This window comes from Limanda limanda, chromosome 21, assembly GCF_963576545.1.
Source record: "Limanda limanda chromosome 21, fLimLim1.1, whole genome shotgun sequence".
NCBI classification, from domain to species: domain Eukaryota; kingdom Metazoa; phylum Chordata; class Actinopteri; order Pleuronectiformes; family Pleuronectidae; genus Limanda; species Limanda limanda.
This window is the reverse complement of record NC_083656.1, coordinates 7,137,250-7,364,148: the sequence shown is the minus strand read 5'-3', so window position 1 is coordinate 7,364,148 and position 226,899 is coordinate 7,137,250. Positions and strand designations below refer to the sequence as shown.

General features: G+C 42.9%; 15 protein-coding genes across 19 annotated transcripts; 10 read left to right on the top strand and 5 right to left on the bottom strand.

The window, feature by feature from the left end:
* Positions 1-560: 560 nt before the first annotated feature.
* Positions 561-1,264, bottom strand: LOC133028216 (gap junction gamma-2 protein-like). The gene is given in 2 exon segments (XM_061095410.1): positions 561-817; positions 820-1,264. Coding segments are annotated over 2 exon segments (702 nt in total).
* A 2,247-nt stretch (positions 1,265-3,511) lies between these two features.
* On the top strand, positions 3,512-41,087 carry dnmbp (dynamin binding protein). Of its 2 annotated transcripts, XM_061094549.1 has the most exons (17): positions 3,512-3,851; positions 13,265-13,419; positions 13,953-14,075; positions 15,921-18,155; positions 33,389-33,603; positions 34,094-34,193; positions 34,538-34,685; positions 36,087-36,104; positions 36,883-37,082; positions 37,198-37,328; positions 37,427-37,531; positions 37,867-37,995; positions 38,099-38,434; positions 38,717-38,908; positions 38,998-39,196; positions 39,275-39,954; positions 40,048-41,087. In XM_061094549.1, exons 2-17 carry the CDS (start codon positions 13,275-13,277, stop codon positions 40,231-40,233), a joined length of 5,142 nt encoding a protein of 1,713 aa, XP_060950532.1. In that variant the 5' UTR covers positions 3,512-3,851; positions 13,265-13,274; the 3' UTR covers positions 40,234-41,087. The 2 variants fall into 2 exon arrangements, with proteins under 2 accessions (XP_060950532.1, XP_060950533.1); XM_061094550.1 differs by lacking the exons at positions 3,512-3,851; positions 13,265-13,419; positions 13,953-14,075; positions 15,921-18,155 and adding an exon at positions 23,221-25,107.
* Positions 41,088-44,607: 3,520 nt separating this feature from the next.
* LOC133027776 (hyaluronan-binding protein 2-like) lies at positions 44,608-50,578 on the top strand. Of its 2 annotated transcripts, XM_061094892.1 has the most exons (13): positions 44,795-44,935; positions 45,032-45,056; positions 45,148-45,243; positions 45,431-45,541; positions 46,205-46,321; positions 46,426-46,542; positions 46,674-46,845; positions 47,984-48,075; positions 48,196-48,463; positions 48,547-48,689; positions 48,778-48,915; positions 49,558-49,703; positions 49,789-50,578. In XM_061094892.1, the coding sequence occupies exons 1-13, from the start codon at positions 44,858-44,860 to the stop codon at positions 49,945-49,947; spliced, it is 1,662 nt and encodes a 553-aa protein (XP_060950875.1). In that variant the 5' UTR covers positions 44,795-44,857; the 3' UTR covers positions 49,948-50,578. The 2 variants fall into 2 exon arrangements, with proteins under 2 accessions (XP_060950876.1, XP_060950875.1); XM_061094893.1 differs by lacking the exons at positions 49,558-49,703; positions 49,789-50,578 and adding an exon at positions 49,156-49,470 and having other exon boundaries at positions 44,608-44,935.
* Positions 50,579-51,742: 1,164 nt separating this feature from the next.
* Positions 51,743-57,280, top strand: LOC133028215 (hyaluronan-binding protein 2-like). The gene is made up of 11 exons (XM_061095408.1): positions 51,743-51,808; positions 52,116-52,149; positions 52,657-52,776; positions 53,099-53,215; positions 53,470-53,632; positions 54,769-54,860; positions 54,992-55,214; positions 55,310-55,449; positions 55,715-55,852; positions 56,261-56,403; positions 56,574-57,280. The coding sequence occupies exons 1-11, from the start codon at positions 51,743-51,745 to the stop codon at positions 56,727-56,729; spliced, it is 1,392 nt and encodes a 463-aa protein (XP_060951391.1). The 3' UTR covers positions 56,730-57,280.
* A 287-nt stretch (positions 57,281-57,567) lies between these two features.
* nrap (nebulin-related anchoring protein) lies at positions 57,568-75,420 on the bottom strand. Its single transcript, XM_061095229.1, is given in 45 exon segments — positions 57,568-57,864; positions 58,164-58,322; positions 59,034-59,345; positions 59,528-59,635; positions 59,732-59,836; positions 59,935-60,033; positions 60,340-60,444; positions 60,533-60,844; positions 61,073-61,180; positions 61,267-61,371; positions 61,490-61,588; positions 61,810-61,914; positions 62,085-62,282; positions 62,372-62,485; positions 62,735-62,842; positions 62,933-63,037; positions 63,363-63,397; positions 63,400-63,460; positions 64,626-64,730; positions 64,840-64,993; positions 65,453-65,610; positions 65,790-65,897; positions 66,559-66,663; positions 66,775-66,873; positions 66,950-67,054; positions 67,156-67,353; positions 67,434-67,541; positions 67,672-67,779; positions 67,878-67,982; positions 68,101-68,199; positions 68,295-68,399; positions 68,573-68,680; positions 68,811-68,915; positions 70,163-70,279; positions 70,625-70,732; positions 70,870-70,977; positions 71,097-71,204; positions 71,421-71,525; positions 71,622-71,729; positions 71,928-72,035; positions 72,692-72,796; positions 74,129-74,216; positions 74,351-74,445; positions 75,138-75,232; positions 75,411-75,420. Coding segments are annotated over 45 exon segments (5,460 nt in total).
* An 858-nt stretch (positions 75,421-76,278) lies between these two features.
* Positions 76,279-83,552, top strand: casp7 (caspase 7, apoptosis-related cysteine peptidase). The gene is made up of 7 exons (XM_061094897.1): positions 76,279-76,342; positions 76,566-76,702; positions 79,734-79,885; positions 79,966-80,094; positions 81,689-81,864; positions 82,123-82,261; positions 82,688-83,552. Exons 2-7 carry the CDS (start codon positions 76,566-76,568, stop codon positions 82,912-82,914), a joined length of 960 nt encoding a protein of 319 aa, XP_060950880.1. The 5' UTR covers positions 76,279-76,342; the 3' UTR covers positions 82,915-83,552.
* A 3,272-nt stretch (positions 83,553-86,824) lies between these two features.
* Positions 86,825-93,648, top strand: LOC133028214 (pleckstrin homology domain-containing family S member 1-like). The gene is given in 13 exon segments (XM_061095407.1): positions 86,825-86,881; positions 87,050-87,175; positions 87,273-87,391; positions 87,892-88,026; positions 88,924-88,999; positions 89,708-89,776; positions 89,870-89,935; positions 90,247-90,284; positions 90,405-90,566; positions 91,779-91,925; positions 92,479-92,574; positions 93,322-93,457; positions 93,559-93,648. Coding segments are annotated over 13 exon segments (1,317 nt in total).
* Positions 93,649-94,884: 1,236 nt separating this feature from the next.
* On the bottom strand, positions 94,885-103,929 carry dclre1a (DNA cross-link repair 1A (PSO2 homolog, S. cerevisiae)). The gene is made up of 9 exons (XM_061095005.1): positions 103,340-103,929; positions 101,391-102,710; positions 101,167-101,300; positions 100,416-100,534; positions 100,141-100,284; positions 99,753-99,898; positions 97,953-98,107; positions 97,161-97,302; positions 94,885-95,887 (listed from the first exon to the last, which is right to left on the bottom strand). Exons 1-9 carry the CDS (start codon positions 103,761-103,763, stop codon positions 95,721-95,723), a joined length of 2,751 nt encoding a protein of 916 aa, XP_060950988.1. The 5' UTR covers positions 103,764-103,929; the 3' UTR covers positions 94,885-95,720.
* Positions 103,930-104,280: 351 nt separating this feature from the next.
* nhlrc2 (NHL repeat containing 2) lies at positions 104,281-120,794 on the top strand. The gene is made up of 12 exons (XM_061095311.1): positions 104,281-104,443; positions 106,213-106,365; positions 109,625-109,674; positions 109,903-110,308; positions 111,194-111,315; positions 111,397-111,526; positions 113,725-113,818; positions 113,955-114,186; positions 115,825-115,947; positions 116,106-116,315; positions 116,508-116,712; positions 118,542-120,794. Exons 1-12 carry the CDS (start codon positions 104,281-104,283, stop codon positions 118,802-118,804), a joined length of 2,151 nt encoding a protein of 716 aa, XP_060951294.1. The 3' UTR covers positions 118,805-120,794.
* Positions 120,795-126,223: 5,429 nt separating this feature from the next.
* Positions 126,224-127,456, top strand: adrb1 (adrenoceptor beta 1). The gene has a single exon (XM_061095313.1). It carries the CDS (start codon positions 126,224-126,226, stop codon positions 127,454-127,456), a length of 1,233 nt encoding a protein of 410 aa, XP_060951296.1.
* An 8,618-nt stretch (positions 127,457-136,074) lies between these two features.
* ccdc186 (coiled-coil domain-containing protein 186) lies at positions 136,075-159,874 on the bottom strand. 2 transcript variants are annotated; one of them, XM_061095085.1, is made up of 16 exons: positions 159,781-159,874; positions 157,322-158,333; positions 156,843-156,969; positions 155,382-155,510; positions 153,132-153,344; positions 152,562-152,681; positions 151,735-151,839; positions 150,863-150,961; positions 149,821-149,907; positions 149,590-149,732; positions 147,906-148,161; positions 147,421-147,610; positions 146,317-146,415; positions 145,850-146,078; positions 141,203-141,422; positions 136,075-139,463 (listed from the first exon to the last, which is right to left on the bottom strand). In XM_061095085.1, exons 2-16 carry the CDS (start codon positions 158,311-158,313, stop codon positions 139,380-139,382), a joined length of 3,093 nt encoding a protein of 1,030 aa, XP_060951068.1. In that variant the 5' UTR covers positions 158,314-158,333; positions 159,781-159,874; the 3' UTR covers positions 136,075-139,379. The 2 variants fall into 2 exon arrangements, with proteins under 2 accessions (XP_060951068.1, XP_060951069.1); XM_061095086.1 differs by having other exon boundaries at positions 146,335-146,415.
* A 1,543-nt stretch (positions 159,875-161,417) lies between these two features.
* Positions 161,418-171,738, top strand: tdrd1 (tudor domain containing 1). The gene is made up of 25 exons (XM_061095291.1): positions 161,418-161,574; positions 161,725-161,762; positions 161,861-161,921; positions 162,502-162,616; positions 162,749-162,809; positions 162,907-162,987; positions 163,075-163,254; positions 163,345-163,488; positions 163,651-163,816; positions 163,896-163,979; positions 164,785-164,961; positions 165,045-165,152; positions 165,413-165,583; positions 166,553-166,816; positions 166,933-167,064; positions 167,496-167,603; positions 167,723-167,890; positions 168,504-168,854; positions 168,938-169,054; positions 169,157-169,285; positions 170,423-170,590; positions 170,679-171,095; positions 171,305-171,370; positions 171,502-171,545; positions 171,667-171,738. Exons 1-25 carry the CDS (start codon positions 161,418-161,420, stop codon positions 171,736-171,738), a joined length of 3,579 nt encoding a protein of 1,192 aa, XP_060951274.1.
* Positions 171,739-175,769: 4,031 nt separating this feature from the next.
* vwa2 (von Willebrand factor A domain containing 2) lies at positions 175,770-185,430 on the top strand. The gene is made up of 13 exons (XM_061095574.1): positions 175,770-175,833; positions 178,616-178,690; positions 179,296-179,429; positions 179,516-179,625; positions 180,110-180,310; positions 180,409-180,542; positions 180,688-180,817; positions 181,036-181,091; positions 181,204-181,311; positions 182,384-182,965; positions 184,187-184,738; positions 184,950-185,072; positions 185,300-185,430. The coding sequence occupies exons 1-13, from the start codon at positions 175,779-175,781 to the stop codon at positions 185,428-185,430; spliced, it is 2,391 nt and encodes a 796-aa protein (XP_060951557.1). The 5' UTR covers positions 175,770-175,778.
* A 537-nt stretch (positions 185,431-185,967) lies between these two features.
* afap1l2 (actin filament associated protein 1-like 2) lies at positions 185,968-221,994 on the bottom strand. Of its 2 annotated transcripts, none has more exons than XM_061094640.1 (19): positions 221,783-221,994; positions 208,989-209,117; positions 205,166-205,231; positions 203,005-203,096; positions 194,774-194,885; positions 192,985-193,196; positions 192,187-192,366; positions 192,020-192,106; positions 191,830-191,914; positions 191,632-191,736; positions 191,045-191,256; positions 190,028-190,173; positions 189,818-189,929; positions 188,983-189,255; positions 187,948-188,239; positions 187,374-187,547; positions 187,093-187,280; positions 186,599-186,802; positions 185,968-186,496 (listed from the first exon to the last, which is right to left on the bottom strand). In XM_061094640.1, exons 1-19 carry the CDS (start codon positions 221,796-221,798, stop codon positions 186,470-186,472), a joined length of 2,712 nt encoding a protein of 903 aa, XP_060950623.1. In that variant the 5' UTR covers positions 221,799-221,994; the 3' UTR covers positions 185,968-186,469. The 2 variants fall into 2 exon arrangements, with proteins under 2 accessions (XP_060950623.1, XP_060950624.1); XM_061094641.1 differs by having other exon boundaries at positions 188,983-189,198.
* On the top strand, positions 200,715-202,211 carry LOC133027581 (kelch repeat and BTB domain-containing protein 13). Its single transcript, XM_061094625.1, has one exon. The coding sequence runs from the start codon at positions 200,715-200,717 to the stop codon at positions 202,209-202,211; it is 1,497 nt and encodes a 498-aa protein (XP_060950608.1).
* Positions 221,995-226,899: the final 4,905 nt, after the last annotated feature.

Sequence of the window (226,899 nt, the reverse complement as noted above, 5' to 3'; positions counted from 1 at the left end):
AGTTGCTTTCACAAGGGTTAAAGCATCCAACTGGCTTCGTTTCCTGCTATTGTTCCGCACATAGAAGATCACATATGAGGAAGCTGTCCTTAGTGCAGACACAGCAGAAAAACTGGATTCAGTGCAACACAACTGGCAATAACAGAGCGGCTGACCATAAGGTTACCAAACATGTAATCTCTTGTGCACCCGTTCATACTTTTGTCATTTAGGACCTGAAAATAAGATTAACATATCAGCTAAAATGGATAAAATTGGTCAACTATATGCAAAATGCATAAAAAACATAAATCAGACAAGCCTCTAATAGGCATAATAACAAGGAAGCTTTCATACAAATACAGGCCAGACGCCAGATTAAAGAAAGGTTGAGAAAAACTTCATGGAACAAACATCACGTGTCTAAAAGCAACATCCATTGAACAATATGTTAAAGAGAAAACAAGAAAAACTGTCAATTTAACCAATGACAACATAAAAGATATATAAATATGTGTTGATCTGAGGAGTAAAAAAAAAAAAACTGATTTTAGGAAAAACAAAAAGACACAGCTTGTCCTTCAGATCAACAGGGAACCATCAGGGAGCTGCACCGGGCGGGTGCGTACACTATCACGGATGGTGCCGATGCCCAAATGAAACATCTCCCACACATTGAGAGCCAGACAGACAACATACATGGTCAGGAGAAAGATTGTTTTCTCAGTGGGGCGAGACACAAAGCACTCCACAATGTGAGGGCAGGGAAAGTCAGAGCACATGAAGGACTCAGGTACTGAAAATCCATAGAGGAAGTACTGACCGCACATGAAGGCCCCTCCAGCAAAGAGCGGGCCAAGAGCTGAAACACGTAAGCACGCATTAGCCCATCTTCTTTTATACATTTGCGTCCATCATGCCGCGCCTTTAAATCCTTCTGGGGTTTCCTCCGTGATAATCCATTACCAGCCCGCTCCCCTGCTCGAACAATCTTGTTGACCGCGTAGCCCAGGTACATGAGTGAAGGTGTGGCCAACAGGAAGATTTGGTAGATCCAGAAGCGGATGTGCGAGAGCGGACCGAAGCTGTTGTAGCAGACGGTCTGGCAGCCCCGTTGATCTGTGTTGCAGACGAACCTGCTCAGCTCATCCTCGTAGACGGACTTTCCTCCTACAGTCGTCAGCAGAATGCGGCCAACAACGAAGATGATGAGCCAGATCTTGCCCAAAAACGTGGAGTAGTTTTGGATTTTATCCAGCAGATCAGTCAGGGGACTCCAGCTCATGGTGGTTGCAGAGAAGCAACAGCGACGAGGAGAGAGCAGAAATGGTTTACTTCTTAACTACTATCCACATTAATATTCACATTTTATTTATTTTATTTTATTCTGTTTATGGACTCAATGGGCACAGCAGTGACTAGTGGAAATTACTGAGCTGGTAACACGGTCAACGAGCGGGTTATCTGTGGTCCTCTCACACAGTGAGAACTTATTGCCTTCATCTCCATACATCCCAACATTAATACAAAGGATGTCATGTCGCCCTGGCACATAAATACTGAGCTGAGTACGCTTAGCGTAACGAGTTACCTGTGGTGCTTTGACACAGCGAGACTCGTCTCCATACTATCCCGACGTGAAATACGAGGGCCGCCACAAGAATGGGCGACCAGCCGAGGCACCCAGCCCCTCTCCCCCGACCTCCTCTCCGCCCGCGCTCCTCTCCCACTAACCCTAACCCTTGCCCGAACCCCCCTCCGCCTGACCGTTTCAGCGGGGACATGAGCGCGAAACCCGGGGGCCATCACAGATGTGCCGGAGCATTAAACTTCAGGCAGAAGTAAAGCCGCTGAGCCGGGTGACATTTTCAGAGATGCAGATACACTTTAATGTTAAACTGAGGGGTTCAGGCTCCATGAAGAAACACACCGGGAACGTTTTTTAACGGGAGTGTTTCGCTAGGGTGTCGGAGAACTTGGCAAACGGCTAGCTAAGGCTAGCGCTAGCTAGATGTTAACCCGTCAATAAAACACACGTCTTCCAAATTCACAGACTCTGGGTGAAATAAATCCTTGGTTCAAAGAGTTAGCTTGATATGTTACAACATATTCAGGGGACAATTTAATACCTTACATGAGATGTCATTTGACAAGAAAAAAAATCGGGAACTTGACTTACCTGCTGGAGGAGAAGAAAGATGGCGGCGATCGGGCGAAGAAACCGCCCGAGGCAACAGAAGTTGAGGTTATGACGTCAGACGCAAAATGGTTAATTTAAATGAGGCGCTTTGACTCCAATTAGAAATGTGGATTAATGGAACAAGCTTTTTTATTAAATTGATAAAGTACACAAATGTGGATTGGCACCACTACAGCAGAAAATTAAGTGAGATTCACTCAAAACTTTACATTACTTCAAATATTACTCAAATCCACTTTTTAGAGTAACTCACAATAGCTACTGTTATTTACTATACTTTTACTCTGGACACGCTCACACTTCTAACTGTATTAAATATATAATGAATTCCAAAGAGACCTAAAAGAAGAGTGGAGATTCAGCAAAAGCTTTCTTGCCATTTTATATATAAATTTCTGAAAAAAGAATGAAAGGGAAAAGACTCAAATATTTGAGTTAATTTAACTCAATTTTTGAATTTGATTTAACTCAATTTTAACTTTAATTTAACTAAAATATTTAATTTAATTTAACTAAATTTCTAGATTGATTTAACTCAGATATTTCATTTAGTTTAACTACATTTTTAACTTTAATTTGACTTAATATTGATGTAGAAGGAAATTAGTCAGACTCAGCTGTGTTTTATTTTAACGAGATAACACTATAAAATATTGTAAAAGGTACAAAAAACACACAATCTCTCTGTGAGTCATTCAGTTTCAGATTGATCGAATGTGTGTTTGTACTTCTTCTTTGTGTCTAATTTGACTTAATTTCTCTTTATTGCGTAAGCCTGAAAAACTTATTTACAACTTGCTTCAACCATGCTGATTTTGCAATAATATGTGACGTAATGCAAACTTTAAAAAACCCTATATAAGTTTAGACTGCATGCATTTGAATTCCACTTATTTTTTAAATTTTCTCTTTGTTTTTGTGTATGCTTTATGTCATATACTTTGCAATATCACAGCAATCAGTCCTTTTTACAATATTTTATCATCACTTTATTTCAAATTGACCACATATGTATTAAATTCTTTACTTTCTATATGTTTTTGTGTACGCTTTATATCATATACTTTGCATTTTCTTGGATATCAGTCTTGGTTGTCCATTTAATTTTTCTTTAATTATGTTTTTGTGTATGTATTATATCAAATACCTAGTTATAATACATTTTACTGTGATCACACCTCTGTTGTTCATCTGAACTTGAATTTAAAAGATGTATTTGCAGTCAGGCGGCAGCGGGGGCAGCCTTCGCTCGCAGTGGAAAAAAGTGGGTGTTAGTTTTGTGCAGGCATGGAGAGAGGAGCCGCGAGCTGATGTCTGAGGAGATGACAGCTGATCCCACCGAAGCTCCACCGTGTCGCCCTACTTTCTTTTCTCCGTCCGCACTTTTCTTCACCTTCCTCCGCCTCCTCTTCCTCTTCCTCACGCCGGACTCAAGCGCTTCCTTCCCGGGGGGACCATGACTGTGAGCGCCGGTCCGGAGCCGAGGAAGTGAGGCTGCTGGAAAAGTTGTGTGGAGCAAAAAAAAAAAAGCAGCTCCGCCACCACCACCACATCATCATCTTCATCATCTTCACCATCATCTTCCTCAGGCTGCAGGAGCTGCATTTTTCTCGCCCGACTGGATTAAAACCGACGTTTTTTTTCTTAGCAGGAGGTGAAAACCACTGAACAGGTAAGAAAAGCGACTGGAAGTGAACGTGTGGTGGTTTGATTTCAATGTGAAAGAGCAGAAAGTGTGTAAAACCATGTGGATTACACACACATGACAGTGACATGAGAGGAATACACTGATTTATACGTTATAGCATGTTATTACACACACACACACACACACACACACACATACACAGACACACACATATGTTTTCGCTTATATCTTCACTCATACATCCTCTAGCAACTAACCTTAACCATCCTAACTATGTGCCTAACCCTAACCTAAACTTTATTCTAACCATAACATTGATAAAGTGAGGGCTGGTCAAAATGTCCTCACTCTGTAGGGTCTATGCTTAAAATTGTCCTCACAAAGATATAAGAACCGGAACACACACACACACTAACACAACTATGAGGGGAACTGACCAGTCACGTGAGGTGAATTGGTGATGGCACTGAACAGAAGTGTGTGTGTGTGTGTGTGTGTGTGTGTGTGTGTGTGTGTGTGTGTGTGTGTGTGTGTGTGTGTGTGTGTGTGTGTGTGTGTGTGTGTGTGTGTGTGTGTGTGTGTGTGTGTGTATGAGTGAGTGACAACTGACAGCAGCAGCCACAGTTGACAGACACACACACATTGAGCTGAGGGAATATTCTGGTCACACACACACGTGCGGTGTTCTGATTCGGTTCTATTCTCTTAATAGAGTCCGACCAATATGGACATTTCAGGCTTGATGCCGATACCATTACTCCGGAGTGACAGATTTCAGATACTGATATATCAGCCGATACTTTGTGAAATAAAAAACAGAGACACAACTTCGATTTGCTGCTGTTTGAATCCCCCAATCACGCACGTGTTCATCTTCATCCTCCATGTATGTGTGTACCTAAATCCCTCTTGCTTCACTTCCTGCAGAGAAACCTAAATGCAGGTCCTCCACACAGTGCAGACGGGGGGTATCAGTGTTTTCATTCCACTATCATCAGTTGTGTCTGCTGATGCATGTTATAGGCTACTGTGCTTTCACACCGTAAAAAGTTTTTTTCTAGTTTTACTCTGCTTGCAAGACCTGTGATCTCAGAGTGTGTTCCCCCTCATCGCAGTCACCCCAGGCGAACTGTCCAGTCAGAGAACCGCTCGTTTAATTACCATCAGAGCATTAGTCAAGTCGCGGTGTCCTTTTCTCTCCTGTTGTTCTGCTTTAGTGGTTAGTGCCTCGTCAGGATTTTGGACGCACATAAACATCCCACTTGCTGAATAATTCAACGCTGGCAACAGGCTTCTGTATCAGCACTTGGCGACAAGGAAACCTGAGAGTTTAGTGTCAGTTTGCATGTATTACATGTTGCACTATTGCAGTTAATCCAGCCACAGGCAAACTACAGCTCCAGAACAAAGTGTGATCCATAATATAATGGTAATATAAAAATTACTTTATGATGAATGGGAGAAAATCATCTTATTATGTAATGTGCCTGCAGAGAAAGAGAAAAGACGTGGCTCAGATGTTTAAAAAAAATGAAAACATTCTTTACATTCTTTGCCGGAGGTGCCGTGTTCATAAGCTTGGCTCAAGGGGCAGGAGAGTTAATTTGATTTGAGCTAGATGTAAAAAAAAAAAGGGGGTAAGGTGAGATTCTCATGAGCAGAGGCATAAATAATTGTAAAAAAAAAAGTGCAATAGTATTTTAAGTTCTTTCTAAGAGACTTAATAGTCGAGGCTCTAACGACTGGATCAGACAAGTGGACGGAGACAAACTTTATCTTCCCTGTATGGAGAACGCAGCAGCAGTAAACGTACAGCACATCCAAGATGGTTTGAGAAGAAGCCGCTGACTCAAATGTTGTGGTTTTTCCTAGTTGACACCTTCATCAGCAGCTTCTACATGAATGGCTCCTCTTTTTTTAATCCTGAGATATTTGTTCTCACACAATTTCGTGTCCATCGTGTGTTAGCAGTGTGTGCAAGGTGTGGTCATTGAACAGTTTGTGTGTGTGATGAACATGTAGGAGTCAGATTCTTTCCAACAAAATGCTCATCAAGTCATGAAATAGTGCCGGACCCCCCCCCCCTACTCCCTCAACACTAATATTACATTCAAGGGGCTATATTAAGCTTTATTTAATCATGCACTCTTATTACTGAATGTGAGAGCAATCTCTGTATGTGACTGACCTAGCAGTCGTTTGGGCAGTTTGGCTGAATTCCTATGGACGTCGATAACACTCCCCTGTATAGATTATTCCAGATTAATAAGAGCTGATTCACAAACACATGAGCTTCACCATCAATTGCGATTACGAGAACTCATTAAAGAAGTTAAGCTTTGCCACATTGGTTGTCTCTTCTTCGTGTCCTAAGTTCACCCTGAATTGCCCAAAAGTTTGGGAAGAGGATTAAGAATTTCTGTGACTGGGCGGATTTTTCCAACACATATTTAGTCTCTCTGCGGGCACGTCGTGGTGCGATTCCAACGCAGAGATCGGTTATGTAACAGCTCATGTGCAAACTATTAGGGATCGGTCGGGCTTTAGGGGTGCGGCATATCCTCGGGCACCTCTGGGGTCCTCTCAGGGAAAAACCCTGCGCCGTCCAAACAGACCTGTGTATCTGTGACAACGCAGCCTCGGCCCTCTGAGCTCAGACGTCTGAGCTACTCCTCACTGTGGAAATGTTTATTCAAAAACAGAGCAGTTCCACCCAAGGTGTTTCTACTTGTATGTGTGTGTGTCATACAAGCCAGTGATATTGGACACATGCTTGTTTGGGAGGGGGAACAGAGAGACAGAGATGGGAGGGTTATGGAGTTATGGGAAGAAAGTCAGGATAAAAAGGTGTTTGAGAAAGAAGCACACGCCCTGGAGGAGTCTCTGCCTTGCTCGCTGCACTGCAGAGATGCTGGAAACGCTGGAAACACTGGAAAGACTAAGGAGGGTTTTCCCCTGCAACATGCATCCAAACACGATGAACACTTTTATATTCGCTCTAATGTTCTTCTCAACTCTTTACTATTTCACAGCATGTAAAAAAAGCAGAGCTACAGTTCTTAAACTACACGATCAACAACAGGAACACATTTAGCTGTGTCTTAACCAAGGTTTCATCCGGAGGGGAGAGACAGAATGAACAAGACAGGACTGGCTGCAGAGATTCCGAGGACTGGATGTTTTAACAGAGATAATAGATGGGCTTGTCCTGCCCTGACTCAGTGTAGTTATCACACCCTTCCCAGTGCGCCGTAGGTCTCACATGGGGCCAGTAGAACAGCCATACATGTCTCATGCTGAGTTTTATTCTTGTTGTCGGCAAAGTGTACCATCACAGACAGATACTTCCTTCCTAATCACAGAAGTCAACATCCTGTATTATAAATAGAAGGAGCTGTACTTTCTGTTTCTTTCTGTTTCTCGATATCTGAATTTTTTAAGGGGTCAGCCCTCAAGAATGATGATGGTCTTGTGACAAAATAGGCTTTGTTTCAATAGAATTCAATCGTTTCTATTGAAATGCAGAATGGGCACATGCAGGGCACAGTACACTAAGCCTGCATGCTTCTGCAACCATTTCTCTCTGTCTTCACATGTTTGTGTGGAAGAGACGGCTTCGCCAAATATTTCAACAGAGTTCTGCATCTTTAGGCGTTTTGTCTCAGCTGGCCAGATGTGTTCTTTTCATCCAGCTGCCTGACGCCACACAGCGCTGCCTCATCTGGTTGAAATGCACTTCGAAGCCAGACTGATCTCCTCACTGTCCTGCCTTTGACTTGTTGTTCAGAGCAATGACATTAGATCGTAACATGGCACCAGAATGTGTCTTTATCTTGGGGGATTGATGCTTGGAAGGGACAGTTGATCAAGGATGAGACCTCAACCCCCAATAAACCAGGGCTGCGTTTCAATCCAGAACATTTCCTGGTATATGTGCTCTAGAGTTAGGGTGACGTAAGTCGAGTGACAGTTTGTTTAGTTAACAATTAACCGTTAAAAGATATAATATGTAACAATTCTTCATTAAAATTACAAAAAAGGACGAGACCTAGTTTATATATTTTGATGACTATGTTTAAACCCAGAGAAATCCACAGATTTGTTCAAGTAAACAGAATGTTTCACTTTGGCAGCTTTTTAATTATTTGGGGAATAAAACAACTCCCATGATCCCATGCTGCTTCACAACATCCTCAAACAACATCATCAGATTAATATCAAACTATTTTGTAGACCAGATATATATTGAGGGGAATAATGTATAATTCAAAGTTCAGTGGATTCGACCTCCCATCCAGCCTGAACCTAAATCATCTCATATGGTTTCTGTGTGTGCACTGTCTGACAAATTATTTACTGTCGCACTGCATAAAGTGTCACCCAGTTCATACCACAGGGGGGATGGGTCTGTGACTCCATAAACACATGGTTAAAAAACCCACATGACTTGTGTTGACAACTGTCGGAGCCTCCTCATTTGCCTCCCCCCCCCCCACCTCCTTGTCACATGTGTTGAAACAGGAGAGGGTCAAAAGGAAAAAAGACAGATGTCCCATAGAGCCGTTCGATGTCCCTCCACCTGCTTTTGGGTGATGTTGTTTGGAGATGAGCGCTTTTCAGTGGATTCAGCATTCTGGCCGGCAGGGCTCCGCTGCAGCACAGTAAACAACCAGTATCAAAAGATGCCAGCTGTCATCCAGCTCACTCCAGAGGCTTCTACCAGTCTGTGTGGGTCTGTGTGTGCCCGTCTGCCGTTTCAGGATAAATGAATAGGTTGAATGGCACATGGTTTCTGTGCGAGCGCGGTCCTGGCAGGCAGACAGATAATGAGGCAGCAGCTTCATTGTTGGCATCAAGTGACTCTGCCGAATAACAGATACAGACAGTCAGCAGATCCCACTTCCTCCAGTCTGCATCCACAACAGCACTGGTTCGACGTTTACCTACTGCACCTGTACAGGCAGGAAGGGTTGAGTCGGAGCTGCAACAGTTAGTTACACAGGAATGTGTGGAGGCAATAAAGCTAAAGAGTCTGGGTTCCAATTGTCGGTTTTCTGATCAAATTGCCATGTAGATTTATAATATTCCTTTGAACTATTGTTACACAATCTGAAATGTCTGGACCCAATTTTCTGGACATTGTGGGGAGTTTGTCTTTCACATACGAAGAATTTAGCCGGAGATTGTCCACGTCAGACAAAAAAACCAGGAGAGTTTCCAGAACATTCAGATGAGGGGAGGCTCCCTGGTTAGAGCAGCCTGACATTATGAATACATTCTGCCAAGGGAAGCTTTTTGTTTACAGCAAATCGACACTGACGTTAAAGGCTCCTGAATTTCGTACTATGTCGTGTTAGACAACAAGGAAACTTCTTTTAAAATGTCTGTGGAAAGTCACACACACGGATCCACATGCACGGATAGTTTAGTAAAGGGTGATGATGGTCCCAGAGCAACGTCTCAGGTCACAGTTGTTGCTTTGTCCCACTGTCAGCTGCGAGATGTGTGTGTAGATATACTCTGTGTGTGTATGTGTGTGTGTGTGTGTGTGTGTGTGTGTGTGTGTGTGTGTGTGTGTGTGTGTGTGTGTGCGTGTGTCAGCTGTTGATTTAGCTGTCTGTCGTAATCCTGTTACTTTCTCCAGGACTTTGCCAAGTGGAACACACTAGTCTCAGTCACTGTGTCTCATTCACCCTCTCTCCCTAAAAACACCAGTAACCACTGTTGTTGTCATGAGTATTTTTATATGATTAAATATACTTAGTACTCACTCAGTGATTAAAGTAACTTTTATTAATCAGGAACTTGTTTGAGTGCAATCAGTCTCGATCAGAGTCCCACTGCTTATCAGGAACTCATAAATCATAACAGAGGAGACGCCTGAGGATCTTTCCGTCTATAAAATGTACTTTGTACTTTTCCAAGACTTGACAAACATTTAAACACTCCTCCACTTGCTTAATCCTCTGCGGAGACAGTTTCTCGTTTCATTATCAAGGTTTGATGACAGTTTTCTGGTCGCATCTTATTTGAAATGTTTCCTGCCGGCTTCTCTTGACGTGACCATGTTTTTCCCTCTCTTTCTATTTTCCCCTATTTCCTCCAAACAAAGTATTCTCCAGCTGGAGCTGTGATGAGTCAGAATTGAAACATGAAACCTATGATGCACATTTTGCAACAGAAAAGTTGAGAGAAAGTCCTTTTTTCACAGAAATCCCAACAATGAGAAACGTGTTCCTTTTCTGACATGATCTGAGAATATGTCCACATTCGTCTCATCTTATCCCAAATCTGTAATTAATCTTTAAGCCACCAATTTGAATCTCTTCAGTGGAAATGTGATAGTGGCCCACAGACATATTTTAACTGGAGCTGATGTTACAGTAATATAGAAACTAATAACTGGAGAACCATGTTAATCATCCACTTGCTTTAGGGATGACAACATGCCAGCTCCCTACAATTGAAACCAAGTTGCCTGGTGGCTGGCTGCAGTGTAGGTCATAAACTCAGCCTGCCCCTTGTTAGTTGATGGGACATGGACCAAACACATCAATCACTTTTTCTCAAAGATGGTTTCCCACTGCTGTATGTGCAAGTGTTTCTTTAATGGTACTTCTGGTTTTAATTTGTTATTGGGATGAAACGTCATTGGTCGAGTGTGTGTATCGGTGAGACCTCGATGTCCTGGCTCCATCCCCTAGTCGCTGCTGCACAGATTCTAGCTCCAAAGGAATTCATTTGTGCAAGGTGGATTTTTTTCATAGTTGGGCTTTATTTCTGGACAGTGGGAATGAATGTGCGGAGGTGTGTAAAATGTTTTGTACATTTGTTGCATTTCATTTGTGGCTCGTAACATCTTCCTCTGTGTGTTCATGACATCACACGTCTGACTCTACACTTGAAGATTTTACTCCGGCACATTTACTGTGTCGATCCTTTCTAAACTACATTAAACCACAGACTCACTGGAAACCTGATCATTGCTGCCACGAAGTCAAGAGATGCGAGATCGAGTTGAGGCCGAGCACGGGGGCCTCTGACACACTGACACACCCATAAATAACACTAAGGAGCTTGTCTGGCTGGAGGAAGATCTCAGGATTATCTTGAAGAAGGCTGCAGCAAGTCAATGATTCTCTAAAGGTCCTGACTGTTGTCAGGTAGAAAGAATCCCAGCTTCCTGGGTGTTGGTTTAATCTCAGCTGTGGCGGTGAGGGAGGAAGGCAGGAAGGGAAATTCTATCCCTATATTCATCCTCTGGAAATCAGATGCAGAGGATGTGATTATACGGTTAGTTTCTGATTACACAGGACAGTTGTGGTGCAGATTATAGATATTATTTTAAGAAATATTGTAACACCATCCAATAAAAGTCACTTAAATCATGGTTTAATGCGCGTACCTTTATCCCATAAAAGAACCAGTGTTTAAACATCACTGCTTTACACTTGAATTTTCAAAATGGCATATTCATTTATTGTATTCATGTATTGTAGATTATTTGGAAGCAGGATAAATAGAGAAGAGACTCTCTGCTTTCATATCTATAATAAACAATTCATGTGATATTTTTAAAATGCAAATCCAGGTCAAAGGAAACATGGTTTCACTTGTGGTTTATAAAGTGCTTTTTGCAATAATTATCTGGGTGGTGTGAATTTCTGGTAAATTCACTTTGAATATTTGTACAAATGCTCAGTGTACAAGATGTAATGTGTCTGACATCACTGAAGTCAACTCTAAAATGAAAATAAACAACGGCCAACTTTGTGTCTTTTCCAAATGGACAGACTCCCTGTTTGTGCTCATCGCTTGCTGTAATTTCCAGCGCTCCCATTGGACGCCTCCCTTTGGCTTGCATCAGTTGAAGCCTTGGCTGACATTCCGATGTGGCTTTAACACAACCTGCCACACACTGAACAGTGAGAGCCATCTTAAAGGTTGAGCTAAACAGTGTACTGCTTAACCATCATTGAGAAGGAAGCAATTACACATACGCCCACACTCTTTGTTTCCTCTCTTAATGCTGCTCATCTGTCCCCTCTGTCTACCTCCACCTCCACATCCAGGAGACCCTGAGCTGTGTCTCTTCCCAGAGATTGTGACTCTTTACTGGGCTCGAGATCTGTTCCTCTGCCCCCCTCGGCTCCATGAGCCCACACAGAGGCCCCATTGATTGTGGTAAACTGCAGCCCTCTTCTCTCATTTCCCGCCTCTTTCAGAGTGTCCATCCACACCTGGGGTTAGTTATGTCCTCAGATAACGACACACGAGGGCTGCTGAATTACTAAATTTAATACATTTTCTGTGTGTGTGTGTGTCTTTGTTCATTTTGCAGAGAGCTGAAGGAGTCAGCAAACAGCAGACATTTTAAAAAGCTTTCTTATGTGTTGTGAGTTAGTATTGAACATAAATATATATATATATATATATATATATATATTCAGACCTAAGGCTTCTCCTCACCCATTATAAAGTATTTGGATTATATTGTTTTTATTTATTAATGCAAACTCTTCCAGAGTCAGACATGCAAACACAGTTTTCTTGGAAACTAGATGTTTGCTAGTTTGGTGAGGAGAAAGCAACAGTTTTGATGTAGTTATTCAACTCATTGGGTGTTCAAACATTAGTTTCCCTCTTGCACAGATGTTCCATTTTGGTGTCTTTGCTTACTGACCGATACCAATTACCGATTCCATATGAGTTGTTAACAGCCGTCTGCTTCTACAGCTGTATGCTTCTATCCCTGTGTGGAAGTGATGATTGATATCATTGTTGTGTCGCCTGGCTCAGTTTAAAGCTTTTGAAAAACCAATGCATACAGAGAATGAATGTCATACAACTTCTTTTCTAGTTTGATCTAGTTTGATAGTCATAATTGAAAAAGAAACACAAATAATTAAAGGCACCACAATGACAACAATAGACCTGGTATCGGATGGGTATAGATTAGCGTACTTGTTTGCTTAAACCAGCATTTTCGTCAGTATCGGAGGAATTTTTGATGTTGGTATTGGTATTTTGGAGCTGCAAAACTACTGCATGATGTAAACTACGACCAGACTGCCCATCCCTGAAACTTGTTTCCACATAAGAAATCACAGAAACAGGAGAAGGATAAAGTGCTGCTGAGGAATGTCCTTCAGCCTTCTTAAGTACAGCTCCCTCTTTGCGATTCTCCTTCTTTTGTCCCTCTTCTCTGTCGCAGGTTTCTCACGCTCTCACTTCCCCTTTCATTTTGTAATGGTTGCTCTCTGTGTGAGGCATCTGTTGGTCTGGTGACGAGTTTGAATAGCACCACTGTTTCTTATTATAGACTGAGACATGTTGCCTCATGGGAAAGAAATTCATTCTGAAACGTTCTTATTAAAGTTTTGCATTTTCAACATTTGTTCCTCATTATAAGAAAAACTTTTTTTTTCTGTCTGCAGGTTATGAGTAATGGAAGCAGGGTCGGTGGTGCGTGCCGTGTTCGAGTTCCTTCCCAGTGTCTCTGAGGAGCTGCCACTCTTCCCCGGAGATGTCATCGAGGTGCTGAATGTCGTTGACGAGTTCTGGTTGCTTGGTAACAAAGATGGTGTCACAGGTAATGTGTCAGGTTTCATTATCACTGTAAAATAAAGCCTACAGTACATATGGTTGAGAGTTTTTTCAAGTGAGAGAGAGACAGGTGCTGAAGAAGAGATAAACCAGCAGTTATGCTTGGCTGATAGATTATGTGTGTGTGTGTGTGTTTGTGTATCATTGTTCCCTTGCTTCCTCTGCACTCAAAGGATCAGCCTCTAGAAATCCTCTTCAGTTTTTCAGCCGAGCGCCACTTAAGATGGTAAAGGGGAATCTCTCTGAAAGGAAGTGCAGAGGGGAAGTGAGTGTTGGCTTGTTTCCTCCGCTCCTGGAAAACTGAGATTATATCGACACACTTATAATTTGACTTATCTGGCAAGATGAAATAGCCTTTGTTACGGTGCAAGATGTTGACATAGATGCAGGAGATACATAGAGTAACAGACGTTCTGAAGACTAACAATTGATGGAGTGATTCTTTTCTCCAGGACACAGAAGAAGAGGCGTTCTTCGTTGTGATCAACTGTGTTTTTCCTCTTTCTGTCCCGTCCGCAGGTCAGTTTCCCAGCACCTTTGTGGAGGAGGTTACTATTCCCAGCACCAAGCCTGGAGAAAGACTCTATGTGTGCATCAATGATTTCAGCTCAGCCGAGCCGAGCAAACTGTCACTGAAGAGAGGTATGGACATGCTGCACAAGCTCATACAGACACGGCTGACTTTAAAAATAATGATTGAAAATACAGCTCAGTCCTATTCGTACATCTCTTATCTAACTCTTGCCAAACACTGTTTTGTAAGTAGCTCTAACAGTAACTCTAATGAAGCATGTTCTCTCACTCAGCTTAACACTACTTGTTGATGTCCTTGCACTCAGGTAAATTCTTTATTGTGTGTTGTAGTGTAGTTGTTTTGTGTCGGACCCTGTTGTGTGACCAAAGACTGTAAATAAAGATGGACGAAAAGACTTCACTTCATCCTGCCAAAATATCCCGGATATGAGATTTGTGATTAAAGTATTTAATGTGAACTTTGATTTTTAGTTTGGTCCACATCCATTAACATGGAGGAGGTGGGATTTATGCTCTTTACTGCAAAATGTTGGCTTCATTTTTTGGAGCTGTCATGTCGTCCATCTTTATAAACAGTCAATTGGCCTGACAGTCACATTGACTGTTACCTTGTCTCCACTGCCACAAACTGTGAGCAACCTACTATACTTGAGTTAAAGCCAGTACTGTATATTATACTATACAAGTAGTGATTTGACAATATAAGAGACAAAAGACAAGATAAAACTAAAGTTAATGGAGACAAGGCAAACGGTAGCATACGGACAATATGTGCATGTTATTTACATGATCATAGAACTTTATTTTAACTCAAAGAAGGTTTCATCTAAGAATCAATACTGTGACATTACTGCTCTAAAGTCTGGTGGCATGACACAGGAATAAAATCTAATACAGGGGTTTGCTCAAGGCTATTTTTTTAATACATTAATTCAGATTCTGAATCCAAATCAGAATCTGAATCTGATTAATTCTTTACTTCTCCAATGATTTTGTGAAAGACACATTGAGGGCAAAATAAACTCACGTAATTAGTTTCCCAATGTCCCCACTAGATGTCCCCATATACCAATCTTAGACTGCCCTGCAGCAGACTGCCTGTTTAGTTTCTTTATCATATTTCACATTGGTTGTTTTTTTCTTCTGGTTTTTCATCCAACAAAACGTTCAGCTGTACAGCACTGATGTCTGCAGCAATCCTTTACGTTGATAAAACCTTTTATTGATGTATTGTGGTGTCATCAGATGAAGAAGTAGTTGTGATGATCATAGCTGTAGTTATACTATTGTGAAAAGCCACATTTGTATAGAAGAATCACTGCTGAATATATTGGAACACGATAAGTTCACAACGGGTCGACTGTGTCAAATAATAAATCAACAATTCTTTCAGTGCACTTTTAATTTATTGTTGTATTTATTATTTCTACCTGGACAAATTTCCAAACAACAACATTCCAGTTGGACATGAATAAGCAACGTTTCCTGGCTTCATAGGAAACAAGGGAACGAGTCGTACCGTCTGTGTGAGAGTAGTAATGTTCATTTCCTGTATCATTTTCCATGGAACTACTGGCAGAGTTCCAGGTTTGGGCTCTGACACAATGGGAGGTGGAGCCGCAGGTCTCTGGAATGTGACCTCTGTGACTTACTGGCTGACCAGGACCAAATTCCCGTAATCCCTGATTCTCCAGATAAATTAGCAGCCGTACAGACTCGAGTGAAGTTGTTGGAAAAAAAGCATTAATAAAGGCACTTTGAAACATAAGCGGTTTTAATGTGACACAATGTCAGATTAAAATGAAATAAATCAGTTTTTAGGATCAATGCAAACCTCACCTTGCAGGCTCCCACAGAAGCACAAACTCCTAGATATATCTTAAAGTTTTATTGGATGTGACTCCTGTAGTAGTACACATATTTAATTGCATTCTTTATCCTATGTCTTTGTAGGTGATGTGGTAGTTGGAGAAGTAGGAGGGCCCACGGACCTCGGGGAAACATGGCAACGTGGCTGTAACGTCTGGGGCGTCCGTGGTCTCTTCCCCACGTCGTGCGTGAAGGACCTGAACCTGTCCGGACGCTCCAGGCAGCTGTCTGAACGCTCAGCTCAGGCCCAGGCTTCAGAGCTCCCACCTTACGCCCTCGGCCAGGCCCGGGCCCTCATGAGCCTCCACGCACAGCTGAAAGAGGAGCTGGACTTCCGAGAGGGCGATCTGATCATCATCACAGGCCTGCCCGAGCCGGGATGGTTCCAGGGGGAGCTGGAGGGTCGCAGGGGAATCTTCCCAGAAGGGTTTGTGGAGCTCCTCGGCCCCCTTCGATCTCCACAGGAGCCTGCAGACTGCCAGTATTTGAACGATGACCCTCAACAATTCAGCTACGAGGATCCCTATGATGCAGGAGATGGTGCTGAGGAGGGTGCTGAGGAAGAAAGGGAGGTTTTTCTGAGTGAGGAAGAAGAGCAGAGGGAGGATGTAGTCGAAGGAGAAGAAGAAGAGGAGGAAGAGGAGGAGGAGGAGGGGATCTACGGAGTGGCAGTGTATGAGTTCCGGGCCATGGAGCCGGGGGAGTTGGACTTTGATGTGGGAGATCGCATTCGTGTTATAAGCACTTTGGAAGACGGTTGGCTGGAGGGGGAGCTGAGAGGGCAACGTGGTATTTTTCCTCATCGTTTCATCAAACTAGAGGAAGACGGAGAGAAAACTGTGGAGGAAACCAACATAGTTGAACCAGAAGAAGACAAGGAGAGCTGCTGTACGTCTGAATACAGCTCCGATCATTTGTGTCCCAATGGGTCGGAGAATGATCCTGAATGGAGGACGTACGAGGATCATACCGTGTGGGACCTGGATTACTTCGAGAAAACCGAGCAGCAGAGGTGGCAAAATGAAAACAAAAGTGCTGGGGCTCAAACTCACAGAAGAGTGCAGAGAGAAGGGGGAGGCAGACCTGACTCTGAGACACGTAGACCTGTCGCTCTGTTGCAAAGAGGGCCAGAGAGACCCAAATCCAGTCCTCCAGCAAGGCCCAGACTCCCACCTCGGCTGAGCCTGCCCGCACGCAGCCGCCGGCACCAAGGCACAAATCGCTCCAGCTATACTAATGGTAACAATCGACTGTCACAGCCCAAACGCTCACATAGTCTCACTCTGCCTAGCACTCAGCACGGTTGGTCTAAAGACAGCAGATTCTACCAGAGGCCACCAGCGGATGTCGGCAGCGCCAGTAACAGAAGTGCCACACTCGGCCAAACTTTGATTAACCTTGTTGAAGGCCACAGACAGAAGAAGTTAACTCGCCATGGCAGCGTCAGTGATGCTGATATGATGATGAGCAGTGCCGAGGCACGGACACATTCCCAGCAGACCGTGCGTGGCTCCAACGGGTTAATGCCGACATCCATCACCTTGGATGCCCTGGCGACCTCAGCCACTAATCTGGAGGCCAAGCTCTCCCAGCAGCTTTTTGAATTTGAGAAAAGCTTGACGTCTTCATTAAGTGATTCCTACATGAGTTCTGGTGCCTCATCTGCAGGTGACCTGAACCAACAGTCCCACATCTCAAGACACTTTTCTATACTGGAGTATAGCAATGAAAGGGACATTATCCGTGGATCCTCACATTCCCCCTTGTCCGACCTCTTGCAGTCTAAAGCTTCTTCCGTGCTGGAGAGACGCAGGACCCTCCGCCCTCCTCCTCCTCGTCCGAGAGTCCTTCGTCCCGCAGCCCGAGCACCATACAAACCAGCCCGCCCTGCTCCACGTCCACCCCCACGTTGCCCGAGACAAAATACTGCTCCTCCAGCAAACAGCCCCATCTTCTACAGCCCCGACGAACAGCCTGTAACGCTTCTCGATCAAATAACGGAGGGACAGGCTGAGTTCGGAGACCTCGCAGCCGCCCAAGAACGTGAAATCCAGAGCCAGCTGGAAGCCGAGAAGGAGCTGGAGAGAGAGATGGAGCTGGAGAGTCAGATACAGACGGAAGAGGAGGAGCGATACCAGCTGCTGCTACGGCTACAAGAGGTGGAACACGACATGGACGCGTACGCGCACACGGCAGAGGAACTCCGGACCATGTTGGAGGAGGAGGAGGACGAGACGGCTCGCATGCAAGCCTTGGAGAATCTGGAGTTCTGCAACTACACGCTGGAGACGCTGGCCCTGGAGCAGCTGCAGCTACAAGGTAAGAGTGCTGGAGCTCGGACTGAGAGTGTAAGACATGTTTCTGGGAAATGTCATGCCTTTATTAGAAAGTGCACGGTCATAAGATGACAGGAAATTAAAGGAGAGAGAAGGGGATAATACTCAAGCAAGGTGCCCCATTGAGGTAACTTTCAGGCTGCTTAACCCTTTGTGTACGATACTCAGGCGACATTTGAATCACAAAATGGATCAAATGTAGAGTTTAACAATGCTAAACATTAAACACACATGTGGAACACAAGTTGAATTTGTTTCAGTTGATGTCATCGTTTACGTCTGAGCTTCTGTTGCCTGCAGGTTCGTTCACAAGACAAAATATAATATGGCAGGAATCTAAAAATGAGACCTCGTGCTTACCAGACTTCCTCTTTGACTTGCTTTGATTCCTCTGTCACACAAACGCACAAACTGTTTATTTAGCATCCACTGTGAACGACGGAGAAAAGACGTCCTTATTTACCGTCCACAGCGGAAGGAGGACTGTGTATTTGGGTCCAGGGTTATAATAAGGAGGCATATGTGTGTGTGCACTGAGGAATTTGCCTATTTTCTCTTCAACATAGAAATAGTTAGTTGCAGAATCAGTCGGTTGCTGTTGAACAACGTGAAGATTCAGTTGCAGTTGTGCTTCAGAGATTCTTTCATCAATCTCTCTCCTTGTGATCAATATATTTGACTAATCCAATAATTACAAACTTAATAAAATGTTCCTAACACACAAAAGCATATTTAAAACTTCACAATCAGCCAAAGCTAATTAGCTCGGATTTGTTTTTGCCATCTCCTGCATCCTAGGCAGCCCAACACTTTCTCACATAGGTACGAAGTGCATTCCTCCACATAGCGAGAGGTCGAGCAATGCACACGGGCCTCTGTCTCTTTTTTCCACTCTCTCTATTCGTCTATCTCTATCCAAATGTCCTCCCTCCTTCTCTTTCCTCAGACCTCCGTCTTTTTGCACCTTACTCCATCATCTGTTCTTTTCCAAAAGCAGTTAGGAGACTGGAGATACTGTGGGTGGGTTGTGGGTTTTTTGCTGCAGTGGTGACAGACAGATTATGTCCCACTGTAGAGCGAGACCCACAGTGTGGTTGTGGCAAGCCGTCGCTTGGCCCGTGGTCCACCTCTCCACACTGTTTGGACTGGCTCGGGTGGCCACGTCCAGCAGAGCGACAGGTAGGCTCCAACTCAAGATGGTGTTTGTCAGGTCATTTATAACACGTTGTGCTGTTTGACTGAGAATACTTGTTCTTTTTGATCATTGCTTCAGCTGCATCTCAGTGCCTTGCTCAAGGGCATTGATAACCAACATATAGTTTTAACTTCCTCATTAGAGAAGCTAGGTGGATACATGAACTTGTAAAATATTTATCCTTTTTTATGACTTTTATGATTATTGAATTTTCCCTGAACACCTCTGATTTCTGGCTTGGGTGATATGATTATATTTAATTATCAGATCTGTTCCCACTGTTTATCACGTTAATGACACTGTGTATGATGGTCTGATGTGTCAAATCAATTAGAATAATTATTTTGGGGTAATATTAGGTTAACTTGCACCAATTCAAGCAGACGTGAACTCTAGAAAAGTGTCAGGACAACTAAGTGTGAACATTCTCCAGACTTTGTCTTTTACATATGAAGAAAGGAGCAGGAGCTTCTGCAGGTCAGACATGTTCACAACAACAGGAAGATCTCTGCAGCGTTCAGAGGTGGACTGGCGTCTGGGTAGAGCACGCAGGAGGCAGGGTATAACATATAAATTCTTCTGCGGAAACATCAACACCAGCATAGGCCAGATTCTTTTTGTATTGAATTCGCTGGTTGCATAAAAAAAAGGACACTCGTGTAGGGTTATTTCAGCCTTGAACCGTTCCTGAAATGGTTTCTTTATTCATATCACACACACCTACTTTATTTATTAATTTTAGATGCTGACAGCAGAGCTCACTGTTGCTCTGTCGAACGCACCCACCCACACATACTAATGTCCTCTTTCATGTGGGAGCTTTCAGTCTAATCACAGCCACTCACAGAAACAACCAGGCTGCTTTGTGATGTTAATGTTTCTGCTTCTACACGAGTGTGACGCCTCTTGAGGAAAAAGTAATTGGATGTTTTATTTAAATTACAGATGTTTTTCTCATTGTAATTTTAGATTATTAGACTATTGTTTTCCTTACTCTTTGATCATCCCTCTAAGTTAATCTGATTACTATCATTGCATTCAAATGACTCATATCCTGTTAGATTTGATTTTATCCTTCACTCTCTGACGCTGGTCAGTGGGCGGATCCCTGATCTCCATGTCTGTCACTGAAAGAATTCAGCCTGAGGACAAGAACAGGTTACATTGGCTACAGGTGCCTCAAAGGGTCACAAGAGAAAAACATAGTTTCCATTCATTCATCACAGTCGAGGAATTCTCACACCCTCCTTTCACAGGAATAAATTCCAGTATTTTGTCTTTAGGTTTTTCTTATGGTATTTGCCACACTGTTAGATGTGGAAATGACTAAAATGGAAGGAAGGAAGAAAGAAAGGAAGGAAGGAAGGTAAAAAGCCAAGAATGCACCTATTACAATAGGTTTGAAATGGTAATTATCAACACATTAGTCGGACACAAAAGCTTAACAGGATCCATCAGGATGATACTACATGTCCATTTATTTTCCCTTTAACACAGATCTCACACAAAGACGTGCACTTATCAGCTTTAGTCTCAGGAGCTTTATTGCAAAACAACGTCCATGCACACACACACACGCTCGCTCACCTAGGAGGGAATGTTTTTTCCGTGAATATGCAGGGCGTACTCCTGAGTGCGATGTTTGAGAGACAATGGCAGCTTATTGTTACAAGGCAGGGAGTACCTTCAACACTGGGCTCGCATTGACTGGACTTCACTGTGCAGATGCCAAGAAGCAATCTCATACTGTTCACACTCAGTCTGACTCGTTCAAAGGTTTTTCTTTATGGTGTTCGCGATATCTTCTGTAATATCTTAATATGTAGAGGATGAATTGGATCTTAATGGTTTGAATTATTTGCTTTATGCTTGATTATAGCCGGCATGGGTTGTTATGCATGGAGACCTGTTTTGTGTGTGTGTATAGTTGTTACATATGCACACAAGAACATCATATCAAGGCTGACATCAACAGGGTCATATAACATGATGACGCCTCAGTTTAAGTTTGAAACCTGCATGGTGGTGGCTGTTAACACCTCTGAAGGGTTTTCTCACACACCGGAGCAGGTTTCTCTCCTCCATCTCTTTTGTGTTTCCTCTTTTCTCGTTTAAGCTCTTCGACCTTCAGCCTCGTGTAATTCTTTAAACCCACTATTAAAACGCCTCCCTCCGCTTCCACGACACCACCGCCCGATCTGTTTAACACTGTTTTCAGGATCCCTTTCAGCTTTCAGGTTTCAGCCTCGTGAACTGGGAGTCTGCTCGGCGGCACGCAGTTTGATGTACGACCTTATTCCTGGAAATCGCAGCGCTTCTTCTAGATGTGCATGTTGTCGATGAAGCCAATGTCATTTACATAAACTAACAGAGACTAATGTTGCTTTTTACATTCCTCCAGTTGACATAGGTATATGCAATCACACAGTTTCGGTTATGTTCTGCTCCTGAAAGCTGAGACGTCGAACACTGATAATTAAACAGTCTTACGTAAGAAGAGAACGCTGTCAAACTTAGATTTCTATGCTCAGCCACAGCTTGTGAAACTCAGTGTTCAATACCGGTTTTGGCTTATGCATTGTGAAGTGTGCGTCTTTACAGTGTTAAACAGTAACAACAAATTCAGATATTCAGAAGCTAGTTAAATATAATTTTTTATTGAAAATGTGGTATATATCCCAAATACAGCTTCTAGTTTTACTTACCAACAAGTTCTAATTTGCCTGGTGTAAACACCCTTTATGTTTTATTACCTTGCTTGTGATAAGTTTTGTCTGAGCTGGATTAACTTAACACAAGTTTAATTAAACCATGAAATGGATTTCCCTCAAATTTTTACTTATTAAAAAACGTTTGGCTCCAGGGAACAAATTCATATCAGCTTTTAATAAAATGTAAGTGTCTTTTAATTGAAGGAAATTCGAAACTATCCCACATGTGTGTGTCTGTTTTGTATCACGTGCATTTGAGTGTGTGCGAGTCCTTTTAAAGCTGCCTCTTTCATGGAAGGTTAAGGGGGAGGGATATATTATACTTTAGCTTTATGAATAGGCCTGAGTTTTTTCTCACACTAAAAGATCGTGTCTCCTCTGAGAGTGGGTACAGTCCTCAACAATAGCTCATTGTACACTGCAGCAGCTCCTTTTCCAGTCGCTGCTCTGGCTTAATCGGGTTGTGTTCTCTCAATAATATTTACCTCTTCACACTCATTTACTCACTGTAAATCTCTAAATATAATAACTATTCCTAGACCTTTCTCTTTCACTTCTGTTTTTACTTCACACTCCTTCAACAAACTGCTCCTCCCTGCAATTAAGGGCAAAGTCAAATTTGTTTCTTGATCAGTTTCAGTGTACCCACAAACATTTTTGTCCTTTTGACCAGTGTTGAAAGTTTGAGCTGGTTGTATGCACAAACAGGAATGAGGTCTATGGTCTATGGGAGGTCCCTATGTGACTGCAGCCAGCATGAATGTAGTAGTCGTAGTAGTGAAAAGGAAAGAGCAAAAACAAAGCCAACAGGATACAAGGAAGGATGGAGGATTGTTCATGGTCATGAAAAAAAACATTTGGTGCCAAAGTGAAGTGATGTTTGTCCCATGCCTCCATCAAAGAAAAAATCTCCAGACTGTTTTCCTGCTAACAGAAGCACTGGCCAATCCAAACAATGGGAGGAGACATTTGTCTAATCCTCCACTCATGTGACTCCACTGAATCATTAACCCAAGGAGGCCCCTCCTTCAATAACCCTACCCCCCCTCTCCTGCTCCCATTTGCTGAGATTGGCTGTGGGGAGGTTACGATTTGGTTGTACTGAGAGCTGGGAGGTGCTTGGGCTGGGCAGTACTGCTGAGACAGAGGAGAGGAGACAGAGAAAACAAGTGGGAGAGTTTGAGACATTATGCCTGACAGGTGGAGTCTCCCTCAGCACTTTGTTATGGAATGCAGGACTTTGGAGGGAGTGCGCCACGTTGAACAAGAAACTGTATCAGCACCGGGCAGGCTGATTTAAACAGCAGGAGCCATGAAGAGCCCGCTGGCTTATGGAAACCAAGTCATGTTTGGTGCGGCGGATTGGAACTATGCAGCTGGTGCCCCGGTACGGAGAGGGAAGAGCGTGGATGATCTGGGGGATGCAGGCTGGGCCAGAGAGAGGGAGAGGATTGCCCATTTGCAACAGATTCAGCAACTACACCAACTGCAGCTTCAACAGCAACAGGTTGGATATCCTGCTTATGGAGTAGTTCATCCTGGCCATCCACAGGGACCAGTTATGGTACCAAGTCCTGGTGACCCACTTCCAGCTCCAGGCTGGCCAGCGCCACCCCATGGAGGTATGATGGTGCCTGTAAGTGGGCCAATGCCACCTGCAGGGCATGTGCCAGCTCCATGGCCAGTACAGTGGGTTGACCAGGCCCAAGTTAGACACGACAATGTCGGCCAACAACCTGGCTGGCAGTACAATGACCAGCACAAGACAGCTTTAAAAGACAGTGGGCCTCAAGGCCAAGATGTTTACTTCCATCCGGGCTCACAGGACGGTCACATCGATGTGAGGGTATCTGAATGGAAAGGCAAACATTGTTTTTACCAGGGTCCAGAGGATCACGGCCACCAGGACAACAGGAGAGTGCCACAAGAAAAGGACCATAGTGACTTCAGGACTCAAGAAGGATATGGCAAATTGGAGGAGGAAAGAATAAGAAAGGATAATTGGGTCAGAGAAAATGATCGTAACTCTGAACGTTATGACTACAGGAGTTCCAGAGACTTGGAGGAGTATGATCACAAGGACAAATACAGGTACAGGGATCATTATGACAGGAAATACACTGAACGCTACAGCGACCAGGAGGAGCAATCTTATGAAAGCAGGAAACACAGAAATCATGATGAAAGAGAACACGACCGTTACAACCGTGAGTATGAAGACTACCAGGATCGAAAAGAAACCTATGACCGCAGAGACAATTACAGGGACAGTGATCACTATTATGACCGTGACAGGGAATATTATGACAGCAAAGACAGTAATCGCTACAGAGAAAAGGATTATTATCAACGTAGAGAAGACGACCGCTACTATGATGAGCGAAAAAGTACGGACCCTTACTATGACCGGCGTGCTGAGGAGCGATATGATCGCAGCAGAGACCGGGATGTCTATAATCGACGAGGTGAAGAAACGGACGCTAGTAGAGGAAGGGTCAAGTATGACTCTGAACCCGATGAACGTGGTGGTTATAAGGAGAGGGACCACTATTACAGGTACAAGGATACAGAGGACGACAGCAGACATGAGCACTATGACCAGAGAAGGAGGGACAACTACAAAGCAAGGGAGCACTATGAGCCGAGAGATGGGGACCGCTACGACCGCGAGAACGAACGTCGCCTCGAATCCAGAGGAGAAGGGGAAAGTTCCCAACACAAGGCCCGATACCGATATAGAGATTTACGCTCAATATCTGCAGATTCGCAATATGAGGAATACCCTAAAAAGACCCACTGCGAGGAATGGGTAGAGCAGCAGAACCAGAAGCTGGTGCTCAGGGAGATGCACTCTTTTTCACACAGTGATGAGGAAAAGGGATATGAGTCCAGCCCTGGGAGCATAGGGTCTAAACGTGGTCGCAAACCTGTTTACGTGGGCTCGCTAGATCGTAACAGCTTCTACAGGAAGACGGCCCCCCACTCCCTTCAAAAGTCCCAGTTCGCCACTACCAGGAGACAAAAGCCAGGTAAACACAAAGATATTGTCACATGAGAGAAGGTATTCCACCTCCTGTATTTGCACTGCATGAGGTCTGTGTGATCATTTCTAAATCTATCTGTCGGATTGTTAGTACCACTCTGCGATTCATTCAGCAGTCAGATGAAAAGCTCATCTGTCTACCACTCGAAAAAAACAAAAGAGGACACACTGTGAAAGTGATCCTGTCATTTCAAACCCTTGTAGATAAAACATGGAGGAGGGGTCGACAGTGTTTGGCGTCTCACCTCTTATCATCAGTGACCTCCAGAGGTGCTTTTCAAATCAATACTGGGGGCTTCAGAGTGCTGACTAGCCAGATTCACCCCCTCAGAAAGTGTGTGCTTGAACATGTGTGTGTGTGTGTGAGTGTCAGTATCTCACAAGAAAGTGAGCTGTCAGGTATTTGTGAGCGCAACGACCTGCAGAACAGGTTTTGTGGGATCTTGGCTGCTGTTGTCTCGGTCGTTCTCCCTGTCTGTAGGTTTTCCTTCACTGAGGTTCTGAAACCAGTCTGTTCACTTCTTGCTTGACTGAAAGGTCGGTCTCTTACCCCTGTAGCAGTGATGCACTTAAAAACTCACACTGTAAAGCAGCCAAATCCATGGGGACTGAAGAGGCTCTCTTCTAGTGAGAACCAAGCACTGCTGACAGTCAACTAAGGTTTGTTATTTGAACTTCGGGCTGTGAGACAAGTCCTTATATAGAGCGAAGAAATGCCCCAACTTTATCAAACCATGACATCTAGGGCCGGATGTCCAGGATGAGTTTCAGTAGAAGCAGGAAAACAAAACTTGGGGTTAGTTTGCTGGACACGTTTCAAACCAATTTCTGATTAAAAGCCAAACTGTGCAATGCATGGTGTCAAATGAAGAACTTCGAAAATAAGATTTAGTCCATAAAGTTAGAAAACCTCACTGATTTAGTCCAGAAAACATCTGATCAATCAAATAAGCTTCTGATTCTATCCTTTAATATGTCCATACGCATGTGTTAGGGTTAGTGTGTGTGTGTGTGTGTGCACGTGCTTCATGTGTTTCATGAGGAGTTGAGGAAAGAGAGTGCACTCTTCTGGCTGACTTCATTGTGTCTGATAGGAAGCAGGTGGTGTCCCATGACCCCTCCCCCAGTCACCTAGGAACACGCACGTACACACACACACACACACACACTGGCCCCCACCACACATCCATTTCGGTAGTCCAAGTATTAATCCCTAGCGTCAGCATGGTGAGTGGATGGCGGGGGTCTGTCTGGTGCCAGGCGGTGGCGAGCACTAGCCTGACTCCTTCACTGCAGGACGAGACTGATACTCAGTGTGTGTGCATGTGTGTGTGTGTGTCTGTTGAAGAGCCCCTTGGAAGCTTATCTGAGAGATGACGCCATTTTTCAAATCACACACACACATGCACATTGACAGCCGCAGTGTCCTGTCATCCGTTAATCTTGTTAAACTGTTTCAGCCTGGTCAGGGGTTTGCCCTGAGTAGAGCATTTGATTGCAGGGCTAAAAACATTAGACCATCTCGTTGCAGCGCTCATTGGGCTTACGCTGTGATTCCGTGACATTGAGGGGATGGCCGAGGCCTTTTGAGGTGGACCTTAAGCATGTAGAGGGGCCTTTGTTCTCTGTAATCCAAGCATTAAATATTAGACCTCTGGTCTGGCCCTTGAAATCCGTCTGGTTAACAGCAGCTGGTAATCGATGTTTCATGTAGCCATTACAGCTGTTGTTCTGCTTATAATTTGACAGCATAAAACTGACTGGAAGATGAAGGAATAGAATATATATCGTGTTTGAAACATTTAATTACTAAACGCTTGTGTGCAGACGAACCAACGTGGATTTTGACTGCACTTTTGACATTTTTAATACCAGTTTCTGCTCTAAGCAGAGTGTTTGAGTCTGTGAGTGAGTAATGCGTCGTCATCCAGTTCTGATTAGGCTGCGCATGTTGTGTTGTTCTCTGTAATCCTTCAGCGTCACTGCCATTGGTGCACAGCGGGACGGAGGTGGGGAAGTGGGGGTTTAAGTGTTAACAGAGAAAATCTTTGGGGTGAGATGTCAAATGGTCTGATAACGTTGCTCTAAAGGAGTCTTATCTCACTCAGCTGGCCACAAAAATGTCCTTCAGTCCAACAGTCTGCATGAGTCACTGTATGCTTTTCCTTTTGGTTTATCTTCAGTCCTCCTTCAGTCATTTCTTGTTATCAAGTTGCCGTCCCGATGTATTTTTGGTATTATTTGCCCTTTTTTAGACATGAACTACAGGTGAAGTCCTCTATGATAAATATGACTCTTGTTGGTAAGTAAGGACAGTTGCAGTTTAAACAGAGCCACAGTATAACATTGTCCATGCAGTATTTCCTTTAAATTGACTTGTTTATATGTCAGTTAATGTATTCCATCCCAAATTTGAAAGGGTATTTACACAGCCATGCGTGTGTGTGCAGAGTGCAGTGCAAAGAACAGAATTGTGTCATTCTTTTATTCAGTCATGGGAAAAAGTCAAAAGGCCCCGAGGCCGATCTTTGTCTTTACTTGTCAGATCTAATCGTGAAAGTTCAGTCTGCTAAAATTCCCAAGACACTTCTTGCACACAGGTTGAACAAAAGCTTCCCACGTAGAGCAAACTGAAAGTTATAGACTGTTTTCACTCGGCTTTTACATCTGACCACTTAAGAATATTTTAAACGGCTTCTTTTACTTGTTTCACTGAAGCACCTGCGAGACCCAATAGACTCACTGTTGTCGTCGGTTTCCATGAACCTGAAGCCTGTGGAGCTTCTCCTGGTTGAATTGGCTCTTCACTTAAAGCTGCTGGTTCCTCCAAACACTCTCTCTGCACATATGCTAAACTGATGGTCTCTTGAAGTAATTGGACATTATTCATTATAGAGATGAGACCAAATGAGAAATTCCACAGAAGCCGGAGATCTAAGGGTTTGAATAAAAACGTATTTATTCACCTTGTTAATTAGAGTTTAGCCTTGTCCTCATGGAAACAAGCAGATGTTTGCCTTGGTGACAATAGATTCTAAGCGTATCAGTATATGACCTCTATAATGACTCCTGTGGTTTGAATGGAGGCTCTAATTACCAAGAATACCAGTACATAGAGGTTGCTCTGAGATTTTGCCAGGACCAGGAATGTGACCTTTTGACATCTGACCCTAAAAGAGATAGACTTAGAGGTATGTCACTGAATAAACTCCATTTGACGTGGTACAACAGTTACAGACCTGAACAAAGGGAGACGGGGATATAGCCAAACACAACTTCCTGTGTGTATAGTCAAGATGATTTAAAAAGATGCTTAAAAAAATGAAGATTTTGTTAGTTTCTGCAGAGAAATTTGAGTTTCAGATCCTAGTTGCTGCAGCTGTTTTCGTAAAAAGCAAAGCTGATGTGTGAAAGCGCCAAAGTTTGAGGCCCTGCTAATATTTACACTGGCCGCGCTGACATTGTTTTCTCACGCCAGTTACCAGCGTCATGGGTTTATCTTGTTTGTCTTAATACATCCAGTATTAATTGCAAGTCGTAGCCCGTTGTAGGGCGTTATGTAAGTAAAAGCTGTTGCAAGTGATGGCATCTGTGAGCTTGTATGAACTTATTCTCATTCTTTATTTCCCAATTGAGCACCTACCCCCACCACACACACACACACACTAACACACACATTCCCATGCAGAGTTTGCCATGTGATCATTTCAGCAAAGCCACTCCCCGCTCTCCAAAAACTTGGCTTAATATGAGGAGGGCCCCTGCTATTCTTGTTGCCGTGGCGACTGTGCTCTCTCCTGTGAACTTTGGAGCAGAAAACACACAGTGCTGATTGTGTCTGACCTTCCAGTGCTCCGTGCAGGGCAAACCTTTGACTTTGACCGACCATTAGTGCAGCACGCCGACTTTAGGCGGTGAATTCAGGGAGGTGTTACTTGCGAAAAGAACAAAACAAAACAGGTCTTTAAAAGAGAGAAATATTATAATAGCAAACATTTGAATAATCTTTACGGAGTTTGCTTGGATGGTTTTATCTATATATGAATGTGTGTGTGTGTGTGTGTGTGTAAGCCTATCTGGGCAGACTGAGGGGGTAAATGTGGAATCTCAGCCTCATAATTGTGATGGATCTCAGCCTGTCAGAGGAGGAGCCTGGTCAGGAGACTGGGAAACATGAAACAGACCCTGAACTGGACCTGACTGGATCTGCTCCCTCCGTGAGCCCGAAGACCCCAAAGCTGAATGTGAGCTCACGTGTCCCAGCGATGTGTCAAAATTAGAAGAGTGGACATTTCCTCATTTTCTACCACATAACTTCAGATCTGAAACATAAAACTGCAATAAGATAGACACATAACTTGAAAAAAAGTTAGATTAAAATCATTATCATGTGACACCTGACTTGAGGCACCTGTTATGAAAAAGTCCAGCTCCAGGTTTTAAGATCTACCAGAGTGGTTGCCCTCCCTGGTGTGTGTGTGTCTCTGTGTGTGTGTGTGTGTGTGTGTGTGTGTGTGTGTGTTTAATCATGGTGGGTTCCCATGCATTCTCATGGTAATTGGAGCTCTGGAATGGAGTTTTTGCAGCGGGACGCTCAGACCTCTACGAGGCTCAGGAGCTCGACTCCACACTGACAATGGACTTGTGGTAGAATGCGAAGCGTTGTGTGAACCACCATGCGTGAGTGCGGGGTGTGCATGTGTCTGTTTGTTGTTGAAGTGGTTTGAAGAAAGTTACAAGCAGCAGGTGGGTGACGCCTCATCATCTTCTCCTCTCTCCCCTTCGCTCTTCTTCTTGTAGGATGCAGTGAAAACATTCTGCCTCTGGTTTGGATTTTAGGTTTTCTTGTCGTGTTTGACTCTTGTTTCTTTTTACATCTGAGCGTTGATGAGGGACTTGATGAGTCACGATCTCACTAATCTTCACGGTGCCTTCCCTCTGACTGAGCTCGACCTGATATCCGCTGCTTTATTTTTAGCATACCCTTTCTGACCTGGTCTAAGAAATTAGCTGTGACTGTCCCAATGGGCGTCTGAAGGCGGAAGGTGTGGCGTTGTGAAAAAGATCATGACTGGCTTACGTCATTTTATATTGCAATTAGATCCACTCCCTGCAGTGACGGACCCAGATATCCAGTCTGCTGTGCAGTTTGAACTACGAGCTTATCGTCGAACATGATTCACAAGGAGTGGGCATGAGAATGGAGAACTGGTTCCAACTTGAAAACATTTACAAAGTCACAGGTTTCCTCTGTTCCAAGAGGCCGGTTTAGGGAGTCAATTCAAACCTTTCCAAATCTGGAACATGGTGTTAAAAGGAGCAGGTTTGGAAAAAAAGCAACATGACTCACTTTTGGAAAAGGTTAGTGTACAGGTCCGCAGTGTGGGTTGTGTTCAAATGAGCCTTGAATGATGCTCAGTGTCTCAACATCTTTTAAATGAAATGTTCCACCGGGTTGCTTCAACATTTGTGGACATTATCTGCATGAATTAGAGAGAAACTTTATTTAGTTTCGATTTCTTCAAGCTACATTTAACTCCAGCCTTGTTTCCTTCTTGTCAAAATTATGTTCTTGCAAGAGTTTCTGCATTTTTACAGTTGTGTTAAATGTCTTGTGTAGCTTGTGCAGCTCAGTTTTGGCTCCAAAAGACCAATAAAGCCAAGAATAATTCGAACTCGTCAGAAAGAAAAAGATAATCAGACGATGGCTCTAGCCTGACTTTGTGTGGATATGAGGAAAACACAATTAAGTGACTTCAAGTAGAACAGTTCCCCCTGCATTCATTGACCCATTTAATCCCTGTGTGTGCAAGAGGCTTCATAGACTCTAAAGTGTTTACAGTATACGTAGTGTTTTATTTCCCAGATTCTCTAATTTGTGTAACCAGGTCAGTTTTTGAATGAAAATCATTTATTAACCCTCACACTCCCACGGCCCCCCCGCATAGCCCAGCCCCTCGCTCCCTTCGCTCACACTCTAATTTCTCTACTTCTTTGTGTTTGAGTGAGCATGCTGTATAAACCATAGGCTTACTGTATGCTGTACAATACCCACACACAATACAAACACCCAGATCTATTCAAACACTGTTGTTCTCATCTCCATGTTGTATGCTGATGATTTTAATATTTTTATTTAGCAGATACAAGGTCTTGCACATTTTTGAATCTGCAATCAACAGGTGTTAGAAATAAAGGGAGCACTGACGGAAATCAAATGCCTCTGTTTGATTAGTCATTGACAGGAAAATGAGCTTCTGGCCTCAGTTGAGCTCAGGCATTTCTCTTGCTTTATTGTGCATAATAAATAATTTGCGGTATCTTATATTCCTTGTAGGAGACGGGGTGAGTTTCCTTGGCTTTGTACCACAGTGAAGTTTCAGCAGCAGGTTGTTGTTTGTTCTCAGTGATTAGTCTCTGAACACTGGCGTTCATCCACATGTGTGTGATTCACTGATCCACAGTGTTTGTTATCAGGGTGTTGACTTGCCGCAGACACTTAATAAGCGCCTGTGATTTTTGTTCTTGGTTTATACATTTAATTTCAAACGCAGTTCTTAATCCAGATTTCCAACTATATTTGCACGTGTGTGTGCAGTCGTGCGAACAATTGTGGTTTGCCTGCATCCTCTTCATAATACTTCACTGAACAAAAAGTGGAATTCCACAGAAGTGGGTCAACTTGGGGTGTCTCAGGTTCACAGGTTGGAAATGGCCACGTATTTACCCCTGCAAAGTGGAGCATGTGATGTGTGTGCAGAGGATCAAACGTGGGAATGAGCCGATTGATTCCAATTAAATCCTGAGCCTTTTGTTTTCCGTCTCCCTTTTGTATTGTGTGGCCGTCTGACTTTTGAGACCCATTAGTGAACCAGTTTCTCACCGGAGGGGAAACGCTCGAGTGTGGCGGGCAGTTGGCAGAGCAAACGGAGGCAGGGAGGCAGGATGAGAAAAGCTCCTTTAAGTTGAGCTTTAGCCAGGTCACGTGAAGAGAGCGAGAGAGGGGGGGAGAGAGAGAGAGAGAGGTCAGGGTCGGGAAGGATCAGTGACGCTTCAGTTTGCAAAATCTAAAATATATTTTTGCATTTTGATATGTTTACCTCAAAAGTTTTGTAGAAAGGTTTTGCAGAAATGTTTTGCAAGGTAGAGTGCGATAGATCCTGATATTGTGGAGGATATAAAATTCTGATATAAATATTCTATATATATATTATAAAATGTATTTCTCTAAAAATAAAGATGTAGAGACATATAGGCCGATACCAAAAAGCTCACTTGGCTGTTTTTTATAGACTTTTCTAGTCTTGAATTTGATTCTAACTCGATATTGAAGCTTTAAATTGTCATCAGCAAAAACTTGGGCACTACGGCTTTTTGTGTTACTTGAGCAGCACAACTGTAAGGTGTGGTTATGTTTGTCTGTTTGCTGCGTACAAGTGTTTGTAAACTCCTGCCCGGGGCAACAAGAGGGTAAGAGGAGTTAACGTCGTTAACCTGTGACAGCATCTGTTAATTAGTGACGCAGCCTTCTTCCATCAACTGTACCAATCTGATCTCTCTGAGATATTAAAGATACTCAGAAATATACACAACAGTGATTTGTGTCTTTCTACTCTTCCACTGGTGTTAATTATGTACAAATACACACAGCAAATGTACATAGACCCACACACACAGGTCCATCCCTCTCCAGCACCGTTATCCTCTCTTCCCGATAACTGCCTCTTCTTTTCATGTCTGCCCGGGTCCCCTGAGGGCCTGTATGTCTGACGGTGCTGTCACAGGCCATTGTGCCACACACAAAGGGCCGAGTCCACTCCAGTTTTGGGCCCATTCATAAAAAGCAGCGGTGCGTGAAACCGGGCTCTCCCTCCAGTCCCCGGGAGCCCCAGAGATCAGCCCTCTGCGAGTGATAGCAGAGACATTGATCAAAAGCTAGTGAGACAAGACGGAAGAGTAAAAGGCGGACCCGGGTGGGTGGGCAGGAGTATGTGTGGTTTCTATGGGGGGGGGGGGATTGTTTCTCTTTGCTCTCATCCTTTTCAGATTAATAATAATCCCTTTTGTCCCTTTTTTTTTAGCTGCAACTCGTTTTATGCCTGTTTCATGACGATTAAATAGCAAAAAATTATAAACTCATGAGAAGAACTTCATCAAAAAACATCACATCATGTTTGAAATTGCTGCCTCATGGGTCTGGGTGACATAGAGGAAGTCAAAAGACCAAGCACTGATCAAAAAACATTTTCATTTCCTCATCTTTCCAGAGATGACGCTCCTGTCGTCCGAGCCCAAACCTCCGGACTCGACCCCGTCCTCAGACTTGACCCCGAGCGCCGGTACGGACACAGAAGACCCGGAGCTGAGGATGCTGGAGAAGAGGTCGAAGGTCATCGAGGAGCTTCTGCAGACGGAGAAGGACTACATCAAAGACCTGCAGATGTGCGTTAAGGAAATCATCGAGCCGCTGCAGAAGAAGCAGGTAAAAAAAACACGTGGAATCGTCGTGCAGCTGGAGATCGGCTGAATCGGAGCAGTGATGCATGTGAAATTCAGCATCAACTTTCAACAGTTTGACCAAGAAACAGAGAAATTGAAAAGGAAAATGAAGAAAGAACAAAATCAGTGTGTTCCAGTCTGATCTTGGTTTTGATCAGACTAAAGAAACGATTACATGATTTTCTGAGACCTAGAAAAACCTACTTATCCAAATCCAGTTATTAGTTTATGAGCCGCGTGTGAGCGCTTGCATTTCTTTGAAATCTGTCATTTCATGGATTTTCAATCTGAGCATTCTAGTTTGTATAAGCATGATTCTTAAACCTGGATTAACGCCTTCATCTTTGTTTGTTTACATGCACAAAACACAAGCGGGATCATCCAAAATGTACAATTCTCATTCTCTCCGTGTTTTTTGACGTAAGGAGGAACTTGTGTCATCGCTTTTCTCTCTGTTCTGTCTCTCCCTGAAGTTGAAGAATGTGGACTTTGACGAGCTCTTTGGAAACATCAGCTCGGTGATCGACTTGTCAGAGCGGCTGTCCGAAGCTCTGCACGAGACGGACTCTATCGGTGAGCGGCCTGTTTTTTAAAAGACGCACGTACAGTATCTGGTTTTAGGTTATTGTTTTAGCAACGTTCCAATGAAACGACTCCTATCAGCATCAGGTGTTTTGAACATTATCAGCGTTTTAATCATAAACTGTGACCTGCCTGATCAAGTTTTATTGGCCGAGTGAGACTTTGAACATACTCTGAAAGCAACCATTAGAAAAAGAAAAGTGAAAGATAATGTTTGATGACAAAGATAGTTTTTATTCTCGTGTTTTGACCCCAAACTGTTCCCAACCCTATCGAACCGACTTTGTTTGTGTTTGGTTGATTCATCTTCTCGTCTGTTTCCTCTTTCCTCTCAGGTGATGTATTTCTGGACTTCAAAGCTGAGCTGGAGGAGGTTTACAAGATCTACTGCCAGAACCACGACGACGCCATCTCTCTGCTCGAGTGCTACGAGAAGGACGAGAGCGTCCAGCGCCACGTGCTGGAGTGTCTGGAGCGGCTGAGGTGAGTCCCCAAGAGCAGGGAATGAAGTCTGAAAAGTCTCACTCATAAGTTTAAGCTCTACATTCTTAGTTTTGACTTGCGTGTTTGACTTTAATAACATGTTTTGCACGTGTGAGACCAAACATGTGCACGTACGTACGCATGGAAACAAAGGAGTGGACACTAATATAGAAGTTTTTCATGTAGTTTAATAACCTCCACCAATGTGTTCACCCCCCTCTGTTTTGTTAGATTTCCACAAAACTTGACTTGCCGAGAAAGAATCCATAACATTTTGATCCACGATCATTTTTTGATGGACCTTGATGGAAACATCCGACATGTTTAGGAGACTAATATTTGAGCATATAAAATCTGAAGCAGAAATACAAATCCAGATCTAGTGAATGTAAATATTTCATAATGGGACTGTTGGGCCTTGTCAGACTCTATTAAGTGACATTTTAGGTTAAGGGGTTTCGATTTTTTTATTCCGGTTAATGTTTTGCAAAAGTCACGAAGTTATTGAGTTCAAAGTTTCCTGTTAGATCAGGTTTTCACATGAAATAAATGTATGACCAGGTTGTTTTTTGTTTCAGAGCAGACTTTGAACTTGAATATGCTGGCAGGTTATGAGAGGGAAGTAAAGTCAGAGTAAATCTTTAAACTTGTGTGAACAATATTTACACTAAAGATCGGCCATTGTCACGCCTTCCCTCTCCGTGCGCACTTCTGGCTCACTGTCCTTCTCAGTAATGTAAAACAGGTGAAGAATGTGCCCTGCCTGGTTTCACCTGTAGTTTCACCACCAGTGACTCAGACCATTGGCTTTACGTGGCTGAGATGCTGTAAAATACAGTCACAGATCCATGTCTGGAGATAAACACAGGCTTGACAGACCGGAAGCTTTGGATAAAGGGAGATAATAAGGGCTGTGGTTCCAAGAACAAATCTGCATAAACAAAAGGACAATGTACAGCGACACTGACAAATCCTTGTTGTTTCGTACGTATCTTTTAAAATCCAGGTTTTTGTAAATGAGCCATTAGGTTGCCGGCCTCATGAGGGACATAAATATCTTCTAAAGTGTGTGTGTTGTTGCAGCCTATTCAGCCTTGTAAAGGTCATGTGTGCTGCTGCCTTCTAGAAACAACATGTTTTACAGCCACTCTGGGCCTTTGTCCAGCTTTGAAGAGAGAATTCTCAAAACAAAACCATAACAACCAGCAGTGCCGTCGACGTGTTTGTTTCTATTGACCGTGCAAAGCGAAACTCTGGTGGGTTTGGTTGATCACTAAAATGTGACCTGTAGATTTTGATTAAATTAAAGAAGACTTTTTACGATTTTATGATAGTTACGGCTTATAAAACCTGTTTGTTTTTTATTTTTCTGCCCCTCTCCATTCCTCCTCCTCTCAACAGGGCCATTTATCGAGAGTGGTAAGTCTCCACAACAAGTGTCGTCATGGTTTCCGGCATGAGAATCATCTTGACCGCATGACTTTTGCTCACTAACCCCCCTGAAATGAGCCGTGTGTGTCTGTGTGTGTTTGTGTTTGTGTGGAAGACTTTTGTGCTTGTCTTTATTGGGCTATTCCGATGTCCTTCCCCATGATTTGAGATGGACTCATAATCTATTGCTTGTGTCTGCATGTGCATGTGTGTGCTGTGATGTAAAGTAACTGTTGATCCTTGGGAAACGCATTTAGTGCCATCTGCTGGACTCAAACAGCAACAGCAGCTCACAGCAACAGGTGTAATCAATATTCTCCTCAGAAAACACACTGTAAAATCTTTTCTCAATATTATTAGAAGGATGCATATTTTCACCTTGTTACTCGAGTTCCATGCATCAAATTAAATTTTGGCCCCAAACAACCAAATAATGGAGTTGAATTATCTGCAGTTCACTCAGGTTTGAAGCTGTGAGTGCTGTTTGTCCACCAGATTGCATTTAAACTAAGCTTAATCAATATTGTTAAGCATATTGTGCCTCCCGTGTTCTCTTGCATTAATCATCATCTGCATATCTGTGTATGTGATGATGTTACACATCATTGGATCATATAATCCACATGATAAAGACGTGTTACATGAACGTGGGAAGAAACTGTCTTTTTAGGTGTAACTGTAAACCTGTGATGGTCTTTCATTCTTCATATACTCTTTGGGTTTTTATTTTCAAACACGATCTGCTGTCTCTGACTCTTCTCTTTAGGGGTAAAACGAATTACATCAACCTCGGCTCCTTCCTCATCAAGCCGGTGCAGCGGGTGATGCGTTACCCGCTGCTGCTGATGGAGCTGCTGGGGGCCACGCCGGAGAGCCACCCCGACCGGGCCCAGCTGACTCAGGCCCTGCTGGCCGTCAAGGAGATCAACGTGAACATCAACGAGTACAAACGCAGGAAGGACCTCGGTAAAAATCACTGTCTTACGTGCTCGCTGCATCTGAAGGGCGTGAACCTGCATCATGCTGTAAATTTGAATCTGGGAGTGTTTTAAAGACTTGAGTCTCCCCCTGGTGTCCACAGTGGTGAAGTACAGGAAAGGGGACGAGGACACGTTCATCGACAAGATCTCGAAGCTGAGCATGCACTCCATCATCAAAAAATCCAACCGAGTCAGCAGCCACCTCAAGCACCTCACAGGCATTTCACCTCAGGTACATTAAGGACGTTTTTAAACAGAGTCAAAGGTCACATCAAGGTTAAGGGACGACTTTCTATTCGTTCTCGGCTCTGACCTCTGCTTGTTTCCCAGATTAAAGACGAAGCGTTCGACGAGGCTGAGAAGAGATTCCGGCTGCAGGAGAGGCTCATCAAGTCTTTCATTCGGGACATTTCTCTGTATCTGCAACATATCAGGGTAGGAACCCTTTACCATGAACTCAGAAAATACTCGTTTTGGATCATTCTAGAATCTCAAAGGAGCAATTCTATGTGTTTTTGTGAATGTCTTAAGTTCAGATTTCAATAAATTCAGATTTAGTAGTAATTATCCTTAACCCTAACTATATGTTAGGGTTAAAAAGGTCTGTGAAGAAATACAAAGTTGATTGAGGATATTTTCAGTGTCTGTAAAGAATATACGTGTTCATTTATATAGATTTTATGAGGGAACATATGTATTCCAGTAACTGTACCTGTACATATTTTGTAACGTAGTATTTTGAGATTGTAACTGAGAGCTTGTCTCTTCAGGAATCTGCGTCTGTGAAGGTGTTGGCTGCCATCAGTTTCTGTGACATCTACACGGAGCGCAATCCGCTGGACCCCGAGTGCTTCCAGAGGGCTCACCGCTGCATCAGCGACAAACAGTTCCCGCAATTTGTAAGTCGTCTGTTGATCTCCACCTAGTTTCTGTAAGAGTGCATTGGGAACGACCTCTGATTGCATCACATTATCTGTCTTCCTCCCGTCCTCTCCCGAGTAGAAGGCGCGCACCGAGTCCTTAGTGGTCAACCCGCTCACCCAGCTGCTGCTCATGTTCACCGGGCCGCACAAGCTCATCCAGAAGCGCTTTGACAAGCTGCTGGACTACGACAACTGCAAGGAGCGCGCCGACCGCCTCAAGGAGCGCCGCGTCCAGGAGGAGCTGCAGGTGGCGCGCAACAACTACGAGGCGCTCAACGCCCAGCTTCTCGACGAGCTGCCCAAGTTCCACTTCGCCGCGGAGGAGCTGTTCACGGGCTGCGTGAGGGCGTTCGCTCAGGCCCAGAAGGACTTCATGAAGACGACGCTGGGAGAGTTAAAACCCATTCTACAGATCGTGAGTGTGACTCGTTTATACTTTTCATCTCAAAAAAGAGATACTACTTCCAGTTACTGTTTTTCCGTGTAACATCAAACCTGTAGTTTCTTGCCAACTTGCAAAGCCTCGCCTTAAAACGTCCCACCATTGTTGAAACTTCTTCCTCGTGTCCCATGGTCGTTTCGCTTCTTTCTCTCTTTGAGGACTATATACATGTTTTCAAATTCACAAGTCAATTCCCACTGCAGCTGCACTCTCTTTCTCCTCTTAACGACCGTTCTCCTGTCGCCAAAACTGCAGTTTTCTAACAAGGTGGGCACGGAGGGCAACCTCATCGCACAGTTCCAAGACGAGTACAGCCGGGTTCTCCAGCTTCTGCAGCGCTTCAGCTTCTGCCCACAGAACCTGCCTCCGTCCGCCCCCCCGGCGAAAAAGCCCTACGAGAAGAAGACGATGGAGAAGCAGACCTCGAAAAAGCAACTGCAGGGACCTGTGAGTTAGACTCCGCTCCCGTCTCGTACTTGAGCAGATGATGCAGGAGTTTCACCGCTAACATGAGTATTGTCCTTGTCGCTTTTCAGCCAAACTACATCATGCAGACCGAGGAGCACCGAGCAGGACTTCTGGTTCGCTACGGCCCTGAGAAGCTGTTCCAGGCTGAGAGAAACTTTAATGCTGCCCAGGATCTGGATGTGTCGGTACTAGAGGGAGATCTTGTAGGTGTGATCAAGCAGCAGGACCCCATGGGAAGCAACAACCGCTGGCTAATAGATAATGGAGGTTGGTAATATAAGACCCGATTTTAATATATCAGCTTATTTTTGGGATAACATTAATATTTGATTTCTTGTTTTGCAGTCACCAAGGGTTTTGTGTACAGCTCCTTCCTCAAACCTTACAACCCACGTAGAAGCCAATCAGACGTCTCTATCGAGAGCCAGTCGTCCAATGAGTCGGGCTACGGCGGCTCCTCCCCCGTCTTCTCCCGCCAGAACAGCAACAGCACGCTGACCTTCAACCAGGATGCGGCCACCGTCAGCTTTTCCACGTCGCAGCCCCAGAGCCAGTCGTCGCCACACCCGTCTCTGGACTCGGCCTCATCCCGCAGGAGTCACCCCAGGGACACACCCAACCCCGACTCGGCCAGTCTGAGCAACTCCATAAACTCCTCCCCCCGGAATCCCTCGAACCGAAGGGAGTTTACAGACCAAACGCACCGGAGCTCCTCGAGTCACAGAGACGCCGAGCCTTCGTACCGGGGCAGCCACAGAGACTCGTACGACGCGAGTAACGCCAGTTCGAGCCGGTACAAGGAGACGCCGGGCCTCTCGGAGACGGACTCTTCTACTGCACACAGAAGCAATCACTCACAGCGGCACGGACACACAGACAAATCCTACAGCTCGCACCCGCGGCGAAACGGAGACAGTGGTGGCCAAAGGAAGTCGGGCTACTCCAGAGACGAGTACATCGAGCCGGAGCCGGCACCAGAGGAACCAGTGGAACCAGAGGAGGAGGGCGAAATAGACGGTCACCAGGTGAGACTGAGACTCCTGAGATGTGTGGTGTGTTTATGATAAGACATTAAAAAAAAAGATCAGGATGACATTGTTTTTCCTTTTCTCCCCCAGATTTACTACGCCATCTACTCCTTCAGCGCCCGCTGTGCCAACGAACTGAGCATCTCGGCCAATCAGAGGCTGCGGATCCTGGAGTTCAAGGACTTGAACGGCAACGGCGAGTGGTGGCTGGGCGAGGCGGGAGGCCGACAGGGCTACGTGCCTTCCAACTACATCCGCAAATCCGAATACACATGAACAAAGAGGTTGTTATCGCGTTGACGATAATCGAGACAGCACTTGGAGCCGCTCCGAGAGCAGACAGAACAAGAGCGACGAACAAGCATTTGGTTTATTTTTCGATCTGTTGTCATGGAGTTTGATAGTGAGAAGGACTGACTTGCTGCTGACTCGGCTCCGGAAAGTTAGCATTATATGCCTAATATTTATATAGAATGTTTTTTTTAATTTACTGGAACCTGCCCCATCTCATTCCAGTGGAAAAAAACCTGTGAATTGCACCAGATTTTGTTTTTTGCCATATTCTCTGCAGCTGATGACAATGAATTGTATGTGTGAGCGAGCAGACTTTTTCGTTAGCGTATTGGGAGATTTGCAATGGAAATATGAAGGTTTTGGGTTCAGGGCTGCTTCTTGTGAACAAACAATGAAGTGATATGCACACAGACTGACCTGAACACTGTGTTTAAGACTTTTCTTCTTCATGCGGTTCATTACTGTTCAACAAAGCCGAGGCACTTAATGATGATTATCCATTGGTTGCCACTTTGAAGTGTCTGTGGAGTGTTGTATGAAATCATCACTCGGACAATTTGAATCAAGACCAAGGACGAAGTTAATGCTTACGAAATACTGTTTACAAGTTTTTTCCACTCCGGCTTTTTCAATATACGTTAAACCCGGTTGACACTGTGTAAACAGGTGATGACCCTGTTTTGACCTGTGAGAGGAGGTTAACGACCAGGGAGAGAGATTTCTCCACATGCTCCCTGTTATATCCTACATAGGGCTGTACAGTGAAAATATGATATTGACCCGCTGTAAAGTGATCACTGTTTGAATAAAAAAAACCCCAGCTCAGCTGACAAATACTGCCGACGTCTGGAAGAAGTTTTTTCTTCGCTTGTTTTTCTTCTGCTAATCAATGTTGCACTCATCTCCAGTTTTCTACCACAGAGGGCGTCATCATCACACAGTTCCGAGAAGAGAACAATCATCGTTTGTGAAGTTGCAAAGAAGACCCTTTTTTTTTTTATCCGTTTGCAGGTTCCATTTTGGAAATAATGCATATTTTGATAAGATAATATGTTTATATTGAGTGTGATGTTGTATATTCCTATCCATTATCTAAAATCCTGTAAAGTTTGAGAGGAGACAGGAGCCAATCACATTCACATCTGCAGGGAATTGAGAGTCTCCAGTTAACCTGACCTCAATCTACATGTCTTTGGACTGTGGGAGGAAGCTGCACTGAAACCTGCACGTTTCAAAAGTGACGCCAAACCAGCTTGATTGCCCCCTGGTGGCGGGCTCCAGTATCGGTAATAAATCCCTGCCTCATCCAATGTAAGCAGGTTGGACAGGGACCTAATAAGGCCAAAGTACACATATAATAATGTATTTCTCAAAGATGGTCTCTGTTATTTAAAAAATTTCTTACCACACTGATGTACAGAGATTTAAGCTTTAATTAGTTATTTGATCATTACTCATCTTTAATTACAGTCTATGGCTTAAACATGAGCAAACAAAGACACAGAATGCTGTAAGGTATTTTAAGAAATGTGCCTATTATTTGTATTATAGTTCATGTTTATTCACAGAGCTAATGGAATCATGTATATTTTTCTACGTGTCCGTTAAGTGTCCGCTGCTCGCTTTGTGTGCGTCGGCTTTTGTGAGTTTAAGAACATGTAGGAATCCATCTGCATTTCATTGCACGTAACTGCAGCCGTTCATGCTCGTGTCCGTGTTTAACGATAGAGCCAATGGATTTTCTGCAGAGCTCAAAGTTTGTCTGTTCAGTAATCCAATATGAGTATCGCTGACCTGACATCGGTATCGGTTAGCGAGACACAAGACGGGGAGAGAAAGAGAGAGAGTGTGACCCTCACTGTTTAAATACCTCATCGCACAGTTCCGAGATGAGAAGAGTACGGTCATCGTTTGTGAAGTTGCAAAGAAGACACTTTTTAGTTTTATCCGTTTGCAGGTTCCATTTGGAGAATATGCATATTTTAATAAAATAAGATGTTTATATTGAGTGTGATGTTGTATATTCCTATCCATTATCTTAAATCCTTTAAAGGTTGAGAGGAGACAGGAGCCAATCACATTCACATCTGCAGGGAACTGAGAGTCTCCAGTTAACCTGACCTCAATCTACATGTCTTTGGACTGTGGGAGGAAGCTGCACTGAAACCTGCACGTTTCAAAAGTGACGCCAAACCAGCTTGATTGCCCCCTGGTGGCGAGCTCCAGTATCGGTCATAAATCCCTGCCTCAGCCAATGTAAGCAGGTTGGACAGGGACCTAATAAGGCCAAAGTACACATTTAATAATGTAGTTCTCAAAGATGGTCTCTGTTATTTAAAAAATGTCTTACCACACTGATGTACAGAGAGTTAAGCTTTAATTAGTTATTTGATCATTACTCATCTTTAATTACAGTCTATGGCTTAAACATGAGCAAACAAAGACACAGAATGCTGTAAGGTATTTTAAGAAATGTGCCTATTATTTGTATTATAGTTCATGTTTATTCACAGAGCTAATGGAATCATGTATATTTTTCTACGTGTCCGTTAAGTGTCCGCTGCTCGCTTTGTGTGCGTCGGCTTTTGTGAGTTTAAGAACATGTAGGAATCCATCTGCATTTCATTGCACGTAACTGCAGGCGTTCATGCTCGTGTCCGTATTTAACGATAGAGCTAATGGATTTTCTGCAGAGCTCAAAGTTTGTCTGTTCAGTAATCCAATATGGCGGTCAGTTTATAAGGCGAGCCTTTCGAATAGAAGCATGACTCGCGACTCCGTCTGACACGAGTATCGCTGACCTTACATCGGTATCGGTTAGCGAGACACAAGACGGGGAGAGAAAGAGAGAGAGTGTGACCCTCACTGTTTAAATACCTCATCGCACAGTTCCGAGAAGAGAAGAGTACGGTCATCGTTTGTGAAGTTGCAAAGAAGACACTTTTTTGTTTTATCCGTTTGCAGGTTCCATTTGGAAAATATGCATATTTTAATAAAATAAGATGTTTATATTGAGTGTGATGTTGTATATTCCTATCCATTATCTAAAATCCTGTAAAGTTTGAGAGGAGACTGGAGCCAATCACATTCACATCTGCAGGGAATTGAGAGTCTCCAGTTAACCTGACCTCAATCTACATGTCTTTGGACTGTGGGAGGAAGCTGCAGTGAAACCTGCACGGACATGGGGACAACATGCTTCACCCAGAAAGACCACAGGGGGCACTGTGATTAAAACCAGGACCATACAGGGTTTTCTTTCTATTATTTCAACGCGAATTTAAATTAAAAAAGATGTGCAACACAGATGGGAATAGATATAAAAATATATTTAAACAATTTAAAAATGTTCTCCTTAGCTTTAACAATGAAAAGGGATATTTAAGCTTTGCACCTGTTGAAAAAAAAACAGCGTGATCTTTTATCCTTTAAGAGAAGTAGAGCCAAACTCAGTTTTGCTCAATTAAGAATTTATTTAGGAAAGCAATGAACAGGTTACGGCAAAAACAACGGGCTTCCAGTACATTAGGTGTATCAGAGCGCGCTGGACATCCGGCGCTTGTCCATTTTATAACAGTTGATCTTCGGTCCTCCTCCTCGGAAGTGCGCAGGCGTAGGCCATCCTCCTGGCTTTTGGAATACGGAAGTGAACAGGGAGACACTCCCAAAAGACGCTATAGTTGCTAGACAACGAGTTTTACTACAAGAACGTCCTTCAACCTCAGATGAAATATGGGCCAAAGGTGTTTACAATTGGAGAAAAGATTATTATGCTTTCAGCTATTTCAAAAAAAACCTCACTGTGTAAACAATCGCAGCAACTGAACCAAAACAAAATACAGAATTAAGTCAACAAAGTCACTCTGTCTGACCTCCACGACTTTATCAGACAGCCCTTGGAACTCTATGTGAGTTTAATGAATCTAATGAAATTATGCTTTAATACAGAAGTTAGAAATGAGATCAAGTTAACGTTCATTCTTAATTTGTAGATTAACCCCTAGGAAGGAAAGTTATTATTAAAATCATTTGTATGAATGCCTAATATATAGCTAAAACTACTTCTATCTTTATTGTTAAGAGTTCTTTCAGACACAACCTATAGTTAAAAGTTTGAAATTCCTAACACACCACGTACATACAGAACAATGTTTTTTTGTATAATTGCAAAAACCTACAATTTCATTAATATTGCAAACTGTAAAATCAGTTTCGGTGGCAGAATATCTGCTGCTCGCTTTCGCAAATCTGGTGCATGTTGAGAAACTGGGGTCACTGGGTCATGTTTGCAAAAAAAACAGCAAACCTGACAACAGATTAGAGAACTTTTAGAAAAACAGCTTGTAAGGGACGTCAACCTGACAACAGTGTAAAGTTGCATTAACAGATTTATTTCATTTTTCACCGTGATACTTTGCCACAGTTAATCGGAGCTATGGACGTTACTTTTTTCGACGACCTCAGCGGAAGCAAAGGTCACAGGTAATAGAAGACAAATCAATGCAGGGAGAAATGATTTACAGGTGGGAGGAGAATGTCAGGGTCTTCATTTTTGAGGGGTTTTATTTAAGGTCTCCGAACCACAGAGACTCACTCTGGTCCCATCATGGCTGCGCTCCACATCAACACAGTCTGCTTAATAACTTCGCTGTGGGCGCTCGCTGCGTTCGGACAGGAACTCTTCGTAAGTATGACTGTGGCGTGAGACCTGAGCGTTGACTAACTTTTAAGAAGGGGGTCAGGTTGAGAGGTCACCGATAAACGTTTGATTTATTTGCAGGTGATCTCGGAGACAGACGACACTGGTAATGAAGACCCTCTCAACTTTACCCAGGTTGCAGTAAGACAAGGCTTCGACTGTGTTAAACGTTTGAACATCTCCCCTTTTCCTCACAGATTATGGATATTACTACGATTATCCCACTGAGAGTCCAGCAGGAGATTTCGATTTTACAGGTGATGACTGGTTGTACGACCTCCTGGATGTCTCAGGTAAATTTCAAACAGTAACAGCGAGGGTTTGGGGTCTTCAGACGTATTGATCAACAAACCCCCCGCCCCCCCCTCCCATCAGTAAAGCGCCCTTTGCTCCTGATTGATTTTGCTGAATCGTACTATTGATCGGTGGAGCCACACACGAGGCCTTCAAGCATTAACGTGTAATTCTGTCTCCATTCAGACGAGTGTGATCCGAACCCGTGTCTGAACAGAGGCTCCTGTGAAAGCCAGGCTGTCGGGGGCTTCATGTGTTCGTGCCCTGAACCCTACACCGGGAAGAAGTGTCAGAAAGGTATCGGACTGTCTGTCATTATCCGTCCTTATTCTTTATTGGCTAAGGTCATGGAAAGTAATTCAGTTTGTTGTGTATTTACTGGACCACTGTACTTAACTCAAATTAAGATTTCATATTGAAAAACACGATAAACTTATACAAAAAACACCATTTAAAAACCTGTTAAATAAAAAAGCTCTATTACCTTCACAAATACGCCAAATTTGAGCAGAACTTTCATTGTTGTCTTTCTGGGCTCAGAGATAGATAAGTCGGTGGTTCGATCCCCGGCTCATCTAGGACACTTTCAGGTCAGAGTATTCAGAGACTTATAACAACTCTTAAATTTATGCCCAACTTCAGGCAAATTCTGAGATTGTGCTAAAAAACAGAAGCATTAGGTCGTCTGGAGGATTTTAATTTTGTACAAAAAGAGTAAAACGATATGTCTCAATGTTTGTTCTATCAACTTTTACTTCAGACCAGCAATATTGCTGTATGAGGAAGATTAACCCCCAGTGGTAAATAACACTGTGAGTTGGACAAAACACGTTGTGGCTCTAATAAACAAAAGCCGGATGTTCTTTAAATTCGTCCATTGAATATAACCATATTCTGATGACTTTAGTTTAAAACGAATAAAACCTGAATTAAATAAATGTTCCTTGTGTTTCCTTTAAGTCAAAGACGTTTGCAGGAATGTGAAATGTGGCCACGGCAGCTGCGTCCTCACGTCCACTGCTCCCTTCTTCGAGTGCAAGTGCAAACCTCCATTCCAACTGCCCAGCTGCACGAAAGGTCTGTTTTAAACTGTTCTACTGAATTATCTGATATTAGCGATCTCTGACTGCATCAATATTTGTTGCAATAAGCTTGTTGGAGACATTGATCTGTTTTCACAGCTGCTGCGTGCAGACCCAGTCCCTGTCAGAACGGAGCCTCCTGCATTAAGGGCCCCAAACGTTCTTCCTTCCAGTGTGCCTGTCCTAACGGATACACTGGCCGATTCTGCGACGTGGGTAAATATATTTACCTTACTGTCCTAACACAGAAAACCACGCTTAAAACCCAACTCCTTCATCCTCCATATAAGATCCCAGAGTTAACCGGTGCAGAGAGATTCAAAGTGAGTGTGCCTGTGTGCCTCCAGGTCCAAATGACTGTTACCAAGAGGATGGAGAGTTTTACCGCGGCAAGGTGAGTGTCACTGCGGAGGGGGAGGAGTGTCTGGACTGGAACTCCTACTTCATCATGCAGAGCGGGGGGGATCCTTTCCAAGAGTACGCAGGTTTCGATGGAATCGGGCCACACAACCACTGCAGGTGAGGGGTCATCCTGTGTCCACACTGCACACATAATGCTTGTTTGGGTCCAGACCAAACTTTCTGTTTTGCTGATGCACTTTGGATCGGTAAACATCATTCTTTGGATTTTTTTTCTAAAAGTTATGGGTGGACATCACGTATCTGATTCGAGTTCAGCAGGTTCCCCATGAACTGAATGGATGCACAGTAACTCCACTCATGTCGGGTTACTGTGAAAATCAGGAGCTGCTTTGTAAATATTAAGATATCTTTGTAAATGCTTTACAGAATAAGTTATCAGCATTTGAAATGCATTGATTTAAATGACTTCCCAGTTAAAAGGGTGTGAGATTTTGTCCACCTGTCTGTCCGTCCATCCATCAACTCCTACATCCATCCATCCAACTGTCTCTCCGTCCACCTTTTCGTTCATTCGTCCATCCACCTGTCCTTCCGTCCACTTGTCCATCCATCCATCCACCTGTCTTACCATCCGTCCATCCATCCACCTGTCCGTCTGTTCATCCATCCATCCGTTCTTCCACCTGTCTGTCCGTCCATCCATCCACTCCTACATCCATCCATCCACCTGTCTCTCCGTCCACCTTTCCGTCCATTCGTCCATCCACCTGTCCTTCTGTCCACCTTTCCATCCATCCATCAACTCGTCCATCCATCCATCCACCTGTCTTACCATCTGTCCATCCCTCCACCCATCCATTCATCCATCCATCCACCTGTCCGTCTGTTCATCCATCCATCCGTTCTTCCATCTGTCTGTCCGTCCATCCATCCACTCCTACATCCATCCTTCCACCTGTCTCTCCGTCCACCTTTCCGTCCATTCGTCCATCCACCTGTCCTTCTGTCCACCTTTCCATCCATCCACTCATCCATCCATCCATCCACCTGCCTTACCATCCGTCCATCCCTCCACCCATCCATTCATCCATCCATCCACCTGTCCGTCCATCCATCCATCCATTCTTCCACCTTTCTGTCCGTCCATCCAGAAAGACCCCTGTCCGAACTGGGGTTCTAACACATCACTGTCTTGCTGTGAGGCAACATTGCCGACCACTGCACCACCGTGCCGTTCATTTGAAATATAGTGGAGCTGGTTTAATCCCTGTATTGAAATCCTTCTTTCTTCAAGGAACCCTGATGGAGATGATCAGCCCTGGTGCTTCATTAACAAAAATGGCAAACTGGAGTGGAACCACTGTAACGTCAGGAAATGTTCTGCAGGTGAAACACACACACACACACACACACACACACACACACACACACACACACACACACACACACACACACACACACTCCTTTAACCGCTCTCATTTGATATATTTATATTTTCCCTCTCAGTTCCGGCTACCGTACCAACCATCCATGAACATGAAACAGATCCGACTCCAGTCCAACCCAGCATCCCTCCGGCCCAGTTCTCCCAGTGTGGAAGGCCTCAGGCCGGCCGCTCGTCCAGGATCTTCGGAGGGAGGAAGTCTCTTCCTGGGGCTCATCCATGGCAGGTTTCCCTGCAGACCAGAGAGAAAGGCTCCTCCGGACCTTTCAGGCACATCTGCGGCGGCATCCTCCTCGAGTCCTGCTGGGTCCTCACTGCTGCACACTGCATGTGAGCGCCACTATCTGAGGTATGTTGTTAGATGATATAGAGCCGTACACACTGTGGTAAATGAACTGTGTTTGTTTGTCCAGTACAAGTGGAGTGGAAATGCAGGTGGTGCTGGGAGGAGTGGACATAGAGAAGGATGAGGTATACGATCAGGTCATTCCTGTGGAGAAGGCCATTATGCACGAGAAATACAGGCAGACCCCCTTTGCTCTTTATAATGATGTTGGTGAGGTGTTTTTGTTATTCCACATGACAGCTGATTCTGTACTCTGGTAGATTTAATGCCAATAACGATGTGTGCGTCTCCTGTGCAGCCATGCTTCAGCTGAGAGTCACAGACTCACCGTACTGTGCAAAAGAAACACGCTTCGTGAAGACTGCCTGTCTGGCGAACCATCCCTTCAGCAGTGGGACGGAGTGTGTGATCTCAGGATGGGGTGTGACCGAAACACGTGAGCATCATTTCAACCGGGGAAATCCTCTATAGTCTGCATGTGATCCGTTAATGGGGTCAGAGTTTGCACATAGGTAAATTAGAATCCAGCCAGATTGAAGTTAAGCACACCTGAGTTCACATGAAGCTGCTGGATTGTGCAGAATTAGTTGTTTGAAGAGGAATAATATAAATTAAAAAATAGAAAGTTACAGCCGAGTTAAGAGATTAAACCAAAAATCTTTTGAACCTTTGGCAGCTCTTGGAATTTCACCCAATTCCCCTTTGCCCGTATCACGCATTTACATCGGGAAACAGGGTAATATATTTTGACTTATTCATTTTAAAGTGTGCTAATTCAATTACTGTGTCATGAGTTTGTTTTCAAAACGTCAGACAACAAATTACTGCGAAAAATATGAGTCAATTAGAGCCTTGACGTCCACAAGATTGAAAAAAGTGTCTATAAGTTACAAATGTCCGTTAACACGCTGAAGTGAAGGTAAACATATGAGAAATGTTATTATTATAGTCTGTTAACTTAGATTTACACAACTGACACAAATAAAAACATATGGAAAATGTCTTGCCCTGCATGCTTTTTAAAAACCATGTGACTGAATGCATACATTTTATAACATCACATCCTCCTGTGTTTCAGAGAAGCACGGTACCAAACAGCTGCTGGACGCTCGTGTCCTCCTGATCTCCCAGGACAAATGTAAAGCCCCCCACGTGTACGGAGACTCTCTGGACGACAGCATGTTCTGTGCGGGCAACATGAACGGAGGAGTCGACTCCTGCCAGGTCTGTGCACGTCACACGACTGTTGTGATTTCAAACGTCGGAAAACAAAAGTCTAGTGTTAGAGCTCCCGTGTGTCTCTCTGCAGGGCGACTCCGGGGGTCCTCTGGTGTGCCAGCGGAACGGGACGCACTACGTCGTCGGCGTGGTGAGCTGGGGCGACGGCTGCGGCAAGAAGCACAAGCCCGGTGTCTACAGCAACGTGGGCCATTTCATCGACTGGATCGCTCGTCATTTACTCTCCTAATGAGAAGGAACAAGCATGCTCTGCTGCCTCCTGTACAGATAGAATCTAACCCCACAACGATGACTCTCCCTCCAGTACCTCATCAATACACAAATCATGTATACCTCACTGTGGTAAAGTCACATTTCAGTCACAAAAGTTTTAAATATTTTCCCAGGGCTCCAACATTAGATATAAGTACAAATAGGGCAATGCAAACGTGGTTAACGACCCTGTGACACCTGCAGGTGGATGCCGAGGTAGTTGAGGGAGTGATGGTAAATCTGCAAATTGCTCAAAATAATAGTTGTTGTCATACTGTGTGATTTTAGTAATTAATGGTTGGTTTTGTGAGATTTCAGTGATATGCCAAGAATAAAATATGCAAGTTTATTTGTATGTTTTTGTCGTTTTCTAAGAAACAGCAGAAACGGTCTTGTAGCATAGTGATCAGCAAGATAAACAAGAGGTGCCCCCGCTGTCATGTGTTTTATCAATCAACAAATGTGATGCTGAAAGGTCACTCCCACAATTTTGTGTTGTATGTGTGGGTGGACACACAACGGCTGAATCAGCTGAACATCAAACAGACTTTAAACTGAACAAAGTCTGTCCTGCCTGATTGAACCAATAAACTCATTGCATTATATAACATGTTGCCTTTTTTGCACAGTTTTCAGCCGTGTTCTGAATTCTGTCAGTTCTCTACACGTGTACTAGGTTTGATGTGGTCTTGTTCAGCCGAGGCTCTCCAACATTTATTTAGAGTTGAAAGATATTGTTTGAACACTATTAAAATGCTTATGGTTATAAAATTATATCCGCAGAAGTCATGAACTATATATTCTCTGCATCTTTTTCACTTTAACTTCAGGGAAATGCTCGTCAGGATTAAATGTTCCCAGAGAAAAACCCTTTATCAATCAGATTTCTTTTCACTTTCCTAAGACTATACATTGAATAACATTTTAAAACTAACAATTTAGTAGCACTTAAATGGCACTTACTCAAAGCACTTTGTAATTTAGCTTTTTTGAAGAAATTGTACTTTCTTGACTCTTGTTGAACTGAAGCAAAATTTAGTGCACTGAACAGATGCTGTAAATAGGAATTGACATAAATGTGAATATTGTGCATTGAATAGATAAAGTCGCACAACTGCCTTTCTATGTGTATAATGCTCATACATTCAGCCTTTAACAGAAATAGCAAAAAATAATAAATATGACCCTCCTGAGTTGGTGTCTTCGAAGATATCAGGGTGGTAGATCGCGGCTTACGTTTGGAATTCAAAAGTTTTCTTGGGCTTGAAAAGTTTGGTGATCACTGCTCTACACATACAGATTGAAGGCTTGTTCCATATTTAAGAGTAAGTCTGTTTGTGTTGTGATATTAACAAGAGCTGACTGGGAGTAAAACACAGCTTCCTTCAGCAAGTGTGGTATTTTGTACAGTGTAAACTTTATATAAAATAGAAAATATCATCTAATTGATATAAATGTCCTCTTGCATGATCCTTTAATGCATCGGGATAAAGGATATAGTCAAGTTGAGTGAGGGAGAGTCCAGTCAATGTTTAATGGCCTGATCCCCACAAAAAAACAAATAGAAAGATTCAACATTTGCTTAGAAAGAGTTGAAAGTCTGAATTTGTATTAAAGTCCATGGTGCAGAATAAGTAAGCTAGCAGCCAAACACACAGCCTCCTTGGAGGAAATCGATGCAGCGGGCTAAAGATTGACAAGTGTGGGCGATGAGAGGATATAAAGGAGGATTAAAGTCAAAGCCTGGAGAAAGTAACAGTGTATTCTGCAAGATGCTGGCTGCAGGGGTCTTTCTCTTGATCCTCTGTGTTCTCCCAGTCCACGGAGATGACCCGAAGGTACGTTTCTTAATGTCTCTGTGCTTAAATCAGCCAAGGTTATTGTCTTTGAATAAATCTGTCAGATTTTTGGTTACAAGACTTGAATGTGATTTTGTCATTTCAGATGAACCCATCATGTAAGACCTCTTTCTACAGCTGATCAAATTATGAACAGTTAATGACAGAAACTCCGTTGATACCTGCTGTTGCTGATTATTATCACAGATTTTCACTAGCCAATGTTTTCTCTTCTTCTATCCTGAATCACACCATCCTACACGACATGCTTGTACCCTGACTCTCTGTTCTTCTTGTTCCTGATGAGAACGACTGGCTGTACAGGCTCCTGGATGAGTCCAGTAAGTGGACCCCCAGGGGGCCGTGTTTCCATCTCACTCTTCGACAATTGATGTTTTGCATCTGCAACGTGATGTTTTCTTGTTCTTTCCAGATGTTTGAAACCATCATCCAAACCCGTGCTTCCATGGCGGCTCGTGCCAAAATGCATCAGATACAGAGTATCAATGCCACTGTACTGAGCCTTACATCGGCAGGAAGTGTCAGAGAGGTAGGAGTTTCCCAGCTTGTCCTCATGAAATTGTGTGTGTGTGTGTATGTGTGTGTGTGTGTGTGTGTGTGTGTGTGTGTGTGTGTGTGTCTGTGTGTGTGTGTGTCTGTGTGTGTGTGTGTGTGTGTGTGTGTGTGTGTGTGTGTGTGTGTGTGTGTGTGTGTGTGTGTGTGTGTGTGTGTGTGTGGTAGTGTGTGTGTGGTAGTATTCAGTTTCAGTGTAAGTTTAGGTACAATGCTCACACATTTATGAATGAATATGTGGCTTACTGATTCCTCTGAATTATTTTTCTCTTCAGTGAGAAACATCTGTGCCAATGTGACCTGTGGTCATGGTGACTGCATCATCAACCTCAAAACAGCGCCGTTTTTCGAGTGCAGCTGCAATCCCCCATACCAAGGCCCCAACTGCAACACATGTGAGTATTCTAACCCCATTTGCTACATTCAAAATATTTTAAACACATTTTTGACAAATGCCGTCAGTAAACTCAGAGTAAACGTTGCAGCATTTTTTATTTTTTACTTTAAACCACTGATATATCATCTTAGGGGCATCAGTACCTCAAATTAAATCCCAGTAATACAGTATATAGTGGCATATAGAGTAATTTGTGGAGATGGTCAAACATTCCTCAACAGTGATGACTGTGACCGAAGGCAAACACAAATAAATGATTGCCCCTGAACCTCTTTGCTACGCCCCTACTCCTGTAACTACTATTTGTCTTGCCCGGTCAGTGCCAGCATCTCCCTGTGAGCCCAACCCCTGCCAGAACGGAGGCGTCTGCAGCCAAGCGGGACTACGCTACCACTGCACCTGTCCTGAAGGATTCACTGGGAGGTTCTGCAGAACTGGTAAAATACTTTTTAAAGGACGGACTATGTTTACGTTTTTGTGTGCAGGTATTTACTTTAAAGAGAAGATGCTTTTTGAAAGCACAAAAAAATCCTCAAGACATCTTTGTCGTCTGCATGTTAGATTTTCTTTATTTCTTTTACATTTCTATACAGACTTATCCTTTGAACTTATTTAACTTTTTTCATCTCTTTTACTTCTTATGAACTTTGTTTTAAACGGCACTGTCTGATCTTTTTCCACAGCCCCCACTGACTGTTACTCTGGGAATGGAGAGACGTACAAGGTACCGTCAGTACCACGGAGGACGGGGAGGAGTGTCTGGACTGGTTTTCCAATTTCATCCTGCAGACCATAGGGGCTCCTTTAAGCAAATACCCAGAGTTCAAAGACCTGGAACGCAACAACCATTGCAGGTAACAGCACACATCATTTACATACAATTTAGTTCTGTGTTTAATTTAGATTGAGAACTTTTAAAACACAATGCAACTTCTTAACCTTAAAACAGCAGCTTCAAAGTTACTTTGATGATTTTTTGACTTAGAAAAAAGATGTTTCTTTCATTCCCTCACCTCATCCGGAACATCTTTTCTTGTTCCATGTAATGTTTTTGAAAAGTGACATATCATGGTTAAAAGACTTTAAGAAAAGATATAAAAAAAACAGCATTTATCTCTTATATACAAGAAGGAAACTTTTAAAATATAAAGAATTCTGAACAGAGTTTGATGGATTTCACATCTGGTCCCGTACAGGAAGCTGGGGATCATGGCGTTCTGGTGTGTTTAAGTTCAGTGAGAGGAATGCCGCTGCCAGACGGTCACATCATTATGGGTTGCTGCAGAGGGCGCTATTGCTCAGTAAAGGTTACATAGTGTTCCTTTAATCCAGAGGTCTTCAACAGGGGGTTCGCGGAGGTACTGCAGGGGGGGTCGCGAAATGTTTGGTTGATTAGACAATTTTTTATATTTTTTCATAATTTTTGATTTATTTTTTAACCAATTTTTCTTCCACAAATTGAAATATTTCTCTAAATAAACATTAACATGCATCCAACATATTTTGAGGCTGATTTGACCCTCTGCCTGACAACCTCCCTCCGTCCAAGGTGTGCTACCCATCAGGGTCCGACATCTCATAATGTGGGAGTGATAATAATGAGGATTCACTGTCTCTTCTACATGTGTGTTTAAAATAAAAACATGAATCTGTGAATTACTTTAATAGGTCAGTGTTGTATGCATGATGTAAATTTATAAATGGCAGTGGCATGGCCACCCTGTACCTTGCACATGTTTAAATTAAAAACTTTTATTTGAATAGCTTAGTATTGAATGCACAATAAAAGGGTAGCTATGTTTATATATGGCATTAGGCCCAGTTTAATATAGAACACAATTTTGTACAATATATATAGAAGGGGGTCCCTGCTCCATCTCTCCACCAGTTTGGGGGCCTTGGCCTGAAAAACGTTGAAGACCCCTGCTTTAAGCTGATTATACATAAACAAAACTTCTATCATAGCTTTTTTATTTCCACTACGTTTCAGGAACCCGGACGGAGATGACAAGCCTTGGTGTTTTATCAAAAAGAATGATAAACTGCAGTGGGAATACTGCAATGTCAAGACTTGCCCTGAAGGTGATCGCTCTGTCTCTCTCTCTCTCTCTCACTCACACACACACACACACACACACACACACACACACTCATTCACACAGGCTCTACATGTGTGTGCCCCTGTTGTCTTCACTCCTCTGTGGTTCCTGCAGGTACAGTCACTCCACCAATCGGACGAGACGCCTCCCCCCAGTTCTCCCAGTGTGGAATACCTGGTGTAATCAGCAAGATTATTTTGGGCCATGAGGTTCTGCCCGGATACATCCCCTGGCAGGTGTCTGTGCAGGACATAAAACCGGGTGACACCAGTTTTACTCACAATTGTGGTGGGATCCTTATCGGGTCCTGCTGGGTCCTCACCGCCGCCCACTGTATGTAAGTTCTGGATTCGGTTTCTATGCCATTTGAAGTCATTCATTTTTTTTTTTTTTTTCCCTACATTTTGTCTTTAATTTTGTTTTTTATTTCAGTAAAGACGTTGAATACCAGGTGGTGTTGGGAGGAGTGAACAAAGACAGAGCTGAGGAGGAGGATCAGATCATCCCGGTCATACAAACTATTAAACATGAAGACTACAGAGGAACGGAGGATGCACTATACAATGACATTGGTTTGTCACATCATTCAAATATAGGGTCAATTCTTAATCTAGATAAATCATAAACCATATTCCATTAGTGATGTCATGATTCATCACTAGTCGTTTAATTTCATTACTTAAATCCAAACCTCTGAGACATTCATTAGTTCTATTGATCTTTTTTATATTATAATAATACGATTTAAAGATTGGAAAATAATGTTTTATGGAAAAGCCATTTCAATGAGTTTTTAAGTGAAATGAATAATGTCACTTTATCGTTTGTCCTGTGCAGCTCTGCTTCAACTCAAAGCCATGGACGGTCCCCACTGTGCCAAGGAAACAAAGTTTGTGAGGACCGCGTGCTTACCAGATCGGAGGTTCCCAGCTGGACACGAGTGTATCATCTCAGGATGGGGAAGAACCGAAACCAGTAATTAAATATTCATCCATGATTTATGGGGATACATTGGCAGAAATTTAATATTATAATCAGAATTATGTTTTAATTAGTGTTAACTCGACTGAAACATTGTAAGATTGTTCCCTCAGAATGAATCCTTTATATCTGCATTGGGAGTGGGATCTCTTCCCCGGAGTCAGACAAACCAAACAGTGGCTCTATAGGGCTTTCAAGTTTTTGGCGACATCCAAAATACTACGTTTAGTTTTAAAACACATTGTTGCTCCACTTAGTCCTACACACGGAGCCTTTAATGCATTTCCTCTTCAGGAAAACCTTGATTGAATACTCCAACAGTTTCCAACCAGTTACATTTTTTCACATTCCTCAGCCAATCTATTTCTCCATAAAAATTAAGCTTTTCTCTCCACCTTTCAGGGATGTCCAGCGCAAAGCTGTTGCACGCTCGCGTTTTGCTGATATCTGACAAGGTATGCAGCACACCTGAAGTCTATGGAGATTTCCTGGGCGACAACATGATGTGTGCAGGGACTCTGAAGGGAGGCGTAGACTCCTGTAAGGTGAGTATCTTCATAGTGGTGCCGCATGAGAATGAAATGCATATATTTATATATATAAATATGAAATTCAAACAATATTATGTATATACATGCATTTTTGGCATCTGAAGCTGGATGTATTGTGTTCTCTACAGAAACTATTATAATCCTAACTCTCTGTAACTCTACAGGGTGACTCAGGCGGCCCGATGACCTGTCGGCAGAATAGCACAAACTACGTCTCTGGTGTGGTGAGCTGGGGCGACGGCTGCGGTCGGGAGAACAAGCCTGGTGTCTACACCAACGTGAACAAGTTCGTCGACTGGATCAAAAGCAAGATCGACTGAGCTGAGAAACCGGACAAATCTGTCGTAGTTTAGGAAGAAAATTAGACGAAACGTTAGTTTGGCTTGAAAAAAAACACAGAAAAAACTTTTTAATTCATCAGCGATAAAACCAAGCATTTACTCTGAGTCCAGCTTTGAGTCAAAAGTCACCGTTATAAACTCACAAAGCGGAACCTGCCAGACAGAATAGAGATCACACATCATTTCAGTAGGACTGTACTTCTCTCTCTCTACGTACACCAGATGATCAAACCTTGTGAGAAACTGCGTGGCTGCAACAAGGCTGCGTCTGTGCCTTGTCTATTTGAACTTACAGCATTCGTTTTTTCCTAGTGATGTAGAACATCTTACAGCAATCTCCGGTCCAGCTTCTTTACCTCTTCTAAACTTTCTCAATAAAAGCAACTGAAAACTTTCCGTCAAACATTTAACACAGTATCACCTCTGCTTTACAACAATCTGTATTCTTCACCTGTAAACTGTCTGTGGAGGCACTTCCATGATCACATGTCACCTGCTGCCTTAAATGAAAATAAAGGTGTTTTTTCATAGTCTGAATCCACTCCATACTTTATCCGTCCTTTTCATAACATACATGACGAGGCCTGTCCTGATTCAACATGCTTAATCCCCCTCTTCATCATCTCAACCATATTTCACACATAATTGTTGCACCTATACAGTGTTAGACATTGGTTGGCATCTCATGTAACTAGACTACAAAAAGTCATTTCACCAAAACACCACCCGACAAGAGAGCCACTCGGTAAAAGTTCACCTCACCTCCTGAGAGTGGTCGTCTTTAACGAACTCTAACGTGTACAAAAACGCGACAGATCTACGCGTCCTCTATCGCAGCAGCTTTACTGGACGACAGAGACGTCCTCACTGTGTTCTGGAGCGCGGCCGACGAGGTTGACGAAGCGGCGCTGGACTTCTTCTCCATGGACTTGAACGAGGTCGTGGTGGTGGAGGACTTTTTCTGCACCGTCTGAATGGTCTTCTTCCTCTTCACGTGAAGCACTTCCATGGCGTCCATGTTGACGCCCTGTTGGATCGTCTCGCTCGTCTCCACCTGCTCTGAAGCTTGAAGCTGCTGCTGCTGCTCTTCCTCCATCTGCTGCTGCTGATGCACCTGAAAGAATTATATCTCATTTTTAAAACTTGCACAGAGGGGCAGTGCAACAGAGGTGGCAAGGTAAGCAATCGCCAGGAGCTGAGCGGGGGATTTATATTAGTCCCCAGCAACGACAATTTTCTGATATACATTAAATTCCATGATAGCTTCTGTAGAGGAGGCTGCAATGACACCTAACACGGCCCAACATAAGGTCCTCTCTTTCTCCTGGAACACTCCTGTCTGCATGCATACTGTGACGTATATACACAAATCCACATGTAAATGTCTAAAAGGCATCTTCCATGTTCTCTCACCATCATCATCATGTGCTGGTACTTTGCGATGGCCTCCTCAGTGGTGACCCCCTCGGCAAATCCCAGCTCTGCAGCCCGGCGGGCGAGCTCGACCTTGTGGGAGCCGGGAGGGGTCCAGCCCACTCCTCTGCTCCAGTTCAGGTCGGATTTGTAGTTCACCTACAAGACGGAGCCACAGTCACTACGTTTACATGATGGCATAAACCCGATTTCGGCTGAAGCCCGGTTTCTCTATCCATGGGGGGTTAACTGCTCTATCTCAGGGTACATGGCACTGAGAAATCCGACTCTTGTCCGAAAGCATTTCATACCCCGCTACGATAGGTGGCGCTGTTTTCATTACAGCTAGTGGTGATACAGCGCGGGAGGGAGGGGGGGAGGCAGGATCTCAAGCATGCGCAAAGACATCATCTCCAGTTGTTGTCTAGCTTCCAGAGTTACATGCGCGCGTTGTCCGATATACAGCCAAATCCGATCGCTTATCTGGGGGTGGTTATCCGAAATCTAGATTTGTGGAGTTACATGAAATGGATCTTCGATTGAAACCCGACAACGCCAGAAATCGAGTTTCAATCGGACACATGTAACCGCAGTGAATGAGGGTTCAACCTCACATGGCTCGAATCGGGTGAAGGACAAATACATGTACTTGGATGCAGTGCTGTCACCCTCTCGCCATATATCAACTTAAAGTCATCTTCTCTAAAGGATGAATTAAGCTATTTGGGAGACCTGGAGGAAAATGAGCTGTGAGGTTCTATTTTATACCTTTCTGGCTTTAGAAACAAGGATTTAATCTAAGAAATTGATGCATAAACATGGGTGTATAGTTTATGTGAATTTTCAGTCCACGCCTCCACCAGGACTTACGTCGCTCTGCAGCTTGTAGGCCTGCTTGGCGTGCTTGACGTTGAGCTGCTCGGCGTCACAGGTGTAGTCGTGGAGCTTGTGGCGGTAGGTGAGGTTGCTGGCCTGAGCCTGGCTCTTCTTGGCCATCAGGAACTCGGGCTGGTCGGCGTGCATCTTGTACTGGCCGCGGTCCTCCTTGGACTGGCGTTTGTACTCCAGGTTGCTCTGGAGTTTGCTGGCTGCCAGAGAATGCACCATCTTGGGGTCGTCCTCCACGCAGCGCAGCCCCACCTGCTGGCCCTTCTCCTTCTGATGAGACTCCTTGTAACGGAACTGTTGGAGGGAGAAAGAGATACAAAATAAAAAATGGGTCTGTAAATATAAATCTCAGGAATGACTTTCTGTCGATATATTACACAGAAAGTGCAAGGAGCCAGAATAAGACAAGTAAAAGGTGCTTATACAGCTGAGGAATCTGAATTTGCGACTCAGATCTTGTGACCAACTGAACTCACGTCACTGGCGATTTCTCTGGAGGCCTTGGCAGTCTGGAAAGGAATGGCGTCCAGCCTCAGGTCGTAGCCCAAAGTCTTCACCTGCTCCCCAGACGCCTTGTACACTTTCTTCATGGGAAAAGAAATGAGACATTGGTATCTTTCCATGTCGAGTTATTTTTGTCTGTATTTAGGATTGTGAGAAGCATCTCGGGAGCGACTTACATCACTAATCTGCCGGGCGTTAAGCTTGGCTCTCACAAAGTCTGGATCGTCTGAGTGTAAGGTGTATTTGTGCATGTCATCATCCTTCCCTGCTTTGTACAGCCTCTGCAGTCGAGAGAAGACACGAGCAGGACGTCAACATACAGCTTTAATAACAGTGACAAGTGGTGTTCATGTATTTGTTACGGATGCTAGTGCTGTACCTCACTGCACTGTTGATAGCTCGTCTTGGCATGGAGCATATCGGGAGAGTCGGCCACTGAGGTGAACTTCAGACTGTCCGGCAGCTGGCGATACTTCTTCTGCACGAAGGAAGACGACATAAACTTTCACAGCAGGAAATACAAACAGCTGAGACTTGAGTCATCGAAGACTTTTAGATTTAGACCTTCAAGTATAGAGTAACATTTACCAAGTAGATAACAAGTCTTATTTTAACTGTGATTAAAAATGTTTTGATATTTTTGCTCTCTGGTCATGTTTTTTATCACTTAATTCAAGCTTAGTTATATACACAAGCATATATAAGAATTAGATTCTGTCTGAGCCTTTTAAGTCACTATATAATGTTTACACAATTTATTTTGTTTAATTTCCCTCATACTCACATCACTTATAAGATCTCCAGCTTTCTTGGCCGACTCCATCTGAGGTGCACCCACTCCGTCCCAGGCCACTCCTTTCATGAAACTGAGGTCTGACTTGTAGAGATTCTAGACACAAGTCAAAAAAAACCTTTGTCAGCAGTTTGTCTTATTGGCATCGTCTCTCATCCTCTCGCTCTGCATCTCGTCCACTCACCTCGCTCTGCAGGTCGTACGCCTTCTTGGCCCATTTGACCTTCATGTCATCGGGGAGCACCGTGTACTCGTGCAGCCTCGTCCTGTAGTCCTGCTCGCTGGCCAGGGACTGGGCGTTCTTAGCCGTCACCAGGTGAATCATGTCTGGGTTGAGGTGGTACTGACCGCTGGTGGTCAGCGCGTCCCTGCGGTACTCCTGGTTGCTGGCCAGACGGCCGGCCTGCAGGCAGTGAAGGAGAAGTGGGTCTTCCAGGACGCTTTTGCTGCTGGTGTGTTTGCCTTTGTCCAGCACGTGGTTGTGTTTGTACTTGTACTGCGGAGAGACGAATGATGCAGCTTCAGTTTTAGACCAACACAAAGCAACAGCTACACTTTCTGTTAGAATCCAGTACAAGATGCATATGGTTTAAACTCAGGAGGGTGTCGATTAAACTCTGTTTTAAAAGGTTGTCGTTTGTTGTGGTATTTTATTCTTTGCCTGCAATTTAGTTGGATATTTTCAATAAACATTTTGCTGTATAGCACAAGGTTTGTCTCTCACATCACTGGCGATGCCTGTGGAGCTCTTGGCAGACTGGAAGGGGATGTCCTGCATGCTGAGTTTGTAGCCCTGAGCCCTCAGCGTGTGCCAGGACTCCCTGTACTTGACCTGCAGCAGAAAGACAAAGAGCAAATGGTCATTAACCTCGGAGGGAAGTCGTTCTGTGTTTTAGGAGTCACAGGAAGTAACGGTACCTCGCTGAAGTTGGCAGCGTTGATCTTGGCCTGTGTGATCTCTGGTCCCTGAGACGTTAAAGTGTAGTTGTGTTGGTCGTTCACACTTTTCTCTTTGTACAAGCGCTGCGAGGGAGAAGCAAAACACATTTCTTTAATATCATTATCGGAGACTGTATACAAACGGAATATGTCATCCAAAACGACAAAATAGGAATAGAAGTAAAACTGATAAGCTTCTCACTTCATTTGTGATCTGCCCGCTGAGTTTGGCGTGGACGATATCTGGCGAGTCTGCGACGGACGTGTGCTTGAAGCTGTACGGCTGCTGACGGTACTTTTTCTGTGGCAGAAGAAAAAACAACCGAGTCAGTCCCTCACTTTTGTTTTAGTAGATCTAGATTTAGAACTTGTATTCTGACCAAGGCGATTATTCATCAAAATCCAGAAATATGACCAGATTACAGAATGTCCTGGAGATTGGGAACAGGCAGGCAGCTCATAGCGCCGTATGTACATATTGATAAAGTGCACGAATCAAACAAAGCACAGAGGACGTCTCACATCACTGATGAGGTCTGTAGCCCTCTTGGAGCCTTCGATCTGCACGGCCCCTGTGGCGATCCAGGCTGCCCCGCGCAGGTAGTTCAGGTCGGAGCGGTACACTTTCTGCGACAGACACGAACATCACAAATACACATTTCTTAACAATAAGAAAAACTATTCCAATGTCAAATTCAACAATACAATTAAAACCTATAAAACAAAGTAGATTTTGAGACAATTTTAGACCAATTTGGTAAACATTTGAGTCTAATATCCCGTTCCATCTCTCTCACCTCGCTCTGGAGAGCGTACGCTCTCTTGGCCGCCAGCACCTTCATGTCGTCAGGCAGAGACGTGTACTGATGCAGGGTGAGTCTGTAGTCCTGATCGCTGATCAGCGACTGAGCCTTTTTGGCCTGGGCCACCTCCATCATGTCCATGGGCAGATGAAACTTTGAGCGCTCATTCGCTGAATCCTGCCTGTATTTTATCTGGGAGAGACGATCGGATAAAACACAGTTATGTGTTGGTCTCGCTGCTCTTTCTCTATATTGTCAGCGAAGTCAGAGTAAGAACTCACATCACTCTGCAGCTTGGTGGCCTGGGCCGAGTGAGCCATGTTCATATCATCCTGCAGCCCCTTCAGCCCGATCATCTTCCCTTTAGTCCTCTCAAATTCCCCTCTGTACTTTTGCTGAAATGACACAACAATGACACAAACTTAGTAAAGTGACAAGTTTAAAAAATGTCTAAGACGTTGCCTATATTGGTATTTTTGTTTACTGGTGTGTCATTTCTTTAACTATCTATAAGCTCACATCACTAAGATCTGTATAACCTAATCTAAAAGGTGATGTAGGTAACTAAACGATTAGAAATTACAAAAAGAGATGTTTTCCCTTCAAGCCGTGGTGAAAATGATGTTTATCTAATGAGATCTCACATCACTGAGGATATCTCCAGATATTTTAGCAGATTGGAAAGGGATGGCATCCAGACGCAGCTTGTAGCCACCGTCACGTATCTTAGTCCACGACTCCTTGTAGCGGCTCTGAAAACACACACACATCTATAGAGTCAGTTCCACATCGTAACACACCTTGTGTAAGTGTTAGTTTTCTAAAAACGTGTTGTCTTTTACCTCGCTGATGTTCATGGCGTTGAGTTTGGCCTGCACCATCTCAGGCAGCTCTCCACTGAGGGTGTAGTTGTGCTTCTGGTTTTCCCCCTTCTCCCTGTACAACCTCTGTAAAAGGAGAAAGCAGGTGTTGTTAGATTATAATCTATTGTTTATGATGGCCAGCTCACGGTTCAAATCCCTGGTTTGACTGGGGTCTTTCTGTGTGGAGTTTGGCTCCAGATGAACAACCATAAACACTCTAATCAATTTGGAGTTTCCAATGACCTTGACCCCAATCTGCCTGAGTAACATGCACACTTGACCGAGGAAGAGCCGAGACTCAGACCTGGAACCTTCTTTCTGTGAGGCGACAATGCTGCCCGCTGCCCCCCCCCGTGCCGCCCTGCATAAGATATAAATGACTGAGAGCACAGATGAAACTTGAGCTTACATCAATGGCCAGTTTGTTGCTGAGTTTGGCTTGACCATCTCTGGGGTGTTTTCGACACTGGTGAACTTCACAGCGCTCGCGTCCTGGCGGTACTTTTTCTACGGGACAAAAATAAAATACCAGCGTGAGGAATCAAGTAAGTCAAGGTCAGATAGAGCCATGAAAAACTGGGGCTATCACAAACTATACAAAATATGCATCAAATTGAAAGAAATCGGAAGTTAGCAGGTCAGCTTGTACTTTAATTATAGAGACATACATGCATAAACACGTGGAGACTGAAGGATGAAATTGAGGCTCTGATTCTATTTGTGTTTCCTCTGTCGTTTCAGGGTCTAATGTTGGGGGCGCTGAGCGGAACGACCCCTTCAAATAAGTGGCTGCTTATGAGAGGGTTATGAATAGAGCCTGGTGTTACAAAGTGCTCACTAGATAGGTCACGTATAAATCTTTATATATCGTTTGCGAGCATTTAACCATACATGTTTAGGAAAAGAGAGGTGTCAGATTTTAAAACAAATATATACATTTCAAATGTTAGTGGGAACAGGTCAGGGAACACAACAGGGATTTCATTATATTCATTAAGGCTAAATTATTATTAGACATATATCATCAGTTATCTCATGTCAAAAATACAATGTTTTCTCCTTTTAAATGAGTTAAATAGGAACTGATTATAATGAGATGTGTTTGTCGGGGTTGGGAGGTTTCTGTAACACAGCTGCTGGTTTCCTGTGTCCAGCGGGAATATCTGCAGACCAACAAGCTTTAAAGGAAACTGGACACTCGTCTTTATGGAGACGCCGCGCAGCTTTTCCCTTCTGATGGTCTGGATTTCCCGAATAACTGAGACGTCCCGGCCCCCCTCAATTTCCTCATCTGCCTTTCTGAAAAGACTGTACGGACCCAGAAACTGAATAAATGTGGTAAAAAGGGAAACTGAATCCAAAATGAACGAAGTGGAATCTATTTTCAGTCCGGCCTCATGTCAGAGCTGCGCTGCGTCCACACACTTGACCCAGTTTCCAGAGAACTTGAATGATCTGCAGCTCTTTAAATACATTCTGACCTCAGCTGTGAACCTATATAAGCGACATGTTGCACAATCACTTTCTCTGCGCGAACGTCCCCACATACTTATCATAGTTATTAACACTTCGATCATACAGAGCTGTTGGTTAGTGTTTAACCGTGTATTACATAACGTCGCTTTCGGGCTGATTTCACCAATGCATGCTGGCTGACGGGGTCAGAGGTTACCTCGCTGACGAGCGCTCCGGCCTTCTTCGCCTGCTGGACGTCCAGAGACTGCGAGGCCTCCCAGCCGACGCCCTTCATCCAGTTCAGATCGGACCTGTACAGTTTCTGAAGACACGCATTCACAAGAGAGCCTTTTCAATCTCACGCGCCAATTTCCACGAGACAAATCGCCATTAAAGAAGATGTTGCTCGACTGTCAAACGATGAGACTTACATCGCTCTGCAGTCCATAGGCTTTCTTAGCCCAGGCCACGTTCATGTCAGTGGGCAGCGTAGTGTAGTCGTGGAGGAACGTCCTGTAGTTGGTCTCGGTCGCCAGGTCTTGAGCCTTCTTGGCCTGGCTGATGTTCAGCATGTCCAGAGAAACACTGAGGAGGAGATTCAATTCATCAAGTGAGGAGTTTAGCTGCTGATGTGCTGACGACTGACGAGAACGGTTTGATTCCTGTGGTCATTTCCAATCGGGGTTAGTGAGTCAGTTAATAATTCAGATATAACATTTAGAATAAAGTTGCCTGTTATTTAAGAAGATGTTTATGATTTACGCACTTCTTCCACTGGAGGTCGAGGACACTCAGAGCACAGACAGAAAATGAGGTCTTAATGATCCCGTTAATGACCAATCCATTCACACTAAGTGGATTTGTGTCACTTCGATGAGGACAAACAACTTCACACCTTTCCTGCTTTTTCTTTAAACCTGCCTCAAATAAGAATTTCCCTGCTCGAGCGCTCAGATATTCATCTTATACACTATAACTGTATTCACCTGGTGATCAGATGAAGACGAGTGTGAGAGATGAAGATTAGAGAGTTGTGTAACTCACTTGTATTTGGTCTTCGTGTCCTCGTAGTTTTTCTTGTAGTAACGGCCGCTCTGCAGTTTGGTGGCCAGAGCAGAATGGGCCATCTGAGAGTCGTCACTGACCGACTTAATACTGATCACCTTGCCTTTGTTCTTCTGATATTTCTCCCTGTATTTGATCTGCGAACGGACATTAACAATATTAATGTTCCAACCAAAAAGCACGTTTTCTTCTTCGGTTAGGTACTAAACAGCAAAATTCCAGTTTAAAAGTAGAAAATACCTTATTGTATCATCAAAAAAAAAATTCTCCTCAGGGCAATCTTATAGATACAGAGCATTTCATTTGAATAACTCACGTCACTGGACAGGTCGCTCTTGGCTCTGGCGGTGAGAATAGAGAGAGAGTCCAGACGGAGCTCAAAGCCTTTTTCTCTCTGCTTCTCCCATTTGCTCTTGTACACTTTCTAGAAAAAATACACTCAGAGTCACCGAACATGTACAGTAAGCAAGCAGAAAGGTAAGAAAACAAGGATTATTACACATTAAGTCGATGTGATTAAGAGTTTTATTAAAAATGTATTTATTATTTGTAAATTCATATTTTCCCTAAACTATTTCCCTCAATTACAATGACCAGCACAGCTTTTGTTAATATATGGGACGAAATTGTTTTGTAAAATGAATAAAAAAGTATTTTTATGGTAGTGTCCTTACAGTATTTTAGCACTTTTAAACACATAGTTGTGTGAAGAAAACAGATCCAAAGAACCAAAGCCAAACCCCAAAACAGTTAAAGTGGATTTTCAGAACTAATCTAATTGTCCTAATTTCTAATTGATGGACTGAGTCCTCGGTTAATGAACTTTATGTTGTGCCTCATGGGAACACTAAAGCCATGAACAGAGAAATCCAATAAATATACATTTTCAGTCCACAAAGTGACACCAAGATATTCAGAAAAACTGATCATCAGATGTTTTACACACAGGAAGATAGATTTTCTTAGCCGGTATAGTTTGATAATTATGGAATTAGGAATTGTTTCCAAAATAGTGTCTAAAGCAATGAGATTTATGTATTTAAACTCTATCTACATAATAAAGCTCTTGTGTTTGCCGGTCTTACCCCACTGAGGAGGTTAGCGTTCGCCTTTGCTTGTAGGAACAGCGGCTCGTCATTCTTCATGGTGTACTGGTGCATCATCTGCTCTGTGTTGGCTTTGTAGACCAGCTGGAAATCAGACACAGATATATATATATAGATATATACATATATAAAGTGATCGTGCACCATGAGTAGCTGTACATGACTTGGATGTGCAGCTCTGAAGTGAAACCTTACGTCGCTCTGCAGCTCTTGGCTCTTCTTGGCATGTTTGATGGAGAGGTCGTCCGCCACATGGGTGAACCTGATGCTGTCGGCCTTCTGACGATATTTAGTCTGAAGGAGGAAAGACGCTAGATAAACAGTCTGTCTATTACATTAGTAAGTACATGTGAGTGATAATTGTACTTACATCAGTGAGCTGATCTCCAGCTTTCTTGGCCTGGGTTATGTTCATACATCCTTCGCCATCCCAGCCCACCCCCTTCATCCAGTTCAGGTCTGAGCGATACTGGTTCTGCAGAGCAAAGAGTAAAAAGAGTCATTAACCTGGTAATATTCACTATAGATGATATAAATAAGAGACGTGGGGGTTCATCCCTTCCTCCTGACTCTGACCTCACTCTGCAGGGAATAAGCCTTTTTCGCCTGCTGGACCTTGATGTCGTCCGGCATGACGGTGTAGTCGTGGAGCTTGGTGCGATACTCCAGGTCGCTGGCGAGGGCCTGAGCCTTCTTGGCGTGACTCAGGTTGATCATGTCCATGGGAAGCGTGTACTGGCCCTGGCTCTCCTTGGAGCCCTTCTTGTACTCAATCTGTAGTGATGAATGATAAAAGACCAAGTTGAGTGTGACCATCCTGTACCTTCCTGCAATCCCCGATGTAATGAACTCACGTTGCTGCTCATCTTGGCCACTTGAAGCGAGTGCAGAGTCTTGGAGTCGCTCATGTTGAAACCCACTGCCTGGTCCTTGTTCTTCATGTAGCTCTCTTTGTATTTAATCTGAAACACATGCCGGCCGGACTCAATTTAATTTGCCTGCTATTACACCCGATTAAACCCACTTAGCTTGGGGCCCAACCCCCGTCAGATTAGATCTGCTTGTAGTGGAGAGGAGCGTGTGTTTGCTTACATTGCTGGCGAGGTCTCGGGACGCTTTGGCCGCTCTGACGCTCAGGTCGTCGTTGCCGATGTCGCAGGCCTTCGACTTGGACTTCTCCCACTCCTCTTTGTATTTAATCTGGAGCGATGAATGTGGAGTGTCAGATTTATGAGAAGTAACTTGCTGTGACTATGTGTGAATTAGTGTGAACGACGCGAAGGCGTCTTTTAACTTACACCGCTGCACAGAGCCGCGTTGGCTTTGGCGTTTTTGATTTGGGGCAGATCCTGGGACAGTGTGTACTGGTGCTTCGTCTTCTCGTAGCCTGCTTTGTAATTCAGCTACAGGACACATGAGCCACAATCAGCTCAGGGATCATAAGTACAGCGTGCAGCTGAAAAGTGCTGAGGAGGGGGGGGTGTTAATCAAACCGCATGTTTTCATTATTGTTACACTCACCTTGCTGACGAGCTGAGCATTTTTTCTGGCCAGAACAATCTCAGGCGTGTCCGTCACTGACTTGTACTTGACCTGGTCGATGTGTTGCCTGTAGTTCTTCTGCAGCCGAGAAGGAAAGAAACATTTGTAATAAACCAAAAATAAGTTTCTATCATATATTATTATTATAAAATGGACAGTTGAGGTAAACTCACGTCTTTCAGGGGGTCGAGCTTCCTTTGGCTTTGGTAGCCTGGTGTGAGTGTGGCTGGGTAGTTGTATTCACCCGCCTCCTGTTCACAGCCTTGTTTGTAAGAAATCTACAACATACAAGAAGATGATACCTTTGAAATGACTGGTTTTATAAATAAGCTCTCATCAACCTAATGGAAAAGTAAGAATATATGCAAATTAATGAATGCAATATTTACATTTTTTTGTATTTTAGTGTTTAATCAATTAGAATGAATTGAATAACTAATGACAAACTTACATCACTCGCCAATTTCCTGGCTTTTATAGCGTGCATGGTCGTCTTATCAATGCCGGACTCTGCGTAGTGTCCCTTCATATCACTGACGTACTTCTCTTTGTACTTGTTCTGTCAACGACGCAGAAAGATTAAGGAAAGCAAATGAGCATCCAAAACTCTCCACTAGAAAAAGTGGCAAACAGGTTATGTTCAATGACGTTGTGTCGTCTTGCTGCATAATTGTAAAAGGAAAACTTACATCACTGGTGAACTTGGCGACTTTAGCAGCATTATGAAACTGTGGCGTGTCACAGAAATTGATGCTGTGACCTTTGGTGTTCTCTAGGTCCTTCTTGTACTCCACCTGTTCCAAAAAATACCTCAAATTAAAGCAGCACTAACTAACTTTTACAATAAACAGCAGTCACACGTGGTGAATTCTTTTGGGCCTAAAAGAAACAAAGCCGACTGGGTAGTCTGCCTCATTTTACCCATGATCCCCGGCTTTCTGAACCAGAAGAACAGCCGCTGTAACAAATACACCAAACTCTGTTTAGATCTGTTTCTTCGCTGAATACTGGAGATAAACCCTGGTTTTTAAAGGTATTTTTAAGTGATCTACAGTTCAGCATCACTGAGCCGGACTTTGCCCATTAAATCTGCGACTATCAGTCAGTTTCACACAGGTGTCCGGGGTGAGGAGTGAGAATGAAAGAGGAAACATTCTCCTTATTCCAAGTCAGTGAACCACGACACTGAACTGGAAGCTGCTATTTTAAGGTAGAAAAAGATGGATGGTGTTTGAGCTTTGTAACATTTTTCAGTGCTAATCCCTCGAGGCACAGAGCTGCCAGTCATTCCATTGCATGTTATGTGCTAAATATACATTCTACAAGTGCCTGTAACTAATCAGTCACCGTCACCGAATCCATCACAACTCAAGAGTCAGCAGAGCAAAGCTGAAATCCTAATGACGCTTTACTGAGCTTAACAATGACACCAGCATGACACTGGAAATACCACGCGGAGGGAATTTGTCAAGTAAAAATAAGAAAAGCGACGTTGGGTTTGAATTATGTCATGGAAGCCCCACAACCTTGGAGGTGAGCTGTAACCTCACCGGACAGGCATGTCAGACATGCTGAACATGTAGATTGAGCGGCTCCTTGTCTGCAGGACTCAGTATGTGCAATATAAGAACACACACATAGAGACACACACACACACACACAGAGACACACACACACACAGACACACACACACACACACATACACACACACACACATCAAGGTGGTGATGAGGATGAAGATACTATTTTTCTTCATCAAAGCAGCCCCATTTGCAACATCATATAATGTTGTACAGTAGACAAATATACATGAATTAACTTAACTTAACACCTTAGACACATGCACACACACACACACGCACACACACTGAGAAGCAGGATATGTGTGTGGAAATGCTTTGTGGTAAACTTTATCATACATTTAACAATATCTATAAAAGCAGCCTCCTGGTGGACTCAGACTTGCAGGAACCAGACGGACATTAAAGTGAGGATCTGGTGTTTATTGCTTTGAGAGTCTGACAGTCTATAACAAACTCACCTCACTGACAAGCTTGTTGATCTTTCGGGCGCTCATCAGAGCCAGATTGTCCTCGGATGTCAGACTGTGGAAGTGCGAGGTGCCCTTCATCTTGCTGAGGTCCTTTCTATACTTCAGCTGCAACGGGGGTAAACAATGATTTAGTGAGTACACAATAGGAAGACAACAGATTGTGTTACAGCAGGATCAGGAGATTAGCAACACACACGGAGTCTAATTTTGTCGGGGTGGAGAGTTTAAAGCATGACAACATGGGGAGGCCTTGTCAGTGTTGTCCCTCATTTATTCTGCCCAGTGATGACAAGGCCAGAAGCTGCAGCTCCAACACTCGACGTGCTACCAGTTCACAACTGATCCTGGCTACACTTAATCTCCCAATGTGCAGGAGTTCACACGCACCAGCCTCGACAACAGTAACTTCTTGTCAAGGATCTATTGTGTGTCGGTGAAGCTGAAACTCACATTACTCGCATTCTCCTGGGCCTTTTTTGCCAGACAATAACCAGGAGTGATCATCGCAGGGAAGCTGCCTTTGCCTCGCTGCTGCTCGTAATCTTCAGTGTATGCAATCTGGAAAAAGAAGAGTACGCAAAATAATCAATCACACGCAGTCCACAACATCTAAGTAATATACGCTATTCGGAAAGCACAGTTAACTATTTTCCTCCATGGACTGAGGTGAAAAACAGGTTCAATCACTTCCTTACCTGGCTGAAGTTGCCTGCGTTTTCCCTGGCGTGAACTGACTCAGCTATTCCAGCCTCAGTGCTGGCTTTTCCCTTCATCTCCTGTTCATACACCTGACGATACTTAATCTGGTTGGAAGTAAAAAAAAAAAAAAAAAACATTATCTGCTGTAAACCAATGATCCCAGCTATTTAGCAGTGTTTGCATGCATATATGTGATTTTTTTTTATTTTATTTTACGACTTACATCACTGGCCTGCTCAGTGGCTTTCTTTGACATCATGTATCCTGGTGTAAGATGTGCAGGGAAACTGCCTTTACCTCTCTGCTGCTCATACTCTTCAGTGTAGGCATACTGTGGGAAGAGAAGCAACGATTCAGGGAAACAGGATGGACTGTTGCAACTGACAAAAAACTTGTGTTTCATAATGATCTCAAGTAAAATAAAAGAAAGGCTTAAAGGAGGCTAATTAGTTTTAACTTTACAAAACCTATATAACGTACTAGAGAAAGAGGAACTGAAAAAGCATCACAAGTCTCCTTTAAAATACACGCTGAATGAAAGGCTTACGTCGCTGACAATTTGCCCCTGTTTCTTGGCCAGAAGAACCTCTGGAGGGTCAACAAATGTTGTGTACTTTGAAACTCTCTCCTCGTGTCCTTTTTTATATTCCAGCTGCAGAGAAACAAAAAGAAAAGACACTCGATGCGGCTCATCGAACTCCTCACAGAGTCACACCAACCATTGATGGACAAACTCTTCTCCACTTACACTACTGGCCAAGGTGTTGGCATTCTTAGCCGTCACGTAACCTGGTGTGATCATGGCAGGGAAGCTTCCTTTTCCTGTCGACTGTTCATACCCCTCAGAGAACTTCACCTGCAACCCAACAAACTTAGTCAGGACATTTGGCCCGACACTGAGAGGTTAGTTTACCCAGTGCCTCATCAAAAAACATTGTTCTCTGACCAAGATTTGCTTATAAAATGATAAGTTAGAGGTAAAGTTGCCGCTTTAATGATGAAAAGATGGGAGGTAACTGAATATTATCATGAATCTAGTTGAGGGAATACTCACATCACTGAGGGTCTTCTGTTCCTGAGACATGGTCACTATATCCTGGCTGCTCACCGTGCCTGAATACCACGTCTGCTGCTGTGAGAACTCAGACTGAGACTGAAAGGTCTGTTGGGATATTAAAAAACAAACAAGATCAATATCAGATATTCACAGGGTCATGTTGTTATATCAGCCATCTAACCCTGAGTACTTCTTCAGTTGTCAGCACTAAACTAACAACTGATCATATTCTAATCCAATACCCAACAGAAGAGGGGGAAACACTGTATTCCATGATCACTGAATATATCTATGATAATTTCACACACTTACTTTGTCATTTGCAAAGTAGAGGGATATTCGGCATTAGGAGTAGGTAAGGTTGTTTTGTATAATACTGATAATAGGTAACATACATTATATGATAAGTATATTAATGATAAGTAAAAATAAAGGAACTAATTTGTATTGCCTCCACCAAGAGGGTTTTCACCCCTGTCTATTGGTTTGTTTGATTGTGTGCACATTTTTGTGCAGATCTGAATCAGGAGGAAGATCTGGAATTTATTTCATGAATCTTGATGGGGAAAAAAACAGGTATGTGTAGAAGAATGATATTGAAAGATTTGGTGCGGGTACAAATAAAAACAATAAAATTAAAATGTGGACTGCGGAGGTCTGCACTCTACTTAGTGCTAGTCCTTCTGAGTAAATGTAAAGATTTGTGGTGGGAACTCTCTTTAACTGCGTGTAAAAGGCCAGCTGCTCTACCGGGAGCTCACCTGGCTGGCCATCTGTTTGGCTAGCAGAGCCGTCTCCAGCTCCACGGACCTTGTGTCACAGTGGAAGGTGGACATAAAGCGCTCGCCATCTTCGCGATACTTCAGCTACAAGTGCACACAGACGAAAAGCATTAAGCCAAGACCAGCACACATTTGCACACGTACATGCTCGACAGCAGCAGAATACTCTGCAGCAACCACTTTGGTGGTGGGATGCACAAAATGTAAACAGGTAACAAAAACAGCCAGCCTGGACTAATAAGACCCTGACTCCAATCACTCTGTTCTCCTGTAATCAGACCTGCACCGCTCTTGCTTAAAGAGATAATATTAGAGTGGTGTTATAAATACCTGAGCTCTAATCAAGATGAAGCTGAGAGGAAAGATCCAGAATAGAGCAATAAGTGATGAAACTCTGAGCTGTTTGCTAATGATCCTGAAGATGTGTATTAGATCAGCTTTACTGCAGGGGGTGTAATCCAGATGATGAGTGTTTTCTCTGGAGCATCAATGCTATATAAAGGGGAAACATGGAACATGTAACACAAGCTTCTATTATGATAAAGCGGATGTTGAAATATGTTCAACATCCTGAGCCCACAATTTAAACTCAATGAAACAAGCTTAAAAAGTCATAAAAACAAAAGCATGTGTTGTAAACTAACATGGTTTAATTCACCTAAAGCTCAGTCTCATTTCCCTCCAGTGGCTGAGAACAGTAGCCTGATGAGCTTGTTCGCCTGCTACCGACATAAGCATATGAGCATTGCATGACCTCGTGGACACAGACAGACGCAGACGGACGACAGCAGGTGGCCGGGCAGAGGAGAGGAAGGGATGTGAGTCTGTTTGTCCTGATGTATAATTTTAGCCGGCTGAGGCATAAAGTGGGCTCAGCAGAGGGGTTGTCTCGCCTCAGTCACAGGCTCAGAAATAACCCGAGCCGCGCTCTCCATTCCACACGGCTGCAGTCACCACGGACTCGGAGCAGCAGTTCCCTCGTAAGGAGGCAGTGAGACATTTACAAGAGCCCAGGGTCGGATCTTGAACTTTCTGAACATATGACTGTTAATAGGCTAATAGAACACAAATAGAAAAGGCAGAATTGTCCAGTTCCTGCAACATTTGGGCGATTTTAAAAACAATGTGCCCATGCAGAAGTATAACATCAGTTTACTTAAATGTAGGTTTATGTAAATTCTGCTGTAACGCATCCATCAATGCCTTCTTTTCAAAAACAACAATGACCTAAACCGACAATGCCTGCTATGAATAGAGCCGTCCACAGTAATCCCTGCAGTCGTGACCAGCCAATGATGAATGATCATTGCTCCCATGCCTTTAACAGTGACTAATGTCGGCCTTGACTCGGAGCAAGGCCGAAAGGTTTCACCTCGTGTTGTTGCTTCTGTGTTTTTACGTGTGACGTCATCTTACCTCACTGCTCGCCTTGCTCTGCTTCTTGGCGTTGATGTTGACCGGGGTCTCATAGACGCTTGTGAATGTGTTGTTCCTGGGATTGTGTCTGCAGGTGAAGAGATATGGAAATGGACTTTATTTTAAAATACCCAATTTTGAGTTAATTGGGAATATGTACCAGAGAAAAGAGAGATTTTAATCAGTTTTTGGGGATTTTTTTACACCACCAGGCGTACTTACACAGAGCAGTATGGCCTCTTCTTGTGGCTGACAAAGTTATTGGCGGTGAGGACCATCTTACAGACGTCACAGTGAAAACACGCTTTGTGCCAGTTCTGGCAAAAGAAAATCACATAAACAAAATCTCAACTTCTGATCTCAAACTTTTCAAATATTGCTTCAATAAGTCAATGTATAATTTATCATGCAAGGAAGAGAAACTCTTTACAACTTGGACAGGCAATTTTAGACTTTAAATTAACTGAGCTCAAAATAACAACAGCGATCACAGCTCATCTTCCAAATAGATTCGCTGACTTATTCTCAAATGCAGATTTTATGTCACTGTTAAAGTGATAAAGTGTCTCAACCAGTTTAAGATGCTCCAATCTATAACAAATAAAGTTAAAACGCATGTTTCGTGTGTTGTATTTGACTGAAAGAAATGGTTTAGTAGATTGAAAAAGGAAAAATGTTGGACCAACTTTTAAAAACTTTCTTCATTTGGTAACAGAGAAATACATTTTTTGTTCAAATTCAAGTTGATAAGCTATTTTAACAAAATTGATAACTGTAATTTAAAAAAAAAAAGTTTTTATGTGTTACCAATTGTGAGGTATTTTAAAGTGAAAATAAACTATTAAACTATCTTTTTAGTGTAACTTAAATGTTGGTATTTTACAGTTGTTTGCATTTTTCTGAGATAAATCTAAGTCAAGTACATGATCAAATGTTTCCCCACCTACATTAGTTTTACACACAACAAACATCCCAGACACTCGTTCCTCTCAGGATCTTCGGCTATTACCTGATCAATGCAGTTGATCTTCTCAGCTGGGTAGACCACAAACCTACACCTGGCACAGGACTGCATGATGAATGCTTGTCCTTTTGCCCAAAAGCCTCAGAACAAAAAAAATATCAAACAAAAAAGGGAACTAGTGTGAATTCCCTGTCACACACGCAGGCAAACAGAATTTAAGCCAAGGATCAGGCAGTGACTTGACTCCTCAGCAGTCGTGTGTCTCTGAAGCTGGTAAAAGTAGCTCTGTGACTGTGAAAGTCTGTCACTGTCTCTTACTTGACACCATGTCCTGTGATGGACCAACCCCCTCCCATGCCCCATCATGGTGGAGGGCTGGCTGAGCCCAGCTGACTGGTCTGCAGGAGGAGAGAGAGAGAGAGAGAGAGGGACAGAGTGACAGAGAGTTCAGATGTCACTGTGTATGAGTAATGATCCTGAGTTGGAAAGCGAGTTCAACTTCTGGCATCTGACCAGAAGAAATAGGTGAGTAACACGTAGACTAGTGTTTTAGGAAGGTGTTGATTCATTGATGATTTGAGAAGGAGTGAGTTGTAGAGCAGATAAAGTTACTTATGTGGCACAGAGGAGTGTTTCTGTTATTTAGCCAACTCTCATTATGATGAATGGGGTGGACTTAATAATAGAAACACCTGCCAGTCTATTACATAGAACAGCACATCTCCAAAGTGACCAAAGATTTAAATCAGCATCTCTGAAAGATTCAACAAGAACTCAACAGTGACTATAGCCTTTTTTTTTATTATTGTGTAGGCTATATATATATATTGTATATTGTATACAGTGGATGTGAATAAACGTTTAAATTACATTCTTCTACATCATGATTATTACATAAGTCTCCAAGGAAATAAAACTTCTAAACAGATTTGGTATTATTGTCACTGTGGCAGGTATTTTGCTTGCGGAAGCCGGGGATTGTGGGTAATATCTACTGTCCCGTTGAATATCCTAATTGTTTTGGACGTGGATCCCGACATAAGTCATTACCACACGTTCCGGCAGAGGGCGCTGCTGCTCAGTGACAGAGACACCTGGCATTCCCGGGCTCTGACGTCATGACGCAGAGACGTGAAGTACTTTCGCTTTCTCAAGTTTTCGGGAACAGAAACTCGGCCACAACCGCGAAGACGGAACTTAAAACCACTGATTCTCACACCACAGCTCCTCAACACAACACAAGTAACAATGTGAGTTCATGATAAAGTGTTTTTAACTTCAAGCGAGTGAGAACCAACTTGTGTTTTCTCAGCTAAAAACAGCTCAGCTAGCAAAGTTAGCTGCGACATAGAACTCAGGTGATTTACTAGCATCTTAGTGTGGCTGTGTAGTGATAAATAATGGTTTAAAAATGCTTGAACAACCGTCCACGTTAGCCTCAGAGTAGAAGCTTTAAACATGTGGTGACCGCAGATGGCTGCAGGACCCCCGGAGACCACCGGACTGGAAGATGGACCAAAGGAGGAGGAAGAAGAGGAAGAGGAGGAGGCGATGGGAGACGTGACAGACGCCAAACCTGACCGCAGAGGAAGGTTCCTGCTGTTTGGGCGGTGACTTCCTTGTTTACATTATTTTAATTTACTGGACCTGCAGAGGCAAACACACACACACACACACACACACACACACACACACACACACACACACACACACACACACACACCTGAGAGGGAAGCAAGTACAGGCATGTGTAGTTTGTGCCTCGGGGAATTGAATTGTTTGAATCCAGTTTGGCAGACTTCAGATGGGATGATGCATGTTTTGTTTACAGCTTGGTTAGTGGGAGAATCGTTTTATTTCAAGGTTAAAAAAGAAGATCTGTATCCGTGCACATTCACAAACCCACCCTGATACACTTGTGATGGACGTGATTGTAGCTGGAACTTGTCACAGGACAAACACACAGGACAAACACACACACACACACACACACACACACACACACACACCACAATGTCGAGCAGAGACATAGTTGCTTTGAGGGAAATAAAATAATCTCTTTTGTTTTACGTAGTGTGAGAACCAAAACACACAGAGTAGTAATAGTGTTCATATTCAAAAATGTTCATTATTATTATCATTACCACCTCAACATTCAAACAGTGATGAAACTATAGTTTTAGCAAAAAATCTAGTTCACATTAAGATTTAGAATTATGGTTCCATACAATGCACACGATCCAGAGGCCTGGGAGCTGTAATACAAACTTGTAAAAATAAGAAGGACATGTACACTACCCTTGATTTGACACAGAAACATAGTTCTTAATCTTAAAGTCTATTTGTGACTAGTTTCAGTCCTCAAGTGGCTGCTTAAATTTAAACTCTACTACAGTAGGGCCTTCAATAAATCATTGAATATGCTATTGTAGAGACCTTGAGTCCTACATTCACTGATGGGAGATCTGTTTTATTCCAGTCTGACTCACAAGGTGGCACTGTGACCCTTTGTAGTAGAGGAACACTTCTCACACAAGTTTCTCCTACACACTGGTAATCAAACTTAAAGCCTGTGTCCTCAGTAGGGCAATACACTGTTTTACCTTAAAATGTGTGAATAACATTAGATGATTTTTTATTTTATCTTCAAAAACAACAAAACATAAGCATTTCAAAGGGAGAGTTTCTTAGATGTTAGATGTATGCTAATGGTAGTTTTATTTTTAAATCAAATTGTTTAAATACAAAGATGTCATAGTTTATCAATCCATTTGAGGTTTTATAAAAATGTGAATCTGCTGAATGCTGCGTTTTTACACAGTCATGGCTGCCTCATGATTTACATAAAGTTCATCAAACTGATGTCAATTTATCTAGAGTACCAGGATGTGCTTCTTTTCTCTTGGAAGAAGACATGACTGGTTGGTCATTACCTGTGTGTTTCATGATTGGATTTAGGCCTAATCTTTAATTAACCAAGACAGACATGAACAGATCCTCTTTGGTTAGCAGTGAAGTGAGATGGTGATTTCCTCAGGAATCATTTTTTTTATAGTGCTTCTTGTCCCTCTCATGTAAAGTTGAGGTAGTGAGCCCACAGTCTGTGTGTAGGTACAGGTGGATTCTGTGCTTGTCAGCACAGGAGCAACTTGTTGCCCTGTCTGACCTCAGCAGGCAGCGAGTAGCAGGGGCCATGTGTGAATAGTCCTTTAGAAAGCACTGGTGTGGTGGCCAGGCTGCTGACTCAGGGGGCTCACAGTGCGCCGCCCCTGTCCTCAGCACCCGCTGGCCCAGTCAGGTCTCCATCCAGTACAGAGAGCATGTCAGTAACCTAGCACACAGCCCAAAATTAAGCTGCCAGGTCTGGAGAACACTTTTTTGGGGCAAAAAGGAAGGAGGCAAAACCAACGCGTTTCAGATGCAGAGCGGCGTGGCGCTTAATGACGAACCCAGGTGAGACCCTCAGAACCGCCTCGCGTTCCTCTTCACCGTCCTCCTACCTGCTGCTCTGGCTGCCGGCTCCAGCCCTCAGCGGACCAGAGCCGCAGCTCTTTGCCCACCCGCGTGTGATTGTTTGGTACAGTATGTTGGCACGGTTCGGGGGTGGGAGGGGAAGGGGGGGGCCTTCAACAAGTTCTGGATCACATGTTTATTAGAATATGGCCGTGCGGCCTGTGACTGTATGTACATGAGACTGTTGGTCCACATTGCTGTGTATTGTTCCCCTGCTTGAGTCACATGATGACTAGGCTCTTCTGGAACAAGCCTGGATTTTTGTAACCCCTCCCCCCCCCCCCAATGGGCAACTGTTGGCCCCGCTATCTGGATGGATCTTTTAAAGAATGGAAATATGACAGGTCTGTGAGAATTGCCAGTCGCAGAAGGTTTTCCTGTCCTTCAACCTACTTTGACGTGCTTAGTTGCTTTAAAATCTGCACTAAGAAAGAAAAATGTTCTAGTTTCTTCCCTATGTATATCCTTCCGATGGTGGATTACTTCGACCAAATTTGGCTGAGACATTAATGCCTTATTTGAAAATGTATGTACTCTTTGGCTTCTGAGTAAGTGGATCAGAGTGTTTTCAGTTTTCACGTGAGTTGTACATCATTTATATTCTTTTAGATGGATATTTACTGGTGTGTGTTGGAACATTTTAACTTAAAAGACATTTTCTTCAAGAGTCGCAAAATGTTTTATCGAAAAAATCTGGTGTACGATACACTCGTGTACAGTCAGAGTCAAATTTATGGGAGTTTCGATTATTGGATCTAATTAAACGTAAACATTTTCTAACTTGTAGCTTTTAAGACATTTGGTTCTGCTCTCACCAAAATTCACCTTTTTGAAATTGAAAGGCCAGTTATTATGATTTTCTTACATTATCGGTTACTCTCCTTCCTTTTGTGTTTTTTGTCGTTTTGTGTGTTTGTAAGGTCTAAAAGACACTATGGTCTTTTTTTGTATGAATATTTTTATTCATGTGATTTGCTATGTTACTTTTCATTTTCTTCATATTCATAAATTGTAGCAGCTGAGCCTCAAAATACCTTTTTACTGTTTAAAAGTAAATAATATTTCAGCAATGTAGAGGAAGAGAAATGTAATGATGCTAAATATCCTGTTTCTCTCTGACTCCACCAGTAAGAAGAATAAGGATGGCCAGACGCGGGAGCAGGACTACTCTTCTGAAAGCCATTACAGAATCGTTTCACCAACATTCCAGTATAAGATGAGCCACCAGCGAGTGGGCAAGTGCGTCATCATCAACAACAAAAACTTTGATGAAAAGACAGGTACAGCACACATGGACACCTGGTGAAGTGTTACCTAATATTGTTGCGTAATGTGTATTGAAAGCAAACCGTTTCAACAGGGATGAATGTACGCAACGGCACGGACCGAGACGCCGGCGAGCTGTTCAAGTGCTTCAAGAGCCTGGGCTTCGAGGTCTTCATCTACAATGACCAGACGTGTGAGAAGATGGAGCGTCTTCTCAGAGAAGGTGAGTAGTGAAGTCCTCTGTCTTTCTGTGTTTGCTCCTTTTAGCTCTTTGTCACCCACTCGCTTTATTCTATCAAACTGGACTAGGTTTATAACACCAGAGGCGGTTTGAAATGTGTTGATGTACAATGGTTGTTCCATCAAACTAGACAGGAATGCATTTTTGGGGGCGTTGTTGATATGAAGATTAAAAGATTTCTGATACCGATATATTGGCCAATATAAAATGGACAATGACTCCAAAGATGCCGTAATTTAACCCTTGTGTCAAAGAAACTATAAATTAAAAAAAACAACGAATACAACCCAATGTATACTTTAATAATACGGATATAATTGCCTTTCCTTTCTGCGTTGCTTATTCTATAGAATAAAAATATTCATATCTGTAAACAGAAATGAAAATATCGCTTTTTCTGTGAAAGACTCATATTAGTTGTTATTAGATATTTGGTGATAATAATATAATATATAATATACGTTTTCATCGGTTCATCATTGGCTGAGCATTTGTTTCAATTTAAACCAAACTGCAATTATCCACTGTAGCTCTCACTAGCTGCTGATCACTTAACACCACTGGGTTCTCAATGGAGGAAATGGTTTAAAGTCTTGGAAGCACTTATTGTTAATTTTCTATCATGGCAAAAAGCCACAGAATAGTTTTCAATGCCAGATTTGTTTTCAACTTTTTCAGCTTTATTTGCTTTGATCCCTTGTTTAGATGCATTGAGGCAGAAGCTCACATTTATCATAATGGGTGGGTTTTTTTCCTAAAAACACCATATCAGACAGCAGGTGGTGCTGTTGTACAAGTAATAGTATAAATCCTAGTTACCAGCATGGATCTGTCCCTAAAACGACAGTTGAAAGGTCACCTCTCCTGTCACGTGTTCATAGGAACTATGTTGAACCTTGTGTTTAACATGATACAATTGTATGTGATGGCTGCTTTTCTCTAGAATCCATACAGTTTTTTGCTTTTAGTTTGCCAGTCTGTTCTTCCATTTGTCAGGCTGCTCAACACTTTGGCTCAAAATAACTAAAGAATTCTTTGACAGTTCCTGAACAGATACCATTGTTTGTTGAGCTCTGAACAATTAAACCTCATGATTTTGTCTTGCTTTGCAAATGTTCCTTTATCATCTTCTTGTTCCGTGACATAGTTTTGATGATTATTGGCTGAATGTCCACCCGGTGTCTTTAATCATTTAATGTCTGGAGCAGAACACGTAAATCATGAAACTTCACAAACTTCAAAGTTAATCAGAAAACAAATTGGTGTCCTTTGACAATTTTGGTTTGGGTCATCTCCTGATGACTCTTGTTTCTAGAGTTCTACATAAGAACGATTCAAAGCTAAAGCAGAATGTAATTAATTTTCATTTATTTTAACATAGTGCTCTCCCTGTGGACAAACATGAGATTTAATTTTCTCCAATTAGCTTTAATGGACTCCCTTAAATCAGAAGGCGAATTGTTGATGACATTTCAGATGAGGCCATTAAGTTGAGATTTTTTTAAAAGTTAGAGACGTGTAATGAGGCCCGAGCCGAGCTAAGAGTTGAGTATTTGTCTGTGTGTGTATGGGTCAGCCTCGGAGGAAGACCATAGTGACAGCTCGTGTTTCGCCTGTATCCTGCTAAGCCACGGCGAGGAGGGCATGATCTACGGCACAGATGGAGCCATGCCCATCAAGACCATGACCTCGCTGTTCAGAGGGGACATGTGCAAAAGCTTAGTGGGAAAGCCAAAACTCTTCTTCATCCAGGTAGGCAGACTTTCATTCATAGAAAAAACTATGCTTTGAATGTTTTGATTAATTAATTAAGGGGTTTAATGACAGTTGATTTTGTTTAGAAGACAGATTTGATTGTCTTGCAGTAGCTCCCCATGGATAGTCTTTACTGTGTAAAACTTTGCCAGTCCCAGCTTTTAAAAACAGTTAATGTTTTAATTGCTTCACCAGGTCATCGTTGAGCAAGCTACTCAGGATCACAATGAAATGTCATTTCATTTACTTCACCAGGCTTGTCGGGGTTCTGAATTTGATGATGGTATACAGACAGATTCGGGTCCGCCAAACGACACCCTGGAGACAGATGCTAATCCAAGACATAAGATTCCTGTAGAGGCAGATTTCCTCTTTGCCTACTCAACTGTTCCAGGTAAAGCACCGTTTTAAAGTCCTATTTTAAAGCATAGACTAAATATAGAGATAAACTATCCCTAACTATATTTGGAGACAGAGTCTGCACTGTAACAATTAGGGAATGGGAGGCGTGGTGTTGAGGTCTGGCTGATAAAAACACTTTTTTTTAGAGCATCAAAATAACTTATTTGAACCAAGGTGATGAAAAATGAAGAACGTGAAGGAGAAACAGATTATTTTTACAGCAGCCAGCCATCAGGGGGCAATTTAGAGTCTATGGCTTCACTTATGGGGAGCTGTCATGACGTCCATTTTTATATACAGTCTATGTTTTAAAGTACACGATTTTATTGATAACGTGACAAACGATTGGGTGTCTTTAACCACGATGAGGAAGATGTATCCAACTTGTTCCAGTGTTGATTAATGATGATTTTTCCAGGGTATTACTCATGGAGGAACCCTGGGCGCGGCTCCTGGTTCGTCCAGGCGCTCTGCAACGTCCTCAACGAGTTTGGCAAGCAGCTGGAGATAATGCAGATCCTGACCCGGGTCAACTACATGGTAGCTACCAGCTTTGAGTCCTGGTCCGAAGACCCGCGTTTCAGCGAGAAGAAGCAGATCCCCTGCGTGGTGTCTATGCTGACCAAAGAACTGTATTTCAACTAACCGCCAACCTTAAGTGAGCGTACTGTTGGACACGGAAGACTCGAGTGACTGACGAGACTGACTGTGTCAGGTACTGGCGAAGCGGTCAAAGCATTCAGGGAAGATTCAGGCCCAGCAGGACACTGCTCATTCTGAGCCCATATTAATATTTTGCATGTTTAGTTGGGCCTGAAAAACAACAACACTCTGTGAGAAAAAAAACCGATATATTTACAGTGGCACTCCACGTTCATGTGTTGATGGTGACATTTATTCCTCCTCTTCAGGTTGTTCTTCAGAATAATGGCGTCACATTTGATCTGATCTTTGTCGACAGGCATTGTGAAATATCCATGTTATTCTACCAGACCCGGAAAATTTGCTGCCAGTTTTTGTGGGCTCGGGGAATCGTAATTGAAAATGTGTCTTTCCATTTTCCAGCATTTTGCAAGTGACGTTGAAAAGAACTGTACCGGACAAAGGCAAACAAGAACAGATTATAGGCCGCGCTTCTTTTCATTTTAGTTTTGTGACTTCAAATAATTTGGGGTTCTGTGAGCAGCCTCTCCAGAGCCTGATCACTATTACACAATCAAATAAATGAGAAACTCGAAAGTTGAATGCTTTTAAAGCCTTTTTATAAAGCTCCCATAAATAAATCTAGTTCTTTTTTTATTTGTATAATGCGATTATTCAAAAACAGGCTCTTTTGAGATGCACTTTGACTTCTTTACAAATTTTCCCCTGGAAATTAGACCCGTGAGTCAGAATCCGTCAGAAAGCGGCTCGATTGCAAACCTGCTCCACTAGATTCGTTAGCTGGAAAATGCGTCATATTATTTTCAGTTATCCATGTTTAAATGTTTTCAGCCGTCAAAAAATAACTAAAGAGACAAAGGAGAGCGACATCACTCCTCTGAGCAGAAACACACACATCACGATGCTCTCGCCAAAGGCTCGGTGTCTCAGCCTTCCTAGCACATTTAAGTTGGTAGCAGCATGCTGGCATCCTCAGGTTCTTTACTGTCCCATGAAGTGGGTTAAGTGTAATGTTAAAGAATTTCATTTACGTATATGGCTGGGAAGGTTTGATCTTTTGCTGTGTACCGATTAGTTCTCTTTTCCGATTTTGGGTTAAGTGCATAGTTTATAGTACAACAGCCCCCCCCCCCCCCCCCCCCCCTCCACCGCCCATGAAAGCAAGAATCAGTTGCAATTTTTTCCAGTTTTCTCAGCGTGACGTTCAAAACTACCCTTGCTCAAGCGTGAGAAGGTGAAGTTTATGTATTTGATCAATAAATATTGCACTGTTCTTTATTAGTTTTATGAGTCTAACAAATGACTTTTTCTGAATTTTGCCCTTTTTTTTAATCTGTAAAATTAGACATTCCTCTTCAATATATATTTTTACTAATAACAGAGAACACGCTGCACAATTTCTTAAGAATGTCTACAAACTCTATTACTATAGTAATGCTGGACTGGGACCCAAAGCACAAATGCCACATCATTTCACTGTATATTAGTGTTGTACATTGTCATAACCTACTCTACACTGTCATAACATGCACCAAGAAATGTCTTTCTATTTTTATTCTAATAATTAAGCTTTAAAGTTCTCAAAAACTCAAATCATAAAAAAATTGCTTTTATATCAGTTTTTTTTTTTAAGCATGTAATTTGTGAAAATATTTGGAAACATTTACAAAAAATTGCATAGTTTAGTAAATTAAATATTATTTTTTGCAAACATATATAAAAGACATTTACTGCTGGTCGCAAATTCAATCTTACTGTCCCAAAGTCTGTCATTCACAGAGGCAGCTATCACTGGTGGTGACAAGTCTGAAGATACACAATCCACAATGTCCACAACCAATGTTTTTACACAATTCATCAATGCACGTGTCCGTAGTTTATCTGGAGAAGTTCAGCAGCAGCAGCTTTCATTCACACTTTTCTCCTTTTTCTCGCTTTGTAATTATTTTATTTTTTTTTTATCAGTCACTTTAATTATTTTGATAACACTCACATATTCTAGATAGGGAAACGCGGAGTGTCTGGTGTTCCCTACTCTTGTCCCAACACCGCCACAACTCTGGAGTCCTCTCGACACATGGATCTCTGATCAGTGATGTGGGGCCTAACCTGTGCTGAAAGGAGTGTTCGCTCCACCTGTTTGGGAATGGAATTGAAAGAAAGAAAAAAGAATGACTTATTTTTATGGGAAAAATTTTAAATTGCTTTTCCGGTGTTAAATGCTGTTGTCCTCAGGAATATATTTGAAAATATTTGGAAAAAAAATTGAAAGAATGAATTACATTGAAATTATAATCAGGCCCTATATTTTTTTATCATTTGGGTCAATTATTAAACAGAGGAATGCTTATGTTAACATTTTGTTGTATTAAAGAATTTATTGTGTAATGAGTTGTGTGTCATTTTCTTCCACGTGTGTAAACATAAAAATGAATATTCAATGTCACAGATTGTTTAACATTTTAAATATATGAATATATGGATTTAACACCATCTTTTAGCTATTTTAGTTTCTTTGCCAACTCAACTAGTATTTTAGCTAATCATGGCATTGAAATTAACATTATTCCAGTGTATGAAGGTATTAACCTTCATACACGATGATTATATTTAAAACAACCACATTTGACCATTGTGCTTAAAGTAGAAAAAATAAATCAAAATTAAATAAATGTAAACATAAAAGACTAGACAAGCAAGTAATAACATGTTAAACATAAATATTTGAGGATTAAAATGTTGCACAACAGCAGGTTAGCTTTGACATGTCCACTTGCCGAGCAAAGTATCACAAGCACATTTATATATTAAATACAAGATAAATACAATAATATTCTATACAGGAAAGCAGGAGGTAGAACTCCCAGTGAAACTTTTACCTAATGTATAAAAACAATGATCAAATGTATATCATATTTATAATATGAGGATACAAGCAGATGATTCAGAATTTGCATGCAGACGTGAGTGGGAACACATTACCCCATACACACATAGTTCAGGATGTCAGGTCAGGCAGCTCATGCAGGTAAAAATGTGTTAAAACAAATGCTACACAGGTAGTGGGTCAAGTAAAGCAGCAGCTATAGAGATATTTACGGTCTTAGATTATGGGATACATACGTCTGCCATTCTGATGGTGAATCAACACAACAGAATTTTATTTCACCAGCAGAGATCTCAGACGGAAGCATCTGATTTCTGATTCTCTGAGTCTTTTCTTAAACCCTCGCTCCCTCCCTCCCAGTCACCTGTTGGACTCCACCCATTTAACCTTAACACCTGAGCTCATTTCAAAAAACACATTCACTCCATGGATCTCACAACACAGCTCACCTTAAAAAACCCTGTGTGAGAAACCAGAAACTCCAGTTCACAGTTTGAAAATCTCGTTGCTGTTTCATCCAGCTTCTTTTTGCAGGTGCTCCCCAGGTAAGCATGGCTTTCATGTCTATGTGTATATGCATGCATATATAATTCATGTGTGTGTGTGTGTATATGTTTTGTAATGTTTAGAATTTGTTGTCCTACACAGCTCGATGTGCACTTGCAAACTTGTTGGGTTCTGTCTGCGAAAAGTGAGAGCTAGATTGTTGAAATCTTTAAAATTATTTTGCATGAAGAGAAGCATTAATACTCTTGATGTAATATTTAGCATTAACAATAATAAACTATTATTTGCTTAATGCAGTAATGTCTTAATTTTTTTATTTACACGTAAACCTAACAATGCTTCTTTTTGTGAACTGAGCTCTATTTCTCGCTTTGCTTCTGCACGAGTCTATTTGTAAAATCGTACATTGTAAGTTGAATAGGTGACCTACTTCCCTTTCATGCCGATTTGAAGGCGCTGATGCATTCATGTGTTGGTTTCTTGTTTAGGTCTGTCACGATGCATAAATCCCAGAAGGGCACAGGTAGTGTAACACATGTGGAAACCTTGTTGACGGTGGGATTTGGGTGCTTGTGGGTGTTTGCTGGTATTTAGGGGTTGTTATCATAAAAACTGTTTTTACAGCTGATCTTGTCAAGTCAAGCGAGATTCATTTGACGTCAGAATGTGCATATATTATATTTACCGGTGTATTGCACGCCTACACGCTCATTGTTACCTCAGAGAGACGATCACCAAACAATAGGCTTTGCTTTTTCAGCAGTGTTCTACAAACCAGTTGGAGACGTGACAGAAATCAGATCTGGGTATCTGCGCAAGTCTCCTCCCCCCAAGCTATTTAAGACAGAGGTGACACTGAACATAATGAATCCATTGTATCGCCACGTTTGTTTGTTTGTTTTATTTCAAAATTAGATTTCATTGTTTTGTTATGTTTCTTGTGCAGAAATCTTGGAAGACGAGATACTTTGTGCTGTTCAAAGTCAGGAGCAATGAACATCAGCTGAAGTACTTCGAGAGTGCAGAGGAAAAGGAGAGGCCACTAGGAGGGATAGATTTGGAACGGTACGTCATTTATAAAATAGCTGTAACTAAAATAATGTATTTATACTGCACTTTCCAAAACAAAATGCTTTACATAGTTGAAACTGAATTAAAACATTTCCGGTCTGAAGAAGATATAACAGTATTAAAATGTTAAAATAAAGCATTTAAAGAATGGGAAAATATAAAACAGACAAAGCATGTAGGTAGTAAATAACTAAATGTTTTTTTTACATTTATTAATAAGAGTATTACAAAATGCTTCACAACGCAAAAAGGACATTGGCCACAAAAGAGAGAAAGTAGTAAAAATACACAATCAATTTAAAGAAGTGACTAAAAATAAATTCATTCTTTCTATGAAAGCTATTAAAAAAATGAAACAACACACGTCTCAAACTAAAGTCTGTTTGCCCACAGGGCTGTAGATGTTGTTTTTCTCTCATGCATATTGAGTGCAGGGCCCCCCTCTCTGACTTATTGTTGTTTTCAACATCTGTCCTTCCGCCTCCTTCTCTCAGTATCTCACTGTTGTACGTGAGCCCTCAGCAGCACCAGAAATGGGAATGGGTCCAGAAGATGTTCAAGTGCTCCCCGTCCTGCGTGCTATACCTCAGCGCCGCCGGGCGGGACTACTTCCTGGTCGGGCAGAACAGGTTAGTCGTCTGAATTCATCGCTCGTCTATCAACGCCAATTCATTTTGTGACGTTAATGTAAAGCCAGTTGACATACCACACTTACAGAGGTCTGGTTTTTTATAATCACCACACAAAGCAATGCAATAGATAATTAAAGGTGTGTGTGAATAGTTGTAGGAATAGGAATTTCCTTTACCTTATATATGCCTCCATTGGGAAAAATTATCAGGAAACACTCTGGAAGTTCAAATTTTTATGCAGATGATAACCAATTATACACATAACCCTCAAAGATGCATTGTTTAGAAATGTAGCAACTCTGAATGGCATCACCCTGTTGCCCTTTATAAAGGAAGATTGTGATTTGAAAATACGAGCTGTACAAATAATTACTATACAATAACAAGTTAATTGATTGAATGAGAAGCACCAAGCGGCTGGAAAACTTAATCTGATGAAGTAAAAGCCTCTTCACATTAATCACAAATTAGCTGCGTATTTTTCAAAATAAAGTTTGGTCTCTCACCACATTTGGATTGGGCCATTTTAAAAGTATATGTTTGTCCCAATGGCCCCTAATAGATGAGTTGCATTAATTTGAAATTTTATGATGGTGTAGCCAAGGGCGATTCTGAAGATGACACATACACAGTGCGTCATAAACCCCCCCCACCCCCACCCCTCCTCTTATACACCATCTACTATTTCAGGATTTCTGACAATCAAAGTTAAATTATGATGCTGCTTTCCTCTTCAGTAGCAGTCCATCAGCAGATAATGGATTTGCCTTCCACCTGGTTGCTAAACGTCACAATTGCCACTTTATGTTTGACTTCAGAATTGCATTTTTAAATTGAGGGTAATAGCTTATAGAGAAAACATGATTTATTGAATGTGTTCCTCTCTCTTTCTAGTGATGAAGTGGACCTGTGGTTCTCTGCCCTGTATGACGCCCTGAAAAACCGGCCACATAAATTATTGAGTTCTGAAGTACGTCTATGCTTTACCTCCTTATGATATTCCAAAACAGCAACTCTTGTAGTGCACTTAACCATCATGTCAACCCACCAGTGCCGCTGACAGTAATTATTTTGTGTACTATCCTCCTGTAGGACATGTTTAAAGGGCAGCAAACAGTCACGGTAAACATCCATCACACCAAATGAATAACAGCGCCCCCATTTTTCCTTCTTTCTCTCCTGTCATCATTTTATTTCCTGCTGTCGACCTCTGCCTCCGTTCTCACTGCACCTCACGTGCTCAGTCTCAAATTATACATGATACCTCTCTTCCCCTTTTACCAGGATGTTTCGAAACCAATTATGCGGAGAAACAGTTCAGCCATTGTGTGTGAAAAGGTTGGTCCACTGCATCGTATTTCTCACAGCCTGTGTCCTGTCTAACTAACTGACTCAGGTCAACATTCCTCTGGGTGAATCAAAATTGAAACGTCGTGATTGACAGCTGAGACTAACTCACGATTGATCGCAAATCAAATCCAAATGGGCAAGATCACAGCATTCGTTATCCATTTCAGCGCCTTTTCTCAGACACACAACACATGTTCACTGGGATTCTGTAATTTCTCCACAAACAAAACAATTTTCTTTCAGACTACTGCATAGTGAAACATTATCTGATCAAATACCATACACATGGATGTTTAGTTTGTGTGTGTGTGTGTGTGTGTCTTTTCAGACATCACTAAAAATACGGTCCTTCTCTGACCCGAAGTCCGAAAGTCTTAACAACACTGACAAATCAAAGGTGAAACGTCTTGATATCATTGTTTGAAATAACTAAGCAGTATCAGTTGGGGAAGTTATGACATTGGTCTCATGCTGCTCTCTGATTGGCCAGCAGAGTGACGATGGCTCCAAGAGACCTGTATCAGATCCGATCTATGACTACCCGAAATCCTTCCCGGTAGGACTGCACACATTTTTAATATCAATTCATCTGCCTGTTTCTTTCTTGGTTGATTGTTTTATCAATCATTTGTTTGATCCTCTGTCCAAAATCTTAAGATAATCAGTTTTCATCCCTTGCATTGAATTTTCTTTTCTTTTTTAATACCAAAAACGATAAATTAATTAATCAAGAGCAGTGGTTATACAACTTTATGCATATTGTACCAGTAGAGCTATATCAAATATTGTGATTAATTTAATTCAGCTCCTACAAATGTGACACTGTAGATGATCTGACCGTTACTCGTCCTTTTTTTTGCTAATGAGGTCGAGGGAGATCGCTCAAGCCGCAGCATGGACTCTCCGTGAGTGCTCATTTCTTTCTTTTGTCCCATTGACACACGTTTCAATCGTGACCTTCAGCTCTACAGTCGTTTACACTCTTTGCTTGTGTGTCTGTTGATTTCAATACTTATGTCTTGCAGATATGAAACGATGAAGGAACTGCAAGATAAGTCAAATGTTTGCAGGGGCCGTGAGGTTAACGGGGTCCAGCCTGGGACCCTGATGAGGTTTGTCTGTCAGGTCTTTGACAAACATAAGACCCAGATTTCGCCGCTCAGCGAGGAGAATCAAGCAGACAACAGGTACACCACAGATCTATCACTGGTGTTTTCGTCTTTTTTTGGTGTCAGTGCCCTGTGCTCTTTGTGCAACATGTTATGTCAGTGCCCTAGTTACCAAAATAGCTCAGTCGTCAGTTGGAAGCACAGCCTCATCTGGCTCAAACATAGCGTGGGCATTCGTTTTACTGCACAGGACGGTTGACACTTCAACTTGTTTAGCAACTTAAACATTTGACTTCCACCTCGTGAAAGAGGTTATGCATGAATGAACAAGATGCCATGATGTTTCATGAGTCCCGTTTTTATTTTCCAAAATGTTCTGCACTTGATACCGTGGAGTTTACATGCACGTTGGAGCTGATTGGGCAACACTTCTAACACACCCACCAAACAAGAGGAAAAAGTACCTTGAATCCCGTTGCATAACCTCGCACAGTTTCCAGCAAAGGTGTAGTTCAACAAGCAAACTGAGCAAAAATAGTTCAGAGATTAATCATATGAAAACAACACTGTTTTCACCGGGCAGGTTTTTAGCCAATCACGTATGACCTTCGTTTTTAGTTTGAATCACCAACACATCGGGGGATTCCCTCCACTTTGCCTCTTCCAGCTTATCTACTTCATCATCTCTTGTGTAACAAACTCTCACCAGTGTTTGTTTTCTTTGTAAACTTATAGCTGGAATATGTTATGTGATCGTTTTGGGTTTCACACTGATCTGATTTCTTTCTAAGTGGCTAACCACTGCGCCACCACGCTGCAGACCAGCTTCCCCACTACATTTGTCATATGAGTCTAAAGACTTGTTTCAGACTTGCTACTTAATTAGAATTCCTCTTGCGCCGGCACAGCGATTAGAGATTTATTTACTTCTCCCAGGCTGCTTTTTGGTCCCTTCTTTAAATAACTGAGAGTCTATTTTGGTTCACAGTTATCTTGCACCTTTTATCAAACATTTCCTCCTCCTTTGTTGTTGTCATTTCTTCATCAAGGACAAATGGGGTTTTTCCATCCCACGTTTATAAAACACTGCCAGAATCTATTGTTTTGTTATCTCCCTGTGAGTCACCCTCCGTGACGCTGCATTCAGACACTCGGAGTTTGTAGCTTCAGTGGGTGTGTTTGGCAACACAACCTTTTTGTATTTTATTCTCACTGTGTTGTTGCTGGACGTCTGCCAACAACACATAAATAACTGACTGTAACTGAGACATGGGCCTGATCTTTTCACAGGGAAGACACGCATCCTTCAGACGGCAGCGGCAGCAGCAGCGACAGCGACGACGGGGCCGCCTCCCCTGTAAAGACGCCGGAGAGTCGTAATGAGCCAACACTGGAGAAGCAAACCTCCACCCTGGAGAAGCAAACCTCCACGGAGAGGTAAGTCTCTGAAGGAACTCACCCTGAATCTGAGAAAAGCAACATCAGATATGTGGGGCAGGGAGGGAGTTAGAGTGAGTGAGTGAAACTCCCGCTGTGTCGCTCTCTGCGCCTCTGCCAATCACAGTCAGAGGTGATACGAGGCGACACATAACAAACAAAAAACTGACACTTTCTCATGCTAATTAATAAGTGATCAGGAAGGAGTTCCAGGACCAGCGCTGATATGTTGCAGGACTGGTTAGAGTCGTTTCTGGAGGTTTTACCATCATGGAGGAATGAGACAAGGAAATGTTTATTCACTGTGACATCAGCAAAGTTCAGTCTGTGCCTTTGAGGTCAGAAGTTGGTTTAATTATTTCACCATGAAAACAAAAAGACAATAACTTTTCACAAAATTTGTAGGAGAATATTGGAAACGTTTCTCGTAAAGTAAAATCACTTTTATTGTCTCAAACAACTGAGATAAATGAAGATTTATATGGATTTCTTTGTAGTGTGTCTAAATATCTGCAATACTTCGAGTAAAGCTTTCTGTCATTTCTCTTTCCAGTCTCGAACACACCATCCCAGAGGAAAGAGATATTGAGGTCAAGCAGGCAGATTTGAAAAAGCACTTGACACTAACAGAGGTGGATGGGAAACCAAGGTTAGTTGTACGGTTCAAGGCTTATCGTACTTTATTTCAGGCGTATCTTCTTGAGATGTTGTTGAAGCAGCAGTGACTGTTTATCTCAGCGTTGTTTTTGCTAGATAGACATCAGTTTCTACACATGACGTGTTCAGTGAAGTGTAGTTTGGCCCCAGTCCCATCCCCTAACATGGTGGAGGCGGGCTTTATGTTATCTATGGTGCAGACGGACACGTGAAGAAGGACACTCAAACGACACAGACAAACCGTGAGAGATACGCTGAACCTGCTTTAGTCATTTATTGAGTCTGTTTTGAACTTGGATCCTGGTACCTCCACCAGGAGACAAGACCATCAGCTTTATTAATCAGTCCCTCCCTCCAGGTCAGAGGTGCAGGATTTCAAGGACAAAGTGGGATATTGATTTGAATGTGCTTAGATTAAACGCAAGGTTATCGAATTCAACCCACTACACACAAGGTTTCTATCTAATCCAAATTCAACCTTTTTAAAAATGTAGGATTGTTCATGTTGTCATTGTTTTTGTATTTTTGCTGATGCAAGTTAGGTACTGAAATTTCAATATACATTCAGAGATTTCAGACATTAAATAAAAATCACAGGGGGCCAACAGGGGCCCACAGCTGGAGAGGGTGGACAAAGGGCCACATAACTTTTAGCTGCGCCTTTGTTAGTACTGATACCTGTGTGTGTGTGTGTGTGTGTGTGTGTGTGTGTGTGTGTGTGTGTGTTTGTGTATCACAGTGTCTCTGCGTGGACAGGCCAGCCACAGACAGTGTGTCTCTTCCACAAAGGAGACCAAGTACTGGGAATCAATGACCTCCACATCGGCAGCGTGACAGATTTCTACGCGTATGTGAGCAATTCGCTGAAGAATGAGGTGCGTTCATCACCGACACACCGTCCGTGTTCACTATGTTGCTGTTTGTCGTGCCCATGTGCACTCTGGGATCTGACGGGCAGAATTATTTCTCTTTTCAGGTGAAACTCACCCTCCTGCGTCTCCCTGGACATCTGCCTCTGCATTGCACAAACTGCCCCTGCAACGGCTGAAGGAAAACTGACCACTAAAGATGGATCAACTTCTCTTCTTGTATCTGGGTGTGTTTAAGTGACTCTTTGAAGCGCCTGCTGCCTATAACTGGGTTTGTACCATGTAGATCACAGTACTTTTTCCAGGGTTTTGGTCATTTCCTATATTGACCAGTCCCCCGTCTAGTTAATGACTTACAAGAGCCTGAATTGAAGGTAAATATGACAAATGAAGGATATTAAGACTGCAGTTTGATTGTATCTGCTATCTGTGCACTACAAGATAAATATATGTTTAAATGTGAAATAATCAGTAAGACTATATATTCTGCACCTGTACCTCAGGAATCTTTAAAAAGTACTAATACTTATTGAATACAGAGCTGGTGGTCTAAGAAAACTTCTAAGAGGAAGTGGTTATAGCAGGAAATTATACCTCATTTAGTAAATGGAGGCAATAAAAGCATTTGTGATTCATATATAAGAAAAGGTTGGGATAACAGGTTAACTAGTGAACTTTGCCCTATAGATCTGATCTTAATTTCACAAATCACTGATTATGTTGTATGGAAAAGAATCACTTCCTACTTGTACATATTATTTTCCTTTCTGTTTTCTATCAGTGTCTGTTTTGGGCAAATTTGTATTATATGATAGAAAATGTACATATAGTATCTGAAACCCAGCTGATGGAAATGTTTGTTTGATGCTGGAATTGTAAAAAGATAATGTTGTGCTTGGAAGGAAAACAAAACAAAAGCTTCTAGACCCCAAAGTTCGTTATGTGCGTGAGATTAAAATGAAGTGCACCATTTTTAACTTAATACTTTTTTTATCTTGAAAATACTTGGGGATGAATAACAAAAGAAAAAAGAAGTAGGGAGAGACCAGTGTTTTGTGACGTCCGCATCTCAGGCCGAGAGTCTTGAGGATTAATATGCAGACAGAATGCCGTTTAACCTCAGGCTGCGTTTCACCCCATTTCTCTCGGATTTGAAACAAAAATGTAATTTTAATATAAATAGGGGAAGCTTGTTTTATCTTATATAGTTCATGTCTGGTGACCGAGACCTCTCACGAACAAAGACAACATCAAGTGGACAATATCAGCAGGGCCTGTGTATCAGAAGTGCTGAACGGCATTTATATTTAGATTGCCTTTTTAATATATAGGTCTAGTGACCAGTGTCCCCAGAGAGCAAGGACAAAGCCTCTACACTTAGATTACATTCACACCACTGCTCCCCTCAGGGTAATGAATCCATCATTCCAAGGTTAACGTTTCAACTTTTAATGGAGCTACTGCACAGATATGAGAAAAAGCACATTTTTTTTTTTTACATCCATTCTTAACTGTGATATTAAAGCTGTGCTCGATGACTAATTCACTCTCTTGTAAATAAATCCATCCTTTTTGTGTGTGTTACAAAAGCAGCTTGTACTGGGACAATAAATCTGTTGAAATGATTCTGAATAAAATTTGGACCAGATTGTTTAAACACTGATCATTTGTATTTCCTTTATTCATCGGCTGCAGGAACCAAGTTTTATACAGTAGACCAATTGTCTTCTTAATTAACTTGTCTTCAAAATACAATTGAATATAAAACCACACCCTTTAACAGTAGGTGTTTATTTGTACTGTTCATATGAGCATGACAAATCTTTTTAATGTAATGAGCTGATTTGTTTACCTCACTCTGGACCCTGACATGGAAACGCCTCGTCAATAATCCGAACAACAAAGGGTTAAAAGAGCCATTAAAACATCATATCATTTTCATTATAAGCAGAACCCTTTGTGACAAAAGGGGTGTAATTAGTAGCCAGTCAGTTAATTCTGTTCCAATGTTTAACACTTGTGGTTCATGATACACGCCCTCAAACCATGTTTACACATGTTAACACAATATTTAAATCAGCCCATTCTGGATAAAAGCAAAACCTTTATAATTTTGATATCAGTGTTGCATTTGAGCTCAACAGTCTGAGGCAAAAACAACTTCAATAAATTACGTGGAATTAAAATGCATCTGTTCCCCATGCTCACATGGTTTTTGTAGAAATGGGAACCAGCAGCAGCGTTTAAACACAGTTCACAGGTCCGTAAGCTACAGTTGAGCTTTAGCCTCCAGGAGCCACTCACTGAAGCACTTCTCCATGGCCTTCCTGCTGGCCCAGCTGCCGTTGTTGACCGTGGGAATGATCTTGAGAGGTTTGATCCACTGGACAAAACGTTTCAACTCCAGAAAGCTGCTGTGTTCACTGTACGGGATTCCTGTCAAGATAGAAGGGGAGTTTTGATTAACATGCATCCAAACTTTGGAACTTGTGCAAACTGACTTTTGGATTTTCCTTGCAGGTTCGTTTCAAGCGTGTTTTAATGTTCTGCTTATTAAGGAGCCATGCCTGTCTGGGAAAGAGGCCAGTGGTGGTTTGGAACTGAGCCAGAAGGAATTTCAGACTTACGGTTTATCTTCCCCGTTTCTCGATAATGAAATGTCACGCTCGGTGAATGCAGAAGAGATTTGGTTTTTCGGTAAAACACTGTCACTGAGCCAGATGTCTGAAGGTGTCGGGAAGCCAGTCAGACAAGCAACATGGTCCCAGGGGAGGGACCAGATGCTCCACAGAGACCCACAGGACGATTTCAGACGCCGAGACATCAACTATCAAAAAATGTCATCGCTTATGTTTGGAGGGGAAAGTAAGAAAACTGTTTGAAGCTGCTGCAGAAGGCTGGCATCTCTTGTTTGTCCTCAATCATCCCTCCACGGGTTTGAATGTGTCCCACTGCTGCTACCAGTTCAAACTGAGCCCCCTCTGGTGCACCAGTCAGTCCTCCACCACCATGCAGAGAACAATATTAGGAGCAGTGGCAGCATATGGCTGGGCCGGGCAAAGAGGCGGAGGTAAACACGGAGCAGAGCGAGAAGAGGGAGAGACGGCGTGAATTGGCTTCCGCCTGAGTGACAAACAAACTGCTGAGGAGCACGAAATGATACGAGTGTGTGCAAAAGGCCTCTTGCTGGTGATTGTGGGTTAGGGGCCAGATGGCTGAGGCTGTTGATGGATCTATTCAGAACATAAAACAGGACGGGAAGAAAAACCCGGCTAAATCTGCAGTGGCATGTTGTCTCTGGCAGCTGCTGGCAGGGTTGAGTCTTAGCTGGATGTGGGAGGATGTGAAGGATTGTGTAGCACTGCAGGGTTGTGTGTTTGGTCAGTAAGAGAGAGAAGGGCGTTCTGTCCAGGCAGGAGCAGCAACAATACCTCCAACTTGGCAGAAGACCTTCGAATGCAAGGAAACAGCAAAGAGAGGGACTAACTAATTAAGAAATGTGCTCTGGGCCATTCCTCCTCATTCCTGATTCATTATTATCATTCTAAGCCTTGTAGAAGAGCCGTCAGTGTTCTCTCTGACCGAAACAAACCTGAAGAACCCCGCCTGTTGTGTCCCAATGGCCTCGGGTCGGATATCCACACTCTAACTGCAAGTTCGGACACATAATTGGACAGACTGATATGTCGGGAAGAAGTTCAGTGCGTACCATAGATGGAGATGTTGCCAGCGATCTGAGGCCGGATGTCTTCCACTGATTCCACCTTTTGGCTGAAGGTCCAGCCGGTGGGTTTGAAGGCCAGCAGCTGATCGTACTGTTGTGAGAACCGCGCCAGGTATTGCTGCAGTTTCTGTGGACAGAGTGGGGGGGGGGGGGTATAAGAATGGCATCACAGAACACAGTTACTACCAGGAAGACTTGCTCCTCAGTAGTTCTCAGCACAAACAGTGACTGCCTCCATTTGTCCCTTAGTCGGCCTATGTGCAGTGCTGAGTTAATCAAACCCAGTCTGGAACTCCTCTGTGGTTATACAGATGAGTCGGTTTAAGAGAGATGATGTGCTTCGGTCATAATCAGCATTTGCTGTTAATTTTAACTCCTTTCCCACATAATTGTGTATGACTAAAGCAAGAGCAGGAAAAAAAAAACAAAAAAAATACAGTCCAGAAATAGTCAGACCTAAGTTTAACACAAGACACATTTACAAAAAAAAAGAACTGCAGACAATTAGAGAAATCATTTAAAAACTAAAATAGCCTGCTCTATAAGTGGTTTCACTAAATGGAGCAACTCATCTCACCCTGGGTGTTTATCACTGGAGTGGATGGACTCATACCATGAATACACAAAGAAACTGCCTGAAGGATAAGTCTGATGTCAGCCAATTGTTTAACTCTAACCACTGGTGTTTGCTAAACATGCCACTAAAATCCAATTTATCTTCTACTCCCAAGGGCTGAATGTAATGACAGCTCTCAGATCAGGGAATGTGACACCTACGTCGAAGGAAATCTGCATCATGGGCAGCACGTGGACCTGGGCCGCCTTCCCGTCGGTGGTGATCCGTTGTCTGATTAGCTCTGACTCCAGACAACACATGGTGTTGTACTTGTCTCTGGAGAGGCACACCTTGGATCCGAGGACCTCTGCGAGCGCTGCAAAGGAAGCAGAACCAAGTGCATGTAAGAAGCAGGAATGTGGGAGATTCAGAAATTCAGCCTCGTTGTAAGACCCAGGATGTAACGTATAGTTAAAAATACTTACTAAAAACTAATATCCACTCCACATTTCACCTGTTGCTAGATATCGACTCTGTACAAAGCCTGATGTTTTTCCCCCATGAAGATATCTGCTTTATTTCTTCAGAAGTTCACAAAATAAAATAAAAACGCCCTATTTCACAATGTTATCGAAAGTTTAAAAAATAACTTCCTGGTTCCGCACCCTTAATCAAATCTGCTCCAAATTCTAAAAGCGACTTGGCCCATCCCTCATTCTTCCCTCAAGTTTCACTCAAAATAGTTCAGTAGTTTTTTATCATCCAGCAAACAGACAAACAATGAAAACAGGAGCTGCTTAGCAGAGGTAAAAATAGACTGTCGAATGTCTCCCTCAAAATAATCTGAATATTCCACGTTGTGTTTCCTGCCTTATGGAGGTGTATAAATAATCTTGTGAATTAACATCACAGAGTGGATCACTACAGTCATACAAACAATCCAATCAGCTGTGTTATTTCCAGCACCAATTTCATGCGGAGCTTGTTGAAGGAGAGTTGATTACTGAATGAATCCATGCTGTTCGCTCTCTGTGAGGACGACAGTAGTTTGAGAACTTCACTCTTCACTGAAAAGTGGATCAGACCATTATTCATGTGTGTCTTCAAAAAAACACTAATCCATGAATTCTCCAAACTGAAACTGACGACCTTTCAGTGGAGGAAGGAGGTCAGGTAGTGATTCAAGGCTACAGGGGAAAATATCCACTCACGCTATGATTGGTTTCAGAAACACATTTACTGTGTGTCCATCAGTTTGCGGCTCCGGTAATAACTCAACACATTCATATCACCATTCCAAGAATATATCAATAAATTATCTCTCAGTCATACAATTAGCCATCAAATATGCCTCTTATCACCCTAATAATCGGACTGACCATGAATTATGCACAATATATAGCAACTCCTCTCCTGGGGGAATATGTTGCATAACTACTTTGACCAGTGAAATTATCATTTTGATGATGATTCAAACAGAACATGCATTCAAAATGAAGCAAATGAGCCTCAATGTTTTATAAAATTTATAGAAAAGAGAACAGAACAACATACGACTGATATTTAATTAGCAATTTTAAATATTTATCAATAGGTTGTTTGATTCTATAAGACCATATAACTGAAATGTAAGCTGCTGTATATTTTGTAACATGATTTGCAGACGTCATGTCCCGCGTTTGGATGAAAATATACTGCTTCTCTTTATTGTATCAACCTTTTAAATAAAACACTTAATAAAACTTAAATGTGCTGATCCAGCTGATAAGAATTAATCTCTATCAATATCCGGACTTGGTTACATATACAAATGCAAGCATTTCAACTTAAAGCAATAACATTCCTCACTGATCCCATTCCCGGGTTACTTTCTATAAACTATCGTCAGCCAAGACAAAGCCTGCAATACTCTGTAGTTATACATCACGCCAAGCCTGCAGGCTTCTCCCAGTTCGTGACAAGCACTTAGAACGCTCAGTTAGGACAAATGATAAGTATTTGCATAAACTCCAAACACTTACCCAAAAAGACCTTCTCTTTCCCCACCGAGTAGGATCCGCACACCACCAGTGTACGTGGGCTGAGCGTCACCAGTTCAAACGCTGTGTTGACTGCAAAGTTGATGACCTCTTGCTGTCTGGGGAAGGTGTACTCAGGGCTGCAGTAGCTGCAGGGAGAAGAGAGCTGACGCTGAAAATCTGAGTGACCTCCGGGGCTTGTGCGTCACTGTTACTTGTTGTCAGTTTACTCACATGGAGGAAAATCTGAACAAGGGACTGAGGAGTGTTTGTTGCTGTAGGTTTGAGTATTAGATAAACTAATAAAACAAAAAGGCTGAGAGCAGTCCAGTACCACAACAACCCTGCTGTTGCTACTCTTATATTCACTTTGTGTGAGAGGGGCACTTACGTGGTGTCCAGGTAGAGCGTCTGCACTTTGCAGCTGAGTAACTCTGGGTAGGTTTCCATCGACGGATCAGCTCTGAAGTCTCCAGTGTGGAGGACCTTCTGTCCATCAGGCAGGAAGAACAGCAGCATGGCTGATCCTGGGCAACTGAAAGACACAGACACACACAGATGGGAGGGGAATTAAAATGATGACAATCTCGGGGAAAAATACATCTTTATTTAGGAAGATTAAGGGATTTATTCTGGGTTTTTGAATTTCTCTGCTCGACTACTCACTGGTTGGCTTCCAAGAGGATGACTTTGACCCCCTCCACAGTCACCTGGGAGTTCATAGGGAGAATGTGGACGTACTGCTCAGCCACCTTCAGTTTGCTTTTCACCAGGTTCCCTGTAATCTGACCAGAGGAGGCAGCTCTAAGTAAAATGCAAACAAATTGTGTGTCTTATTTAAACATGAAACGGGCAATAAAGTCCAAATTTTATTGCCGACTACTTCAATTAACTTTACTGCCTGATTCATAAACCTTAATTTGCCGGATAATACGTTTTTTCAGCGAAAAAACTCCACAAAGGTCTTCAAATTTCAATCACCTCCAATATGGACAAGCCACCGGCAAATTGGTATTCATAGCTGCCGGCTGCAAGTGAAATTGTCATTACTCTCAGTAAACGCAGAGCGGTGAGATAACAAATGGATCAAGACTTAACTCTGTGGACTCAGTGGAAAAGAGCAGACAGGGAAGCTTTTTTAATGAGGTGCAAATAAATAGGATTTGTGAAGGAAACAACAAATGGTTTGTTGCATTTCAAAGGAGTGAATATCGTTCACAGCATTGAACTGGAAACAGGCCTTTGGGGGGGGACTGTTTTTCATATAGTGCAGGGAAATAAAACCACCACTCATAAAGTATCCTGCTTAAAAACTAAAAAAAACACTGTAAAGGAAAAAAGTGTTATGCAGACAAATAGGTGATACGGTAAAGTAACTGACCGTAATTATATAATATTTGAAGTAATTTATACTTACTCTGTTACAGTAGATTGGAACTGTTGCTGTCTTGGTCAACCCTCCGTAGTGGTCTGAGTGGAAATGTGTTAGGAAGTAGGCCGTGATGCCCTCGATCTGCCCGTACTGAAAGGCGTCTATGACAAACTTTGTGCCTGGAGAAAATATTAAAACTACTTTAGTATTAAACACAGACTTAAAAAAAAATGATGCTTCACTTTCAGATGAATTCCATGATCACTGACCTGGAATCTTCTTGTAGAAAGGACAGCGTGGATATTCTATTTCTCCATCAGCATTAGTTCTGTTCTTTCTTCCCCATCCTCCCCTCCAACCTCTCCTGGCTCCCTGAGAACTCGCTGCACCACTGCTCTCTACAGTCGCCGTCCCCTGTGAGGCGGCAGCGGTTGTGTCAGCCTTACTCTTCTTCTGCCACCCTCTCCTTTGTTGTCTCTGTCCCCAGTTCTCACCGAGTGCTGGATTCGAGGCGGTGCTGAGCTGGCTCGGTCCACTTTCGACTTCCTTCTCCTTGACCTTGAGCGGTTTGAGGCCAAAAAACACTCCAATGTCCGTCTGCTTGAGCGCGGAGGCCTGCCCAGCTTGGCTCTGGCCCCTCTGCAGTGGCATGGTTTGAGATCTTTGGACAGTGGAGGTTTCAGGCTCCTCTGACTGAATGCCCTCTTTTGAATCTTTGAACTTCTGACTATCTGAGGTTAGAAGGGTTTCTCTCAGGCGCTCTAAAACAACACTCTGTGGAGACTGAACACTCGCACACAGACTGATGGCATCGGACACTTTACCATGAGCTTCCTCTTCCCCAGTGGAATCAGCTAATGAGGTAACTGACTCCAGCTGGATGTGTGAGGACGACAGGCTGTCCTCAGCCACATTGTTGGTTTCCATGCTGCCTATAAACTGAGTCAAGAGCTCATCTTCACTTGAAAAGCTGTCACTGAACAGCGTCAGCGAGTCTTCATCATCGTTTTCCAATGCTTCACTTTTGAAAAGGCTTTTTCTACACTCACTGTTATTCATTTTAAAGTCTGGAGGGAACTCTGACAGGGGTGAGTAGGAAATGGCATCATTGTCTTCAGAAGGCAGCTCCCTGTTTGGCAAAACTTCACAAGCTTGTCCTGCATTGTCTTTCTTCACTGGAGTGGACGATATCTCTGTTTTACTCTCTTGGGAAGCACTGATGGATTTGTGGCCTTTAGTCGCGGACGACCAGCCTTTCTTTTTCTTTAAGTCCTCTGGGCCAGGGGAGCGCAGAAACAGAAGTCCATTCGTGCGTTTAGACGGAGGTGTTCCAGTGTTACTATTGTGAGAGGATGAGGCCGAAACACCGACAGCACTGTCCTGCGTCGTATCAAAATCCGAGCCATCCACATCTTTATTCATCAGCCAAGGACAATGGCTGAGGCTGGTATTCCCGCTGGTCTCCGCTTGCTGGGACAGACTGAGAAGGGATGAGTCGCTATTTGCTCGACTATGGGCCAGAAGCGTGTGGTTAAACTTCTTGTAATGGTTTGGGATGGTGGAGGAGCACCAGAGACCATCTGGACATTCTGTATAAAAAGATAAAACATTTAGAAACTTTAAAATCACCTTAAATCAAAATCAGAAAAGGCAATTTGACACGACAGATATCAAGAAACTTTGAGAAGCTTGTTTTTAAAATCTAGTTTGACATTTATTATATTCAGAAAACAGTAGTCTCATACTGTCTGCAGTCCTCGGATAATAAATTGTTAAATACAATAAATGCTAGATTCAAACATGCATACAAATATTAACCATGTACACCCACAATATGGGTAATGGAAGAATCCATTTGATTTGGGTGAGGATCTGAACAAGGGAGGGAATCATGGAATTGTTTTAATCACTTTTTTATGAATGGGGGATCGGAAGTTCTTTACATTTTTATTGATCTCTCCAAGAATAATTCATTGGTCAGGGCACTGACAATAAAAACATACATCTAGTGAATTTAAATGGTGGACTTGTTATGGAAAGCAGGACTTACATGTGACTTGAATATCTAATGTGGCTCTTGGGGGGAACTTTTGAATATTTTCTTGTGTGCACCTGACTGCAGGAGGTGTGTTTTTAATAAAGAACATATATCTATGAATACATAAACATGATGGGGAGGATCTCAGCTTTTTATCTGAAGAAGGATGGGTGTGTGTACCTTTGCATTGGTCCCTGGGGGAGTCGAGGCACTCGGCCACATGCCATCTTTGACTCTGCACCACCAGGACAGAGAAGGGCATCTGACACATGGGGCAGAAGTGTCCAGAAGACTGTCCCTCAGCAGCCCTGTCTGTCTGAACTGTCTCACAGGCAGGAGACAACCCCGAGGACACAGGGAGAGTCTCTACACTGTCAACATTAACACATGTGCTAGATCCTGCACGTCCATCTGTCTGGACTGTCTCAGCCCCCTGAGGTGTCCTGACTGGGGGGGCAGTCCTCTCTCTCCTGGGGGTTTTCCTGGTGGTGCACCTTCTTGTAGTGGCAGCTGCAGACTGGGATGTCTCTGTCTTCTTCTTCTTCTTCTTCTGGAGAGGCTTGTACTCCCAGATGTCATCTTCACTCTCGTCCCTGTGTGACATGTGGAGAGAAAGAGCCCAACTTCCCTGATGTTGTTGCCCGGAGACCACCTCGAAGCCCCCGGTGTGATCGATAACATCCCACAAGTTACCGAAAACAACCGAAGCTACAGCGGATCAGCAACAACAGATGTGTCGCTGGACATCGTGAGGAGACGCGTTGTGTCTTAAACACACTTTCATACTAAAAACGTAGAGTTAAAAAGGCTAAATTCAGCTAAATCTGCGAGTTGCTCCTAAAAGAATATGTGAACTCGCAGCCGCCTGCCGCCACTGTGCAGCTATGAATCTGGTAAAGACAAGTGAAGAAACACACCAGCACTTTCCACACATCTAAAAAACCCCTACATGATGTTTTACTTTAAACTAAACACTTTAAAAAATCCGGCATATTGTTTACTTACAGATTGTGTCTAGAAATAATTTTAAAAGTCTAAAAAACAGCGTTCTAGTGTCGGATATATGAGCGGTACGAATCTGCGTAGTGCATTTACCTAACCGGCTTCTTGTTGTGGCAAACATGGCGTCCCGGTGCAGCCTCTCCGCTTTATTTACCTCCCAGAATGAGCTGGATATCGGCTTAGAGGAGGCCCAAACACCGCAGGAGAAAGAGGAGCTTGTGCTTAAGTATTTGAGGAAGCTAGACGAGAGACAGGACCTGAAGATACCGGATTTCCAAACGGGTTAGAGCACAGTTTTTAAGCTTTTAGCTAGCTTAGCTTAGCATTGTTTTCCTGTCCGTATGAGGGGAGTTGTCCGCCGCTACATGTCATGACAGGACCCGGGGTTGGTTTTCCGGGTTTACTGACGAAGAACCATGTTGTCTTTTTTGCATTTAAATACTAAAAAAAAAAAAGAAGAGCAAAACCATCGTATCTGTCACACACACGCGAACCCTAATTGGTCAATTATCTCTTAATCTGTGAGGGACTCAAGTATTTAAATGTCACGCTACTTTACTTTACTGCATTTTTTAGAGCGAACTGTTTTTACTTTTCTATATTTGGTTGAGAATGCACATTAAACATCACAGCTAATACAATATAACAGCGTCAAACATTTAAAGTAGTGCTGTCCAAACTTTTGACCACTGACATTTACAAACTGCGGTCATTAAAGGGGAAGTGGCTACTTTTTCCTCATGTCACTCATAACTTGCTCAATTTATATTTATATATCTTTTTTAAATACCGTGCGAGGTGACACATTTATTTCACCTCACTTTTGTTCATTGTGACCCAAACTGTCTGTATGTCAACTTTCAAAAGATTTAGAATCAGCAGCAGCATCTCATCACACCAGTAGGTGGCGCTGTATCGTAGTCCAACAAACAGGGATTTGTTGTTTTTAACACTGCTGGCATCCAGGCTACTGCATGGCATCTATATAGGTTTAAAACGTATGTTTCTTTTTCTTTTTTTATAAATAAATACATCCAGCAGAATTAAAGGAGACTAATTCTAGGGTTTTCCTTCACAGCAAGTGGGGCCACAACAAGAAACGGGTGTTGCTTACCTTGATTATGTTGAATTCCAAATTCCCCAGTGCAGGAAAATCATTTCAGGATTCTCCCTGTAAATTCATACAACATGTCCATTTTCCCCGGTTTTATAATTTCTCCCTCACGAACATTAGCCTAGTTGTAGACCACCCAAATGAGAAGGGTCGTGTGATCATTTGAATTTGCACTTTCCTTTTCTTTTTTTCTTCACCAAAACAGCTGCACATAATTTGATAATGTGATTTATTCATTCTACATGATTTAAGTTACAGATATGGGAGATTAACTTGTTAACCTGGTTTTAATTGAATTGCTGTGTTTGTCACGTTTCTGCACCTCTGCTTTTGTCTTTCTTCTACCTCTCATTTACAATAATTTTTTTCTTGGCTCCTCCTGTCACCCCAGTTGCCCTTCAGCTCCTCTTCTTTGCTCCTGTCTCTTTTCCTCCCTTGTCTTCTTCTGCATGGCCTCACACCAGCCTCCTAAAACACAATGACACTTCTCTCGCCTCCCTCTCATTCACTCTCCCCTCTCACTCTCCCCTCTCTTCTCCTCTTCTCCCTTGTGTTGGCTCCCAACAGCTGTAAAAAATATGAAAGCAATTGTTTTATCAAGCGTGACGAATCATCAGACCCAAGTTTCAGTGCAGTGTGAGGAATGAGTGGGAAAAAACCCCGTCAAACACAATCTCCAATTCATTTATTTTGAGATATTTCATAGCTGCATTAGCTGTGAATATTTTCCAAGTTATTGCTGTAGTCCAAGTTTTTTCTCTCATGACATGAACTCTTTGTCAGGCCTGAGACAGATATAACCCTCAAGAATCTTGCGACCGCAAGCGTTACCCTCTGAGGACGGCCGCAATGGGCACTGTAAAGCATATGCCGACACTGTGACAAAATGTAATTAGTAAGATAACGGCATCCTTTTCCACTCTGTGATCTGCTCCAGGCTTGGAATGGCTGAACACAGAGGGGCCTCTGTCTTTGACCGGGGATCTGGCTGGAAAAGTGGTGCTGCTGGACTTCTTCACCTACTGCTGCATCAACTGCATGCACATCCTTCCTGATCTGCACCAGCTCGAGAAGAAACATTCCGTCGAAGGTATGGACTTTATGAGTTTATCAGACAAAGCAACAGGTAGCATGAGTGTCCTGATCTCAACCAACAAACTGTGCGCTGTGTCTGTAAATGATTCGCTCCTGCCCAGTGCTCGTCAACCAATCAAATTTGCCCTGCACATTGAATGGGGTGGAAGCTAAAAATTAAATCTTATTTATTTTGTAAAATGCACTTTTAATCGTCTTCTGCTGGATTATTAAATGTGAAAGGATGTCTCTTAAAAAGCAGGACTGGCCTTCTAGCAGCAATATTTAATATATTCCGGAGGCAGAAGCCTGGCAGGCTTCACTGAAGAGAAACACAAATCCATTGGTGCCTCATGCGTCATACTGTGTCATGGGGCAGTTCACTGGGGCAGAAAAAAATGGAGTACATCAGCTTGTCCTCATGTTCTAGGGGCATGAAGGCCCTTATCTCGGCTGTGAGGAGACAGCGACTAAAAATATTTCCAAGCTGCAGTGTCAATGAGTACGGGTCCCATAATTATACGCTTTGTATTGCCAATCCATGTGAAGCATAATCACATCCGACTGACTCTGGTCCTTCAGGGGATCATCAGAGGAAGCTGTGCAGCTTGAGATTCGGTTTTGAGCCAGGTCGGACCCAGAACACACACAGACACACACACACACACACACACACACACATGCTGCAGTGCCACCACACATTATCGTTCTTGCCTTATCTTTGGCACTGCTGTGGGTACATTCTGTATTCTGCTCTGGTCAATGAGGTGTGGGAGCCGCCCTGTCCAGTCACTCCCACAGTCCACTCCGCCACCCACCCATCGTCACTACAATCTGTGCTGGTACTGTAACTGCCTGGCACAGGCCATGAGTGACGAAATCTACTGCAGGCTGTTTTGGGTTTGAATGTTCTGGACTGAGTGTGTTTACTTCTGTCCAGGAAATGTCCAGTAGGCTCCATTTATGAAGGACTGAGGACATTTGTTATCTCTGCCAAGGAGGTTGTTTTTTGCCCCTGTCCCTTGGTTAGTTGTCTGCAGGATTACGTAAAACTACCCCACAGATTTTCACGAAACGTGGTCAAGAAGTAACCCATTAAATGTTGGTGCAGATCCAGGATTTCTTTTTATTTTCCACAACAACGTGTGTTTGTTTTTGTTTAGTTTTTTTTTTTTACATTTTCACCAATTTCCCAGGGAATTAATTGATCTAAATGAAGAAAATAGACATACCTAGGGGACTGATATCTAATGAGTGTATGACTGTTGGTGCAGCTTGATTGAATTTAATTATTGGGCCTTGGCGGAGTAAGCGCTCTACTGAGTGCCATTCTAGTTTTTCATATTCTTGTCTGAAATAGCATGTGAGGTTCTGTTCCAAAAAAGGTATTATGAAATGTTAATTAACCATGTTATCAAAAATTAAATCATGCAATTTATATTTTGAGAGTTTCACAAATTTTCTCATTAGATTTTCAGTTGAAGTATGTGCCTCAACTCCAAGTATTAGCATATTATTCTGTTCAGCTTTCATCACCTACTCTTCTGTCCTGATGCTAAAATTATGCAGAATTTGACAAACTTCTAGTGCATTGAAAAGTTAGACGAATATGAGCAAATTTGATATTTAATAGTAAATTAACTCTTTTCAGTCGTTGTGATAATTTTCAGGAAGAATGCAATTTTGTAAATCTAATGTATCATAAAACCTATTTACAAGTAGTTTGCCCTTACCTTCAAACACATCTGGATTTATTTTAGGCAGTTTAATTGGTAACATCTACATACAGAATAATCTTTATTCTAATTGAGATGAACATATTCCAAGAGGTTAACATTTATATATTCTATAGATCTTCTAAAAGTATTATCAGCTGTCAAGTTTCCTTCCGAGTGAATAACACATGCTCAGATTGACAGTGGAGCTTTTGACATTTATGTGACTCCACTCTTTATTTTGTTGTATTCAGTATTGTCAAGTTTTTCAACTGGGTAATGATATGTGTACAAATGTGACTGCTTTTAAACAGAGTCTGAAACTGTTTGGGGAAACAGACAGGAAACACCCTTATCTGCTAAGTGCGGCCACTTCTGCTGATTTTAGCACCACAAAAGGGTCCGTTCAAATTGGGCCCATAAATTAACATTTTCCAGTTTTAGGCCTTTTGAGATGCATAACAACTGAACATCCACTGGCCTTCTCAAAAGTGAAATTATAACCAATTGCTCACATTGTCTTGACAAGAGGAGTTTAATAGATTGGATGATTACTGAGAAATGTTGATCTTTCACAGCCTCGGGCCTCTTAATTGTTTCTAAGAACCTCGCTGAGACTTGGGGGGTAATCAACAATTTAACTAAGGACGACTTTGTTTTACCCAATCTCGCGTGTGTGTGTGCCAGGGCCAGGGGCGTCAGCTGCACTGAAACACATGCTGGTGGGACGCTGAGTTTATCCGATGTAGATTTCAATATTTTGCCCCGAGTTGCTTGTTATTATTAGTAAAATAAATAAGCCTATTTTGTTCCTTGGTTGAAGAAGTTCATCCAGTTCATCCAGGCAGCGCATAAGATCTCCTCTTCTGCAGGCAGGACAGTTTACACTACACAATGTCACACATACTGTCAATCTCAAGTATTTCCACTTCCACTTATGCTACTTCACACTTCTACTCTGATACATTTCAGAGATAATTATAGTATTTTTGTGCTCCATTACATTCATTTGTGAACTTTAGGTCAGATTTCTTTTTTTTTAAATGAAGATTTCAAACAATAGATAATATAACAAGCTGTTAAAAAAAGTTAAAGACTAAACTAGTGGTTTCCACCTCTGAAACTAATTTAGTGTTTTCAAATGTCTTGTCAAAATCGTTTTCTCAAATGCTTCAATAAATCCAGTATCTCATCACAAATCAAAGAGTAACAAGCTCTCACATTATATCCAACGTCCCTGTATATAAAACAGTTTATAATGTTTTTGCTATAGCTCCACCTGCTGCTTACACAGCTTCTTCAGGTTTAATTAACTAATTGTGTCAGTGCTTAATCGAATTATAGAATAATCAGTCAAACGAGTCTTTTTACTTTGAAATTTCTATTGTTTTTAGTGCTGCTGCTCTCAGTTAGGTATCAAACCATTTGTGTGGAAATGAAGCTCAAAAGGCCTGAAAATGTTCTGAAAAAAATGACTAAGTTGAGTCACTTGCTGTTTGGTTATATTTAGCTCATTTTTAATGTTTTCATTGTCTCCATCTCTTTTCATCTCTCACTCAGATGGATTGGTTATTGTTGGTGTACACTCTGCCAAATTCCCAAATGAAAAGGTAATTGGTTTTCATTCATCTTTTTACCAGAGGGATGGCTTTTCTGGATGCGCTGTCTTTCTGCGTTTCATAATGGAAAACTTCCACTTGATGTGTCTGTGACAAAATAACCATACCTTTATGGATTTAATCATCTTGAAACTTGATTATTATTATTATTATTACACTAATAATGAATAAATAATATCTTAACAGATTTCTCTTTGATCTTCTCCAACCCTGTTTTAGGTCTTTGACAATGTTCGCAGCGCCGTCCTCCGCTATGACATCTGCCACCCGGTGGTGAACGACAGCGAGGCGAGCCTCTGGCATGAGCTGGAGGTGTCCTGCTGGCCCACGCTGGTCCTGATCGGACCACATGGCAACCTGCTTTTCTCCCTGGTGGGCGAAGGCCACCGGGACAGGCTGATGCTCTTCACTGACTGCGCCCTCCGTTACTACAGGGAGGAGGGCTTTCTGAAGAACCACAAAGTGGGAATCAAGCTGTACAGAGACTCCCTGCCACCCAGCATCCTGTCTTTTCCTGGAAAGGTGGCTGTTGACAACAGCAAGAAACGACTGGCCATAGCTGACACTGGGCATCACCGGATTCTGGTGGTGTCCTCTACCGGACAGCTGTCGCATGTCATAGGAGGTAAGAAGTGGGATGTCTCTCTAGGTTGAAATAAATCCTTATACCTCCACTCTATTGGATTCTGGGAAAAAAGGGACATTTTTGTTTTTCTTGCTTTTTAATAATTATAATCTGTATTACTCAACCAATTTTAAGCAATATTGGTATTTTTAGATTACCCTCATGCCTCAACAGCCCTCAGAGGAGCCACATGGTTTCCTGTGCTGTTCCCAGACCAACAGAGAGGTTGGCATCAGCAGGGACGTGTACACGCTGGGAACTGGCTCTGATTCTGGACAAGATGAGGGAAAAAAACATGGATCTGTCTAGTTTTTGTGGGTTGACCACTTTGCTCTGCACACATAATATTTATGTTGGCATAAAGATGTTAAGGAATAAAGCGAAGCTGAAGTTGCAGTTTAAGGAAACATTTAAAAACATTATTTGTGTCCATGAGCTTGATGAGATGGAGAGGTTTAAAATGTTCCACTCTACCTGAAAAAGATCCCGTCAAAGTTGTTTGATACAGTATTGGTACATTCGATTCAATTAATTAGTCATTAAATGTAAAATGTAACTTTAAGTCTAGATCCCCTGTCAAATCTTTATAAACTGATGTTGCTTAACCTCTGATATTGAAGACTGGATTCAGTAAGTAGGCACCACCACGGTTTAGATGCAAGTGTTAAAGGCTGAAACCATGTGGAGTCTGAAGATGCTGAAATGTACCTGCAAGGCTCATGTGAAAGTTCAGAATCTAAAAGATGCAACAAACGCTATCAGTCGATTTATCACTGGAGAATGCACAGTGTCCAAGTTTTCAAAACTAACTGGACAAAGAGCTTTGATTCACAAAGTCTGTGAAAACATTCCCTAATCTGCATGATGTCATCACGTCTGTCACAGGGCCAGAAAGTGGGAGACAAGATGGGGACCTGTCTGAAGCTTCCTTTAACTCCCCTCAGGGTGTGGCCATTAGGGGGGAGACGGTGTACGTGGCCGACACAGAAAACCATCTAATCCGAAAGGTAGGGACCACCACTGTTTCCTAAAATAACTCTTATTAATATTTCTCTCTGAATTTATGACTGTTTGTGTCTTTGTGTTAGATTGACCTGTTGGAGGGAAGAGTCAGCACGCTCGCTGGCACAGGAGTTCAAGGCACAGACAAAGAGGGTGGAGCTTCGGGACCCCAGCAGCCAATCAGCTCGCCTTGGGATGTGATTCTCGGCACTGCCGGTGAGTTTTGTGACCGCAGACCGGAACCCGAAGGGCGACATTCGCAACGTTTTATCATCTCTCCGTTCCTGCCCTTGCTTTCACCATCTGTCACACAAAATCCCCTGGATGCTGCTGTTCGTATTGTCTCTGCACTACAATCAATAACTCCAGAGATGAACCTCAGCTCCGCCCCTCTCTCAGACCGCCTGGCCATTGTCGGGTGTCGCTCCGTCTTGTAGGTCAGAGTTCAGGCAGATTGAGGTGACAGTGGAAGTGACTACATTTCACGCCCCTGTGAGGAGACTGGGATTTGAATTCTGGCGTGATAACACACACGAGGGAGAATAAAACATAAAGCGATACCAGACGTTTAATATTTTCTTGAATAAAACTAAATTATATTAATTTAATCAACTTTCCAAGTACATCTTCTGCTTGAATTTCCAGAGTTTCGAAATAAAAACAAAACAAAGCAGCAATTCATTAGTGGTTTAGATGTTAATTACATGTTGTTTACAATTTCTCAGCTAAGTCCTTAAGTTCTCATTTAGTGAGGCTGATTGTGAATGGAATGGATAATGCTTCACAATTCTTTTTTCGTGTTTAGGGATGCACAGAGGCCAATAGACAATTGAATGGCCTAATTAAGTTATTGGAAGATGTTTATTAATCTGTGGGGCCTCATAAACGATGGGAGACAATAAGCCTCTTTAACAAATTCCTCTCATGTTCTCACAAGGTCTTTTTATAAATTCTCACTAAGACTCTTCTCTGCAAAATCAAAGCTCAATCCTCCTCCAGTGCCTCACTTTTATTATATTTGCCAGAATATTCGGAGCTCCATTTATTATTAATATAATCTTTAGTGTTAATCAAAGTAGAGTGTTTTTAAACTGTAACTTTAGAATCTGTCAGATTCTTTAAATGCTAGTGTTCTTCTTTCTGAGGGAATGTAAAAATGATCCGTTCGCGTAATCGTGTCACTCTTTAGCTTTATTTATGGTTTTTAAGAAATTTAAAGGTTATTATTCCAATGTTTGAATTAATTCATTAACATTGATCAGTATTTCAACTTGATTATTGAGTTATTATTCAAAATAGAGATTGAGCGTGTTCCAAATTAATGACGTGACTATTAAAAACCCCTGAATTGCATATTTCCCAGGGAATAATTAATAAATCTTAATGAAAAACATCCGACATATATATATGAGACGTATATCTCAGAGTGTGTTTGGCCTCGGCAGAGGTTTCTTGTTGAATCTGTTTTTCTTCCAGCATTCTTGCATGAGGTCAACTTTGTTTATTATTAGGTGCATTAAGAGTTTTTCAAGTCGGATGTGTTGGCAGCTGTGGCCTCCGTCCCCGACCTTCCATGTGACGATGTTTTCTTAACAATGGAGGATGGACACAGTTGTTTATCTTGCCTTTGGAAGGAGCTGTGCTCATCATCATTTGGTGATTACATCACTGACGTATGGTGATTGAATGATCGGGCCCATGTGATAAATATGTTTTATTTTGTTTAGCACCGTTGTTTCACTGTTGCATGGAAGCAAGTGGAAATCAGTCCGGTTTTCTGCACAGGCTGATGGGTGCTGCTTTGAAACATAACATGGTGTGAGGACATGATTTCAGACCTTTAAACTCTGCTAACATTGTCCCTGTTGAGAGTACATCCAAACACTCATTGCATATTCCGCTCTTATTCACTGTGAATATAAATAGTATAAAAGAGGTCGCTGCACCTTTTGAACTATAAAGAGTCAGTGATGGCTGTCATCGGGTCCGGGGCCGCAGACGTCAAATGCTCCTGACAGTCCACCAGATGTGAGCTGAGCTCTGCGCTGCATTAAAAATACAACTCAGATTCTTCCGTGCGTCTGTCTGTCAGGGTTGTGTGTCTGTCATGATGGCAGCTGCTTTGTCACACAGGGCGCTGTCATTCAAACCCGTTGAGCTACATCTCTCACTCATTTCTGACAGCAAACAATCCCAAATAAAAAATTCTGACTTCCTGGGAATGAGTTAAAAGTTGAGAAGGAAGAAAGGTCGACACCTGAAAGGACATTTTTAGCTTTAGGACAAATATGAGTAACATCTTGATGATTGAGGTTGTCTGGTAAACAGCCAAAAGCATGAACGTTTCCTCTTTCTAAACTGTGTGTTTTTGTTTTGTATGTGTCAATGTATGTGCATCTCATTTGCATGCGTAGGCGGGGTGGAAGATAACGTGCTGTGGATCGCCATGGCAGGGACCCACCAGATCTGGGCTCTGTTTCTAGCAGATGGAAATCTGCCCAAAGGAAGGTGAGACCATCATGTCCACTTGGCAACAGGAAACCTTTAAACCCCAGAAATAAAGACATTTGACACTGTCAAAGAAGCTTTGCCTATGATGATGATGATGTATTTCATTGCTTTGTCACCACATTCGATTTCACAGTGTGTTGAAGGCGGGAACGTGCGTGCGATGGGCCGGCAGCGGCAGCGAGGAGAACCGAAACAACTCCTACCCCCACAAGGCGGGCTTCGCTCAGCCTTCAGGCCTGGCTCTGGCCCCGGAGGAGCCCGGGGGCTGCCTGTTCGTGGCCGACAGTGAAAGCAGCACCATCCGCACCCTCGCGCTGAAGGATGGAGGTGTCAAGCTGCTGGTCGGGGGAGAGCGAGACCCGATGGTGGGTGGACGTGAATTCATTTATAACTTGGTGGATGGATGCAAGACTTCTTTTTTCAGCTAGATACCTTTTTGTGTTAATTTCCTAACATTAGCGTGGTTGGTAATAGTTGTAAACAAACTAGCTACAGAACAGTTTTATCTTAAACACATGTTCAAGGTCTAATAGACTCATACCTAGTTAGTGTAGTTTATTTGTATCCATTTTAGTGTATTTAGTAGACGATACAGTGAACAGAGGATTTAACAGAAGGTGGAGGAAATTTCAACGATAACTTACTTGGCTCTGCTCCATCCATTAACAGCTAACACAAAATTTAGAGCCTTCACTTCAATCCGCCACAGAAATGCTCACAATCACTCGTTTTCAGGACCATTTTCAAGAAATACCATAATATATTGTTTTGTTTTTTGGAAGAGTGCATAGAGCCACCAAGGCTAATGCACCCATATCTCAACTTTAAGGGGTGGGTGGGTCCTGAGTGGGTTCTTCCGTGGGTCAAACCTCTCCACAAAAGGTCATGTTGTTTTTGTATAATCCTGCTAAATAACACACAGACAAACCAAACATAACTTTCTTGGTGGAGATGACAAAGCCTCCCTTGTTCGTCGCTGAACCAGAGCCTCAAAAAATAGTTTTTGGTTGATCACGTCTTCATAGCCGCAACGTAGTAGTGCTTCTGTAATTTTCCTGTCACTATAGTGGATTTATCGGAAATTCCCTTGAGCTTTATAAAGCCTGTAGTCATCCATAAGAATGGGGAGTAATTAACCGGAGTCATATACAGTTTATTCAACATGGCAGGGAGCCAGCAACATGCTCTATGATCTACAGCCTCTCGATGGTTCAGCTTTTGAACTGAGACACAGAAACATTAAACCTTTAAATAGGATTAAAACCGTTAGCCCATGTGCATCGGCCAGATACAGCACCTGCTGATGCATGTATAGTGCTGTTTAAAGTGCAGAACGAAGGGTGTCAGATCAGAAGCACATTCATTTGTTGCAGGAGACACGTTTCTGTTTGCGGTTTTATTGGCACCACATTTGCAGCTGTGGACAGTCGATGGGCCTCGGAGTCACTGTTTTGTTTATTGATCAAAGTGATGCAGCGTGAAAAGCTATTAATTCCAATTTCCAACAGATTGGTTGTTGATTAGCTGCCATGGTAATTCATCTTCACAAATGATTAATTCATTAATCATTTGTGATCACATTTGCTTGAAACAATGTTTGGATTAAAGACTGTTCATTTAATTATCTGTGATTTGACATTAATGTTATTGTTCTATTGTCTACTGTTATTCTAGATGTTTCTTGTGCCTCTGTTCTCGTATGAATTAGTCAGAATCCCTTAATCCCTTGAGATAATTGATTTTGCCATATCATTTATAGTATGATTCTCATAAACACTGGTTGTTTCTATCACAGGCCTCAGCTTGTATTTTGATGGTTAAAGTCTTTTTTCGGTCAAAAACAAATGGTTTCAATTTGGTTGGAGGCGCTTCTAAAATTTGACTCTGTTCTTTCACCCATGTTGATTCTAAACTAAGGGGTCACAAGTTGCACTGAGGGCATTTGTACGTTTCTATCGCTTCTTTCCATCTCTCCTGACCATTTTTATCTTCTTTTGAACCAGAACCTCTTTGCTTTCGGGGATGTAGATGGGAAAGGGGTGGATGCCAAGCTGCAGCATCCCCTCGGTGTGGCCTGGGCTCCGGAACAAAGCCTGCTCTATGTGGCCGACTCCTACAACCACAAGGTAAATGTTGCACGTCACACGGCTGCTGTTCAAAGCTACATTTAAGTTGTTGAGTGGCTGCTCAAAGCTTGACTCTCCTTTTTGATCTGATACCATAGAGCGAACATACAGGATTTGACTCTTTTACTTAATTGTGTGCGTTTGCCTGCGTGATTCAGATCAAGGTGGTGGATCCGAAGACAAAGCAGTGTTGCACATTAGCAGGGACGGGAGAGGCTGGAGATGCTCTGGGCCCCGAATTTGACAAATCATGCTTCAACGAACCCGGAGGAATCTGTGTTGGCCAGGACGGGAAGCTTCTATACATCGCGGATACCAACAACCACCAAGTCAAAATCCTGGACTTGGCCTCCAAGACTGTCTCACTGGTCAGAGCTGTGTCTGTGTGTTACAACCTTGAGAGTGTACTCAACATTTTGTCCACGTGTGTGTGTCATTAATTTTTCCTAAAAGCTTTTGTCCTAGAGGAGCTTGGATTAAAGGATAAATAGAAAGGACATGGTTGGTATCAATCGCTTTCTCCTCTTTAACACAAACACCTACATTTCTCTCCACTCCAGTTCCCCATGTCCATGGACTGCACGGACTCGGCACCTTCCCGACCTGCCAAAGCCCCCACGCTGCCTAAGTCCGCCGTCAGGAAAGCAATGCCACCGGTAGCGGTGTCTGCGGGCCAGTCTCTCGTCCTGTCGCTCAGCCTGTCCCTCCCAGAAGGAACCAAACTCACCGAGGAGGCCCCCAGCTGCTGGGCCCTCTCGGCCGAGGGTGAGACCAAGTTCATCCATTGTTACAAATGTCATGTAAATGTGATAATCAGATTAACCCTACACATGAAAGTGAAAACCTCTTCACGGTTGGTTAATGCCTGCTGCACGTTAGAGGATTTTCAAATGGCAGACGCAGGACCACACACTTGACTGGTGTGCGGCAGGCATTCACCTCACCGGAGAATTTCTAAGATAGGGTTTTATGAAATCATATTTTTTAATAAATGATTTTGATTGATTTAAAATAGATTTTGCACAAAGGTAGATAAGGTCTTTGTTTTACAACTGTCCTTTTTTCCATCTCCGTAATACAGCACTGATATTATTTGTGTGGCTGTAAGCAAAAAGTGTTCATCAATGCACGTGGGTCAGTGTCAAAAAATACATTTTTTTTTTTTTTTTTATATTCATAACAAGCAACTAGTGTTTTTAGAATAAGCCCCAAAAGAACTGCCCAACCCGTGGCCAGTGTTTTTTTTTCTCCAAGAGACAAGAGAGAAAAAAAGGAAGCACAGAGTGAATGTTCAGAGGGGGGGGTTAAAAGATGACGAGGCAAATTAAACCTATGAATAATTGTTTTTAAATGGTCTTCATTCGACTGTTTTATGTGATTTCTCCCTGTGACTGTAGCCTTGTTCTCTTCATTTATAATGACCCTCTTCTATTCTAGATGTGAGCCTCTCAACCTCTCCTACAAGGCTTTATTTTGGTCCATGATATGTCAAAAATATAATGGAAGTGAATGATACTTAACCTTGATGTCATTCTCACTGTGCACCAACCCACACCGGGGATTTACAGTTCTCCGCTGAGGCATGGAGAGATCAGTCAGGGACTCTTTTTTTTTTTCTAATGCACCAGTGAGGATATGCTCTGCACGGCTAATATAATGATTGTAGCTTCCACATGCTGAGCCGGGGCTTCGTTCATCGCTCTCCGTTTGTAATCAACAGCCGTCTGACCCCGGGATCAAGTGTGAAGTGATTTCAGATATGTTAGTGACCGTTGATGGTCCGTTCATTAGGTTTGGAACTGGAGTGTCTCCATCATCCTGAGCGGCGCAGCAGGCAGTCCGCCGTATCAGCGCGCTATTTTTAGAAACATTTTGATAAGACGACATGCCTTGGTTCACATAATTAGCCACCGGGCTATGTTACGTGATCCCCGCTGCCCCACTGTACCCAGTCTAGACTTAATACTGATCAGATCACAGCAGAGGCAGGAATTTTAATGGATCCAGTTGGAAGCGCCAGCAGATCTAAAGTGTTTTCACTGGCTTTTCACAAATGGCTTCCCTGGGACTTCACGTTGGGCATCAGCCTCATTAATCACAGCCGGCAACGATCTCACCATCTGTCCGGCGTCGTATTTTCTCACAGTTGATGCTCTTGCTTTCTCTTTTTGACTTTGACCCATCTTTCAGTGTCCGTGCCCCATTTATTTTTCTCAATGAGTATTTGTTGCTAAAAATATCTCCGAAAATTCATGTCCTCAGCCTCACGTCATCTGATTCACTGGGGCTACGTGGATTTGAGGGGGGTAATAATTTAACCGACTCAATTTAGAGGTAGTGTGTGATGCCTGAGACAATCTAGTACACAGGGTGCACCTTGCACTGCTCGACAATAAATAACAGATGTGACGCAGACACATTGTTTAGGAGTTGCGTCCGGAATAAGGAGCAGTCTCGCTTTTTGTGAATCACCTCCTTTCAGGAACATTGGCCAAGAGAGATGTTAATAAATGTGTCACCAAACAAATGTTCCAGTGTAGGGTCAGACTACTGATTTTGCACCTCCATCATTCTGTTTCCTGTTTTTTCCACAGGTAACGAGTGGCTGCTTGACAACAAGGTGGTTACGGGTGACATATTGGATCTGTCCAGGCCCCTCTGCGTCTCAACCAAACTTCCAGCTGTTGTTAAGGACTCCACCGGCGAGGCAAGCCTCACTCTGGGGGTATGGATGTACTACTGTATAGAGGCAGGTCAAGCCTGTACCATGAAAGCAGTCTCCTTCACTCAGCCTCTACAGATAAGTGCCAGTCCCGGAGAGGAAGAGCTCACCGTGGCTTTGGATCATGCCTTCTAAAACTTCTCCCTTGGTCCAAACAGCCGGAGAATCCACTTTTCTTTTAAATGTCAGGGCTTAACTAAAACAAAGATTGTTTGTACCGGAGCCGTCGCTTTTATCAAAAATGCATTTGGTACAAACCAGATTTTTCTGCATTATTTCATTTCGGACCGCTCCGAAGCTCCTTCTCCAAATTGTAATGCATCACTGCTGTAATGTTGTTTACTGTGCATGACGGTTATTGATGGGAATGCAAATAGATTTATCCCCGGGCATTTTTACTGAAGGCTGAACGGCAAACACAACAGCAGGCTAAAAAAAACACTACACTATATATTTATACAGCGAATTTCCTATTGGTTAAGTTAAAGACAGAAGCCAGAAAACTGTCTCTATTAGAAATGTATATTTTTATACATGAAGAAGTTCATCTCAAAGACACTTTGTGTGTCAGAAAATACCTGTACCTCCAAAAATAAAGGCCTCTCTATGAAATGAATGAGAAACTTTTATGTTGATGATCTAATTGGCAGGTGGTGATAGAGCTGTCTGATGATCTGATAAATGATGTGGAGGATTTAAATTGTTAAAAAACAAAGTAGCAGCTGAAGCCTCTGATCAGCTTCGTATTCTCACCTGAACCAGCAGATGGACGAGAAAATCAAAGACACAAAATAATCAGACGCCTTCTGTTTGAATTTAGAAAAGTGCAGAGAAAAAGTGCAGAGACTGAGCTTTTCCTTCTGCCATTGCTTTTGAATGCTAATGCAGAGTTATGGCCTCTCTCGCAGACGTACTATATTGAAACCTTAATCTCAGTCTGAGGAAAGAAGCATTAAGTTTTAAGTAAGGCCAGAAATGAAACTTTATGAGAAGTTATCTATCCAGGGAATCACGTTTTTATTTTATTATCATTAATATATTAAAGATGTCAAGCACCAGGGTATTTACTCAACTCTTGACTTTTTTTCTTTGAAACAGGATATGTATGTTGTTGCTTTTGCCTTCACATGCACCGATCAAGCTCCTGTAAACACTTGTGCATCGTGAGTCTTCTCGAGTCGGTTACAGTTCATCGTCTCTTGAGGCGACAGTCGACTTATTGTTCTGTGCATCCGCTCTCTCTCTCTCTCTCTCTCTGTGACTGATTATTCCTCTAATAAGGATTATTTATGGCACGAGGAGTCCGTTTGATTAAGACCGTTTAAAATATTGCCGTTATGTAAGCGAATGAATAAAGTGCCTGTTTCCAATAAAGGGAAGATGACCTCCGGTGAACCGATGACACCGACTGACTTCTGCTCGCTGTGTGCACTCTGAACAGATCACTATCTCTCCCCGTGCATCTGTACAGCTCATTTCTCCAATACAAAGGGAGCTTGATATGAAAGAGATGCTCTAATGACGCCGCGCTGTAATACACCGTGTGCGTTGTTGTTGTGTAACACAATATGATAATGTGCAAGTTGTCATTTGTCATTTTCTCCTTTATTAGTTTTCAAAGTTATTAGCTGTTGTCAGACCGGGGCCATCGGAGTGTTTTGATTGTCATCGCTGTCATCATGTCTCGTGATTTAATTTTGTGCTTGTCTGACTTTACTTTATTATATTTATTATTATTATTATTATAATAATTATTAGGTTTGGCTCTCGGCCCCAGTGCCTTGGATAAGAGGTGTCACTGTATGAACGGTGGGAGGCGATGACACTTTGACTGTATCGGAAGCAATAACAATATATTTCTGTCTTGGGAAAAAGCCATTTATTTATTCTTTCTTTCTGCACAAGTTTCACCAGGGTTCCTTCTCCGCTCTATGATCCCTCTGGAATTTCCTAATGAACAGTAATGAGCTTGAGAGGGTGTGCATTAAGTTCCTGATGGTGTTTACTAAGTCTCGCTTGATTGCTCCTCTCTGAACTCGCATGCTTTTGTCTTGGAAGGTACCTCGTTAGTCAGTGCCACTCTGTAAGCTGCAGAACAACTAATAAAAACATTTTGGATACCTGACCTGGTTGTATGTCTGCAATGAGAAGAAGCTGAGGTTTCACATCATTCCTGAACATTCCTCTCATACCCCTCCTTTGCAAATCAGGTCACTTGCCATCACCACAGTCATTACATTAATAAAAATGAACGACTGCAGCTCTGCCACGTGCGATTTTTATCAAAAGCTTTTTCTAATGAGCTCCGTTCATCCGTGAATTAGCCACAGTGTCAGGTTACGTGTGAGCTGCACCCGACTGTCAGACTTCCTGTTTCACATCGTGCACTAAATGCCTGTCATCTGTCCCATTCCTTTGACCAGAAGAAGCACATTTTCCTCATGTTTGCAGATTAGTGTTGAAATGAGGTAGTTTTCATGCCACTATTAAAAAAAAACCTGTTAGAAAGAAACCGGTCTGATTTAGTCCAAGCAGACGTTTAGCAGCACATGAAATATCACAAATACACGTGGAATCAATGTTCTCCTGCACTCTGAGGTGTCGTCAGCTATCGGTCAACACATCACATAACAGACGAGGCTGTCGCTTGTCTACATTTTTTCTTATGGTCAACACATTCCATGAAAACACTAAATGTGTCAGATCCCTTTCTCACTCCCCTCTCTGTCACTCTAAGCCTTATAAGTTTCTACTGAAGACAAATGTGTCAGAAAGGGGTCATAAGAATGTTATGTATTTGTAAAAAGGTTACTTTATATATTTCATTTCTGCAGCAGCTGGACACTGGTTTTAAAGTCCTACCATAAAGCCAAGTTATTAAACATTTTAAGGAATTAGAAAGGTGAAGTTAAACCATCGGTAGGTCGTGAGGGAATTTATTAAATAAACCTTTTGAATATATAATCTTGAACAGAGTTTTAGTTGAAGTCCTAATAAGAGTTTTATGTCGCACATGTTTATTGTATATGCCACTTAGCTCATAGATAGAGGCCTTTTCCAATCATTTTCCCGGCCTAACACATTTCCAACTTTTTATTGTAAGGAGTCGATGTTAAGGGGTAAACGATGTATCTGGAGAAACTTATTCAAGTTCCATCAAATCCCGCTGACCGATTCTGAATCCGTCTTCAAACGCATGACACAGGTTCCGACATTAAAGTGAGAGGATGGACGTGGCAATGGATGATAATTAAGTTTTAGAAATCATAACAAGAAGAAGGTCAAAGCATGACCCTGCTCTTTCTCTCCACTTTTATATCTTTCACAACACGTTAAGCCTGTGTGACACACGCTCCCTGACATTAACGCCGTCTCGGCCACATCAACAGGGAGCAAGGCACGAGGTTTACAAGCATAAACGGCCTTTATGACGGCCTTTATGATGATGTCACACCTTTTAAATAAGAAAGACTTATTTAAAAAGTGGGCATGAGGGGTTAGATAATATCCTCCAAGAGCACACGGCTCCTTCCAGCAGCACAAAATGAGGCTTTTAAAACCGTTCTGAGGGGTTTATAATCCCAGAGGTCACTGGTGGTGCAGGAAATGACACTGGTTAGTTGTTGTTGACCTCTCTAGATCATTTCCCTGTTTGAAAAAAAACTAAAAATTGCATAAACATAAGAAGAGGGATCTTATTGAAAGTGTCGTTGTGAAATGACGTTATCGTGTTTGGAAAAGGAAAAAGTTAAAAGGAGTTTCATCGAAGGAGAAAATCAGCTTTTACACGGTTTTTAATCGCAGGAACATTTGATTCGCTCGTCATTCTGGCTGAGTGGACTCCATTAAGATCGTATCAGCGCTCGAGATAAAATATCATTTCCATATTTCCAGACTGTGGGACGGCGCTGTGGGAATGCAGAAACAGGGGAGGGGGAGGGTTTGTGATGAGTTGAGCTTCTGTCAAATATTCTCCCACGTCCCCTGAATGCATCATACCTGCTCACCTCCATTCTCTCAGCAGGAAGTCACCGAACTTGAAAATCAACTCTGACCTTTGACTCGACGTCGGTGTTGCCACACAAGGTCGAGCTGGACCTGCTCCACTTCTCTCTTCAAGGGGACACAGAGGCGTTGTCGAGATGTAGGAGTCGAAGCTGCTGCTCAGCGGACAAGAGCTCTCCCTCGGATTATTTTTGGGAAAGTGAGGGAGCAGCTGCTGAGAGATGTGGAAAGTTGAATCACAGTGAAGAGGTTTACATGCTGTAAAAGAGACTCTGGCTCAGTGGAGAGGCCGAAGAGTTTTTGAGATAACTTGACTAGAAAAGAATTTAACATCCTGAAGGGTTCAACCAAACTCATTGTTCTGCCCATGCAAAACATTTTTTTTCTATCTCTCTCTCCTCTCTCTGTCTATCTCTCTTTCTTTCTGTCTTACTCTGTCTTTCTCTATTTCTTTCTCTCGCCTGTTTCTGTCTCTCTTGCTTTCTGTCTAATTTTCTCTTCTCTTTACTTTTTTCTCCTTTCTCTCTTCTGTCTTTCTTTATCTCTTTCTCTCTTTCTTTCACATTGTTAGATATGGCATTTTTCTATATTTCTCCAGAAACAATGCAGCTCAATGAAAAGAGTCAGACGAGTGATCAAATCTCATGATCCGGAGTTTGTGAATCAAATCATTTATTTATTTATTTAGTCAGTTGCTGTAGTGTAACAAATATTCCTTTAAATATCAGAATAGATATTTTTCCTCTGTTTCATGTGAGTGGTTTGATCCTGGTGTCTGATCTCAATACATGTACATGCAACATGGTGATGAAATGGCCAGTCAGTCTTGGTGGTGAGATGCCCTCTCTCCCAGTTTGGTTTTATCTTTTTAATGTTTCAGACGTCTTTCTCTGAGACGTCTTCTGCAGCAGAGTGAAGGTGAAGGGATTTGAATAACCTGTTCACACTCCAACCAAAACCCCAAACTACATGGCTACTAAATGTGAAATTGGCCATAAGTATTTCTGAGGATCTTAGAAATAACACAGGGCTGTGAGTACAAATTTTCCCACAGCTCCCATATGATTTTAATAAAAGTAGTGAGCATAAACATGATGTCAGCGGCCACAGATTTATGGTCACTGGGGGGGCTTGATCTGCCCAAACATGGAGGGAAAAGAGGCAGATCGTTGCTCCAGAGAGACGCTCGGAGGTTGATTTCCTTCATGCTCTCACACCTAATGGATTAAATGGGATTTTTATTATTTTTTACATGGTAAAGATTCACTGGGAAGCTTTGCACTGATTGTTTCCTTCTGCAATAGTGAATTTGAAGAACTCTTCCTGTTGCCATTGGTTATTTGATTTTGATATTAAAGAGTGGTCGTGTCTATACGTTGGTGAGAACATTTTGGGAAACAGGATTCTGGTTTAAACTGTTGGTGGAGGAAACGGCAACGTCTGCTTTGGCAACGAACGTGTTGCCAAAGCAGACGTGTCCAACTGACCTTCTGGCATTTGAAGATCTGCATTTCTCACTAACCCGGCTTGCATTCGTGGCCTTCAGCAAGAAACGTTTGCTCCTCCCCTCGTGTCTGGGGTCAGTGAGGTATGTAGATCCATCGACGCCCTGAGATGAGCTCTGTTATGTTTGTGTCAGGGCGTTGCACAACCTCTGGCTCCGGGGTCGCCAGGTTCACCGACAGTCAAGCTGATGAACAGACAGAAAAACAAGACGCGCAGAATCATCCATCTTTTCCCGAGTAGAAGGTGTGTCACAAGGCCGCTGCAGATGCTGTCTCTTCATGAAGACGTCCGTCCTTGTCTCTCAAAGCCTTCCTCTTGAGAGGCTCCCTGAGTGTAGACGACCGGGTTTTCACAAAGTAATTTTCCCTTTTCACAAGAACATTATTGCTTGACAATAGCCAAACTGCATTGGCTCTAATGATGAGTGGCTCCCCGTGGAGGCCGGAGTGGTAGAATGCAACTCAAGGCTTCTTGTCGTGACCTTCCTTTAAATGTTTGTGTGTGTCTTATTTGTTTGACGTGCGGCTCTTCCTTTCTTGTGTAGCCTTGTTTTTGTTTGAGCTACACTGTGTGTAACCGTCAGTCGGCCTGATGTTCCTCAGCCTCGGGGTCGACTCTCCTCAGTTGGTTCAGGCTGCTGTTGACCACTTCAAAGCACAAAGGGCGCAGATCTTATGTGATCCTGTAGATAACAAATCATCCCGAAGGCTCTGCTGCTGTACCTGTACTTTGACTGAGAGTCGAACCCGTAACTCATTACGGTTGGGGGGGGGGGGGGGGGGGGGGAGAAGGTTCCATGTAGCTGCAGTCGAGCCGAGGATCTGGACTTGACCACATGGCCGTGGAATGTCTCCTTGGTGATAAAAATATAAAATGGAAAAACAACTATTGCTTGTGATAGCGAGCGATGTCACGATGGATTTTCTGTGGATTCCATATTTGGCTTCTCATGAACCCAAAGACCGGCAGACTGTGGACAGATAACATCCAAAAAACACAGCTGTCCGGGAGAAAGCTGCTTTTTTTTAGTTTTAAATCCCAACGGCACTAAAATACAAACACTGTGTATTACTTTTCGCTTTTTAACTCAGACATTAAATATTTTATGGTATTTTCAATCAATTTTGTCTGCATTTGTATTCGCTCTTAATTATAGGACAGCATATCCAGATGAATATATGGTAAACATATAAATGTAGTATGTAAACTGTACTGATGAATATATATATATCTATATATATTGTTATTCGTTGTAGTAGAAGTAGTAGTATAAGAATCTGGGCTGTGACACATGTTTTTATTTTTGAGGTTTTTTATTTTCATTCTCAACTTCACCGTTAGAACAATTAGTGCGCTGCACTCTGTGATTGGTCGTGAGGGGAAGTGACGTCACGGCCCGAACTGTTGTCCTGGCCGGTTCGGGGTGAGAGAGAGAGAGAGACAGAGAGAGGGAGTGAGAGAGAGAGAGAGGGAGAGAGGGAGGGAGGGAGAGAGGGAGTGAGAGAGGGAGAGAGAGAGAGAGAGGAGAGAGAGAGAGAGAGAGAGAGGGAGAGAGAAAGAGAGAGAGAGAGACAGACAGACAGAGAGAGGGTGAGACCCAGACTGAGAGGGAGAGAGAGGGAGAGAGAGACCCAGAGAGACCCAGAGAGAGAGAGAGAGAGACCCAGAGAGAGAGAGAGAGGGGGTTAGAGAGAGAGAGAGACCCAGAGAGAGAGAGAGGGAGTGAGAGAGAGACCCAGAGAGAGAGAGAGAGGGAGTGAGAGAGAGACCCAGACCCAGAGAGAGAGAGAGAGTGAGAGAGGGAGATTGAGAGAGAGAGAGAGACCCAGAGAGAGAGAGGGAGAGAGAGAGAGAGGGGGTGAGTGAGAGAGAGAGAGAGAGAGAGAGAGAGAGAGAGAGAGAGAGAGAGAGAGAGAGAGAGAGAGAGAGAGAGAGAGGAGATGGTGCGAGACGTGTGAAGACCTCTCGCACAGTGGAGGAGCCGCCGCCTCGCTCCGGATGCTCTCTCGCTGCTCCCTCTCTCAGCGCGTCATGGGGGACGTCATGGGGGACGGCGGCGCGTCCTCTCCGCTGAACTTCCACAACGGAACCGGCTCCTCCGGGTCCTGGTCCGGGTCCGAGCCGCCGGCCGCCCCGGGCTCAGCGGGCTCCTCCGCCGGGTCCGAGCAGTGGCGCGCCGGGCTCAGCCTCGTCATGGCGCTCATCGTGCTCTCCATCGTGGTGGGCAACATCCTGGTGATCGTGGCCATCGCCAGGACGCAGCGGCTGCAGACCCTCACCAACGTGTTCATCGTGTCCCTGGCGGGCGCGGACCTCATCATGGGCATGCTGGTGGTCCCGTTCGGCGCCGCGCTGGAGGTGCGGGGGTCCTGGATGTACGGATCCTTCTTCTGCGAGTTCTGGATCTCCGTGGACGTGCTGTGCGTCACGGCCAGCATCGAGACCCTGTGCGTAATCGCCATCGACAGGTACGTGGCCATCACCTCTCCGTTCCGCTACCAGAGCCTGCTGACCCGAGCCCGGGCCCGGGCCGTGGTGTGCGTGGTGTGGGCCATCTCCGCCCTGGTGTCCTTCCTGCCCATCCTCATGCACTGGTCCCGGGACAGCGTGGACACGTCCTGCTACGAGGACCCGGAGTGCTGCGACTTCGTCACCAACCGGGCTTACGCCATCTCCTCCTCCGTCATCTCCTTCTACATCCCGCTCCTGGTTATGCTCTTCGTTTACGCGCGCGTCTACCGGGAGGCGAAGAAGCAGCTGAAGAAGATCGACAAGTGCGAGGGTCGGTTCCACAGCACGCTGAGCGGCCTGACCTCCAGGTGCAAGAAGAGACCCTCCAAGATCCTGGCCCTGCGGGAGCAGAAGGCTCTGAAGACGCTGGGCATCATCATGGGCACCTTCACCCTGTGCTGGCTGCCCTTCTTCATCGTCAACGTGGTGCGGGTCTTCAGCGCGGCGGCGGTGGTGGACAAGGACCTGTTCGTGTTCCTCAACTGGCTGGGCTACGTCAACTCCGCCTTGAACCCCATCATCTACTGCCGGAGCCCGGACTTCAGGAAGGCGTTCCAGCGGCTGCTGTGCTGCCCGGGGCCCGCGGACCGCCGGCTGCACGTCAGCTCCTGCGACCTGTCCCGCTATTCCGGAGGGTTCACGGTTTCCACGCTGGAGCAGGGGACCCTGGGGCTGTGGACGGACTGTCCCGGTCTGGACAACAGCGACAGCAGCCTGGGGGGGACCACCCTGAACAAGCTGCCTCACTCCGAGTCGCAGGTGTGAAACTTTCACTGTGGATTTACAGGGATTTGTCTCCCCCGGCTTGTGCGTAATTGTGGAGAAAGCCGTGCGTAAAAGTTGGACCTTGAAGGAAACAAACATCTGGAGGGACACGTTCCCTTGTCCCAGTTGAGGACCAACAACTTATCCAAGATGCGCAAAAGTCTCCAAGAGATGATCCGCTTTTCCAAAATGACGTCGATCCAGATAGATGGATGTGACGCGTCCTACTGGCTGAATGCACTTTGCCATAAAGCGCACGGACGCTCCAGTGGTTTGCTCCTGATGTTTCTCTTTTTTTTTTTTTTTTAATTTATGTCTTATTCTATTGGATCAGCGGCTGGGTGATACATTAAAGGAGTCTAATTTATTTCAGGAGAAGCGGGTGTCTTATATTCTAAACGATGAGTGACGAGGTTCGATCTCACCGCTCAGGCTCATGAGGAGAAAACGATTGTTACTGATAGTGACTGTCCTGTGGTGTCACTGGGTGTTTTACCTCACAGCCATCGGCAAGTGCAATTTCTACGACAGATTTGTTTATATTAAACATTTAGCTTGTGTACATATACATATGTAAAACAAACAAACAACAATAGATAGTGTATTTATTCCTGCGCTGTCTTTTACAACCATGTGGGGCCCTTTGTACATATACTGTGGTTTGTGCTGTTCGGTACTGACGTGAGGAATTTGAGCCTCCTCCCTTTTTCTCGTTTAAGCTTTACCTGCTGTTGTGAGGTGGTTTGTTGACTCCTGTGAAATAAAAGGATGTTTACTGTTTGAGCTTTATTTTTGAGGATTCTTATTCTTAAGGGATTAGGTGAATTCCTTCTGGTCTCCGCATTCACAGATGTGTCAAAGGGAGGACAGGGAAAGTAGATCTGGGTCAAAACAGCTGGATTTGTGCAGACATGAAAGTGTTCTTTGTCGGTGGGGGTCTGCTGAGGTCGGCTGGGGTCTGGCTGGCCTCTGGAGACGGATTCAAACACAGCAGATTGTTAAACATGTGTTAAAACTGTACAGCTGGGCTATTGTAAATTGGTGAATAGAATAGAATGGTCAAAATGGAACCAGCATTTATCTTCTTTTTGTTCCTGGGACTGAGTCAAACACATGGATCCTACACTTCCCATGATGCAAGTGGATTGCACCCTGTCAAATGTGAGGTTTCAAGTCCGAGCTGAGACGTGATCAGAGTCCTTTCAGTTTTGGATTCACAATTGTTTTTATACGAAGAATTTAAAAAAGGACATAGACAGATCACTCAACTGTTTTGTTCACAAGCTGAGAAGCTTTAGAGCCCAACATTTATCGATCGGACGCTAAAAATCAACCGATATGAACCTTTTATAGACATTTTGTTTGTTGAATGTTACATTGTACATTGAAAAAGTTAGTTTTATTCAAAACAGGTCAATCTGAGAAGGGCTGTTTTAGACAGGGTAAAAAGGGTGATGTTTTAAATGATCCTTGTGGTATTTTGACAAAAGTATGTTTCAGACATTTCATTAAGACCCCAAGGAACCATATCAACTTATGGTAAAATGGGCATACGATGAGTCCTTTAAAGTTTATTGTCACACTGAACAATTACCCAAAGTGGTCACATTCAGAAACCTGCTGAAATCCAACCGAGCCTCATGCTTTTAACGTTTGTATTTCATGTTCAGGTTCATGTTCCGCTCTCGATCACTCAGCCTGATGCTGCTTGGTCCACAGGCCTCACGCTGAACGTCTGTAGAAAGTGTTTCTGTAACGGTTACGACAGCCGGCGTTAATGAAGTGGCTCTTACCGGAGAGAGATGCACTTCCTCCTGGGGAATATTAATTAGCCCTTAAGTCGGGACGTGTTTAAAACGCATTAGCATGATGTGTCACGTTAATGATGCTCCCCACGGAAGAGCTGAGTCGCACATTTCAATCAGAGCAGGAAAAAAAAGCTGAATGAAAACTGAGCTCGGCTGTTTGTTTGCTAATGAACATGGTTTGGTCGTGATTGGCTGAATTAATGCGTGTAAGCGAGACCCAGCTTTTAGAATACAAAATATTAATAATAAAATAATAAACAGCAGCCGGGATCACTCCTGGCAAACGCCCACGTCGTTATTAGACATTGTTTGTGTTTGGGCAGATCAGCAGTGGACTCACAGATGGAGAAGCTAATCAGCAGCTTCAGGGATAATGGTCTCAAACTGCTCGTCTATTCGTCGACGTTTAAACTGCTGCCTGTCAAAGTAGAAGAGTTGATATGAACATGTCCTCTGCAGTTGTTGTAGGTGAATTCAACCCCTGGTGAATTACTTGTCAATCTCGTATTTTTATATTTCCTGAACATATTGAAACATGTGAATATTCCCCAGACAATCAAGCTTAAAGGAACTATTCCTTTAACTGTTGCAGTCTAAGGTGTAAATCAGGCATTGACCTAAACTCAAACCGCCATCAAAACTTTCCGAAGAAAGCGGGAAAACAAATCCGTCCCCTTGTCCAGATCTGCATCTAAATTGAAATATGTTCCTTCTCAAAATTGCGTGGGAATGGGTTGTGTGGTTTTTGCATTATTCTGTTCACAATCAACCAAATGACTTAGCTTTGTGCTGTTTTGGAAAATTCCAGATGCAACTCCAGGTGCAATAGTTTACCCCAGAAATTCTTATATTCTCGATTAACGTAACATTTTGGGGAAATTCATATATCTTCCTTGTATGGCTGAGAGTTAAATGAGAAGACTGAAGCCACTTTCACATCTGACAGCTAATATCAGCTGTCGCCTGGCTCCTGCAACCTATTTCCCTCTGTTTCCAGTTTTTATGCTAAGCTAAGCTAATCAACTCGCTCCTTATTTATTACACATGCATGAGAGTCGTATAAATCCTTCTGTCTAAAAGTTTCCCAAAATGAAAAACAACTCCATCAACTTTTCGACTGGGATTGCTCTTATACGGTCAAAGTAATATGGCGTCTATTTATAGAAAACAGTTGCAGCTCAATCACCCCCTCACATATAAATTCATATATTCCCACATATTAATGCACCAATGAATTAATTCACCAGTGTTTTCACAGCCGGAGTAAATCACTTTCCTTGACTTCCACTGAAAACTTCAGATCCTCTCAGGCAGCAGGTGCGAGGTCTCACTCGGTTATTTACCGGACTGCGCCTCCTCCCGTCCACGTCACCGGTTCCGTGGCTGCCAGCCGACGCCTCCTGCTGCCATCTGCACTGGATTAAACATCATCATCCTCAAAGAGAATTAAAAGCGTTCAGAGCAAGGGACGTCGCTTTGACTCTTTTGAATCTCCTCTTCTCCAAAGTGCATCAGTGGACGAGCTGCACTGAATAATCAACACAATGCACAAAACACAACACGCTCCTCTGATGGACTTTGGGCTTTGAAGAGGGATTGATGGGTAATTCGGCTAATTCCAGTCGAGATCCAGAAGACGCATGTTTACGAAACACTGTCAAATCTATGCAAATACTGTAATACTACAATCTGCGAGTGAGAAAAACAAAAACAGTCGCCCCTGTTGGAAAGAACTGTTGGCACCTGGAGACATTTATTTCTGATTGCTCGTGATTGCAACCTTATCAGAGCCCGACGGGTAAGAACTTCTGCTGTGGGAGCAGCAAAGTGCAGCGTTCACAACCTCTGGATACTTAGAAGTGTTTAGAAACTCTGTTTTGGCCACAAAAGAGACGAAGAAGAGAAACAAAATCTCACTTTTCAGGATGAATTAATACAGAGAGAGACCTTTTGTTGAGCAGATCAGAGGCTAAGTGACATCTCCGGAAACCTCTCAGTGGTCAAAACATTCATAAAACTCATATTCCTTTTCGGTTAATGAATGCCGTGTGTCCCTGTAAGGTCTAATTCAAGCTGCGGAGCCATAAGCAGGTGCTACACCTCATGTGTCCATCTGCTTGGATTCCCGGGTGAACTCGGAGCGCTGAGGTCTCCATCTGCTGCGTTGGCCGACACCGCGAGCTGCCATGTTCACAGTGTTCGAAGTTTATAATGTAGCCGCACTGGTGTCGCACCTGAACGTAGCTTATGCATGATGACGTTAATCGAGTTAGAAACATTTGAAGACTGAGGTACATTTTTCTTTAAGGTATCAAAAATAGAAGGATCCTCAGTCGAGAGCCAAGGCCCAAGACTTCTCTCATGAAACCACATTTACATTCACTACATCCAGATTTTTTCCATCAAGACAGATGGGAGAGAAAAATCAATGGAAATGTTTTTTTTTTTAAAAACCGTCTCCCGCAATGTTAAAGAAAGAGAAAAATAGATATTGGATCCCTGATTCAGACTGACACCAACATGTAACCGGTTCTTCTTCGGGTCATATCCCACCCCTGCACAAAACTGCAAGGAAATCAGTTTTGTAGTTTTTGTATATTCTTGTTCATTAACAAAAACAAACGCAGACGAAAACATAACCTCCTTGGGGGAAGTTCAGGGAAAACATGACTTTTAAATTCTAAGAATCTGGGTTAAATTAATCTGGAAGAGAAATTAACTGATGGGTGGTGCTGCTCTTCTCCCAAAGGTGTTTATAAACTAAGTGTTGATCAGTGCCTGGATAAAAATTCAGCGCTGTGGATAAACTAATCCTGTGTCTCCCCACATGTGAACCTCTCTGGCACAGTCTCATCACTGACGCTGTGTGGATACAAAATCCTGCAGCAATCTTCTCTCCTTATTGCACCGAGGGGTTCCAGCCCCATGAATCCTGACCTTTAACTAAATCCTCAACTTTAATCCCCAATAAGCTGATGATTCGGTGTCTGACGGAGTAGGGGTCATTTTCGATGCCTTGAGATTTAGCCTGGATGGGATGAGCACCAGCAGAGACGATCACTAAAGGAATAATTTAACAGATTTTTTGCCTTTTATTCGAATTGAGAGGTTTTTGAATTAAATCCCATCCTCTCCATGTTAGCGGATGGGACATGGAACAAACAGAGAGAGTCAAAGTTCACGTTGTCTCCTCATCATATCAGTCTTCTCTTCTAATTCTCGGCCAGAGTCAAACTATTTCTGCACTGAGGGAAGCAGGATTTGTTCAAACCACTGCGTCTCTAAATTTCTGATAAAAAGTTTTAACTCCTCAGTCAGGTTGAAGACCTCCATCATCACAAGTGCAGGTATTTTCAGTCACAAATATTCAGACACAATACAAATTGTTTTCGTTTTTTCCCCCTCAATCCTTTAAGTCTCTTTCTCAGCATGTCAACAGTCATGGCCGGAAAACGGCTCCTTCACAGTAACAGTGGGGCTTTCAAAGTCGTCTGAGAAAGTATAGAATGAGGGAAATTGCCCTTTGGCGAGTCCGCCGGCTGATCTCTAACGGTCAAGGCCACCGTGTCACTGCAGTAAAACATCACAGTGGAGCATCAGATTCCTGAGTCCTCCTCAGCCTCCTGCAGCGCTTTCATGTGGACGGAGCACAAGTGGAGAAAAGACGTGGTTTATTGGAGCAAAAACACAGAAACAACAATCTAATAACATTCCACTGTAAGTAAAATAATTAAAACAATAAATAAAAGTCCTTATTCTGCATAAAAATTAGTGTGAGTGACTTGTTATTGTTACTTGTTCAGTCCAGTACTGTCACCGAATGTTGGGTCGGCTCCCGTCCGAAGGGTCAAAGTTCAAATCTGGGGTCAATGGTAACCGGGGCAACAACCAGACATAAATAAGGTTCTGACCCTCTTTGGTATTTGCTTCGTTGAGCCGTTTTCAGACATGAACGCTGGAAAAATTTGGGTACATTTCAGGAAAAGGCTGGAGTTCAGTTATTGTCTGAAAGCGTCTTTAGTGAAATATTGAACAATTGCACTTATTTCAAACATATTAATCTATTTATACATTTATTCAATGTAATCTGAATAGGAACTGAAGGAAATAGGTTCATAGGTTCTTTAAATAAACATAAATTAAATATAGTCAAGTAAAAAAAGGCATAAGAAATTAGGGTTATTACATGGAAACACCCAAGTACAATAAAACCTCAACATCCGAGGTCTCCAAGTTTTTTTTTAATCTTTGCATCTGATCAGCTCTGACCTCCAGGCTTTAAGGATAACATGAGGTTGTGAGGACACGCTAAGTAAGGGGGGGAGGTGCTGGTTTAAAGATGGAAAGCAAAAAGAGTTTCATTCATGAATCACAAGAGCATTTCTGCTGAGCTCTGCACGACAGTCTGGCCGGAGGCATTCTGTTTTCGTGTTGTGCGCTCGTCTTGTGAACACTAATTACACACAAATTTGGCACAAGCATTAACTCGGACTCGATGAGGAGCTGATTCGATTTTGGTGGTCAGAGTTCAAAGCTCCGGGCCGGTGTGACCTCACAAAACACTTTTCTGGTGTTGTGACCGTGATATTTCCAGAACACCTCCAGGGAATCCATTCAAATTTGGTACAGATGTTCACTTAGAGTAAGAGATGATCTTATTCGATTTTGGTCAAGTTCATGGTAACGTGATATATCAGAACCACCAGGCAATTTGATTAAAAACACAATCATTCACTTGGATTCAAGAATGACCTGAAAGTGCACTATAAAGGATACTGTGACCTCACAAAACTTGCTTTGCCTTGTGAGTACACAATATTAAGAAGCCCTCAAGAGAATCCTGTTAAATTTGCCATAAATGCTCAATTAGACTCTCGGATTAACGGACTGCATTTGGGTGGAGAAAGATCAGGTCATGGTGGCCTCACAAACCCTGTGGGTTGTTTCATCATAGAGTTTGTCCCAAATCTGAATAACCATGAGTGGACGGAGGAGGAGAAGGAGGAGAAGGAGGAGAAGGAGAAGGAGGAGAAGGAGCAGTTCTGACTCATTCTACAGATTTTGTTCTGATGGGTTAAACCAGATGGACACATGAATATTCTCAATTAAAAACGTCTATTTCTGTGCCGAGCATCACCTTGTGCTGAAATTAAAGGACAACAAGTGGAATGTAATAATCCTCATTACGGCGAGTCATTCATATTCACATGTTATTATCTTAATGCTGCAGCTGTAGCGGTGCCTGTGTCAGGGAAGAAATATGGCAAACAACAAACGGTCCAAGGCAGCAGAGGCTGGTTATCTTTACACCTCGAGAGCTGCTGTGACGCTCACCGCTGCATCGAAAGGACACAGGCGAAGCTTTATGAATTCAAGGGGGTGGTCATCTGGGCTGATAGGAGAATCCGCTATCACAGAGCTAAAAATAGTCTGTCAGTAACCGTTGGCCTGAATTGGATATTTGAACGTGCAGCGAACCTGCTGAGCGCCGCGGTGCCTGAGGACAAAATGAGAAAAGTCACCCATCTGTGACGAGAGAGCACAAGTGGAATAGATGACTTCTTTTCCTGCTAATTTATGTTTCTTTTTTTTGTTGGTGACAGTTAGTGTAGGAGGGTGGGGTGTGTGCGTGGGAAAGAATAATAGAGAAAGCTCATGCATGTGTGCAGAATGACAGGGTGACTATGGGGAGATTGTTCAGAAAAGAGTTTTATTACTCTGGACCCAGAAGAAAGGACATGGTAAGTGCAGTAAATCCTCCATGTGAAGTGGAGCTGAAACAAGACTTGTGAGGATTTGCTGCTCTTCTTTGTGATATCAAAACTGAATGTTTCTCCGTCTTAGACAGTTTAAGACACTGCGAGCACAAGAATTGACTTATTAATACTTAGAATTGCCTCCCTGTGGTTGTACTCCTCTGCCAACCAGTGTACTTTCAGTCTACATACATTTTCTCTCATATGTACTGTGACCTTTGACCTTCGACCAGTGAAATCTAATCAGTTCATCTTTAAATCCAAGTGACCACTGGTCAAAATTTGAGGATATTCCCTAAAGACAGACTTGAGATTTCATGTTCAAGAGGCCGAAAACCACAACCTTGACCACGGAATTTGCCGGAGTTAAAGTCTGCACCAAATTTAAACAGATTCCCTGGAGGTCAAAGTAAGCTTTATATTTGACCTTTGACCACGAAAGTCTAATCTGTTCTTCCTTGATTCCATCTGAACTTTTGAACCAAATCTGTAGAAATTCCCTCGAGATCTTGAGATATCTTATCCACAAGAATAGGACGGAGGGACGGACGCCCTAAGAAACATCCTGTCTCCGCCTGCTGGTCGTCCTCGTCAAGGACGCGTAATAAAAAGGAAATCGTGGTTATTCGCAGCCCTGATGTGAACATTTCCACTTTTCTATTTATACATATTATGAAACTCCAGCGCTCTTGATAAACTAGGTTACTCAGGTAAGAACGATGCCCTGAGCGACATTAAAATGAGGGAAGTTCACCTTTGAGTTCTTCTGCCTTGGACTGAAGTATTCCCATAACGCCGCCTTTAAATCTTCGGAGAGGTTGCCTGGTTGAGTGACAGTGGTGCAGTTATGTGCGTGACCTCCAGCTCTGCTGAAACGGCTGCTTTTTAAGTGCGTCTCCCAGAAACAGTCACTGTGGGAGAGGTTAAATCGCCCCATTACCTGAATCCCTCCTCATTCCACTGTAGCAGAAAAACAGAAACAAGGGGAAAACAGATGTTGGCGTCAACCTCATTATCGTCACGGTTGGAAAAAAGAAACAACAAAACAGTGCCGAACATTCAAGTTCTCTCCTTTTATTCCCTGGAAACACCATAGATATATACAAACATAATCCAGAATCAAGTGTTTTTTAAAAAGATCTCATGATAATTTTACATTATGACATATCTACAAATGTATATAATCACAGTTTGAAACTTCCACAAAAGACAAAAGAGCGAAGAAAGGAAATCATTGCACAGGAGGAAGAAAACAGAGAAAGGAAAAAGGACAAACTTCTCATTTAACGTCACATTTCGACTCTCACACTCTTCATATCCACATGGTTGAGTTTGAATTCATTCGTCTGTACAGTGCTGCGGCGTGCGGCTTTGTTTTCGAGGCTGTGGGAAACACAGGTGTCACACTGAGACTAAAGCAGGAGAAGCGCATTAGCGTACCTCAGAGAATTAGGAGGAAAGAATTAAGGAATCCCATGTGGGTGTTTTGCATAGGTTCTGCACCAGAAACAGGAAAAGAAACAAACTGCTGTGATCTCCACCCCCCCGTGCAGCAGGCAGCTCAGTCGCACAGCTCAGTCGCACTGCTTCAGATGCACATTAACATCCAGATAAGTTTGTTTTCAAAGTAATCAAGCGACACAATAGAGAAAGAAACCTCACGTGATGTTATAAAGTCACAAGAAACTCTGACACTGTAAGTTAGATTTGGTTTTGTTGTTCTCTCTCTGGGCCAAAGGTTGCAGAGCGTCGATATCAAGGGGAGAATCAAGATGTTATCTCAGGGTTTTGCCGTCTGTACGTTTACATACCGAGAACAATCCAACAGGATGAAATAAAAGCAGATGCACATCAAACCCCGAGCGCCCACTGCAGCACCGGGGAGGTTTTTAAGGACTCCGTGACCTCAATCCTGGAAACCTTCATCTCTATTCGCATACTGGGACATTTTAAATTAGCCTCGGGGTGTGAGGGTTGGGATCGGCCTGTAAGCATTCACAGCCTATAAAAGCCGCCGTTCTGATCGGGGTGAGAGAGAGGAGGCTCATCATCTGTGACAGCGACCAGATCAAATCAAGAACCAGGGAAACTTTACCATCGTGGGTTGGTACAAGGTGCAAGGTGCCGGAGCCCCGAACCTTTTCTGCTCTGCGTCTGCGCAAGAAACTTCACGACTGTGAATGTGAAACAGAAGAATTGTTTTATGTGGAGCTGCCGAGCTGCAGGGGAGAGTTCCTGTGGCCCAGATGCAAAATGAGGAGGGAGTGTTTCCCCCGGTGGAAGGACGGTGTGGTGCAAGCCTACAAGGCCTGAGGGCTGAGACATGTACACAAGGGGTGAACACACACACACACACACTAACAGACAGTTGGGACACGTTAACATTCAAACACCAGCACAGTCGCATGCTGCCAATACACAAGCAACAGACACACAAACAGGGAACTGCCACACCAACACATTCAGAACAACAAGGAGAGGAATCAATGGAAGGAACAGCATTGCACTTTGTCCCTGGTTATATTTCTATAGGTTCCATAAACGTTCCTGAGCTACAGCTTGAGTTCCCGGGTTCCACCCCCGTTTCTTCTCCACTTGATTTACTTCAACGCACTCAGTGACACGAGAGAGAAAAATAAAAAGAGGCGACGGAAAGGAATATAACATTTCTTCTGCTCCTCCCCCCCTCCCCCAACAAGATCATATTCTGCACATGCTGCAGAAAAAAATATATGAGTTGACACTAATGACGCCTGCGACAGGAACATTTTATCAGAGCAGATTAAAGTGAGAGAAAAGTGAAAATGTTTTAGATATTCCTCCAGAAATTCTATAAATAAGTTATTTGAGTTGATGATAAAAAAAAAAAAAAAGTCAAATTGAAAACCGATCAGACAACTGGAAATACAATTTCATTTGGACTGGAAATAAATTAGAAAAAAATGAATCACATTCAAGAATGGCCAGACTTCAACCGTGGCGTGATTTTACATTTGTCGTATAATCTTCAAATTTTACACAATTTAAATGCAGGACTCACACGCTCGGCGCAAACATCACAACAATCACAGTTTCATGCTTGGGACCATAGTCTGTATATAAAGACCGACGACATGACCCCTCAACAAGGGTAAGATTCTTGCCTCCTCCGTGTTAGTGGACGGGACATGGACCAAACTGAAAACTCAAAGTCTTTTTCTGTCAATTTAGCTTAGTTCTTATGACACAAATGTATGTTCAAGTTTTAATTGGTTTTAATTATTTATTTGATGCTATAAAAAACATGTTTTCTCGCTTCACGTGAGGCGTGGAAGGAAATAGACACGTCGTCCATCTTTATTTACAGTCTATGGGTTTCAAACGCTTTGATTGGCTGGTGCCTGCGCTGACTCAGGAAAAAAATAAACTCTTGTTAACTTCTACTGCGATTGATCCACAATGCAGTTCCAAGAGGCACCAAGTCGCTCCATTCTAAGTGACTGAGCGGTGTTTACGCTCGAGTCCTGCGTGAGAGTAGTACTCCTCTACACAGTCTCCTTCCTTGGATCGAGCACCGGTGTCACGCACACGAGCGAGTCCGCTGACGTGAGGCACCTTGCCGGGCCAGCTTGGGTAATAAGTGCTGTGCAGAGCAGAAAATGATGAGAAACGATGGCATACAAGGTCCCAGGAGCCGGGAGGGATGTGTTTCCCTCTTCACTGCAGCTGCGTGGTGAAGCTGGAGAAGCAACCTCTCATAAATACATTTGGCTTAGTGGCAGACGGACATCAGGAGAGAAGTGAAGAGCGGATACTGGCCGATGATCGTCTCATGTGAGGTTGCTTAGTGTGGACAGAGCTGTGATGAGAGAAATCTAACTGGGAACAAATTCGGTTTTATGATAGGTCCACCGGCAAATCTGTGTTTAATGTTGTGCGACTATATCCCAGCTAGATTTTGTTTTACATTCATGATTATGGCATCTTGGGTCGATTCATTTTTCAAGGCAGTCGGAGCTGGAACTGGCCTGAATAGTTTGGTCTTGGCACAGCTCAGGGGAGAGGGACGGCCGCCAGAGGAAGATTTGTTGTATTATAGGAGGAAATGGGGGGATGGAACCATGTAGATGGAAGAATTCAAGTAAGTTCAGATATGTTCCACAAGACAGGACAAAAAAAAAAGTCAAAAAACCCAGAGGTTCTCCGAAAAGCAACCTGGGGGTGCTACTGGCACTTCACCACATTCAATTTGCTCCTTCATACGTTGAGGGAATGAGAGAGTTTATGTCTCAAATGCTCAAATGTCGCTGTCCCTTCAAAAAAAAAATGCTGTGTTGGAGATTAGTCGTTTGTTTTCTCTTTCCTCGAGACGTGGTCGCGTCACTTCCTCCTCTCTCCGTCGCCAGGATCTCGCTGCTGTTTTATGAGCTTCTCGATCTCGGCCCCAAGTGTCTGTAGATTCTCCTGTGGACCAGAGAAAAGACTTTTACACTCTGTGACAATGAACTGACAATGAGACGAGCTGTGGCTGCTTCTCTGCTTTTATTTCTACAAGGAAAGAGAAGAAGGAACTTAAAAGTGTGAATGATATTCGTTGGGAGTAAAAATAGTAATTACTAAATAATCATCCACCTCATACACAAAACCTGCTTATCAACAAGTTAAAAATCATCATCGCATTCTCCATCTCAGCGAATGTGAAGCTTTAATTTGGCTCCATCAGTGTTTGGTTCTATTGTCACTTTATTTTGTCCTTGTTGAGGTCGTTTTTTGAATCATTACTTCAGGCTGCCTGTCATTCATCTTTCATCCACCGAAAAGAAAAAGTCGCTGGCAGAAAAACACGCCCACATTCATCGTCCAATTTATGTTATTCACGTAGGCCGACCGAGACAAGTCTGACAGAATAAAGCGTGAACATATTTTTTAAAAGCATCCAACCTGTGTGCACACAGCGAAAAAGAGACAAACATTAAGGAGGCTCTCACAATACACGTTGTCTCAAACTAGGTTTTATTTGTGGGCACATTAGAACGTTAGACGTTTTAATAAATATTTATATTTCCTAGCTTGGTTTCATCTTTATTTAACATTTTTATGTTTATAATCTGCCAATTAGATTAGGGTAGATTCAACTCTATTGTCATTGCACAGTACAAGTACTTATACAACGACATGCAGTTAAGCATCTAACCAGAAGTGCAAAAAAGCAGTAAAAGTGCAGAGTGTGTGCATATTTAAAGTGGAATATGTTAATAAATAAGACATGTACAGTAAGAAATAGATGGGGAATATGAACAGTAATAGGAGGTATGGTGTGATATAAGTACGATGAATACACTATGAGCAAGATAAATATATAAATATATATAAATATGAATACACTATAGGTGGGATAATACAGTAATAAAAAAAGAACAGTCTAGTGCAAATATATCAGTATCAGAAAGTGTTTAACTCCGTAATATCTTTATTGACATGTGTTAGATTGATTCTGAACTGATTCAGTATGTTGACTGTGATGTGAAACTAAGAACGGCTCTTTATCAGTCTGGTGCTTAAGTGCTAGAGAAGCTAGCAGCATCCAGGGATCCCTTCGTCTCCTGGGTGAATGGAGGTGTGAGGCCTTAAAGGAAATGAGCTTAAGATTCAGGATGGGAAAAACCTTACTGAGAATACATCATTATTGTTATGTAAGTATAAGCTGGGGACACTGATACATAATTAAATTCCGCCACAACTACTGGAAGAATTACCAGGGAAGGATAACATTGTGGTTCACATCCAAACAAGGAGGCTCCACTTTCTCAATTGTTACTAGATTTTTCTACGTTTCTGTTCATTTAAACTGGGACTGCTGGGCCTCGGTGGAAGTGTGAAACCCACTGAGAGCCATTCTAGTTCTGTGTCTTGATTTCACAGCGCGTGTGTTGTTATGGTGCCGGCAGCGCCTCGCACACTCACACAGTCAGGTCACATCCGGCTGAGTGACTCCAGAGGTGGAGCATGACACTGGCACATCCAATTAATTATCCACTCATGTCATCAAAGCTTCAACAGTAATGCACTCGCTGCAGATTAAGATGCGATGCCAGCAGCTGCACACCCCCCCCCCCCCCCAGTATCCTCCGAATCGCCCGTGCATGTGTACCAGTTTAATACTTATGGAGGGGGGGAATGATGCCTGCTGGGGGACAGCTTACCTTCAGAGTTATGTTCTTCAGCAGTGTGTCCTCCAACACCGCCTGCAGCTTTCTGTTGATCTCCAGCGACAGATCCAGGGTCAGCCCGCTGTCCGCAGGGTGGGAGGTGTACAGCGAAGCCATGATGCCCCCCCTCCGGCCCAGGTTGGCCTTGTTAATATCCGAGGCTTCCGATGACAGGGCCCCTGTCTCCTCTCTTAGCACATAGCTCTGGATAATTCTGTGGGAATTAAGCAGAGGAAACGAGTCAAACCACGTTCTTTGAGAGAAAAAAAAGGAGGAGAGGAAATGGAATGGGTGCATGCCATCAGCCTGAGACTGTTAAGCAATGAAAATTGAGAAAGTGGGATTCATAGGTGGGAGCATGTAGAGCTCCTACAGAGCAATAAAACCGTTTCCAGCAGCAAAAGCAGCGAACGCTACTGGAATAGTAATTCTACTCGGGTGCCTTATCGAACCTGTGTAAATGGAATACACCCAGTCATAGCAAGAAAGATTATTACTGTACCAGCCAGAGAAGGAAAAGGAAGAGAAGAGGAAAACTCCCAGAGATCAAATGAAATCAAATGATTTGTGTGAAAACTTTGACTGTTATCAAATTGATAAAAAAGTACTATATCCACTAGTTTTCACTTTTTTGCAAACAGATTTTGATTCTGTGTGATAAATATGTACATCTTGCTAAATATAACCTCAAAACCTAGACAAATATTTTGATTGTATATTAGGAGGATTACGCCATCTTCTTTAAAAAACATTTTAGGGTAACTGCAAATACTCGTTGTGGATCTATATATATTTTAGCTTATGTTCTTTTCACAGGCTGTAGTAGCACATTCTGTGGTTTTATTACCTCAGTAGATTTTTGTATGATGTTGTGAAACTGTGTGTGATACCTGCTTTTTCATTAGATTCCTACAAGACGATGTCATCTTACCCCTTGACAAAACATTAAGCTCCGTTACCTCGCTCAATGCATGTATATTAGTATTTTGAGGATTCTCTGGCTATAAGCGGCTGCAAATGCATCCGTGCTCTCAATTCTCTCCTCAGCTGTTCAGTGTGTGTGCAGGTAAAAGAGGGCTGTGCACTGTCCTTCCGAAAAGGTCAACAATCTCTTAGGATCAATATTTTAAACCTGTTGTCAACCCGGCTGTGTACCAGAAGCACTAACCCGAAACGGCAACAACACTCAGCCCCCTATCGGCTTTGTTTAGTTCAAATTGAGGGTGCGTCTGCGGGTGTTTTATTTTAAAGAACTGTAACTGCACGGAGAGCTCAGAGCAGAGGGATGTTCGTGACGTTAAGTGAGATTCTGCAAAAAGATTCCAACTCAGTAATAGAAGTTTTTCTAAACAGAGGCAGACAACGGCCTGACTTCTAAAGCTGAAAGATTCTCATTAGAAGATTCTCAAGGGAACAAGTGAAGGGAAGATTCACAGGAGGTGAATAGTAACAACTGAGAATTCTAGCAAAACTTCTAATACTACTACTAGTACTACTACTACTACTGCAGTCACTATTACTACAAAATGAAAATGAATGAAAAAGCAGTTAGTGTACTACATCCTTTAAGGGGAATACCCTTTCTGTTATAGCTTTGATTCTTCATATTTAGCATATAGTTCTGCTCAGAGCAAATACACATATTCACATTATTCTGTCTTTAAATGTTAAACACAATTTGTTTTTCCATGGAGCAGTCATTGTCGCTGGCAACCAAGTGACTGGTAAATAAGGAAACTGCTATTTAACTATTCCTCTAATGAACTGTAAAATATCTGTTTTTTTTTGACAAAGCAATATACTCTGAGGGTCCTTCTAGTTTCACCTTAAATAATGATATTACATGTAATGAATCATAAAAACAATTTTAACATGCATTTTTTATGTTTATGCCAGTTTCTTACTTGCTCCTTTCTGTCTTTCACAGAAGTCAACACAACACATAGACTTAAAGTGTATGGTGCAATGAAAGCAAAGAGGCCTATGGTGCAAAAAAATTAAATTAAAAAAACACAACAGAAGCAGCCGACACAAAGTGTTCTCATTCACACGCACACAAACACCTGGGTTTGCACACACAGGAAATGAGACTTACCTCTGACTAGACTTGCAAGGGTCCGTTATTTTGGACCCCAGCTCCATCGCGACAGTGTTTAGTAAAAAAACAAAAAAAGTGACAGAAATCAAAACGATGTGGCCACATGTTGTGCTGAATGGCATGCACAGGTAGGCGGGGGGATACAGGGGAGTATTAGTGAGTGACAAGTCTTGTTTCCGCCCCCCCCAGTTGACAGTGCAAGCTATGAGGGTAGCAGGTCAAGCATGCATGAAGTGATGGTGGCAATGGGCGCAGCTCTAGGACATGTTGTGTCAGAGCAAACTACAGAGACTAGTCATTCAACCTTTTTTAAACCTCCTGACAGGAAGAGTAGCTACAGAGAAAATACACAACACACTGTGGTGAGAGGAAGATTAATCTGAAACAATCATCGAAGCAATTTTATATCTAAATTGCCAAAGCCACTTGTTTAAAAGATAATTATGTGCATCATATTTTGCAGCAACATGTAACACTGCACCTGCTCTTTTAATGTGGATAGTTATGAACAGTGTGGCAGTGGAACAACCTTGAAAGGATCCATCTTATTATACTTTAACAGCAGGTGTGGATCCTCAGCAGCCTGCACGAGATTTTAAATGGCCTTGATTTGCAGCTAGTTACCTTTGATGTCAACCTGAGCAGAGTGAAAATGGACAATCTGCAAATAAATGGCCGTCTTCACCTGAACAGAACGACTGCTCCTGCTTTGTTCGCATCTGCTTTGCATCAGCGTTATTTTAATTAAATTCACAGGATTGGACCGTTTAGACTTAATGATCAAAATAAGCAGGTGTTGTTGTTGAAGGACAGACATCATTGCCCTGCTGCTATTTCTGCATTTTTTCTTTAGCTCATTTACTTCAAATTGCAATTTCAGTGTGAAGCCAACGACCCGTGTTGGACTTCGTAGCAGCGGGTGAACATGCCACTTTGGAAAACAGGATGAGAAATACCAAGAGGTGACTTAGACTCCACAATGTATTAACATAGTAGTATACTGATGCAATCGTTATCAGTCAGTGAGCACACGGATGCATTACACTGTCATCTCACAAGTGTGGTATGGATGTGCAAACGCAAATTAAAAATTATAATTAAATGTTTAATTATTTTCTTCCACTATCTGTCCCACTACGCTTCTGCTTCCATAACTCTTCAAGCTTACAGGTACAGTAGCTTAAGCTGGCCAGTGTTCACCAGGCTGTCCTGGAGGGATAGGGACAGAAAGGCAAAAAGGACAAATTCACTTCTCACAGCTGCATTCGGCGAAGAGCAACACCCCCCGCTAAGATTTTTACAGAGCTAATTATATCCCGGCAACCGTGGGATTCGTCCTCAATTTTAACTCTTGAATGTAGGTTGAGGTTAATGGATTGAATCCAAGTGAACAGCTGGGAAATAAATGAGAAGAGGGAGAGACGTGATTGGAGCGTTGTTGATATCATCTGGTTACAAGAGCCATTGGGATGCTAAACTTTAACCAAATGTACGGAGGGATCTTGACTAATCAATGAATAAGATTTCATTAATTTGAGTGGAAAGTCTTAAATCCTTTTGGCTCAACGAGATGGTTTTATCTCCATAACTCACTTCATCCCAGCATAGGGAGGAACGATCCACTTATAAACCCGCACATGAAGTGCAGTGATTAAAATACACCAAACGTCCTTCACTCCGCCTCTTTAGTTTACGTGATTAATATGGATGTAACATTGTTAAAGATCCATACTGAGGCATTGCCCCCCCCACACCTCGACTTGACTATAAATAGCTCTGAGTGAAGTTTGTCACAAAACAGAAGTGCAATGTTTGCAGGTGTTGGAATTCAGAGAGGAGAGAGACGAAGAAGAAGAAGAAGATGAAGAGGGTGGGGAGCCTTAAACTGTCTTTTTCAGCATAAACTGTCTGTCAAGGTCAGGAGCGGAGGTGCAGCGTGTCTGAATATGTGCTGAAGTACAAAGAAAATGCGTAGACACAAATATGACCCTATAGTATCTGCAATAGACAGTTCTAGATAGTGCTTATAGATGTAGAACATGAGTTTGTTTGAACATAACTTCAGGGAATTGCTCTCTCCCGGTGTGTTATCACATGGGGTGTTTTCTTGAAGGTGACATAATTTGTGAGAGAACAAGAACTCACAGGATGTTTGAGGGTAACTTGTATATAAACCATTTAGTGCTTGAACTTTCTAAGAGTAAGGAAAGAGCAGTTCCTCACAGCATTCTCTTTTTTTACTTTTCTAGCGATTGCACAAGTGCTGATATGCTGACAAGCTTTAGTACAACTGCATTAAGACTACTAGGCTGTAACTTTAAAACTGCTGTCGGGTCTGGAACTGTGGCAGGTATGTGATGTCGGAGAGCTTTTGCAATGTGTGTTGGAAATTTCCAAAGATGATTCAACCACAAGGTTTGTTTGAGAGTAAACCAGGATCCACAGCATCAGAACAATCTGAGCACCATGCATTCTAATCGTCAACCTGCCCGAGGTTCCCTCCACCTCTCCCTGCTCCCTCTCCTTTGGCCCGTGCCACTCACTTGGTCTTTCTGCGGATCTCTTCCACCAGCTGCTTGATGTGATCTTCCATGAACTCAATTTTTTCCTGCTTGCGAGCCAGTGATTTCTGCAGACGGACAATGCGCTCCACAAGCACCGCCTTGTCCACCTCTGGGAAGCTGTCCACGACCACAACTGAAGGACCCGACTGGCTCTCTGGCGACCGCTCTTCGACGCTACCGCTCCCCCCGTGACGTGCGTTCAAAGAGCCTGGGGAAAGGAGGGGATGGCCACAGGAGTTCAAAACTTGTAAGTTATGTGACGACTCGCTGTAAAGTATGTGAATTTTTCCATAAACTAAAGAAGAAATATAAATATTACCATTTCCCTTCGTTATCATGAATTATGTAAATAAAAAATACCTTCTTTAGAGGGTGATTCATCCCACCACCACTATTGAAAAACAAAGCCTTAAATGGTAATACTACTGTCTGTGTTAAATACTAACCAAATCCAGGAGCAGTACCTGAGGAACTAGAGCGACTGCCCATACTGCCGGCATCCCTGTCGCAGCGTCCGTTCTCTACCTGCTCCATTCTCTTATGGGCTGTAGAAGAAAAGAGTGGAAACTGTCAAAAAGAGAAACTAATACCAATACACCTGTGTTATATACTATAAGAAATTGACAATTGAATATAAAAAAATTAGGGTATGAAACGGAGGCATTTACTTTGGAGGCTAAATCCTTTCCTGATTAATTACTCTAAATGGATTATCGGAGCAGAAACATTTTATATTGTACCTTTAACTTAGTTTCCACACGAGCTGGGACTGACAGCTGGGACCCACTGGGGAGTATGACTTTGAAAATGTTCTGCGGTCGAGCAAAAATTAACTACGTATGACATTTTTTCGAACAAATTACTGTTGGCAGACGCAGTGAAAGTCACAGCTCTGCATCACTGCTTGAGTTTGAAGGCGTCCACCTGAGTAAATGTGACGCAGGTTGATTTTGAAGAAGAGCGTCTGCTCAGCAAACCTTTCATGCATTTAAAAAGGCTTGAAAATGACTGTACTTTAGTCATGAAGTGTAATTGCAACACTGATGATTGACAACAGGCTCCTCAAAGGAAAAGGTTCCTTGCTCATTTCAGGTAAAAGGGAAAATCTTGTGCATACAAAATGATTCTTTAATGTTACTGCGTGTGCCCAGAGACCAAAGAAGAGGAAGGTGGCTCAAAGGATAATCCTGACATCAGGGGAATATTAGCTTTCTATCTGTACATTCCCATCTCCCTCGTTTCTTTATCACATTACACTTTCTCCTCTTAATCTGCATCTGACCTGACTTTGAATCCCCCAGTCTCTCAGCCAAGCCGTTCCGAATTATCAAGATAAATGTCAGAGTAAAGTGAAAGTAGATTGATGTATGCATAGATACATGGATGATGTGAACACAATTTCTACTTTGTCAAAGCTGCGGTTTAATGGTAATGACAACCCTGTGTCTTACATGCAATTTCAAATAAAATCGAATTCGTACTAACTCAGCCTCTGGGTTTGGTCTTTTCTGTGAATTTTTTTTTAAACATATGACTGACGGCTTCCTGACCTTGTGTTAGTTGTTTTGTCAGGTCCTTTATGCTGGCAGTTTGTTTCCTTTTCTGTGTCACCAGCTCGTCTCTGAGCTCATCGACTCTGGTTTTTAGCCGGGACACCTCGGCCTGCAGCGCTGTCCGCTCCTCCTGCAGGCCCTGCACCTCCTGCTGCCGCAGCGACTCCTCCTGTTTCAGCTGCCGCGACTGCACGATAAATACAGAAATGAGATTTAACTGAAGAAATGACGGCATATATTATTTTCAGCTCTTCTCCTGAACGCCAAACCAGGAAATATCACTATTCATGGACACTGTGCGCTCTAGGACAGACAAGTCATATTTTTTTAATGAGACCACTGTGACTTACTGGCAGTTTTCAGTACAGTATTCTTGCAGTCATATTTTAGTGAACTGTGTTGATCTGTTAATCAGCTGAGCTTCATCATACATCAACTCTATATCTATCCCCCACCCCCGTGTGCACCCTGAGTTCCCCGACCTTGTCATCGAGCAGCCTTCTGGTCTCCTCCAGCTGTGCTTGGAGCTCTGTGAAGCTGCTGGTGAGCTGGTCCAGCTGACACTGCAGTGCGTTGCTCTCTGACTGGAGCTGGGCGTTCTTGCTGCTCAGTTTCTCGGTGAAGCCCAGTAGCTCCGCCTCGCGCTCCCTGCTGCCTTGCACATCGCGCTGGAGGTCAGTCATCTGGCTGGTGAGGCTTTCCACTTCTTCACGCAGAGACGTGATCTCCTGTTTGTCTCTGTGTGACCCAAAACCCAAAATAAATTTACCAGATGTTAAGAAAGTCACATTAAATGGACATTAACAACACGTTTCCCTGTCAGTGCCGTGCACTTACTGGGAATTATCCATGAGAATTAGATGTTTGTTATCCTTTTCATTATTTGTAAATAATACAAAATTTTTACTGCTCATGTATTCATTAAGATCACTCAAGTGGATAAAAACAAGCCACAGTCACTGAAGTTGTCGACGGACCAAAGAAGTTTTGCAACCAAGTTTTTTTCTTTTCTTGCCAACAACAAAAAATATTGGTGCTTGTGGTGGAAAAAAGAATCCCTGCTGGTCAGAAATACAGCCAAAAAAAGTAGAGACGTTTTTGCAGGAATCAATTTGGGTCGGTGCCGCCTGCTTATGGCATCCTGGCACACACACAGAGCAGCATTTCAATAAGTGAAAAGGTTTCTCTATCAAGTCACATGCTCATGGACAGCACAGCCACAAACCCACAGAGATCCCAAGTCCCTCACTGTCCTGTGAGCTAAATCCAACTCTGGCCTATCTTTGAAAAGGGACAAGAACTATATAACAACCTGCAGCGTTCTGTCATAACCAGAAATGACTGAATGTTGATATTTAAGTCATGGATTGAAACACGCCAGGGAGTTATGAAAAATGCGGAATGATCTTGTCAAGACTTAAATGCTGAAAATGTTGTTTTACTGCCTGTGCAAGTTTTGCAGTTCAGCCACAGGATCCCACTGTGTGTATTTACACATATTCATTTATTGCTGATGTGAGCAGCTAGTTTTGTCCTGTGAAAGGACCATGTACGATTCCTCTCGTCTGTCCTAAAAAGGCTACTGGGACTAAGTAAGAAAAATGTTTTAGAGCTTGACTGTCACATTTCTGTATTGTCAAGTTGTAGTCCGGATGCTCGAGCCCACAGCTCTCTCAACATGTCTGGACTGTGATTTCATCGCTGTGGAAACCACAAGATGTGGAGATTCATCACTGGAGCATTATGAATAATGGAAACGTTAAACAAACAACTCAAGGCATCTGGTTATCAGATTACAGTGTGTGAGTTTTATTCATACTTAGATTCAAAGCAAGCTAAAGCTGTACTCATCTAATGTAGCACACTCGCTTCGAGGGAAATTACAAGTGTCACTTGTTGCCGTGGAAAATAAAGCATAAAATCAGTTTCCTCTAGTGTGTTATATATGTTATTCTATGCATGGACAAATTCTGCAAAGTTAAAAAGCCATAATATGCAGTAAAGGGACAGAAAATACTACTCTACTTATCAGGAGATATTGGTTATGCAGAACTGTCCTATGGTGCGTATTGATTTTGCTCATCAGTGTGTACTGTTTCATTTATTGCTGCACGTGTGTTTGTGTATGCTTGAGCTTCTACATGATCAGTGTGAGAGTGTGTGTACCGTTGCTGCTGGTCCTGGAGAGCAGCGATCTCGTCCATCTTCTCTTTCTGGCGGCCGAGCTCTGCTTTCTGCCGGTTGATGATCTCCCTGTACTTGCTCAGCTCGTCCTCCCAGCGCGGACGCTCGTCCTCTAAACATTTTAACTGCACAACGACACCCACAAATTGAAAAATGTGCTGATATCGTACACAGACACACACAGGGGTTCAAGCACTTCTCTGTGAGACAAACCTTGGTGCGTAAAGTCGTGAGCTCATCCATGCCCTCTTTGTAACTCCTCTTCAGGTCGTCCAGCTCTTTGGCCTTCACTCTGTGTACCTGCAGCATGCATCAAGGAATATGTTAGATACATATCCACAATTATACATTTTACATATGAGAGGTCACTAAACCTGTAAATCCATTTTTAAAAAGGACTGAAAAGGTTTCTTCTCTGGAAAGTCCAAATGATGACCAAGATTTAATCCAGATCAGTGTTTTTTTACATCAACTTAAACCTCCATCACATTTAATGGAACAAATTACTTTCTGAAAATCTTACAGTAGCATCGTTTTACTGTAGACGCAATTCCTAGCAATCCAACAGTTGAATTCATTAAGTTATTTTGCTTACGCACTCATTAAGCATGTGAAAACAAAGCTGAATAATGCTTCATGTCATGTTTTTGAACGAAGCCATTAACTGGTACGGTCGCTAGTCAACTTTTCCAAGAAGCCATTAGCAGCCTGGCGTATCCACGACAACATATAATGAAATAGAAGATGCCTGCAAATTCACCAGACTGTGGAAAGATGGCGACAAAGGCCTGAGGTCTTCTGGGTAGTTGTTAAAATACACGGCATCGTATTGATTATTTCTAGGCCACTTATTTTTAAAGTGCCATTTCCCCTCAGAAGGGGGCAGACAGAAAAACAGGTCACTGTGTTTGGAGTGAGTCCATGTGTGTTCCTGTGTGCACGAGTGTGTGCCTGCAGAGCCAGTTCCTTACTCATTCCTAGTTAAGGCAATTACATCTCTCGCACTGATGGAAACAGCGGAAAATACACTATTTTACTAGAAGACCTGGCATCAACACCACAAATACAAATCTGAATAATATAGTATAAAAACTAATAGAAACACAGTTCACACCAAGCAAGAATGCAAACTCCTTGTATTTTAGTGGACATGATGAAAGCAAACAGCCGTCAGCTGGCACGCGGAAGTGGGTGTTTGAATGAATGTGTGTACGCGAGTGAGAAAGTGTTTGTTTGTGTGCACAGTGGTTGTCACCTCTAATTGGTCTGTTTGTTCCTGCCTGTGTTTCTCCAGCTCTCCCTTGGTCGCTCTTAGTTTAGCATCCAGTTCGTTGGACTTGAGCTCCTCCGATTCCTGGGAAACAGGAAAAAAACGTAAGAAAAATTAAAACGATGGAGAGAATGCATTGACTGAAACGACAGAAGAAAGAGAGGTTGACATATGGAGGAGGCTAGCTGAAAAGATACGACTCAGGGAAGAGTAAGCAAATGATTATAATGAGAAACGGTGTCACAATTGGCTGGTTTCAATTATATTCAACTTTTTCATTAGCTACAAATACCTTTAAATATGCAGATAATAAAATAATGTTTATTTAAAATTCTGTCACACAATTTAGTTTTTGGGGAGTCGTTTTATCTGGTTTATTGTTGTGATGTTCACTTATATGATTTTTTGTATATGCATCCCAACCCAAGAGAGAAAAGTTATGCAGCTCTTTACTACCATCATAAGGTACAAATGAAAACTGCCATTCTCCTGAAACAGAATCAGGCCTGTTCGAAGTTCTGATTTGCACAGTTAATCAAAATCTGTTCAGTTTCCAACTTAAAAATCCAGTTCCTGTATGTGAAAGCAGACACAGCTGAATATATAACACGTGCAACTGATACATGTTCAGTTAACTCATTTCTTTCATCAATTGTTTGATCATTTGGAATTAAGATCATCGATTGCAGGCCTGTTTTTATACAAGTACACAAATGCATCCATTTTGCCCTCATCCCTTCAATAGACATAAAAACCCTGATATGCAGTTTTATCCTTGGGGCACAGATCTCCTTTTTTGTTTTCCTTGCTCCTTCCTCGAAAGCAAACCTAATACTTCTGTGTCATATATCACACACCTGGTAGGTTCGGATCATGTCCTGGCAGTTCTTGCGGATCTGTTCGGTCTCCTCTTTGGCCTGAGCCAACTTTGACGTGGTCTCTCTTAGTTTGTCTTTCGTTTCCTGCACATAGGTGGACATAAGCATGCTCTTGTATTTATAACATTCACTTTAATACAAAGCCTGTGCTGTATCAGCCGGTTTGTGAAGGGTAGAGTTCTTCTCGAGCAGATGTATGCAAACATGTACAGACAGAATGATTTATACACACATCCACCATCCAGACAACCACAAAGAGAAACATTAGCAGCTCAGCTCCTGTGGCCTCGGTTTATAGTTGTGTACTCGCTTTGGGGCGGTTAAAAATAAAACCATTATGTTGTAATAGACATTTTCAAAAATAGCACCAGAGTAAATGATGATTTTCTTGCAGGGTCATTACTGGACTGTTTTCACCTCATTTCATTTCATTCCTGAATAATAATAAAAAAAACATCTAATCATTTTTTTTTTATGGGGAGGCTGCAGATAATATGACTGAAGGGGGATGGCATTTGTGTCGTTGAAATGGTTCGCAGTTACGTGTTTGACAAACAAAAGGCTCGGTAAATGAAGAAAATAGACACGAAGCAGGAAATTTACTGTGACCTTACAAGCGGAAATGTTATGTGTGTGTTCACTGTAAACTAGAGCTGCAGCGGCTTTATGAAGCCAAACATATCAGCTATGTTAATGCACATTTGATTAAAATTTGTATGCAGCATGTCCTCGTGTTCAATCCCATCCAAAGCAAATACAGTGCTCTCTTCTCAAACTAAGTTTAAAAACTGACACTGTTCCGTTACCTTGTGTGCATCCGCCTCACTCTTTAATTTGTTCTGGGCCCATTTGACCTTGATAAGATGGGAGTTGATCTCCTCCTTCAACTTTTCCACCTCTCGAGTCACCCTGCCGACTTCTCCTTCCTGAAAAGACAGAGACAGACGGGTGAAGCAGGTACAATACGGGACGGCCAATAGCTTTTTGGCTGCACTGAGACACTTATTTAATAAATATTCACACAACTTTTACAAGCCCCAAGAAGGTCATAAAAAGTGCAGCTGAACATAAAAATGAATTACAGCAAGTATGACTTTTAAATATTAAGTACAAACTAATAAATGGGAAAGGTCATTGATGTTTCCTTATGCTACATTATGCTAATTTCAATAAACTGAATACATACAGGACACTGCAATAAGTTCAGACACTTCGAAACAATGGTTTACTAACTTTGTACTCTGTAGAAATGTTTGGTTTTTGTCAGATATTGTCTTTTAAGCTAAATGCACATACAACCTGTAGGCAGAGCGGTTACTGAGTCTTTATGTCCTTATTGTAGCAGTTTTTGAAATCACTCTTAGCACAGAACTTACCTTTGCATCATACAGCTGCTGCAGCCGGCCTTTGTCCTGAGCCAGCTGGTTTCCCCGGAGCGCCTGGCGGTCCACCTCCTTGGTGGCCTCCCTCAGCCTCTTCTCCAAACTCTCCTTATCCCGTCTCAGGTCCAGGGCCTCTTTCTCCCCCCGCACATATTTCATCACCATGGTCTCCTTCTCTTGACGTGCCTCATCGCATTTCCTGTTCGTCTGAGACAGTTGTTTAGACGATGATTTAGGTTAATGACATTTCCAACAATTCGGTCACTGAGCTGCTCATACTGAACAAAGTGATTTCCCCTCAGGAATCCCTAAAAGGAGATGGCTGGGGGAAAACATTTTAGGTCTCCTCTACTTAGCATGTTGACAGATTCAACCTGGACTGGTGCAAGTGATAAAACAAGCACACATGGACTGGATTTCAGTCTGGATGGAAGACTAAACTGCTGACTTTTTCTGTAATTGTCAGCTCATCCACCTTTTTCCAAACAAGGTTGATTTGCCTTTACATGGCAGCAATGATACAGTTTCAATTCTCTGTTGCCTTATTTCACTGCGAACATATAATAATAGTATTTCAGCCAGACTTTCTCAATCCCATGTTTTGCAGTTTTTCATGTTAACTACAGCTGTGAGAAACAATAGTTGTCATCATCAATTAATCTGCTAATTATTTTCTTAATTAATAAATTATTTTTATGCGTAAATGAACTAAATTATCCGTACAAGATGACATATTGTTAAAATACAAAGCACGACCAAAATCCAATATATTGACACAAATAAACACAAATTACATAGAGAGGTATATATTGCTTATTTTCACAATAAAACACTGCCAATCAATTAGAGATGATGTCCTTGATCATTTCTCCATTTTAAGACCAAGCGCCACACTGATACACTTGCTGAACGGGCTCTTTACTCTAAGTCTGGTGGTTCATTCATTGGTTTCCCTACTCGTCTCACACCTGTGTGTTCATTCCTCATCCCATTGAGATGCACATGTACCAGATTTTCTCACTTTGTCAAGATATGACAGGGGAGAACAGTTTTATCCTGTGCTCAACCTTTTCAAACAGCTCGCTCTTACAAGGAAGGAGAAACTGTACCAACGCTTAAAACATAAGCTGTGTGTGTGTTCTTGGTTTTTAAGAACATAGATGTAGGACATGATGTGTATTTTAAATAAAAACAATAAATCAAAAAGAGCTAAGGTTGCGTCGATTAAATAACATGACCGAACGGTTCAAACCACTGGGGCGAAAGCTGATTAGGACTGGGTCAGCGTCTTATTACAAGGGAGGACTGATAAATGGGTCGGTCCAGAAAGGGACGACTGAGTGCAGAATCTACCTCAGACTGTTCACTGAACGGTGAAATTAAAAATTGTGAAGTGTGACAAAACTGTCAAGATGAAAATACTATACGTGGCTTAAAGCAGGTGGGTAAAGGAGGAAAAATGTGCTCTCCTGCACTATTCGCTTAACAGGTGATTAAATCTGCAATAACAGGAGTTTGGTGTGCAAGGATCTCGACTGTTCAGCTGCTGGCTTTGTAAAAACATATTTTATATTTTATATATTTGAGCTTTTTCAGAGTAAGCAATCATTTTTATCTGAAGATGAAGACAACATTTTGTTTTGTCTCTGGCAGAGTTGTATTGATGGATATGTATTAACTGTTTGTATCAGCCCTCTTATATTGATAAAGTACTTTATACACATGTATTGATGTTTCATGAGCTGTGGATGATGAAGAGTGCAAAGTGCTGCGTTGTGGTTTGAAATATGTCTGCAGTGGTTTTCATCAGCTCTGATCGGCAGGGACGGAAACATGAGACCTGGGTGAATGTTCTAATATTTAAATATAAATAGCCATGAACATTTGCATACTCATTGTTTTTTACATCTTGGAAACAACGTGTCATTCAAGATACAACACAGGCAAGACAGCGAGGAGAGAGAGCTTCTCAGTTTCATTTGCTTTTGTGACAACGAACATGACTCACTCGGGGGGGCGGAATAAAATAAGTCAAACTCCTCTACTGGGAATGGGGAAAGAGGGAAGAGCCTTATAACCTTATATAATGGGTTCACCCGCAATTAAAATAATCCTGACACCTGCTATTGTCCTAGGCTTAAATGGAACAAGACCAGACACGCAAATAAATGCCACACTGGGGCAAAACTATGTTGCATGACAAGCTTATCAGAGAGTCGCAAAGTATTCAGGTCCCAGTTGTACCTGTTCTAGTCGGTAGGCCATCTCCTTCTGCATCTGCTGGAGGGCAGCCTTAGCAGCCTGGTCCTGGTGAATGAGTTTCTCCCGTGACTCCTTCAGTTCTCTGAGTAGCTCCTCCACCCTGCCTTCCAACTGCAGAAACAGGGAGTAGAGCGTGTAAACAACGTGTTGGGCAACTTCTAAGCCTGGGACACACCTGGGCTGACTTGCTACACAGGATGACACCAGACAGAACGTGCTGGAGGCTAAATGAAATGAGACAGAAATACATGTGACGAAGATCTTGTACCTTTTTTTGTCTCAAATATGATCAGTGTTGATCTGATTGTTTTGTGTTACACTGGTTACATTACAAGGTTTCTTGGTCTAACACATTTAAAATATAAAGCCCACATCTAGTCCTAGAAAATGAATGAAATGGATCCAAGCATACATAGAGCGAATGTAATGAAAATTCCTCCAACGACCTTTTGCTTGCACAATGCTTAAACAAATGCGGTTACCAAGAAAGCAAGAATCAATTATCGTTCCATCTATAGCAACAGCGTTGCTAGACGAGCCCCGATGAATAGAGCACTTGAGTGAGTGTTATATTGGGAGCTTTTCTATGTAAAGGGTATGAGACACAAACACAAAAAGACATAAGGTGTTAAAAAATACAGAATTTTTGTATTGAGATTTTGGAGAGCTATTAAAATCAAAGGAAAGGTAAAACATAGATTTCCCCAAAGTAATACAGACTTTGATGCCTGTGTTGTCTTTGAATGCTCGTCATCAGGACTCAATGTCCGCTCTTCTCTCGGTACAGATTGCTTTGTTTGACTTCCCTAATTACCAGCCACACAGAGCTAGACTGCAGATTTAATTGAATTGGAGCGAAGCTGCGTTTGGTGCTGCTACACATCGTTTATTCTCTGGTTTTGTCCTTCAATTGAACAATAGTCAGCACTGGCTTCAGTCCAGCATTTCTCTAGCAAGAATACCCATATAAAAAAGGGATAATTTCTTCATTTGACCAACAGAATAGTCTTTTTTTCTAATTAAAAAATGTATGTTATGTTTGATCTGTTTCTGAGATGATGAAATAGTGAATTAAAACATGATTGTTTTAAAAATTACAAAGTCACTGATCTGCTGTTAAACCCTTAATCTAATTAGCAATCTGCATTTGCATGAAGGAGGCCGCTGTAAACTGCTTTTATACACATCTTCCTTCATCCCATAATAGCCGCCCCTAACATTAAACAGTACACTGACAAGATTTAAGGCGTTTTCAGAAGTAAAAATCTGGTACAGACAGGGGGTCAAGACAAAACATTGCATTGGAGCACTTCCTTCCTGATGAAAACCAAAGCAAAAGGATTTTCCATTGTCTTGAGAAAATCTATTGACAATAACAACAAAGCCCATTTGGACCACAGGACACACACATAACATGAGCAGACAGCAGAGAATGAAACCAACCTTTTTAATGATGGCCATGTGTTGCTTTTCTGTCTCCGCCCTCTTTTTCAGCTCTTCCTTCATGTTGTCCTTCTCTGAACAGATACCCAGGATCAGCTCTTGATGTCTTTTGTTGTCCTCAAGCAGCCTATACACACAAACGCACCACACACACAAATAAGCACACAATACCAATTCAGGTCAAGTCCACACAAAGCACTGAAGAATTTAGACTCTTGTTAATCAGGGCAGAAGCCGGAGCAGGATAGGAAAGGTATGTGGGTTATTCTGTTTCAATTATCCAAAGTCCAGTTTCATTATTATAAAACACGCACTGTTACGACTGTAAATTACAATTATTCTTGTGCTTCATAGACACTTTTAAGATGTGTATTGTTGAACTAAAAGGAAAAATAATTAGTAAGTAGGTTAATCTCTTGTTAATCTGGCCCATTACAATGTAATGTGTAAAATTATGGGTTTAGAAAACAGCACATTACCTCTTAATAGCTTTCTCCTGTTGTGCATACTTGTACTGGATACACTTCTCAAAGACCATCATGCAGTCCTCCTGGTCTGTGGGGAGCCCATTGACAGGTGAGCTGCCCTTTCTCTTGCTTCCACTTTCACCCTCAGGCAGCTGACAATCCAAAAGCTCGGACTCCAGCTCATCCAGCAGTGACTCCTGTGACAGCGAACGCTGGATTTGGGAAATAAGCTTCCGGCTGCAATCGGTGTCATACGGGCTCGACGAGGGCGCTGAGGTGTTGGCACTGGTTTGCGGACTGGAAGCAAGTGATGAGCTGACTGTGTCTGAACTGGGGGTTGAGGGGCCATTTGAGATCCCAGATGTGGTAGCGGAGTCAGTAGGGGAGCTTTTGGAAGTGCTTTGGACAGAAGAGGGTGATGGACTCTCGGCTGAACCATCATCCTCATCAGCAGGCGATGGCTCACTGGAGCAATTTGTAACCACGACTGATGGCTGCTCTTTGCAGTTCTGAGTTGTGGCTTGAAGGACGTCAGCTTCATCAAAAGTCAATAAGGTTTCTGTTATGCCTTCAAGAACTGGGGGAGGGTTTTCTACCACATTGTCTAAAGAGGTGCCGAGGGCAACCAACGCTCCACCAGTCTCATCTGAAAATAAAGATATCCCTTCTTCCATAGAATCTGTAATGTTATGACAACCAGTGTCAGCATATGTCTCACTCCCCTCAGATTGTTCCTGACTGCAAGGTAGAGTTTCCACCTCTGTCTTTGTGTCAGTCTCAACATATGTAGTGCTCTTGATTAATTCCCTTTCAGTCTGTGCTTCGTCTTCTGCCTGACTGTACATTTCTGAATCATCTGCACCGTTGTGATTTATTTGCTCCTCATTTTCTACGTTGGTTGTGCCGTTGTTGAGCTGATCCACAGGGGGAGATCCCTCAGACACACATTCGTTCTCTAATCCTTCCATGATGTGAGCGTCTGAAGCAGGACCAGGCTGATCCATGGTCCCTCCTTAGGTTAAATCTGTCAGAGAGGAAGAAGGGAGAGAACGAGAGCTGAGTGAAAGCAAAGACTGATGAGCGGTTTGTGTTTTCATAGACTATGACGACTGTTTCCCTGTGACAACCAATAGAGCAGGTTTGTGCTATCTGCATATTGTGTCTTCCTGGTCAAAGGGTAAAGTCATGGCCTTGCATTGAGCCGGGAAGAACTATGACGCTGCTAGCTATAAACTCTATATTTCCTTGTGTTTGTTTTCTGGTGATTGGCAAGTTTACCTGTAAATACAAGACACATAACTGGAAGGCATACCGAACAGACGAAGGCAAACTCACACACACTGGGAGGTGTGTACCTGTCAATACCTGACGTAGTTCCCCTTGTAGGCGTGTGGTGCAGATAGGTATTCATGATTATTACACAGCCTCTAGTTAAAGTCAAAATGTCAGCTACTGCTACAACACATCCAGGTAGATGTTTGACTATATTACTATAGAAATAGAGTTTATCTTAACCAATTTGAAAAATCTGAATTCTTACAAAGGTTATTATGATAAAATTCAGTTCACTTTATTTAAGAGAAGCGGAGAAAATGCTAAAACTATGGAATAAAATGATCAAGAAAGAAGCTCCGCTTTGGATCATTTACACATTATTCCCCTGGCTCTGTCAACATTTACTGAGGTATTCATTTCTGAGATGACTGTCATAAAAAACGTCACACACCTTTCTGCATTATTGTCCTGACAGCTGATCTGTGGCGGCCGAGGGCCCTTCCTATGTTTCCTGATCCAAAGGAACCAACCCCCTTTTCTCATTCAATCCCAGCTGCACCCTTCCCCTCACATTTCAAACCTTAAAACAAATCCTGGAAACCTTCTTCTTCTTCGTGTCGTTCCATTGTGATAATGACACAAAGCGAAAATACAGAAACAATAGTCCAGCTTTTTCTCTAAGCAGTGGAAACAGTTACAACGCGTGTAATAGCAGTGATGCCCTTGCGACAGGTGTCATAGCACAACACTGACCTGGCTCGTCACCGTAATAACACTAAACACATTAACTATAACACAACCTCAATGCACCATGTGTAAAGGATGTGTGATCTTCCCAGTTGTATTCATTGCTGCTTTATTAGCTCTTGGGTTCATTTAGATTAATGCAAAGCCGACTTTAGCTCGCTAGCTGCTGGGTTAGGGTTAGGGTTAAACGCGGTATTCAGTGTAAAACGTAGCACACCCTTTAGACAAATAAACACAGCGAGCTAACATCGGGTGGATCAAGTGTCTCGGCTGATAAACCGCAGGCTGACATGTTGAATGGAGCCGCCGCTGGTCAAGCTAACGCTGGCGAGAAAGAGAGAGAGGCGTTAGCTAGCTACAAGTACACCGAGGCTAACGCGGCTAACGGCTAGCAGCTAACGCAAAAAACAACAACAACCAGAGTGAAGGAGGGAAGTGGCTCCACTTACCGGGGGAGGAAGAGCCATGCTGCGGGTTGAATGCGAAGCGACGACCGGAGCGAAGGAGAAGTTCAGGCGGTCGCCGTGCCTCCAGCTGACGGCCACAACACGTCACTGCGATATGACACATCAACAAAGATGGCCGCCGCAGCGAAACACGACGAGGCGACGCGAGCCAATGGGAGGCTGAGGGAGGAGTGACGTAATCGGGAAGTCGACAGGAACACACCCCTCCAACTTGTCGTTTATTAAATACACACACACACACACACACACACACACACACACACACACACACACACACACACACACACACACACACACACACACACACACACACACACACACACACACACACACACACACACACACACACATTGAATACTGTCAATTGTTTAAAGTTATGCAGCACTAAATAAATCCTACTTTAATGAATGATCTGTTTTGTTGCAGCTGTGTTCAACTGTATTCTCTCTCTCTCTCTCTCTCTCTCTCTCTCTCTCTATATATATATATATATAAGGCAAAAGAATATTATCGTTTTGAATTTCAATGAATGATTTGTTTTATTGTGTGTCATTAACTGCAATGGCTGAGTTTATCGATAGCTGACGATTGTTTTAAACAGTTTTTGGTTTATTTTCCACATTTATTGTTTGCGGCTGAAATAAGATAAGATAAAGTAAGCGAATCCTTTATTAGTCCCACAATGGGGGAAATCTGCAATAGTACAGCAACAAGGGTCAAAAATAGGCATCAGTAGGTAATCATAAGTTACATGCAATACTTAAGTGTAGGTATAATAATACTTAAGTGTAAGGAAATAGAAAAAGTATAGAAAAATATGGAATAAAGACAAAGATGTACAGTGTGAGCATATGTTCAGTGAATGGATGAACATGAACCATTGTATTGCACATATATCAGGGATCCAGTACCCAAAGCACATATAAACACTTTATTAGTTTATTTATTTATGTTAGAACATTTTATTTCCTTTATCACTTTCACTTAATTAATTCCCTCACTATTTTCTACGGTCTTAATAATTGTAAATAGACTTTATAAGTGAAAAAAAAATTATCAAAATAAAATTGAACCACCTCTCATCCCGTCCTGACGTTTCCACCTGTCTGCCATTGACTCTACTGCGCATGCGTGCCACATTCCGTTCCCTATTCCCCGTCAGCACGTGCGTTCAGGTAAAGTACGAACTGCGCAAAACACACCCCAAAAAAAATGAAAATCCATATTTTTTCCATATTCTTGATTTGTGTTGTACACTTGTAATAATGTGAAGATACATTTTTGTGGTGTTGGCTTGCAAAGAGCTAGTTAGCGAGCTAAAGTTTCGATAGCTGCACCGTTAACGAGCCAGTGTCGTGTTGTTCACATGCAAACTGCGCACTTTGCACACGTGTCATATTTTTTCTATATTCTTTATTTGTGTTGTACACTTGTAAATATGTGAAGATACATTATTGTTGTGTTGGCTTGCAAAGTAGTTCCGATAGCTGCACCGTTAACGAGCTAGTGTCGTGTTGTTCACATGCAAACTGCGCACTTTGCACACGTGTCATATTTTAATCCGTTCATGAACTCTCTGACTTTACATTCGTGGTATTTTTCCGCGGACAGGTGTCACCATGAACCGCTTACTTTCTCCAAACATGGTTCAACCCAACCTGCCCTTGAGGAAGCCATCATCGAGCCCGATGGCCGTGTCTTCCCCGGCCCTGCGGCTCCTCTCCGGGCCCGGAGCTGCAGCACCCCTCGGTCCCGCTGCTGGTGCCACCGGAGAAGGTAAATCCCCCAAGTCCTGGGGTAGGACTCATAACCTGCCAGGAACACCTCTGTTTTTATCTCTCTTGGATATTTGCATGGAAATATGATCCACATCTTAATATTTCTTGTGTCTTATATTTCAACTCATTAACTTTTCCCTGTTTTCAGGTCTTGTTCATCCACTGGTCATCAGGAACCTCTCTGGAGTATGTGTCAAAGCTAAACGTCTTCATCTTAAATCTGTATCAGCCTGTTTAAATTAAAGTGTCCCCTTCTCAATGCCATTTTCTTCCTGCTTTCACAGGTGTTGGGATCCGAGCCCCCAGCACTGACTGTGTATTTCTGCAACTACTGTGGGCACCAAGGTAACGGTGCAATATAAATTGGTTTGTTCAGGTCCATTAGCTAAAAGCAGCCAGCGATACCAGTTCAATTCACCGATAAAGACGTTCTAAGTCGTGATTGGTGTTATTTTTTTTACCACAAATCGTCTTGGCTCAGTGCTGGTGCTTGTGCATCTGAATGTGAAGAATGGGCACGTGTCTAGAATCAAGGTGATGCTGTTGATCATAAACCTCCTCCTATGCCAGATATGAAAATCAGACTAAATTGAAAAATTCACATATTTTTTTTTACCAATAGGCATTGGTGCTTCTGTGATTAAGTTGACAAACAAGCATGTGTTATTAATAAAGGGCTGTTTTGCCTCACTGAAAGGGTTCCACATTATCCCACAAATTACTTTCTGAAATTCCACAAACAAATTTGAACAAATCTGACTAACTACTGGGTCTAAGGGATGTAAGTGTGATAATTGCAGCAATGGGAAGATGTTTTCTAGTTATTTGGGTGTGGTGATGGAAAAGGATGATGATAATACATATTAATAATATTATTTATCGCACTTGTACAACATACAACGTTTTTTTTGTTCTGCACTGGTAGGAAACTTCCGATGCACGCGCTGTAAGAAGACGGCTTACTGCTCGGTGGTGTGTCAGACAGAAGACTGGAAAGTGCACAGGCACACGTGCAAATCCGTTGATCCAGAACCTGCAAAGTAAGCCTGTTCACCCGCTGACTGTCAGCTATAACCACTTTTTAATACTCCTAACAAGAAGACTGTCAAATACCAAAGATGTTTTACGTTTATATGTAATGTCCAGCAAGTAATGCATCTCTTATTCTAAAGGGAAAAACCAAAGGAAATCACTCCTGTGACAGGAGACCAGGCCGGCCAGTTGGAGTTGAAGGTAATTGCACAGCTTTGGTCTGTATCTGCAAGTTCTACAGTTGCATTATTAGAAATAATTAGCGATCATTTTGTGGGTTTTTCTCTGTTTATTAAAGCATGCTGATACACCCAGCCTCCAGAGGGTGTATTTAAAAGACTTAAATATGTGCAAATCTGTTATGGGAACAGAAATCAAGGTAAAACACTCCCAGTTTTTTTCTCAACTGCAGATATTTATTACCAAGTGTCAGTATTGGTTTGTTGTAATTGTGTATGGTTTATAGGCATCTGTTGTCGAGTTCCACAGCCCCGGCAGATTTTACCTTCTTAGCCAAACCCCTGAGTTGATGGAGGACCTGAAAGTCATCAGCGTGGAGCTTCAGAAAACGTACAGCTGCCCCTCAGCAACAACATACGTACCCTGTGACGGGGAGGTTTGCGGAGTGCAGTTCTCCTCTGATCTGGTGAGCAGAGACCTTCTGAATGATCTTTAAGAGGCAGAAGATTGTGTCCTTGACTGTGTCACTTGTGTTTGCCTCAATTCTTATGTGTAGAACTGGTACCGAGGCCTCGTCCAGTATTTGTCACCTGACCAGATGACGGCTAAAATCCTTTACATCGACTTTGGCAATGAAGAGTGTGTCCCTGTGACAAGGATCAGGCCCCTGAGTGCCAACATCCAGCCATTCAGTCCTTGCGTAAGTGTCAAGTCACACCACTTAAATTGGTTGAAATTTTAGAAGTGTCCAAAGGTGCAGTTAATGCGATCAAATATATTTTTGGTCCCTGAATATCATCAATAATGCTCAGACAACCATTAAGTTCATGATGACTCCAACACTAGCATCTGTTATGTCCAGGCAATGGAGTGTCGTATCGCTGGGGTGCTGCCATTGGCTACAAGCTGGTCCATCGAGTGCTGTATTGCAGTGAGGCAGCTGCTGGCTGGCAAGACTCTGACTGTGAAGCTGGTGGAAACAGTCGAGAATAGTTGCATCCACGTTGTGGACATCCATCTTTCAGTGGGTAAGTTTTAGAAAGGCTGGAATACATGACGATTAAAAGTCCAACTTCAAGTCAGTAACCCTGTTTGTGTTTCCTGTAGGAAAGACATTGAGCATGTTCCTCCTTGAACATGGTTATGCAGCAGAGGAACCGGTCAATGCAGCACCGACTCAGCAGGAAATAAGTAAGATGGGTTAATCTTTACTCAGCCACCCTGACTCGCATCATGCCACATACCAATAGGAACATAACTGGGGATAATGGCATTTTGCTGTAATGTTCACTTTGTCCAAATATTCAGTTTGAATGAATTTGTCAGCTCAGGATGACATTGCTCACAAGTATCCTTCCATTTTTGTAGCAGAATAATGCAACATTACTTGCTTACTTTACTGTTAGGTCAAGAGTGCATGCAATAGGTCAGGCTGACAGTGAGCGCCCTCTGCTGGATCACGAGGCAAACGGATTCAGGCAGTCTGATGCTTTTTTCACTGTACATTTTCAATTTGAACAGGTCATTACAGTTCAAATGTGAACTTTTCCTCCTGCCTTCAAATAAATATTCAAATTAAGAATAAGAAGTCTTCAAGCTCATCACATTATAACTGAAGATATGAACAGATGTTTTGCTAGTGGCAAATTGTCACAGCTGTTCATCATCTAACTTTGTACTTTTCAACAGTCTAAAAATTTAGAGCAGTGCAAGTTATTATCTTTTATTCCAGATAAGTTCTGCTGTAATGCTCCAAGGCCTTCCTGCATGACCCACAGACGAACAGAATACATGCACAGACTGTTCATCAGTAAATAAACAGTTTGACAGTGCATATCTTTATACTTATGAAGTTCTTTTATGAGTCCTTCATGAAGTCTAAGGGAAAATATGGTAATTAAATAGAGACAGAAACTAATGACTACTTCTCAGAGCAAACATTTTCACCCCTCACTCTCGTTAAAATGATTTTCAGTATTTGTTTAATCCCCTTCAGGCGTCATGATGAGTGCATCCTTGGAAAACTTCAAGCGTCATTCCAACGGAAAGGACGACAACACCTGGGCCCATCCTCCAGAGCCTCTGACCCAGGCAGTGGGTGACTCCTTTTTTGTTGTGGTCATCGACTCCCGATCACCCACTGACCTCATTGTTCAGAAGGTGGAACATGCTGGTAGGGAGCTTTTTATTTTCTAGTGCACACAAATTAAACCTCTGGACCTCTGTATTTTAAAGTTGAGAGATTTGGGTTCACAGGAGTGATTCAGGAGTTGCAGTTGAACCTGAGGGAATACTGCGCTCATGTCCCAGCCCCTCAGAACTTCAGACCAGCACCCGGCACTGTTTGCTGTGCCCAGTTCACAGGTACAACTAATTGGGCTCCTTGAACACATTGCAGTACAAGGGTTTGCTTAATTAGAATATACTCGACTGCATAATCCATCTACTCTAGAAGCTATCATGCAAACTGTTGTTTTAACCAGGTTTCACTGGAACAAAGTTTTTTTTTTGGCCAAATGAGAAGTGAATTAAACCTGTGTTTTTTTTTTTATATCAGTAAGTCTATTCACAGATTTAAAATAACAAGTGATGGATACTTGTTGACCTGTGTGCGTTTCTTCCAGAGGACAAGCAGTGGTACAGGGCCAAAGTTCTGGCATATCCCTCAGAAGAACGCGTCTGTGTCGGCTATGTTGATTTTGGCAACTCCGAGGAGGTGGAATTAGGTCACCTGCGACCTATAAGCACTTCATTGCTGGCCCTGCCAATGCAGGCTATGCCTTGTGGCCTAGCAGGTAGTATAAGCACTGATCAACATTTTAAATTGTAAGAAAACTTCTTTTTAATCAATCTGTATTGAGTTGCATGCCTGCAGATTTTGTTTTTTTTACTGTCATGTCTCAATGTCTCCTCTGCCACTGCCAGAAAACTGCTCAGATTCATTGGCACAATCCGATTTTGCTAAATTGAAATGTTAAAACTAGGGATGTCACGAGAATCGATACCTACGATACCTTTCGATACTAACATAACAAAACGATGCCGATGCCCAAGTTTTTGAAGTACCGTAGGCACCGTCAGCTTCGATGCCAGCAGCTGTTAGCAACTTAGCATTAGCATCGGTGCTGCGCCAGTCGACGTTTACATTCTGAAAACCAAGACGGCAACTGCGGCTGCAGCGTTCGCCCCACCTCGACTTGTTTATTAAAAAGGCACAAAGAGTCTTGTATGGAAGTATTTTGCGTTTGACGCCGGGTTTACACCGGACACGGAAGCAACGCTGCCGCTCCGCGCTAATCCTTAGCGCGCCGGCACATGGTTGTTTACACCGGAAGCTGAAGCGGCGCATGGGAGTGGATGGGAGCCAGCTGTTATTTAAGGCTTGGTGCTGCGCTTACGAGTCGCTTTGGCGTCGCTTTGGCGTCCGGTGTAAACCCGGCGTGAGGCAGATGTATCATTTAATGCATAACGTGTCTCACAACAAAGCGTCACTCACATGCGACCGCAACTACCGTACAACCCTCAGTATATGCGCAGCGCAAGCACATTGAATTACGGTATATGACATTAACAACATCCAAATAATGCACTTTTTTTTTACCGTGGTATCGAAATTGGCATAGAGAATCGTGTTATTTTACTGGTATTGGCACCGACTACTGAATTTTTGGTATCGTGACACCCCTAGTTAAAACAGAAATATATGCCGACTTAAGTCCATGGTTACTCACCTGCTCCATCCTGTGTGTGCTGTTCCTTCCCAGGGGTCCAGCCTGTTGAGGAGAGTTGGTCAGATGACTGCCTGTTGGCTCTGCGGCGAAGAGTATCGAACCGAATACTGCGCATTGAGATCCAGAGCGCGGATCAGGGCAAAGCTTCCGTGGCCATACTTGACGAGGCCAGCGATCCTCAGGCCAATATAGCTGAGCTGCTGATCTCTGCCGGTTACGCTGCACCCGCTCCTGTTGCCACCACGAGTAGCGACCAGCAGGTTGACCAGACGGCATCAGCTTCTCCTGAACTGCCTGGTGAGAAGTGTCTGAAGTTCATCTTTCCCACTTTACATTTTGAGGCTTTTTTGCTCAAAAAACACAGAGTAAAATTGCGCCTGTGTATGTTGAATGTGTTGAACTGTGCTCCTCAGTGTCGACTCCAGCCTCTGAGCCTCTGGTGTGGTCTTTCCCTGAGATTCCCTGTGACGGCCAGACAGTGGCGCTGCTGCCCAGTGTTCTGGGGAACCCTGGAGAGTTCTACTGCCGCTTAGACAAACCTGCAGGTATTGCTGTTTGAGCATAGAAGGCCACCATCATTGGTTTGTCACAAAGAAACGAATCACAATATAGCCTTGTTGAGTCTTATTACTGTCCCTAATGGGCCTTATTCACATCAGACATTTAGACTTCTCACAGTAATATTGCTGTCAGTTTCTTTGTTAATCTTGACAGAACATTTAATCGAGTTAAGTCATCTATTTAGTACAGCCAATCCTTCGTTTGTTTTTTTTTTCCTCTTTTGCCATATGTTTGTGGACACAAAGAGCATTTTATTGAGTAGGAAATGGTTAGCAATGACTTGTTTTCTTTGTTGCTCCCCCAGGCTGATGCAAGTACCTCGAACCAACTATAAGAAACACTGCAGTCTGTATGAAACTGTGTCCTTTCAGATGTCCTAATAAGACCTCATCATTGTATGTGTGTGTTTTGTCAGACCACCAGCGGCTGATGGATCTTGGGGCTGAGTTGAAGCAGCATTGCGAAGCGGATAACTCACTGTTTGAGCCCAAAGTAGGAGAGCCCTGTTGTGCCGTCTTTCGTGGTGAGTCTCCCTGTTTGGACAATGTGTTAATTGAGTTCTGTTGTCGTTGTCCAGAAAAACATTTCTTACCATTTAGTTCCTTATGTGGGAATATATTGTGTTTCTGTTTCCCCCCTCAGGTGATGGAGCTTGGTACCGGGCTATGGTGAAGGAGCTGTGTGAGAACCAGGTGTCAGTGAACATTGCCGACTATGGCTACAGCCTGATGGTAGAGCGGCACCAGCTGAGATCCATTACACAACGACTCCTGGCTCTACCCTTCCAGGCAGTTCGCTGCTGGCTCTCAGGTTGTGTGTGTCGTGTGTCTGCGTGTGTGTTTTTTCCAAGATAATATGAATTATAAGTAATTGTTCCATGGTATTTGTTCCTAAGCCTCCTTGCAAACGACAGCTGAAGCTGGAGTTATTTTTTTTATCGTATGTTCGTCCAACTATGAGGATCTGATAATACATGAGGGAATTTCTTTAATTTGGCAGTAACATATTTGAATTTGCTATCGAAGGTCAAGGTCACTGTGACCTCATAAAACATTTGTTTTGGCTTCTTGAATGTGACATCTTAAGATGGCCTTGAGGGAATCTCTTCAAATTTGGAAGAAACATTCACTTTGAATCCAGGATGAGCTGATTGGAATTTGGTGGTGAAAAGGTCAAGGTCCCTGTGAACTCACTTCAAAGTCTTAATTAGACACACTTTTATGAGTCTGGATAAGGCTGGACACACATGATGTTATCTGTAATGTCATTGGTTGGTGGAGGCATTGTGGTAACTGTAGCCTATTTAGCAGCAACATAAGACATACAATAATTAAAGGAAGTTAAAAAATAGTTACTAATAGATTGAAAGTATCCTGTCCATCTTCTGAGATGAAAATGTGTATTTGTTCTGTTTGGTTTTCAGGTGTCGAGCCTCCGGGTTCAGAGTGGAGCAGCGAGGCGATCTTGTCGTTCCAGACCTTGGTGGACGGCGAGCTGCTCTCTGCACGTGTCCTCTCTGTCACGGAGCAGGGTTTCGGGGTGGAGCTGCTGAGCAAAGGGCAGAATGTGGCCGATGCCCTAATTTCTGAGCAGCACGCCAAGGTTCCTGGAGAGGTTCCCAAAGAGACTCATGCAAACACAGGCTCTGAAGCCAAATCCCCAGAGAGTACAACTCAAAATGAGCTCAGCCAAATACGTGCACAAGCCTCCAACCAGGCAGGAGCCACTTCCAAAGAGATGCCAGCTGAAGAGCAGACTGCCGTGCCATCAGAAGGTCAGCTTCAGCCGATGACTCTAAATGAAAAGCATTGGTCGATTTAAGGAGCCTGATTAAATAATCTTAAATTTTTTTTCCAGTTCCATCTTTCCCAGTCGACTGGAAGACGGTGGAGCTGCCTCTCAACACGACCTTTAAGCCGTTCATCGCAGCTGACACTAGTCCTTCCCTCTTCTACCTGCTTGCTCCCAGTCTGGGTCAGAACCCGCACTTCGTCGCTCGTATACAAATAGTGATAACAAAAAGAGAGTGCCTCAGCCACTACTTCACGTTGTCAATGCTGTGTGTTTTTTCAGTAGTAGACCAGCAGATGCTGCAGCAGCTGATGAAGGACGTAACTGCTTACTGCAACAACAACCAGGCGTCTTTGTCCTCCGCTGTCCTGAGCAGACCAGGTCCGGGGGCTGCCTGCTGCGTCCAGTTCTCTGGTGAGGAACATTATATTATTCATACAGTACATCACATGATAGACTGATACAATTCACATGATAGGATATTTGGACATTTTCATAGTTTTCCAAGGGAACAATGTATGGAACTTTATAGAAAAAATCAGGCATATATAGGACACTGATATGGATGTGTTTGTACAATTTGGTGCGACATGATTAAAATATCTAGGTCTAGGACTGTTGGATGTGGAGGTATGTGCTCTACTTGGGTTTTAGTCATTGCTATTACTCCTTAAAGCCACTAGGTGTCAGACAGGTGAATGACTATGTGCCTGTTTCACCTCCTTACATCTATTTGCTCTGCACAATGGCTGACAATCATAATTGTGAAACATCACACTAATATAATTAGACTCCACGCTAGGTTATTTTTCACATCAGATTGTGGTTTATGAGGAAATTGCATCAAGGGGTTTAATGGTCACTGTAATCAGGGGAAAGCCGCCTCACGCAGGTATCATCATTCCCACACGTTGGTTAATGATCGCAGGAAAGAAACTATCCATCGCTTCCCATCTTCTTTCACCCAGTCGCCTTCCATGAATTCTCTTCCTTCCTTCTAAAATCCAGTTTTATGTTTGTTCTCTGACGACTCTTGAGACCCCACCTGCAGTTGTAACCCGTGCAGACCCAAACTGGTAATTTGGGGTCTGCTCGTAGATATAATTACACAGCGTGTGCTCAGTGCAGCATAGGAGCGGCTCTGCTTTAAACACAGTATGCAGGTAGGAGACTATACCTTGGCATACATTCCATAGCTTTGCTAACTACAGGTTCCAGTTTAATGGAGGTTTTTTTTTGCAGTGTCTGTGGATTCCTAGCTGGAACGGGCTCGGCACACTTTAAGGGCGGATATTTGACCGAAAGACCAGTAAATAATGGTTATTGATAACTTCACAAATTTCCATAGAATGTCTGTGTTATCGGCCTCAGATAATTCAATTCAAGTTCAATAAAGTTTCCCTTTTGAATCTCTAACAGAAAGCTCAATGAACACATTACAATGAAAACACCTGGAGCTTGTAAACTAATTCTAATCCTCTTTAAAACTTTTATTCCTCAAAAATCCACCAAAATATGAAATAAATGTTGTTGGACTTCTCTTTTTTCCAGCCGACAGTACCTGGTACCGTGCAGTGGTCCTGGAAGCCGGTGAGACGGAGCTGAGAGTCATCTACGCAGATTACGGCAACACTGAAAAGGTGCCGTTCTCCCGAATCTTACCGATCCCCGGGCACCTGCTGCAGCTTCCCTTTCAGATCACCCGCTGCACCCTCGCTGGTAATTGTACAGCTTTATATTCTTCTTTCTGGAACTAATTTAACACTAGACCATAATTGTGCTATCTGTAATTCCTCCCTTCTCCTAGGTAAGGAGCACTTCCCTGTCGTGTGGCCAAAAGAAGTGCTGCAGCTGTTTCAAACAGTCTTCTTGAACGACGTCATCGCCACCACTCTGGACTTCGACGGCTCCGCTAACGTGCTGTTGCTCACTCTGCCGGCTGAGAGAGGCGGAGGGCAAGTCACTGCAATGATAGTGGAAGCACTGCAGATCCTGACCAAGGCAAATCCTTCCCCAGCCACCCCCCAGAGGGCTGAACAAACCGACCGCAGCACACCTCCTGTCAGCTCCACGGCCGAGCCCCAGTGCCCACAGCCCAAGTCCCCACCTGAAGCCCAGAAGAGGCCTGAACACACAGCGGCTGCCAGTGGATCAACCTTAACTTCAGAGCCAACGCCCCTTACTCACCAACAGATTAAAAAAACACATGTGGAATCAGACAGTGGTTAGTGACATCACTATTTCAATGTTAAAAATCGGGATCTAGTGACTTTAACTGTGGTTTCATAAGGGCGCTGTGGGTGCTTTAATAGTTAAGATCTGGTTCCTGGTATCCATTGTATTTCCTTGCTTAATTAGGTTCAAATGAAGCAGCAGGTAATTCTTATTTTCATCATGGATTTTACTGAAATCTTTGAAAAATGTGTGTTTCAGAAGATTCGGTGCAGAGGATTGTTAATCAAATGGAGCCACCATTAACAGCGATCACAGAAACTAATGGTACGTCAGCTTTTAAAACAAGAACATGATCTGCGACTGTCAGAAGTAAATTGTTTTCAAATTTCCAATAAGTCTTTTTGTGACTGTTGAAAATGGAGTGACGTTCACTTGTCCTTCTGTTTGAATCTCAGATCCTCAGACCTCCGGCTGCTGCTGTGCCAGCCTGAAGACAAAGGTTAGGCCTGAAGTTTGAAAAGCATAATTTTTAATTATTTTTATGACATACGATTTCCTGTCGTACTTCAAAATGTAGAAATAAAAATGAATATGTCATTGTTTCCTCTCCTCTTCCACAGATGGATCACCTGGAGCAGCTGATGCAGCTGCTCCTTTCTGTCATGGAGCAGCTCCTTGGACAGAATAAATAATGTTTACACGTAATGCACTGTTCTGCAATCGAGTTAGACAACTTGTTGAAAAGTTGTAGTTGTTGTGGTTGTTAATGTTAAACCATAAGTTATCTACTTTTAATTTAGTGCACCTTTTGGACGCCATTTGTTTTTAGCCTGCAGTTAATGTTTAGGTTTTAATATTTTCGAAGGCTCTTTGAAACCCGGTGCTTGAAAGTGAGCAGAGAAATTTGAGATGTTCAACTCAATTTGTCAAAGTGTGTGTTTGTCTCCTGTGAGTGTGAGTTGGTTTCTTTATTCAGTCCTATGCACTTGTTCAGGTGGGATGTTCATCCTGGTCCAGCTTTCTGTTTTTCTGTTTATGTGTTAACATAAAAGTTCTGTGATGGAAAAAACGACACGAGTAGAAGTTGTTTTTATTTTTTGACATCACAATCCCACGACTCAAAAACATCCAAAGTGAAGAGTTGATGTTTGAAAACGTGTTGCCTACATTTCCCTCAGTGGAAGTGTGTGGATTAGTTTCTCCTGATGGTCCCAGGCTGTCTGAGCTCCTCCCTGTCTCCGTGTTGGAGACAAGGGCAAATCAGAGCCTGTTCACCGGTGCAGGAGAACCGGAGGTGTGTGGCCATGGAGAGGAGGCGGGGTCATTGAGCTCCTGTCCCCGGCGCTGAGTCAGTCGCATCCCGGATCCAGAGCGGAGAGGAGCCCCGGGGGAGAACCGGCCAGAGACGGAGGAGCCCAGACTGCAGCGCACGGTAAGAAGATGCTTTATCTGATATTTGTCTGCGGGTGTTTCAGGCTGGTTTCTGCACAGATGCAAATCTGCAAAGAAGAATGTTAGAAATGTTTAACCTGTGAGTAATTTGAAAAACAAATGACCAAAACAATTCCCCTTTAGAGTGATGAAATAAATTTCTTGAATTCCATGCACCCATTTACCACTTAGCCAGGATGAGGAGCATCAGTTTTGTTTGTCTTGAGTAAACCTGGGCTCCTGTTGCATGATGGGGTCACAACCTCTGACCCCGTGTTTAAGAGTGACTACATGTTGACAGACACGTTGAACTAGAGGGGAAATTAAACTTGTTTAAATTCTATCCATTTTTGTTTAAATCCTGAAACGTTAGCTTGTGTTTATTTGTTGTAAAATCACGGCTGTGTGTGTTTCTGTGATGGTAGAATTAAAGCAACCCTATGTAGCTTTTACTGAGCGACAGCGCCCTCTGCAGCCTCACGTGGTTTATTTCGTGTTTCTAACTATTTAAGTGGTTTTCATGTTAAAAAAAACCCTAATGAATGTTGGATATCACCCATGATCCCTGGCTAACAACTACAGGAGCTGCTGCTGCAAACAGTTAACAAGGTTAACATAGGGTCTTAATATCTTAAGTGTAAAATCTAATCATCTTAATTTTAGTCCTTAAAGAGTCTTAAATACATAATAGGTCTTAATTATGTTAACATTGGTTTAACCTTACTTCCTTCATGCTTTAAAATATGTGCATCATTTGTAATGTCTGTTTGTGTTGTAGTTCTTTCTCAACAATACAGATATTAACACACAGTCATAAAACTACAAACAAGACCAATGAAGAACTGAGTCAACAAACACTTGGGTCAGACATGATCTCAGAGATAACGTGGAGCTTCAAAGGTTATTCTAGGCTTCTTTATTTTATCTTTAATTATAGGGAAGTTTAAGTAATTCCAGGGCTTCAGTATTCCTTGATATCTGTCCTACTTGACACGGGTCTTAGATTTCAATCATTATGTTCTTAAAAGGTCTGAACCTGCTGAAACCCTTTGTGTAGAATTCTTCATCTTTTAAAAGATTCCCGGCAGAATATTGGAGATAAACGCTGGTTTTCAATGACTTCTTAGTCTTTTTAAATGATCTACAGTTCAGTTTGACTCTTCGACAAAACTTTCTCCCTTTTCCAAGTCAGTTAAACATCAAAATACTTTTGAATCTCCTACTTTAATGCCAAAAAAGTCCCATAACGTTGCTTTAATGATGCAGACGGGAGCTTTTATTTAGTTTTATTTAGTTTTCACGTCCTCTGTGTGTGAACTTGTCCTTCGCTTAATTGAAAACCAACACATTCATTTGAAATAAGAGTTTCACCTTGCGGAAAAACAGTTTCCACATTTGTTCTTCAAGTGGCTCCTCCAGGTGACTCATCCTGAAATCCTTTAACCTGTGAGGATGTTTTCTCAAAGGGATTCACCTCCAAGTACAGGTTAGGAGACCTCGTATGAAGTCGCTCCAAATGCTCGCACTTGCTGCTAATGACAGACTGTGAGAGTGGAGGCACTTTCCAACCTGTCGACCAATCCAAAACAGACGGCACATCCAGGTCGAGGCCTTTTCTTGTCTTTCTTTAAATGATGAGGAGCTGCAGATAACTGAATACTCAACCTGCACACACATGCACAACGTCACAAACACACATGTAACATATATGTACTTTTGATAAAAGCACCATAGACTCGCCGGTTTGTCTCTTTCAGTCGAGCTGTAATGAAAGCTGAGTGCAGTGTTCAGTCTGTCAGAGGGCGACAGGAGGAGGTGGAGGGATCCGGAAGAATGCTTGTGAAGAGGCAGCCAATTTTCAGACAGCTGTGTGTCGTGCACGTGCGTGTGTAGTCTACACCATGTGGATATTTTATTTGTAGGCATGCACGACTGCTTCCCACCCCGAGCCCCCCCTGGAAGTAATGAAATTTCTTGTCCTCGAGACGTAAATACAGCATCAATAGCCCCTGGAGATGTTTATCAGCCCGGGGCTTCTCCGACAGTCGCTGCATGCCTGCTCCGTAGATCTGTATCTCACACACGCACGCACACGCACGCACGCATAGTACACACAGGATCCTTAAAGCTGCACACAATTGTGTCTCTGTTTGAGAAACACACACACGGCCTCTTACCTATAGGAAGGTGAGTCCGTCTCTCACGCACTTCCCAGACACACAGGCAGGAGATTGTGGTCGATCTCATCAGCAGTTAATCAAACCTTGTCCTTTTGACTTCAGAGCCGACACTGAACGTACGGAACAAAGCAGGAGGGATCGTTCATCCTTGGTTTTAATACGCGGAAAGATGACATTAAGTTAAAAAAGTACACTCTACACTTTATTAATTGGTATATGCCTCATAATTATAAACTCACTCCATCATTTCATCTTATTGGACGTGTGCTAAGTTGTTATAATAATTAGCATATGAATTATTGAGTTATGTCCAAAAACATGTTTTGCGTGGTCATATTGACTTTTTCTTTTGATCACCAAATTCTAATCAGTTCATCAATATCAAGTCTCATCCAGGAACACACTGATCGAGGACACACAGACACACACACACACACACACACACAGTCTCAGCCCTCACTGCGAATTTGAGTTCCCACTCATTGTAAACTCTCTTTCCCAGTCAAAACAAAGATCACTTGACATGCTGGTGTCATGTCAGTGAGGTGGTGTGTTAATGTGTGTGTGTGTGTGTGTGTGTAGACACCTCTCTTGTAGTTAAGTGTTTTGGTACATGCCAAAATCCTTGTGTTCCTCCATGTTGGCTGTCAGCCGTCAGGTTTCGCTCTATTTGATCTCGTTGAAAGGTCGACTGACAATTAGCTGGAGAAACGAGTCCTTAAGGCAAGTTTCTTACTCGACTCGCCTGGTAAACACGGAGGCTAAAGGTGGCCTGTGGCTAACATCTCTCTTCGGCCTCCTTTGAGCCTCATGCCGTGTTTCTGGGACCTCAGGGAACAGCCAGCTAGGCTTGAAATGCTGTTTTTCTGGTGAGATATTTCACCGGTTCCCAACCTGGAGGGTGAGATCAGACATTTATGTTGCACAGAATTACATTTCTCTTTTTAATTTATATGTTTCTAGACTTTTATGTTTTTCTCTGTGAAATATTGAATACTTCCACTTTTTGAGCCTCATAAAAAGCCTTCAAACATTGCAGCGAATTTTTCAATAATACTCATCCAATGCTTTTTGCTGTATGTCTTTCTAAGCTTGTGTCTTATTTTTCCAGGTGTCCCAACATGCTCCCTGATATCCATCTCTCCCTCCTTGTAACTCTGCTGCTGCTGCTTCAAGGTTGGTTCTACTGTTCTGCACTGAATCCTCCCTCATTAAAAAGTAAAAATATACAAATACGTAAAACATGACCGATACAACCTTTAGCTCATATTCACAACCTGATCCTGTAGATGTGTATTTGCTGTTTAAGCCTAGCAGAGAATACTTTGTGTTTTTACACCTTTACTACATCATTGATCATTCAGGTTAGTTTAGCTTAACACAGACACTGGAAAAGGAAGGAAACAGCTCATCCGGCTTCATCCAAAAGCATTAGATTGTGTTTCTAAACTTCTGATCCTAAAAAGGACCATCTTAGGGCTGGTTTTAACACAAATTGAGAGAAATGTTAATATTGGGGTTATGTTATAAGGTTAAGTTGCTGACGGAGAGAGAGAATTAAGTCAATGTCATGAAAATCAGTTTGGTGAGTATAGTGAGGTGTTGGAAATGTACGACCCTCGAACGATGCTCCTCCGGCGAACCTCAGATTCTTTACAAGGTATTTTACTGCTCAAACAAAGTCTAGTCCCCGGTCCTGAAGAATTCCTCTACGTTTCCACACAAGTCAAATTGAGCATCGTATTTATAGTTGTTCTCCTGCACCTGAGAGTTGTAGGTATTTGCCCGAGGGAAGAGGCAGTGGCTGTGGTGCAATACAATCTGCAAGTTGTTTTCAAAAATGACAGCTTTAGCACCATGCAAAGTATTTATTAATGGCCAGTTTAAGACTTTGAACCTGAGAACCTGAACCAAACCAGACTGTTTTCACCTTGTCCCAGACGCCCCCTGCTCCTCCTGCGCTGACAGCCCTGATAACATGTTGCAGGATAAGTATCCATGTAATCCGCCTTGTCAAAGTCAATTTCACAGACCAGGCAGAACCTGGTTTTCTGTGGCTGCTGCTCGTCAACTGCTCGGGCCTGAAGGATTCCTGCTCATTATCTCCTGGTTTCCCTGCCATGTTTTCGATCTCAGATATTACAGATACACAGAGTGGCTTAGCGAGAGGCTGAACAGACGGACTTTTTGTTCCGAGCCGTGGGGCCCCGCTGACCACGAGAGAGCAGCTTGCCAAGACCCTAAACTTTCACTGTCAGGAGGAGCTTGGTGCTGGACTGTCGCTGGAATGAGGAGGCGGATGAAAGGGTCAGGATTGTGAAGAGGTTGCGGTGTAGGGTTGCAGCCGCTGCTTTTGTTTTAGCGATTAGTGTTGTTGTTGGATTTTACAGTAGATTGTTTCCTGAGTTGGTGATGACCAGGATTTGGTGGATGTCAAGCCAGCTGCTTTATTTGGTCTCAAGGAATATATATTTTGTATTTTACATAAACATTAATATCAGATTTTTTCTAGTTCTTGCTGTGAGAAACAGAAATCAGTAGATACAATATTAGGAATAATTCTGTTATCTGAGTCGCCTATACCCCCCAAAAAACTCCCAACATATAATTTTCAATGTGAGGATTCACCACATTTGTACATCTTATAATATTGTAAATTTGACTAAAGATATACATGTTTTAAAGTACTGAAAACCTATTTAAGTAAAATTAATTGTCACTTGCAACCCAACATTTCTGGTCGTGTCCTTTTATGAAATGTGATCCAAGCTAAATCAAGGTTCATAAAATTGTGTTTTTGTTTAAATCTGGACTCATAAATATGTAGTTTTTCATGAATAATCTTTTAATGTTTATATTGTTTTGGTCTGTTTTTGTCACATCTTTTCTCACTGACTCCTGGTGAGAGAAAGCTGAAGATAAAGTCTGTCGGATGCAGTGATAAACTTTGCACATGAAACTGATCTATGATATTTCTGTCCTCTGTGGTTTTCCTTTTCTGAGCAAAGAGAAGGACGCTGCACATTTGTAAAAATCACTCGAGCGCTCCGTCCCTTTGCTGGACAAATACCTCTGTGACCCACTGGGGTTACCGGGGACACCAGGACGTGTTCACCGGACAGGAAGTCACATGTCCCCCCCCCCCCCCCCCTCTCTTCTCTTCTCTGTAGCCTGAACAGAGCAACGTCCTCTCAGTGACTAGAGCCAAAGAATGGTCTTCTTCTCTTGTCCATTCACATTAGCTTTAAATACTCAATTATCCAGCCCAGAGGGGGTCAAGTGTGAGTCAGTGAACAGCATCAGATACTTTTTATTTGATTTTCTCTAGAGGCTCTTAATGATGTTTTTTAGTGACACAGTATTTTAAATGTGTCTCTAAACACAGATGTACTGGAAAGAATCTGGAGCTTGTTTGTGAACTGAATGAGCAATAACGCAAGATAATGATTAAAATTATAAATTAAACTGATTAAATTAGACCTTTAGTTTTCACTGCCACCCCCTGCTGTTCATATTTAGTAACAGCAATAATTCTTTCCTCAACAAAACAGAGGCATAGTGATATCAACAAAGGCTATAATTTAATTGGATAAGAAGATAATTAACTCATATAAAAAGTATCATAACACATAAGAAGCTTGTCGCCTAACAAATGCAGCTGGTGCATGAGAGAGAATACAATTGTACAGGAGAAAAGATGCATTTTACATTAAAAGTATGTTTCGCTTGCTTGAAATTCTATACTTTTGGTTGTACTTATTTTTTTTTTATGGTTGAAGAGTAAAATACATCTTAGTAATCATTGCCTACTTCTTTGAATATATATCAACAGATGTGTTACTATAAGAATTTTGAAACAAAAGCATTGTCTCTTTTTCTGTCCTGTTTGCACCGTGCATGTGCATAATATCGTTTGTTTCAACTTTTCACCTCCACCTTGTTGTTGTTTCTCTTCCAGTCCAGCAGGGCGTCACGGTGCAGGAGATCCAAACCAGCCATGACAACATCCTGAAAATCAACTCTGCAGGAGAGAGTGAGTCAGTGACCAAGACCACTTTTCCGAGGCTGCACATCTGCATGCATCTGGTTCAACATTGGGTCGTGCATGATACCAGCAAAGTGTGAGGACTGGACGGTTTTGTAAAATATGCTGCGGTTGAGTTATTTCAAGTAGAAAAATCTTGAGTTGGAAACGTTATCCCTTGAGATGGTGGGTGGTCTTATCAGCCTGATGTCTCTTGGAGGAAATGGGAAACACACTCTCAGCCTCTAAGGACTCTCTGCACGATTGGCTGCACATTCTGACACCACAGTAACACTGCAGGTTATTTACGCCGTCAGCGAGTACAAACACGCTCCGGGGAGGGAGGAGGGAAGAGCTTTTGCTCGGTAATGGTTTTGTGGGAAAGAAGATTGAGCTCTGGCACGTTGAGCCGCTTTTGTTCTTGTTATGTCGAGGTATTACTTTCATCTGCAGCAGCCCGTTTGATGACTAACCACGATAATCCCATAATGTCCCAAACACGATAGAACATAGGGGCTCTTTGCCAGGAATGCATCAGTTTCTTCTTCCTTATCTTGACATCTTGTGATGGGTTTTTTTCATTTCATCATTATTTTGTGTGTTTCCTTTGGAAGTGATGCAGTGCTCAGCAGCGATGGACATCCTCTTCCTCCTGGATGGCTCGTACAGCGTGGGGAAGGGCAGCTTCGAGAGGTCCAAACACTACGCCCTCAAACTCTGCCAAGCGCTGGACATCGCACCAGACAAGGTTTGTCTTCTTTCCTTTCTCTCTTTCATTCCGACTGATTCTCTCTCGTCAGTCACCACCGCTGTGATCCCACGTTTTTTGTACAGGTGCGAGTCGGGCTGATTCAGTTCGGCTCCACTCCTCGGCTGGAGTTTTCTCTGGACTCGTACACGACCAAACAGGAGCTGAAGAAGCACATGAAGAAGATTTCTTACAGGTGAGTTTCTCCTCTCACCTGCACAGAGATGGTGTTTTGGGATTTAGGAGACTTTATGATCAGTGTTACTAGAGGTTTAGCCTCAAATTAAGAAATGTATCTCAAACAATGAGGATCTAAAAGCACAAATACAGTTAAAATAGAATTCTAGTAGGGTATATCTCTCCACCCAAGGCCCAACATTCATAGATATCAGTTCCCTTAATGTTCCAGATGTTTCTTTCGTCAAGATTTATTTATAATTTTCTGGGAATAAGTTGAAAATGTTGAAAATCATCTTATCTCACAATGTTAAAGAAATTGAGAAAAAAATCCTAGATCCACACCAAAATGTAATGGGTTCTTGTCTGACCTACACTTCACCCTTCCACCAAGTTACGTGGAAATCGGTTGTTGTTTTTGTGTTATCTTGTTCACAAGTACAACTGCAGTACAGCATTGTCTTCAGCCAGGATAGTTCTGACACTAACATGTAACCTCTCAGGGGAGGCAGCACCCAGACAGCCCTGGCTCTCAAGTACATCCTGAGGAAGGGTTACCCCGGCGGCCGCAACTCCTCCTCCGCCGTGGCTCGTGTGGCCATCCTCCTCTCAGACGGGAGGTCTCAAGGCAACGTGGTGCAGGCGGCTGCGCAGCTCAAAGAAACGGGCGTGGTCGTGTTCGCCGTTGGCGTGCGCTTTCCCAGGTAATTAAAACATTATTTATCACGTCTGTTGGCTAACTACTAAACTACAGTACATCTTCATTTTGTTTAGTTGTTTGACTGTTTTCTCCGTGTCACAGGTGGGAGGAGCTACACGCTGTGGCCAGTGAGCCAATGGAAAGCCACGTGTTCTTCGCCGAGCATTTCTACGATGCCGTCAACGGCCTGTACACGACCCTGAGCACGTTCTCTGTCTGCAACGCCACGCCAGCAGGTGGGAGGTCATTGGGTCATCACCCGACAATAATGAGAATCTTAAAATGATCTCTTCCTCTCTAACTCTCCTCCGTTCCAAACATCCCTCCATACTCTCTCCCCAACGCCGATTCCAATGGATCCCGTGGTGTTCTGTCGTCCAGGCTGTCAGCTGGAGTCCTTCCCCTGCGAGAGGAAGACGCTGGAGACGGTGAAGGAGCTGATGGGGAATTTCATGTGCTGGAAAGGCTCCAAGGGTTTCTCCCCCTACACGTCCCTCTGCCCCCACTACAGGCAAGAGGAAGTTTAAATATGTGCAACGAAAGAAAAACCATCCTCCAATTTACTGAAACTGAGAAATTTCTATACAGTTGCACATTACAGCCATCGGTGAGAAAATTGGTGACTTTGAAAACGTGACCAGAAAACAAAATGGTATTAGTTGATTGATCAGGTTTTCATGTGAGTTGTGTTTTCACTTCTTATTTTCTTGACCCATGTGTGTGCTGCAGGTACAACAAGGCTTACAAGAGACACCAGACAGTTTGCCATCGGACCATCTGTCCAGGTGCAACCTTCTTCTCCTCCTTTGAATCCAGATGCTGTTAACTTTTCTTTTTTCTGAAGGTATGTGTTTGTGCTGCTGACCTCCTGCACCTCTCTCTCTCTCTCTCTCTCAGATCCCTGTGACTCTCAGCCCTGTATGAACGGTGGAACGTGTGTATCAGAAGGTCCAGAGGGTTACAACTGTGTGTGTCCGCCGGGATACGGAGGAGACCCTCACTGTGGTTCGTATGTGACACCATGTCACCGTTTCATATCATAAAAGTAATTATGATATAAAACACTGATTTGTAGTTTGCTCAATGTCCCATCTGTTAACATGGAGGAGATGAGGTTGTGAATAGATAGATGTACTTCGAGGCTCTTCACTGTTGGGGAACCGACATGTCGTTAGGGTTGCAAAGGGGCTGAAACTTTCCGGAAACTTTCCATGGGAAGTTAAGCTCGGAAATTTGGGGAATTTTGAAAAAAAAAAAAAAACTACGCAAATTAAACACTGAGCAATAAAAATATCATTCAAAACTCTATTTTAAAGATGTATGGAATGCAGCACACGCTGCACGTTGAGTTTCAACCCTCCACTGTGCATTCTTCCATCACATGCACAGATAACTCCCAGCATCCTTCACTCTACAGCAGGGCTATTGAGGCCTGCTGTAGTGTGCAGGACCAGTCAGGTAAGTTTCCATGATATTACTGGGGAAAATATATTAGCATGCTGATTGAGGATTGTTCATCTGTTCATCTAGCCTATTTCCATTCATTTATCCATCAATTGTAAAATATGTTTACAGACGATTGCAATAGTTTGGCTAACTATTTATATCTCTGGCATTGCATTAGTGTTTTTTTACAAACTTTTTTCTCATCTTATTCTACAGAACAATGCCACGTGCACTATCTCATGTGTGGAGACATTTCACCCCATCCAATGTAGAAGGAAAGGCTGTGTACATTTGCAAATACTGTGCAAAGACCTATGTTAAGAATGACAACGATGCAGAAGCATATAGTCAAGTGCCCAAAGTTTCCTCAGGGCTCAAATCAGCCTATGACAAAACAAAATGTTTATATTTATGTCTGTATATAACAAGGTAAATACAGTTAGTATAAATTACCCACAACATTTCCAGTTTATTCCCGTTAATTCCCGTATATTCCTGTTAATTCCCATGGAAAGTTTCCAACTTTGAATATTCCCGGAATTTTGCAACCCTACATGTCGTCCATCTTTATTTCCAGTTCCTGGTCCACTGAGATACTTGCATCTTCACTAACAAACCGCTCCCTCCTCAGCTCCTGCGATGTCACTGGACTGCTCCGTGGACCTGCTCTTCCTGCTGGAGGGCTCTGCCACGCTCACCCTGGAGGGCTTCCTCCGCCTCAAGTCCTTCCTGAAGCGCTTCCTGCAGACGGTGATCGGGTCCGACAGCCCCACCAAGGTCGGCCTGGCGGTGTTCGGCGGCGAGGCCCGAGTCGAAGCCCAGGTGGGGAAGTTCCGAGGGGACCTGAGGGGCCTGCTCCAGGCGGTGGACGCGCTTCAACCAATCGGCGGTGAACCCAAAACAGGAGAGGCGCTTCAGTACGTCACACGCCACGGCTTCATGAGCGCGCCGGTCTTCGCTGATGTGTCGGACGACCTCCCCCGCGTGGTGGTGCTGCTCACCGCCAACCCCGCCGTGGACGACGTGGTGCAGCCGTCCAAATACGCTCGGGACAGAGAGATCTTTCTTATCGGAGTGGGACCGGAGAGCTTGAAGGGACAGCTGAATAACATCACAGGAAATCCCCAGAGGACTCTCACCTACACGTCACCGGACCGGTTCAACGCCAAGATCCCGGAGCTCAAGGCCAAAATCTGCAGTGTGGACACACAAGGTACAGAGCAGACTTCTACTCAGTCTCCTTTCAGAGGCAGAATACTCTTGAATATTTTCACTATTACTACTGTATACTGAATACTAATATATCCACATTGTACTCTGGATTCTGTCTTTAGCTCCAGAATATTTTCACTATTACTACTGTATACTGAATAGTGTTGCAAAATTCCAGGAATATTCAAAGTTGGAAACTTTCCATGGGAATTAACGGGAATAAACTGGAAATGTTGTGGGTAATTTATACTAACTGTATTTACCTTGTCATATACAGACATAAATATTAACATTTTGTTTTGTCATAGGCTGATTTGAGCCCTGAGGAAACTTTGGGCACTTGACTATATGCTTCTGCATCGTTGTGTCATTCTTAACATAGGTCTTTGCACAGTATTTGCAAATGTACACAGCCTTTCCTTCTACATTGGATGGGGTGAAATGTCTCCACACATGAGATAGTGCACGTGTCATTGTTCTGTAGAATAAGATAAGAAAAAAGTTTGTAAAAAGACACTAATGCAATGCCAGAGATATAAATAGTTAGCCAAACAATTGGAATAGTCTGTAAAAATATTTTACAATTGATGGATAAATGAATGGAAATAGGCTAGATGAACAGATGAACAATCCTCAATCAGCATGCTAATATATTTTCCCCAGTAATATCATCGAAACTTACCTGACTAGTCCTGCACACTACAGCAGGCCTCAATAGCCCTGCTGTAGAGTGAAGGATGCTGGGAATTATCTGTGCATGTGATGGAAGAATGCACCGTGGAGGGTTGAAATTCAACGTGCAGCGTGTGCTGCATTCCATACATCTTTAAAATAGAGTTTTGAATGAGGTTTTTATTGCTCAGCATTTAATTTGCATAGTTTTTGTTTTTTTTTAAATTCCAAAAATTCCCGAGCTTAATATTCCCATGGAAAGTTTCCAGAAATTTACCGGAAACTTTCCGCCCCTTTGCAACCCTAATACTGAATACTAATATATCCACATTATACTCTGGATTCTGTCTTTACCTCCAACAAGGAGGTTATGTCTTCACCTCTGTTTTACCCCTATGCGCTTTACTGAGTCCTTCCCAGTCATTTTGTCTAATCAGCATTTATTCGTCCTATTAAATTTGCTTTTATTTTCTAAAGTCTTCCTAATCGTGTTTTTTATGTGTTTCAACTTGTACAAATAATAACAATTCTTTATGTGTGTGTTTCCCAGGTTGTCTGGGTCAAGCCGTGGACCTGGTCTTTGCCGTGGACGCCTCAGGTGGCGTCGGCCGTGATAACTTTGCCACCCTGCGTGACTTTGTGCGCAGCATCACCGTCCAGTTCGACATCAACCGAGACGTGGCCCAGGTGGCGCTGGTGGCGTACGGACGCAGAGCCACCACCGTCTTCAACCTGGACGCCCACGAGACGGGCTCGGCCATCCTCAAGGCGGTGGGCGACGCCGGCTACGTGGGCGGCCGGGCCTCCACCGGCACGGCTCTGCTCCACATCCACTCCGACGTCCTGACCGTGGCCCGAGGCGCTCGGCCCGGGGTCAACAAGGCCGTGGTGGTGCTGACCGACGGCTCGGGCGGGAGCGACGCCTTCGTGCCGGCGCAGAAGATACGAGACAACGGGGTTTCTCTGTTTGTGATCGGGATCGGGGACGTGCAGAGAGAGAAGCTGCTGCAGATCGCCGGCTCGGAGGATCACATGATCTCAGTGCCCATGTATGAGGATCTCAAGTACTTTGAGGACGTTCTGGTGCAGATGCTGTGTTCGGGTGAGATGATCTCAGGGAAAAACTTCTCCAGAACACGAATTAAAAGAAAATCCTAATAATCTGCCATAGATTGTTTGTTTTCCTGTTTATTTTCACTAACATCAATTTACATCTTTGTAAATGTAGAAAACAGATAAATGTCTCAGAGTTTTAATCTTTGAATATATGTGACTTGATAATAAGTTATTTTGGGGGATTTTCTGTCAATCAGAGGTGAAGAAGCCGGTGAACCTGTGCATCCCGAACCCGTGTATGAATGACGGGATCTGCGCCATGTTAGGAGGAAGCTTCCGGTGTCAGTGCTCAGGCTTCGAGGGACCACACTGTGAAACAAGTCAGTGAACTAACCAGACTCTGGTTTTTAAATTAAAAGGGCTGCGCCTCCATCAAGTATTCTGTGTCACTGCATCCCCTCTCATCCTGACGGACCCTGACGAATAGGAATAGTGGTCGTGACTTATTCTGCGGTTTTGTTCACAGGAAGCAGGAGGCCTTCATCCAGAGGAGACCTCCCGAGGCCTTCGTCCAGAGGAGACCTCCCGAGGCCTTCATCCAGAGGAGACCTCCCGAGGCCTTCATCCAGAGGAGACCTCCCGAGGCCTGCAGGTCTTCGGAGGAGGAGCCGTCAGAGGAAGAGCCACCAGGAGCTGCTGCATCACTACAAGCTGCACCGCCGGAGACACGCCGCCTGACTCGCCTCAAACACGCTCAACACACATTTATTCACAGAAACCAATCTTCTTTCGGACTCTTAAGAACCAAGGATGTTTGTTGGAGTAAAGGGAAAATCGATGTTTTCGCTTTTTAAACCTGCACTGGAACTGGAACAAGTGCCTTCAAACTGTGTGCGTCTCTACTGTGGTGTCCATTTGTGTCCTGGTTTGTCTTTTTGTTGCATTTGTCCGCCCCCACTGTGTATTCAAAGATGTAAACTTTTTATATTATAATATAGTGCATTACAGTGTGTACATGTGTCGATTCTTTCTTTTTTCACAGTTTATTAACAAATGAACAAATATAGGGACAAATTCCATAAGTTTTAGACGAATTCCTCGACTTGTTTTCAGCAGCTCAAACATCCTCATGTCAAACGAGTCCTTTTTATGAATATTTATTATCCTTTAAATGTTGAATGTGTCTTTTGCGAATTTAACCTTCAGTTTGTTTTCAGCAGAGAAACTCCACTGATGAGTGTGAGGTTCAAATGCTAAAAAAAAAACAAATTCTCAGTCATCAGTACATTTTTATTTGAATAAAAAGTGCATTTCTAGCTAGCAATACAAGCCAAGAGGCCGGATAATGGTGTAAATATATTTACATCTTGGCTATCAGCATACATGAACCAAGCTACAAAAGGGTGTGTACAAAATGGGCATTTTAGTCGAGCTTCAGTGGTTTCAAATCTTTGCGTGTTTGCAGTATTGAAATAAATCATTTCATTGTTATCAAGAACGATTGTTAGACTGGCCAAAACGCTCCTGCATCCAATTCCTCCTCCTTGCAAACAGAGAGAGATAAAAAAAAAAACACTTGTGAAGTTATCCAGTGGTATTTGAAGAAACAGCTGGTGCCTCTCTCTGATTGGCTCGTTTTAGTCTTGGCAGGGAGGGGATGAGGATGAAGAATCCAGAGACGGGAGGTTGTTGATTTATTTGTCTGGACTTCTAATGCTTAACGTAGGACGAGTTGTGGATTTGATCAGGTCAGAGGAGACCAAAGAATGTTTTCCTCCTAGGTGGTGGATTTCTTCTCCCACTCCTGTAAATACAAATAAGAAAAGGAGAGTGTAACGATTGTTTCATAATACTTATAACTTGTTCCCCCTGACATCCAAACTTTCAAACAAATCTATAGTCTCACCTTAGCTTTCTGCAGAACTTTGCCTTTCGTGGCCATGATGGAGGCCGGCCTGTTCTTTAGTGCAGAGGCGGAGTTGACCGGTGAGGCCGAGTCGGCACTGAGGTTGTTTGAGTTTTGGGACGACGATGATGTTGATGAAGATGTTGATAATGAAGACGTTGATGAAGATGATGTCTGGGTAGCAGGCAGGGTTAACGATTTAACCTGAGGGTAAAAGAACAGAGGAGGTTCGGCTATAATCACTATTCCAAACTTAAAGGTTCTGAAGTTCTGCTTCGGTACCATAGACTGTTTTTAAAGATGGACGACAACACGTTACTATATAGAATTCAGCTTTTTAACTTGGCTCACGTCTCATCCACCAACATATAGGAGGTGGCAGTTTATAACCTACACTGCAACCGGCACTAGGGGGCGATCAAGTCGCCGTGGCTTCACTTTTTGAGAGCTGTCATGTCGTCCATCTTTTGTAGCAACAGAACCAGTGCACTGACCGTGGGCGTGTCCTGGAGGCTGCTGTCCAGTGTGGTTCCCAGTGTGAAGTGCCCTGACTCCACCTTCCTCAGACTTTCCTTCACCTCCATCAGCCGCAGCTCCACCTCCACCCTGCGTTGCTCCGCCTCCCGACACGCCTCCTCCCTCTGCTTCAGACGGGCTTCTAGGGAGGCCTGCTGTTTGGGATCTGAGGAGACGAGAGAGGCCGTTAGTCACGTCGAGGTCGGAGTCACCTTTGTTATCAGGGGCGCTACGGGGAGTGAAGTGTGTGTATGTGCACCTTGGCAGGCGCTGAGCTCCTCTTTGGCCTCCCTCCGCTCCTTCTTCAGGTTTCCCAGAATGCTCCTCACCTCCTCCCTCTCTCTCTCCAGGCGGTCGCGCTCGTCGATGTAGCGCCGCATGTCGGCCTCCGTGCGGTTTTTGCCCAGTTTCACTTCAACTGCACCGGGACCCCCTGGAAATTGAATATTGAAATTTTGAGAGATGAAAAAATTCTAAAAGAAATAAAGTCAAAAGATGCAGTGATTTAAAAAAAAAAGAAGCTAATATTTCCTTATAATATAAGGAATATATATATTCCTATAAATGTAGGTTCCACTGTGAAGCTTTGGTTTTGACTGCAGGGCATGCAGTTCTTCACTAGGGGGAGCCGTGGTAGTTTCAGATCAGAGGGAGAGGGAAGCAGTAAATTTGATTCACTGCACAGGTAAATACATTTTATGCCTTTTTGAAAGTGTTGATAAATAGTGGTTCCTTGAGCGACAGGAGAACACAACTCAGTTTTATTCTTTATTCTACTCCCCTCCTGGAACCCTGTCTCAAGCACAGCCACTGTCCCTGTGTTGTTCTCTCACCCATGGTGTGAGCTTTGGGCCGCTGCGGTTGAGGACTGTGGGGGAACCCAGCCGCGGTGTGACCCGTCGGACCCTTGTGTCCCCCGGGGGAGCTGAAGACCGTCGGGATCCCCAGGCTCATCCTCTTTGACGTCTCCTGGCTTTGGGGCGTGGTTTTGAGCGGCTGAAGCTGGGCGTGCTGCGGCGTGGGAGTTGACGGGCGCGTTGGCTCTGGTTTGCTGGCAGCGGCGGGCAAACTTGTTTCATATAAGACGGGTGTCGGCTCCGGCTCAGAGGGTTCTGTCGGAGTGACCTGAAATCAGCCCACAAAATATAAAATATGAATCAAGTAATGTGAGGAATTAGTCCAGGCAAAGTAGCATCCCATCGACTAATTGTAAAAGAATTTTTTTCAGCATAGATCATTTCTATGAGGTGTCCAGAACAACATACTAAAAGTCCTAAGAAATCCTAGTTGAGGAAATATGTTTAAATCTCATCAATGTGTGCCAATAAGGCCAGGCAACAATACACCCCAAAAAGACTATTTTTTTCGTTTACTCCAATCAAAATAAAACTTTACACAATGAAAGTTTCTTTGAAAATGAATTTATGTATGTATTTGTAATACATATGAATGGTGTTTGCCCTTGCAAATTAGGACATATTCAATAAGTGTGGAGCTCATGTGCTTGTCAAATTCATTTCAAAAGAAACTTGTAATACAAAAAATGTTACGTTTCATGGTTACTTTCATTGTGTAAAGTTTTATTTTGATTGGAGTAAATGAAAAAAATAGTCTTTTTGGGGTGTATTGTTGCCGGGCCTTATTGGCACACATTGATGAGAATTAAACATATTTCCTCAACTAGGATTTCTTAGGACTTTTAGTATGTTGTTCTGGACACCTCATAGAAATGATCTATGCTGAAAAAAATTCTTTTACAATTACTTCTATTTTTGGCTCCAAAATGGGCTACTTTGCCTGGACTAAATTGTTACGTCTGTTTTTCTTATTTTGAATGTGTTTGGGAATGAGACCGGAGACGACTGTACCTCGTAACCTGCACACGGTGAGTCGTCACCGTGTGTACAAGTTTCTTTGGTGCCCGGGTTTTTACCCCCACAGGATGTATGGAGGAAGGAGCGCACCGGAATCAGGTCCAGGTAAACCTGGTCTGTTCCCTCCGGTTCCTTGTGTGCTGCTTGTGCTTCATCACGTTGCTGAGGAGGGTTGTCCTCGCTGTCTGGCAGGATGCTCTCCTCGGCGTCCTGCGGGTCACGAGAGCAGGAGGTTAGGAGATGAGAAGTGGTCACATGAAGCGATTCCTGGATTTGAAAATGGATTCATGAAAGAACAAAGGAGAGGCTGCTTGTTTTCTTCAGCAGAAACAACCGGACGAGAGGATTTCACCGAACAATTTGTCTGTTTTACATCAGAAGAGTTTGACGAAGATGAAAACCTGAGCTGTATAAACTCTGTGGTATGAATAGTTTAAAATGTGCGTCTTAATCCCATCAGACATGCTTTGCATTCTTTTAGTTTAATGTTCACTCTTTGCTTGTAAAAGGCAGCAACAAAGAAAGCACATCCCACTTTTTACATAAAATACACTTTATATTATTGCTGAAACAACTGATAAATCCATAAGGTAATCAGCTGGATTGCTTTGATAATCAGTTTAGAATCATACTGTAATTTTTCATATAAAATTCACCGGTTTCAGCTACTTTGCTGAATATCTTGAGGTATTCACAGACGCCAGCAAGACTGTTTTGGACTGAAAATATTAGTTTAGGATAGCAGCAATTAGCTTGGAAAGTCGTCAAGTTTCTTACTTTTACTTTTTCACCTTTAACTTGATTGAGTTGTTTTTACTTGTGAACGTACCTCTGGGTCTGCTAAAGACGCCACATCGTCGTACAGTTCCTCTGAGTCCAGAGGGACGGCGGGCGGCGTGTCTATGTAGGTGTTCAGCTCTGAATACCTCCTCTGCATCAAGCTGGAGAAACACACACACACACACTCAGTTAAACACTCCTCCCCACATATACGGTCAGAAGCATTTCCCATGCAAGTGGAATGAAGTGAGAGCGTTACTATAAGGAAGTCTTGGCAGCATTGACGATGCTGGTGATCCTCTCCGAGTTGACGTAGTCGTACGTCAGGTCCTCCGGGTCGGTCTTGCTGCCGGTTTGCGACAGCAGGAGGCCGAGCCAGTGACCCATGTTGGCTGACGTCTTTGCCTGGGAGAGGCCGAGAGAGGAGAGGAGAGGAAGAGACAGAGTGAGACATCATGGATTTAAAACCCAGTTGTTTATTTTGTATAACTCTCTATTACTTTGTATTAATAAAACAGCTCACCTAATAGAAACATATCACACGTTATTAAAACATCATGGTTCGACACTTATTCCCTGAAATTACAATTCTTTAAGTTTTAGTATTTTTTTGTTGGTTTTATTAAATACTGGACCTGAGAAGTTTGTGAAAAGTGAATCAAAAACAAAGTAAGAATAAAAAAAAAACAGAAACATAAATCTTTTAGAAACAGCCCTGAAGACTAAACATGAAATTCTTTTGCCTATGACCGCATATGCACGGCAGCAGGGTGGTACTGAAAGCCTAATGGAAAAGGGTGTAGCACGAGTCCCCCCCAAATCCCAGTTTAGTAAAGCACCCCCACCCTACACACACACACACACACACACACACATACACACACACAGACACACATATGCACACGTATATTACATAGTTTGATGTCAGCAGGAAGTGATTTCCAGACGTTGATACTGTATGTTACTGTTAAAGTTTCCTCCAAGAAGCTGCCCACTGTTTTCTCTTATTGAGAAATGTTGATTCAGAACTGAACTTTTATGCAGACCTGTTTAACTTGTGCTTTTATTTTTTGCCACCACACAGTAAAGCTGACATATGTTCTCCTTTGAGGACAGGAAACATTCTTCATGTAGTCAGTTTGGTGAGAAACGGTGTCAGACCTGTGTCACCAATTTCCAATTCAGCGATAGAAAAACATCAAGCATTTCAGACATGATCAGACTCTAACCTCCAGACATCAGGAGAAATATTACACAAAATAAAAGATGCGTCTACCTCCAGAGTCGCCAGCTGTGCGCCGTCTGCGTTGATCCTGAAGGAGTACAGGTGCTCGGGGCTGGGGTCCGGCAGCACGCAGCAGCCCTCCAGGGTCACGGCCGGCTGGCTCACCTTGTGTTTGCCCTTGTCCTGGTAAAACCACAGCTGACCGTTCTTGATGAGGCACCAGCAGGTCCGCCATTGGCTGTTCACCAGCACGTTGAGGTAGCCTGACGGAGGAGGGAGGAGGTGACTTTGTTATGAGGAGCAAGTTGTACGTGGGGAGCAGGAGCAGGTCTTCTCTACAGAGGCTGCCATGTTTTTTACAGTAGCCCAAACTGGACAAACTAAACATCTTTTGAGTTTTTATAACAACTGCCACAGGTTCTCTTCCATGTTTCCAAGGGAAGGGTGAGATGAGGGGTATTCAGCTGCAACATACAACTTCACCACTAGATGTCACTAAATTCTACACACTGAACCTTCAAAACTGATATGGAGCCAAAGCGATGATGTGGACAGAGATCGATTTTAGTTTGAAAACACCATTTTCAAAAGAAAACGTTGCGGTATGGATGTAGCCTCAGCGACGTCGTCTTGCTCACCTGACGTGTCCACACATTTCTCCGGACTCTCCAATGAGGAAGGTTTTTTCTTGCCGATGTTCATGAGGTTACTGAACTTCCAACCTGCATCTAATTTTTTCTTCACTGTGGAGAAAACAAGTTTATTTTTCTTATACAATTTTTGATTTCAGATCCCAGAACCCTGTCGTTGAACAAAGTTGTTTGGAAAAAACTCACCATCTTTGTTTTCCGGTGTCTCGGCGTGGCTGTCTGTGCTGCTGCCGCTCTCTGAAGCCACCGAGTGTCTCTCACCCAGCTCTCCCTGTGTGTTCACATCTACCTTTTAGTCGTTGAGCGGGCGTGTGATAAACGTTGAGGACTGGTAATCGGATTGTGGGATTAACGGGAATGTAAGATTAAAACGTACTTTAGTGCAGATGAGCCTCGGGGAGTCGGTCACCGAGTGCTGGGGTTCACAGCTCTCTAACGGCTTGGGGCTGATATCCTGAATCACCTGATGAACATTCAGATGTTTAAACACACGCTTGTCTAGTAATGCTGCGTGGTGCGAGACACATGTTGGGAACAGCTCACCTTCAGCCACTGCACCGTCTGCTCCTTGCTCTGCAGGCCCAGCACGATGGCCTCCCCTCCCACAGGCGTGATCTTCAGCTTGTGCTCTTTCCTCTTCATCTGCTTCTCTTTGTAGACGACACTGCAGCCCAGAAGACTCACATCCAGCAGGGGCGTCTGCTCCTTGGAGCTCTTGTAGCACTGAGGAGTAGCAGAGATAACACTGACTTTGATTGCGCAACAGCTAAAGTGATAAGTTAAGAAGGTGAACACACATATGGGGAGGAAGTTTGCCAAGAGAGAGTTAGACAAGTAACTCCCATGAAACGTTGGTGATAAAAGATCCAATATTTGTTTCGGTTGATTTGTTGGGTTAATCATTTTCATATGATAAGTAACAATTCTAAGAGATCATGTGACAGCTAAACATGGACACTTAATAATATTATTTGTATATTACTGAAACGTGTATTAGAAAACTTCACTGGCACATTACTCCTGATTTTCACACAGTTCTATACCATAGATCTATAAATATAGATGGATTTCTCCACTTCCTCCCACTATCTAGAAATGTATGAACACATTTATTTTATGTGTATTTTTTTATTTAACTTTTGAATTTGATACATGTCCCACCTACTGACATGGAGGAGGTGAGGATTAAGACCTATACTGCAGCTGGCCACTAGTTGGCAAACACCAAGATCACTTCTGTGCAGACTCTGTCTCCTAATGACGCCATTTTGGCTTTATTGTCGTACAAAAGAAGGGACAAGAGACGGTCGTCCATCTTAAATTACAATCTCCGTCTTTTACCTGTAGACGGTGGTCTTTGATGACACACAGCTGTTTGGCCCACTGGCCGAGCCACTTCTTCCTCCACAGGAAGGCGCAGATCCGAGCGTCCTTCATCAGCTCGATGGACGCCTCTGTCGACGGCCACTGGTGCTGCGCCGACGGTGACTTTCCTCTGTTCCCTTCGTCCTCATCGTAGGACTCGTACGAGCTGCTGATGACCTCCTCGTCATCTGACAGCGAAAAAAACAGTGATGCAAGGAGAGAAGAAACGAGGTGCCGTTATGGTCGAGTTCATATTTTCAGTGCAGGGTGAGTTTGAAGGAGCACATGAGGTTAATGCCTGATTCTAAACCTTGATGAATGTCTTTGATGGCCGAGGATTTCCTCACATTTGAGTATAGAGGCAGGATGAACATGTCAAGTTAATAAATGAAGGAAATTGAGATGAAGATGGAGCGAATGATTGATGCTTGTCACAGGTCTGGACTTAAATCTGCTTCTTTACATGCAGGTCATGCTCGACGTTGACGTTTTCCGTGCACAATGGGACTCAGGCCTCAAGCAACGGTAAGACGGAGACATGCACACAAACACACGGGTCCTGTGATAGAGAGCTAGCTACCCCTGGTGATAACAGCATAGACCACACTGTCAGAGCTCTGCACTCGCATCCAGGGCCCTGAGAGGAGGCCAAAACAGTCCAGATCTACACGACAGCAGCAGCAGGAAGAGGAGGAAGAGGAAGAGGAAGAGGAGGAAGAAGATCAAGATTGGACAAATAGGGTGAAGGACTATAACTTAAAGAATAATAACTATTGAAAAGATAAATGTAGAGAAATCGCAGCACGTGACAGGAGAAGTGTTGCAACCCTTGTGAGGTTGTGTAAAAAAATAGCACACAACCTCTAGAAGTGAAGATGTTTGTGGTAGAATTATATTTAATCAATGTACAGAATAAATTATAGAAACGCCTGAGGTGACATGTCTGTTTTATAACCATATTATTAAGCAGATAAAGTCTCTTATTTAGCTCAACGTGTAAAAAAAAGACAATGCACCATTGCAGCCAGACAAAGAGGACGTGGTCTTTCAGCTCAGGGTCATCGTTTTTCTTAGATGGGGTTTGTCTTGCAGTACGTGAAACCTTTTATAACCACATATATTTCCTGTTCAGGTTAAAGTGACGCAAACAACTTTATGTTTAACGAACCACAAAATCTACCTGTATTTCCAGGATGGAACAGTCTCGTTTGGTGAGTGGATCTCTCATGGTGACATATGAGGAACGTGTCTTTTACAGTCACGTTGTAACAAGAAGGCTCCAAAAAACTCGAAGGAGATTCAGAAAGTGCAAAAGCTCCAACCAAGCCCCAACAGTCGCCTTGTGAAACCAGGTTAAAATTCACTTGATCTAGATTTGAATTTGGATCTGAACCAAGTTGCACACACTCATAAATATTAGTCACCTAAACATGTCTCTATGTATTTCATTAGGATCCATGAATCATTCTCTGAGAAACTAACTAAACTATCTTAAAGAAGGTGAAACAATATTGCCCAATCTGCCCCTTGATCCAGATTTGCACCAATATTCAATGAATTCTTTCGGGACCCATATTGCCTGCAAGTTTCGCTGTAATCCGTCCAGTCGTTTTTTGCGTAATCCTGCAAACTAACAGACAGAAACACAGACGAAAACATAACCTCCTTGGCTTGTGAACAAGTATTGATTCCAGCAATCAGCATGTGTTTCTGTGAAACAGGTCCATGGGGAAGAAGAAATGTGACACTGAACCAAGGCTCTTACCATTTACAGTTTCCTCGTAGGGCTGCGCCTCCTCATAGTAACTCTCTGAAGTGTCTATAGTGGCCGGAGAGGGAACTGCAGGCAAGGGGAACGGCTCCCGACCCACCACACACTGACAGAGGAGAGAGAGGGAGAGAAGGTAAATAAATGTCTGACCAACAACTTGTGTATGTTGAAGCAGAAATCACACCTACACACACGTGTACATTATTAACATGGGTCCCACCCAGGCTGAAATAAAGTCTAACCCAGCTGTCACTTCAGGACTAAGTAGGGAATTCCTCATGTAACCAATCCTCGTCTGACCCAGTGCACTAGAGAGTTATATGTTTGCCTTCAGGGAAAAGTGTTTCTGTGTGAGCATGGAAAAGAAGGGGGGGGCATGCATTTATGTATATATATGTGTGTGTGTGTGTGTGTGTGTGTGAGAGAGCGAGTGTGTGTGGGCTCAGTGGCTTTCCTGAAATCAATCAGCAGTCTGGCTTCACTTCTGTCTTGCTCTTCGTCTCCTGTGTGGTAAAGACCGTCTGTCTGTCCCCTCCCATACGAGTGGAAACCACCAGACTTCTCTGCTGCTTGAACTCATTTAGAAACTCCTCATTACTTTTGCTCTACATTCAACTCGAAGTCAGTAAATCAGCGACAAGCGATAATTGAAAAAAAAGAACTCGCTGGAGTCTGTTGAATTTGCAGTTTCTTTTTCTGCCTGATACAATGAAGAATTTCTTTGAATACACCACAACTTTAAACTGGTGAATTCTTTAATGTTCATCTTAAATCTGACTGATAGTCACAGTTTCGATTGTCAGAATCAGATCCAGCATGTTGAAGGGCGCTGTTGCTCAGTTACATAGAGTTGCTTTAATACGCATCAGATTTAAATGTGGAGAGTGTTAAGATTGAAGAGTCACCAGGGTCACTTTTAAGGTTTGGGTTTAATTTCCGTGCAACTGTCTTTACTTATCAGAATCGTCACATATTGACACATCTGGTAACTGCAGAGAGTCAAAAACACTTTTATTGGGAAATGTGAAATCCTGCAGATTACTCAGTGTGTTACTGGTTCTCAACTCATCAACAGGTTTCCCTGGAAGATGCATTTCTGACACAGACACTGTGTTGAAATAAAAACATCCCACTAGAAGGAATTTTTCCCGAGAAAACTAATGTTGTCTCAGCCTGTGACCACACATCTCAAGTCATCACACACACACACAGTATCTGGCAGCAAGCAGGGGAGGAAGCAGGTTTTTGTCTCGGTTCACGCTAGACATGAGATAACATACCAGTTCTTCACTGTACAAGTGAAAGTGTTTATCTTTTACAGAGTGAAACGTAATGAAGCAAAGAGATGGATGATAGGGAGGATTCCTCTGAGGACAGGGAAAGACTTTTACAAAATGACACGTGACAGGAAGGTTAAAGAATGTCAGATATTCTGTTGATGTGGAACACGAGTAAAACAATTGAGTTTTTGAATCTACTTAATTCAGATAAACAGCTTTGCCGGTCTTATCGATCACTCAAGGGTCTTTACAGCACAAGTCACATTCAGCTTCTATGTTCAGTGCTTCTTCTTTCACACATTCACAGACTCAGGAGCAGACTTAAGGAGCTGGGAATCAAGCTACCGACCCTCTGGTTAGTGGACGACCCTCTCTACCTCCTGAGCCACAGCCGCCAACTCAAACAACAATCAACAATGGAAGACAGAGCGGTGGTGGGAAAATTACAGATTACTTCTACCAGCGTATAATTATAAAAGGAAAAAGAAAAATGTTAAAAAACAAGAATTAAAGCCCATTTTAACTTAATTCACTGATGTTGGAGAAGTCTGACATTGTCGGATATAGTTTGTTTCTCCTCAAGTGAACTCTGTGAAACTTTTGAGTTGAATGACAAAAAGTGATTTCTTAACAATGTGTAATGTTCACCTCCCACCTCTGATCCGAACACGCTGTCTGTATTCCTTCACTTTTACTCTTATTTCCCTGAAGGATGTCGCATTCTCAGCAAGATCAGAGAAATATCAAAAAAATACAACCCTCAAGCGTAGGAGACTCATATATCATTCAAACCAAGACTTTTTTTTGGGGGGGGCTGCTCAGCTTCTCTTCAGCGTGGGGACGTTTGCCACAGAAAGCTGCTCCCTTCCTGCAAGATGACTCTGCATCACCTTTGGGAGTTCTATCGTGTCTGGTGTGTAGCAATGCTTAGACTCTACACAGGAAAAACAAATAACACTAAAGAGAAAGCTAATATATTATGAATTGTGTTTTGTGGCTACCAGCCTGTAACCAACCACAAAACATTGCTGACAAACAAATCATATTAATCTGTTTGTGTAAAACTCCCAAAGTCATGATTTCGTTGACAGCTGTTTCACTCCCAGCAAACAGGGAATCCCCAGCAATGGGAGCTCTTTTCCCACCATATCGCTTCAGCAAAGCAACACATTTCCAGTAACGCGTAGCAGATGCAGTGAGCTGTCATAATAACCGGCGTCACGTCATGCGACAAAGATTTGTTTGTGTGCGATTAGCCCGGGTGCCAGAAAGTGACGGAGAAGGTTCCACGGACAAATGTGTGGGACGGAGTTTGTTATCAATGCGATAACATCAGTTACACATTATGGATCTGTTCAAGATATTACAGAATCCAAGCATCAGCAAAAACACACATCAGAACGTAACATGGGATTTGATTCTACATCTTCAAAATTATGTAGTGACGAGATAGATAGATAGATAGATAGATAGATAGATAGATAGATAGATAGATAGATAGATAGATAGATAGATAGATAGATAGATAGATAGATAGATAGATAGATAGATAGATAGATAGATAGATAGATAGATAGATAGATAGATAGATAGATAGATAGATAGATAGATAGATAGATAGATAGATAGATAGATAGATAGATTGATAGATAGAAAGGTAGATAGATAGATAGATAGATAGATAGATAGATAGATAGATAGATAGATAGATAGATAGATAGATAGATAGATAGATAGATAGATAGATAGATAGATAGATAGATAGATAGATAGATAGATAGATAGATAGATAGATAGATAGATAGATAGATAGATAGATAGATAGATAGATAGATAGATAGATAGATAGATAGATAGATAGATTGATAGATTGATATATATATATAGAAAGATAGATAGATAGATAGATAGATAGATAGATAGATAGATAGATAGATAGATAGATAGATAGATAGATAGATAGATAGATAGATAGATAGATAGATAGAAAGATAGATAGATAGATAGATAGATAGATAGATAGATAGATAGATAGATAGATAGATAGATAGATAGATAGATAGATAGATAGATAGATAGATAGATAGATAGATAGATAGATAGATAGATAGATAGATAGATAGATAGATAGATAGATAGATAGATAGATAGATAGATAGATAGATAGATAGATAGATAGATAGATAGATAGATAGATAGATACTTTATTTATCCCGAGGGAAATTCAGGTTTATCTGTAATAATGTCCTTGATTTTGTCCACTTGTCAGATGCTTGTCACCTTTTATTTTTGGGTTCCTCAAATTTATTGACATTGAACGAGTGTAATTATCGTCTGGTCTTCTCCACAAGTGATGGTCAGATGAAGCGTGAGTTGGAAAAGAGGCTCAGCTTTGGATTTATCTGTCGATCTATGTTCCAACCCTCAACTATGGTCGCTGGCTAGTGGCTTATAGAACGAGATCTTGACAACAAGCAGATGAAATAAGCTTTCTACATTGGGTGTCCGGGCACAGCCTTAGAGATTATTTTAGGAGTTCAGACATCCGAGGGGACGGGTCTTCCTTTGGAGGTTTACTGGACATGCCCAACTGGTTGGAGACCCACACTGTTAAACCCAGAACTGTCTGGTTCCTGGAATACCTCTGGATCACCTAGGAAGAGCTGGAAGAGAGGGATGTCTGGAATACCTTACTTATAGCCGGCTGCCTCTGCGACCCCGTCTCGGAATGGCAGAAGCAGAAGTTTAGCTTTTCAACATCCTACAAAGATGAAATATAGACCAGTGAGACCCATAAATACTGCATATTCCAAGTTAGAAGTACTGGTAAAGTTCTCTTTCAAAGGCAGACTTGTTCGAGTGTCATTCCCTTTTTTCACTGGTGCCCTGTTCCCCTGTGTCATTGTTTCAGTATCTGTTCTCTTTTCAACAACAATCCCACAGAGTGGTCCAGTTTGCAGGTGACCAAAAAAACCATATCACATAATCACATGACAGTACAAACAGTGTAAACTGCTCCACGATGAAAAACACAGCGGTCTCAGCATCTGTTATTAATTAAAACAAAGGGCCAGGCATTCCAGAGCAGCAGCAGCCGCCCCCCCTCCCAGACCCACCCACCCACCCGCCCACTCTTATCTCTATCTCATTTGTCTTTCTCCTCTTCTACTCATATCCAGAAAAGCTGCCTGTTGTTTGGGCTGAGGCTGACGAGAAGGTCTTCCACATACCAGCTGCCAGGTGTTTGTCTGCGAGCCGAGTTTCTCAAGAGTTTGCTCCAACTCTGTAGAAAAGTCACCCCAGCCCCTAAACCTTTCCCTTCACATACACACACACACCCTCACCGCAGAAACACCGGGCAGAAGGAATGGATCGTGGAGTCGGAGCATTAAAAACAAAGCGAGGAGGAGGTGGTGGTGGTGGGGGTGGTGGTGGTGGTGTGGGGTGTAGGGGTGCGGTGCTTTGAGCAGAGAGTGGGAAAAAGAGCCCGAAAAAAAACGAACAGTCAGAGGAACATGGAAAATCCCTGGTTCCCATGCCAAGAATCCCGAGCAGCGAGAAACACACACACACACACACACAGGAGGGGGAGAGAGAGAGAGGGAGAGGGGGGGGGAAAGGAGTCTTGTCTCCATGACTTCAGAAGACGTTACTTTGACTTACATTCATTTCCTGGAGACATAATCTGACCCTAACCATAACTACCACTTGCATAAACCTAACCGTGGTCAAACCTTAGAGCACGTCCTCACCTCAGAGTTTAATGATTTATGTTATAGGGACCTGCTCGTCCCCATAGGGAACATAAATGCCCATAAAGTGACTGTGTAAACAGATTCAGGTCCCCGCAACATGAGTAATGACCACACACACACACACACACACACACACACAGAGGAGAATGTAGTGATAACAATAATCAGCTTTGGAAAACCAGATTCAGGAGAACTCTCTTGGCTTTTTTCTGTCTCTGCACCAATTGGAACTGGTCAGAGTTTGTAAAACAAAAAAATGGCATGAATGGAAATTGGGGAGGGAAAAAAGACAGTAAATGTCAGCTGTACGGTGGGAGGCAGGGAAACGGAAAATAAAACAATTCACATGACACACATTTTGCACATACTGTATTTATTTTTCCATTATTTTTACTGTCTTGGGAACTTGACCTTCTCTAAACTCGTCATCCTTTTGCTCCCAGAGCTTGTTCTTTCCACTATTTGTAGGTATGAATGTTTACAACTTAGATGTTTGACTATAAATACAGACGACCTTCATGTATAAAACTAAAAATAGTTCTGTAAAACATAACTGGATTTAAAGGGATAACCCACGCAAGTAAATATGAATAACTCAGCAAATACTAGCCAATCGTATTGTGGCTACGATAATCACCAGTTTGCCGGCAGCCACGTTACCACGAGCTGTGCATGTCAACAGTATTCCTTTTCCTGCCTGACGCTTGCAAGTGGCACAGCTGCTATCTATAGCACGGCTCTATTTCCAGACCATGCAGACAGGACGCAATGGAACTCGCACCAATCTTTATTTATTGTCCGGTTCAGGGGGGGAAATGGCCAATTTTCCCCGGAGTCACATGGTGTATTGTCACTTGAGAGACACCTTTCGGAGGAATAAAGGAGGCGGGTTAAGAGATCATGGAATTGCTTGATATCCGTGGTGAGAATGCGACCCTCGGCCCGGAGGACGGGGGGGACCGGGCCGGCTGGGTGAGGGTGAGGGTGGAGCAGAGCTGCTTCACCGTGGAACGCAGCTTGCTGGCGAGGTGCAGCGACTACTTCTACGCCCTGTTTCAGTCCGGGATGAGAGAAAGTCTCCAGGAGGAACTGCACCTGAAGGGAGGAGTGCATGCGAGGGGTTTCCTCATTGCACTTTCCGTCTGCAGGGGTGAGATTCCCACCCTGAGTGACCCGGACGAGCTCACAGAGACGGTGGAGTGCGCTGCGTTCCTGCAGGTTGGATGCCTGGTGCAATATCTCTGCGACATCATCGACTCGGACAACTGCCTCCTGCTTTTCTACGTCGCCTCCGTCTTCGGGGTGCCTGAGCTGCTGCACAGTGCAGCTCTTTTCCTGTGTGATGCCTCTGATGGTTTAAAGGAAGTTGCAGCGCAGACGGTTCCTGAAGAGCTTCTTCGCTACTCTCAGTCTTTGTCTCCTTCTGTTTATGTTGCTATAGGCACCCACTCTCCTTCCACGGAGCTCCTGCACGACTCCTTCAGAGTTGTTTGCTATCTCGATGAAAAAGAGGGCGAGTGGAAGCATTTAACTGACCTCCCGACTCTCTGTAGCACCTCCATGGCCGGTGTGGCGGTGCTTGACAATCGCTTGTACATCGTGGGAGGAGTTTACGGTTACGGTAAGGACACAGTAAATCGCAGCTTTTGCTACGACCCGGACTCCGGGGTGTGGACTGCTCTCCCTGGACCCCAGCAACCCAGATATGACTTCACCCTGCTGGGACTCGAGGGACGACTCTACGCCATCGGCGGCGAGTTCCAAAAACGGATCATTTCCACAGCAGAGAGTTACGACGCCGAGACGGGAGAGTGGACGTTTATACATCACGCACCGAGACCTGTAGCCTCAGCCGCCTGTGCTGTTGCAAGACGGAGGATATTTGTTTGCTTCTGGAAACCACCCGACACCACAGACATCTACGAGTATGTTCCACTGAAAGATGAATGGAAACTTGCCACCACAATGATCCGACCTCAGAGCTACGGCCACTGTATGGTAGCCCACAGGGACAATTTGTATGTGATGCGTAATGGGCCTAGTGACGACTTCCTGCGCTGCCTCATGGACTGCTACAATGTCACGACAGGCCAGTGGACAGCCCTGAGCGGACAGTACATCAACAGCAAGGGGGCGCTGTTCACTGCAATGGTAAGGGGGGACTCTGTCTTCACAGTCAAACACATGCTAACTCTTGAATACGCCATCGCCGGAGATGGATGGAAGCCCCGCAGGCAGATGAAGGGATTTCCAAAGAGCGGTTCACTGTGGACGTGTTTACTCAGGCTTCCCAAGACGGGACCAGTTACACCACAGCTGGATCCAGACGGGAAGGAAGAAGAAATGTCTTTGCCAGACACGTCTGAGGGGTTTGTGGCAGCCACACCACAACTGTGAAAATTACAGCACAACTGAGAAGCTACGCAATGTTTTTCAGGGGTTACTAAAAATACTTGTTGATGATTGTGGAGACGGCAAAGTGACACAAACATTCTTCACTTCAGTGCGTTTCACTTTCACACGCACACGCACACACATGTACACGTGCTGACACTAAAGCGTTTGTTCTGATTAGCACCAGCTGCTACTGTAGTTTATATTGGGGGAGGCCGCTGTGCATGTGTGTGAGCGGAGTTCAAAGGGACTGACGGGATGTTCTAAACCTCTTATTCCCCGTGTTTTTCCTGAAGTCACACTGGGCCAATTCAGGAGCCACCGGCCAACCACTCAACATAAAACGCAGATCTCTCACACACTCGTCCAGGTCTGTTGCCCCGTGAGTGATTAAATACCTGTTTCTGTGGGAGGATACATTTCACCTAGCCTGAAGCTTGCGACCGAGTGTACGTGGGAAATGATTTTTGTCCTGTACGGCCACGGTCTCAAGTACATTAAAAACCAGTGGAATTCTCTGGCAACATGTGATATCAATCCAGAGTCCTTTATTTTCAATACTTCAGGTGCTTAGTGATGTAAATGTTCTCTTTGTAACCAAAAACCCAAATACTGCCAATTACATTTAGAGTTGGAATTTGTCTTTGGGCTCCTTTGAGTTCAACAGTCCAACCGGGGGGAGGATTATGCTGTTACAGTTCCCACCGCAGAGGCTCAAAAAGTTACATGTGTACATTAAACCAAGTAATTTCACACGTTAATCCACTCGGGTGGAATCAGATTAGTAATGACTTACTGATCGGGGGGGTGGAAGGTCAGGGAGGCTCTTCTGTGGGACGGGAACACATTTTGCTGCTTTTCCATTGAGCAGGATATCTGGTCTGTTATCTAGATCATAAAGAAACATCGATTTTGGAGTCAGTGAGAGAATTCAGAACTGTTCCATCGTATTACCTGAAACTTTTTTGGACAAAAATTCAAGAAATGGGTCATGGTGCGAGTTTGAATTGAGTCTGTTTTTTAAAACCAGCTCTATTTTTAAATGTCCCGATGTGTCCTACACATGTCAATGCTTCCTAGTATCCCAAACACTCACTGTGAGCACAAGACCCTTCATTGTTGCAGTGACCACATAACCCAAGTCAAGCATTTGTATGGTAGCAACAACCCTATTATACAATACACACACACCACAGTACTGGGGAAAAGACACATCAAGAACATTAAAGGAGACTTTGGATAAATAATGAAAGAATTATGGTTTTCAGTGGATGTATCCTCAAGGGAAAAACTAATCACAGCAGTAGTTTCTAATATTTACGGCCCCTGAGAGATGTTGATATTGATTTTATATGTATTATAAAGACTGGAAATGAAGCAACAAAGCTATTTTGTGAACATGAAGGTACTAGATGTAAGTCATTGAACTTCAGAGGTACTGATAAGCATATTTTGTAACTTGTGGTGTCGCTTATTATTTAGTGCACTGTTAGGAGACTGGTATCAATGTTTGAATCTTGGCAGGAAGGTAAATTTTTCCCCATAGGCTGTATACAAAGATGGACTTCCTCTCGCTTTTCAGAAATAAAGCCCAAACATCCTGAATAAGAACTCTGCCGCCAGGTAGCAGCAACGTAATTTGATCGAGGAATGGAGCTGTGACAAAACATTTTTGGGGGGAAATGTATTTGACATTTATTTTGACTTTTAAGTTTTGCCCTTGTCCCATCCTCTAACAAGGAGGGGGTAGGGGTTTATGATCTATAGTACGATCAGCTGCCAGGGGGCAAGGAGAAGGTGATTTGGCTTCGCTTTCTGGGAGCTGTCATGTTGGTTTATCTTGATCTACCTCTTGGGGTGCTTCAACACCCAGGTCGAGGTTTTACATTGTCAATTTAATTTATTCTCACTATATTTCTCAGTCTCAAACATGAACGTAGCAGGAGATCATCCTTGAGCTTTCAACAGTGACAACAAGTGAAGCACAGTATGTCACGTCCAGTTATGAACCTTTACTGTGGGTCAAAGTTCTTCTGTATCATCATGACGGTGGAAAACAAGTTAAACTGAATTACAGCAAAAAGTTATGATTGCAAGTGTTACAATATCTAAAATAAATGTCTTTTTAATTAATAGTTAAAAGTGTCTTAAATGCCATGTTCTCTTGCCAGTGAACCGAGAGAGACATGTCTTGTTGTCCACCACACGATTACTGTTTAAGAAAACCTCAAACCTCACACCTGAGCCTCCACTTTCCATCAGACCATGAGAAATAAAAACCTGTGGCTTTGTCAGCGTCTGCACTGAAAATATGTGCGTCAAGTTTAGCACCCATTCAAACCACATTCTTCTTCACTGTCCAAACAAAACGGGTCCGTCTCAGATGGTGCGAGGAGCAGTTATGAAGAAACAGACAGGAAATGGTGAGCGAGAGGAGGGTCGGGGGCCGGGGGGGGCCTGCTTGTTGTTGCAGCTTATTCTCATGTCTGCTATTCACTTGAATCATGTCGAATTGAGTATGAGACACAATAACGGGTCGGACCACCTTGGACAACTTGAAAATTCCAGTTGAGGTCTTTTTCTTGTTTTATGTTCCGAGTTGTCTTTCCACATTAAACGTCTATAATAATAAAGTCCAAAGTTAAATAAAACAGAAATGCAAAATTATACAAATTTCACATTACAGTATTAATTTTCAAGCTAAATGGATGTAAGTGTATCAAATTACTTCAAAATATACTTAGTTCGAGTGTAAACAAATCATTCCCCTTGGATATTTTTTGTAGTGTGTTGAATTCTCCTTGCAAGTACAATAATGACTGAAGAAGCCATTTCACTTCTGTGTTTACTACTAAGATAATGCTTTAATATGCCCGGCCTGTGTTTTCAATAAGAAGTGTAAACTCTTTTTCTTTATAGATTTCACACTTCACAGAGGAACCATTTGAAACTCACACCTTTGTCGTCTTTGTCTTTGCCACCGACCGTCACTTTGTTCATGTAGATGTACTCTTCATCAGCACCTGCGTGGGAATAGGAAATGTGGTTAACAACTATTTTGTTCTATATTGTTGTTTTATGTTCAGTGCACCAATGACACCAAGGCAATTTCCTGTATGTGCAAACATACTTGGCAAATAAAAAGAATTCTGATTCTGATTCTGAATTCTGAATTCTGACCTTACCTCACAGTAGTTACAGCAAATGCCAACATCCGGGAAAACAATATATATAGTTGTTTAAATGGCTGCGCTGCTTTGGCACAATTCTCTGGTCCAAGAATCATTAAATCTTTAAACGTACAGTGAGGAACAGAAGAGAACTGATGTCTCTGTGGAAACCCTGGACAGGTGAGGACCCAGCTGTTGAAACATCAGTCTTTTCCCCGACTCATTAAAGTATCCTTGACTCCCAGAACCCTCTGGATTGTGGAATGGTCAGCAAGTGCACTGTTGCTTGGACTCGAGTTACAATAGGTCTCCTTAAATAATAACATACTGAGGTGGTCCCCATACTCTACACAGAGAACCAACTACAATCCCATGTAGACCAGGGGTATTTTGCTTCCAAAATAATCTACTTTATGCACCGATGGAGAAATCTGCCTCCACCTTAGTGCCAAACAAACTTTCGTCATGTTTGTCAAAAGAGCAGGATTAAAGGAGAGCTTCACCCAAACAAGTGGCCCATTGTGCAGACAGATGGGCCCATTATTGACACCCACTCTTACCGTGGACGGCATTCATCAGGCATTAGTCAGAAAACACAGATAGGGCACTGTACAACGTCCATGTTTGAAGTTTAGAATATCGTACGATGAAACAATGCAACTCCTGAACCTGATCCACGTATAGAAGCCCAAAGATATAACGCTTTTACCAAAGAGTTACAAAAAAGACCCAGGATTGGTCCAAAGGCAACCATTATTTTTATCCAATCAGATTTTCTGTTTTATAGACATCAAAATCTGAGAAATTAGTATTTAATTAAAGTGAAAGTAATAAAATGTTATAAATATAAGTATTTTTTTGTTGTTATTACATATTTATAGTTGGGGTTTCCTGTGATTGCAATAGAAGCCAAGTGAGTGGGAAATTAAGTGCTTTACATGATCAGAGGAGGCGTGTCTAATGTAAATATTTACAGGTCAGTGTTAACAATCGCATCACTTAGCAAATAAGTGGAGATGATAAAACCCTGTGTGATGCATCCGTGCTGAAGTCAGCTCAGTGAGAAATGTGCTGTGCTTGGTTTAATGTCGGGTCCTAAAATGGTGGAATGATTACAAGCTGGCAAAGGCAGAGTTGCCATAACAGTTTGAACGAATGCCTCAAGGAATGAACCGTGCACTTTTGGCAAATGAAGAATCCAGCTTCCACTGAAACCTGTTCCGGAGCTGCAGCAATGTTTTTTTTGAGGAAGGTTGTTTCACCGACTCAAATATTTCAGCTGACTAAGTTTGTATCCTGAGAGGAAATCAAACAAAACGCTAACCTTGGGTGATACTCTAGAGAAGGCCTTCCCTTTGAAATAAATATCGTGTGGTGAAATCAAACAACAGCAGAGTGAAACAATGTTTTGCCTGTACAGTGAAACCAGATTTTAGGGGCAGAGATGAAATGCTATTTATAAAGTGCTTCTCAAAGGAAGTGAGCATCCCCCAGAGGATAAATGCAGCTTCGGAAAAATGATACAGCTCGGAGCCAGAGGAGGAAGTATGCAGAGACAGGTCCAGGAGCTGAACATGGAAACGCATGACTGCTGTTGTGTGTTTAAGTGTGACTGGTAGAGAAAGAAGAAGCTAAACGTTGTCTCTTTCACTCAAATATCCTGTGGGCTGCTGTTATAACAACGCAAAAGATCTTGTACAGGTCTTTTCTGTACGATAACACCAAGCTAAGGTTTCTGAGGGATCAACAGTGACTACGTTTACATGGACATTAATTATATGACCATTGACCTTATTCAGGATAAAACATTATTTGGATTATTATGTGTTTATTACTGTGTAATGTATTTAACTCCCTATGTCTTAATTTGCGTATTGCTTATTCCAAGTTTAGATACCTTGCAGGATCTTATTCTGAGTATTGTCTTAATTGAGTTACTATATAAATATTTATGTCCATGTAAACATCTGTGTCACTCATTATCCCCAATTCATGGTAAATCCAGTAGCGGAGGCTCATCAGTGTCCGACTGGTTCCCTGTTTAACTCACTGACTCCCAGGCTCCATAAATCCCATCATCTCACCAGCAGTTGGCCCATTTTCATGTTGACCGTTAGAGCCAGTGAGTTAGAAAAATAAACGTGTCATTAGCTGTTTGACAGGATACGCTAACAATCCATGCATCCCTCGATGATGGAGCAGGAGGTTGGATTTTACCATGCTTGTAAACACAAACCTAGAACCACAATCATTCACAGAATCAAAAAATGTAATCTCACAAGGGAGGTAGAGATATCTAAGTAAATCACCGCAAAGTGGTATTAAGCAACCGAAATGGGATAAAAGCCCCCAAATGTATTAGTGAATACAAGTTTGCGAATATATAATTATTACATGGTGGTTACTGGGAGTTTTAAAATAATACCAGAGTGGGTCGTTTAATAGCTTCTCTCAGAAATTGCATTATAACTGCCAACGATGTGAGTTCATTGAATTGTGGGGGACGCAGGGTACCACCACATGTTACATAAGGCGCTGAGAGGTAAAGATTTTGGCCTTAAACCTCAACCTATGTAACTGTCATGTGATCTCACTGCAATAGAGGAAGCAAGAAAACATAGGCAGACATGGGAAGAACGTGCAAAGGTGAGAACGGCATTTAACATTTTTGTTGTGAGGCACACAGTGTTAACCGCTGCACCACTGCGCCACCCAAGTACGTGAATGTGATTAAATACACACATGTACTCGTGGAAGTTGAATTCCACAGTAACTCTCAGATATTCTGCAGCCTTCACGGGAGGTGAACGTCAACTCATAACACAGAGCAGGCAAGATTTTATCACTTCAAGGAATGAGATTGTCTTCCAATAAAAAAGAAAATCTGTTGTCCTTGAAAACTGCGGTTATATGAAAGTCTGGGGAAATCAGAAATGCCTTTGACCTTTGAACCATTTACTTCTGTTCCCAGTTTCTTTGTATTTACTAATTTGGGGCAATTGACAATATAAGTACAATGCTAGAAATTTAATTTGCTATAATAAAACATTATTGTTGACACCACCATTGTTCTTTTAAAAACACATTTACCACTCAATTCTAAACAAGAAGGACTAACTTTCTCTTCCTGGAATGTTGTTTTCCTCACATACACTTTATGACATGACCGGGTCTGTTTTCAAACTTCCCCTGCTTTACCCTGGTATTGTTTTGAGCAAGTAAATACATTAAATTTCCGACAGAATATTCACCAAAAATTAGTTTGAAGTGAGAACAAGGACTTTATCTGTGTCTTTCCTTTTATTTCTTCAGTGCCAAAGTTTAAAGAGTTGGGAGTTCAGGTTTTTTGTTTTTGTGAAGGCTGTGAGTCACTCCTCATACTTTACTGACTGGTCTGGCACACATCAGTAGAGCTCACTTGATACAGTGGATGTTTTCCAGATGATAATTCATCTTTAATAAACTAAGCCGGAGAGTTTATAGTCTAATCCACAGTTTTTTAATAAAAGAAATCTCTTTTTTTGTCGCACTGAGCAAACACTGCACATAGATGTAAAGTACCACCCACTCTTTGTTCAGCAATCTAGGCTTCTGAGTTTCCCCTCCTTACCGTTGGAGGCCCTGTAGGAGTGCAGGATGTCGGAGAGCAGGCCCTTCTGGACGGTGGCGTTCCCGCTCAGCGTCTCCTTGTCCAGGATGTGCAGGAAGCGGTGGAGCTCCATGAGGAGCTGGTCCAGCACTGGAAGCACAAGACAGACAGACAGAATTAAAAAAAAACTCTTTCAAATGCCAAATGGTTTCAAACACGTCTTGGCGTGGAAATATTAAAGAGATGGTTCACCCAAAAATTAATATTCACTCATTATCTACTCATCCGTGAAAGGCTAGACAGCCGACAATTAGTCTAAAACATGGTGTCAGTTAGTCTTTTTTGAGTCGAATATGAATGTTGGGGCTTACTGACACTTGGGTGACACCACAGGAGCTGTATGGAGTCATTATTATTGTTTTCTCTTTTCTTGACGTTTGAGGAAGTGGTCGCCATTTACTTCAATTGTATCAGATTTGGCTGTGTACCCCTGAAACCCCAAAAGTGTTTTGTGAACTCAAACTCTTCACCCGGCCCTCCATCGGCCTAGTGGTGAATAGATAATGTTAGAATGTTCATTTTGGGGTGAACTATCCCTTCAGGAGATATTAAAGCAATTGGCTTTCCCATCAGCAAGAGCAGCCATGAGCAATAAAAAAAATCCTCCTGAGGTTTCCAGAAATCTTCAGAATATTGTGCTTTAATTTACGGCTGAGGGCAGCGAGTTCAAGTCGATGATGTGTCTTTCACCCCTGCTTCAAGCCACTGGTTTGCTAGCTGTTGAATCCGCACTGTCTGGCTCCAGCGTCTTGAAGCCCCACGCCGCACGCCAACATTTAACATGGGAGAAGCTCTGCGGAGGTTTTCAGCTGGCAGCGGTCGATAAACATTCAGGCTCTATATGTCATTCCCTCTTGTCTCCCTTGCGTTGGCTATTGACAGCTGTAGGTCTTATTTCGAGGTTGTTTTGGGAGCCGTGTGAGTTTAGCGAAAGGTCAAGTCCAGCGGTGGGAGGAGCCCGGGCCCCGAGTCGGCGGGGCCAGCGTGTCTGGGTGCGTCCCACACACATCCTTCAGGGGTCAGGGCTGAGCTCACAGCCTTCTCCGCTGTGTGGGGAGCTCTTTGTGTTTCCCTGCGCTCTCGCTCGGCCTCATGAATGGGCCCCTTGCTACAGTGGGGCCTCAGTGTGTGAGCGCTTCAGCAGAAGATGAGACACAAGGGAAGTGAAGAAGAAAGACTTTATAAAGGGAAAGGTGGGGCAAACAGTGGTGGTGTGTAGAATCCCCCCAGAACGTGTGATGTATGCTTTCTCACAGGTTTGTCTAAATGTGTCAGATGTACCACAGCCACGTTAAAAATAGATTTAACAGCAGTTACATTCAAGAAGTGACCTTCAAGCTCAATTACCTTCTAAATTAAATTTCCTTCAATCAGCTAGGTATGAGTAGCATCCCTATACAGAGTAGTTTGGCTATTTTGATTAACTTAACTAAACCCTAAGCCAATCCACGCTTAAGTATTTTACTCTCAGAAGTCTGACATTTTGAAAAAGCCAACTCTTAATTGCTTGCTGCAGTCAATACGAAGCCAGGAGCCAAGAAGATGTTATCTTAGCTTAGCATAACGACTGGGAATGGAGGGAAACAGCTAGCCTGGCACTGTCCAATGGAAACAGTCAAACCCCTCTAAAGGTCAGTAGGTAACATGTCAAGCAGGAAAGTCGGGCATGTTGTGTGTCCCAAGCTTGAAACTGGGATTGTTGTCGTTATAAGGTGAAGTATAAATTTTGACTTTCCCATCAGCCATTTAATTGTAAAAAAACGTTTTGAATTTAAACTCACTTTTTTAGAAAAAAAAATAAAGGCACAATTTAAGTGTGAAAATCCTCTGACTCTAGATCAAATAAAATCCTCTGAACTATAACAGCTACTTGTTCCTCTCCGTCTGAACTCTATCAAACCTGTCAGATTGCTGTTCTAGTGGCTCCTTCCGGCTCAAACTCATCGCTACGATCCAAGACTTAGAGGGAATTCTGTTCCTGCCCTCCCACACACTCCCACACTTTAAAAGTTCCGAGCAAAGGGGGAAATCTTTCTGCAACGTAAGGCGTCAGGCCCCGGTAAGCTTTGCCTTTAGGAGACGCTGAGAGGCTTTTCCTCGAGGTAAAGCAAACTTTTCTTTAATGACTCCTACTCGTGCTGAGTCAACTCCTGCTGACGAGGACCTACACCATGGAAAACATAAACACACACACACACACACACACACACACACACACACACACACACACACACACACACACACACACACACACACCCACACATAGGGGATGTTAAGTAATTAAAACAAGCTTAGACAATGCTAAAGACTCAGAAGAGTTCTCTCCTCTTTGTGTTGAGATTGTCACGATTAAAACCACACACATTGACTTTCATTACATTTCTAATTGTTGTTTAGCTGCTAATGTTTTGGGCCGCTCGGGACGAATCTAAACATTTCCCCCCCAGCTTCTCCTCCGTGTGTGTTTGCAGAGGTTGACTCAGATGGCCTTTCGGATTGGGGGACCCTGGGAAACTTGGTCAGCTGACAGGACAGGGAGGTCTGGAGCGGGCCGGTCTCTGCGGGCTCCGGGGTTGGCCGGACGCCCGCTGCACATCCAGTGAGCGGCCGCAGCCTCCGCAGCATAAACAATCCCCTTCAGTAGAGCGGCCAAGAGGAATCCGAGAGGCCGTCAGCCAGCCAGGTTACTACTTTCTAACTGTTGTAATTGAAATCTAAAAGCCAGGTAAGAAATACAATCAAGAGTCCACTGGCTTTGATTGAATAACAAGTTGAGATTTGAACAAAAGCCAACATCACGCACAAGGGATATTTCTCTTCCTCATGCCGGAGGTTGCACTTCCTGGTTTGATCCATTACCAAGGAAAACAACTACCCTGTTGTTTGCTATACACACATGCTATTTTTCACATAGTGCTTTGATAAGATAGCTGATCTAGATAGCAGATTTAAATGTATTTACACTGCCTGGGGTTAGAATAAAAGAATAAAAGCGTGAGGGATTTGTTTAAAGCCTGTCTGGCTGTTTGACCGCTCGTATTGGACCACGGCTGTAACATGGTGGTTTAGGTTTTAGTGGAATTTAGCCACAAGGATCATGGCAGAGATTATATGAAACAGTTTTTCCTGCTTCACCAAGTGTGTAAACAGTGCCAACCTGCAGAGTAAACCTCCGTATCTGCTCACCTTGTGTGACCCAGGCTGCGGTCGATGGAGAGAGGCTCATTCTTTCAAATTGACGACAGTCCTTTTTATTAGCGCCTAAAAAAATAACTGCTTATTTTCTGTCTGTCCGATGAGAAGCAAGATGATAGCAAGGTCTTATTAAAAACTGTTTTAGATAGATAGATAGATAGATAGATAGATAGATAGATAGATAGATAGATAGATAGATAGATAGATAGATAGATAGATAGATAGATAGATAGATAGATAGATAGATAGATAGATAGATAGATAGATAGATAGATAGATAGATAGATAGATAGATAGATAGATAGATAGATAGATAGATAGATAGATAGATAGAGGACTTTATTCATCCCCAAAGGGAAATTAAGTTGTCATAGCAGCCGGTATATTTGAATACAATAAAATACAATACAATAGAATAAAATAAAAAATATTGAGGTAGAAAGAATAAAAAACAGAAACACAAGATAAATAGGTAGATAAGGTGCAGTGGCAAGATGATGGTAATAGTACTGATGATATGATGGTAATGTTATTGTTAGACAGTATATAAAAATAGTACAGTATATATAGCAGTATATAGTAATAATGGCAGCAACAGTAAATATAATAGTAATAGTAATATAATGATAAGAATTATAACATGTACACATGTATAAATATGTGTATATAGACTTATGTATACAAAGAATATACAGAGAGTATGATACAATATATGATATATAGTAGAGGTATGAATATAAGTATTTGACTATAGAATAGGTAATATAATATACTATGAGTGTAAGAATATGTAGACAGAGTGTGCAAAAGACAATATTATTGTATAAAATGATATATAATATCAATATGGTTTATATGAACACAAATCACATATGATGTCAAGTAACATCAATTAAAACGAAAACAGATGGAAAGGGAAGCTCTGAATTCTCCTCGTCTCCTCCTCGACACTTTCTGGATATTTTACTCGGGGACTCGGAGGAAAAGTTCAGGAAAATATCTGGTGGAGCACCTGACTCCGAAATTTGCATTCTCACATACTATGAAAAATGTCAGGATAGGGTTTGTACTTTCGGAGCATTCAGTGAGGAGAAGGAATTCAACTTGAGTCCTTCCCTCCCTTCTTCGAGTTAAATCTGAACAAATCTTCGGCGGAACAAGGGGGTCTTGTCAGGATCCTGGCAGCAGCGTTTCCTGCTCCGAGAGACTTGAGGTTCTGCATCACCACTGACAGGCCGACCTCTGAGAGGAGACGAGCCCTGCAGGCATTTCGTCTTATCAAACTAACGAGGCAGACGTGGCCTCTCGTCACGGTCAGATTGCGTCCAGGTTAAATGCGGTTGCTGGGACACTGCTGCTGCTTGGTGGGATCGGTCTTTAAACTGCTCTGGGTGAATCTAATCTGAAATGGAAGTTACTGGAAGCCCCGAAATAGAGACAAGAAGCTAAATAAAAGACCAAGTATGAGACTTAAGAGCATTTAAAGGCCATTGGGACACCACAAACCACAACGGCAGCTTCAGCGTGCCTTGTCAGAAGCTTTCAAAGAAGGATATGACAGCTTTCCTGCCTTTTCTCGGTATATGGTGGTAAAACCCAGACGCTTCTCTTGTACTCGGTTGAGTTTTGAACTGATACCCTGGGACTGTCACTGTGAGAAATGTCGCATATTTTGTAAATTCACCATCAAGTTGTCACCAACGTCCTCTCAACGGCAGAAACAGCCGCAAGTCTTTGTGAATTTATCGTCCCTCGCTATTTTACTGGTCCTCACATGTGAATTAAACTTTCATGTGTTGATCGTCTCCTCGGTGCTTCGCCCCCTTCCACATCCGTTCCGACTTTCAAAACAGCTCCTCAAATCCCGACTTATCAATTCACGCTCCAGGACATATCAAGTTTTTTCACTGATGCAATATTTCTGATGCTTTTTAAGCACTTTTATAGCTTTGATCAGTGTTGGAGGAGAAAAAAGTCAAAAGGGTGGAGGGTTAAAGAAAACAAAAACGCAAGATGAAATGTGAAATTTTAGCCTAATATTGCTTCCATCCGATGATGCAATAAAGGCGGCTGAAATGTAAGCTGGCCGTCTTGCTTGTTCAGCTGGGAGCTGCTGGTTGAGGTCTGTTCGGGACACTTCCTCTACCCTCTGAATCACAGTCATATTTTGGGATGTGGTGCAGATGTCGAAAATAGTCACAGATGTGCTCACAAGGTTTTCTTCACGGCCAGTGAGTGAATGCTGCACTTGTTGAGCTTTTATATAATGGCATCTGTCAGGCGGTCTGGTATATCTACACAAACGTAATTTCTTCTGTGCTCCTGTGCATACGTCCACTCATACTTTCATTCAAAGTCCTCATGAAGTCATTCTCCAGGTCCTGATCACGGTGGAGGCAGAAAGCTTGGCTGCAGGGGAAGAGCATCACGGATACAGATGTGTCCAGAAAACTTCTCTTGACTAACTCTGTGACCCGGAAACTACTTTTCAGACTTTTACTGCCAATCTACTTGTGTTGATGACGTTTCTAACAAAACTAAAAGAAGCTAAAATTATTTTAAATTATCAGGATGAAACGTACAAGACGAAGATAATCAGCTTGAAAGACATTGAGATTCGTGAGCTTTTGATGATAAGAGGCCGGTGTTGATGTGCTGAAGAAGAATTTATACATGATGTCCTTCCTCCTATTCCTCTACTCAGGTCTCACCCCTCACCTGGATGTACCTGACATCTTCCTGTTGTTGCCAACACGTCTGACCTGGTCATCCTCCAGATGCATTATTTATTTGTGAATAACGAACCAGTAAGCATCATATCTCCACACTGTGTTCTTGTTTTACATGATTGAGTAATAACAGGACCTAAAATCAGCCTTAACTGTCTCGGTCAGATGAAAAACCATCTTCTCCTGTGCTTGAAGCGAGTATTCTGTAAACTATCCCCATTACTCCGGATAAAGATTAATTGGCAGTGTGATATAAGCTATGTGACTCCCTCTGGAAACTAAATGAACTGGCAAATGGACTGAATTTATTGTATTTGGTGCTTTTCAAGTCTGAGCGACCATTCAAAGGTGCTTTACACCCACTCGCCCATTCACACAGCGCTGCTATATGCTGCGCTTTTCGATTCACATTCTCTCCACACATTCACTGGGACATTCACTTTCAATGTGAATGCTTCAAGTACACTTTGGCACACAGACTGAAGAAGCTGACTGGGATCCAACCACTCTTGTTCATGCTAGTGGACGACCCACTGTACCCCCTGAGCCACTTGCAGCAGTTTGAGGTGGATTGTTATTTAGTTTTGCAAACACACTTGACATCTCTACCAATTGTATAGTTGGGGTTGGTAAATACTATGTGAGATTTTTGTAAATGAGTAAATTAACTTATATAATTAATTTTAAAAGAAAAACAGTGATTGTTAGATGAACTAAAGTCAAATGATACCTGTAGCTGAGACTATTTTTATCGTGTGACTGACACAGAGACAACTACACTTAAAGGGAAGTGCTGGCAATAAGGAGAATTGGAACCAGTGACCAACAGCACGAGAATGAAAGGTTTGGATTCCTGCGTCACAGATTCAAGGTGCTTCTGCTTCAGGAGACCGTTAAAAAAAACTGACCACACCAAACTTTCAGGGGGAAAAACCCACTAATGACACGTAGCATCAGTTCCAACGTTCACAGCACGAGGAAGGAGCCATTTATGATTGGTTTGTTCCAGTCTGGCCCTGCTCTGGTGAGAGTAGCTGATAAGTGGCTGATGGCAGCGCCTGAATAACGAGTCAGGCATCAGCTTGATTGGTGTTTGTGCTGTATTGGCAGGCGCTTGTTGTCTGTCCCCCTGCAGCATGCTGCGGGTTCAGCGGTGGGCCAGCGGCCGAGCGGCCATGCATGGATTAATCCAAGCTGTGTTTTGGTGTTATTGCCATAGAAACCTGACCAGAAAATGTTGAGTTGATGACTTCAGAAGAAGGGTCCGCCTGTGTCTGATAGCAGCACTGGAGGAACTCTGGTGGTGACACAAGTTGGAAGAATAGGAAGAAAGCAAGATAAGAAATTGAACATTTAAGAGTAAATGAGTAAGTCAAAAAATACTGCAAATACGTAAAAGGCAAGTCTTCTTTATAGTGTTTATCTGTTGGAAGCAAATTAAAGCTCATATCTTGTAGCAGTGAGATTAACATGTCTTTTCTGATAACAAAGCAGATAATGGGGATTCTGAATCCTCATCATAATCTGCTGGTTTTAAAACCACAGCAGCTCATTGTAGTATTTTTAAAAATGTCTTCAAACAGAGAACAGGAACCAATCACTGAGAACAGTGGGTTGGGTTGAAATGAAAATCTACAGACTTGTCATAATGAACTACTGTAATGTAGTGCTATGATTGGCAGATTAAAAGAAATACAAAAATAAGCTTGAGGCGTGCTGCCATGGCACGATTAAATATTAAGAAAGTTGGAGCAATAATTAGTCATTATAAGGGAGAAACTGTGAAAGGAAACATGAGAATCAATGTCATATGAGGGAAGAGATAAAAGAAAATGAAGGAAAAGGAATAGAGAGAGTTTGATGGCTGAGTTACAGTGAATGTTAAAACACTAGCACTAGTCTAATTGTGTGATTTATCCAAAAACGCTGAGCCACCTTAGGGTTTAAACTACTACAATGGCACAAATACTGTAGTTCACTACTCTCAAGTTTCTCCTTTTTCATCATCCCTCTGCCGAGACAATTGATTCTTGCCTTTATTCGTCTCACGCTTCATCTTTCCCGAACCCCTTTTTCTTTTTTCCCCCTGTCTTTCTTTAGATCTGTGCTGCGTCAGTTACACTGAGTATTACAGCGAAGCCCTTGGAGAAATCCGGCAGATTTTTTGTAAAGTCTCAACATGCTAATGGGCTCTAAAATCCCAGTAAATCTTCGCAACTTTGTCTTGATTAGGATGCAGCGCATGTTACTGTAGTCCCTGCAGTGCAGACTAAAGCTGGAGGTTTAACACTCTGGCTTAGAGGCAGGAAGCGTGTGTTTGTGTGTGTTTGTGTGTGTGTGTGTGTGTGTGTGTGTGTGTGTGTGTGTGTGTGTGTGTGTGTGCGCACCAAGGTCAGAGATGAAGGAAGTGAGAAAAGGAGCTATGTCTGACTGTTGGTCCACAAAAAGACTTTCACAAATCTGATAGAGATTCCTTATTGACAGCGTCGTCAAACTTCGATGTCTGATATTAATGTGGTTCAGTGATATTTTCATCCTTCTCTATTAACTTTTTGTTTTCAACCACTAACACAATTTGTGTGACAGTTTTAAATGCACTGGAATGTTAACAGTGATGAGGGAAAGCACTAGATGAGAGTTACCGGACAAAGCTTTTCTTCATGATGTCAAACTGTGACACAAATGGAAAGTGAAAGTTTAACGTATCATCTCTTAAAGCTGCTCTGATCAGTTTTTCTATATTAAGATTGATGAACCCACATTTTCTTTATCCAAACTACACACTTTCCCTCAGTTATCAGTTTTTGAGGCTCGTTATTGTTTTGATTTGACCGTATATCAAGATGGACGCCGCATCTTCACTTCCTCCCACAGTACTAAAATCAGGCCAAAATATGCCAAATAGAGGTGCTGCCATCTTGGCAACGGTTAACCCGTACTGCAAGCAGACACCAGGGGGCGATCAAGATGTTTAGGTTTCACTTTAGGGAAGCTGTCATTCCAACTTTATATACTGTCAATACAATATGTCGATGTTATGTTTACAACTTTTTGAGCTGCCCCCAAGTTGCTAAAGAAACGAGTAGGATGCAGGTTTACAGATATTTTTACACCCGAAAAAAAGTTTATATCCAAATAAGTAAACTCTGTAAGTTACCAAACTTCCTATCTACCTGCTTTGCCAAGGAAATGACAGCAGCATTGTGACTCCACACCCGTCGTCCCCAAACACACAACTTTTTCTCTCAAACACACACAGAGAAGAAGAAGCTGTCAGCCTCGGGCCAGGAGGCAGAGGAGGCTCAGTGTGGTTCCACCTTGCCTTCATCTCTCCTTCAATCCGCCTCTCCTGACTTCCCCCAAAAAACATTTCCTCTCTCAACAGGACTCCACCGACAGTCAAAGACATCGGCCCGTCCTCCAGGTACTCGGAGGTGTGTGAGGTGCATACATCACTCTCTGGATTAACTATCAGCGATTCGTGGTTAAAATGAAGCTTTACAAGGCACCGCGGAGTCGGCGTGATGAGAAAGAGAGCGACAGACAAGAAGCAGCTGCTGACAAATGAAAACTAACTAGAAACGCCGCCTCAGAGTCACCCACATGAAAGCCTCTGTGCCTAGTTATTAACCACAGATAAGTGGCTGCAGGGAGAGTGATTGCTCGAGAGTGTGCATATGTGCACAATTACACGTGTACAAGCTCCTGATCTCTTGTTCTCAGCACCTATTCCTTTCTGGTACCTGCTGAGAAGAAAAGGAAAAAACACACACACAATACAGGTCTGATCCAGAACTTCTGCATCCAATAAACAAAGCAGCGTTTGATGTGTTGAAAAGGAACCAGAGCAAAACCCAGAGGGCGAAAAATGGCCAAACTCGCACTGAGCCCCCCCCCCCACCCACCCTCCCCACTGCCACAGAGCAGGAAGACTGTCTTTCTTTTCATCATTTTTATAGCCCGGTCGAGCTTCCTGAATTACCCGCACTCCACTCGCTCCCCGTTGGCAAGCAAAGCCCGAGACACACACACACACACACACAGGAGCGGACCGGCAGACCCCATGCCAGCCCTGGTGGGCTACATCTGAGCCTGCCTCTGCTGGGCTTACGGGAGGTGAAACCCACTAAACCCACTGACTCCATCACCTTGTCATCCTGCCACAGAGGAGTCCCTATAAAACTCAACTGATACCGGGGGCACACGGATGAGTTAAAGAACACGCATAAACACATTAAAGGAGAAAAATTGCGATATCTTCCGCCATTCATCCGACCCCGACGACTTTTACACTGTACAGTAGCTGCTTGTGTCTCCGCTGAATGATCCACTCATTCCAAAAAACGTCCGTCAACACGCTGGTCGGACGTCTGTCGGCCTTCATTTGTCTTGCATTATGTTTTTGCCAGTGACCACAGAATCGGAGCATTGTTGGAGGAGGCGGCCGACGCTGGAGGCAAGAAGAGGAGCCACCATCACAGATGCCTTTGCTTTACTGGGTGAAGCACAGCTGCAGAGAGAGGGAGGCCAGCACAGTAAACCCAACATGGACTAACCCAGAAACTTATGGGCTTTACAGTAGAATAACATGGAAAGAAAAACAAGTGTTCGACAAGGAAAGGAAGATGATAACTACTGGAGAGTATCATGCAAAAGCCACAGGATTATTCAACATTTAGGCTGAAGCATTAGCATGTGGACTGTGATTGGAGGACCCAATACAAAGTGACCAGTGGGTCAACAACTGCATGAAAGGTTCTCTGATCGTCACTTGTCCGAGCCGCTCAGTTACTGCAGTGATACTCAAAAAAATGTCAGATCACGGCCCAAACAAAGGTCACCACTCAAACTAAACCCAGCTTCAGGCGGTTTCACTCATTTGATCCTCGTCTCTGGCAGAAGGTGTGAGATCAGTGACTGGAGAAGCGGAGGAGTTTCTCTGGAATGAAACCTGCATGAGCTCAGGTCGGAGGAGCACAGAGGCAGATCCAGAATACCAAACAATGCCTTTCCTTGTCACTGTGGCCGCGCTGAAGTTTCCCAGGTTTCCCTTTAGCGCACCCCCCCTCCGCTCACTGCCTGTGGCTGTCAGTATCTAATTCAGTGTCCTGGTGCTGCTGCATTAAGCTGCCAAAAGAGTGAACCACAGCCCATATCTCAGCCCAGCTCACACCAGCTCCGTCTCTGTGATGAAAGTTTCATCACACAATCTGCCCTCAGCCGTCTTCTCTCTAATGACGTGCTCACTGCTCAGGATGTCATCGGTTTCTGGTTGAGGCTTGTCGATGATAGGAGGAGACATCTCAATGTTATGTTTCATGTTTCCAGAGATATTGTGCATGAATAGGATTGCAGTTAGGGATTAAATGATAACTGGTTTCACAATTTACCACAGAAGAATTCCCAGACAGATAGTTGTACCATCTCAATCTTTAAATAACGTAATCACCATGTTTATTTGGTCCATATTGTCGTCATTATCACTTTTTTAAAACAATATAGCGATAACACTGATAACTGTGATCATTTTGGTCACTATAACCATGATGCAACGTTTTAACACCATTTCCTCTCTAGTTGCAGTTAATTATTAGTTTCATTATCGATTGATTTATAATCAGAGTTTCTCAGAACAACTTCAAATCACTTGTTTTGTCCAACCAACAGGATTTACAGGAATATTATACAAGGATATGATAGATATGTTTTTTCAGGGAAAGAGCCTCGGTTAAATAAATCAGTTCTCAAAATGTGTGTCTGGTCAATTGTTGCAGTGACCCATTCCCTCACAGAGAGCACTTCTGTGTCTGGCGTGCTCGCACCACTGACTGTTGACCCAGTCCGACCGTGGGAGTAAACAGACGAGCCTTTCCAGTCAGCCAGAGAAAGGGAATGTTTGCATCAAGATTGGAGTCTCAACTTTGACTGTCGGCATTGTTTTCAACCCGCATGTTGCTTCACCTAGCCTGTAAAAACTGGGGTGGGGTGCATGGCTGAGAGCAAATAAAGAGCTGAGACCTGATTGCCCACAGTCACGTTTCTCCCATCAGCACTGAGCTCCAAAGATAACTCTCCCCCCAAAATGTTTTCTTTGACAGCTCAGACGGCGAGGTGCGTAAATCCCAACACCCAATCATTCTGCTGACTAATTTCAACATTTGGACTCAAGCGCTTTTGTCCACGCGCCAAGCCGGAAGTATTAAACGGCCTTGTTCATCCCTCATGGACAAATAACCACAGGAATTCGAGGAATGCTCTGAGAACAATGTTGCTGCTATTGGAAATCATCAGTGGCCGCAGTGTAAACTGCTTTACAGCAAGAGGAAGAGGCCGGTTGGATGAGGACAAACATCTCATCTGCTTGATGGAAGTGAGGTGCATTCAAGTAGTTTCGGTTTGAGTGGGAGGAGTCACAGGCAGCTTCCTCTGACAGGACTGTCTGGCTAACAAGGCTCTATAGGGCTTCTTAATAATCAATATCAAGAGCATGTAACCAAACTTTAGAGCCATTACATGTAAAATACTGTTTCCTGACAGCACAAATCACAAAAATAGAATTATTTGACCATGTAGAAGTATTTTAATGCTTTAGTGGTGGTGTCCCCAAAACAAGAACTCCAAACATCTGGCAGCTGGCAACATGAGAAATAAGTCAAATGCATCCAATAATATTAAATGTCCTTTGATGACCCGTATGTCATCTGGACATAGCAGGATTTAGGCGCATTTTTAACCAGAATATCATTGTGTAAGTGTAAAGCAGTCGTTTTCCACAGTCGGTTGATGCATTGACTTACAAGTTAAAAACAAAAACACAAATCCTCCTCTTACCTTTGTGCTTCTCCATTCGCTCGCAGCGTGGGACAGTCACAGTTTTCACCTTCCAGTCCCTCGCTCTCCTCCGCGCATAAAACCCTCCGCACAACCTCCCCCTCCAAAATAAAATAAAAAGTTTAAATAAAGTTTCTGGGTGCAGGCAACTGGTGCGGATTGCAGCTCCCGTTTCCTCCAGCAGCAGCAGCAGCAGTTCAGTGAGTGGACTGAGACACACTGAGATCAGATCTGACCACGGAACAACAGCGCTCCTCTTCCTCCTCCTCATCTGCAGCAGTGCCGCACCTCCTCCTCCTCTTCCTCCTCCTCCTCCCTCCAGTGCGCAGCATCCACAGCAGCTGATCAGCCGCTCCGCCGACCCCCAGGACCCCCAGGTGTTTGTTCAGGGTCCCGAGACAACCTGTGGAGGGGTTAGACTTTTAACCACTAAAGAAGAAGTTGTCACACCGATTGACAGAGTTGGATTTTTTGCTTTTGTCAAAAGCCACTCACGTAATTACAGGGAACAGTCAACGGTATGGAAGCTCATTCCTGCCACTTTGTCAGGAAAACGTTTTGGTGACAAACCTTCTCAAAATAATGAGTTTGTAAAACCTCAAAATGGCAACTTAGTGTTTAAAAAGTATGAGTCAGTATCTAAAAACAACAACTTAGTGCTTGAAAATCATGACGTACTAACTCAAAATAGTGAGTTATCTCAGAATAAAGAGTTATCTCAAAATAATAACAACTCAAAAACAATGACTAAGCATCAAAACTAAAAGCTTAATATTTTAAAAATAATAACTTACCAGCACAAAATAATGATTTACTATTTCAAACTTATGATTGACTAGCTTTAAATTACTTAATTCAAAATACTCGCTTTAGGGCTACTATCTCAACAAAAATAACTCAAATTGCTACGTCATAATCTTGTCTCATTATTTCAGCTTATATAGCGACTTACTATATCTCAGAATTTCGATTAAGCTTTTATTTCTTTCACAGGCGGAATTGGGCTTCCATACTTGGAGGCAAAAATTAACACAAATGTCTGGAATCTGTCTTGGGTTTAGAAACTTTTTGTTTCCTGTTATAAACCCACAATTCATTTTTATAAAGTAACAAAGTCTCTGAATTTTAAGACTTACAAAATCAACCACATGGGAAAAAAAATCTGAAACAGAGGAAATGGTGCCTGAGGACAAAACTGTTAACATGGGAGGTTATTCGATATAGAGAATATTGTTTGTTTGTTAAAAAAAAGACAGTTTTATGCTTCTGCAGCCACTACCAGTAGAAAAGTGAACATTCCTGCAGCAGCCGTGGGAAGAACCGAGGAGGAATGGGAGGAATGTCAAACAGAGTTAACATAACACACTCCGGGGGATGATTAAAATGCATGAAGTGTTTCGTATTTAACCTCTTGATTAATGGTTTTTATCTCGTTGCGCACACACATTTACTACATTTGACGCTGCAGCTCCGGCTATAAGGACGAGTACGTGGTTGGATAGAAGTAAAATGCTAAACCGGTCCCCAGAGAACCACTTGGCCGATGTTTGCACCGTTCAAATCCAAGATACACAGAGTGCGGTCAAAGTGCGGGTGGTGCTGGTTGATGGTGCACTTCTCAGCAGACAGGAGGATGAGGTGGAACCTTTCTAATGGAAATGTTCTCTCTCAGGCCTGATACTCTTGATGTGTAATTCTTTTAATTTAAGAAACTTTAAATTGCTTGCCTTTATATAATTTTTAGGTATTTACTTAAACTATAGTATGAAGCTTCAGGGATAAAGATGGGCTACAAACACAATTCAAGGTGGCGAAACACTAAATATCAAAGTTTGATGAGTGTGCCAAAGTTTCAAACACAGGGTCTACCCAACAATTGTGCAGGGGTTTTATGTTAAGTCATCATTTCTGTTTTCCTCATGTGAACATGACTTCTGAAAGGTGAGTGTTTTGGTAATTTGTTGAGGCTTGTGGATAGACAGGGAACAACTCTACACAGGGATTCAGTCCAACAAATGTAATGAATTATGAATTATTTTGTATGTTATATACATATGGATCTGTGTGAGACCATTGGATATTTTCTCATGTGAAACTACAGTGTTGTGGGTCAGTTTGAACTCAGAGTGATTTGTGCGTTGTCATCGTTTCTTCTCTTTGAAGTAACTCAAGAAGAGTGTTTATAATGGAAAGTCTCAATGGTGTTAATCTTAGTATCAGACCATGTTTACATACATCTCTCTGGACTGTATTTTCCTATTTTAACATTATAAAGTTTGTAATGTAAACACATGCATGCACCCATTCACTTTTTGCTTCCTCTAATAATAACACAAAGAGGGCCGCAGGAATCAATCCCAGCTGTAGGAGGAAGTGGAGAACACGCAAACTCAGCCAAACCACAATTTAGAACCAGAACCATGCCATCCACTAAAGATAAAGTGTAAAGAAAATCAACAAGACTTGCGAGTACAGTAAATCACAACCAGCGACGAAAACAGACAAGAGAGATTTGAATCAATAAAAGGCTGGCACACAAACATGGAGCTCTGAGATGCACGCTGACAAGAATCAGCTGAGTTTGCACCGTTCTCTCTCTTTCGGGCTATTTCAAAACCAACAGTCAAACCGCAGCAAACACTCCAAGCTTATTTGATCAGATTTGAATGGAGGACATGCAGAAACCCTTATCCTCAAGTTCACAGGCGTCCCTTTTGGATTTACTGGGCTCCACACTTCACAAATATTCAAGGGACCTTAGCGAAAGTTCAAGTCGGCTTCATTTGAAACTTTAATCGTCAGCCAGCGAAGCCAATAATGTGAGGCCTCAAAGGCGCATTTTAAATCATCCATCAAGTCCTTAGAGCTGCGTTGTGATTTGTTAGCCTGACGTTGCCGTTTCAGCTCCCACAATCCCAGTCAGCTGGTAAGTGTTGAACGTGCTCATGGTTTCTGAGTATGTGTGGAGTTGTGTTTTGTGAGAGCGAGATGGAATCATTGAGTTATTCTGCTTTGCCACAGAGGAAGTGTGTGTTTTTATAACTTCAGCAGTTGGGTCGCTCAGCTGTTTCATCGAACATCTTAAATAGGTGAAAACACTTTAAAAAGCAAAGCGTTAGGGTTTCCGAGTGATGGTGCAGCCGTGCAGCGATGGGGAGCTGACTCAGGTTTTCATTCTGAAGAAACGTCTGGTTCTTCTAACAAACGCTGACTCAAGATTTACAGTTGGGCAGCTGTAGGATTCCTTAGGCTGCCGATGTTTATGTTATAAGCTCTTTGTCTGCCCTGCGGTTTCAGAAAAGGAGCGATTATCGTGGGATTATGACGCCATTTTTTTTACTTACCGGCTAAATTCATAAAGCCTGTTATTGCTGTTTTTATCAGTGGATGGATTTGTCCTCTCGTGACCCCGATGAGCTGCAGGAAAAAGTTAGTGGGAGAACCGTGAATTGTGAATTTTTTCCAAAGCCTTAATATTTTCTTTTTGTTAGGCATGAATTCAGAAGAAAAGCTGCACTTGAGCAAATCTTTTCACTTCTTTTTCTTTTCACATTGTACCATTCTTTTTCTGTCCTCGGCCTTAAACTTGTGATTATTAGTCTGAATCTTCACCTCGGGAAAAAGTCAACAGATGATGTCACTTTTTCTCTCTGGACTCCATCATAATCCTTGAGTGAAAGGGGAAATTGTGAAGGTGAGTCAGGCCTGATGGGTCAGCATGAATTGGAAACGGGGGTGGTCCGGCCTTTCTCTCCTCCACACCAGCAGAAAAGCTGCCTTGTTAATCCAACAGGGGAATTCCTATTGTGCAGCAGAGCTCTGGAAGCCCCTGGCTGTACGGGAGGTTTCAGGTCCCTCGGATTCAGACTCAGATGATTTATAATCCCCTTGATTGTCCTTGTATGTGAGGCATTTGTATGTAGGTGTGGTACAAGAGAGCTAAAAGTTTAATAATGTGGTCAGACAGACACTTGAACTTTAATAGAGTGCATGTCTGGAGTCAAAGGTGCAACTGTCGACCGGGCTTCTCTCTTCTTCTTCTTCTACTGCTGCTGCTGCTGATCGGAGCACAAAGAGCATTCCTCCGCTGTGAATCAGAGGACAAAGGTCACTGACTCAAACTCAAATTAGCACTGGACCTTCTTTGATTCAGGGGCCTCTCCCATGTTTGCACTCACATATACAGACGCAGTGCACCCTGAGAAGAGACCCCCCATTTCTCTAGGTATTTTCCTCTCGCATCATCTGAACCACCTCTCGTGTCTGGGAATTTCCAGAGAAAGTCAGATCCACAGATTTCTGCTGTTCCTCCCTGTTGTTTTAAGAACAGTCAGACCAAGAATGCAGAGGGCACTGCCTCCAGACACACTGCACTTTGGGAAGATGGTGCCTGTTTTCCCTGCACCGCTGAGGTGTGTGCACCTGACTAAACGCCAACAGGCTCCCCCGTGGCTTAAGTGAGGGAGTGTTAAGTCATAGCTCAATAATATTGTTTTTAGCTGGTGTGTGATCAGGTTCGCGGTAACCTCTGTGGAAAATAAACAGTGGCTCTTCAGATTTCAAAATGTGTGCGGATGACTCATGCTGAAGGCTGAGAAAATGTGGAGGTAATACTTTTTTCTCCACAGCTAAAATCTTGCCTGCAAGGTAGGTTTTGTTTCGGGAACACTAAGAGTTGCCGAGAGGAGCCGAGAGGTATTTAAATGATTCACAAAATAAACTATATCTTAGTTTGATGCTTTCAAAAGTATTAGAGTCTGACTTGCAATATCCAAAGACATTAGATATAGTTTTTTTGTAAATATTAAGATTCCTTTATTAATTCAATTTAGCTGCATCAGTTTCAGATTTCAGATTTTTAGCACAACTCAATCCCACTTCCTTCCACTGTCCAGAAATGAAGCCAAAATATTCAGGATACAATCTAGCTCTAGAGACACGATATCTGCACTGTAGCAACTGGGCAGATGGAGCCACGGCAGCAAGGTCCAACATAATTTTTCCAACATCCAAAACTAATTCAAATAAAAGTTACTGGAATGCACCTGGACATACATTAGTGGGATAAGAACAACCTAAAATGGCAGAAACCACTGTAGTTTGGTTCATATATGTCC

Bases quoted from the DNA above. Each gene is read 5' to 3' on its own strand.
- dnmbp (XM_061094549.1), top strand. From the start codon at position 13,275: ATGGAAGCAGGGTCGGTGGTGCGTGCCGTGTTCGAGTTCCTTCCCAGT. The intron at 13,420-13,952 runs GTAATGTGTCAG...TCCCGTCCGCAG, and splicing joins TAACAAAGATGGTGTCACAG to GTCAGTTTCCCAGCACCTTT. The intron at 38,909-38,997 runs GTGAGTTAGACT...GTCGCTTTTCAG, and splicing joins AAAAGCAACTGCAGGGACCT to CCAAACTACATCATGCAGAC.
- LOC133027776 (XM_061094892.1), top strand. From the start codon at position 44,858: ATGGCTGCGCTCCACATCAACACAGTCTGCTTAATAACTTCGCTGTGG. The intron at 46,846-47,983 runs GTGAGGGGTCAT...TCTTTCTTCAAG, and splicing joins GGGCCACACAACCACTGCAG to GAACCCTGATGGAGATGATC. The intron at 49,704-49,788 runs GTCTGTGCACGT...GTCTCTCTGCAG, and splicing joins GAGGAGTCGACTCCTGCCAG to GGCGACTCCGGGGGTCCTCT.
- LOC133028215 (XM_061095408.1), top strand. From the start codon at position 51,743: ATGCTGGCTGCAGGGGTCTTTCTCTTGATCCTCTGTGTTCTCCCAGTC. The intron at 52,777-53,098 runs GTGAGTATTCTA...TTGCCCGGTCAG, and splicing joins AGGCCCCAACTGCAACACAT to TGCCAGCATCTCCCTGTGAG. The intron at 54,861-54,991 runs GTGATCGCTCTG...TGGTTCCTGCAG, and splicing joins TGTCAAGACTTGCCCTGAAG to GTACAGTCACTCCACCAATC.
- casp7 (XM_061094897.1), top strand. From the start codon at position 76,566: ATGGCTGCAGGACCCCCGGAGACCACCGGACTGGAAGATGGACCAAAG. The intron at 80,095-81,688 runs GTGAGTAGTGAA...TGTATGGGTCAG, and splicing joins GGAGCGTCTTCTCAGAGAAG to CCTCGGAGGAAGACCATAGT. The intron at 82,262-82,687 runs GTAAAGCACCGT...TGATTTTTCCAG, and splicing joins TGCCTACTCAACTGTTCCAG to GGTATTACTCATGGAGGAAC.
- dclre1a (XM_061095005.1), bottom strand. From the start codon at position 103,763: ATGTCACACAGGGACGAGAGTGAAGATGACATCTGGGAGTACAAGCCT. The intron at 98,108-99,752 runs GTAAGTGTTTGG...CTTCCTTTGCAG, and splicing joins GAAAGAGAAGGTCTTTTTGG to CGCTCGCAGAGGTCCTCGGA. The intron at 95,888-97,160 runs GTACGCACTGAA...CTATCTTGACAG, and splicing joins TGGCAACATCTCCATCTATG to GAATCCCGTACAGTGAACAC.
- nhlrc2 (XM_061095311.1), top strand. From the start codon at position 104,281: ATGGCGTCCCGGTGCAGCCTCTCCGCTTTATTTACCTCCCAGAATGAG. The intron at 114,187-115,824 runs GTGGGTGGACGT...CTTTTGAACCAG, and splicing joins GGGGAGAGCGAGACCCGATG to AACCTCTTTGCTTTCGGGGA. The intron at 115,948-116,105 runs GTAAATGTTGCA...TGCGTGATTCAG, and splicing joins CCGACTCCTACAACCACAAG to ATCAAGGTGGTGGATCCGAA.
- adrb1 (XM_061095313.1), top strand. From the start codon at position 126,224: ATGGGGGACGGCGGCGCGTCCTCTCCGCTGAACTTCCACAACGGAACC.
- ccdc186 (XM_061095085.1), bottom strand. From the start codon at position 158,313: ATGGATCAGCCTGGTCCTGCTTCAGACGCTCACATCATGGAAGGATTA. The intron at 149,733-149,820 runs GTTTGTCTCACA...GTCGTTGTGCAG, and splicing joins TCACGACTTTACGCACCAAG to TTAAAATGTTTAGAGGACGA. The intron at 148,162-149,589 runs GTACACACACTC...TGGGTCACACAG, and splicing joins CTCCAGGACCAGCAGCAACG to AGACAAACAGGAGATCACGT.
- tdrd1 (XM_061095291.1), top strand. From the start codon at position 161,418: ATGAACCGCTTACTTTCTCCAAACATGGTTCAACCCAACCTGCCCTTG. The intron at 170,591-170,678 runs GTAATTGTACAG...CCCTTCTCCTAG, and splicing joins CACCCGCTGCACCCTCGCTG to GTAAGGAGCACTTCCCTGTC. The intron at 171,546-171,666 runs GTTAGGCCTGAA...CCTCTTCCACAG, and splicing joins GTGCCAGCCTGAAGACAAAG to ATGGATCACCTGGAGCAGCT.
- vwa2 (XM_061095574.1), top strand. From the start codon at position 175,779: ATGCTCCCTGATATCCATCTCTCCCTCCTTGTAACTCTGCTGCTGCTG. The intron at 181,312-182,383 runs GTTCGTATGTGA...CTCCCTCCTCAG, and splicing joins CGGAGGAGACCCTCACTGTG to CTCCTGCGATGTCACTGGAC. The intron at 182,966-184,186 runs GTACAGAGCAGA...TGTGTTTCCCAG, and splicing joins CTGCAGTGTGGACACACAAG to GTTGTCTGGGTCAAGCCGTG.
- LOC133027581 (XM_061094625.1), top strand. From the start codon at position 200,715: ATGGAATTGCTTGATATCCGTGGTGAGAATGCGACCCTCGGCCCGGAG.
- afap1l2 (XM_061094640.1), bottom strand. The intron at 205,232-208,988 runs GTAAGGAGGGGA...ATTCCCACGCAG, and splicing joins CTCCTACAGGGCCTCCAACG to GTGCTGATGAAGAGTACATC. The intron at 189,930-190,027 runs GTAACGCTCTCA...GTGTTTCTCCAG, and splicing joins GCTGCCAAGACTTCCTTATA to CTTGATGCAGAGGAGGTATT.